The 288,358-nt window shown below is 44.8% G+C and overlaps 2 protein-coding genes across 4 annotated transcripts; one reads left to right on the top strand and one right to left on the bottom strand.

The window, feature by feature from the left end:
• Window positions 1-78,015: 78,015 nt before the first annotated feature.
• Window positions 78,016-140,966, bottom strand: UTP18 (UTP18 small subunit processome component). Of its 2 annotated transcripts, none has more exons than XM_069752498.1 (15): window positions 140,806-140,966; window positions 121,341-121,631; window positions 110,580-110,701; window positions 108,321-108,416; window positions 108,040-108,110; window positions 106,548-106,651; window positions 105,626-105,751; window positions 105,107-105,281; window positions 89,524-89,624; window positions 86,009-86,099; window positions 83,711-83,834; window positions 81,145-81,319; window positions 78,888-79,033; window positions 78,753-78,793; window positions 78,016-78,205 (listed from the first exon to the last, which is right to left on the bottom strand). In XM_069752498.1, exons 2-14 carry the CDS (start codon window positions 121,617-121,619, stop codon window positions 78,769-78,771), a joined length of 1,635 nt encoding a protein of 544 aa, XP_069608599.1. In that variant the 5' UTR covers window positions 121,620-121,631; window positions 140,806-140,966; the 3' UTR covers window positions 78,016-78,205; window positions 78,753-78,768. The 2 variants fall into 2 exon arrangements, with proteins under 2 accessions (XP_069608599.1, XP_069608600.1); XM_069752499.1 differs by lacking the exon at window positions 140,806-140,966 and adding an exon at window positions 140,558-140,578.
• Window positions 140,967-141,054: 88 nt separating this feature from the next.
• MBTD1 (mbt domain containing 1) lies at window positions 141,055-249,815 on the top strand. Of its 2 annotated transcripts, none has more exons than XM_069752496.1 (16): window positions 141,055-141,213; window positions 161,301-161,502; window positions 161,761-161,894; window positions 163,562-163,676; window positions 163,758-163,840; window positions 169,359-169,476; window positions 170,641-170,775; window positions 176,317-176,405; window positions 183,305-183,539; window positions 183,628-183,683; window positions 185,647-185,751; window positions 185,931-186,078; window positions 188,415-188,497; window positions 199,796-200,030; window positions 205,248-205,325; window positions 249,512-249,815. In XM_069752496.1, the coding sequence occupies exons 1-16, from the start codon at window positions 141,193-141,195 to the stop codon at window positions 249,628-249,630; spliced, it is 1,956 nt and encodes a 651-aa protein (XP_069608597.1). In that variant the 5' UTR covers window positions 141,055-141,192; the 3' UTR covers window positions 249,631-249,815. The 2 variants fall into 2 exon arrangements, with proteins under 2 accessions (XP_069608597.1, XP_069608598.1); XM_069752497.1 differs by lacking the exon at window positions 141,055-141,213 and adding an exon at window positions 160,506-160,592.
• Window positions 249,816-288,358: the final 38,543 nt, after the last annotated feature.

Here is a 288,358-nt window from a genome sequence, read left to right as displayed (position 1 = left end):
AGCTCAAGCCAAAGCAGCATTTTTTTCGGTTTCACCGAAGTCAACGCTTTTAAAGAGTAGCTTTTTGGAGCTAGGCTGCTGTTGGGAAGACATTTAAAAACATTTGGACATAGGATGAGTGCCCCCACAAAAGGAGCACTCATACCAAAAATAGCAGTTATTCATCCATTTGCAAGATGACTTATTAAACTCAAAGCATATTCCCTTGTTATTAATGTGCCCGGAGGTTGGTTGTCTGGTACAGTTTCTCTGGCACAACATTACGTCGATCTATGGGCCAACATCTTTAATACCCCACTTCATAGACGGGCGTACAGCTTGCTTTTATCTAAAAGATTTGTCATCATGAAACCATGCCATAACGCCAAAGTTGCAGTATGCCTCAAATATATGGCAACTTTTCCCCAAGAACAGATGAGTAACTGTTGCTTTCTGTCATTCCTTTCACTCTTCTTCTCTTTCTAATCCCCTTTAAATAGCTGATCTTTCCGTGACGGTAATAAAGTAAATAAGTCAATAAATTCTTTTAAATAAATCACCTGTCCTTAGGTATCATGGCAGGTGTCTTGTCTTCTCCTGGCGATCGCATTTCCTCAGCAATGGTCACATCCCGATAACATTGACCTCGAGGTGGGTGGCAACTTCTTCCCCGTGCTAATCTTCTTTTGGCTGATGAGTGGAGAAGGTGAGTATGCATTCTTCTTTTCCTTTTCAGGTTTTCATAGCTTGCCTTCTGGATCCTCTCCTCTGTGTCAGTTGATGCTTTGGTCTCGTCCTCTTCATCAGCTGCCAAAGATGGGTTTGGAAACTCAAGGAATCTTCTCATCCATTCCTCACTGTCGGCTTTGCCCACAATTTTCATCAGCTGCTGCAGTAAGCCTGCCTTCCATTCTTCTTGGTCTTGATCCTGCTGTGAACAGCCAGCTGATCCACAGACCAGGGTTTAAATAGACAAATTCTTACCGCTATATATATGCGTTAACCATTGAACCACCAATAACATGGAGGGAAAGATATGGAATAACATAAGGATATTAGGGTCTGTCAGCACAGGGGCCTTGTCATTCTGTTCTGACAGAGTCCCTATAAATGGCCATGAAGGGTGCCCCATTAATCTCCCCACAATGAAATTTCAGGGTGTAGATGAGTTACCATGGCATCTGCAGGCCTTTTGAAGGCCCCCATCAGTGCCATCTCAGTGCTCCTGTGTTGACCAGCAAAAAGTTGTGTTTCATAGGAGACTGTGATTTGTCCTGTTCATAAGAACAAAGAATAAATAATCATATTCAATGCTGTTAAGCAGTAGATAAGGGATACACACCGATCAGCCATAAAATTGAAACAGGTTATGTAAACTGCAAGAAACAGAAAAAAAAGTATTAGAATGTGGTGCATGGACATGGAGATCCTGAGCTGACTCCCAGGTGAATGAAACATATGCACAAAAAGGAGGAGGAAGTCCAGTCACCAGCAAGTGACGTATTAAGTAGAGGAAAATTAGGCTATGATTTAAAAAAAACCATTGTCCTTTATTGTAATTTCATAAAAACATCTTGCTTACGCCATTTCAGACCACACAGGGCTCCTTAGCCCTGGCGCATTTGTCATGGTGGAGGAAATTATGAATAGTTTCAAATATCAGTACATTTTGCAATAAGACCATTCGGCAAAAAATTTGAAGATGAATAGGAATTTCACCTAACACAACGATAACAACTCTAAGCATACCTCTGAATCATCAAGACAATTGCCAGAAGAAGATTGAAATTTTGGAATGAGACAGCTGGAGCCCAGACATGAATCCAATTCATGTCTGGGCTCTAGCGGCTGCCAAGGCAAACAGGATCATGGGGTGCATTAAAAGAGGTCTGGATACACATGATGAGAGCATTATACTGCCTCTGTACAAATCCCTGGTTAGACCGCACATAGAGTACTGTGTATAGTTTTGGGCACCGGTGCTCAGGCAGAATATAATGGAATTAGAACGAGTACAAAGAAGGGCAACAAAATTAATAAAGGGGATGGGAGAACTACAATACCCAGAGAGATTAGCAAAATCAGGATTATTTAGTCTAGAAAAAAGACGACTGAGGGGCGATCTAATAACCATGTATAAATATATAAGGGGACAATACAAATATCTCTAAGAGGATCTGTTTATATCAAGGAAGGTGACGGTCACAAGGGGCATTCTCTGCGTCTGGAGAAGGTTTTTCCACCATCATAGAAGAGGATTCTTTACTGTTAGAGCAGTGAGAATCTGGAATTCCTTGCCTGAGGAGGTGGTGATGGCGAACTCATTCGAGGGGTTCAAGAGAGGCCTGGATGTTTTCCTGGAGTATAACAATATTGTATCTTACAGTTATTAGGTTCTTTAGAAGGACGTAGATCTGGGGATTTATTCTGACAGAATATAGGCTGAACTGGATGGACAAATGTCTTTTATCAGCCTTGCTAACTATGTTACTATGTTACATAATGTAATACTCGCACTAAATATGGAATTGAAATCTGTGGTTTGACCTGAAGAGGGTGCTGCACACAGGAGCATTTCCAATGTGACAGAATTGGAGCGTTACTGCAAGGAAGAGTGAGCAAAGATTTCCAATTCTAGATGTGTCATGCTGATAGACTCCTACCAAAAAAGACAGAATGCCATCATAATTTCAGTAGGTGGTTCAAAAAAGTATTAATTTAAGGGTGTGCATATTTATGCAACCACATTATTGTAGTTCTTTTTCTTTTTCCACCAAAAATGATTTCAATGTATTTCTCAGTGGAATTGTACAAATTATAGGTGACAGTAAAGTGGAAAAAGTTCTGAAATGAATCTTCACAATATTTTTTACAAGACAAAAAACTGATATCTTAACAGGTGTGTAGATATTTTATATGCACTGTACCTAAATATTTCTGCAGATCACGTACAAGTTGTCATGTTAATTGTATTCCTCTGACCTCTTTCAGCAGCCTGCCATACTGTTAAAATTGTTTAAGAAAAATTTGAGGAGTATTACTAAGATTGTTCAAGCTGTTGACTTGGCCTCCAAATTCATCAGATTTTGTGGAATGTTCTGCAAATTTTGACCCATGAAAATCATACCCTGCAACTTACAGAACCTAAAGGCATTATCCACTACTGGGTCAACTCCCTCTGAAATGTCCAGATTCCCTGGGTAAAATAAGAAAATTTATATTCATATCAGAGCCAGGTGTCCCGCTTCTCGCATAACATTGTTATGCAGGGCTGCCACTAGGAATTTCGGGACCCCCTTTAGACTTCACCCAGGCTCCTCCCCAGCCCCGCCTCCACCCCTCGAACTGTCCGCAGTCAAAAGATTTTTTAAACCGCCACCACGACAAGGTAGACTTTTTTGGCCAGGCCCTACTCTACTCCAACCTATTAAACATTTGTTAAAATATCCAATACAATTTAGGTATATTTTTCATTATTTTTCAATTTTTAAAATGACCAATAATATCACATACAGGGAACAAATACCACGGCACCAAGACCAGACCACATATTATCACCACAGTGACCGAATAATATCATATACAAGGAACAAATACCACCACACCATGGCCGGACAACATATTACCCCCACAGTGACTGAATACTAAAATACTGATCAGTAATAAAAAAACAAAATACTAATATCACCATAAGTGCCATTATACACAGGAGATCTATACTTAGTATGCAGTGTCTGTGTACAGGTAATACAGTGATCACCAGTGATATTATACCCAGGAGCTCTGTATATAGTGTATAGTGTAAAGGTAATACAGTGATCACTGGTGACATTGTACACAGGATCTCTGTATATAGTATACACTGTATAGTGTCAGTGTACAGGTAACACACTGACTCACCAGTGACATCTCTAGGTGAAGTCCTACATCTTCGCTTTTCAACTTCATCCAGCACAGACCACCATCACTTCTTCCAGCCAGAGCTTGTCTCTGCAGGAAATAACACAGCTATCTAGAGCACTGCCTGCAGAACCCATTATTTTTTCCCAAATTCTAAACTACACCAGATGAAGATAAAAAGGTGACAGTGTCGCTCTGCACAGTAACTGGACTGCCTCCCTCTTTTAAAAAAGTATTCTAAAAAAAAATAAAATAAATGCATCACTGCAGTAATATTATCCCCCATCCTGGCCCCCTTGTGTCTCATTCCTGGCTCCAGCCATATGTACTCCCATCTGCCTCCATGTGATGTCCCATCCTGCCCCATGATCCTGCTCCATCTGTCGTATCCTGCCCCATCTGTCCCATGACCCTGCCCCATCTGTCTCCATCCTGCCCCATGATTCTGCACCATCTGTCTCCATCCTGCCCCATTATCCAGCACATGTGTCTCCATCCTGCACCATCTGTCTCCATCCTGCCTCGTGTCTCCATCCGGCCCCCTGCATCTACAATCCTGCCCCCTGCGTCTCCAATCCTGCCCCATCTCCCTCCTGCCCCCTTGTCTCCCATCTTGCCTCCATGTCTCCCATTCTGCCCCCAGTCTCCATTCTGCCCCGTGTCTCCCATCCTGCCCAGTCTCCATTCTGCCCCGTGTCTCCAATCCTCCCCATCTCCATTCTGCCTTGTCTCCATTTTGCCCCTTGTCTCCATTCTACCCCGTGTCTCCATCCTGCCCCGTGTCTCCATCCTGCCCCGTGTCTCCCATCCTACCCTGTCTCTCCCATCCTGCCCCCATGCCTCCATTCTGCCCCATCTCCCATCCTGCCCCATGTCTCCCATCCTCCCCTTCTCCACTCTGCCCTGTGTCTCCATTCTGCCCTGTGTCTCCCATTCTGCCTCCATTCTGCCCCATATTTCATCCTGCCCTGTCTCCATCCTGCCCCCGTGTCTCCCATTCAGCCAGTGTCTCTGATCCCGATCCAGTGTCTCCCATCCTGACCCCGTGTCTCCATTCTGCCCCATCTCCCATCCTGCCCCGTGTCTCCCATCCTCCCCGTCTCGATTCTGCCCCATGTCTCGATTCTGCCCCGTGTCTCCCATCCTGCCCCCATGTCTCCCATCCTGCCCCGTGCCTCCATTCTGCCCCGTGTCTCCAATCCTGCCCCATCTCCGTTCTGCCCTTTGTCTCCCATCCTGCCCCGGACCACTTTCAATAAAAAAAAACTAAAAACTTTCTTACCTTGCCGCACTCCTGCGGTGAAGTTCCCTCCAGGCGCTTTAAGAGCTCACTGGCTGGTAACATAGTAACATAGTAACATAGTTAGTAAGGCCGAAAAAAGACATTTGTCCATCCAGTTCAGCCTATATTCCATCATAATAAATACCCAGATCTACGTCCTTCTACAGAACCTAATAATTGTATGATACAATATTGTTCTGCTCCAGGAAGACATCCAGGCCTCTCTTGAACCCCTCGACTGAGTTCGCCATCACCACCTCAATGAATGACAATGGTGTCATACGCCGGCGACGTGCGCACTGACGTCAGCTGTCAGCCTCCGATTGACTGGCGGCTTTAACTATTGCCGTGCGGCCCGGGCCCGCACGGTGATAGAGTAACTGAACCTGCGTTCAGTAACTGAACTGCAGGTTGAGTTACTGTACCGGCAGATGCCTGCCACTGGGGTCCAATCAGTAGAAGAGATGGGGTCCGATGCGGGCCCCCTCTGCTGATCGGGGCCCATACACCAGTCAGGGCAGTAATGCCCTGATGACGGCCCGGTTGTTATGTCGCATGAGCAGCCAAAACGATGACTGCTGATATAACAATGTCAAGCGAAAGCTGTGACACCTGGCTCCTAAATTCCTGGAATGGCACATGTGTTTGAGGTGACTATACGCATTTATGAAGGGTTTATCAAAGTAGTGGTCAACCCCTTTAAAAAAAATCAGTTTTTAATGTGACAGATATTACAGGGCCTTCAGAGAGCTTTATATACGGTACTTCATGGTCCAAGGGGTAACAGTTGTTTGAATGCTAAAGGTGGACTACACAACATTAAGCAGATGGATATCATACAATTCTTTTTTTGACCTAGATTTCAAACATGAAGTGTGTTTTGTATTTTGTTTATTCTGCAGCCAAGAACTTCAAAGTGCCATTAAAAACATAATGCATCCTTCTTCGTAGATACCAAGTGAGAAACCTTGTATAGAGACAATTTTAGCTAGATAATCTTTTGAACAACAATGCCATCTAGTGATGCAGGCGCTACCATACCAGAAGAATATGGACAAGGCATAATATTATGTGGAGAGGTTGCTAAGGTGCAGAATGCTAAAGAACATCTATCTGCATTCATATCATTCAGTCTGTGCATCCGTAGCATTGCACACAGATGAGGTGGCAGCTAAATGGTGGTGTGCAGTGTACCACGCTCCTTTACAATGCATTCATTATTCCAACCATATGTAGAAAAGGCTTTACAAGGGTGTAGTTTCTAAGCCAAAGGCACTGTGAGGCAAAAGGCATGGCTCAGGCTACATTGTTAGAAAAAATGCAGGAAAACAGCTGTACATCAGGCTGGTGTTAGGGGGTCAAACGTGAGCAAATGTTGCCTCAATAAATTGCAATGCAGTGAGGTGCCCTGAGGTGAATACAACTGAAAGCAGCTACAAAAACTTTACAACTGGCATCAAAGATAAGGATGCCGTACTTCAAATAACATTGCAACCAGGCCAGCCTAAATGGGGTTTGGCCATAAATGCTGACATCAAATTGGGCAGGCAGACATATTTCACTGAACTGATCCAAATAAGTAACTGATGTTTAAGGCTGCTTTCACACTAGCGTCGGCCCGCCGTGCCGACGAGCGTTGTGAAAATAATGCCCGACGTGGACAACGGAAGCAGTCTTACGACGCTTCCGCTGCCCCATTGTAAGGTCTGGGGAGGAGGGGCGAAGTTTCGGCCGTGCATACGCGGCCGAAAATCGCGGTCACGACACGCAAAAAATCGCTACATGTAACTTTTTGTGCCGACGGTCCGCCAAAACACGACGCAATGCGTCGCTAATGGTAGTCTATGGGGAAAAAAAGCATCCTGCAGACAACTTTGCAGGATGCGTTTTGTCTGCTAAACGACGCATTGCGATGTACAGCCAAAAACGCTAGTGTGAAAGTAGCCTTAGAGCACCTCTCCTGCTATTTTTTTTATTTTATTTCGGGGCTAGAGTGGTGCAACTAATCTACGTTCCCTGACCCCAGTCTCATTCTCATCAGCTGCTGTCTTTTGCTGTCACCATCTTGTGACTGCAACTTCCTACTGACCAGAAGCTAGGGGTAATGGTCACAAGATCTCAATGTAAGACTATGAGAGCCTTGTTCTGGCCTCGTTCTGACTCTCATAAACACATTTAGGCTACTTTCACACTTGCGTTTTTTTAAATCCGTCACAATGCGTCGGCGCGACGTATCAACGGATGCGTCAAAAATAGTGAAAAGCGGATGCAACGCATCCAGTATTTCGACGTATCCGCTAGACGGTGCCGTCGAAAAACTGGATCTGTTGCATCCGTCTTGTCCATTTTTACCATCCGTTTTTTTTTACGGATCCGTTTTCCATGCCTAAAAAAAATGGGAGTCTACCAAATGTGATTGGCTACTGGTAAATAGGGAAACCTATATATTGACTGTTTTTACACCCCATCTTTGACAGGGTTTAGAGAAAGTGGCAGAGATGGAAGGAGTGCTTGTGAAGATTGCAACCATATGTTCTAATGTTATTTTTGAGACCAATAGGCTGGCAATAATAGTTTGGGAGAAGGAGGCAGCAGCAAGAGAGAGGATTCTTCAACAGCGACATCACCGGCGCCGCCTATGGATACATCCCATAAACGCCCAGCGAATGACCCGGGACGTGTATTCAACTCTCTACATGGAGTTGCGGCAGAACCCAGATAAATTCTTTAATTATGTTTGGATGAGACAGGAGCACTTTGATGTTTTGTTGGAACTTGTTGGGGATGTCATCCGAAGGCAGGACACACGGTTCAAGTGTTCCATCTCACTGGCAGAGCGGCTGATGGTGACACTGCGGTTTCCAGAATGCGCGACCACTTCACCGATTATTTCATGTCACCTGAAGGCCGAGTTCCATGGCAAAATGACATAGCTTGAGATGTTTCTTTGATGTCTCTGTCAATAATGTTTCTGTATGAAGTTTTATGATTTTATTGACGCCAAGTTTTACTTACTTCCCTAAATTTTGGTATCTACTATATAATTGTCTAAGGGGTACTTCCGTCTGTCCTTCTGTCTGTCTGTGTCTGTCACGGATATTCATTGGTCGTGGCCTCTGTCTATCATGGAAATCCAAGTCGCTGATTGGTCGCCGCAAAACAGCCACGACCAATCAGCGACGGGCACAGTCTGGAAGAAAATGGCTGCTCCTTACTCCCCGCAGTCAGTGGCCAACGCCCGCTCCATACTGCCCGCTCCCCGCAGTGTCCCCAGCGCTCCGCTATATACTCCCCGCAGTGTCCCCGGCGCTCTGCTATATACTCCCTGCACTGTCCCCGGCGCTCCGCTCCATACTCCCCGCAGTATCCCCGGCGCTCCGCTATATACTCCCTGCAGTGTCCCCGGCGCTCCGCTCCCCTTTACTCCCCGCAGTGTCCCTGGCTGGACAATATACTACGTGGCTGGACAATATACTACGTGGTTGGGCAATATACAGTGGGGCAAAAAAGTATTTAGTCAGTCAGCAATAGTGCAAGTTCCACCACTTAAAAAGATGAGAGGCGTCTGTAATTTACATCATAGGTAGACCTCAACTATGGGAGACAAACTGAGAAAAAAAAATCCAGAAAATCACATTGTCTGTTTTTTTAACATTTTATTTGCATATTATGGTGGAAAATAAGTATTTGGTCAGAAACAAAATTTCATCTCAATACTTTGTAATATATCCTTTGTTGGCAATGACAGAGGTCAAACGTTTTCTGTAAGTCTTCACAAGGTTGCCACACAGTGTTGTTGGTATGTTGGCCCATTCCTCCATGCAGATCTCCTCTAGAGCAGTGATGTTTTTGGCTTTTCGCTTGGCAACACGGACTTTCAACTCCCTCCAAAGGTTTTCTATAGGGTTGAGATCTGGAGACTGGCTAGGCCACTCCAGGACCTTGAAATGCTTCTTACGAAGCCACTCCTTCGTTGCCCTGGCGGTGTGCTTTGGATCATTGTCATTTTGAAAGACCCAGCCACGTTTCATCTTCAATGCCCTTGCTGATGGAAGGAGGTTTGCACTCAAAATCTCACGATACATGGCCCCATTCATTCTTTCATGTACCCGGATCAGTCGTCCTGGCCCCTTTGCAGAGAAACAGCCCCAAAGCATGATGTTTCCACCACCATGCTTTACAGTAGGTATGAAGTTTGATGGATGCAACTCAGTATTCTTTTTCCTCCAAACACGACAAGTTGTGTTTCTACCAAACAGTTCCAGTTTGGTTTCATCAGACCATAGGACATTCTCCCAAAACTCCTCTGGATCATCCAAATGCTCTCTAGCAAACTTCAGACGGGCCCAGACATGTACTGGCTTAAGCAGTGGGACACGTCTGGCACTGCAGGATCTGAGTCCATGGTGGCGTAGTGTGTTACTTATGGTAGGCCTTGTTACATTGGTCCCAGCTCTCTGCAGTTCATTCACTAGGTCCCCCCGCGTGGTTCTGGGATTTTTGCTCACCGTTCTTGTGATCATTCTGACCCCACGGGGTGGGATTTTGCGTGGAGCCCCAGATCAAGGGAGATTATCAGTGGTCTTGTATGTCTTCCATTTTCTAATTATTGCTCCCACTGTTGATTTCTTCACTCCAAGCTGGTTGGCTATTGCAGATTCAGTCTTCCCAGCCTGGTGCAGGGCTACAATTTTGTTTCTGGTGTCCTTTGACAGCTCTTTGGTCTTCACCATAGTGGAGTTTGGAGTCAGACTGTTTGAGGGTGTGCACAGGTGTCTTTTTATACTGATAACAAGTTTAAACAGGTGCCATTACTACAGGTAATGAGTGGAGGAAAGAGGAGACTCTTAAAGAAGAAGTTACAGGTCTGTGAGAGCCAGAAATCTTGATTGTTTGTTTCTGACCAAATACTTATTTTCCACCATAATATGCAAATAAATTGTTAAAAAAAACAGACAATGTGATTTTCTGGATTTTTTTTCTCAGTTTGTCTCCCATAGTTGAGGTCTACCTATGATGTAAATTACAGACACCTCTCATCTTTTTAAGTGGTGGAACTTGCACTATTGCTGACTGACTAAATACTTTTTTGCCCCACTGTACTACGTGTCTGGGCAATATGCTATGTGTCTGGCAATATACTACGTGGCTGGGCAATATACTACGTGGGCTGTGCAATATACTACGTGGACATGCAAATTCTAGAATACCCGATGCGTTAGAATCGGGCCACCATCTAGTGCAGTGGTCCCCAACTCCAGGCCTCGAGGGCCGCCAACAGTGCAGGTTTTCAGGATTTCCTTAGTATTGCACAGGGGTTGGAATCATCACCTGTGCAGATGATCACATTACCACCGATGCAATACTAAAGAAATCCTGAAAACCTGCACTGTTGGCGGCGCCCACATGTTATACCTTGTCAACGTGTGTTATGTTTTTGTCCCTTTTGTTTCTTATCATACTTAGGGCCCCTTTCCACTTGTGAGAAAAACGGACGAGTGCAATCCGATAAAAAATCGGATTGCACTCGGACCAATGTTTTTCAATAGGTGACATTCCATTTGCGATTTTTTTCCCAGCCGAAATCGGACTGAGAAAAATCTGTGTCGGCTGAGAAAAAAATCGCAGCATGCTGCGTATTGCTGAGATTCTCGGACGAGACTCGCCAATGCAAGTCAATGGGTGCGAGAGAAAAAACGCATGGAATACGGACCATCCGTATTCCATCCGTTTTTTACGGATACCTTACCATTCTGTGGCACAGAACACTGTAAATAGTCCTGTAAATGACTGTATAAAAATAGTTGCAGAGAAAAAAAACGGATTGCATACGGATGTAAAAACGGATGATGCGATTAAAAAAAATCGCATTACACTCGCATGACAATCGCACACGTTACTTCCGTTTTTTCGGTCCGTAAATCGGACCGTTTTTTTCTCACACAAGTGGAAAGGGGCCCTTAAATGAAGACACTTAACAGTAAAATTGTTTTTAAACAAAACCATATTTTATTTAAATATTGTATTTAACATTTTTAATGAAAGATTTTTTTTCAACCTTTTTTGGTTAAACTTATTTTTTTTTAAACTAAAACCCTTTTTGGGTTCACCAATTTTTTTTTTTTAATTTTTATTACACAAACAAATTTACAAATCAGTAAATTGTGGGGTGGAGATACTAACGGTGGGACTAGAAGGTTGGACCACGTCGATAGTGGGGGAAAGCCTACTGGGTTGGGGTTGATGTGAAGTGGAAGGGAGGGAAAAAACATGAGGCTGAGCAGGGAGGCCAGGTTGGACAGGGGGTGGTGTTGGTGTAGGTGGCAAAGTAAACGGGGAAGGAAAATTTGACAGGGAAGGAAACACGGGGGAGGACATTTGATATTGGGCCTGGGTTGGGATTTGGGCCTGGATTTGGAATTGGGCCTAGATTTGGAATTGGGCCTGGGTTAAGAATTGGGCCTGGGTTGGGAATTGGGCCTGTGTTGGGAATTGAGTTGGGAATTGGGCCTGGGTTGGGAATTGGGCCTGGGTTGGGAAACGACAAATGGTTTGGAAAGGGTTGATAGGAGACACAGTGGCTGTGTGGGGAGGTGTGGGAGTTGGAGGGGCTTGGGTGATGACCTGCACTAGAGCAGCATGGCAGCCTTGCATTACCTGCATCTGCTGGTCAAGAGTTAGCTTTTCCATGCTCCTGAGCATTGATTGAAAAAAAAGGTTGTTTGGAGATTCCCTGGCATCTGAATGCAGCCTATCCAAGCGACTGCTGGGTTCACTGATGCGTGTTTGCACCATGCTGAACCCAGCAGTCACTTGCTCTCCCAAAAGTTTGAAAGAGCTCTAGAAGGATGCATTCAGATGCAGGAACTCAGAAGCATAACTCCTTTCCTGACCCCTCTGTCGCTGCCGCCCCGAACCTAATGGTGGTCTAGAGGTGGCAGGATCAGAGGGGTGGGGTAAAGGGAACACTAACTCATCACCAGCAGCTTCAAGTAACGAAGGCTGCGATGATGCTCCAGCGCTGGCGGAGGTTGAAGTGGATGGGTCAGAGGTACTGGAAGGACCAGACGAGGGGTCAGAGGGGTGAGGTCTACTGATGTGGCCCACGGTGGCAGACTCCTGAGAGATCGCTCCAGAGGGATCCAAGGTAGAAGCAGGCTCCCGAGTGCTACAGAAGGTGCTGTGAAATAATAGAAAAAAAACATTATATTGATAGGAAAAAGCCCTGCCTGAAACAAAAAAAAGGTTAGACAGGTAAACATGGTGAATTATTCAATGAGCTGTTGAATATTTACCTTCTTCTCAACATTGTTTCCCGGAGGAAGGACAGGGCACAGCTATACTTATAGCGCGGCCTTCGTCATCCTCTTGAGCCACTCGGGCCCTGCATCTCCTGGTTAAATGCCCTCTTGAAGCGATCCCTGAGTGACCACCACCGCTTCATAACCCTTTCACCTGTACAGAGAAGAATGAAATAAAAAAATGGGTTAAGTACAACACATTCCAACCTGCTCCAGAAATGACTGAAATGTGACTACTTACGTTCTCAAGTCTGCTGCCTTGGATCAAGGTCCTCCCAGTTGCCTATAACGTTGTTACATACTTCCAACCAGAGCCGATGTGTGACAAACTGATCAGCATGTCTGCGGTCAGCCATGTTCCACAGCGGCTCCTGCTCATGGACTACCTCGATGAGGCGGTCCACATCAAGGCCACCATCATCACCATCTGAGTTGGGAGCACGCTGTGAAGACTGTGAAAAGAGCAAAAAAAAATGAGTGCACTGAAACACAAAAGTACCAAGAGAAAAAAAACAAAAAAAAACCTCACTGCTGGCTGACCGCTGCGGTGATTACGACGCCGACTCTGGGAGCGGCTGGGAGGACCTTCATGGCGTTGGCCAGAATGTGCAGCAGACTAAAAAAATGGAAAAAGAATTATGTTGGATGTAGGCATATGTTGTATGTGTACTGTGATGTATGATGATCTGTTTTGTACGTGTTGGGTGCACTGTGATGTGTGAAGCAACTGTTTTGGCACAACTTACACTCTGTGCGCCCGCTCCTTGTGCTTCTGCACCCATCTCGTCTCCTTCTAAGAGGCCCTCGGCTGCTTCAGCTTCCTGTGTAAACATAATTAATGTATATAGTGTTTAACAGAAATTTTAACTAGAACACCAAAAACTACAACATTTTTAAATTACCTCACTACACAAACGCTGTGGAGGAGGGCTCCCAGAAGAAGACATTTTTTTCTCAGTGGTCCCTGGTGTATCTGTAAGCATAAAGACACTTGTAAGCTACTATACAAATTGAAATAGAAGCTTTGTGGTCTTTCATACTTACATCAGGAAAGTGGCTTGCAGCCCCCTGCTGGTTTGGTCCCTGCTGGCTCGGTCCCTGCTGCCTGAGTGTTCCCTGATGGATCTGTAAATATAAAGAATTTATACTTAGGGTACCGTCACATGAAGCGTCGCTGCAGCGATATAGACAACGATGCCGATCGCTGCAGCGTCGCTGTGTGGTCGCAGGAGAGCTGTCACACAGACAGCTCTCCAGCAACCAACGATGCCGAGGTCCCTGGGTAAACAGAGTAAACATCGAGTTACTAAGTGCAGGGCCGTGCTTAGTAACCCGATGTTTACCCTGGAAAAGAAACAAACACTACATACTTACATTCCGGTGTCTGTCGCGTCCCTCACAGTCAGCTTCCCGCACTGACTGTGAGCGCTGGCCGGCCGTGAAGCAGAGCACAGCGGTGACATCACCGCTGTGCTTTACGGCCGGCGCTCACAGTCAGTGCGGGAAACTGACAGCGTGGGACGTGACAGACACCGGAATGTAAGTATGTAGTGTTTTTTTTTTTTAGATAACCAGGGTAAACATAGGGTTACTAAGCGCGGCCCTGCGCTTAGTAACCCGATGTTTACCCTGGTTGCAAGTGAAGACATCGCTGAATCGGCGTCACACATGCCGATTCAGCGATGTCAGCGGGTGATCCAGCGACAAAATAAAGTTCTGGCCTTCTAGCTCCGACCAGCGATCTCACAGCAGGATCCTGATCGCTGCTGCGTGTCAAACACAACGATATCGCTATCCAGGATGCTGCAACGTCACGGATCGCTATCGTTATCGTTCAAAAGTTGCTCAGTGTAAAGGTACCTATAGACCCACAAACCCCTCAAACCAGCTAAAGTAAAATATTTAAAAACCACCCTGCTCAAATGATCTGAGCAATGTTCAAGCAGGCCAACAAACGTTTTGCAAAACAATCCCCAAAAAATATACCCAAGGCACACCAGTCTGAGCTGGATTACCTAGTTCAATAATGTGCAAGCTGTAAAACCGTTTGCCCCCACCCCAAAAAAAAAATACCCTCATGTAAAATTGAAATACCTAAACACCAGTTGAAAATTTATTGACCACATATGTGATATGAAAAGATCCCTTTAAAAAGTACTTAAAAAACAAAACAAAAACCTATTTTAAAATTTCCAATAACCTTTTATAATCAAAAATAAACACTCAACCAACTCTGTATTGCATGTGTGTACATTTGTACATACACCAGTTTAAAATTTACCTTTGTGAAATAATACTACGGACATTTTGAATAAAAAAAAAGTAATAATTCTTTTTTAATTTTATTTTTTTTTTACTATCACAATTAGGAGCTACAATGCTCTTTATTTTAAATACAAGTACATTAACTGTAAATGTTTTCAACAATACAATTAAAAAAAAAATTTAAAGAAAAAAACCAAACACACACGCAAGACACGCACTCACACCACCATTACACACACTGAAACCACATGCTGCACACACTACTTGTTAAATACATCACAGTAAAAAAACATGCACACGCACTCACCCAGACGCACGCACGCATGCACACGCACAAAACCACACAGGCGCACGCACAATGCATACACACGCATAAAAGCACACAAACGCATGCACAATGCATGCACACGCACGAAAGCAAACAGGCACACGCACAATGCATTCACAAGCACGAAAGCACACAGGCGCACGCACAACGCATGCACACGCACAAAAGCATACAAACGCATGCACATCGCATGCACACGCACGAAAGCACACAGGCGCACGCAAACACACACAGATGCACACATGCACATGCACAAAAGCACACAGGCAGACACAAACACACAGACGCACACACAGACACGCACACAAAAATGGCAGGACTCACACTGTCTGGCAGGCCTCCAGCTGGATGCTGGCTGGCTTCTGGCGGCACACTGTCAGGCCTCTGGCTGCATACAGGTTTTATAGCTGGATGCTGGCAGGCCTCTGGGCTGGACGCTGGCTGTCTTCTGGCTGGCTGGATGCTGGCTGTCTTCTGGCAGGAGTCTGGCTGGCACATTTGGGGGTGACGCCCAAGGCCAGGTTTATATAGATTTGGGGCTGTCTGGCCAATTGGCTACAAAATCCTGATTCTGAGCATGCTCAGTGTAAAAAAACATATTCCAGCGCTGGATTCCGTCATACGACGTGTCACGACGGATCCTGCGTCCATAGGCTTCCATTCTAGCCAACGACGTATGCCACAGGATCCGTCATGACATGTTTCTCTGACACAGACAAAAAACGTTAAAGTGAACGTTTTTTCCAGACGATGTGTCGCCAAATTCCGACGGATCCAGTGCACGACGAACGAAACGTGTGGCCATCCGTCGCGATCCGTCACTAATACAAGTCTATGGGAAAAAACGCATCCTGCGGGCACATTTGCAGGATCCATTTTTTCCCCAAAACGACGCATCGCAACGGATTAAAAAAAACGCAAGTGTGAAAGTAGCCTAAGGCTACTTTCACACTAGCGTTAACTGCAATACGTCACAATGCGTCATTTTGCAGAAAAAACGCATCCTGCAAGAGTGCTTGCAGGATGCGTTTTTTCCCCATAGACTTGTATTGACGACGCATTGCGACGGATTGCCACACGTCGCATCCGTCGTGCGATGGATGCGTCGTGCTTTGGCGGACCGTCGGGAGCAAAAAACGCTACATGTAACGCTTTTTGCTCCTGACGGACCGCTTTTTCCGACCGCGCATGCGCGGCCGGAACTCCGCCCCCACCTCCCCGCACCTCACAATGGGGCAGCGGTTGCGCCGGAGAAATGCATCCGCTGCCTCCGTTGTGCAGTGCGTTAAACGCTAGCGTCGGAATCTCTGCCCGACGCATTGCGACGGGGAGATTCCGATGCTAGTGTGAAAGTAGCCTTAGTTGCTATTTCCATCTTGCCCAGCAAATACAGTGATCAAGCAGTTCTCAACCTGCAGAAGACTTATCGGAGTGGCGCGGATAATGGATAAAGATGGCGACTGGTTAGTATAATACTGGGAGCAGAGAACTTTTATTAGTTGCACTACTCCAGCACTGCAATAAAAAATAAAACGCTGAAGTGGTACTTTAAAGGGAATAAATGGGCGGACCCATGGATGTTTGGGTGCAGAAAATTTGTCCGAACAGTTAAAAAAAAGTTTGTGTTTGGGTACCAGATTAGTTCCCAGACCTGGACCCGGACCCCGTTCACTTGAATGGGGGACCCGATCAACCATTGCTTGCCAAGCACAGCTTCTGATTGGTGGTAAAATCAAGTGACAGCGTGAGCCCACAGCTGTGATCAGAGGTAAAAAGTTTATCGCCGATCACTGTCATTGGCTGATGGGACTACTGCTCTGATCAGCCTACAGCTACTGCCACTTATAACAGCAAGAGCAGGCAATGGCTTATTCATTAGCCAGTGCCTGCGTTCTAAATAAATAATTTAAAAAAATATTCCAAAGACATACTGATAGGGAATTTAGATTGTGAGCCCCATCGGGGACAGCGGTGATAATGTATGTAAAGCACTGCGGAATATGATAGTGCTATATAAAAAAAAATAAAGATTATTATTTTTATTATTATTATTGATAACCAGCCAGGCAAAACTCACCGCTGGGTGCTGCATCCTTCAGCTGTCAGTGTTAGCAAGGCTGGTTATCAAGAATAGATTATTTAAATAATTTTAAAAAACGGCGGTAAGGGGCCATGGACTTTTCCTCCACCAGTCTAAAAATAGCAGCCAGCCGCCGCCTAAAAAAGGCGCATCTATTAGATGCGCCAATTCTGCCGCTTTGTCCAACTCTTCCCATTTGCCCTGTAGCTGTACCAAGTGGGGTCCAAGTGTGTTCCAAATTATTATGAAAATTGGATTTAAGTGTGCTAAAGATTTCATTGTTATGGTTTTCCAAATAAACTCGTGGATAGTATTGTGTCTCAATAGGGCTCAATGGATCACTGAAATTAATCTTAAACACATGTGATAATTAGTTTTCCAAATGATTCTAATTTAAGGAAAACTACTTAAAATGATATTCCACATTATTAAGCAGGTCACAGGTTTCAAGCAATATGGGAAATAAAAAGGATCTCTCTGCTGCTGAAAAGCGTTAAATAGTGCAATGCCTTGGACAAGGTATGAAAAAATTACGGTAGATATTTCACGAAAACCTAAGAGTGATCATCATACTGTGAAGAGATTTCTGATTGAAACAGAGCACAGACAGAGTTTATGCAGATAAAGGCATAATGAGGATGGTTTCTGCCAGACAAATTCAGTGGATTAAGAGAGCAGCTGCCAAAATACCATTACAAAGCAGCAAACAGTTATTTGAAGCTGCTGGTGCCTCTGGAGTCCCTCGAACCTCAAGGTGTGGGATCCTTCAAAGGCTTGCTGTGGTGCATAAACTTACTATTCGGCCATCCTTAAACAGTGTTCACAAGCAGAAACGGTTGCAGTGGGCCGACATACATGAAGACTAATTTTCAAACACTCTTGTTTACTGATGAGTGTCGAGCAACCCTGGATGGTCCAGATGGATGGAGTAGTGGATGGTTGGTGGATGTCCACCATGTCCCAACAAGGCTGCGACGTCAGCAAGGAGGTGGAGGAGTCATGTTTTGGGCCAGAAAGTTGGTAGGGCCCTTTAAGGTTCCTGAAGGTGTGAAAATGACGTTTGCAAAGTAAATAGAGTTTCTGACTGACAACTTTCTTCCATGGTCTGAAATGCAGAAACGTGCCTTCAAGAGCAAAATCATCTTCATGCATGACAATGCACCATCTCATGCTGCAAATAATACCTCTGAGTCATTGGCTGCTATGGGCATAAAAGGAGATAAACTCATGGTGTGGCCACCATCTTCCCCTGACCTCAAGCCTATAGAAAACTTTTGGAGCATCGTGGAGCACAAGATATATGAGGGTGGGAGGCAGTTCACATCAAAACAGCAGCTCTGGGAAGCTATTCTGACTTCATGCAAAGACGTACAAGCAGAAACTCTCCAAAAACTCAAGAATGCAAGAATTGTGAAGGTGATATCAAAGAAGGGGTCCTATGTTAACATGTAACTTGGCCTGTTGGATGTTTTGGAGTTAAATAGCTTTTTTTGTTCAGTAAATCTGACCTCCTAATGCTGCAAATTCCACAAATGAGCATTTTCAGTTCTTTAAAACTTATCAAATATTTAGAAATTCTACTGTGCCTAATAATTTGGAACAGTGCATTTTGAGTTTTTATTCATTTTGGAGATTACACTGTTATCATTGGGAGGTTTCTTCAATAAAATTCGATGTATACTCTAACGGGTGATGACTTTTATTAGACTGGCTGTCAAAATCCGAGAAAAATGTTATTTGCATAATAATTTGGAACGTGGTGTAATTGTGGGGTTGGTGTCACTTTTGTGACATCAAGCCCACGGCTTAGTAATGGAGTGGCATCTCTAAGACACCAATCTATTACTAATCTTATAGTTATATTGTAAATATACACACAGCAAGAATAAAGTCTTTTATTTGAAATAAAAGAAAACATACTTTTACTTTTTTTATTTAAAAATAACAAACACAGTTATACTCACCTAACACCCATTCCATTGAATTCCTTGTCTCCTGTAATAAAACAAAAATAAAAGACAACCATATCCCTCACCTCCACGTCCCCTGAGGAAGGACTTTACCGAAACGCGCGTTGGGGTGGGCTGGAGCTGGCGTGTTCCCCTTATTCATTTTGGTATGTACACTTCTACTATCTGCAACTGCACCTGTCTTTGGGCACTATACCTTCATTTATATTATTATGCAATATGCTGAGTGCCCCTTGCTAGTGTGTTATCATTATTGTTCATGTGTGCCTACCTTAACATCCCACAACTTTTTGTGGGGTGTTTTTGTTAATACCATCTGGGGACCTTTGCCTGCTCTTCAGGTCTCATGAGGTTTTCACGTCCCCTACCTTGCTGTATGTGTCCATGTTGTATTGTTTGTTTAAATAAAAATATATACTTCTATATGCATTTTTTGGACTTGTACACTATTTATTCTAGTGGTTTTGCATATCTCTCACCTGTCTGACAATCTGTCCCATGCCGTAATCCATGTCTGGGAATAAATAGTCTTCAACCTGGACGGTGTCAAGATGCGACCGTCCAGTCTGAGAACCAATTGGGGAATGAGCTGCTGGGAGCGCAGCCTCAGTGACTACCGGAAATGCCACCGAATACAGCAGGGGAGCAAAAAACAGAAACACAAAAACGGAAAATGGCTCTCGAGTGCATGGGTTAATTATTACTTTTAATGAATATATAATATGGAAAATGTGCACAATTAAAATCACAAACAACGTGATGGCCTTATTTCCCTTAAGTGGAGAACCATACTGATACAGTCAGCTGGTAATATGTGTGGCCTTTTGGGGTCTCTATGGATAATATCCATAATATGGATAATAAGAAACAAGGCCATCACATTGTTTGTTATTTTAATTGTGCACATTTTTTATATTACATATTTATTAAAAGTAATTATTACAAGTTAGTCACACATTCATGTGTCACAGTCGGAGCATGGACTTGTTTGCAGGTTACTTGACCCAATGTGCACACATTGCATTTTTTTGTCACTTGCAAATTGACATGCAGCACAGATTTTATAATCTGCATCATTTCAGTTGTATAGAGATGAGCGAATTTGCTCGGGTTCCCTCTTATTCGGCAAGCTGTAGCACTTGCCGAATAAGTTGCAGAGGAAACCCGGCTTCTTGGATGGTGGCGGCCGATCAGCTGATAGGCACCGCAGAGGCATGTGTCGCGGCTGTGTGACAGTCACAACATATGCATGGAGAGCCCAACACACAGGCCGAGTGTGTAGTATGCAGAAAATGCCAAGAAATCCAAGTATGTTGCTCAATGGAGCGATACAGTGAGTAACCTGTTGCTGGGCACAGGATAATGGCTGACAGGATAGCAGCTGAGTGGATCCCGCTGGGTGTCAGGAGAACGGCTGATAGGAAAGCAGCTGATAGGCTCCTGCTGGATACCCCTCGAAATGCGTTGGCCAGTTGCCCTCTCATGCACCGGTCTTCAGTGCGTTGTGACGTCACACAAGCCCCGTCCCCTCTCTTCACGTAGCATTCTCAGCGTTGCTTCTGGCTGGGGCAAGTGAGGCATCGGCGTCCTCCCGAGTCCAGTGGGAGCCTATCAGCTGCTATCCTGTCAGCCATTCTCCTGACACCCAGCGGGATCCACTCAGCTGCTATCCTGTCAGCCGTTCTCCTGTACCCAGCAACTGGTTACTCAACTCATCACTCCATTGAGCAACATACTTGGATTTCTTGGCATACTACAACCTGCACGAAGCTTCACCTGTCAGCTGGTCACTATCTCCTACACATTACAGTACTACTGCACACAAGCGGCATCACCAATGACGGTACTAGTAAGTACAATTTAGCTACATTCAATATGCTACACCTATGTATGCTGCTTTAAAGTTTCAGTAATAAATCACATTACCTCATTTTATTAGATTACTTTAGCAGCGCTATTTGCCAGCCGACCATCAGTGCCCATATTTTACTGATCTCATTAGTACAGTACAATATCAACAATCAGTACAAGTACAATAACGTTATTGATTATTGTGTGGAGTAAGGTCACTGCTCCCCGGTATTTTTACTGCTCCCTTTTTACCTCCTTAAATCTCAGTTTAGCGTGCTCATCACTGTATATATACAAATTTTGGCAGTCTGCAATCAACAGGTATAAACAGAGCCTGTTAAGATCACCAGCTGCTTCTAGGTGTTTTCTGTCCCATCCTCCCTGGTGAGAAGTGCCTGTGTAATTTGTTTATTCCAAAAATGCATTTTTGCCGCAGTTTTCAATGCATTTTTTGGACAGCAATGAATGGTATAGATAATAAATGTACAGACATACAAATAGACCGACAGAAATAATTGCACAACCCCTTCCCTGACATATTATAAAATTGCACCCTGTGGAGCTTTTGAAAAGCAAAGGTAAAGCAGACAGCTGAGAGTACATATTATCAAGTTGCGAAGGTCCATGGTTATTGCGCCCTTCCAAGCCTAAAAATACTAGCCCTCAGCTGCCCCAGAAGTGGCGCATCACATTAGATGCACCAATTCTGGTGCTTCGATTTCGCTCTTCCCAATTGCCCTGATGTGGTGACAATCGGGGTAATAGGGCTTTGGGTTGATGACAGCTGTGCATTGTCCAAAAACAGCTGACATCAAGCCCTCGTGCTAGTAATAGGCTATTTCAATAAAATATTTTTTTGTGTGGGTTAGTAATGTGGGTTAGTAATGGGAATCTCTGATAAATAACACCCCAGACATTATCCCAAGGTCGCATATTTTCAGGGTAATTAAAACCTTTCCTTCGTGATTTGTGGCAAATTTATGCATTAAAAATTAACTTTTTGGGAAAAAAATATATTAAACAAACCTCACTTTACTCACCATGTCTTTGTCAAAGAGTCTCTGTAACTGCTCCCTGTGTCTGTTATTGGACAGAGTGCTGACATCACGACAGACCACCCTGCTAGTAGGTGCTAATCATGAACAGTTTACCTTCATGAACACACGGAACAATTTGCTTTTTTCATAGCAAACTGTGCCCTACATTTCTAATAGTGAACAACCCCTTTTAGGCTAAGTTCACACTGGCCGTTTTTGCTGTGTTTTTTAGGCCAATTTTTAGCTGTGTTTTACAGTACCAGCAAAGCCTAGGAGATTTCAGAAATCTCATGCACGCACATTGTTTTTTTATCATCAGTATTTTGTGCTTTGCATATTTTTTTTGGACATAGAGCAAGTCATTTTCAGCATTTTTCACTTATTGAAAGCAATGGGTAATGAAAAAATATAGTTACTTACTGATAACGGTATTTCTCTGAGCCCATGACGGCACCATGGAGAGAGAGAGGATCCGCCCATTAAGGACAGGAAACCTACAGATAAAAAGGCGGTACCTCTCTCCCGCATCAGTTGTTCACAGAGCACGAGAGGAACTTCAAAATAGCATAAATAACAAAAATATACTTAACATTACTAAGAGGCTTAACAGACACCGCGTGGCTACTTCAAAATATAACATTAACCAACTAAGTATGCACACCCACACATGAAGGGAAGGAATGTACAGATGAAATCATAGGCTCAGAGAAATACGGTTATCGGTAAGCAACTATATTTTTCTCTGTCCCCCATGACGGCACCATGTAGAGATTGCAGAGATTGTACATTAGAGGGGACTACCACTTCCCGAACCTTTTTCTCGAAGGTAAGGTCTGAGGAAGAGGCCAGGTCTAGCCGATAGTGCCTAAAGAATGTAGAGGGGGAAGACCAAGTAGTGGTCTACATATCAACTCTATTGAAGCACCGGCTCTTTCTGCCCAGGAGGCTGCAACTGCTCTCGTTTAATGAGCTTTTATTTTCTCCAGGGCAGCCGCCCCCCAGCGATGTGCACGACAGGGTGATGGCATCCCTTATCCATCTTACCAAAGTGCCTTTGGAAGCTTTTTGTCCCTTTCAGGACCCTGAAAATACACAAAGAGAGACCTATCCTCTCGTGTGGAATCTAAATACTGGATCAGGCATCTTCTGACATCTAGTGTGTGCAAGACTTTCTCTTCCCTATTTTTTGAAATTGGGACAAAAGGAAGGAAGAGAGATCTCTTGAGATCTGTGAAACCGAGATGCAACCTTTGGGAGGTAGGTTGGGTCAGTCTTAAGAATAACTCTATCCTCTAAAATTTGTGTGAAGGGAGGGTTGGCTGACGATGCCTGAATGTCACTGACCGTACGAGCTGACAGGAGAGCTACCAGCAGTGATGTTTTGAGGGACAGGGTCCTCACAGAAGCCTTTGACATGAGTTAAAACGGGGGCTTAGTTAGGGCGGTAAGGACCAAATTTAAATCCCACTGAGGAGCACAAGGGGAGGAAAGCCTGGCGCATTTATGAACCTGGAAACCCATCGATTTCCAGCCAGGTCATAATTGTACAGACCACCTAAAGCTGCGACATGAACCTTTAACCCCTTCATGACCGGGGGATTTTTCGTTTTTCCGTGTTCGTTTTTCGCTCCCCTCCTTCCCAGAGCCATAACTTTTTTATTTTTCCGTCAATTTGGCCATGTGAGGGCTTATTTTTTGCGGGACGAGTTGTACTTTTGAACGACATCATTGGTTTTAGCATGTCGTGTACTAGAAAATGGGAAAAAAATTCCAAGTGCGGTGAAATTGCAAAAAAAGTGCAATCCCACATTGGTTTTTTGTTTGGCTTTTTTGCTAGGTTCACTAAATGCTAAAAATGAGCTGCCATTATAATTCGCCAGGTCATTACGAGTTCATAGACACCAAACATGACTAGGTTATTTTTTATCTAAGTGGTGAAAAAAAATTCCAAACTTTGCTAAAAAAATAAAAAATAAATTGCGCCATTTTCCGATACTCATAGCGTCTCCATTTTTCATCATCTGGGGTCGGTTGAGGGCTTATTTTTTGCGTGCCGAGATGACGTTTTTAATGATAGCATTTCGGTGCAGATACGTTCTTTTGATCGCCCGTTATTGCATTTTAATGCAATGTCGCGGTGACCAAAAAAACGTAATTCTGGCGTTTCGAGTTTTTTTCCCGCTACGCTGTTTAGCGATCAGGTTAATACTTTTTTTTTATTTGATAGATCGGGCGATTCTGAGCGCGGCGATACCAAATATGCGTAGATTTGATATTTTTTTTCTTGATTTATTTTGATTGGGGCGAAAGGGGGGTGATTTAAACTTTTATGTTTTTTTTATTTTTTCCACATTTTTTTAAACTTTTTTTTTTAACTTTTGCCATGCTTCAATAGCCTCCATGAGAGGCTAGAAGCAGGCATAGCACGATCGGCTCTGCTACATAGCAGCGATCTGCTGATCGCTGCTATGTAGCAGAATTGCACGTGTGCTGTGAGCGCCGACCACAGGGTGGCGCTCACAGCGACGGGCAATCAGTAACCATAGAGGTCTCAAGGACCTCTATGGTTACAATATACAAGTATCGCCGACCCCCGATCATGTGACGGGGGTCGGCGATGACGTCATTTCCGGCCGCCCGGCCGGAAGCGGTGGTTAAATGCCGCTGTCTGCGTTTGACAGCGGCATTTAACTAGTTAATAGGTGCGGGCAGATCGCGATTCTGCCCGCGCCTATTACGGGCACATGTCAGCTGTTCAAAACAGCTGACATGTCCCGGCTTTGGTGCGGGCTCACCGCGGAGCCCTGCATCAAAGCAGGGGAGCCGGCATCGGACGGTATAGTACGTCCGATGCCGGTAAGGGGTTAAAGTGGTAGTAGCCAGCCCCTGTTCCAACCCTTTCTGCAGGAATTCCAAGATGGCCTTTAGTCGAACCTCCCCTTCTAGACTGGAGCCTGAGAGGAACTTTTTCCAGATTTTTCCATAAAGTTTGGTGGTCACTGGCTTTCTACTTTGTAGTAAAGTGTAGACTAAATTAGGAGAAAACCCCCTATTACTTAGCAGAGCTCTTTCAAGTTCCAGGCTGTCATGTGTAAATGTGTTACCTGCGGGTGCCCCCGGTCCCTGGATGAGCAGGTCCGGAAGATCCAGCAGAACCCAAGGGTCGGAGATGAACATTCTCCACAACCAAGAAAAGCATGTCCTCCTTGGCCAGAAGGGGGCTATTAAGATTTTCCTCAAAACCGCCAGAATCAGGGCAATCGGAGGAAATACATATGCCAGCTGGTAGTTCCAAGGAATCATGAAGGCGTCCAACACAACAGGGTTCCCTATTGGGGCTATTGAGCAGAAGGAGTCTACCTTCCAATTCTGATTGCTGGCAAACAGATCTATGGTCGGGAGACCCACACCTTTCTGCAATCTGATTGTACACCCCCTGATTTAATTCCCACTCGCCCTGTCTTAGGCTGGGTTCACACTGCGTCTGTGGCGTCCGTTAGACGGACTACGTTACACCGCGGCATAACGCAGTCCGTCAACGCTGTCATTATGTACTATGTTGGACGCATCGCTAGCGCATGCCCACAATGGGCGTGCACTAGCCATGTTCTGTCATTGAGTGACAGACCCTGGGACGTGGTCTGCAGCGTTTCCGGGTCCGTCACCGCTAGCGCAGATAGAGCATCTGCTAGCTCTATCTGCGCTAGCGTGATGACACATCGGCACTTGCGTTAACAGCAGCCCATTAACGTATGTATTGAATGGGCTGCTGTTAACACAATGTGAACCCGGCCTTAGCCGCGTCCGACTCAGGAAATCTGCCCTGCATTTCTCTACCCCCTTTATACAGTATGGAGTGCTGTCAAAGACCCCAGGCCTCTGCCAACTGAAAAATGGAACTTGTTACTTCCATGAGCGGCAGGGAACGGGTTCCCCCTTGGCGATTCAAATAAGCTACTACCACTCGGTTGTCCGAGAACACCCTGACATGGTGTGACTGAAGGGTGGACAGAAATTCTAGGAGGGAGATCACTGCGAAAAGCTCCTTCATGTTTGAGGATACTGTTCTTAACTCGCCTGTCCAGACCCCTGAGCTATCTGGTCGATCAGGTGTGCCCCCCAACCCCTGGGGCTTGCATCTGTTGTCTAGACCTGTGAAACTGGGACCACCCATGGAACACCCCGGGTCAGATTCTCTGTCTTTAACCACCATTCTAGAGAGAGTTGTTTCCAACTATATGGAGAACCACCCTTCTAAATTTCCTTTTAGAGAATTTTCTGCTGACAATATCTCCCACTGCAACCCCCTGGTGTGTGCCTGAGCCCACTGAACGGCCAGAATACAGGATGTCCATGGACCCTAAGAGGGACATTGCTTTCTGCAAAGTTATGGAGAGGAGATCTTATGTTTGAGCTAGCAACTCCACCATCTTCCGGACTTTATCGGGAAGCGACACTCCTGAATGCTGGAGTCTAGTAGTAGTACCACTACCCACCATCGAAACCTTCAAAAAGAGCCTGAAGACCCACCTCTTCCGACAAGCCTATAACCTGCAGTAACCACCAATTGACAAATAGCTGCATGACCAGCTCTACCCTCGCCTACTGTATTCTCACCCATCCCTTGTAGATTGTGAGCCTTCGCGGGCAGGGTCCTCTCTCCTCCTGTACCAGTTATGACTTGTATTGTTTCAGATTATTGTACTTGTTTTTATTATGTATACCCCTCCTTACATGTAAAGCGCCATGGAATAAATGGCGCTATAACAATAAATAATAATAACAATAAATAATAATAATAATAGTATAATGCCCAGGTACTCCTGTACCTGGCTCAGCACTAATTTGGACTTCCCTAGATTCAAAAGCCAGCCTAAGTTGGTTAAGGAACTCTTGACCCTCTCTAACTGGTCTTTGCAATGTTGGGAGGTGTTGCGAAATTATCAGGAAGTCGTCTAGATATGGAACGATTAGAATGTCCTGTTCCCTCAGGTGTGCCATTACCTCCGCCACTACCTTGGTGAATACCCATGGTGCTATGGCTAGTCCAAAGGGTAAAGCTGAGAACTGATAGTGTCTTACTACTCCTTGTATTAGGATCGCTACCCTGAGAAACTTTTGATAGTCTTTGTGTATGGGAACGTGATAGTATGCGTCCCTTAAATCCAGAACCATCATGAAAGAGTGGAAACAGCATTTTCACTGACGTCTTTATTGTTTCCATCTTGAATGATTGCACTTTCAGGCACCTGTTTAGCTTTTTTAACCCCTCTGTGACTTTAAACGTACTATCCCGTCGAGGTACCCTGGGCTTATCTGACCCTGGACGGGATAGTACGTCATAGCCGATCGGCCGCGCTCACGGGGGGAGCGCGGCCGATCGCGGCCGGGTGTCAGCTGCTTATCGCAGCTGACATCCGGCACTATGTGCCAGGAGCGGTCACGGACCGCCCCCGGCACATTAACCCCTGGCACACCGCGATCAAACATGATCGCGATGTGCCGGCGGTATAGGGAAGTTTCCCGCAGGGAGGGGGCTCCCTGCGGGCTTCCCTGAGCCCCCCGCAGCAACGCGATGTGATCGCGTTGCTGCGAGGGTCTCACCTCCCTCCCTCCCTGCTCTAGCTCCGGATCCAAGATGGCCGCGGATCCGGGTCCTGCAGGGAGGGAGATGGCTTCACAGAGCCTGCTCAGAGCAGGCACTGTGAAGGCTGCAGCGCTGCATGTCAGATCAGTGATCTGACAGAGTGCTGTGCAAACTGTCAGATCACCGATCTGTGATGTCCCCCCCTGGGACAATGTAAAAAAGTTAAAAAAAAATTTTCAAAATGTGTAAAAAAAAATAAAAAAAAATATTCCAAAATAATGAAAAAAAATATATATATTATTCCCATAAATACATTTCTTCATCTAAATAATAAAAAAAACCAATAAAAGTACACATATTTAGTATCGCCGCGTCCGTAACGACCCAACCTATAAAACTGTCCCACTAGTTAACCCCTTCAGTAAACACCGTAAGAAAAAAAAAAAAAAACGAGGCAAAAAAAAACGCTTTATTATCATACCGCCGAACAAAAAGTGGAATAACACGCGATCAAAAGGACAGATATGAATAACCATGATACCGCTGAAAGCGTCAAATTGTCCCGCAAAAAACGAGCCACAATACAGCATCATCAGCAAAAAAATAAAAAAGTTATAGTCCTGAGAATAAAGTGATGCAAAAATAATTATTTTTTCTGTAAAATAGTTTTTATCGTATAAAAGCGCCAAACCATAAAAAAATGATATAAATGAGGTATCGCTGTAATCGTACTGACCCGAAGAATAAAACTGAATTATCAATTTTACCAAACACGGAACGGTATAAACGCCTCCCCCAATAGAAATTCATGAATAGCTGGTTTTTGGTCATTCTTCCTCACAAAAATCGGAATAAAAAGCGATCAAAAAATGTCACGTGCCCGAAAATGTTTTCAATAAAAACGTCAACTCGTCCCGCAAAAAACAAGACCTCACATGACTCTGTGGACCAAAATATGGAAAAATTATAGCTCTCAAAATGTGGTATTGCAAAAAATATTTTTTGCAATAAAAAGGGTCTTTCAGTGTGTGACGGCTGCCAATCATAAAAATCCGCTAAAAAACTCGCTATAAAAGTAAATCAAACCCCCCTTCATCACCCCCTTAGTTAGGGAAAAATAAAAAAAAATGTATTTATTTCCATTTTCCCATTAGGGTTAGGGCTAGGGTTAGGGCTAGGGTTAGGGCTAGGGTTAGGGTTAGGGCTAGGGTTAGGGCTAGGGTTAGGGCTAGGGTTAGGGCTAGGGTTAGGGCTAGGGTTAGGGCTAGGATTAGGGCTAGGGTTAGGGCTAGGGGTAGGGTTAGGGCTAGGGTTAGGATTGGGGCTACAGTTAGGGTTGGGGCTAAAGTTAGGGTTAGGGTTTAGATTACACTTACAGTTGGGAATAGGGTTGGGATTAGGGTTAGGGGTGTGTCAGGGTTAGAGGTGTGGTTAGGGTTACCGTTGGAATTAGGGTTAGGGGTGTGTTTAGATTAGGGTTTCAGTTATAATTGGGGGGTTTCCACTGTTTCGGCACATCAGGGGCTCTCCAAACACGACATGGCGTCCGATCTCAATTCCAGCCAATTCTGCGTTGAAAAAGTAAAACAGTGCTCCTTCCCTTCCGAGCTCTCCTGTGTGCCCAAACAGGGGTTTACCCCAACATATGGGGTATCAGCGTACTCAGGACAAATAGGACAACAACTTTTGTGGACCAATTTCTCCTGTTACCCTTGGGAAAATACAAAACTGGGGGCTAAAAAATAATTTTTGTGGGAAAACAAAAAGATTTTTTATTTTCACGGCTCTGCGTTATAAACTGTAGTGAAACACTTGGGGGTTCAAAGTTCTCACAACACATCTAGATAAGTTCATTGAGGGGTCTAGTTTCCAATATGGGGTCACTTGTGGGGGGTTTCTACCGGTTAGGTACATTAGGGGCTCTGCAAACGCAATGTGACGCCTGCAGACCAATCCATCTAAGTCTGCATTCCAAATGATGCTCCTTCCCTTCCGAGCCCTCCCATGCGCCCAAACGGTGGTTCCCCCCACATATCGGGTATCAGCGTACTCAGGACAAATTGGACAACAACATTTAGGGTCCAATTTCTCCTGCTAACCTTGGAAAAATACAAAACTGGGGGCTAAAATATAATTTTTGTGGAAAAAAAAATATTTTTTATTTGCACGGCTCTGCGTTATAAACTGTAGTTTAATACTTGGGGGTTCAAAGCTCTCACAACACATCAAGATGAGTTCCTTAGGGGGTCTACTTTCCAAAATGGTGTCACTTGTGGGGGGTTTCTACTGTTTAGGTACATTAGCGGCTCTGCAAACGCAATGTGACGCCTGCAGACCATTCCATCTAAGTCTGCATTCCAAATGGCGCTCCTTCCCTTCCGAGCCCTCCCATGCGCCCAAACGGTGGTTCCCCCCCACATATGGGGTATCAGCGTACTCAGGACAAATTGGACAACAACTTTTGGGGTCCAATTTCTCCTGTTACCCTAGGGAAAATACAAAACTGGGGGCTAAAAAATATTTTTTGTGGGAAAAAAATTTTGTTTTATTTTTATGGCTCTGCATTATAAACTTCTGTGAAGCCCTTGGTGGGTCAAAGTGCTCACCACACATCCAGATAAGTTCCTTAGGGGGTCTACTTTCCAAAATGGTGTCACTTGTGGGGGGTTTCAATGTTTAGGCACATCAGTGGCTCTCCAAACGCAACATGGCGTCCCATCTCAATTTCTGTCAATTTTGCATTGAAAAGTCAAACGGCGCTCCTTCCCTTCCGAGCTCTCCCATGCGCCCAAACAGTGGTTTACTGCCACATATGGGGTATCAGCGTACTCAGGACAAATTGGACAACAACTTTTGAGGTCCAATTTCTTCTCTTACCCTTGGAAAAATAAAAAATTGGGGGCAAAAATATAATTTTTGTGAAAAAATATGATTTTTTATTTTTACGGTTCTGCATTATAAACTTCTGTGAAGCACTTGGTGGGTCAAAGTGCTCACCACACCTCTAGATAAGTTCCTTAGGGGGTCTACTTTCCAAAATGGTGTCACTTGTGGGGGGTTTCAATGTTTAGGCACATCAGTGGCTCTCCAAACGCAACATGGCGTCCCATCTCAATTCCTGTCAATTTTGCATTGAAAAGTCAAACGGCGCTCCTTCCCTTCCGAGCTCTCCCATGCGCCCAAACAGTGGTTTACTGCCACATATGGGGTATCAGCGTACTCAGGACAAATTGGACAACAACTTTTGAGGTCCAATTTCTTCTCTTACCCTTGGAAAAATAAAAAATTGGGGGCAAAAATATAATTTTTGTGAAAAAATATGATTTTTTATTTTTACGGTTCTGCATTATAAACTTCTGTGAAGCACTTGGTGGGTCAAAGTGCTCACCACACATCCAGATAAGTTCCTTAGGGGGTCTACTTTCCAAAATGGTGTCACTTGTGGGGGGTTTCAATGTTTAGGCACATCAGGGGCTCTCCAAACGCAACATGGCGTCCCATCTCAATTCCTGTCAATTTTGCATTGAAAAGTCAAACGGCGCTCCTTCCCTTCCGAGCTCTCCCATGCGCCCAAACAGTGGTTTACTGCCACATATGGGGTATCAGCGTACTCAGGACAAATTGGACAACAAATTTTGGGGTCCATTTTCTCCTGTTACCCTTGGTAAAATAAAACAAATTGGAGCTGAAGTAAATTTTTTGTGTAAAAAAGTTAAATGTTCATTTTTATTTAAACATTCCAAAAATTCCTATTAAACACCTGAAGGGTTAATAAACTTCTTGAATGTGGTTTTGAGCACCTTGAGGGGTGCAGTTTTTAGAATGGTGTCACACTTGGGCATTTTCTATCATATAGACCCCTCAAAATGACTTCAAATGAGACGTGGTCCCTAAAAAAAAATGGTGTTGTAAAAATGAGAAATTGCTGGTCAACTTTTAACCCTTATAACTTCCTAACAAAAAAAAAATTTGTTTCCAAAATTATGCTGATGTAAAGGAGACATGTGGGCAATGTTACTTATTAAGTATTTTGTGTGACATATCTCTGTGATTTAATTGCATAAAAATTCAAAGTTTGAAAATTGCGAAATTTTCAAAATTTTCGCCAAATTTCCGTTTTTTTCACAAATAAACGCAGGTACTATCAAATAAATTTTACCACTATCATGAAGTACAATATGTCACGAAAAAACAATGTCAGAATCACCAGGATCCGTTGAAGCGTTTCGGAGTTATAACCTCATAAAGGGACAGTGGTCAGAATTGTAAAAATTGGCCTGGTCATTGACGTGCAAACCACCCTTGGGGGTAAAGGGGTTAAGTTTATAATCATCCTGAAAGACCCATCTGCAAACCACCCTTGGGGGTAAAGGGGTTAAGTTTATAATCATCCTGAAAGACCCATCTTTCTTCTCAGGAAAAGGGGGAGTAGAACCCTTCACATCTTTCTTGGAGAGGGACCTCCTGAAGAACTCCCTTCCCCACCAGACCCAGAATCTCCTGTTCTAAGGCCAACTATTTTACTTCTGAAGACCTTTCAGGTGTCATTATGAAGGATGGATGGGGAATAACGTGGAAACAAAGTTTTAGGCCTGATTTTGTGTCCAATATCCAAGAACAGTTGATTATCTGCTCCCAGGCCGGGAAAATAAGAGATAATCATCCTCCCAACTGGGAGAAACCCTCATTGGGATGTTTTTTTGCTGTCAGTAGGCCTGTTGAACATGAACCCTTGTTTTTACTCCTCCTGTCTTCCAACTTATCCTGGGATTTTGGGGGTTTCCTTTGGAAAAATCTCCTGCTCTGAAAGGGCCGCTTGTAAAATGGATTAGAGAGGATAGGGAATCATTTTTTCCTGTCTCCCGTTTAATCCAGAATATTATCCAGTGTAGAACCAAACAAGAACTCGCCCTCGCAGGGGATAGAACACAACTTAGATTTAGTCTGGAGGTCCCCTGGCCAATTCTTAAGCCAAAGGGCACATCGGGCTGCGTTGGAAAAAAATGTTGATCTGGCTGCCAGCCTGAAAGAATCTGCTGATGCGTCTGCCAGAAAGGCCACAGCTCCCTTCACTACAGGAAGAGAGTCCAATATTATTATTATTTATTTATATAGCACCATTAATTCCATGGTGCTGTACATGAGATATGGTTACATCAAAATACAAATATCACTTACAGTAAACAAACTAACAATGACAGACTGGTACAGAGGGAAGAGGACCCTGCCCTTGCAGGCTTACATTCTACAGGATTATGGGGAAGGAGACAGTAGGTCGAGGTTGCAGTAGCTCCAATGGTGTGGAGGTGGCCGCGTGGTCATTACAGGTTGTAGGCTTTCTTGAAGAGGTGGGTTTTCAGTTTTCTTTTAAAGGATCTAAATGTGGTGGATAACCGGACGTGTTGGGGCACAGAATTCCAGAGAATGGGGGATATTCAGGAGAAGTCTTGGAGGCGATTGGGTGAGGAGTGAATAAGCGTGGAGGAGAGAAGGAGGTCTTGGGAGGACAGGAGATTACGTGAGGGAAGATATTGAGAGATTAGTTTGGAAATATACGGAGGAGAAAGGTTATGGATGGCTTTGTAGGTCAGTGTTAGTAGTTTAAACTGGATACACTGGGAAATTGGGAGCCAGTGAAGGGATTTGCAAAGAGGGGAAGCAGGAGTGTAGCAAGGAGAGAGATTAGGTAGTTGGGCAGCAGAGTTAAGGACGGACTGGAGGGGTGCAAGAGTGTTAGAAGGTAGGCCACAAAGGAGGATGTTACAGTAGTCGAGGCAGGAGATGATTAGGGCATGCACAAACATTTTGGTAGAGTGAGGGTTGAGGAAAGGATGAATTCTGGAAATATTTTTGAGCTGGAGGAAACTGGAGGTGGCGAGAGCTTGGATGTGCGGTTTGAAGGACAGGGCAGAGTCAAGGGTTATCCAAGGCAGCAGATTTTGGGGACAGGGGAAAGTGTGATTTCATTTAATTTGACAAATAGATCAGGTAGGGAAGATATGCAAGATGGAGGAAAGATAATTAGTTCAGATTTGTCCACATTGAGCTTGAGGAAGCGAGAGGAGGATATGGCTGATATCTCTGGGATTCTGGAGAGCAGAGAGGTGACATCTGGGCTAGAGAGGTAGATCTGAGTGTTATATATAGATGGTACTGGAAGCCATAGGACCTTATGAGTTGACCCAGGCCGAGTGTATAGATTGAGAAGAGTAAGGGTCCTAGGACAGAGCCTTGAGGGACACCAACAGAGAGGGGCAAGATGAAGAGGTAGTATGGGAGTAGAAAACGCTAAATGTGCGGTTGGTAAGGTATGAGGAGATCCAAGATAGGGTGAGGTCTTTGACCCCAAAGGAAGAGAGGATCTGTAGTAGGAGGCAGTGGTCAACTGTGTCGAAGGCAGAGGACAGGTCTAGAAGGAGGAGTATAGAGAATTGTCTGTTAGCTTTGGCTGTAAGTAAGTCGTTAGTAATTTTGGTCAGGGCAGTCTCAGTGGAATGGTGGGGACGGAAGCCAGATTGTAGGTTGTCGAAGAGAGAGTTAGATGCAAAGTGAGAGGAAAGTTCAACATGGACGTGCTGCTCAAGGAGTTTGGAAGCAAATGGGAGCAAAGATATGGGGCAATAGCTGGACATAGCGCTTGGGTCAAGGGATGGCTTTTTGATGAAAGGTGTGATTGTGGCATGTTTAAAGGAAGAGGGGAAGGTACCAGAAGTTAGTGATAGGTTCAAGAGATGGGTTAGGGATGGGATTAGTGTGGTGGTGAGGTTGGGACGAGGCAGGATGGGGTCCAGCGCACAAGTAATGTGGTGTGATTTGGAGAGATGAGCAAGCTCCCCTTCAGTGATTTTGGAGAGGGAAGTTATGGGGTTAGGGCATTGGTCTGGTATACAAAGGGGTTGTGGTGGTTTGACAACAAAGACTTGCCTTGTTTGGTGTCTATCTCATTTTTGAAATGACAGAAAAATGACAGGCACATCCAAACTAGTGTGAATAGGTGCATACCAGGAGCAGCTACCTCCATATATAATATACAAATAAAGGTTGCACTCTATCGTGCCAAACACGTCAAATATGAAATACATGAAATATGAATAGCAAAATGGCTTTTTGAACATTAGGAAAAGTTTTCTTAGACGCTTAGCACAGAATTTGGCCAAATAATGTGAGCCCATCAACCATCATCAAGGTGGTCTCATTAAACTGATGGGTACCTGACCTCCCTGTCCAAATGTGAAGACTTACCGAAGGCTAATGTCTGTATGCTTGGGTGAATATGGACATCTCTCTCAGCAAAGCCTAGATATGGGTTGGCCGGAACCAAGTGTGATTAGATGTAATTAAATACCAGATGGTGAAGGGAGGTGTGCTCAGTCAGTAAGCTAACATAGAAATGACAGAAAAACGACTGGCACATCCAAACTAATGTGACTAGATGCATACAGACATTAGCCTTCAGTAGGTGTTCACATTTGGACAGGGAGGTCAGGTACCCATCAGTTTAATGAGACCACCTTGACGATGGTTGATGGGCTCACACTATTTGGCCAAATTCTGTGCTAATCGTCTCAAAAAACTTTTCCTAATGTTCAAAAATCCATTTTGCTATTCATATTTCATGTATTTCATATTTGACGTGTTTTGGCACGATAGAGTGCAACCTTTTTTGCTATATCTCATTTTTGAAGTGTGTGGCAAAGTCCTCGGCAACGATTAGGGAACTCAGAGGGGGGCAGTGGTTTGTGGTTGTGGGATAAGGAAGATATGAGGGATGTAATATAGGCCTCTTTAGCAGAGGTGAGAGCTGATTTGAATGCAAGTGTTGCTTGTTTGAGTGCAGTGAAATCATCTTGTGAATGCGTTTTCTTCCAACGCCGTTCTGCAATTCTGGATACTTGCCGAAGCTTTTTAGTGATGTTATTGTGCCAGGATTGTCTATTGATTTGTCGCACTATGCTATGCATGACAGGGGCGACCGAGTCGATGGCTGCTGCAAGAGTGGCATTGTAGAAACTAGTGGCAGGGTCTGTGTCGCGGAAGATATGGAGGACAGTGGTAGGATAGAGTCAGAGAGCGTGTGGGTGTCAAGGTGTGTGAGGTTTCTGCGGGGGTGCGCATGTAATATAGAATCTACTATAGTATAGAATATACTCTAATATAGAGTCTCTAGAAATTTTCTCCCTGTGCTAAGATTCCAGCTGGTCCAGCCAAACCATTAGCGATCTAGCCGTACATGTGGCAGCCACTGCAGGCTTTAGCCCTCCCCCCAGCGGCTTCGCCCGACCCTTTCAGGAATACAGCTGCCTTCTTGTCCATGGGGTCTTTTAATACCCCCATATCCTCAAAAGGGAGGGCAAACTTTTTAGATGCTTTTGCGATTGCTGCATCTAACTTCAGCGCCTTCTCTCAGAAAAAACACACTGGGGCCTCAAAGAGGTATTTTCTTTTTGTTGTCAAGAGACCCTTCCTTTCTAGTTTCTTCCATTCTTATTTTTAATTAAAGCTTGGATTTTTTCATTCAGTGGAAAGGACCTCCTCTTTTTTTGTTCTAGCCCCCCGAACATAATATCCTGAACGGATTTTTGGGGGCGAGAATCTACCAGTCCCTTGGTGGCCCTAACCGCTTTAACGAGGTTATCTGTATCCTCTAATGGAAAACAGCTGTGACCGCTTTTATCCCCAGAGGACAACGAAGATGTAGATGTAGATGAGCCGGATGTGTCTGAACCCCCATCCTCAATATCCGTACTACTGGATCCTGATTCAGCGGACCTATGCATGGATTTCTGCCTCTTCTTCCCCTGCCCCTGAAGGAACTTGAAGGTGCTTTCTACCTGCATTTTAATCAATGATCTAAGCACTGAGGCAAACCCGGGAGTACCTTCGCAGATTGTCTGCTCTATACAGGAGCTGCAAAGTCTCTTTTCCCATGTGGTGGGCAATTCCCCCATACAAAGAGCACAACTCCTATGTTTAGTTTTCCCCAAACTCGTCCTTCCCTAAAAGAGAAGAGAATAGGGGAGCTCAATCAAATGGTGAACTTTCTCAAAGATAACTCACCACCTTGACAGAATGAAGGGTACCGGTTGAGGAGGAACCGTTCTCATAGTAGGACTTCCTCTTGTGCCAGACGCCGTGCTGGAGCCTTTGCTGCGCTGGGATCCCGAACGCCCCACTGCGCTGCCATGCTGCTGGTGATGGGGAGTTTTCTTTCTTTTTTGCTGCTCCTGCTGTGACTGCCGCTGTTGGAGAGGTAACCTGACCTGCTGGGCCTGCTCCAATTGCTCTAGGTCACTCATGGCCGGTGAGGAGGGCTGACCGAGCTCCATCAGAAGTGTGGTTTCAGTGCCTCTTCCGTTTAAATATATCCGACGCCTCCTCAGATCACCTGAAGCACATTGGTGGCCATGGGGATCCCTGCGACCGAGTTTCCCAGTAATGCATTGCGCATTCGCGTCATCGCGACCCCGTGCATGCTTCCTGACTGGCTACCCAGTAATGCATCACAGCGGTGCTGGCCTCATCTTTGGCTGCCCCTCTCCGCACGTGCGGGCTGGTTTCTGGAACCCCCGGAGTCCCAGCGTGGTGCAGTCCAGGGAGCTGAGTCCGGTAGAGGCAGGCTGTAGGAATCTTCCTTGCTGCCTGTCCCCACACACCCTGAAGGGTCCGCTGACCCCAGCAGTGGCGCCTCAGGCTACCGCATTGGCTGAGGAACGGAATCCCCAACTGCCTGGATCGGACCGGTTGGGCCTGGCATCCCACGACGTCCACAGGTATGTCCAGATGAAACTGTAGGTTCCCCATCAGGGACAGGAAACCGACTGATGAGGGAGAGTGGTACTGCCATTTTATCTGTAGGTTTCCTGTCCTTGATGGGCGGATCCCCTCTCTCAGTGGTACGTCATGGGGGACAGAGAAAAAAAAAGTACAGCAGTATATATGAAACCCATTAATTTTTGTGATTTTTCCAGGTTTACCATCATGTCTTGGTCACCTGAGATGGCAGCTGGGATTAGTACACTTTAATTAAATTAGTGATGTGCACAAAGTAAACATTAGCCAACAAAAGGTATGAGATTGAACAATGCCTGTGGCTGACTGAGGTGTGAGATTGAACAATGCCCGAGTAAGTGACGTCACCGCTGTTACTGCCTGCACTGACACAGTCAGTGCAGGGAAACTCTCGGCAGCAGCGCGTGCATTAGCAGCGCTCTTGCCGAAAGCAGTTTTAACCCTGTGGACGCCGGCAGGGGACGTGACAGACATCAGAATGTGAGTATGTAGGTTTTTTTTTTTTTTTTTTACTTTTACAATGGTAACTAGGGTAAATATCGGGTTACTAAGCGCGGCCCTGCACTTAGTAACCCGATGTTTACCCTGGTTACCCGGGTGCTGCAGGGGGACTTCGGCATCGTTGAAGACAGTTTCAACGATGCCGAAGTCGTTCCCCTGATCGTTGGTCGCTGGAGAGAGCTGTCTGTGTGACAGCTCCCCAGCGACCACACAACGACTTACCAACGATCACAGCCAGGTCGTATCACTGGTCATGATCGTTGGTAAGTCGTTTAGTGTGACTAAAGCTTAAAGGCCCCTTCACATTAAGCGACGCTGCAGCGATACCGACAACGATCCGGATCGCTGCAGCGTCGCTGTTTGGTCGCTGGAGAGCTGTCACACAGACCGCTCTCCAGCGACCAACGATGCCGGTAACCAGGGGAAAAAAACCTCGGGTTACTAAGCGCAGGGCCGCGCTTAGTAACCCGATGTTTACCCTGGTTACCATCCTAAAAGTTAAAAAAAACAAACACTACATACTTACCTACCGCTGTCTGTCCCCGGCGCTGTGCTCTGCACTCCTCCTGTACTGGCTGTGAGCACAGCGGCCGGAAAGCAGAGCGGTGACATCACCGCTCTGCTTTCCGGCGGACCGACGCTCACAGCCAGTGCAGAGAAGCAGAGCGCTGAGGACAGACAGCGGTAGGTAAGTATGTACTGTTTGTTTTTTTTACTTTTAGGATGGTAACCAGGGTAAACATCGGGTTACTAAGTGCGGCCCTGCGCTTAGTTACCCGATGTTTACCCTGGTTACCAGTGAAGACATCGCTGGATCGGTGTCACACACGCCGATCCAGCGATGTCCACGGGAGATCCAGCGACGAAATAAAGTTCTGGACTTTGTTCAGCGACCAACGATGGCACAGCAGGGGCCTGATCGTTGGTCGCTGTCACACATAGCGATTTCCTTAACGATATCGTTGCAACGTCACCAAAAGCAACGATATCGTTAACGATATCGTTATGTGTGAAGGTACCTTAAGTGTAGTAAGTGAGGACTGAAGATCACAATCTTATACAACTCTTTAATGGTTAGGATTGCAAAATAGCTCAATGCTCAGCAGATTTATCTTCAAAATCGAAGCAATTTGACATTTTAGAAAATTTATGCAAAACACAGGAAGAATGTTATTTAAACAGAGAGAGACTAAACCGGATCTATGGTTGTGAATTAACATTGACCTGTATCGAGACTTTGCGCTCTATCACTAAGTTCTGAGTTTCTCAGCATTTTTTAGACTTTTTACTAAGATTTAGATTCCTATTGTTCACACACAATAGACCTGATGCAGATAGCCGCCGCAGCGTATACCTTAGGAACTTTGGACCAAGTTGTCAAATCCTCATCATCAAAAGGGTACCTCCTTTTGGAAGATGAAGGGAGGAATCCTCACTGCCCCTGCTTTCCCCTCTCCTTCCGTACCAAGTCTTTCACAGCAGAGATCACCGGAGACGTCCGCCTCTTGTTTTGCGAGAGGCTCGCAAACACGATCTCCTGTGTGGTTCTAGCCTCTTTGCCTCTGAAATCCCCATGGTACCTCTAACCGATTTTACAAGGTTATCAATACTCTCCATGGGGAAACAGGAACGTCTTTCCTCATCAGATGATGATGTTGAATGAGAGGAACAAGAGGACCTAACCCCGGTCACTATCAGAAGAGGGGCTAGAAATGGGGGTAGCACTCCTTGCACTGGTCTTATGTTTCTTAGCTTTACCCGAGCCTTTAATCAATTGGAGCTCCTCCCTAATCATTGCTCGTATATCCGCCCTCCAGAGTCTGGCTGATACAATTTTGGCACAGTCTCTTAACATAGGAGTCAGGAAGGGGCTGCGAGCACAAGATACATTTTCGGTGTTTAGACTTTCTAGCTTTTTTAGCCTAAAAGGGGGCATACAGAAAGAAGGGGTAATCAGCTTAATAGGCAGAGTCATGTAACACTCACCCAGTGAAACTTGTCAATATGGTACCGGTTCTGGAGGTGGAGGCACAGCATGAGTTGTAGACTGCATGGACTTCTTGCATTGTACACTCTTCTCAGTGGAGTCACCCACACGGGAGCGCCCTCTGCTGCTCTTGGACTTGCCATGAATCTGTACTACCACCACCTGTGGGTGCACCTTGGAGTCTCCTGGAGAGGACATCTTTGGGGCACATAGGCAGCCGGACGCCACCAGATTATATACACTTCGCCATTGATCCACCTCCAACTTGAGACACCTCCCCGGTCCCCTGGAAGTGATCCCTTGCCATTTCCGGGTCAGGAGCGCTAACTGGCTATTGCGCATGTGAGGGGCCGAAACCTGGAAGCAAGGCCCAACAGAGGAGCAGGGCGGCCGATGCCTGCACCCTATTCCCCCAGGATGAGTGCCGGCCATTCCAGCCGCACCGCGCTCCCATGTGAGCCATTGCGGCCCCTCATGGACCAGGGCCTCACGCCATCCACCGACAGATGAGGGGGGAGACTGACCGGCAGGGCTCTCTTTATGCTGCTTCCAGCGCCGCAGCCCCTGCCGCTCTCACAGACACCGCACAGGCGGCATGCACAGGCCCAGGTAACCTTTTCCCCTGCAGGTTCCCGTAGGAGCAGGAAACCAACTGAGGAGGGGAGGGGGACCGCCCATTTTGTCTATATGTTTCCTGCTCCTTGGGGCGGATCCCCTCTCTCAGTGGGTGCTGTCATGGCAAGAAGGAAATATACAATACTGTAACACAGAACAATTTCACACATGTGAAAACTTATAAGAGGAAGAAGTACACACCCACACATCAAGGGAGGGAATCTAAGGGTGCGGTCATGGGCTCTGAAAAATAAGGATTTTTGTGTACTAACCGTAAAATGCTCTTCTCTGAGCCATTCATTGGGGGACACAGACCGTGGGTGTATGCTGCTGCCACTAGGAGGCTGACACTAAGTGATACAAAGAAAGTTAGCTCCTCCCCTGCAGTATACACCCTCCTGCTGGCTCTCAGCTAACCAGTTCGGTGCAAAAGCAGGAGATCAATAACAACATATGAGCGTATAGCATGTCACATTATATATGAGAGTATAGCATGTCAAATTATAAAACAAGCACAAGTTAATAACAGGGTGGGATCTGTGTCCCCCAATGAATGGCTCAGAGAAAAGGATTTTACAGTGAGTACACAAAAATCCCTATTTCTCCTTTGCCTAATTGGGGGACACAGACCATGGGCTGTCCCAAAGCAGTCCCTGAGTGGGGACAACATCAGATCAGGCCCTGTGTAACCTCTACTTACAAGTGCACCACCGCGGCCTGCAGAGTCCGCCTGCCCAGACTCACATCTGTGGAAGTCTGTGAATTATAGTGCTTCAAGAATGCATGCGGACTGGATGAACCCGCAAGCTTGCAGGCATGCTTTCCTGACGCCTGGTGCCTAGAACCCAAGAAACCTAGATAGATAGTGAGATAGGCTGACATCTAACATGGAAGGACTCCTGCATGGTGTAACGAATCCACCAGGCTAACAGGCCGATGAAATGGCTAAACCCTTCCTGTAACCGTCAGGAAGCCTTCTTCTTACCGTCAGGAAGCCCAAATAAAGCGTCCAACCTTCGGAAGGAAGACGTCCTCAAGAGGTACCTACTCAGAGCACTCACTTCATCCAGAATATGAGGAACCCATTCCGTTTTGTGGACTGGTGCCGAAAGAAATGAGGGAAGAATGATGCCCTCATAACAGTGGCAATACAATACCACCTTGGTAACAAGGGACAGGGATGGCCTGAGGACAACCTTGCCTTGAAGGTAATAAGGGAAAAAAAAATCTGAAAGAAAAGAGCAGCTAACTCCGAAGAGTTGTCAGGATGACGAGATCGCAGAAAAAAAAGGGTGACCTTCCCTGATAGTGAAGTCTGTCCGGATCAAAAGGAGTCTACTGTAAGACTCCCAGGACCATTAAGGTCCCAAAGATCTAACGGTATGCGATAGGGAAGAACCACATGTGAAAACTCCCTGCGAGGAAGTCACTACTTGCACTTTTGTTGCAATAAGACGGAAAAATAATAGTTCCACAAACGGAAAAATAACCTGATGTGGTCAGTGTGGATCTTCTAGGATCACTGGGGCCCTTCCTGCTTCCGAAAAGGCTCTCGGAAGTAGTGGAAGAGGAGTTATGGAAACTGGTGCCATGGAAGAACCAGAGCATGCACTGTGATGGCTTTTGGATCTCGAGGCCAGACCATGAAATAGAGTACATTGGTGATCAGTCTGGACGCCATCCGACCTACATCTGGAGTGCTCTAGAGAAGGCAGATCTGAAGGAAGACTTCCGGGTGAAGTTCCCACTCACTTGAGGTGGGACCCTGATGGCGTCTGCCGTCCAGAGTTCTACTCTTTGGATGTGTAGTGCCGAGATCACCTGAATGATAGATCTCTGCCCATCAAAGAATGTGAGGTACCTTGACCATGACGCCTGACCGTGGGTACCTGCTAGATGACTGAAGTATGGCACAGCCGTGGCATTGTCCGATTGAATTCGGATGGGGTGACCCGCCAGAAGGCAGTGGACCTGCTGTAGAATTAGCCGTACCGTTCGGATTCCCAGAACAATGATCAGGAGAAGAGGACTGACATCAGTAGTCACTAATAACCATTGAACCGGGAGAAAGGATCTCCCCTGGATGAGGAAGGAGCTCAGAGACTACCCTGTGAAAGGATATCTGCTGGGCTGGAAATGAGGAAAAACTTGTCTAAGATTAGCTGCCAGCCCAGATGAGAAAGGGTATCACAAGAGATATAGACGACTCAGCGCAGTCCTGAAAGAGTGGCAAAAAAGTCGACCAGATAGGGCAGGACGACCATGCCATAGGGTGCAAGAGGAACATGACAGCCGCCATAACCCCTGCGAACACACTGGGTGCGGTAGCAAGGTCTAAGGACAAGGTCGTGATTTGAAAATGCTGTTCGTGAATGGAAAAGGGAAGGAATTTTTGAAGAGGGAAAAAATAGGAATGTGAAGGTAAGCATCTCGAATGTCGGTGGATGCCAGAAACTCCACTTTTTTCCGTTGTAGTGGCTGAGCGGAGGAACTCCATCCGAAGAAGGGGGACATTGTCAAGCTTGGTAGAAGTTTGAGGTCCAGGATCGGTCTTACTTTTCGGTCCCCTTTCTGGAACCAAAATTCCTCAGATCTAGACCGTCCTGGTCAACTTATCCACTGCTGGTTGGGTCTATAGGAAACATGCTATCCTTTGTTCCTGCGTGGGGAAAGCTCCCAACTTCTCACCGAATAACCGATCACCCTGGTAAGGGAGTGATGTCAGAGGCTTTTTGAACGGAGAGTACACTTCTATTCTCTGAGCTATAAAGTCCTTCTGAGTGTAATGGTATTTGCTGCTGACAGCGTCGTGCAAGTAGCCGCATCCGAGAGGCGTGAAGCAGCTAGTCTCCCACTTAAGAAATTTGATTGACCAGCTGTACTGTCTTCGGGAAAAGGTTACTGTTGTGAATCAAGGAAGTTAATGTCTCCGACCATTAGACCATTGCTGTAGCAACCCATGCGGCGGCTAAGGAAGGGTAGAGGGCTGAACCCGAGGCCGAAAGATGGAACGAACCAGATTTGCTATCTGACAGTCCGTGGTATTTTAAATTGATGACCCATCGGGCAGGGATACTGGAAGGTATACCACAGGAGATTCTACCCGGTTAATCTGCCAAGTGGTAGAATGCGCGGCTGCATCCGGAAGGTCAAGAAACACGGGTATTACATACCTGGTAATGTCTTTTTTCATGAGACATGACGGCACCACGAGAGAGGGGATCCGCCCACCAAGGACAGGAAACCTTCAAGATAAAAGGGGCGGCTCCTCTCTCCACATCAGTTGTTTTACTGAGTACGAGAGGAACTCTACTGGTTAGTGTACACATAAATAATACATCCTATATGGTACTATTCACCGACACAAATAATGCTAATAATGCACCCAACTAATGACGTGATCAAAAGGGTGGGAATATAAGGGTGCCGTCATGTCTCATGAAAAAACACATTACCAGGTATGTAATACCCGTGTTTTTCCATCATACATAACGGCACCATGAGAGAGTTACAGAGATTTGTATTCTCTTTTAGGGAGGGATCACTATTTGTAACACTCTTCTCCCAAATGTGAGATAAGAGGTAGCAGATAGGTCTAGCCTATAATTTTAAAAAAATGTATATGGAGAGGACCAAGTGGCCGCCTTACAGATTTGGTCGATGGTGGCATCTGCTCTCTCCGCCCACGATGTCACCATGGCCCTCATGGAGTGGGCTTTCAGACCCTGTGGAACAACCCTGCCTGCACTACTACACGCTAGAACAATGGCCTCGCTCACCCATCTAGCGATAGTTTGTTTTGAGGCTTTAAGGCCCTTAGTTGACCCCTGGAACAAAACAAATAAAGCCCTCTGTTTCCTCCAGGATTTTGTCATCTCTAAATACTGTAGGATACATTTCCTGACATCTAGTCAATGGAGTCTCTCCTCTTTCTAGTTACTAGGATTGGGACAGAAAGAGGGTAGGGTTATATCCTGAGCCCTATGAAATCTCGATACCACTTTGGGAAGATATGCCGGATCTCATTTTAATACAACCCTATCGTCCATAATTTGTGTGTAAGGGGGGTAAGATGACAACGCGTGTAAATCCCCAACCCTACGGGCCGATGTAAGTGCCACTAACAAAGCTGTTTTTAATGTTAGTACTTTATCTGAAGTTGTATTTAACGACTCAAAGGGGCTTTCTGTCAAAGCTGTCAATACTAATTTTAGATCCCATGGTGGAGGAGTAGGGGATGGAACAGAGTCAGCTCTACTACAGGTTCGGATAAACCTCACCACCCACCTATTGCTTGCCAGTAGAGTTGAGCGACCTTGACCTTTTTAGAGTCGAGCCGGGTTTCGCGAAACCCGACTATCTCAAAAGTCGGGTCGAGTGAAATCGGCCGATTATGACGTAAAGTCGGGATCGACCGAAACACGAAACCCAATGCAAGGCAATGGGGCAGCATAGTCGGCAGTGAGTGGGGGCCAGGAAAACACCTAGAGTGCCCATTTTAATGTCAAAACCATCCATTCTTCTTAATGAAGCTTGTCAAGCGTAATTTACCTTATAATAATTGGAAGGCATTTGAAATTGGGGGTCATTTGGCTAAAGTTGTGGTGGGTAGGGCTGGTTCAAGTAATTAGTGGGCCCAGGAAATCTGGACCACGTCACGGCAGTGGAGCAGGGAGAGGTAAGTATTTCTACTTTGCAAGTGCTGTGAACCTGAGCAAGCAGGGGGGGCCCACTCGTTGGCATTGGCACTGGCACAGGGCCCCACAAAGTACAGCGGTGTGTTTGCACGGCGGGGGCGCCTCCCACCGGCAGCAACACTTTTGCGTACCATGAGAGGCCCTGTGCCAGTGACGTCGCCAACTAGTATTCCTCCCCCCACCTGATGAAGGAACCTGCACTTTCATCTGCACCTTCCTGTTTGTCCCCGTGTAAGGTGGTATGGTATGCGGGAAGGGGGACCTGACTTTCAGCAGGGTCACAATCTTGCAGTGTAGCGTGCACGGGAAATGTTGCGTTATGGGTCAATGTACCAGCAGACTCATCTATCACTGGCTGGGCAATGGGCAGGATGAGGAGGAAACACAGATATAGGCCCAAAGAATAAAGTGGGCTAAATGCAGTTCAAAATTGGTAACACAGGACTAATCAGGGGGCATTGCAGTGGAGGACAACTGGAATGAGAGGCTTACACAGAGAGTAGGCCCAAATCAGTAAGTAGTCGAAATGCAGTTCAAAATTGGCAACAGTAGTAAACAGGCGGCACAGCTTTGTTCAGTGGAGGAGAACAGCAAGGAGTGGCAGACACCGATAGTAGGCCCCAACCCAACTAGTAGGCCAAATGCAGTCTAACGTTAACAACTACTTAACGAGCGCCTGAAAACAGAATTTCAGGACAGGAAACCAGGAGAACAGCAAGGAGCGGCAGACACCGATAGTAGGCCCCAAACCAACTAGTACGCCAAATGCAGTTGTTCCGTTTAACCACAATTTAATGAGAGCCTGAAGATAGAAGTTCAGGAAAGGCAACCTGGAGAACACCTTGGAGTGGAACACACCATCTCTCTACACCCCATACCCAATTTGTAGGTCTAATGCAGCGTAGTTTCCAACAACTACTAAACGAGAGCATGATGATCGAAGCATTGGCGAGGAAACCTGGGGAACACCTTGGAGTGGAACACACCATCTCTCTACACCCCATACCCAATTTGTAGGCCTAATGCAGCGTAGTTTCCAACAACTACTAAACGAGAGCCGGAAGATCGAAGCAATGGAGAGGAAACCTGGGGAACACCTTGGAGTGTAACACACCATCTCTCTACACCCCATACCCAATTTGTAGGCCTAATGCAGCGTAGTTTCCAACAACTACTAAACGAGAGCCGGAAGATCGAAGCAATGGAGAGGAAACCTGGGGAACACCTTGGAGTGTAACACACCATCTCTCTACACCCCATACCCAATTTGTAGGCCTAATGCAGCGTAGTTTCCAACAACTACTAAACGAGAGCCGGAAGATCGAAGCATTGGCGAGGAAACCTGGGGAACACCTTGGAGTGGAACACACCATCTCTCTACAGTGGAACACACCATCTCTCTACACCCCATACCCAATTTGTAGGCCTAATGCAGCGTAGTTTCCAACAACTACTAAACGAGAGCCGGAAGATCGAAGCAATGGAGAGGAAACCTGGGGAACACCTTGGAGTGTAACACACCATCTCTCTACACCCCATACCCAATTTGTAGGCCTAATGCAGCGTAGTTTCCAACAACTACTAAACGAGAGCCGGAAGATCGAAGCAATGGAGAGGAAACCTGGGGAACACCTTGGAGTGTAACACACCATCTCTCTACACCCCATACCCAATTTGTAGGCCTAATGCAGCGTAGTTTCCAACAACTACTAAACGAGAGCCGGAAGATCGAAGCAATGGAGAGGAAACCTGGGGAACACCTTGGAGTGTAACACACCATCTCTCTACACCCCATACCCAATTTGTAGGCCTAATGCAGCGTAGTTTCCAACAACTACTAAACGAGAGCCGGAAGATCGAAGCAATGGAGAGGAAACCTGGGGAACACCTTGGAGTGTAACACACCATCTCTCTACACCCCATACCCAATTTGTAGGCCTAATGCAGCGTAGTTTCCAACAACTACTAAACGAGAGCCGGAAGATCGAAGCTCAGGAAAGGCAACCTGGGGAACACCTTGGAGTGTAAACAAACCCTCTCTCTACACCACGGAAGGGCTGATTCTTAGGAAGGAAGGCTGTCGGAAAGAAGCAGGGCGCGTCCGAGGGTGATTATATTCTTATTAGGTATATACTCACCCTCGGACGCGCCCTGCTTCTTTATTTGTAATGAATGTTTATTTGCAATGTGGTTTTGACTTACTCTATTTTTTTGGTAAATAATGATTTTATTATTTTCATTGTTTTGCATCTTCTTGGCAATAATATAAAGAAGACGCGACAGGACAACACTCGGTGGATGCCATATCTGTGTTTAAAATTGAAAAAACCTTTCAGTTAACTACTTGCAGGAGAAAGTTATTGTAGCTGGTGGCCATTTTTAGTACTGTACCAGATTTTTGTTGTATGTGTTTGTTTTTAATGTTAAAATGTCTGCATTTGATATCTCTCCAGTATTTTCTTTTTTATAAGCAACATACTTATTTTTATATTTTCTGATGTTGGTTCCAGGGGTACACGGGCAGCAGTGGTGTGGTCAGTGGAGGCCTAGTGGAAGGAGTGACCGCAGACAGGCATCGAAGGCCTAAAATAATAACACATGGCTGTAGGCAATTTTAAATTGGTTCCAGGGGTACACGGGCAGCAGTGGTGTGGTCAGTGGAGGCCTAGTGGAAGGAGTGACCGCAGACAGGCATCGAAGGCCTAAAATAATAACACATGGCTGTAGGCAATTTTAAATTGGTTCCAGGGGTACACGGGCAGCAGTGGTGTGGTCAGTGGAGGCCTAGTGGAAGGAGTGACCGCAGACAGGCATCGAAGGCCTAAAATAATAACACATGGCTGTAGGCAATTTTAAATTGGTTCCAGGGGTACACGGGCAGCAGTGGTGTGGTCAGTGGAGGCCTAGTGTAAGGAGTGACCGCAGACAGGCATCGAAGGCCTAAAATAATAACACATGGCTGTAGGCAATTTTAAATTGGTTCCAGGGGTACACGGGCAGCAGTGGTGTGGTCAGTGGAGGCCTAGTGGAAGGAGTGACCGCAGACAGGCATCGAAGGCCTAAAATAATAACACATGGCTGTAGGCAATTTTAAATTGGTTCCAGGGGTACACGGGCAGCAGTGGTGTGGTCAGTGGAGGCCTAGTGGAAGGAGTGACCGCAGACAGGCATCGAAGGCCTAAAATAATAACACATGGCTGTAGGCAATTTTAAATTGGTTCCAGGGGTACACGGGCAGCAGTGGTGTGGTCAGTGGAGGCCTAGTGTAAGGAGTGACCGCAGACAGGCATCGAAGGCCTAAAATAATAACACATGGCTGTAGGCAATTTTAAATTGGTTCCAGGGGTACACGGGCAGCAGTGGTGTGGTCAGTGGAGGCCTAGTGGAAGGAGTGACCGCAGACAGGCATCGAAGGCCTAAAATAATAACACATGGCTGTAGGCAATTTTAAATTGGTTCCAGGGGTACACGGGCAGCAGTGGTGTGGTCAGTGGAGGCCTAGTGGAAGGAGTGACCGCAGACAGGCATCGAAGGCCTAAAATAATAACACATGGCTGTAGGCAATTTTAAATTGGTTCCAGGGGTACACGGGCAGCAGTGGTGTGGTCAGTGGAGGCCTAGTGTAAGGAGTGACCGCAGACAGGCATCGAAGGCCTAAAATAATAACACATGGCTGTAGGCAATTTTAAATTGGTTCCAGGGGTACACGGGCAGCAGTGGTGTGGTCAGTGGAGGCCTAGTGTAAGGAGTGACCGCAGACAGGCATCGAAGGCCTAAAATAATAACACATGGCTGTAGGCAATTTTAAATTGGTTCCAGGGGTACACGGGCAGCAGTGGTGTGGTCAGTGGAGGCCTAGTGGAAGGAGTGACCGCAGACAGGCATCGAAGGCCTAAAATAATAACACATGGCTGTAGGCAATTTTAAATTGGTTCCAGGGGTACACGGGCAGCAGTGGTGTGGTCAGTGGAGGCCTAGTGGAAGGAGTGACCGCAGACAGGCATCGAAGGCCTAAAATAATAACACATGGCTGTAGGCAATTTTAAATTGGTTCCAGGGGTACACGGGCAGCAGTGGTGTGGTCAGTGGAGGCCTAGTGTAAGGAGTGACCGCAGACAGGCATCGAAGGCCTAAAATAATAACACATGGCTGTAGGCAATTTTAAATTGGTTCCAGGGGTACACGGGCAGCAGTGGTGTGGTCAGTGGAGGCCTAGTGGAAGGAGTGACCGCAGACAGGCATCGAAGGCCTAAAATAATAACACATGGCTGTAGGCAATTTTAAATTGGTTCCAGGGGTACACGGGCAGCAGTGGTGTGGTCAGTGGAGGCCTAGTGGAAGGAGTGACCGCAGACAGGCATCGAAGGCCTAAAATAATAACACATGGCTGTAGGCAATTTTAAATTGGTTCCAGGGGTACACGGGCAGCAGTGGTGTGGTCAGTGGAGGCCTAGTGGAAGGAGTGACCGCAGACAGGCATCGAAGGCCTAAAATAATAACACATGGCTGTAGGCAATTTTAAATTGGTTCCAGGGGTACACGGGCAGCAGTGGTGTGGTCAGTGGAGGCCTAGTGGAAGGAGTGACCGCAGACAGGCATCGAAGGCCTAAAATAATAACACATGGCTGTAGGCAATTTTAAATTGGTTCCAGGGGTACACGGGCAGCAGTGGTGTGGTCAGTGGAGGCCTAGTGGAAGGAGTGACCGCAGACAGGCATCGAAGGCCTAAAATAATAACACATGGCTGTAGGCAATTTTAAATTGGTTCCAGGGGTACATGGGCAGCAGTGGTGTGGTCAGTGGAGGCCTAGTGGAAGGAGTCACCACAGACAGGCATCGAAGGCCTAAAATAATAACACATGGCTGTAGGCAATTTTAAATTGGTTCCAGGGGTACACGGGCAGCAGTGGTGTGGTCAGTGGAGGCCTAGTGGAAGGAGTGACCGCAGACAGGCATCGAAGGCCTAAAATAATAACACATGGCTGTAGGCAATTTTAAATTGGTTCCAGGGGTACACGGGCAGCAGTGGTGTGGTCAGTGGAGGCCTACTGGAAGGAGTCACCGCAGACAGGCATCGAAGGCCTAAAATAATAACACATGGCTGTAGGCAATTTTAAATTGGTTCCAGGGGTACACGGGCAGCAGTGGTGTGGTCAGTGGAGGCCTAGTGGAAGGAGTGACCGCAGACAGGCATCGAAGGCCTAAAATAATAACACATGGCTGTAGGCAATTTTAAATTGGTTACAGGGGTACACGGGCAGCAGTGGTGTGGTCAGTGGAGGCCTAGTGGAAGGAGTGACCACAGACAGGCATCGAAGGCCTAACATAACAAAAATGTCAATACAATGGTATTGTCAGTGGCAGGCATTGAAGGATGTCAGCGCATAGACTAAACATTGGTGGAGCTGTGAGATAATTTTGCAAGTGGTAGAGCACTGTTTGAGCTGGGGTGGGGGAAACTGTCTTGTGGCCGGCGGTACAGGCCCAGGGCCCCTCATATTACAACGGTGTGTCTGACGTTGGGTGCGCACCACCACCGCCAGAGACACTTTATTGTACTAGGAGGGACCCAGTGGCAGTGCCGTCGACCAAAAGCGGGCTCACCCACCTCTTCAGACAAACTGCACTCTCACGGGTGCTGTCGCCAAGTGTCGATACCACGGCCCCGTGTGGGGAGTTTGGCCATTTAGTGAGGTGTAAACATGTCGTATGCTGGACAATCAGGTGCAGAAAATTACGAGATTGGAAAAGGCATTCAGAATAGTCCACAGGCAAGACCTTTTCATAGGAAAGCTAGGTGTCAGCCGGGCAAGGTGGGGCAAAAGATTTCGAAATCCAGTTGTGGTTCATTTTAATGAAGGTTAGATCATCTACATTTTGGGTAGCCAGACGAGTCCTTTTTTCTGTTAGTATTGAACCTGCAGCACTGAATACTCTTTCTGATAGGACACTAGCTGCCGGGCAAGCAAGCTCCTGCAATGCATATTCTGCCAATTCTGGCCAGGTGTCTAATTTTGATGCACAGTAATCAAATGGGAATGACGGTTGAGGGAGAACATCGATAAGGGATGAAAAATAGTTTGTAACCATACTGGACAAATGTTGTCTCCTGTCACTTTGAATTGATGCTGCAGTACCTGTCCTGTCTGCGGTCATAGCAAAATCACTCCACAACCTGGTCAGAAAACCCCTCTGGCCAACGCCACTTCTGATTTCTGCCCCTCTAACTCCTCTGGTCTGCTGGCCCCTGCAGCTCGTGTGAGAACGATCACGGGCGCTGTGTGCAGGGAATGCCAGAAGCAAACAGTCAACAAGAGTTGATTGTTTGGTTGCTAATATTAGTTCCAAGTTCTCATGTGGCATTATATTTTGCAATTTGCCTTTATAGCGAGGATCAAGGAGGCAGGCCAACCAGTAATCGTCATCATTCATCATTTTAGTAATGCGTGTGTCCCTTTTGAGGATACGTAAGGCATAATCCGCCATGTGGGCCAAAGTTCCAGTTCTCAAATCTGCGGTTGTGCTTGGTTGAGGGGCAGTTTCAGGCAAATCCACGTCACTTGTGTCCCTCAAAAAACCAGAACCCGGCCTTGCCGCGCCACCAATTTCCAGTGGCCCCGGAAAAGCTTCCTCATTAAAAATATAATCATCCCCATCATCCTCCTCGTCCTCCTCCTCCTCTTCGCCCGCTACCTCGTCCTGTACACTGCCCTGGCCAGACAATGGCTGACTGTCATCAAGGCTTTCCTCTTCCTCAGCTGCAGACGCCTGATCCTTTATGTGCGTCAAACTTTGCATCAGCAGACGCATTAGGGGGATGCTCATGCTTATTATGGCGTTGTCTGCACTAACCAGCCGTGTGCATTCCTCAAAACACTGAAGGACTTGACACATGTCTTGAATCTTCGACCACTGCACACCTGACAACTCCATGTCTGCCATCCTACTGCCTGCCCGTGTATGTGTATCCTCCCACAAAAACATAACAGCCCGCCTCTGTTCACACAGTCTCTGAAGCATGTGCAGTGTTGAGTTCCACCTTGTTGCAACGTCTATGATTAGGCGATGCTGGGGAAGGTTCAAAGAACGCTGATAGGTCTGCATACGGCTGGAGTGTACGGGCGAACGGCGGATATGTGAGCAAAGTCCACGCACTTTGAGGAGCAGGTCGGATAACCCCGGATAACTTTTCAGGAAGCACTGCACCACCAGGTTTAAGGTGTGAGCCAGGCAAGGAATGTGTTTCAGTTGGGAAAGGGAGATGGCAGCCATGAAATTCCTTCCGTTATCACTCACTACCTTGCCTGCCTCAAGATCTACAGTGCCCAGCCACGACTGCGTTTCTTTCTGCAAGAACTCGGACAGAACTTCCGCGGTGTGTCTGTTGTCGCCCAAACACTTCATAGCCAATACAGCCTGCTGACGTTTGCCAGTAGCTGCCCCATAATGGGAGACCTGGTGTGCAACAGTGGCAGCTGCGGATGGAGTGGTTGTGCGACTGCGGTCTGTGGACGAGCTCTCGCTTCTGCAGGAGGACGAAGAGGAGGAGGAGGGGGTGCGAACGGCTACAGCCAATTGTTTCCTAGACCGTGGGCTAGGCAGAACTGTCCCAAACTTGCTGTCCCCTGTGGACCCTGCATCCACCACATTTACCCAGTGTGCCGTGATGGACACGTAACGTCCCTGGCCATGCCTACTGGTCCATGCATCTGTTGTCAGGTGCACCTTTGTGCTCACAGATTGCCTGAGTGCATGGACGATGCGCTCTTTAACATGCTGGTGGAGGGCTGGGATGGCTTTTCTGGGAAAAAAGTGTCGACTGGGTAGCTCGTAGCGTGGTACAGCGTAGTCCATCAGGGCTTTGAAAGCTTCGCTTTCAACTAACCGGTAGGGCATCATCTCTAACGAGATTAGTCTAGCTATGTGTGCGTTCAAACCCTGTGTACGCGGATGCGAGGCTAAGTACTTCCTTTTTCTAACCATAGTCTCATGTAGGGTGAGCTGGACTGGAGAGCTGGAGATCGTGGAACTAGCGGGGGTGCCGGTGGACATGGCAGACTGAGAGACGGTGGGAGATGGTATTGTTGCCACCGGTGCCCTAGATGCAGTGTTTCCTACTACGAAACTGGTGATTCCCTGACCCTGACTGCTTTGGCCTGGCAAAGAAACCTGCACAGATACTGCAGGTGGTGCGGAAAATGGTGGCCCTACACTGCCGGAAGGGATGTTGCGTTGCTGACTAGCTTCATTGGCCGAGGGTGCTACAACCTTAAGGGACGTTTGGTAGTTAGTCCAGGCTTGCAAATGCATGGTGGTTAAATGTCTATGCATGCAACTTGTATTGAGACTTTTCAGATTCTGTCCTCTGCTTAAGGTAGTTGAACATTTTTGACAGATGACTTTGCGCTGATCAATTGGATGTTGTTTAAAAAAATGCCAGACTGCACTCTTTCTAGCATCGGATACCTTTTCAGGCATTGCAGACTGAGCTTTAACCGGATGGCCACGCTGTCCTCCAACAGGTTTTGGCTTTGCCACGCGTTTTGGGCAAGATACGGGCCCGGCAGATGGAACCTGTTGCGATGTTGATGCCTGCTGCGGCCCCTCCTCCTCCGCTTCAGAACTGCTGCCGCCTGCACCCTGTTCCCCCAATGGCTGCCAATCGGGGTCAAGAACTGGGTCATCTATTACCTCTTCTTGTAGCTCGTGTGCAACTTTGTCTGTGTCACCGTGTCGGTCGGTGGTATAGCGTTCGTGATGGGGCAACATAGTCTCATCAGGGTCTGATTCTTGATCAGCACCCTGCGAGGGCAATGTTGTGGTCTGAGTCAATGGACCAGCATAGTAGTCTGGCTGTGGCTGTGCATCAGTGCACTCCATGTCAGATTCAACTTGTAATGGGCATGGACTGTTAACTGCTTCACTTTCTAAGCCAGGGACGGTATGTGTAAAGAGCTCCATGGAGTAACCCGTTGTGTCGCCTGCTGCATTCTTCTCTGTTGTTGTTTTTGCTGAAGAGGACAAGGAAGCGACTTGTCCCTGACCATGAACATCCACTAACGACGCGCTGCTTTGACATTTACCAGTTTCACGAGAGGAGGCAAAAGAGCTAGAGGCTGAGTCAGCAAGATAAGCCAAAACTTGCTCTTGCTGCTCCGGCTTTAAAAGCGGTTTTCCTACTCCCAGAAAAGGGAGCGTTCGAGGCCTTGTGTAGCCAGACGACGAACCTGGCTCCACAGCTCCAGACTTAGGTGCAATATTTTTTTTCCCACGACCAGCTGATGCTCCACCACTACCACTACCCTCATTACCAGCTGACAATGAACGCCCCCGGCCACGACCTCTTCCACCAGACTTCCTCATTGTTTTAAAAACGTAAACAAACTAACGGTATTTGTTGCTGTCACACAAATTACACGGTGAGCTATAACTTCAGTATGATTTAGCTACCCCTTTACAGGTGAGTGAGACCACAACGAAAATCAGGCACAATGTTACACACTCTGTTGTTGGTGGCAACAAATGAGAGAGATGCCACACACGCAGGACTGTCACTGAAGCACAAATGTAAATATTAATCTCCCACTGATTTGATTTTTTTTTTTTTTTAAGGGAGACTTTAGGAAAAAAAATAATAGAATAAAATGATTTTTTCAGGAAGAATTTAGAAACCAAATAAAATAAAATGATTTTTTCAGGGAGAATTTAGAAAACAAATAAAACAAAAAAAGGCTTTCTATGGCCCACTGAGTGAGAGATGACGCACACAGGAGTCAGGAGTGGCACACAAGCCCAGAGGCCAATATTTATCTCCCACTGATTGATGTAGTGATTTTTTCAGGTAGATTTTGGAACCCAAATCAAGCTAAAAAAAATAATAGGCTTTCTATGGCCCACAATTGGAGAGAGAGAGAGAGATGGCACACCCAGGAGTCAAGACTGGCACACAAGCAGAAAGGGCAATATTAATCTCCCACTGATTTGTTTTTTTTTTGTTTTTTTTCAGGGAGATTTTAGGAAAAAAAAATAGAATAAAATGATTTTTTCAGGAAGAATTTAGAAACCAAATAAAATAAAATGATTTTTTCAGGGAGAATTTAGAAAACAAATAAAACAAAAAAAGGCTTTCTATGGCCCACTGAGTGAGAGATGACGCACACAGGAGTCAGGAGTGGCACACAAGCCCAGAGGCCAATATTTATCTCCCACTGATTGATGTAGTGATTTTTTCAGGTAGATTTTGGAACCCAAATCAAGCTAAAAAAATAATAGGCTTTCTATGGCCCACAATTGGAGAGAGAGAGAGAGATGGCACACCCAGGAGTCAAGACTGGCACACAAGCAGAAAGGGCAATATTAATCTCCCACTGATTTGTTTTTTTTTGTTTGTTTTTTCAGGGAGACTTTAGGAAAAGAAAAAAATAGAATAAAATGATTTTTTCAGGAAGAATTTAGAAACCAAAGAAAATAAAATGATTTTTTCAGGGAGAATTTAGAAAACAAATAAAACAAAAAAAGGCTTTCTATGGCCCACTGAGTGAGAGATGACGCACACAGGAGTCAGGAGTGGCACACAAGCCCAGAGGCCAATATTTATCTCCCACTGATTGATGTAGTGATTTTTTCAGGTAGATTTTGGAACCCAAATCAAGCTAAAAAAAATAATAGGCTTTCTATGGCCCACAATTGGAGAGAGAGAGAGAGATGGCACACCCAGGAGTCAAGACTGGCACACAAGCAGAAAGGGCAATATTAATCTCCCACTGATTTGTTTTTGTTTTTTGTTTTTTCAGGGAGATTTTAGGAAAAAAAAAAATAGAATAAAATGATTTTTTCAGGAAGAATTTAGAAACCAAATAAAATAAAATGATTTTTTCAGGGAGAATTTAGAAAACAAATAAAACAAAAAAAGGCTTTCTATGGCCCACTGAGTGAGAGATGACGCACACAGGAGTCAGGAGTGGCACACAAGCCCAGAGGCCAATATTTATCTCCCACTGATTGATGTAGTGATTTTTTCAGGTAGATTTTGGAACCCAAATCAAGCTAAAAAAATAATAGGCTTTCTATGGCCCACAATTGGAGAGAGAGAGAGAGAGATGGCACACCCAGGAGTCAAGACTGGCACACAAGCAGAAAGGGCAATATTAATCTCCCACTGATTTGTTTTTTTTTGTTTGTTTTTTTCAGGGAGACTTTAGGAAAAAAAAAAATAGAATAAAATGATTTTTTCAGGAAGAATTTAGAAACCAAAGAAAATAAAATGATTTTTTCAGGGAGAATTTAGAAAACAAATAAAACAAAAAAAGGCTTTCTATGGCCCACTGAGTGAGAGATGACGCACACAGGAGTCAGGAGTGGCACACAAGCCCAGAGGCCAATATTTATCTCCCACTTTTTTTTTTTTGTTCCAGGGAAAATTTATAAACCCAATAAAAAAAAAATAAAATAAATAGGCTTTCTATGGCCCACTATCTGAGAGACAGAGAGAGATGGCACGCTTAGGACTGGCACACAAGCCCAAAGGCCAATATTAATCTCCCTTTTTTTTTTAAGGGAGAATTTATAAAACCAAAAAAAAAAAAATAAATAGGCTTTCTATGGCCCACTATTTGTGAGAGAGATGGCACGCAAGCCCAGAGGCCAATATTAATCTCCCACTTTTTTTTTTTTTTTTCCAGGGAAAATTTATAAACCCAATAAAAAAAAAATAAAATAAATAGGCTTTCTATGGCCCACTATCTGAGAGAGAGAGATGGCACGCTTAGGACTGGCACACAAGCCCAAAGGCCAATATTAATCTCCCACTGATTGATTTATTGATTTTTTCAGGTAGAATTTAGAACCCAAATAAAGCTAAAAAAAAAAAAAAAATTGGCTTTCTATGGCCCACTGAGTGAGTGATGATGCACACAGGAGTCAGGAGTGGCACACAAGCCCTGAGGCCAATATTTTTCTCCCACTGATTGATGTAGTGATTTTTTCAGGTAGATTTTAGAACCAAAATCAAGCAAAAAAATAAATAGGCTTTCTATGGCCCACTGAGTGAGTGATGATGCACACAGGAGTCAGGAGTGGCACACAAGCCCTGAGGCCAATATTTTTCTCCCACTGATTGATGTAGTGATTTTTTCAGGTAGATTTTATAACCCAAATCAAGCAAAAAAATAAATAGGCTTTCTATGGCCCACTGAGTGCGAGATGACACAGACAGGGATGGCACTCTAGCAGAAATGTCAATCTTAATCTCCCACAAAAAAAAAGAAAAAAAAACAGGGAATGTCCTTCAATTACTATCTCCCTGCAGTAATCTCAGCCAGGTATGGCAGGCAGCAATAAGGAGTGGACTGATGCACAAATTAAATAAAAAGTGTGTACAAACCAAAAAGATAGCTGTGCAGAAAGGAAGGAACAAGAGGATTTGTGCTTTGAAAAAAGCAGTTGGTTTGCACAGCGGCGTACACACAGCAATGCAGCTATCAGGGAGCCTTCTAGGGCAGCCCAATGAGCTACAGCGCTGAGGGGGAAAAAAAAAAAAATGTAGCTTCCACTGTCCCTGCACACCGAAGGTGGTGTTGGGCAGTGGAAATCGCTACAGCACAAGCGGTTTGGTGGTTAATGGACCCTGCCTAACGCTATCCCTGCTTCTGACGAAGCGGCAGCAACCTCTCCCTAAGCTCAGATCAGCAGCAGTAACATGGCGGTCGGCGGGAACGCCCCTTTATAGCCCCTGTGACGCCGCAGACAGCAAGCCAATCACTGCAATGCCCTTCTCTAAGATGGTGGGGACCAGGACCTATGTCATCACGCTGCCCACACTCTGCGTTTACCTTCATTGGCTGAGAAATGGCGCTTTTCGCGTCATTGAAACGCGACTTTGGCGCGAAAGTCACGTACCGCATGGCCGACCCCGCACAGGGGTCGGATCGGGTTTCATGAAACCCGACTTTGCCAAAAGTCGGCGACTTTTGAAAATGAACGACCCGTTTCGCTCAACCCTACTTGCCAGGTCACAGTTGAATAAGGCTGCTAAAGCTAAAATGTGTACTTTGAGGGTACTAACAGCTAATCCCAGATCTAAGCCCTTTTGCAGGAACTCCAGTATTGCCACTATCGGGACCTCCCCTTCCCGTATTGGCCCTAAGCTGGACAGGAATTTCTTCCATATTCTCCCATAGATCTTGGTCGTTACTGGTTTTCTGCTACTGAGTAAGGTGGATATTAAACCAGTTGAGAACCCTTCTTTCTCTAACAACGACCGTTCAAATGCCAGGCTGTCAAATGTAGCCCAGAATTCTGCGGGTGGTTGAAGGGACCCTGAGTTAGAAGGTCCTGGTCTTCTGGGAGTACCCACGGGTCCGTCACTGACATCACTCTCAGCCAGTAAAACCATGGTCTTTTCGGCCAGAAGGGAGCTATTACAATCACTCTGGCCTTGTCATCCCTGATCTTCTTCAGAACTGCTGGAATTAGACATATCGGTGGGAAGGCATACAAGAGTCCCAACGTCCATTCTATGCTGAAGGCGTCTACTGCCAACGGCCTGTCTGCTGGGTTCAGGGAGCAGAACTTTTGAACTTTTTTGTTGGCTTTCGAGGCAAAGAGGTCTACACTGGGTCTTCCCCACATGTGTACTATCCGTTGAAAAATTGACTTTTTTAGGGACCATTCCCCTTGCCTTAAGTGATTCCTGCTTAGAAAGTCTGCCTTTATGTTGTCCACACCTCAAATATGCAGGGCCGAAATGGTTATGTGCATCAGTGACCGGGAACGGGTACCCCCTTGGTGGTTCACGTATGCGACCGTTGTTCGATAGGATTCTCACACGATGCCCTGTCAAGTGTGAAAGTAACCTGCTTAGAGCTTTTTCGATTGCTAGGAGTTCCCACTCGTTTGAGGATAGATTTTTCTCCTCTTGAGCCCAGGGGTCTTGGACCCATAGTGTGTCTGACTGAGCTCCCCATCCCCATGGACTGGCATCCGTTGTGATTACTTTGGAGGCTGTGTATGTCCAGGGAACTCCTCTCGGAGACGACTCTATCTGTAACCACCATCTGAGTGACTGGAGTACAGAGAGTGGGAGAATGAGCTTCTGCTCTAGCTGCCCCTGAAGTTCCAGGTCGTTCCGCATCACACACCATTGCAGTTCTCTTGCATGGAACTGGGCCCATTTTACTGCCGGTATGCAGGAGGTTAGGGACCCCAACACCGACATGGCTCTTCTTAAAGTCATCTGTTTTTTTTAATGTCGTCATAATCATTTGTTTGATTTTTCCTCTTTTTCCTCTGGGAGGCGACACTCCTGTGCCACGGTGTCTACCGTTATCCCTAGGGAATTCTGGACCATTGCTGGCTCAAGTTTGGATTTTTTGAGGTTCAGTTGCCATCCTAGTGTCTGTAGAGTGTCCATCACTATTCTGACCTGCTCCTGACAGTGAGAAAAGTTTTTCCCCATTATCAGGAAGTCGTCTAAGTAGGGTACTATCAGAGTATCTTTTTCTCTGAGATGTGCTGTGACCTCTGCAATCAGTTTTGTAAATACCCGTGGGGCTGTTGCTATCCCAAAGGGCAGAGCCCTGTACTGAAAGTGACGCAACTGGGACCCCGTCTGAACTGCCACTCTGAGAAACTGACGATCTTGTTGTCTGATTGGGACGTGATAGTAAGCGTCCTTTAGGTCTAGGACTGACATGTAACACTGAGGATATAGTAGTTTCACCGCTGATTTTATTGTTTCCATTTTGAACGATGGAATTATTAGAAATTTGTTGAGGCCCTTTAGATTTATTATTGTCCTCCAAGAATTGTCCGTTTTTTAATGAGAAAAGGGGGGAGTAAAACCCTTTCATCCTTTCCTCTATTGGAACTTCTTCCAAGACGTGTTTGTCTAGGAGTGATATTATTTCTCCTTCCAGACTGTATTGTTTCTTTTGGGAGGACTGTACTGGGGTCTGCATGTTTCTTCTTAGAGGCCAGTGGTGGAATTTTAATTTTAGGCCTGATCCTATAATCTGTCGGATCCATACGCTGGATGAGATCCTCTCCCAGGCTGGAAGGAAGTGAGAGCCTCCCTCCCACCTGAGGACCGTCACTGGGAGGGTTTCTTGGTGTCCCTGGGGGACTTGCCAGAATAGAAACCTTTTCCTCCCCTGGATCGCTTGTCCAAGTTGCTCCTGTCTTGGTCTCTAAACTGCTGCCTTCAGAATTTTTGGCCTCTCTGAAAGGAGCGCCAAAAGGGCTGAAATGGCTGCTTTGGAAAATTTTTCTTTTTGTCAGCGGCTTTTTCCAACACCTCGTCTAATGCCGGATCAAACGGTAAGTTCCCCTCACATGGCAAAGAGCAAAGTTTCATCTTTGCCTGTGTATCTCCTGGCCAACATTTAAGCCATACCGCACGGCGTCCTGTGTTGGCTAAAGCTGCTGACTTTGCTGCTGCCAGTCTAGCTGAGTCTGCTGACGCCTCAGCTAGAAACACTGCTGCTCTCATGGTTGGCATTGCCTCTAGGATAGTTTCTCTGGGAACTTTTTGTTCTACTTGTTCCTCCAGGTTGTCTATCCAGATATTTAGGGATCTGGCTACACAAGTGGCCCCAATAGCTGGCCTTAGTGCTGCTGCTGAGACTTCCCATGCTGTTTTTAGGGAACCGTCCACTTTTCTATCCAGAGGTTCTTTTAGAGAACCTAAATCCTCAAATGGCAGGGAGGATTTTCTGGCAACTTTTCAAATTGTCACATCAATTTTTGGGGCTCTATCCCAAGATGAGGACGCCTCCTCTTCAAAAGGATATCTTCTCTTTAGGGAGGTGGTTATTTGGGACTTTTTTTCTGGTTTTTGCCATTCCCTTTTAATCCGTTCTTGTAGCTGTTCATTAATAGGGAATGACCTCCGTTTTTTCTTTTGCAGACCACTGAACATAAGTTCTTGGGCTGTCTTTTTTTGCCTTCTCGTCTACTAGCCCCATAGTAGAGCGAACAGCTTTTATGTGCTTATTCGTAGCCTCCGCTGGAAATGTATCTTACTCCTCTGAGCTACTATATGAGCAGCGGGCTGTATCTGAGTCCTCCTCTGACTCCGAGGAATCCCTTTGGGATGCTACTGAGGGGCTGGATCTGTCCCTAGATCTGGCATCTGTGTCAGCTGTCTGTAGCGCTTTTACAGACCTAGAGACCTCTGACTGGATCAGTGATCTTAGGTTCTCCGTAAAGGAGGGTGTTTCCTCCGCCACTGTCTTGTTGATACACTCCTAACACAGTCTTTTACTCCAGGCTGTTTTTAAAGGCTTTTTACACAAGGGACATTCCTTATTTTTAATTTTTGCCTTATACTTTTTGGGGACCTCCTATACTCCACCCCCCAATGTATGTAAGAAAAGAGGGGAGAGACGGAGATGAGAAAAGAGAAAAGAACAGACATTAGCATGCTGGACTTTCTCGAAGTTCACTCACCACTCGGACGCTTTCATAGTACGGGTACCGGATCCGGAGGTTGGCTGGTTTTCTCCGTGTCTCCCAATGAGATCAGGGACCCCTCCTTGGTATGGCGATTCGTCCGTACGCTGTCCGAGCGGCTTCTGCTGCTGCCATGGCGTATCTGGCTCTTCTCACTTGAGCGAGACCGCCTCTCCTGCACTTCTTGCTGTTGCATTAAATGTTCTGGTGAAAAGCTCTCTATCTTACACACTACCACGTAACAAGAGTAGTCACCTTCAACCTGGCCTGGTTTAGTGACACAGGGCAGCACTTCTGGTTCATTTAAATAGACTCACTTCCCCCTTTTTTTTAATGGATCACTTTGTGCTCCAATCAGGTGTATATGCGCACCTGCATGTTATATGCAATCAATCACCTGGCTGATCCTGCCTTTGTAGTGGTCCAGCCTCCACTGGCTGATAAATGCATCTGCGCTTTTTCCTATGCGCGCCGCCGGTAGACACGTCCGGTGGGCGCTACTTAATCAACTATTTACCTGGTTGATCTCCGGCCGCTCAGCGCGATGCTTGCGCAATACAGTCATGCCTGAGTGCGCACCCGGCAACCACATCCGGTGCGCGCTCTAATTCACTGATCACCTGGTTGATCCTGCCTCCGCTGGTCACCGCATCTAAGTGCGCACCCGGCAGCTACTTCCGATGCACGCTGATGGTTTCTGTCCCCCTTTGCACAAACTAAGGTTCCGTGTGCCAACAGGTGCTGGGCGCATGCGTGCGCCTCCTTCTGCCCGCGCGGTATACAGCGCCGGCCAAGTAGGCTTTTGGTCCCCCACATGGAGAACGGGGAATGTGACCGCGGCGCCGGCTCCAGCTCGGCGTGCCTCACGAGTACTCACCAGTGCCATGACCCCTGCAATACCGCCACCTCCATCCATTCCTCCCACGCTGTGGGGGGGGGGAGGGTTGGGGGTGACTGCACCATGTGCTCAACAGGGAGGGCATTAGTACCTCCAAGGAGTCTCTATCTTGCCCGGGCACAGATGTGCCTCACAGGCTGCATGGCCACTATGGGTCAACAGGGAGGGTACAAATATTGTGACCTCCGAGGACTTAAAAGTGACAGGTTCTGCAGCATCAGGGAGGATATACTGCCGTGGCCTCCGAGGCTCCATCTTCACCCAGGCAATGCCTCATGGGCTGTGGCCATGCTTCACTCAACGGGGGCATGGTATACATGGCCCCCGAGGCGACTACCGGTACCTGGTGACGGGTGCAGCAGACCAGCGCCTGCCCAAATCCACCCGACCCAGGCATCCTCTTCTGTCTTCATCATAAATCTTCACCTTGAGGGTTCCCCGTCAAGGACAGGAAACCCACTGATGTGGAGAGAGGAGCTGCCCCTTTTATCTTGAAGGTTTCCTGTCCTTGATGTACGGATCCCCTCTCTCGTGGTGCCGTCATGTATGATGGAAAAAAACCATCTCTTGCAATCGCTGTTCTCTTTTGACGGTGTGGAGTTAAAATGATGAACCCTCAATCCACCATCCTCTTAACAGGGAAGTGGAGAGGGATCGTCCGCCTTCTTGCATCATCTGCTAAATAGGGGTGATGCAAAGGGGGATGTTCGGATGCCAAAAAGGGTGCCTCTGTACATCCACAGAGTTCAGGTCACCGGGTGGACAGGGCTGGTTGTCTGGCGTTAGGCCTGGCTGCAGAAGAGGATACATGGAGGCGACACTCCATGTGCTAGTCTATTAATGGTGTAGGGAGATCGGTGCCCTTTAAAAGGAACTGTTGCCCCTAAGAGTCAGACCAGGCATGGCATCCCACGTCCTAGGGGGTATACGTGAAGGGGACACCCCACGTGTTTGCATATTGGCTGAAAAAAGGATACCGTGCTTGCAGAGGCTTCTGTCCAGTGAATCGCTTATCCGGACGCTCCCTGTCCAGGTGAATGGCAAATGCTCTGCTGGGAGTTTAGTCCAAGGAGGATGCAGGAGGTTAGCGAACCCAACAGGGACATAGCCCACCTAAGGGACATAGTGGGATGGTTTGACGCTCTCAACACCTGGTGCCAAAGGTGGATCAACTTATCAGGTGGCAGACGACACTTCTGCCTCTCCGAGTCCAAAATGAGCCCCAGAAACTGCTGCACCTTTAAGGTCCTCTCTACCTGAACTAAGCAGTGATCGGATGACCTGCCTACAATAATAATAATTTTTATTTATATAGCGCCAACATATTCCGCTGCAGTTTATAATTAATCGGGGAAATGTACAGACAAATTCAATACAAGACAATTTAAACAGTGACATTAGGAGTGAGGTCCCTGCTCACAAGCTTACAATCTACAAGAAAATGGGGGGACACAATAGGTGAAAAGTGCTTGTTATTTCAAGTCTGGCAATTATAGTAAATAGGGTTTTTCACATAAAGCTGCATGATACGGTCATCAGCCCATGTGTTTAAGTGCAATAGTCAAGTATCAAGTGCAGTTATCATGTGCATGGAGGGTGTGGAGACAGATGAATAATAGGGTGTAGATTTCGAATAATATTTGGAAGGAGGGAACAGGGCCAAGTTAGTTTACTGAGTAGTTGATGTGGTAGGCTTGTTTGAAGAGATGGGTTTTCAAAGCGCGCTTGAATAGGTCGGGGCTAGGTATCAGCCTGATCGTCTGGGGAAGTGCATTCCAGAGAGCTGGTGCAGCACTAGAGAAGTCTTGGAGACGGAGGGGCGAAGTTCAGATTACGGGGGATGTTAGTCTTAGGTCATTTGTAGAACGGAGGGCACGTGTAGGGCGATAGAGATGAGAGAGGAGATATAAGGCGGTGCAGAACTGTGGAGAGCTTTGTGGGTGAGAGAGATGAGCTTATACTGGACCCTGTAGCCAATAGGTAGCCGCAATAAGAAAGTCATTCAGGTAGGGAATAATCAGGACATTGGTTTCGCACAGGTGGGCTATGACCTCGCAAACTACCTTTGTAAAAACGAGAGGGGCCACCGCAAGACTGGAGGGGAAAGCTCGAAAGTGAAAATGGCTTTGCAAATTTTAACCCTTATAACTTGCTACATTTTCACGAAAATTTCCGTTTTTTCCCCAAATTAATGCAAATCAAAGAAATTTCACCACTATCACGAAGTACAATATGTCACGAGAAAACAATCTCAGAATCTGTCTGATCCATTGAAGTGTTCCAGAGTTATGACTTCATAAAGTGACACTGATCAGAATTGTAAAAATTGGCTTGGTCAGGAAGGTGAAAGCAGGCTTTGGGGCGAAGGGGTTAAAACCTGTGATCATTCAACTTTTAATTTGTGTGTACCTATATATGTCATAGTCCTCATTTTTTTGAGTACCTATCATCTTCCAACGGGGTCCATAAATAGCTATAATTATCTTTTTTTTCCCTGCGTTGCCAAAGTCACATGTATGCTGAAATCATGCTGGTGCTACTGATGTTGCATCCACAGTAGTGCAGCATTTAAAAGACCTGTGGCCGGAACTCTAGTCACAAGTGAAAGATGTTGTCCATGCTCCACACGTGTCCAGACATGCCAGTCATGTGTAACAGTTGTAAGATTGTAGTAGCATCGTACGTAGTGAAGAGGCATTGACCCACAAAGTTCCAACACAAAAGTCTCTTTAATGTGTTTCTTCACAGCAATTCACTCCAATTCACACAAATGCATACAACTTCTCTACACTAACTTGGGTTGGTGGCAAAGCAGTAACCACTCGGGCAACATCTCTGACAATGTCAGGATACAGAAGAATCGCTTGTTGCACTGTTATTTTTGATGAATGGTGAAATTTCTCAATTTCTTTTAGTGCACATGAAAAATTCTGCTGAAATGTACTGGCTGTGTTCTTTGATGGGGATGACTCTTCTATGCGGGAACGCTTTGCACGGTCCTTGTGATCCAAATATTTTTCGAAATTAAATTCTTCATCAGTTGATGAGGGTGAAGATGTGGCGGGACGACCAAATTCTTCTTGTTCCTCCTGACTGTCCTGCAACTCTTTCATCCTTAATGCTATTTCAAACAGAGCTTCTTTTCCTTTAGTTAGCTGTTGATCATCTAGAATAATCCGATGCATTGGGTCTACATAAACAGCTGCCAAAAGAATGTTATTTTGTAATAGTAGCTCCTCTCTCTGTTTCATTGATGTAGCAATGCCACTTGCAATTAACCCTCCTCTTTGGGACAGGCGAAACATCAGGTTCTTCCACTCCTTTAAGAAAATACCTGGAATTAAGTCCTCTGCTTGTAATTTTTTAGTCACTGTAAATGGGTGCTCTAGCAATTTTTCCAGATCAGTCACCTGATTCCACGGACTTTCATTTAGCGTCAGTTGAGGGTTATCCATGTCTACAAGAAAGGTTTTCAGTTCAACCAAGCGCTGAATGATTAAGTACTGCCCCATCGTGTGGCTTGATCAATAATTGCCCCTTTTCCAGCACGTGTCTTCAAAATTGAGTCAACTTTAGGGGTTCTGGCAACAGTAGCCAATTTTCTCACCTTGCCAATCAGTGCAGCAGCATGTCCTTCTTGCAGACTGTCTCTTATAGCCAGCTGTAGCGTATGCACAACACAGCGCATGTGATGAATGAAAGAACGTATTGACAGAGTTTCAACAAGATCATCTAAACCAGGGGTGTCAAACTGCATTCCTCGAGGGCTGCGAACAGGTTATGTTTTCAGGATTTCCTTGTACTGCACAGGTGCTAATTTAATCACCAACTCATTATTTGTGTAGGTGATTAAATTATCACCTGTGCAGTACAAGGAAATCCTGAAAACATGACCTGTTTGCAGCCCTCCAGGAATGCAGTTTGACACCCCTGATCTAAACTATCATATTGCTGTTCATCTGAAGCAACTTCAGTTTGCTCCTCAGTTACAATACTGTGTTCCTCTATTTCAAACATTTCTGTGTCTGTGGACCCAGAATGTTCTAGATGCTGGTCACCATCATTACTCTCATTCATTAGCTTAACCCCTTCCCGACCTTTGACGCAGCGTATGCGTCATGAAAACCCGTGCCAATCCGACCTGTGACGCAGCATATGCGTCATGGCCGGATTGTGCTCCTGCAGGCCGGGTGAAAGGGTTAACTCCCATTTCACCCGGCCTGCAGGGACAGGGGGAGTGGTAGTTTAGCCCAGGGGGGGTGGCTTCACCCCCCGTGGCTATGATCGCTCTGATTGGCTGTTGAAAGTGAAACTGCCAATCAGAGCGATTTGTAATATTTCACCTAAAAAACTGGTGAAATATTACAATCCAGCCATGGCTGATGCTGCAATATCATCGGCCATGGCTGGAAACACTTTTGTGCCCCCACCCCACCGATCGCCCCCCCAACCCCCCGATCTGTGGTCCGCTCCCCTCTGTCCTGTGCTCCGCTCCCCCATCCTCCTGTCCGCTCCCCCGTGCTCCAATCCCCCCCCATGCACACCGATCCGCCCGCACACCGATCCGCCCGCCCGCACACCGATCCACCCCCCCATGCTCCGATCCACCCCCCATGCTCCGATCCACCCCCCCGTGCTCCGACGCCCCCCCCCGTGCCCTGATCTCCCCCCCCTTATACTTACCGAGCCTCCCGGGGTCCGTCCGTCTTCTTTCCTGGGCGCCGCCATGTTCCAAAATGGCGGGCGCATGCGCAGTGCGCCCGCCGAATCTGCTGGCCGGCAGATTCGTTCCAATGTGAATTTTGATCACTGTGATAAAACCTATCACAGTGATCAAAATAAAAAAAACAGTAAATAACCCCCTTCCCCTTTGTCCCCCATAGGTAGGGACAATAAAATAAAGAATTTTTTTTTTCCACTAAGGTTGGAGTTAGAACTAGGGTTAGGGTTAGGGTTAGGGGTAGGGTTAGGGGTAGGGTTAGGGTATGTGCACACGTATTCTGGTCCTCTGCGGATTTTTCCGCAGCGGATTTGATAAATCCGCAGTGCTAAACCGCTGTGGATTTATCACGGATTTACCGCGGTTTTTCTGCGCATTTCACTGCGGTTTTACAACTGCGATTTTCTATTGGAGCAGTTGTAAAACCGCTGCGGAATCCGCAGAAAGAAGTGACATGCTGTGGAATGTAAACCGCTGCGTTTCTGTGCAGTTTTTCCGCAGCATGTGTACAGCGATTTTTGTTTCCCATAGGTTTACATTGAAATGTAAACTCATGGGAAACTGCTGCGGATCCGCAGCATTTTCCGCAGCGTGTGCACATACCTTTAGAATTAGGCTATGTGCACACGGTGCGGATTTGGCTGCGGATCCGCAGCGGATTGGCCGCTGCGGATCTGCAGCAGTGTTCCATCAGGTTTACAGTACCATGTAAACATATGGAAAACCAAATCCGCTGTGCCCATGGTGCGGAAAATACAGCGCGGAAACGCTGCGCTGTATTTTCCGCAGCATGTCAATTCTTTGTGCGGATTCCGCAGCGTTTTACACCTGATCCTCAATAGGAATCCGCAGGTGAAATCCGCACAAAAAACACTGGAAATCCGCGGTAAATCCGCAGGTAAAACGTAGTGCCTTTTACCCGCGGATTTTTCTAAAATGGTGCGGAAAAATCTCACACGAATCCGCAACGTGGGCACATAGCCTTAGTGTTAGGGTTGGGTTGGAATTAGGGTTGTGGTTAGGGTTAGGGGTGTGTTGGGGTTAGGGTTGTGGTTAGGGTTACGGCTACAGTTGGGATAATGGTTAGGGGTGTGTTGGCGTTAGAATTGAGGGGTTTCCACTGTTTAGGCACATCAGGGGGTCTCCAAACGCAACATGGCGCCACCATTGATTCCAGCCAATCTTTTATTCAAAAAGTCAAATGGTGCTCCCTCCCTTCCGAGCCCCGACGTGTGCCCAAACAGTGGTTTACCCCCACATATGGGGTACCAGCATAGTCAGGACAAACTGCGCAACAATTACTGGGGTCCAATTTCTCCTGTTACCCTTGAGAAAATAAAAAATTGCTTGCTAAAACATCATTTTTGAGGAAAGAAAAATGATTTTTTATTTTCACGGCTCTGCGTTGTAAACGTCTGTGAAGCACTTGGGGGTTCAAAGTGCTCACCACATATCTAGATAAGTTCCTTGGGGGGTCTAGTTTCCAAAATGGGGTCACTTGTGTGGGGTTTCTACTGTTTAGGCACACCAGGGGCTCTGCAAATGCAACGTGACGCCCGCAGACCATTCCATCAAAGTCTGCATTTCCAAAGTCACTACTTCCCTTCTGAGCCCCGACGTGTGACCAAACAGTGGTTTACCCCCACATATGGGGTATCTGCGTACTCAAGACAAACTGGACAACAACATTTATTGTCCAATTTCTCCTATTACCGTTGGCAAAATAGGAAATTCCTGGCTAAAAAATCATTTTTGAGGAAAGAAAAATTATTTTATATTTTCATGGCTCTGCGTTATAAACTTCTGTGAAGCACCTGGGGGTTTAAAGTGCTCAGTATGCATCTAGATAAGTTTCTTGGGGGGGTCTAGTTTCCAAAATGGGGTCACTTGTGGGGGAGCTCCAATGCATAGGCACACAGGGGCTCTCCAAAAGCGACATGGTGTCTGCTAACAATTGGAGCTAATTTTCCATTCAAAAAGTCAAAAGGCGCGCCTTCCCTTCCGAGCCCTGCCGTGTGCCCAAACAGTGGTTTACCCCCACATATGAGGTATCGGCATACTCGGGAGAAATTGCCCAACAAATTTTAGGATCCATTTTATCCTATTGCCCATGTGAAAATGACAAAATTGAGGCAAAAAGATTTTTTTTGTGAGAAAAAAGAACTTTTTCATTTTTACGGATCAATTTGTGAAGCACCTGAGGGTTTAAAGTGCTCACTAGGCATCTAGATAAGTTCCTTGGGGGGTCCAGTTTCCAAAATGGGGTCACTTGTGGGGGAGCTCCAATGTTTAGGCACACAGGGTCTCTCCAAACGCGACATGGTGTCCGCTAACGATGGAGATAATTTTTCAATCAAAAAGTCAAATGGCGCTCCTTCCCTTCCAAGCCCTGCCGTGCGCCCAAACAGTGGTTTACCCCCACATATGAGGTATCAGCGTACTCAGGACAAATTGGACAACAACTTTCGTGGTTCAGTTTCTCCTTTTACCATTGGGAAAATAAAAAAATTGTTGCTGAAAGATCATTTTTGTGACTAAAAAGTTAAATGTTCATTTTTTCCTTCCATGTTGCTTCTGCTGCTGTGAAGCACCTGAAGGGTTAATAAACTTCTTGAATGTGGTTTTGTGCACCTTGAGGGGTGCAGTTTTTAAAATGGTGTCACTTTTGGGTATTTTCAGCCATATAGACCCCTCAATCTGACTTCAAATGTGAGGTGGTCCCTAAAAAAATGGTTTTGTAAATTTTGTTGTAAAAATGAGAAATCGCTGGTCAAATTTTAACCCTTATAACTTCCTTGCAAAAAAAAATTTTTGTTTCCAAAATTGTGCTGATGTAAAGTAGACGTGTGGAAAATGTTATTAACTATTTTGTGTCACATAACTCTCTGGTTTAACAGAATAAAAATTCAAAATGTGAAAATTGCGAAATTTTCAAAATTTTCACCAAATTTCCGTTTTTATCACAAATAAACACAGAATTTATTGACCTAAATTTACCACTAACATGAAGCCCAATATGTCACGAAAAAACAGTCTCAGAACCGCTAGGATCCATTGAAGCGTTCCTGAGTTATTACCTCATAAAGGGACACTGGTCAGAATTGCAAAAAACGGCAAGGTCTTTAAGGTCAAAATAGGCTGGGTCATGAAGGGGTTAATAATACTTATCATATGTGAAGCATTGTCAGTTACGACAGAAAGAACTTGCTCTTTTTTAATTTCATAGTCTTGCAGAACCTTTTCCACCAAGACCTGGAGAAACTCACTGGTGTGATGAGCTTTGGTGTCTTTCACTGCCAATGTCTTGGTAACTATTTCATTTTTGTCACAAACAAATCGGACATTGATGGCAAAATAGTTCACTCTGTGACGTGTGCAGGCATCCATTTTAAGAAACAGAAAGCGTCCCTTGAGAGCTTTTTAAGTTCTTCCTTTTGTTTAAAAGCTTCTTCGATTACTAATTTTCGAATACTCTCTCTCCAGAGAAACACCAAGCTTGCGGGCCATTTCCCCATTCAGACACATAAAAGCTGGTCGTGAAAATAATGAAAAAGGCACACTATCCTTTACAACAAGCTCTATGATGTTTTTCAAATGTATCTACTGTCATTGTCACAGTAACTGTCACTGACAAAATATCTTTCAACTGATGGCTGCAAAGTTCTCTGCTCCTTTGTTTGGCTGGAAGAGCTGGGCACTGGTTCATTGGTTTGGATGCAGTCTTTCTCATCCACTGCTTTCAGTACTTCTGGATGAAAGCGCTGTAAATGTCTCTTTAGATTAGAAGCTCTGGTAGGAGCATTTTTATCTTTGCCTGAATATGCACGGATCTTGGCTTCACAGCATTTGTTTTCGTCTGTATCGTTTGTCATACACTGACAGACATAATGTTTTCTATCTTGAGTGATGGTGAAATGTTCAAATACAGCTGATTTAATGTGATGCTTCTTTGACATTCTCAGGTTTTTAATTCTGCATTCACAATCCAAATGACAATTGTTTTTCCTAAAAACAATCGTACAAAATTATTGCCAGGTCATACAACTGATATAGTGGTCAGTAATACTGCTATTCCTCATGTACTCACAGTTAACTGATGCAGTTTGTTGAAAGGAGAATACTTCTTACAGTCTTCCTCTTCTGAGTAGCAGCTGTGAGATGCTTGGAAGACGCTCACCAAACATCTAGTCTAGAGGAGGAGCTTTACTACTAAGAATTTGCAACACATTTTCACTTTCAGTTTCATACATTGTAAGTAGGGGGGTTGGGGCAGCATGAGGTTAACCAAGTATAAGATTAGATAAGGGCAGTGGAGAACAGTGACACACAAGAAGAAATGTCTCTACCTCCAGCAGAACTGCTTATCAATGTTGTTCATAGTTTGATAGAACATATTTATTTGAGTAACATTTATAAAATTCATATGAAAGTTCAATTATGAAATATTAATAAAAAATATTTAAAGCTGGAGTCTGAGTCGGTACACTTTTACTGACTCCAACCAAAACTAACTCCAACTCCACGACTCCGACTCCACAGCCCTGATATTATTAGTGTTCAGTTCACACCAGTTCATAGTACTACATATCATATGGCTTTAGATTTGCAGTCCCTAAACAGGCCAGACTTCCCTGGTCTAGTTTCCCTGGGCGACCGCACGCCATATTACAGTCTCCATCTACACAGACTCATATGTTGCAGACACTACACACACCAGCCTCCTCAGACTAGTTCCCGTGGGTGTCCTGCATCGCTGCATCACAGGCTCTTACAGTCTCTTTACTCACACAGCTGTACAAAGCCCAGGATATCCTCCGGAGAGCAGATGTGCACCATATCCAACTGTTTGCAATTGTTACACATGCTAGTCCTCTTTCGGGCACAGGGCATCCACCTCTGGGCACAGGACTGTCCACATCCGACTCCTTCGGGCACAGGACATCTACCTCCAGGCACAGGGCTGTCCACATCTGAGACCAGTACCATGGATGACTTGCATCGCTGTATATGCTGCGGGTGCCAGGCTATTCAGCTGCCTTGGGGGTGGCTCCGCTGGCCTGTGCCTCCATGCACTCAGCCAGCGATTTGCAGGCCTCTGCTCTGCACACACCAGACTGACACTGACATGCTCCTCACACACCTGACACACCCATACCTCTTACTGCAGGGCTTTTAACACCCACAAACCTGGATCGGAAATCCGTGACTCCCATGCACACCTATGGACTTCATCCATCTGCATGCACATTCTGGGGAGCACAAACAGCGCCCCCTAGCTGTAACAGGGGTCACAGCCTCACACAGTATTGGGCTTATGCATGTGAGGAATTTTGGTTTATCTAGCTTTACCATTTACTTATGACATCTTGATTATAGACATCCTATATTTATTCACACTAACTACTTTATTTATTCATGTGCTAGTCGCTGTTTCTCCCATGTCTTTCTTGTATCAAATTCCACACTACTTTAGAGGTACTATGGCACTGATTCATCAATGTGGACTTTTTTAAGTCCTTTTTTTATGTTTTCTGCTGTTACTTGCTGTTTTTGGTGCCAGATTCTTCAAAACAAAGTACCGTATTTTCCGGCGTATGAGACGACTGGGCGTATAAGACGACGAGAGCTGCTATGTGATTCCTTTGTTATACCAATTGTTATTGGAGTCCACATTTTAAATTTTTTCATGACAATAAAGCTATTTTGGATCTTATCAGAGACTATTACTCTTTCCTGGAGCTGGATCTCCCTCGTTTCTTTTGTATCCATGACGTTGTTGGCTGCACGCTTGATCCTTGCTCGGATTTCTTCTTGGAATTTGGACTCCATTTGGGTGAGCTGAAGATTTTTTCTTCTCTTTTTTACGTATAAGACGACCCCCAACTTTTCCAGTTAAAATATAAAATCTTCTCAAAAGTCGGGGGTTGTCTTATATGCCGGGTGTTGTCTTATAGGGTGGGTGCGGAGCAATCTGCGGTCGACGTATATAGTGGGGGGGGAGTGGTCCCGATGACGAGGTGAGGGAGCGCCTCACCAGGAAGGTGTAAGTGAAGCAAACTGTCAGCGTCTGGGATGCCAGGGGTATGCAAAAAAGAGAGAGAGCGGTGCTGTGCCTAGAAAAACACTCCTCTTTCACTCATCTGGCTCACCCTTGTATCCTATTATCTCCTACTCTGCCTCACTTACACCTTCCCGGTGAGGTACTCCGCACCTGCCCTATAAGACGACACCTGGCGTATAAGATGATACCCGACTTTTGAGAAGATTTTCAGGGGTTAAAAAGTAGTCTTATACGCCAGAAAATACAGTACTATTATCTTTTTCTGTCTTGAGGTGTGTGTGTTTTCATGACTTTGGTGCAAAAACTGCTCCAAAATACTGAGGTACTCAAAAATAAAGTGTGTGTGTGTGTGTGTGTGTGTGTGTGTGTGTGTGTGTGTGTGTGTGTGTGTGTGTGTGTGTGAAAAATCCTTTCACCCTATTCAAAATAAAACAATAAAAAAACAAACAAAAATCAAACATACACATTTTTTGTATTTCCGCGTTCATAATAACCCGATCTCTCAATAAAAAAAAAAGGATTAACCAGATCACTGAACAGCCTAGCGAGAAAAATTTGAAAACGCCAGAATTACGTTTTTTTGGTAGTTGCGACATTGCATGAAAATGTAATAACGGGCAATCAAAAGAACGTATCTGCACAAAAGTGGTATATGGTAATTAAAAACACCAGCTCGGCACGCAAAAAAAAAAGCCCTCACCCGAACCCAGATCATGAAAAATGGAGACGCTATGCTTTTTTTTTTTTTAAGCAAAGTTTGGAATTTTTTTTACCACTTAGATAAAACGTAACCTAGACATTTTTGGTGTCTATGAACTCGTAATGACCTCGAGAATCAAAGTGGAAGGTCAGTTTTAGCATTTAGTGAACCTAGCAAAACAGCCAAACAAAAAACAAGTGTGGGATTGCACTTTTTTTGCAATTTCACTGCACTTGGAATTTTTTTGCCGTTTTCTAGTACACGACATGCTAAAACCAATGATGTCGTTGAAAAGTGCAACTTGTCCCGCAAAAAACAAGCCCTCAGCCAATATTGACGGAAAAATAAAAAAATTATGGCTCTGAGAAGGAGGGGAGCGAAAAACGAGAATGCAAAAACGGAAAAGGGCAAAGTCGTGAAGGGGTTAAAAAAAGCACAGAGTAATGGATGGAATGCAAACAAAAAAAAGCCACAAAACATTTGCCCGTGTTTGCTACTTTGAATTATCAGTGATCCTACAGTTTCATTGTACCATTTCTTCTTTATTGGTATTCACACGATCTGTTCTGCTTTTTAGTTCTGTATTATATTTGTGATTATGAATAAAACATTTACATATCGGTGTATGAAGTACTTTTTTGTAAGTTTATTAGTTGTATATTTTGCGAGACTGCACCACTCGAGGGACATTATATATATCTAGCTCTATCTGTAGATATATCTATCCAACTATAGACATCTATATACATCTCTCTCTATAATTAAAACTAGATCATGGCCAGATTCTAACGCATCGGGTATTCTAGAATATGCATGTCCCCGTAGTATATGGACAATGATGATTCCAGAATTCGCGGCAGACTGTGCCCGTCGCTGATTGGTCGAGGCAACCTTTATGACATCATCGTCGCCATGGCAACCATTATGACATCTACGTCAATACTGTGCCCGTCGCTGAATCAGAAACGTGGGATTTCTACATCCTTTATGACATCATCGTCGCTGTGCCCGTTGCTGATTGGTCGAGGCCTGGCGGCCTCGACCAATCAGAGATGCGGGATTTCTACGTCGATACTGTGCCCGTCGCTGATTGGTCGAGGCCTGGCGGCCTCGACCAATCAGACGCGGGATTTCCAGGACAGACAGACAGAAAGACAGACAGACGGAAAAACCCTTAGACAATTATATATATAGATAAATCTACTATATAATTGTCTAAGGGTCACTTCCGTCTGTCTGTCTGTCACGGATATTCATTGGTCGCGGCCTCTGTCTGTCATGGAATCCAAGTAGCTCATTGGTCGCCGCAAAACAGCCACGACCAATCAGCGACAGGCACAGTCCGGAAGAAAATGGCCGCTCCTTCCTCCCCGCAGTCACCGCTCACACAGGGTTAATGCCGGCGTTAACGGACTGCGTTATGCTGCAGGTAATGCACTCTGTTACCGCCGCTATTAACCCTGAAAAAAAACCTGCTATACTCACCCTCCGTAGTCCGCCGAGCCGCTCGTGCCCGCCGCCATCTTCTGTTCCCAGTGACGCATTGCGAAATTACCCACAAGACTTAAGGCTACTTTCACACTAGCGTCGGAATCTCCCCGTCGCAATGCGTCGGGCAGAGATTCCGACGCTAGCGTTTGACGCACTGCACAACGGGTGCAGCGGATGCATTTCTCCGGCGCATCCGTTGCCCCATTGTGAGGTGCGGGGAGGTGGGGGCGGAGTTCCGGCCGCACATGCGCGGACGGAAAAAGCGGTCCGTCAGGAGCAAAAAACGTTACATTTAACGTATTTTGCTCCCGGCGGTCCGCCACAACACGGCGCAACCGTCGCACGCATTGCGACGTCTGGCAAAAAACGCCAGTGTGAAAGTAGCCTAAGTCATCTGGGAAGATGGCGGCAGCCGTGCGCGCATCAGGACAGCTTCGCTGGATTGGATCCCGGCGGGTGAGTATAGAACAATTTTTTTAAACAGTGATATGGTGTCCACACTGCTATATACTGCGTGGGCTATACTACCTGGCCAGTGTTACATACTATGTGGGCTGTGCTATGTACTGCATGGGCTGTGCTAGATATTACATGGCCACTGTTATATACTACGTGACTGTACAATATACTACGTGACTGGGCAATATACTACGTGGCTCTGTGCTGTATACTACGTCGTTGTGCAATATACTACGTGGCTGGGCAATATACTACGTGACTGGGCAATATACTACGTTGCTGTGCAATATACTACGTGACTGGGCAATATACTACGTCGCTGTGCAATATACTACGTGACTGGGCAATATACTACGTCGCTGTGCAATATACTACGTGACTGGGCAATATACTACGTCGCTGTGCAATATACTACGTAGCTGGGCAATATACTACGTGACTGGGCAATATACTACGTCGCTGTGCAATATACTACGTGACTGGGCAATATACTACGTCGCTGTGCAATATACTACGTGACTGGGCAATATACTACGTGACTGGGCAATATACTACGTCGCTGTGCAATATAGTACGTGACTGGGCAATATACTACGTTGCTGTGCAATATACTACGTGACTGGGCAATATACTACGTCGCTGTGCAATATACTACGTGACTGGGCAATATACTATGTGGCTGGGCAATATACTATGTGGACATGCATATTCTAGAATACCCGATGCGCTAGAATCGGGACACCATCTAATATATATATATATATATATACTAGATTGTGGCCCGATTCTAACGCATCGGGTATTCTAGAATGTGCATGTCCCCGTAGTATATGGACAATGATGATTCCAGAATTCGCGGCAGACTGTGCCCGTCGCTGATTGGTCGAGGCAACCTTTATGACATCATCGTCGCCATGGCAACCATTATGACATCTACGTCGATACTGTGCCCGTCGCTGAATCAGAAACGTGAGATGTCTACGTCCTTTATGACATCATCGTCGCTATGCCCGTTGCTGATTGGTCGAGGCCTGGCGGCCTCAACCAATCAGAGACATGGGATTTCTACGTCGATGCTGTGCCGGTCTCTGATTGGTCGAGGCCTGGCGGCCTCGACCAATCAGAGACGCGGGATTTCCAGGACAGACAGACAGACAGGAAGACAGACAGACGGAAAAACCCTTAGACAATTATATATAGACTAGATTGTGGCCCGATTCTAACGCATCGGGTATTCTAGATTATGCATGTCCCCGTAGTATATGGACAATGATGATTCCAGAATTCGCGGCAGACTGTGCCCGTCGCTGATTGGTCGAGGCAACCTTTATGACATCATTGTCGCCATGGCAACCATTATGACATCATTGTCGCTGTGCCCGTCGCTGATTGGTCGAGGCAACCTTTATGACATCATCGTCGCCATGGCAACCATTATGACATCATCGTCGCTGTGCCCGTTGCTGATTGGTCGAGGCCGCCAGGCCTTGACCAATCAGAGACGCGGGATGTCTACGTCCTTTATGACATTATCGTCGCTGTGCCGGTCGCTGATTGGTCGAGGCCTGGCGGCCTCGACCAATCAGAGAGGCGGGATTTCCAGGACAGACAGAAAGACAGACAGACGGAAAACCCCTTAGACAATTATATATATATATATATATATATATATATATATATATATATATATATATATATATTTTTATTATCACCGGATCAATAAATATGATACTGTGAGCAGCTAGCATGGATCGGCATATCTGTGCCCCTATGGTCTGCAGCCGATCTTGATGATTTTCATTTTAGAACTTTGCGGGGACTAGTATCTTCAGTACAAAAAAGGACAAGGAGTCCTGGAAGTGATATGGCCCTATATAATCCCGATGTCAGCATTATTGAGTCTGTGGGTAATAACATGAAGAGACAGATGGATTTGTATAAGCCTACATCCACAGAAGATCTGTGGTTAGTTCTCCAAGATGTTTGGAACAACCTCCCTGCTGAGTTCCTTCAAAATATCTATTTTATAAATACATATAAACACTGTAGATAAAAAATATCAAGAAGGTAAAAATTACAAAAGAAAAATATTTATTTTGGAGAGAAAAGTACACTGACAATATGATACAAAATGTATTCTTCCATAAAGGGGGCAACTAGACTTAATTTAATGTAAAAACATTGTGTGACATATTAAAGTGTGAACATCAACTTTATGGAAGAATGGTCATCTTCTGCTCTGCCTTCCAATAATATACCTGCAAAAAAAAAAAAAAAACACAGGTGACCCATCAGCTACTGAGATTGAAAATCCACATAGGAAAAGATTAAGAGATCTAATCAGAAAAGTGAGAGAAGTTTGATTCGGGGTATGAGCGGTTCACAAGTTTGTTCAGTTGATCTGCATTAATGAATAATGACCACTAGATGTCGCTATTGTACACAAAATTAAAAAGCTAAGTATTACACAGATGGACCCCAAAACTAAAATACCTGCATAATATCGTGGAAGTCCGATAATTAAAATTCTTCCAACAAAAAAAACTTTTTTTTTAAGCTGGGATCTGTTTTGTGATCATTGAGCATTCGAGGGAGTGAAGCCACCAGCAATCAAACAGCAGCTAACCTGTGAGTATGGAGTCCATTAAAGGGGCCACCATTTAAAAGAAATAAAAAGTGTAATCCTGCCACATAACTACTGTACATTAGGGAGAATCTGATTTCCTGCACCCTGATAAATCTAAAACAAATGAGTTTCGGATAGGCCAATATTGGAAAAAAAAAACATCAGTGCAGCTTTCTTACCATTCATTCTTCATAATTAGAAATCAGAGTAATGTTTTAACCTATGAAAAAGAACAAGAAGTTACAGCATTCCTGTGTATAACATTGCTAGGTTTAGGCAGCCAACATTTAGTCTTGTGACTTATGACTTCTTACCTGTACAGTAAGGCTTCACCTTTGTGGTTTCCTATGGAAAAGAAGCCACTATGAGGGGAGAAATCCATTGCTCGGGGAAAGTGGATTATTTTCTTTTTCGCTTGTACGGGAAAGTTTGAAAAAACAGTAAATGAAGGTATATGAACCTAACGATAAAAATGTAAAATGAAGTATGTTAGCAATACAAAAAATGTCTAAAGGAGACTTTAAAATTGATAGCTTAAATTTAGAATAGATGACACAGAATCAATGGGGATCCTGCCCTTGGAACAATCTGTAAACCAAAAAAAAGGGGGCCACGGTGATTCTTAATTGGGTTTTTTGAAGGGAATCTGTCAGCAGGACTTCACCATTCACCAGTGCATGTAGCTCTTTCAATGACAAGGCCAGCAATACCTTTACATGGCCAGTCCGTTACACAGTTAGTGAGAAATCAGCGCTTGAATTGATATGCAAATGAGGGTGAAGATGTAAATCTGAACTCTGTCACTCCAGCTCTATTCCCTTCCCACCGCTGCCTTCTCCTGTCTGACCGACGACTTTGTTTTGCCTGAAGTCAAACAGTACATAAGCAGCCAGTCTGTGACTGTTTTGAACCAGAAGAGATCTGTGCTGGGCACAACAGACAGGAAGTTAACTACTTAAGTTCATAGGACCAAAAGGAAGAAAAAATAGTCCTGGATACCCTTTTAAGGATTAGATATTAAAGAGTTTATGTCAAATAATCTATCAAAATGCTCTTGCCCTAAGGGTATGTTCTCATGGTCAGTAATCAGCAGCGCTTTGGACGCAGCACAAGTCCGCTCCCTTCCAAAGCCCTGCCGGCTTTTGTACGTGCGGTGATTCCGGATGTGTTTATTGAACCATGTGGAATCACTGCGTCCAATACACTGGACTGTCATATTTATCTTGCGGAGACGCTCAGTCTCTGCAAGATAAATAGACATGCTGCAGTCTGGAAAGACGCGCCGCATGTCCGTCTCTGCAGGGAAGCTGGAGGCGTCTGTGCACGCATAGTGGAGATGGGATTTATTGAAAAGTCTGGCCGCTGTAGGTTGGAAGCTGCGGATGTACGCAGCATCCAACCCGTAGCGTTTACGGACCATGGGAACATACCCTAAAGCTAATAGATAACAGACTTGGCATCACACAATTCAATAAAGGCATACTTAGACATGGATTTACTAAAAGGGGCAACCCTTTTAACCTCTGTAACACCCCCATCATATCTACTGAAACACATTGCAGCAAATCATCTTTATTTCCCAGTTGTCATTATGTGTCTATTGTGGCACTTGGTGTTAAGGAACACTAAAGGTACCGTCACATTAAGCGACGCTGCAGCGATATAGACAACGATGCCGATCGCTGCAGCGTCGCTGTTTAGGTCGTTGTGTGGTCGCTGGAGAGCTGTCACACAGACCGCTCTCCAGCAACCAACGATGCCGAAGTCCCCGGGTAACCAGGGTAAACATTGGGTTACTAAGCGCAGGGCCGCGCTTAGTAACCCGATGTTTACCCTGGTTACCATTGTAAAAGTTAAAAAAAAAAAAAAAAACACTACATACTTACATTCCGATGTCTGTCCCCCGGCGTCAGCTTCCCTGCACTGTGTCAGCGCTGGCCGACCGTAAAGCAGAGCACAGCGGTGACGTCAACCCTGTGCTCTGCTTTACGGCGGCCCTGCGCTTAGTAACCCGATATTTACCCTGGTTACCAGTGAACACATCGCTGGATCGGCGTCACACACGCCGATCCAGCGATGACAGCGGGTGATCAGCGACCAAAAAAAAGGTCCTGATCATTCCCAGCGACCAACGATCTCCCAGCAGGGGCCTGATCGTTGGTCGCTGTCACACAACGATTTCGTTAACGATATCGTTGCTACGTCACAAAAAGCAACAATATCGTTAACGAAATCGTTATGTGTGAAGGTACCTTAAGCCTATAAGAGAGTGACAATAGTACACTGCATAGAAGATTGTTTGGCACCAATTTGCAGGTGGGCTTAGAGAAAGGCTGGTGGGCCAGATTGCCGCTGCAGATAGAGGGCTATCTGCTCCAACAGCGGCGGTGCTGAGACCCAATATCAGCACAGTCTTTGAAGCCATCTTAGGTTACCCACGCCCCATTAAGGGTGTGCAGGATGATACCTGTGTGTGAAAGTATCAGCTATGCAGACTACCTCTATTTTCCCAAACACTATTTTTTGCACAGAAATGAAACACTGAGATAAAAAAATAATGACCGCCCTTACCAGTTTAACAGCATCAGCTGTTTGGTTGGAGGCAACTGCCAAAATTTCTGAACATGGATTAAATACTTGTGTAGAGGCTGCTGTTACTAGGTTCATTACAGACTTTAGAGGTTTCGGGGCCGAGCTCTGCAGACAGTCGTCATATCCGTACACATTCACAACACCAGATTCAGAGCTGAAACATGACAATTACAACAAGTTACCAAAATGCGGAACGAAGAAAGAGTTAAGCTGCATTTTCATACTTACAGGACTATTTCCAACAGCTGGTGAAATAAGGCACACAAAAAAATTACTCTTGAAAACTACTGTACTGTATGTTTCATATTTACATACAAAATGAAAAGATTGTGAGTCTGCAGATAAAAAGGATTCTGCATTATTAACACTACAGACTGGACACGGAGTCCAACAAAACAGTCCAAAGGGATAGTCCGCCCCACTGTCCTAAATGGCTCTGTCTGAACTTGTTTTTTCAGGGATTTACTCAGATTTTAAGATGCAAGTGCTCAGCGTAGAGCACAGTATAAATGTGAGCAGTCTTATTTTTACCAAAAAAAGTCAAATGACAATAGGAATTAACTGTAAGGGCATGACTTTGCATCCTTCTCTAACATCGTATGCACAAAATTTCGATGCCATAGGCTAGGATCACATTACATTTTTGCAATCTGTCAGAAGAGATACCGTATTTTTCGGACTAAAAGACGCACTTTTTCCCCCCCAAAAAAGGGGGGAAAATGGGGGGTGCGTCTAATAGTCACAATGCAGGCTTACCTAGGTGGCAGAGGTGCGGTGGCAGAGGTCCGGTGGCAGAGGTGCGGTTGCGGGGGTGTGGCGGCAGAGGAGGCGCAGTAAGCGGGGTCCCTTTCCCCGGTATGGTGATGCAGCAGGCCCGGTATGCAGCAGAGCCGGGTGAATCCTCTTGTTATCGGTGGTGGCGGCCATTTTCCGGAGGCCGCGCGTGCGCAGATGGAGCGCTCTGCTTCCCGGGGCTTCAGGAAAATGGCCGCCGCGATCTCCATCTGCGCACGCGCGGCCTCCCGCGGCCATTTTCCTGAAGCCCCGGGAGCAGAGCGCTTCATCTGCACACGCGCGGCCTCAGGAAGATGGCCGCGCCCACCGATAACAAGAGGATTCACCCGGCTCTGCTGCATACCGGGCCTGCTGCATCACCATACCGGGGAAAGGGACCCCGCTTCCTGCGCCTCCTCTGCTGCCACACCCCCGCCATCGCACCTCTGCCACCGGACCTCTGCCACCGCACCTCTGCCACCTAGGTAAGCCTGCATGGTACGCCAGGGACCCCTCTCACGCCATACCTCTCACTGCACCTCCTGATCCCAGCACCTCCTGATCCCAGCACCTCCTGATCCCAGCACCTCCTGATCCCAGCACCTCCTGATCCCAGCACCTCCTGATCCCAGCACCTTCTCATCCCAGCACCTTCTCATCCCAGCACCTTCTCATCCCAGCACCTTCTCATCCCAGCACCTCCTCATCCCAGCATCACCCCACCTTGCCTCCTGTGACCCTGCTCTGCCACCGCCATAAGATACTGTAAATTCGGACAATAAGATGGACCCCCATGTTATAAAAAATCTTTTTTTCTGCAATTTTCACCCCAAATTTGGGGTGCGTCTTATGGTCCGGTGCGTCTTATAGTCCGAAAAATACGGTAGTTTAGCAGCAGAGGATGCCATGAATAGTAAATATGCTTATTTCCTTAACGTCCAAGATCCCAAGCTGGCAAGACTTCACCATTGTGTCGGGGAATCCTGACAGTAAGGGTGCTTTCACATTGCGTTCGGTGCTCCCATTGGGTCATACTTCCGAAATCACCAGCAAAACGGGATCCGGACGCATGCGGCAATGGGGCCGTCGACTGTAATTGGAGAGTGAACGTGGTATCTGCCATGCACATTTTTGGGGAGTGTACATCAACAGGATGCGGACACTCAAACGCAGTCTACTATACCTGAGTGTCTGCCTCCTGTAGGTGTACACCTTCGAAAACGATGCACGGCAGAGCACACGTTTACTCTGCCGGCACCATTATAGTCTACAGCCCTGTCAGCGCATGCGTCCGGATCCCGTTAATTGGGAGATTCCGGACATATGCCCCGACAGGGACACAGAATGCAATGTGAAAGCACCCTAAGCTAGTCCACAAACAGAAAGCAGACATTAACCGTGGTTTCAAGCTCATCTCTAGCACATATATTTGATTCACTAAAAAAATAGTTCAAGACGGGCCTGGATACTTTTCTTAAAAAATAAAATAGGACATTGTGGGCACTAGATTCTGTGATGGGACGATTCAGAATGCATTGTTTGGCGTCGGGAAGGAATTTTTCTCCTAATATGGGATCACTTTGCATCTTCCTAATACGGTTTGTGATGTCCTCTGGATCAACATGTTAGACCAAAGGTTGAACTTGATGGATTTATATCTACTGTCAACGTTAAAATGATATAGTACCTTTCAGTGGGATACAAAGGCATGGTATGAATTAAGCATGAAAGGTTAATACGCCATACAAGTGTTTGCCGACAGTACACTTACCCACAAGACACGTATCGGCCGTCTTTAGATACAGCAAGAGAGGTCCCACGTAAGCTGCCATCATCAATAAACTTGTTGAGACACCGCCTGCTTTTTACATCCCACACGTACACATGACCTTCATCTAAAGAAAGTAAAGCAGGTATAGCAGTGAGGTGGACGGCGGATCACATCATTTATGCATAGAAAGAGGTCTGGAACACGATAGGTCTAAGGAGGTTACACTGGGGTTTGCCCATGGAAATGATGAAGGAACAGAGGGAAGCCACATGTACAGAACTATCTTTTGGCCTTCGCATTGCTGTAGGAGTGGTCAATGCAAATATGGTATATTTTATGCCAAGAATGAGACCGATTCTGGGTGGTCTTCATAACACTTGTTAAGGGGAGAAACCCTGGATTTCAATTGCTGATAAGACTAGATAGGGGTTGTTTATACACTGTAATCATAAAGAAAGTCTGCATACAAAGAAAAAACAGTAAGAAATTATTTTACGTGAGGTCAGACAAAAAAAAACAAGACTTAGCAATGTTTCATTTTTCATGTTTTTTTTTGCATTGAAAGCACAAAAGAGGTGTAAATATCCTTTGATGAAAAATTCTTACTGTAATGGTATTGATAAAACGAAGGGCTTTGGGGTCCAATTAGTCCAGGAGAGTCACTGTTGGGGCAATGACTCACGATCTTTTAGCAGCTTTACTGAATGAAGTGGACAAGCCGTGGATGCTGCGTCGGAGAGCACTGAAGATCCAGGAATCTTCCTATTTGCTCATAGCAGGTTTGCCTACAACAACCACGCTGAACTAATTTTGATATATGATCGTGCAGCGATTAGAATTCCCATTACCGGCTTTGATTTAATACCCTCCTGTAACTGATGAAGGTCACAATTGACCGAAACGTTTTCCTGTATTTACTACAATAAATTTTTCCTGCTGCATCTTACCTAAAGTTGAGTGCTAGGTCTCTTAGGCAGGGTTCACACTTTGTTATGGGCGTCCGTTAGATGGACTACGTTACACCGCGGCATAATGCGGTGTAAAGTAGTCCGTTAACGACGCCATTAATTGCTATGTCGGACGCATCGCTAGCGCACGCCCACAATGGGCTTGCGCTAGCGATGTGCCGTCATTGAGTGATGGACCCTGGGACGGGGGCTGCAGCGTTTCCGGGTCCGTCACTGCTAGCGCACATAGAGCATCTGCAAGCTCTATCTGCGCTAGCGCGATGACATATCGGCACTTGCGTTAACGCATGTGTTGAACGGGCTGTTGTTAACGCAATGTGAACCTAGCCTTACTATTACAATAATGGACAAACATGTCTCTCTTGGGCTGCAAGACTACAATTGGTTGAGAACACCTGCAGTTCAATGGGAGGAGTGCAGTGTTAGAGCAGAGGGAGCCACACCCTTCCTCATCCTAGGTATCCATGGTTACGACCACTGATATAGTGACAGTTAGCTAGTTGCTAATGGTCGTAACCATGGATCTTTAAGTTCTTGCAATGCCTGCACATGAGGAAAGACATAGCGAAACAGAAAAACTATACTACATTTCTAATTGGAGATATTTGCTATTATTATTATTCCTACTACATATTGGGATAGGATCTAGGAGATGGGAAGACCCCTTTAACTAGACATACTTTCAACACATTAGATTATAGGAATTTGTGCAAACTCACTTTGAAGGGAACCTGTCAGACTGCACAACAGATAGGCAGTATGAAACGAAGCATGGCTGCATAAACCTTTCATCACTTATCCCATTCATGGAGAGCACCTTTAAAAAACAATTGTCCCCGTCATGCAACTAAAATGGCAAATTGACCATGTCAAGTAACAGGACAAGATATAGTCTTAAGAAACACACCTCTCAAGACCCATGTCAACTGAGCTTTATCATAAGCACTCCTACGTCTAATCTTAGCAGAAGGACTGTTATATATCAGAAGAAATAATGCTTTTTCTCGGCAGACTGGACACGCAGGATTGAGGCTGAAAAAATAATAATAATAATTTGTGCTCAGTCAGCCAAGGAGAAGATTTATTTCTTCTGCTGTAATAGCCCTTCTCTGGCAGCTCAGTGTTATACGTACTTATGATACAGCCCCTCTGACAGTTGAGACACAGCTCTCGGGAGCAGTGTTTCTTCAGATTGCTGCCACTCATCCTGACACACGACTAGGACGGGCTGCTGCTTGAATAATGTGGTGGGGGGCCATTTTATCACATTCTTGGAGAACCCATTTAAGTAATAAAAAAAAAACAGCCATTGTATTTACAAATCCTTTACCGCAATTTGAGAAGATTTTACTGTTGTCTGAAGAAAATACAGCTTGTACATACTCCGCGTTCATTTTCATACTTCCAATCAGCTCTTTCGTCTAATGAAAAAAAAAAAAGACCTGTTTGCATACTGTATACGCAGTAATCAACATAGCAAAGGATCTGTCCATCTTTGCAGAACAGCTTGAGAAATCATCATGGTTTTACATGGTATCCATCCCACATATTTAGTCACTAGATGGTGGCCCGATTTTAACGCATCGGGTATTCTAGAATATGTATTTATGTATGTATATAGCAGCCACATAGTATATAGCACAGGCCACGTAGTATATAGAAGCCATGTAGTATATAGCAGACAAATACTACGGGGCCTGTGCTATATACTATGTGGCTACTATATACATACATATTGTAGAATACCCGATGCGTTAATACAGGCCACGCAATATATTACAGTGGCCACGCAGTATATAACACAGCCACGTACTATATAACAGCCCACGCAGTATAACACAGCCACGCAGTATAACACAGGTGACGTAGTATATAACACAGGCCACGCAGTATATAACACTGGCCACGTAATATATAGCACAGCCCACGCAGTATATAGCAGCCACGTAGTACATAAGACTGCCCACACAGTATATAGCAGCCACGTAGTATATAACACAGCCCACGCAGTATACAGCAGCCACGTAGTATATAACACTGCCCACGCAGTGTATAGCAGCCACGTAGTATATAACACTGCCCACGCAGTATATAGCAGCCACGTAGTACATAACACTGCCCACGTAGTATATTACAGTGGCCACGTAATATATAGCACAGCCCACATAGTATATAACACTGCCTATGTAGTATATAGCAGCCACGCGGTATCTAACACAGCCCACGTAGTATACAGCAGTGTGGGCACCATATCCCTGTTAAAAAAAATAATTAAAATAAAAAATAGTTATATACTCACCCCCTGGGATCCACCGAAGCTCCGGCGATACGCGCGTGGCTGCCGCCATCTTCCGTTCCCAGGATGCATTGCGAAATTACCCAGATGACTTAGCGGCCTCGCGAGACTGCTAAGTCTTCTGGGTAATTTCCCAATGCATCGCCGGGAACGGAAGATGGCGGCAGGCGCGTGTGGCTCGGCGGACTATGGAGGGTGAGAATAGCAGGTTTTTTGTTTTTTTATTATTTTTAACATTACATTTTTTTTACTATTGATGCCGCATAGGCAGCATCAATAGTAAAAAGTTGGGGACACACAGGGTTAATAGCAGCGGTTACGGAGTGCGTTACCCACAACATAACGCGGTCCGTTACCGCCGGCATTAACTCTGTGTGACTGGAGGGGAGTATGCGGGCGCCGGGCACTGACTGCGGGGAGTAGCGGCCATTTTCTTGCGGACTGTGCCCGTTGCTGATTGGTCGTGGCTGTTTTGTCACGACCAATCAGCGACTTGGATTTCCAAGACAGACAGAGGCTGCGACCAATGAATATCCGTGACAGAAAGACAGACAGACAGAAAGACAGACGGAAGTGACCCTTAGACAATTATATAGTAGATGTTGAGTCTAGGCAAGGACCCGTTTTATTTGCCTAGGGTATGTAAAACACTGAAACAGAAACCACTTGGAAAACACAGTACTTAAAAGCTGAAGTATTCTCGAATACGGTCACCATTTATGGTAAATTTATGTAAATGAGAATTCTGAACTAGTCTTCTATTCCACCTAAAAATGTATGAATACATTCACATCTGAGTGCCACTGGTTTGGGGTATGTCCGTACACCGACTGACGCTGCCCAATCAGTGCTGACTATATTGAGTCGCAACCCTTTAGCAAGGTGAATAAAAAACCTTGTCAATTTATTCCTAAATTTCCAGGAGGAAAAAACAGAGGAATCACACAACACAAATTCTAAGAAAAGAATCTTATAAATTTGTTACATAATTAGTAAAACAGACATATCAAGATAGTGGTCAGCTACTTTTTAAAAAGAAGTCCAGTGGTCAGTCACATAAAAAAAAAAACGGTTCCAAGATAAGTGGATAACAGGTTGTTTCACGGCAGACATCACCAGTGATTAAATTTAAAGGGACTGTCAGCATATGACTTCACACCAAGTACAGGCGTTCGGTGCTTCACAGTGGGGCCAATCATTTATATACGCCTTCTTACCTGCTTGGTTTCCATATATCGCCTACCTTTTCTGGCTCTATGAAGCCAGAACTGTCAATCAAATAAGAGGGCGGGCGAGGAGATACAGGGAAAACAATCAGGTGGCAAGGTGTATTTAAATGTTAGTTTGAACAATGTCCTGCCACTCGGTGCTCCATGGCATGACCAGAGTCCCTTTAACTTGAAGGGAAATGGAGACACATGTTAAATGAAGAATTCTACATAGCCCATCACATTGGGCTATCAGGTATGTGGCAGGTCCCTAAACTGAGAAATTCCCTTTGTGAATGAGGAACTCAATTAAAGGGAACCTGTCACCCCCCCAAAATGGAAGTTGAACTAAGCCCACCAGCATCAGGGGCTTATCTACTGCATTCTGGAATGCTGTAGATAAACCCCCGATATATCCTAAAAGATGAGAAAAAGAGGTTAGATTATACTCACCCAGGGGCGGTCCTGCTGCGGTGGGCATCGCGGTCCGGGGACTCCCATCTTCTTACGATGGCGTCCCCATCTGGTCTTCACGCTGTGGCTCCGGCGTACTTTGTCTGCAGTGTTGAGGGCAGAGGAAAGTACTGCAGTGCGCAGGCGCCGGGAAAGGTCAGAGAGGCCCAACGCCTGCGCACTGCAGTACTTTGCTATGCCCTCAACAGGGCAAACAAAGTACGCCGGAGCCACAGCATGTAGACAAGAAGAGGACGTCATCCTATGAAGATGAGAGGCCCCGGACAGTGACGCCCATCGGACTGGACCGCAGCAGGAACGCCCCTGGGTGAGTATAATCTAACCTCTTTTTCTCATCTTTCAGGATACATCGGGGGCTTATCTACAGCATTACAGAATGCTGTAGATAAGCCCATGATGCTGGTGGGCTCAGCTCAACTTCCATTTTGGGGGTGACAGGTTCACTTTAAGAATTTCTAATAATGCATTTAAAAAAAGAATTTCACATATTCAGAGATTTTAAACTAGTCCGGGCTTCTCAAATTTTGCCTCCTCAGGCAGACTAATGCCCGGACTCATCATCTGTCCATAGCAAAATGAAAATATCTAAATTTTGCTCCTCTGTGTCTTGAATCCAGTAGAACGTTACAATAAGTACAGAATGAGTCAATGATATGGTTAACTAGAGAATACTGCAGTCATAGCCCCATATTGTCACTGTCTCACCAACAACTAGCTGGTGTCTCATCCTGACCCATCCTCACTAAATGGGTTACTGGATTATTTTTTATTTTAAACATTTTGCTCATAGAAATAAAAGATATCATTAGTGAATAACCAGGCCCAACAAGAAGAGGATTTTTAATTTGCTTCGGATTAAAATTTTACCTTCATGGAAAGCATATGTATATATCCAGAGGAACCTCCGAGTAAAAGCAATGATCCATCTGGAGACACTTCAAAATGTTTTATGCACTTTTCCTCCAAGCCTGAAATAGGAATATATTAAGTAGAAAATAAAAAAAATAAAAAAATCACATACATATTTACACAAAAACACCCTATAAGACACAAAAAATATTACACATTATATACACATATATCTTGCAACAACTATTTAATATCTATCTGCTTTCATGGACTCAGTCTAGAGATCCTTTGTGTCATGGGATTACAATATCTATATATAATGTAGCCACAAAGGGAAGAGTCATCCAATGAGTAAAAATAGGGATTTTTGTGTACTCACAGTAAAATCCTTTTCTCCAAACCAATCATTGGGGACACAGGCCATGGGTGTATGCTGCTGCCACCAGGAGGCTGACACTAAGTATTACAAAGAAAGTTAGCTCCTCCCCTGCAGTATACACCCTCATACTGGCTCACAGAGAACCAGTTCAGTGCAAAAGCAGTAGGAGATCAATAATAACATATAAGAGTATAACATGTCAAATTACAGAAGAAGTACAGAGCCATTAACAGGGTGGGTGCTGTGTCCCCCAATGATTGGCTCGGAGAAAAGGATTTTACGGTGAGTACACAAAAACCCCTATTTCTCCTTCGCCTCATTGGGGGACACAGACCATGGGACGTCCCAAAGCAGTCCCTGGGTGGGGACAACATAACAGATCAGGCCCTGCGTAACCACTATCTAAGAATGAGCTACCGGGGCCAGCGGAGTCCACCTGCCCAGACTCACATCTGCCGAAGTCTGGGTGTGAATATTGTAGTGCTTCAAGAATGTGTGCGGACTGGATGAAACTGCAACCTTGCCGGCCTGCTTTGCCGACACCTGGTGCCTAATGGCCAAAGAAGCTACTATCGACGAAGTGGGGAGTGCCCTGATCCCTGCTGGGATATGCTGACCTCTGACACGGAAGGACCCCTAGATGGAGTAAGGAATCCCCCAGGCTACCATGGCCGATGAAGCGGCTAAACTCTTCCTGCAACTGTCAGGAAGCCCAAATAAAGTGTCCAACCTTTGGAAGGGCACCGTCCTCGATACGTACCTTCTCAGAGCACTCACCTCGTCCAGAGTATGGGTACCTCATTCCGTTTTGTGGACTGGTGCCGAACAAGACAAGGAAAGAATGATGTCCTCGTAACAGAGGGAGTACAATACCACATTGGTAACAAGGGAAGAGGACGGCATGAGGACAACCTTGCCTTGATAGCAAAAAAGAAAAGAGTCTGAAAAGACAGATCGGTTAGCTCCGAAGACTCGCCTGAATGACGTGACTGCAGAGAAAAAGGTGACCTTCCATGACAGTAAAGTCTGTCCGGATCAAAAGGAGTCTACTGTAAGACCCCTCAGGACCATTAAGGTCCCAAAGATCTAAGGGTAGGTGATATGGAAGAACCGCATGGGAAAACTCCCTGCGAGAAAGTCCCTATTTGCAGTTTTGTTGCAATAAGACTGAAAAAGCTAAAATCTAGACTTATAGCAAGAGCTGAGTGTCAGGCCTGAATCTAGATTGTTTTGAAGGAAAGCTAAAAAAGGGGGAAAGGCGTCCGTGATCTCTGCCCCAAACAAAATGCGTACTGAGGCGGGCTTACAAGCACTAGTTGCTGACAACTTGTTGTGAGAGTCCCGCCTGGGTCAGAACCAGTTCCTGGAGAGCAGATCTGGACGATCCGACAACCGCCAGAGAAAATCGGCGCTGAGTTGTACTAGCTCTGCAAACAAAACCTAACGTGGTCATTGCAGATCACCCAAGGATCACTAGGACCCTTTCCACTTCCTAAAGACTCTCTGAAGTAGTGGAAGAGGGGTGATGGAACTATGAACTCCAGTACATTGGCATTCAGTCTGTATACCATCCAATATACATCTGGAATGCTCCAGTGAAGGCAGATCTGTTGGAAGACTTTCGGATGAAGTTCCCACTCACTTGAGGCGAGACCCCGACGGCTGAAGAAGTCTGCAGTCCAGAGTTCTACTCCAGGGATGTGTACTACCGAGATCACCGAGTGATTGATCCCAGCCCATCGGAGAATGTGAAGTACCTCGGCCATGGTCGCCTGGCCACGGTTACCTCCGAGATTATTAATGTACAGAACAGCCGTGGCGTTATCCGATTGAATTCAGATGGGGTGACCAGCCAGAAGGCAGTGGACCTGCTGTAGGACTAGCCGTACCGTTCGGATCCCCAGAACAATGATCAGGAGAGTGTATTCTCGAGATGACCGGAGGGCCTTGAGCAGTGTGGTTACGCTCCCCAGGTCAGAAGACTGGCATCGGTAGTCACAAATAATCATTGAACCGGGAGAAAGGATCTCCCCTGGATGAGGAAGGAGCTCAGAGACTACCCTCTAAAAGCCTGTCTAACCTGCAGAAAACTGCTTCCATTGCTGCCACCATTTTTCCTCAGAACCCTCATAGCAAATCAAATGGAATGAGGGGATGAGTGACCAAGTGCGCAAGCTCCCTGTTGAAGGGTCAAGGATCATCCTCAAAAAGGATATCTGCTGGGCTGGAAATGAGGAAGACTTATCTAAGTTTAATCTGCCAGCCCAGGTGAGAAACGGTAACACAAGTGATATAGTCGGACTCAGCGCAGTCCTAGAAGGACGGCTAGAAAGTTGACCGGATAGAGCAGGACAAACAAGCCCCGAAGGTGCAAGATGGACATTACAGCTGCCATGACCATTGTGAACACTCTTGGAGCGATAGCAAGGCCGAAGGGCAGGTCGTGACCTGAAAATGCTGTTCGCGAATGGAAAAAAAAAAAAAAAAAAAACATAAATCGGAATGTGGAGGTAAACATCCCGAATGTCGAGGATGCCAGAAACTCCACCTTTTTCCATTGAGGTAATGGCCGAATGGAGGAACTCCATCCAAAGAAGGAGGACCTTGTCAACCTTGTTAGAAGTTTGAGGTCCAGGATCGGTCTTACCTTTTCCGTCCCCTTTTTGAGACAAAGATCCCTCAGATCTAGACTGTCTTGGGCAACCCTTCCACTGCTGGTTGGGTTTATAGGAAACATTCGATCCTTTGTTTCTCCATGAGGAACGTCCCAACTTCTCACCGAATAACCAACCACTCTGGTAAGGGAGTGATGTCAGAGGATTTTTGAACGCAGAGTACGCTTACATTCTCTGAGTCATAATGCCCTTCTGAATGAAATGGCATTTGCTGCTGAGTGCGCTGCACAACTAGCCGCATCCAAGAGGCGTGAACCACAGTCTCCAGCTCAAGAGATTTGACTGGCCAGCTGTACTGTGTTCAGGAAAAGGTTACTGTTGTGAATCAAAGTAGTTAATGTCTCCGGCCAGGAGACCATTGCTCTAGCAACCCATGTGGCGGCTAAGGAAGGGTAGAGTGCTGAATCCGAGGCTGTAAGACGGAATGAACCAGATTTGCTATCTGACAGTCCGTGGTATTTTTAATTGATGACCAATCGGGCAGGGATACTGGTAGGTATACCACAGGAGATTCTACCCGGTTAAGCTGAAAAGTGGCAGAATGCGTGACTGCATCCAGCAGGTCATAAAAAAACGTCTCTTACTATCGCCGCTCTCTTTTGACGGTGCAGAGTTAAAATGATGACACCTCGAACCACCATCCTTTTAAACAGGGAAGTGGAGAGGGATCGTCCGCCTTCTTGCATAATCTGCTAAATAGTGGTGATGCAGAGGGGGCTGCTCAGACGCTAAAAGGGTGCCTCTGTACATCCACGGAGTTCAGGCCCGGGTGGACAGGGCTGGTTGTCCAGCGTTTGACCTGGCTGCAGAAGAGGATACATGGAGGCGACACTCCATGTGCTCCTCTTGTTGATGGTGTGGGGAGACCGGTGCCCTTTAAAGGACCCGTCGTCCCTAAAAACCAGACAAGGCATGGCATCCCACGTCGTAGGGGGTATACATGCGTGTTCGCATATTGGCTGAAAAAAGATACCACGCTTGAAGAGACTTCTGTCCAGTAAATAGCTTATCCGGACGCTCCCTGTCCGGGTGAATAGCAAATGCTCTAAGAGGGAGTTTAGTCTCCTTTTGAGGACACTGCGTCATCTAGAGCAGAACCGGAGTCCTCGTCAATCTAGAGATTGGCTGATGGTCTAAATAGGCAAATCCATCCTTTTCTGAAGTTCTGGAGAGTCCAGATCCAAGGCAATATCCAATTCATATTTAGAGTCTTGTTCTCAGAAAATCATTAGTGAGGGAGATCAGGAAATGAAGCTCCCGATTTCTAGACGCCTGTACGCTTCTAGAATACTTGCAGCCCGATAGCCGACGGCTCCCATGTAGGAGAGGGACCATCTAGATCGGTCCTGCGAGCACTCCAAGCCACGGAGGGATTCAATCTCTTGGTCAGAGAAGCCATGGATTGCGGCAGAGACAAAGCCCACTCAGGGGAACTAGGTACTCTGCGGCGGCAGAGGGCTCCTGAGCTCATTTGGGGTGACCGGTTTCGGACTGGTCATATGTCTTTAAGACCAGGGAATGCTGGTCAAGTGCCTTTAAGATCAGGGAATGCTGGTCATGTGCCTTTAAAACCACGGAATGCTGGTCATGTGCCTTTAAGACCAGGGAAACACTACAGGGGGAAAATGCAGGTAGAGAGCAGTACTTCCTTACCCGGGTACTGATGTTGCAGAGTTGTTGTGACCCTTTAATGTAAATCTGTCGCCCCCCTGTGAGCCGTCTGGGTGGACTAAGATGGCCACCAGGAGTTGCAGAGGCGGTAAACTCACGCAGAGAGCGAGGGCGCACAAATTTGGGGGCGGAGCCACAGCCATGATATGGGCGGAGCCTCATGACTTCCATGAATAGGCCCAAGCCAGGGCCTAAATTTCCACAGCTGGCGGGAGCAATACCAGGGGTAGAAGTGGGGGGGGGCTTTGGGGTGGCCGAGAAAAAATGAGCGCTGCCAGGTGAGAAGCTCGAGAAAAGTGGGCGGAGCCGCCTTAGCGCACCATAGTGCTGCTTCCGGATGAGGCCTACACATCGGCTGAAGCTGGGGACTAAATTTTTGCAGCCGGCCGGAGCATTACCTCAGGGAGGTGGGCAACAGGGTAGCTATGGCTGAGGCTGCCTGTCAGCATGTGAATATCCCACTGCAGAGGCCCATCGCTAACTGGATCCACTCACCATCGGTGCGTGTCCTGGCATGGAGCCACCGCGGATGACTGGGTTTCAGCGCCGAGGAAAGCGCATGCACTCTATTATTCTGCTGCAGGCAAGGTATTGCAGCATGGACGGTGCAGGGATAGAGGGGTAAACCTCAATCCACCATCCCTTTGTTAGGGAGGTGGAGAGGAACCGTCCGCCTCCTTATACCATTTGCTTTAACAGTGGTGGTGCAGTGGGGGCTGCTCGATCGCCAAAGAGAGGGGCCTCTGTACATCCAAGGAGTTCAAGCCCCCGGAAGGACAGGGCCAATTGTCCGGCATTAGGCCTGGCTGAAGAAGATACGTGAAGGCAACACTCCATATGCTCGTCTGTTGATGGTGCGAAGAGATCGGTGCCCTTGAAGAGACCTGTCGCCTATAAGAATCAGCCCAGGCGTGGCACGTCGCAGGAGAGGATACGGAGAGGCGACACTCTCCGTGCTCGCCTGTTGATGGTTCAGGGAGATCGGAACCTTGAAAGAATCCGTCGCCCCATTCGTCCACGGAAAAATCAAAATCAAAAATGTAATCAAAATTGAAAAGTAAAATAATAAAGAGTTTTGGGTCTGAATAGCAGACCCGTCCGTGTGCCTCCTATGGACACTAAGAAAGAACTGGTTCTCTGGGAGCCAGCAGGAGGGTGTATAGTGCAGAGGAGGAGCTAACTTTCTTTGTAATACTTAGTGCCAGCCTCCTGGTGGCAGCAGCATACACTGTGTCCCCCAATGAGGCGAAGGAGAAATAATTTTTCAAGCTGGTGTTATAAAGTATTCTAATTTACAGAGATAATGACTTTTGGGTTTTCATTGGCTGTAAGCCATAATCATGAACATTAACAGAAATAAACATTTGAAATAAATCACTGTTTGCAATGACTATATAATATAGGGATTTTTGTGTACTCACCGTAAAATCCTTTTCTCCGAGCCACTCATTGGGGGACACAGGACTGTGGGTGTATGCTGCTGCCACTAGGAGGCTGACACTAAGTAATACACCGCCCGCTGGATCCAGATAATACCAGTTCGGTAGCAAAGCAGTAGGAGATTAACAAAATTTATCCTTAGGAACAACATGTCAGAGGCTAAAACACTCATAGGCAACAAGCCAAAACAGGAGTGGGTACTGTGTCGCCCAATGAGTGGCTCGGAGAAAAGGATTTTACGGTGAGTACACAAAAATCCCTATTTCTCCATCGCCACATTGGGGGACACAGGACCATGGGACGTCCAAAAGCAGTCCCTGGGTGGGAAATAACCCAACAGTGTAAACTTATGGCACCTGCTGTCTACAGGTGCGCTACCGCTGCCTGCAGAATACACCTACCCAGGCTTGCATCTGAAGATGCCTGAGTATGGACATTGTAATGCTTTGAGAAAGTGTGCAGGCTAGACCAGGTCGCAGTTTTGCAAACTTGCTCTGCAGACACTTGATTCCAAATGGCCCAGGAAGCACCCACCGACCGAGTGGAGTGTGCCCTGAGGCCCGCAGGGATAGGCTTGCCTGTGACGCGGGAAGCCTCTTGAATAGTCGACCGAATCCATCTGGCGATTGTCAACTTAGAAGCAGCCAGTCCCTTACGGTGTCCTGCCGGGAGCGCGAACAGAGCTTCCGTCTGTCGAAAAGGTGCCATCCTATACATGTACTTCCTAAGAGCTCTCACAAGATCCAGGGCGTGAAGAGCCTTCTCCATGCGTTGCGTTGGAGCAGGACAAAATGACGGAAGTAGAATATCCTCGTTGAGGTGGAAGGAAGACACCATCTTTGGGAGGAAGGTAGGGGACGGTCTGAGGACCACCTTGTCACGGTGGGATGTAAGGAACGGCGTCCGACAGGAAAGGGCAGCCAACTCCGAGACTCGTCTGATCGAGGTAATAGCGACGAGAAAAGCCACCTTCCATGAAAGGAGAGGTAGAGAGAGGTCCTGCAACGGCTCGAAGGGCGATTCCTGCAGGACACCTAGGACCAGATTAAGGTCCCAAGCCTCTAGAGGTGCTTTGTAGGGGGGCACCACGTGAGAGACTCCCTGAAAGAACGTACTGACCTGGGATTTGGAAGCAATTTTTCGTTGAAAAAGGACTGACAAGGCCGAGACCTGCCCTTTAAGGGAACTCAGCGAAAGCCCCAAATCCAGACCGGATTGGAGGAAATCCAGGATGGTAGAGATGTTGAAAACCAACACAGGGCGACCTCTGCTTCTGCACCATTCAAAAAAGATCTTCCAGATCTGATGATGCGCGATGACACCGTCTTTCGGGCATTGATCAAAGTGGAAACTACCTCACGGGAAAAACCTGTGCGAGTCAGAACCCAGGATTCAACGGCCAAGCCATCAAACGCAGGGCCTCTGAGTTTTGGTGGTAGATCGGGCCCTGAGAAAGTAGATCCAGACGATCTGGTAATCTTTCCCTCTCCTCTGGAATTTTCCCCTCCTCCTTCAAACACTATCATTACTCCGTTACTAAAGAAACCCACTCTCGACCCATCCTGCACAAACAACTACAGACCTGTCTCCAATCTCCCCTTCATCTCTAAACTCTTGGAGCGCCTAGTCTACTCCCGCCTTACCCGTTACCTCTCCATTCACTCCCTCCTAGACCCTTCACAGTCCGGCTTCCGCCCCTACACTCGACAAAAACTGCACTCAAAGTGACCAAGGACCTTCGGACAGCAAAATGTAATGGTGACCACTCTCTGCTCATTCTTCTCGATCTTTCGACACTGTTGACCACCCTCTCTTACTCTCTAGGCTCCAGTCACTTGGCATTAAGGACACTGCTCTCTCCTGGTTCTCCTCCTATCTTTCTGACTGCTCCTTCAGTGTTCTGTTCTCTGGCTCCACTTCATCTCCTCTCCCCCTCACTGTCAGGGTACCCCAGGGCTCAGTCCTTGGCCCCCTTCTCTTCTCCCTCTACACTGCCCCAATTGGACAGACCATCAGCAGATTTGGCTTTCAGTACCATCTTTATGATGACGACACAACTATATACGTCATCCCCTGGCCTTACTCCTGCTGTACTACAGAACACTACTGACTGTCTGTCCGCAGTCTCTGACATCATGTCCGCTCTCTATCTGAAACTCAACCTCTCCAAAACTGAGCTTCTTCTGCTCCCACCATCTACTAACCTCCCTAAATCTGACGTTTCCCTCTCCGTGGGTGGCACCATAATAACACCCCGGAAGCAGGCGCGCTGTCTGGGTGTTATGTTTGACTCCGATCTCTCCTTCACATCCCATATACAATCTCTTGCCCGCTCATGCCACTTACACCTTAAGAACATCTCTAGAATCCGCCTTTTTCTAACCATAGAAACAACAAAACCCCTCACTGTCGCCCTGATCCACTCCCGCCTGAACTACTGCAACGCTCTATTAATTGGCCTCCCCCTCACTCGACTTTCCTTTCCCCTCTCCAGTCTATCCTTAATGCAGCAGCCAGGGTCATCTATCTAGCTAATCGTTACTCAAACGCGTCCACTCTTCGCCAGTCATTACGCTGGCTGCCCATTCATTACAGGATACAATTCAAAGTACTTGTTCTCACCCACAAAGCTCTCCACAGTGCAGCACCCCCTTACATCTCCTCCCTCATTTCTGTCTATCGGCTTAACCGACCTCTGCGCTCTGCAAATGACTTTCGACTAACCTCTGCACTAATCCATACCTCCCACTCCCGACTACAAGACTTCTCCCGTGCTGCGCCAATCCTCTGGAATGCTCTACCCCAAGAAATTAGGACCATCCACAATTTGCATAGTTTTAGGCGCTCCCTCAAAACACATTTGTTCAGAGCGGCCTATCATGTTCCCTAATCAGTTATTTTGTTTGTGTGTAGCCCATTCACTACTTCCATCTATCCCCCACTCCCTGAAGATGGCTGGACCATCATTGTAAATACACACTTGCTTTGTATTTCCCCACCTCATTGTAGATTGTAAGCTCTCACGAGCAGGGTCGTCTTGTGTTGCTTTAATTATAGTATTGTTAACATTGTTACTTATGACTGTTGTGTTTGAAGCTGTAAAGCGCTGGGGAATATGTTGGCGCTATATACAGTGGGGCAAAAAAGTATTTAGTCAGTCAGCAATAGTGCAAGTTCCACCACTTAAAAAGATGAGAGGCGTCTGTAATTTACATCATAGGTAGACCTCAACTATGGGAGACAAACTGAGAAAAAAAAATCCAGAAAATCATTGTCTGTTTTTTTAACATTTTATTTGCATATTATGGTGGAAAATAAGTATTTGGTCAGAAACAAACAATCAAGATTTCTGGCTCTCACAGACCTGTAACTTCTTCTTTAAGAGTCTCCTCTTTCCTCCACTCATTACCTGTAGTAATGGCACCTGTTTAAACTTGTTATCAGTATAAAAAGACACCTGTGCACACCCTCAAACAGTCTGACTCCAAACTCCACTATGGTGAAGACCAAAGAGCTGTCAAAGGACACCAGAAACAAAATTGTAGCCCTGCACCAGGCTGGGAAGACTGAATCTGCAATAGCCAACCAGCTTGGAGTGAAGAAATCAACAGTGGGAGCAATAATTAGAAAATGGAAGACATACAAGACCACTGATAATCTCCCTCGATCTGGGGCTCCACGCAAAATCCCACCCCGTGGGGTCAGAATGATCACAAGAACGGTGAGCAAAAATCCCAGAACCACGCGGGGGGACCTAGTGAATGAACTGCAGAGAGCTGGGACCAATGTAACAAGGCCTTCCATAAGTAACACACTACGCCACCATGTACTCAGATCCTGCAGTGCCAGACGTGTCCCACTGCTTAAGCCAGTACATGTCCGGGCCCGTCTGAAGTTTGCTAGAGAGCATTTGGATGATCCAGAGGAGTTTTGGGAGAATATCCTATGGTCTGATGAAACCAAACTGGAACTGTTTGGTAGAAACACAACTTGTCGTGTTTGGAGGAAAAAGAATACTGAGTTGCATCCATCAAACACCATACCTACTGTAAAGCATGGTGGTGGAAACATCATGCTTTGGGGCTGTTTCTCTGCAAAGGGGCCAGGACGACTGATCCGGGTACATGAAAGAATGAATGGGGCCATGTATCGTGAGATTTTGAGTGCAAACCTCCTTCCATCAGCAAGGGCATTGAAGATGAAACGTGGCTGAGTCTTTCAACATGACAATGATCCAAAGCACACCGCCAGGGCAACGAAGGAGTGGCTTTGTAAGAAGCATTTCAAGGTCCTGGAGTGGCCTAGCCAGTCTCCAGATCTCAACCCTATAGAAAACCTTTGGAGGGAGTTGAAAGTCCGTGTTGCCAAGCGAAAAGCCAAAAACATCACTGCTCTAGAGGAGATCTGCATGGAGGAATGGGCCAACATACCAACAACAGTGTGTGGCAACCTTGTGAAGACTTACAGAAAACGTTTGACCTCTGTCATTGCCAACAAAGGATATATTACAAAGTATTGAGATGAAATTTTGTTTCTGACCAAATACTTATTTTCCACCATAATATGCAAATAAAATGTTAAAAAAACAGACAATGTGATTTTCTGGATTTTTTTTTCTCAGTTTGTCTCCCATAGTTGAGGTCTACCTATGATGTAAATTACAGACGCCTCATCTTTTTAAGTGGTGGAACTTGCACTATTGCTGACTGACTAAATACTTTTTTGCCCCACTGTAAATAAAGATTATTATTATTAGGCGCTAAGGAACGTCTGCGATGAGTTGGACCAGCTCTGCATACCACGCCTGGCGAGGCCAATCCGGGGCGATGAGAATCACTGGGACACCCTCCGCCCTGATCTTCCTGATGACTCTTGGAAGCAGGGGCAGGGGGGGGGAAACAGGTAAGGAAGGCGAAACTGACTCCAAGGAAGGACCAGCGTGTCTGCACTGATCGCTCTCGGGTCCCGAGACCGTGCTACAAACTGAGGTACCTTGGCATTAAACCAGGAAGCCATCAAGTCTACGTCCGGAGTACACCAATGGAGGCAAATTTGTTGGAATATGTCCTGATGGAGAGACCACTCTCCTGAGGCAAGACCTTGCCGGCTGAGGAAGTCCGCGGTGCAATTCTCCACTCCTGGAATGTGAACGGCCGATATGACCGAGTGGTTGTTTTCGGCCCAGCGAAGGATGTGCTCTACCTCGCGCATTGCAGCTCTGCTGCGAGTGCCCCCTGATGATTTATATAAGCCACAGCCGTGGCATTGTCCGACTGGATACGGATGGGGCGGCCTGCTAGGAGATGATGGAACCGCTTTAGGGACAGCTAAAACACACACATCTCCAGGATATTGATTGGAAGGTGAGACTCGTGATGAGTCCACGTTCCCTGCACAGTGTGATGGCGAAAGACCGCTCCCCAGCCGAGGAGGCTGGCATCGGTAGTGACTACCAGCCAATAGACTGGGAGGAAGGACCTCCCTTGGAGAAGAGAGGTTCGGAGCATCCACCATTGGAGTGTCTGCTTGACCCGAGGAGAGAGAGGACACAGTCGGTCGAGAGAAAATGGACTCCCGTCCCATGCGTCCAGCAGAGCGTTCTGGAGGGGACGGAGGTGTAGTTGCGCAAATGGAATCGCCTCCATTGCGGCCACCATCTTCCTGAGAATCCTCATGCCGAAACGGATGGAACAGGGGGACGGCTGGAGAAGCTTCCAGACGCCCTGTTGAAGAGCCAGGACTTTGTCCCGAGGAAGAAGCTCCAACCCTAGGGAGGTGTCCAGGGTCATGCCCAGGAAGGAGATCCGCTGAGCCGGAACAGGAGATGACTTTTTTAAATTGATCAACCAGCCCAGCCGAGAAAGAGTATCTAAGGAAATGCGGACACACTCCTTGCAGGCTTGGAAAGATGGGCCTTTGACCAGCAAGTCATCTAGGTAGGGAAGTACGACTACGCCATGACCTTTGTGAAAACTCTGGGGGCGGTGGCGAGGCGGACAGGCAAGGCCGTGAACTGAAAATGTTCCTCTCTGATGGTAAAGCGAAGAAACCTTTGGTGAGGTGGGAAGATTGGGATGTGGAGGTACGCATCCCGGATGTCGATGGATGCTAGGAATTCGCCTTGTTCCATCGAGGCAATGAGGAACGGAGGGATTCCATCCTGAAATGATTGACTTTGACAAATCTGTTCAAGAGCTTTAGGTCCAGGATGGGCCTGACTGTTCCATCCTTTTTGGGGACTATAAAATAAACAGATTTGAATAAAAACCGCAGAACCTTTCGTCCTCTAGGACAAGGACAATAACTCCGTCTTGGCGGAGCGACTCGATGGCCTGGGAAAAAGCCCGAGCACGCGTTCCCGCTTCGGGAGGGCGAGAAGCGAAAAGCCGGGTGGGAGGGAGGAAAAATCGATTTTGTAACCGGAGAACGCCAGATCCCTGACCCACTCGTCGTAAACAACTGCGAGCCAGGCATGACGAAACTAGAGAAGGTGTCCGCCTACTTTGCTGGTGTCGTCCAGAGGAGGTTGCGAGTCATTTAGAAGATGGTTGGGGTCTGGATTCCCTGGACCTAGATTGCGTGGTGCGGCCCCTCCAGGAATGGTTGGGCCTGTACGAGGTCTGAGGGCTTTTGTCTCTGCCGGTGCGTCGCCCCAAACCAGGGGAACTGGCCGTGGAATGCCATGCGTAATTTCCACGAGAGGGCGGAAAACGAGCCTGTGGCTGTCGTCGGAACGGTTGTCTGAATCTCTGCTGGGGAAGGGAAGTACTTTTTCCCACTGTAGCGTCTGAAATCAGCTTGTCCAGCTTTTCACCAAATAGTTGGCCACTGAGATATGGCACGGACGTGAGGGACTTTAGATGTGGAGCACGCTCGCCGGTTCCTCAAGCATAGCGCTCTCCTTATCACAACAGCGTTTGAAGCCGTAAGTGCAGAGCAGTTCACTGCGTCCAGGGAAGCGTTTACTAAGTAATCGCCAGCCAAGGAAATTTGATTTGCTAGCTGCGCTATGTCAGAAGGAAGATCACTGTTCTGTAAGGCCTCATGCAGAGAGTCTGCCCAACAAATCACGGCTTTGTCTACCCAGGTAGCAGCGAAGGAGGGAAAGAGTGCCGAGCCTGAAGCCTCAAAGGCTGAACGGGCGAGACTTTCCACTAGGTGATCTGTGGGATCTTTGATAGAAGATCCATCCGGCACAGATAAGAGAGTTTTAGAGGACAAACATGAAACAAGAGGATCCACAGGCGGGGATTCTGACCATTGTTTGCGGAGATCGGGAGAAAAAGGATATTTGGACTCCAGAGATCTCTGGCGTGCAAAACGTTTGTCCGGATGCTCCCTATGTCGCTGGACTATGACCTGGAACTCCGGGTGATTGGCAAACACCCTATGAGTACGTTTGGTCCTTTTGAAGGACACCGAATTATCCGTACTGGAGGTCACCGGTTCCTCATCAACCTGAAGGGACTGGTTGACGGCCTCAATCAGACTATGTATAGTGCTCTGATAACCTGGCGACTCCAGATCAAGAGGCCCATCAGACTCAGGTTCAGAGTCCTGGTCGGAAAAGGTGCCTGGGGAGCGAGAGCGGGAAGCGGAGCTAAAGGACGCCGAGGCACCAGAGAGCCTGGGGGACGATCTACGTACGTGCTTCCTAGATGGCCGCTTGGACTTAGAATGAGAGCGGCCCCTGCAGGCCGAAGATTCCCCTGCTGTAGGGGAAGGTTCCTGAGCAGGCGGATTAGTGGTCCTGCTCCTGGATGGATCCTGGAGGGACTCGATAGCATTAGTCAAAGAAGCCATAGATTTCGAAAGTGACAAAGCCCACTCAGGGGGACGGGTCACCACGGGGTCGTTTGCAGCGGGGGGCTCCTGCGCGCATTTAGGGACACAAGCATTACAGAACTGAGCAGTATGCCCGCTTGGTAGCGCAGCCTGACAGGAGGTGCAAGTGGAGAACACCGTATGTGTTGTTGCAGATTGTTTGGAGGGTTTAGGCAGAGATATGTTGTACTGTTAACCTCTGTGCAGGGCTGATGTGAGGCACTTGTGCAGCTAATAAAGCGGAGCACTGTGTACAGGAGGAAGAGCTGTCTCAGTGTGCAGCACACCTACCCAGGTCCTGTGTCCTGTTGCAGTGCTGTGACCGGGAGAAGGTGCAGCTGACGTCCTGAAGCTCCTCACATCCAAGATGGCCGCCGAGAGTATGTGGAGCGCTTCTCGCATTGTGCGAGAAGCGCTAAACCGGTGGGCAGGCCCTCACGCGTGACGCGCACTGTGGGCGTAGACGCGGTCTAACTGGGGCCGAAGCCGGGGACTAAATTAGCGGTGCCCAGCCGCAGGATGCGGCCAAGCCCGCGGTGCGCTTGGGAGCCCCTCTCACCCCTGCAAGACTCACCGCTGATGTCCTCTTCAGGCGAGGTATGAGGGGAGGTGCAGTCAACCTCGATCCGCCGCCCTCTTGATGAGGAGGTGAAGAGGGACTGGGGAACTCCATGCAGCACCGCTGTTCTTCAGTGGTAGTGCAGAGGGAGGGCGGCCGGACTGTGCATCCTAAGGGTTTGCTCCCCTAGGATTTCACAGGGCAAGTTCTCGACTGTACATCCCATGTCGCAGGAGAGGGCACGGGGAGTAAACTCGCCATGCTCGCCTGTTGATGTTTTGGGGGAGATCGGCCCCCTTAAAAGGGTCCGTCGCCCCATCATCCTCTTGCGCAAAGTTAAAAATAAAATTAAAAATAAAAATAAGAACGTCTGGAGAAAAACAGATGCAGTGTGCATCCTACGGACACTAAGCAAGAACTGGTATTATCCGGAGCCAGCGGGCGGTGTATACTGCAGAGAAGCAGGGAACCCTTTTTGTATTTACTTAGAGTCAGCCTCCTAGTGGCAGCAGCATACACCCACGGTCCTGTGTCCCCCAATGTGGCGATGGAGAAATACGAGTTTCACTTTTTGTATTGAAGAACTGTAATAAATTAACTTTTCGATGCTATTCTAATTTTTTTGAGATGCACCTGTATTTACGAGGCTATTGCATTTGGGTTGGGAGACCTGTAGCTTGTCAAGAAATCATGGTCCGTCCATACACAGAGATGTGAATGTAGAGGCCAGGCCATCTTTATAAATTTTTTTTGGAAACCTGTTTCTTGATGGCTACAACAGCTGATTAGTGTAATGTGGCAGGTAAAAATCGCTCTAACTGCCTAGCCATACTTGCTACCCAACAAATGTACGTTGCCAAGACGTAGGGGGCAGATACGTGGTGACTAGAAGGATCAGACTACACACAGGGTTTGCTTGTAGTCTGCTCCAGATTATATGCACAGGTGGGTAGGGAAGTAACAATGGTAAGAGAATTTGATTAATTATCTGATAAATTAATAAGATTTTATTTAATATGCATTGATAACCTTTAACACGAGTTTTACACCCACCTCTTATCCTGGTAAATGGAATAATGTTTCCACTCATCATGTCGTACGCATAAAATATTCTGTGCCACATTCCAGTGGCGATCACCTGTTCTCCATCAGCACTGAACCGGGCTTTAAAAACTGGAAATTTGTCTAAATAGACGCTCTGTATCTTTGGATTTAATTTGCCATCAACCTATAGGCAGAACATTGCAAAGAAAATAAAGGGATATGCTTTATTTGCTGGAAATAAAATATCAGTTAAACTAATTGTACACATTTTTTCAATGTATTTTTGTGTATCGACTGCTTATTCATTTCAAGATCTGTAACACACAGAACAAGTTGGAGGTCAAGTTTAAAGGATTTTACCCATCTTTTAAATTTATGGCTTAACTGCAGGATATCCCAAAATCTATGAAGAATGCGGATCACACTATCTATGGAAGGTAAAGTGATGAGTGATGAACATTTCTCTCTATTGTTTCCTATGAAAGCAATGGAAATTGTTGGGCAAACATTAAAAAAACCAAAACAAACCTGAAATAATGATATTGAACGATCATGGCCTGCAGTCATAAGAACTTGAGCCATGGGGTGGAACTGAACGGTAGTGAGAGGAGTTTTAGACGGCCTCTCGTAATTGCCATTCAAGCAATTTTTTATCTACAAAATAAAAAGAAAAAGATTCATTACAGAAGTTACTATGTTGATGTGTAGTGTTCTTAGTTCTATGTGCTTGTCATGCAGGAAGAGCACTTATCTTACAGGTGTTAGTGTTCAGGCACACTGTAATCACTAGGTATTCCTCCGATATGGAATGGCATACTGCAGTGATGAGCCATCATTTACAATCAGTGAGGGTTTTCTGCCGCAACCCTCACAGCCCCCCACTGCTCCTGGCCACCCACTGTGGGAGACAGGTAGTGTGCTACAGAGACCACGCATCTTACACTCGTTTTTAACCGGGACCCCAGAGATGATACTGCTAGTGACTAATATTGTGGCATGTGCTACAATCCCAATTTCAAAAAAGTTGGGACGCTGTGTAACATGTAAAGAAAACAAGAATGCAGTGATTTGGAAAGCTTATAGCCAGATTTTAGTTGAAGTTGAAAGTTAGACATTTTTCCATTTTATCAGAAAATATTATTGTTCACCTTCTGATCTGTGTTCTTTGTTCGGTTGTGTCTAAAATATGGCAAAAAGATTTCCAAATTGTTGCATTCTTGTATGTTTTACACAGCGCCCCAACTTATTGGAAGGAGGGTTTTCGTTACATATTATAACATTATAAGATAGCAGAATGCAGGTTTATTTTATAGTACAGGTATTGGAATACAGATGGGTCCATCTACCAACGAATAAATCTATAGCTGTTTGGGATAGTTTAGCCTCGCTCCCCTCTAGAATTAGCAGACTGGTGTGGACAGCTACACTACCAGGGAGCCAGACTTCTTACCTGTAAAATGCCCTTTGGGAGGTACGTTGATTTTGCAAGCAAGTTTCCTGTTTTACTTAAAAGGTTTTCTTCACTGTCTTCATCATCATCATCATCGTCATCATCTACGAAAAATGGAGGTGCTATAAATTATACATCATAAAACGTATGCGAGTCCTGTCAACAGTGATTGTACTACTTTCTGAAAGTGTAGTGACCCCCTATGACCGCTTCACCTGGACTACGCTCGTTTGGCATTCTTGTAGACTGAACGTGGCACAACCATGAGCAAATATTTTACAGCAAGGCACTCTTTCCGTTCTCAGAGAATGAATGGAGAGGTAGTGCGCATACTCTACTCCAGGTCCATTTAAATGGGATAAAAGAAGGCCCAGTCCTTGCAATCATGGGGGACTCCGTTATTGGATCCCCCCCCCCCCGATCTGGTAGCCATAATCAATCCTGTGGATAGGCGATAGCTGCTTCCTGTAAGAACACTGATAAACCAGTCACATAACGGAAATGACGGGTCCTCCTTAATGTAACGACTCTCTACATTAAATTGGAACGGGAAATGAGTCAACTCTTCTTAAATCGAACCACTGTTTACGAAATCAAATTTTTTCCACTACTCGAAGGGCTTATTTACATCGTGCGCTTTTGCCACAGGAAAAAAATTGTAACACTTTACAGTACCAGCAAAGTTTCTTTAAATTTCATGTTCACGTGGCTCATCCTCTCTTTTGAGATTTGAACCTTCGAAGTGTTAGTATTTTGTTAAATCTGCAGCATTCCATTTCCTTCAGCGTCTTTGCAGCAGTTTTCAATGATTCAAATGCACAGGGAAAATACACACAAGAAATTGCATCAAACACAGGCGTGTGTTTTGCAGTCATTCATGCAAACTCCGTTTTGCAGCAGAAAAATCTGCAAATACTAAACACGTGCACATACCCCAACAGTGACGAATCTTTTAAGAAGATAAGGAGTTAACCCTTTTCACTCTAACCTCTACATTTTCTGGGTTACAAGGCTGATTGTAGCGATCTAATAGTATGTCTAGATGGGTTGGCACATAGTTAATAAATGTAGTACCACCATGACTCAATGGCCACCATAAAATGCACAGGTGCCTATGTTACAGAGGCGTTACATTAAAGGGAGCCTGCCACCCCAAAAATTCATTTTAAATGGGCTATAGAGGGTTGTAGGGGACTTGGCCCATATAGCAACCATAGTAGCACTGTGCCTGAGTAAGTAACTTAATATGAAAGTAAGGAAGTTTTGGTGCATTGTTATGCCTCGTCATTCGCATATTGATGCCTTTCCTCGCTTTCCACTACTGTCTGAATGCTGCCGGCATGTGTACGGCCATGCGCCTTCTCACTGTCGTCTTTTTTCTGAGGTCGTTCGCTACACTTTCAGGAATGTAACGCTAAACTGCCTTCCCAAGGTTCTAGGGGTGGCTACGATGATGTATTAAGGAAAAATACAGGCTTAGTTATATGCTCACCTTCTTTAGAAAGTCTTTTCTTTGGATCTCTGGAAGCCCAAGATGGCACCCCACCCATTGCTTTCTCAAATCTAGAATATGGATTTGAGAAGAAAAAAAATTAAAACGAGATTACACATTTATTGAATACATGTTACATGCAGATACAGAAATGATTGTTGCAATGAAGGTGTCACATTAGTGTTGTAGCAGCGCCCCTCCTGACTGTATACCGCCCGCTACAAGGGGAGACAGCCGTTACACACAATCTGCAGGCGCAAGCATGTACATTAACTACCTACTCTTGTTGCAGTCTGACTTGAAGCTTCTCCTTCTCCAGTGTGGTCTCAGCTTTGCTTTTCATCACGTGTTTCCTATAGCGATGGGTCATTTTAATGCTGTAAGTACAAAAGTATGAAGATGGTCACAGCCAATCTCATTTACATCCAAAGAAATTGCCTCATCATAAAACCCATTTACTACACCATACCGTATACATTTACATACAGAAGATCCAGAAACATAACAGTACAATCATTGGGTGGCAATACCCCATGTCTGCCTTGGATGTTAACCTGTTTGGTCCTGTGTCAGTAAACCATTGGCAGGCATAAAACAATACAAGAACATTGCAAATGAACATACACGTGATGCGAGTTGGATGGAAGGCTTTTAATGTTGACTGTACAATATTATAAAGGAAAAAACAAAATAATTTGATTCCAATCCCACCATTGTGCCAATACAACCTTAATGCTGTCAGGGAAAAAAATTACATGATTTTAAAAGTGTTCTTAGTCTGCACATCTGTGCAAATTTGACGCCACAATAGTCATATCGATCCAAAGATCATAGTGTCACATGAATTATACTAACGCTGTTAAAACAAAGCACACAAAACATTATTGGATTTGCCATTCCCCCCCCTCCCCAAATTAGTAATAGACAATACATATAGACATTTAAAAAAATGGAATTAAAATGTAGAACATCCTTCAAAACAACAAGCCCTCATATGGTTCTGTCAGTGGGAAAGTTAAGGATCTTGAAATGTAATTATGAATAAATTATTAAAAAAAAAAAAAAAACACTGCATCCTTGAGGTATGATTAAGACGGCCAAAGAAATGTTCAGGTCAGTAATGTGTGCAAACTGCGACTGGTTCTGTCTGCAGATCCGCGTGCTTATCAGGATTAGGAGTCAGGTACAGGAGCTGCCTGTAGGTACAGGAGCATCCATCACACATACTAGACTAGGTTATGCTGTGACTTATCGCTTGTGTGTACTGGCACGTAGGCCAGAACTTGTTAAAGGGCCTAATGGACCCAAAAGGAAAAAAAAAAATCCAGCAACAACAACCGTAATTCTTTTCTCTTGATCAGGCCCTTTCAATTCCTGAATGATAGTGACTCTGCACAGGCGAACACGGACTTTCGCTCTGAGATGTGAAATACGACATGCCTGTCTCCTGGGAAAGCCTGTACAAAGACTTAGGCAGGTTTCACATTTGCGGATGGAGGTGCTGCGTAGTTCCTCCGTGAAGCTCCGCCCACCGCCGCACCTCCTCCGGTCAGCTCCGCCTACGTCGGCATGCGTACCCTATCTTTACCATTAGGTACGCAGACCATGCCGATGTATGCGGATGCCTCCGCATGCGTCGTTTTGACGGTGCGGCGACCTGCACTGAACGCAACGAGTTGTAATGTGGTGCGGTCGCCGCACCGTCAAAACTACGCATGCGGAGGCATCCGCATACATCGGCATGGCCTGCGTACCTAATGGTAAAGATAGGGTACGCATGCAAACGTATGCGGAGCTGACCGGGGGAGGTGCGGCGGTGGGCAGAGCTTCACGGAGGACATACGCAGCACCTCCATCCGCAAATGTGAAACCAGCCTTACATGACCGAAGTTGCTGTTTCACATCTTGAATGGTTTCCATAGACATTTTCGGACATCCTCCATCATGCCTATCCAGTAATGGTCTTCTACGTTCCAGCGTATTCACCAATGACAGAATACTCTGGACGATGGATTTCGACCTCCAAACTTCTATAGAAACTCACTTTGGTACTTCTTTAAGGACTCAGTTTTCCAATAAGTTTTCACAATGAAAAAACTCATCTCCAAACTGTATATGTGCATTGTTAGCAAATGAAAAAAGAATTCGGCAGGAGTGAAATGCAAGCACCACACAAACTACCGACGAGTAGAGACACGTGCAGAAAGTCATAGTAGAGACAACTGGAGGGGCGACAAGTCGGCGAGACCACTCAGCGCGAAGATGTTCCTTGTAGCTGCAGTTCACTGCACTATCACTTCTGAACCAACGTTTGTACAGTCCAAATTTCATTACGGCCGACTGTCACTTTCAGAAGTTACAGAAATTTTGGGGGGTAAAGTAGCACTTGAGTCACCCTGTAATATAGCAACACAAGCCAATGTACTACCATTCAGACAGATACCACACCCTACAGTAATAAAAAACAGGTACAAATATAAAGCAGGAAAAATATTACTTGTGCTTGGTCCTCAAGATCATATTCCCATTTACCAGCGTACCTTTCCTCAGCCTCATCATCTTCATCAACCCAAGCTGGCTTCTTGCTGGGGACGTCAGTGTCCTTTTCCCTTTCATCATCGGAGTCACTCTGTAGAAGATCTGTGCTGAGATAATCTCTGGTCTACAAGACATAAAACACCCATGATTGCCAGACAAGCAGAGGACTAGTACATACAAGCCATGTGTTTAGTAACCTGGTTAACCCCTCATAATTCACAGTACTAGTCTGTGATGTGTAAAGGTACCGTCACACTTAGCGACGCTGCAGCGATACCGACAACGATCCGGATCGCTGCAGCGTCGCTGTTTGGTCGCTGGAGAGCTGTCACACAGACCGCTCTCCAGCGACCAACGATCCCGAGGTCCCCGGTAACCAGGGTAAACATCGGGTAACTAAGCGCAGGGCCGCGCTTAGTAACCCGATGTTTACCCTGGTTACCATCCTAAAAAAACAAACAGTACATACTTACATTCAGCTGTCTGTCCCTTGCCGTCTGTTTGCTGCACTGACTGCTGGCCGCAAAGTGAAAGCAGAGCACAGCCACAGCGGTGAGTCACCGCTGTGTGACTCACCGCTGTGCTGTGCTTTCACTTTCACTTTGCGGCCAGCAGTCAGTGCAGGAAATAGACGGCAAGGGACAGACAGCTGAATGTAAGTATGTACTGTTTGTTTTTTTAGGATGGTAACCAGGGTAAACATCGGGTTACTAAGCGCGGCCCTGCGCTTAGTTACCCGATGTTTACCCTGGTTACCAGTGAAGACATCGCTGAATCGGTGTCACACACGCCGATCCAGCGATGTCTGCGGGGAGTCCAGCGACGAAATAAAGTTCTGGACTTTCTTCCCCGACCAGCGACAGCACAGCAGGGGCCTGATCGCTGCTGCCTGTCACACTGGACGATATCGCTAGCGAGGACGCTGCAACGTCACGGATCGCTAGCGATATCGTCTAGTGTGACGGTACCTTAAGGCTGGGATCACACAGCGTTTCTCTCTATGTTCAGTGGCTGAGTTGGTACTAATGGCCGAATCCCTGTAAAACGGGCGTAAGCGCCAATGGGGGCCATTTGCTATAATGATGCAGAGGGAGTCACAGTGTGCTACGTCGTGCAACATTTTTGGCTGTAGAAGTCTAACCGTCCGCCTCAAATAGATGTATACGGCCCAAAATAATGCATACTGACTCTGTTTACATCATTATAGTCAATGTCCCCCGTCGACATCCTGGCCCAAAACCTGTTTTACGGAGGATCAGCCGTAAGCCCCGACAGAGCCACTGAACATTGTGGCAAACACTATGTGAACCCTGCCTACGGCCGTGTTCATACAGAGGCCATAATAATAATAATAATAATTTTTTATTTATATAGCGCCAACATATTCCGCAGCGCTTTACAAATTATAGAGGGGACTTATACAGACAATAGACATTACAGCATAACAGAAATACAGTTCAAAACAGATACCAAGAGGAATGAGGGCCCTGCTCGCAAGCTTACAGACTATGAGGAAAAAGGGGAGACACGAGAGGTGGATGGTAACAATTGCTATAGTTATTCGGACCAGCCATAGTGTAAGGCTCGGGTGTTCATGTAAAGCTGCATGAACCAGTTAACTGCCTAAGTATGTAGCAGTACAGACACAGAGGGCTATTAACTGCATAAAGTGAATGAGAACATGATGCGAGGAACCTGATTGTTTTTTTTTTTTTCTTTTTTAAATAGGCCACACAGGGATCGTTAGGTTAATGCATTGAGGCGGTAGGCCAGTCTGAACAAATGAGTTTTTAGGGTACGCTTAAAACTGTGGGGATTGGGGATTAATCGTATTAACCTAGGTAATGCATTCCAAAGAATCAGCGCAGCACGTGTAAAGTCTTGGAGATGGGAGTGGGTGGTTCTGATTATTGAGGATGCTAACCTGAGGTCATTAGCGGAGCGGAGGGCACGGGAAGGGTGGTAGACTGAGACCAGAGAGGAGATGTAGGGTGGTGCAGAGCCATGGAGTGCTTTGTGGATGAGGGTAGTAGTTTTGTACTGGATTCTGGAGTGGATGGGTAGCCAGTGTAATGACTGGCACAAGGTAGAGGCATCGGTGTAACGGATGGTGAGGAATATGATCCTGGCAGCAGCATTCAGGACAGATTGGAGCGGGGAAAGTTTGGTAAGAGGGAGGCCAATTAGTAGAGAGTTACAATAGTCCAGACGAGAATGAATAAGTGAAACAGTAAGAGTTTTTGCAGAGTCGAAAGTAAGAAAAGGGCGAATTCTAGAAATGTTTTTGAGATGCAGGTAAGAAGAGCGAGCCAGTGATCGGATGTGGGGGGTGAATGAAAGCTCGGAATCAAGGATGACCCCAAGGCAGCGGGCATGTTGCTTTGGAGTAATGGTGGAACCGCACACAGAGATGGCAATGTCAGGCAAAGGTAGGTTAGTAGAGGGAGAGAACACGAGGAGTTCAGTTTTTGACAGGTTTAGTTTCAGATAGAGGGAGGACATGATGTTAGAGACAGCGGTAAGACAATCACTGGTGTTTTCTAAAAAGGTCGGCGTGACAACAGGAGAAGAGGTGTATAATTGGGTGTCGTCAGCATAGAGATGGTACTGGAAACCAAATCTACTGATTGTTTGTCCAATAGGGGCAGTATACAAAGAGAAGAGGAGGGGGCCTAGGACTGATCCTTGAGGAACCCCAACAGTAAGGGGAAGGTGAGAGGAGGAACCAGCAAAACATACAGTGAAGGAGCGGTCAGAGAGATAGGAGGAGAACCAGGAGAGAAGGATGTCCTTGAGGCCGATGGAGCGGAGCATAGTGAGGAGGAACTGATGATCCACAGTATCGAATGCTGCAGAGAGATCCAAGAGAATTAGCATGGAGTAGTGACCATTAGATTTAGCTGTTAGTAGGTCATTAGAGACTTTAGTGAGGGCAGTTTCAGTAGAGTGTAAAGAGCGGAAGCCAGATTGAAGAGGGTCGAGAAGAGAGTTATCTGAGAGATAGCGGGTAAGACGGGAGTGGACCAGGCGTTCGAGGAGTTTAGAGATGAAGGGAAGATTAGAGACAGGTCTATAATTAGCGTCACAGTTTTGATTGAGGGATGGTTTTTTAAGTAATGGATGTATGATGGCATGCTTAAATGAGGAGGGAAAAATACCGGAAGTGAGGGAAAGGTTGAATATTTTTGTTAGGTGAGAGGTGACAGCCGGGGAAAGGGACTGGAGGAGATGTGACGGAATGGGGTCACTGGTGCAAGTGGTCGGGCGAGAAGATGCAAGGAGCCTGCTTACTTCTTCTTCTGTAACTGCTTCAAAGTCGGAGAGTGAACTAGATGCAGTGGGGGAGGGAGGACAGTGCATGATATAAAGAGATTGGGAGATGATTTCCTGTCGAATGTGGTCAATTTTTTCTTTGAAGTAATTGGCCAGATCGTCAGCACGGAGATCCGTGGTTGGGGCCTGCTCTCTTGGGTTGAGTAGGGACTGGAACGTGTCAAAGAGACGTTTAGGGTTATTGGACAGGGAGGTGATGAGGGTGTTGAAGTAGGTTTGTTTGGAGAGGTGAAGGGCAGAATTGTATGTCTTTAGCATGAACTTATAATGGATGAAATCTTCTGGTAGATTAGATTTTCTCCACAGACGTTCTGCGCACCTGGAGCACCGCTGCAGGAAACGTGTTTGCAGCGTGTGCCACGGTTGTTGCAGTCTGTGCCGAGTTGTTTTATGTATAAAACATGGCCATTGCCATGATGTCATGGCCATTGCCATGACATCAGGTCTGTCACAGCAATCAATCACAATGCGGTGGGCATGAATAATTTTGAACAGGACCATGACTGACTGACGCTGTAAAAAGTGCCACTCCTATGACTGACAATCTACTAATGATATTAAGTGCTTCTACACATATATACTGGAGCTTTTCTTTTACAAAATGTCCGTGGTGCCCATTGCATCACTAACACACTGGGGGCAGTTTAAAACACAAAAATTACATGACAGGTTCCCTTTAATAATAATAATAATTATTATTATTTTTATATAGCGCTAACATATTCCGCAGCGCTTTACAGGTTGCATACATCATCATCGCTGTCCCCGATGGGGCTCACAATCTAAATTCCCTATCAGTATGTCTTTGGAATGTGGGAGGAAACCGGAGAACCCGGAGGAAACCCACGTAAACACAGAGAGAACATACCAACTCTTTGCTGATGTTGTCCTTGTTGGGGTTTGAGCCCAGGACTCCAGCGCTGCAAGGCTGCTGTGCTAACCACTGCGCCACCGTGCTGCGACTTTTACCAAATATTGCATTTTTTTGCGCATCTCACTCCACTTTCTGCCTGGAGTAAAGTTTCTGGAGTATTTTTCCGACATTTCTAAACATTTGTAACTTATGTCGCTTAAAAAAACCCTGCAAATCCATTAGCATTTTTGATTTTGCACCAAATTTGCGAACTTTTTGAAGAATTTGGTGGAAAAAAACAACAGGGAATATAGCAAGACTAAAAAGGAGATTTTTGTGTACTCACCGTAAAATCTCTTTCTCTTAGCCTCTAATTGGGGGACACAGGACCATGGTGTTATGCTGCTGTCCACTAGGAGGCGACACTATACATAATCTGAAAAAGATTATCCATGGCTCCTCCTCTGCAGTATACACCCCTGGACGGCGTTAGCCTTCTCCAGTTTTGTACAAAAGCATGAGGAGGAACGTAACAAGAATAACATAACCATGCCTATAAGAAGGCCACTATGTACGAGCTCAAAGAACAATATGAGAACTCAATAGTAACAACGGCCCGTAAAGGGCAACAGGGTGGGAGCTGTGTCCCCCAATTAGAGGCTAAGAGAAAGAGATTTTACGATGAGTACACAAAAATCTCCTTTACTCTGTCGCCTCGGGGGACACAGGACCATGGGACGTCCCAAAGCAGTCCTTGGGTGGGAAGCAATGGACGAATATTGTGCAGACAGGCCCCTAAATTTGGGGCACCGCCTGCAGAACCAGTCTACCCAGGCTCGTGTCCGCTGAGGACTGGGTATGAACTCTGTAGTGTTTAGTAAACGTGTGTAGGCTAGTCCAAGTGGCCGCCTTACACACTTGTTGTGCCGAAGCCTGGTGCCGAATGGCACAGGAGGCCCCTACCGCCCGTGTAGAGTGTGCCGTAATACCAGCTGGAAGAGGAGAATTCTTAAGGCGGTAGGCGTCTTGTATGGTGGATTTGATCCACCTAGCAAGGGTAGCTTTGGAAGCTGGCCGACCCTTGCGGCCGCCTTCCGGAAGGAAAAGAGAATCAGACCTCCGGAAGGATGCAGTCCTAGACACATATATACGCAATGCCCTGACGAGGTCAAGCGTATATAGAGCCTTCTCCACTCTATGAACCGGAACCGGACAAAGGGATGGCAGTGAAATTTCCTCATTGAGGTGGAAGTTGGACACAACCTTCGGAAGGAAGGATGGGACCGTACGGAGAACTACCTTGTCCTGGTCATCTGCAGGAGTGCCGACAGTGGTGTTTGCCACCAGAAAGACCACCTTCTGGGATAGAAGGCGGAGTGGGACCTCCCTAAGGGGTTCAAAAGGTGGTCTCTGCACTGCTGTCAGGACCAGGTTGAGGTCCCACGTTTCTAGTGGACGTCTGTAGGGGGGAACCAATCGGGAAACCCCCTGAAGAAAAGTCCTTACTTGGGGCTTGTTAGCAATGCGTCTCTGAAAAAGCACAAAGAGCTGACACCTGGCTCTTAAGCGAGCCCAGGGACAGCCTGGCCTCCAGACCCGATTGGAGAAAACCAAGTACTTTGGGGAGGGAATAAGGGAGTGGGGTCTGGCCACGAGATTCGAACAAGGTAAAGAAAGCTTTCCAGGTACGGTAATAAATCTTGGCACAGGCTGGCTTCCGTGCCCTGATCACAGTTCCAATGACGTCCAGCGAGAGCCCTGCCTGGGTTAGAACCCAGGTCTCAAGGGCCACGCCGTCAAATTGAGAGCCCCTGAGTTCTGGTGGTAGGACGGGCCTTGTGATAGAAGATCGGGGCAGTCAGGGAGACGCCAGGGGGCGTCTGCTGTAAATTGTACGATGTCGGCGTACCATGTACGTCTGGGCCAGTCCGGTGCGATTAGGATGGTTGGAACTCCCTCTTGCTTGATCTTCCTCACCACTCTGGATATCAGGGGGAGAGGTGGAAAAATGTACAGAAGCTGGAACTGGGTCCAGTCCTGAACCAGAGCGTCTGCTCCGAGCGACCGTGGATCGTGTGTTCTGGCCATGAAGTTGGAGACCTTGGCATTGAAGTGGGATGCCATTAGGTCCACATCCTGAGTCCCCCAGCGATAGCAGATCTGGCAAAAAATTTCAGGATGGAGAGACCACTCTCCCGAGTCCATTCCTTGTCGGCTGAGGAAGTCTGCTTCCCAGTTGTCCACACCCGGAATGTGAACTGCAGAGAGCACCGACCCCGTGTCTTCCGCCCAGTGGAGGATGTGTGTCACTTCTCGCATTGCCTGGGTACTGCGGGACCCTCCGTGGTGGTTCACATATGCCACAGCCGTAGCATTGACCGACTGTACTCTGATGTGAGAGGCTGCCAGTAAGTGACGGAAGGCTATCAACGTCAGGAGGATGGCACGAATTTTCAGGATGTTGACAGGCATGGTCGCTTCCAGTGGTGACCACTTGCCCTGTGCCCTGTGGTGACCACTTGCCCTGTGGTGTAGGGGGCACCGCACCCCAACCAGTCAGGCTCGCGTCGGTGGTCAGGACCTTCCATTGACCTGTGAGAAAGGATTTCCCCGTTGCTAGCGAGGTTAGCTTGAGCCATCAGTGCAGGGACCTCCTGGTTGACGACGTTAGCTGGAACTCCCTGTCGAGAGAAAAAGGACTCCTGTCCCAGGACTTGAGAATGGCTAGTTGGAGAGGCCTGAGGTGAAACTGGGCAAATGAGACCGCTGCCATTGCTGCCACCATCCTGTCAAGGACTTTCATGGCAAACCGGAGAGATCGGGGGGGGGGGGTCCGGTTCCAAAGATGCTATGCGAGAAGGACCTTCGTGACGTCACGGTCATGTGCAACTAACCGGACCTTTATGGCCCATCGGAAAGGAGGGGAGCAGAGAACCCTAGAGCAAGCGAACTTCCCGACAAAGGAGGGAAATCCTGTCTTCGGGAAGGAAGACTCTGGTCAGACAAGAGACGAAGAACATGCCCAGAGATACGAGGCGCTGAACAAGACGGAACTTCTTCCTATTGACGAGCCACCCGCAACGGCTAGAGCGTCAGGGAAGATGGATAGACTTTCGGGAGCCTGAAACCGAAACTCCTGAGCCTCCATGGAAGTGATTACTGAATGAGGGAATATCATCCTGAAGTGTCTCAAGACGAAACTTCCTGTTAAGCAATTTGAGATCCGGACTGGGACGAACCTTGTAGTCCTCTTTCAGTACAAAGAGATTTGAACCGTTGAACCGTTCCTGTTCTGGGACAGGAACGATTACCCCGGATTTAAGGAGGGAAACAATGGCTGTAAAGAAACCCGGGACTAGAGTGGAGTCTCTTGGAGGTTGGGATTCGAAGAAAACGATCCCAGGGCCGTGAAATGAATCTATTTTGTATCCAGAGGATACAAGTTTCCTGGCCCATGCGTCCTCTACTGAGGAGACCCAGACGTCCCTGAGGAACAGGAGACGGCTGCCCAGCCTGGGAAATGGGCTGGGGTCTAGTCGTGGGTCATGCCTAGGTGGAACTTCCAGTCCTGGACCTGGAGAATCCACCTTAGGAGTAGCGGGAACGCCAGGAAGGAGTGAGTCGAAGAATACCTTCTTCTCTTAACGTGCCTATGGCCTCTGCTGTTGCGAAAAAGGAATCTGATGTTGCAAAACGACGAGAAAAACCGAAAGGACCGAAGTTGCGGCCTAAGAAGAGAACTGGTGCCGCCAGTGGCGTCCTTAATAATTTGGTCCAGCTTGGAACCGAAAAGACGTGATCCTTGAAAAAGGCAGGCTCGTAAGGGACTTCTTTGATGACTCTTGAGCCAAACAGAGCGACGGCTGGCAACAACATTACTGTGCGCCTGAGCGGCAGAAGACGCGACGTCCAGGGAACAAATTATTCCCCGGCGTGAGTAATCTGGGTGGCAACTTCCGCCATCCAGTCTGGTGGAGCTCCGGCCTGAATGCCCCAACGGAGTTGTTTAGCCCCTTCGGATACAGACTTCGAAACCCAAGTGGAAGCGAAAGCCGGGCATAGGGATGATGCGGCAGCTTCGAAAGCCGAATTCACGAAGGATTCCATGATCCTATCGATGGAATCTGTCAGAGTCGCCCCACCGGACAGCGTGAAGACTGTGTTGGTGGCAAGTCTAGCAGCGGCGGATCCACAGAGGGAGAGGTCGTTCTCTATCGCCTCTCATTCTGGTTGGCGATGAGGTCCGGAGGAAAGAGATATGAGACTCCAAGACGCTTGCCTCTGTGAGAACGTCTGGTCGAATTTGCTCTTTTTCTGGCCAGAAGCCCCTCGATTCAGGATGAGGAGCGAATCCCTTCGGAGGTAGTTTAGACCGTCTAAACGAAACCGCCTGATCTGCGGGTTCCGTCGAGGAATCTTTGATGCCACAGGTCAGATTGGACGCTTCAATGAGGCCTTGAACCATATCCCTCATGTTATGATTTGGTTCGACTCCGGCCCCAAATTATCCTCCGAAGGCACATCAGAGAAAACCTCGCCTGACTCCGGGGGGGGGGGGGGGGGGAGTATCGGGGGAAGTCGACCACAGAGAAGGACCGTGGGGCGAGATGGACCGAGAAGAGAACTCAGACCGGCGTTCCCGTCTGGATCTTTCACAGCCTGTATTGGAAGACTCGGACGGAGCTTCTTGCGACCCGCTGGCTACTGCGGAAGTCTGCAGGGGCAACTGATCGAGCACGGACACAAGGGTCTGGGACACCCGTGTGAGATCCGCTATTGATAGAGACAGAGGGGAGGACCAGCCTGGGGAGGGGACTTCGCTCTGAAGCGGGGCAGCAGGGGGGGTCTTGGGTGGTGAACATAATGTGGGTTGCTGCAGGCCTGCCTGAGGGAAGCTTGCGGTTACAAGACGCACCCTGAAAGTGTTTCACTAAGGCACAGGAAAAAGTAGGAGGTCGGGAGCGACCTTCCTTAAAATTAGACCGAACGGGCCCCTGAGGCAAATGTCAGAAGATTAGGGGACCGGGGATTGAGTCAAACTGCGGTGCAAAGGTACTCACGGCAGATGCTGCGGGATCCATATGGAAGGCTGCACGGCCTCGAAGATGCTCCTCAGGAACGATAGCCCCTAGGAGAATAGGCAGACATCTGGGGCACTCTTGTCCGAAACTTGCTGCAGGTCTGAAGAACAGCAGTGGGGAGATACGAGGATGCCAGAAACTTGCGCTCTTAAGATGGGCGAAGAAAAACGTTCCTGGCACTGAAATAAGCATATGTGGCTGCCTGGGAGTGGTGGGCGGGGCTTAACCGCCAGGCCAGGAGCACCAAGATGGCAGCGGTGGGCGGAAATTGCCGATAATAGTCGGGCGGGAGAAAAGCCCGCCCGAGGGAAAGGAAGTGGGAGGAGACGCAGCGCCGGAAGAAGGCCCCGGTAGAAGCCGGGGCCTAAATTTAAGGCCGGTGACCGCCGGGAAGGGCCGCGGCGGCAGGAGAAGTGCGGACGCCGGGAAAAGCGGCGCGGTTGCCTGCAAGACCGCCGCGCCGTGGCAAAAGGGCACAATGCGGCCGGAGGAGGAAGCGGCGGCGGTGCCTGCAAAGCCGCCGTGCCAGAAGAAAACAGTGCAGCCGCAGGAGAAAGCGGCGCGGCTGCCAGCGAGGCGGCCGCGCCGTGTCAGATAGTACGGCCGTAAGAGGAAATCGGAGCGGCTACCGTAAGGCCGCCGCGCCGGGACAGAAACAGTGCAGCCGCAGGGGAAAAAAGGCAGAGGATAACCAAGTGTGGCCATTATACTGTACGCAGCATCATGTGGGGCCATTATACAGTATGGAGCATCATGTGGCCATTATACAGTATGGAGCATCATGTGTGGCCATTATACAGTATGGAGCACTGTGTGGCCATTATACAGTATGGAGCACTGTGTGGCCATTATACAGTATGCAGCATCATGTGGGCCCATTATACTGTATAAAGCATCACGTGGGGCCAGTACACTGTACGCAGCATCATTTGGGGCCATTATACAGCATGGAGCATCATGTGTGGCCATTATACAGTATGCAGCATCATGTGGGGCCAGTACACTGTACGCAGCATCATTTGGGGCCATTATACAGTACGGAGCGTCATGTGTGGCCATTATACAGTATGGAGCGTCACGTGGGGCCAGTACACTGTACACAGCATCATGTGGGGCCATTATACAGTATGGAGCATCATGTGGGGCGATTATACAGTATGGAGCATCATGTGTGGCCATTCTACAGTATGGAGCATTATCTGTGGCCATTATACAGTATGGAGCACTGTGTGGCCATATTTTTTTGTTTATAATTATTGTTTACGAAACATTGTGATCAAAAGTGCTAAATGGGGGTGGTTGGGGCATGACTAGTTGTGAAATGGGTGTGGTCAGAGGTGTGGCTAAAATTTGCCGTGCGCCGCTAACTTTGTCCCTCTTTCCCTTCCTCGAAAGTTGGGAGGTATGTGAATGTGGCCTAATTGTTCCAATGCTTGACAGCCTTTCAGAAAAATATTTAAATGCAAAAAACAAACAAAAAAAACAAAACAACTTACCTTGGAATCATGGAGAAGTCTGTCCACAAATTCATCCTCGCCACCAAAGACCAAATCTTCCAAACATTTCTCTTCATCCGGTTTCTTAGCCAAAATCTGTAAGTTTCTAGCCTTCATCACCGCCTCTTGTTTTTTGTACTGCTGCTGCTTGGAAACGCTTGGCTTTTTGCGAGAAGGACCATGGCCTTCTTCGCCCTTACGTTTGGCTGAATTATTCTGCAAAGTTTTTTTGGGAGGAGGGCCGAGACCTTCATGGCTGTCGAGTTTTGCCGACAGCATTTCACTTGACAGCTACAACAAAAGACATAAAAAGCAGCATTAGAAAATGATGATCCTAACCACTTGGCTCATATTTTGGTCATGAACAGGCAATCACAAAAGGTTTCACCTTAAGAGATCACCCCAACATTGCTTTATTATGAAAACCCCTTATAGTGCTGGGATCAGAGCCCACTCCAGTCCACGCAGTTTAGGGAATGACTGCTGCAGGTGGCACAGGTGTACCTCCATGCCATCCTTCTGATGTCTGCATAGCCAGATGCAGCAATTAACATATCAGAACCTACAGTTACATCCTATAAGGAAAATGGACCTTTCACCATTGATTCTGTCAATGTGTGCCTTAGTTTACTGGATGAAGAACTTGTGATACAATCAAGAGTTAACAGACGCATCACGTAGCAGAGCTCAGAGAGCTAACCCTGCCCTCACCACAACATTCTGTGTACATTACATAGTGACAGCAAACTGCTAATCAGAGCCAGGGGTACGGTTGTACCACTTGGCACACACCAGCTAGTCTGACAGTGACAATCTCCTGCTGATAAAACATCGATAGTACTGAAACTACAGTCCACAGCCTAATAAGTAAGATCCCTGAAATCTGTGTCTGAGAACCCTACATACTGTTGTCCTCAGATCACATAGCAAAAAACTGCTGACAGATTCCCTTTAAGTCCAAGTGGGGTTTTCACTGCGAGCATGTACTTCCCCCTGTAGAAGTTGCTGATAACTTTAGTTATAGGGGTTTTCCAATGAACAAAGGTAATTTTAATCTATAGATCTTGGAATAGTAATATTTTCCACAATCCCCATACATACTGGTGTATCAGTTCACCTGAGTATAAGCCGAGACACCTAATTTTGCCATGAAAAACTAGGAAAACTTGTCTCCCCGGCCTTGTCTGCATAGCTCCCCTACCCGTCCTTGTCTGCTGGGTTCCCCAAAGCCGGCAATTGAATTACCGGCTTTTAAGCTATGTCCTTCCTAAACCCGACATGATATGAGACATGGTTTACATACAGTAAACCATGTCATATCCCCATTTTTTTTTTGCATATTCCACACTACTGTTAGTAGTGTGTATGTGCAAAATTTGGGCGCTCTAGCTATTAAACTAAAGGGTTAAATGGCGGAAAAAATTGGTGTTGTCTCCCGCGCAATTTTCTCCACCAGAGTAGTAAAGCCAGTGACTGAGGGCAGATATTAATAGCCTGGAGAGGGTCCATGGTTATTTGCCAACCCCCCCCCCCCTCCTGGCTAAAAACATCTGCCCCCAGCCACCCCAGAAAAGGCACATCTGGAAGATGCGCCTATTCTGGCACTTGGCCACTCTTCCCATTCCCGTGTAGCGGTGGGATATGGGGTAATGAAGGGTTAATGTCACCTTGCTATTGTAAGGTGACATTAAGCCAGATTAATAATGGAGAGGCGTCAATTATGACACCTATCCATTATTAATCCAATAGTCTGAAATGGTTAAAAAAACACACACACAATATTACAAAGTCTTTTAATGAAATCAAAACACAGGTTGTTGGAATATTTTATTATCCTGGTAATCCACCTGAAGACCCTCGCTCTGTAACAAATGAAAAATAAAAAAACAACAATATCTCATACCTTCCGATGATCTGTCACGTCCCACGATGTAAATCCATCTGAAGGGGTTAAATTTTTTTACAGGCAGGAGCTCTGCTAATGCAGCTGTGCTCCTGGCTGTAAAACCCCAGTGAATGAATGTAACGTAGGTCAATGACCTGTAGTTACCTTCAATCGCGGTGATGCGCTCTCTGCTGGATGTCTTCATATGACCTTGAGCCTGGGAACTTTTCTGATTTTTTTCCCACGCTCGAAGGACATCCAGCAGAGGGCGCCTCACCGCGAATGAAGGTAACTACAGGCCATTGACCTAGTTTCCATTCATTCGCTATACAGGTCCTTCTCAAAAAATTAGCATATAGTGTTAAATTTCATTATTTACCATAATGTAATGATTACAATTAAACTTTCATATATTATAGATTCATTATCCACCAACTGAAATTTGTCAGGTCTTTTATTGTTTTAATACTGATGATTTTGGCATACAACTCCTGATAACCCAAAAAACCTGTCTCAATAAATTAGCATATCAAGAAAAGGTTCTCTAAACGACCTATTACCCTAATCTTCTGAATCAACTAATTAACTCTAAACACATGCAAAAGATACCTGAGGCTTTTATAAACTCCCTGCCTGGTTCATTACTCAAAACCCCCATCATGGGTAAGACTAGCGACCTGACAGATGTCAAGAAGGCCATCATTGACACCCTCAAGCAAGAGGGTAAGACCCAGAAAGAAATTTCTCAACAAATAGGCTGTTCCCAGAGTGCTGTATCAAGGCACCTCAATGGTAAGTCTGTTGGAAGGAAACAATGTGGCAGAAAACGCTGTACAACGAGAAGAGGAGACCGGACCCTGAGGAAGATTGTGGAGAAGGACCGATTCCAGACCTTGGGGAACCTGAGGAAGCAGTGGACTGAGTCTGGTGTGGAAACATCCAGAGCCACCGTGCACAGGCGTGTGCAGGAAATGGGCTACAGGTGCCGCATTCCCCAGGTAAAGCCACTTTTGAACCATAAACAGCGGCAGAGACGCCTGACCTGGGCTACAGAGAAGCAGCACTGGACTGTTGCTAAGTGGTCCCAAGTACTTTTTTCTGATGAAAGCAAATTTTGCATGTCATTCGGAAATCAAGGTGCCAGAGTCTGGAGGAAGACTGGGGAGAAGGAAATGCCTGAAGTCCAGTGTCAAGTACCCACAGTCAGTGATGGTGTGGGGTGCCATGTCAGCTGCTGGTGTTGGTCCACTGTGTTTCATCAAGGGCAGGGTCAATGCAGCTAGCTATCAGGAGATTTTGGAGCACTTCATGCTTCCATCGGCTGAAATGCTTTATGGAGATGAAGATTTCATTTTTCAGCACGACCTGGCACCTGCTCACAGTGCCAAAACCACTGGTAAATGGTTTACTGACCATGGTATTACTGTGCTCAATTGGCCTGCCAACTCTCCTGACCTGAACCCCATAGAGAATCTGTGGGATATTGTGAAGAGAAAGTTGAGAGACGCAAGACCCAACACTCTGGATGAGCTTAAGGCCGCTATTGAAGCATCCTGGGCCTCCATAACATCTCAGCAGTGTCACAGGCTGATAGCCTCCATGCCACGCCGCATTGAAGCAGTCATTTCTGCCAAAGGATTCCCGACCAAGTATTGAGTGCATAACTGAACATTATTATTTGATGGTTTTTTTGTTTGTTATTAAAAAACACTTTTATTTGATTGGATGGGTGAAATATGCTAATTTATTGAGACAGGTTTTTTGGGTTATCAGGAGTTGTATGCCAAAATCATCAGTATTAAAACAATAAAAGACCTGACAAATTTCAGTTGGTGGATAATGAATCTATAATATATGAAAGTTTAATTGTAATCATTACATTATGGTAAATAATGAACTTTAACACTATATGCTAATTTTTTGAGAAGGACCTGTATATAGAGAAAGTAAATATGTTGTTACGATTTTTTGACAACATGGATCCATTGTATGTCCGTATGTCGGTTTTGCAAGCCTGCGAGAAAATCTCGCAGTACGGATGCCATATGGAGGATGCCATGCGCAAAATACGCTGACACACCCTGCCTACGGAGGAGATACGGACCACTATTTTGGGGACTTTTCTGCGTATTATGGCCGTAAATTACGGACCGTATTGTCTTACGCCGAGTGTGACGCCGGCCTTAGGCTGTGTGCTGAAGTTTCAGTACTATCATTGTTTTAACAGCAGGAGATTTCATCACTGCCAGACTAGCTCCTAAGTGCCAAGTGGTCCAACCACACCCGCAGCTCTGATTAGCAGCTTACTGTCACTGCGTAATGTACTCAGAAAGCCTTGGTGAGGGCAGGGTTAGCCCTCAGGGCTCTGCCACATCTAAAGCTACGTTCACATTTGCGTTCTGCTGGGCTGCGTCGGGCGCAGCTGCGGCGACGCATACGCCCCTATATTTAACATGGGGGCGCATGGGCATGCGTTTGCATGCGTTTTGCGATGCATGCGTCTTTTTTGCCGCAAGCGTTAGGGCGCAGAGGACGCAGCAAGATGCATTTTTTTTGCGTCCAAAATCCGGCAAAAAAGGACCCATGCGTCGCAAAACTATGCATTTTGCATGCGTTCTTGTTTGCGTTGCGTCGCCGACGCAGCAGCGCACAACGCAAATGTGAACGTAGCCTAAAACATACTCTTGATTGTATCACAGCTGCTGCACCCAGTAAACTAAGGTACACATTGCTGGAATTGGGGTGCCCAACTGTGGGCATTATTATTATTCCAAGATCTATTAATTAAAATGTACCTTTTCCCAGAGCCATAATTTTTTATATTTTTCAGTCAGTATGGCCACGTGAGGGCTTATTTTTGTGGGACGTGTTGTACTTTTGAACGACACCATTGGTTTTACCATATCGTGTACTCAAAACCGCAAAAAAATTCCAAGTGCTGAGAAATTGCAAAAAAATGCAATTTCACAACGTTTTTTGAATTTTTTTTTTAACCATGTTCACGAAATGCTAAAACTGACCGGCCATTATGAGGGTATGTGCACACGCTGCGGATTTTGGTGCGGGTCCGCATCAGTTTCCCATGAGTTTACAGTTCACTGTAAACCTATGGGAAACAAAAAATGCTGTGCACATGCTGCGGAAAAAAACGTGCGGAAACGCAGCGGTTTACATTCCGCAGCATGTCACTTTCTGCGGATTCCGCAGCGGTTTTACAATTGCTCCAATAGAAATCTGCAGGTGTAAAACCGCAGGAAAAACCGCTGTAAATCCGCAGCGGTTTTCCACTGCGGATTTATCAAATCTGCAGTGGACCCTAGTACGTGTGCACATACCCTGATTCCCCAGGTCATTACGAGTTCATAGACACAAAACATGTCTAGGTTCTTTTTTAAGTGGTGAAAAAAAAATTCAAAGTGTGTTAAAAAAAAAAAAGTGACATTTTCCGAGACCCGTAATGTCTCCATTTTTCGTGATCTGGGGTTGGTTGAGGGCTTATTTTTTGCGTGCCGAGCTGATGTTTTTATTGATACCATTTTGGTGCAGACACGATCTTTTGATCACCCGTTATCGCATTTTAATGCAATATTGTGGTGACCAAAAAAAAGTAATTCTGGCGTTTTGCCTTTTTTTTGTTACCCCATTTAGCAACCAGGTACATTTTTTTTAATTGATAGATCGGGCGATTCTGTACATGGCAATACCAAATATGGGCAGCACGGTGGTGCAGTGGTTGGCACAGCAGCCTTGCAGCGCTGGAGTCCTGGGACAACATCTGCAAAGAGTTTGTATGTTCTCTCCGTGTTTGCGTGGGTTTCCTCTGGGTACTCCGGTTTCCTCCCACATTCCAAAGACATACTGATAGGGGATTTAGATTGTGAGCCCCATCGGGGACAGCGATGATAATGTGTGCAAATTGTAAAGCGCTGCGGAATATGTTAGCGCCATATAAAAATAAAGATTTATTTTAATATGTGTTTGATTCTTTTTATCGCTTTATTTTGAATGGGGAGTCATTTAAACTTTTATATTTTTTTTAATAGCCTCCATGGGAGACTAGAAGCTGCCACAACACGATCGGCTCTGCTAAATAAAGGCGATGATCAGATCACCTGTATGTAACAGAACTGCTGACTTGGCAGCGTTCATAATGCGCAGGCATTAAATGCTGCTGTCAAGAGTTTGCCAGCGGTATTTAAAGGGGTAATTGCCACGGGTGGATCGCGAGTCCACCCGCGGCTGTGGCGGGCATATGTCAGCTGGTCCAAACAGCTGACATGTACCGAGAAAGATGTGGGCTCACCGCTGGAGCACACATCAAAGGGAGGGAATCGGCCTGAGCAGTACTAGTACGGCGGTGGTCGCAGATGGGTTAAAAAGTCCAAGCGGATGTTAACTCATTATGTGCGAAATACTTTGATTGCTACTATCTCCACAACAAAGGCCAATAAAAAAAGTATTTTCTGCTCTGCAGCCACTATTACATGGTGGAGAAATGCTGAAGTCAGTGATGACACTGGGGCTAGAGTGTGGACAGGAGGACGTATGGGGTTTTTCTTAACACCGCTTTCATAGTGTAGGATAAATCATGCAATATTGTCTAAGGACAGCTTAGCTTACATGGCAAATACCCGACTGCAACCTACAAAGTGCAGGACCAGGGCAAGCAGCCGACCACCCTGGGTGCCACACTCTGAAGGGGATTATAGCCTTATTTAAAGGGGTTGTCCACTACTTTCAATTAACCCCCCAATGTATCCCCCCGGGGCCCCTAATGAATTGGGCAATTACCTTGCGTTGCCGTTTTCGCCTGTGAGCGGCGCTATCCTGCCTGCTGAGTCCGGGTCACGTGACCCCCAGACTGCAGCCGCCGCTCATTTCCGCCGACGTCACGTCAATTTCCAGACTCTAGAAATTGACGTGACGTCAGCAGCAGGCGTGACCAGCCGCCACAGACAGCAGTCACTCATCAAGAGTGACTGGGCTGTGGGCGGTGCTGGGGGCTGCTGGGATGTGCTGGGGGCGGGCGGGGCTGTGTGTGCTCACTGCTGCTGGGATCATGATGTGCGGGCGGGGCTGTGCTGCGGTCGCCGGGGATCTGCCCGCCGGCGCCGGCTGGTGTTTTTGTGGACCGGCGCCAGTGTCTGCCCGCCGGCGTGTGCGGGGCTCTGCCCGCCGGCGTGTGCGGGTGCCTGCCCGCCGGCGTGTGCGGGGGTCTGCCCGCCGGCTTGTGCGGGTGCCTGCCCGCCGGCGTGTGCGGGGCTCTGCCCGCCGGCTTGTGCGGGTGCCTGCCCGCGTGTGCGGGGCTCTGCCCGCCGCCGTGTGCGGGGCTCTGCCCGCCGGCGTGTGCGGGGCTCTGCCCGCCGGCGTGTGCGGGGCTCTGCCCGCCGGCTTGTGCGGGGCTCTGCCCGCCGGCATGTGTGTGTGTGTGCCGGCGATGTGTGTGTGTGTGCCGACGATGTATGTGTGCCGGCGCTGTGTGTGTGTGTAGGCATCGTCCGATGGGACTACAAGTCCCATCGGGCTCTGCCTGCTACACTAACAGTAAGTGACACATTAGCCAATGATGGGACAGTAGTAGTCCCATCATCCGGCTAATGTGTTGAATGTAAAAAAAAACAACATACACAGTACATACATACATACAACACACACCATGCGACGACATGCACCATGCGACGACATGCTGCATGCACCATGCGACGACATGCACCATGCGACGACATGCACCATGCGACGACATGCGACATTCGACGACATGCGACATTCGACGACATGCATAGAGTACATACTCACCATCACTTGTCACTTTGTTCCTCGAAGCCATTGTCACCTGTAAAAAATATTAAAATAATAAACAAACACTATACTCCCTGTCCGCAGAAATCCAATTAAAACGAGTGTCCCACGACGATCTCCCGTGGAGAGCAGGAGCATCAGTTGATGCGACCACTCTCCAGGGGCTCCAGGAACACAATGATGGAAGGTGTCCTTCCATCATGTATTCCTCACAAGGTATTCCTACGCCCCTGTAAGAAAATAGTCCCTAGTCTCACTATTGGCATTGCTGGGTGAGACATTTTCCCACGCAGCAATTGCCATACAGTGAGACCAGTGAACTAGAGTAACCTCAGTGATGCACTGCAGGAGCCATTGTCTCCTGTCAGTGTGTCACTGAGGGTCCTATAGAGCAGGGGTCCCCAACTCCAGTCCTCAAGGCCCACCAACATGTCATGTTTTCAGGATTTCCTTAGTCTTGCCCAGGTAATAATTGCATCACCTGTGCAATGCAAAGGAAATCCTGAAAACATGACCTGTTGGTGGGCCTTGAGGACTGGAGTTGGGGACCCCTGCTATAGAGCGGTGACATCACCCGATGTCACTGTTCTATAGGGGAGATCGTCGTGGGACACTCGTTATTAATTGGACTACGGCGGAAAGGTAGTATACGGTTTATTATTTTACTTTTTTTTGCAGGCGCTGAAGTATGGTAAGTATGGTTAAATGAAGAATATTAAAATACTTTTTTCCTAATGTGTGTGTGTTTTATTAACCCTTTCTTACTATTGGATTAGTAATGGCTAGGCGTCTTATTGACGCCTCTCCGTTATTAACCCGGCTTAATGTCACCTTACAATAGCAAGGTGACATTAACCCCTTATTACCCCATATCCCACCGCTACTCGGGAGTGGGAAGAGAGGGGCTAAGTGCCGGAATTGGCGCATCTTACAGATGCGCCATTTCTGGGGCGGCTGCGGACTGGTATTTGTAGCCGGGGGGGGCCAATATCCATGGCCCCTCTCTAGGCTATGAATATCAGCCTGCAGCTGTCTGCGTAGCCTTTCTGGCTATAAAATATAGGGGGACCCCACGTCATTTTTTTTTTTGGGGGGGGGGTCCCCCTCTTTTAATAGCCAGTAAAGGCTACGCAGACAGCTGCGGGCTGATATTCATAGCAGGCTACAGATATTGGCCCCGGCCGTCGGCTTTCCCCCTCTGGCGCAGAAAATTGCGCGGGAGCCCACGCCGTTTTTTTTCCGCTTTTTTTTTTTTTTCTTTTTAAATTCATTGCTCATTAAGGCCTCTTTCACTCTTGCGTCAGTACGGGTCCATCGCTATGCGTCGGGTCGACGTACCGACGCACGTTGTGAAATTTGTGCACGACGTGGGCAGTGGATGCAGTTTTTCAACGCATCCGCTGCCCATTCTGAAGTGCGGGGAGGAGGGGGCGGAGTTTCTGCCGCAAATGCGCGATAGAAAATGGCGGGCGAGCTGGCCAAAAATTTTTTCAATTGAACGTTTTTTTGTGCCGACGGTCCGCCAAAACACGACAGATCAGTAGCACGACGGAGGCGATGTCTGGCCATCCGTCACGATCCGTTGCTAATACAAGTCTATGGGTAAAACGCATCCTGCGAGCACATTTGCAGGATCCGTTTATTTGCACCGGATCGTTTTTTCCGCCAGATCCATTTTATTCCACCGGATGTTTTTTTTTCCGCCAGATCTGTTTTTTCTCATAGAGTTGTATTAGCGCCGGATTGCGCCTGGTGGCCACACGTTTAATCCGTTTTTGCAGGATCCGTCAAAAAAGCTGTTTCCACCGGACGGAAAACACATACAGAGGAACGGTTTTTCGGTACGTTGAAAAAAATGCACAGCGACTCATCTAGCAAAAAACGGATGAAACGTGTGGCCATCAGACGCACTCCGGCGCTAATACAACTCTATGAGAAAAAAACGGATCTGGCGGAAAAAAAACGATCAGGTGGTAAAAAACGGATACGGCAGAAAAAAAAAGATCCGGCAGAAAAAAAAAGATCCGGCGAAAAAAAAAGGATCCTGCAAATGTGCTCGCAGGATGCGTTTTGTACCCATAGACTTGTATTAGCAACGTATCCGTCGTGTTTTGGTGGACACAACGCACAAAAAAAAGTTCAATGTAACTTTTTTGTGCGACGTGTCTGCCATTTCCGACCGCGCATGCGTGGCTGGAACTCCACCCCCTCCTCCACGCTTATCACAATGGGCAGCGGATGCGTTGTAAAACTGCATCCGCTGCCCACATTGTGCTAAAGTTAGCATAACGTCCGTCGGTACGTCTGGCCGAAGGTTTGCGACGGCCCCGTACCGACGCAAGTGTGAAAGTAGCCTTACATCTGAATTTGCTGAGTATAATGCAGCCACCCCAGAGTATAATGTAGCCCCCATAGAATATAATGCAGCCCCCCATTGTATATCAGACAGCCTCCCCCATAGAATATAATATACCCCCGCAATAGTATATAACACAACCACATAGTATATAACACGGCCTCCCCCATAGAATATAATATACCTCCCATAGTATATATCAAAGCCCGCATATAATATAGCACAACTTGCATAGTATATAGCACAACTTGCATAGTATATAGCACAGCCCACATATTATAGCACAGCCCGCGTAGTAGTATACAGCACAGCCCGCGTAGTAGTATACAGCACAGCCCGCGTAGTAGTATACAGCACAGCCCGCGTAGTAGTATACAGCACAGCCCGCGTAGTAGTATACAGCACAGCCCGCGTAGTAGTATACAGCACAGCCCGCGTAGTAGTATACAGCACAGCCCGCGTAGTAGTATACAGCACAGCCCGCGTAGTAGTATACAGCACAGCCCGCGTAGTAGTATACAGCACAGCCCGCGTAGTAGTATACAGCACAGCCCGCGTAGTAGTATACAGCACAGCCCGCGTAGTAGTATACAGCACAGCCCGCGTAGTAGTATACAGCACAGCCCGTGTAGTAGTATACAGCACAGCCCGGGTCGTAGTATACAGCACAGCCTGGGTCGTAGTATATACAGCACAGCCCGCGGAGTAGTATACACAGCACAGCCCACACAGTGGTATATACAGCACAACCCACATCTCATCCCCCGATAATGGCTCCACACTCTCCTCACCTTTCCTCTTGCCTGCGCTGCTCCTGTCTCGGCGGCTGCAGTCTGCCCGGGACACATGCGGCGGCAGCACTGGCAGGAGTAGGGGGAAAGAGTGCAGCAGCCCACTACTGGCACCGGCCCTTCTGGCATTTGCCAGAAGTGCCCGATGGCCAGTCCGGCCCTGGTCACCGCCCACACACTTCCCTCCTCCTGAACTGCAGCGTTTCTCGGACCCACATCCGCAACAAAACTGCAGATATTTGTTACATCTCAATGAAAGTGTAAGGCCGAAGTCACACTACAGCGAGATACGGCCGAGTCTCGCAGGTTAAATACAAGCTCTGGCACCGGCACTCCGGAGCGGAGCGTGCGGCTCCATGTATTGCTATGCGGCTGCACGCTCCGCTCCGGAGTGCCGGTGCCAGAGTTTGGTTTTAACCTGCGAGACTCGGCCGTATCTCGCTGTGTGTGATCCCGGCCTAAGCATGCAGAAACGCTGCAGTTCGGCACAAAAGAAGTGACATGTGCACATCAAGTCTGCGGCTCCCATAGACTTACTTTGGTTGTGCACTACACTGCGGATTTGATGCAATTCTGTACTGCAAAAAACGCTGCGGATCTGCAATCAAATCCGCAACGTGTGCACACAGCCTTAGCATTTAGTGAAGCTAGCAAAAAGGCAAGCAAAAAACACGTGGGGGATTGCACTTTTTTTGCAATTTCATCGCACTTTGAATTTTTTTCACATTTTCTACTACACGACATGGTAAAACCAATGGTGTCGTTCAAAAGTAGAACTTGTCCCGCAAAAGATAAGCCCTCACATGGCCATATTGACGGAAACATTATGGCTCTGGAAAGAAGGGGAGCGATAAACAAAAAAAGCTCCAGGGGTGAAGGGGTTTAGAAACATGGATATGGACATATCTATGGAAATAGATAGATACATACAGATATATCTATATATCTATCCCATATCTATCTAATTCTATCTGTCTGTCTGTGTCTATCTATCCCACATCTGTCTATCCCATATCTATCTATCTATTTATCTATCTATCTATCTATCCCATATCTATCTATTTATCTATCTATCTATCTATCCCATATCTATCTATTTATCTATCTAATTCTATCTGTCTGTCTATCTAGCTATCCCATATCTATCTAATATCTATTTATCCCATATCTATCTATCCAATATCTATCTATCTATCCAATATCTATCTATCCAATATCTATCTATCCCATATCTATCTATCCAATATCTATCTATCTATCCAATATCTATCTATCCAATATCTATCTATCCCATATCTATCTATCCAATATCTATCTATCTAGCCAATATCTATCCATCCATCCATTCGTATGTAATGGAGTGTGGGTTGGACAAATGTAAAAGAGGAGTTGGACAGAAATGACACCACAAATCTTTTTAAAGGGAACCTGTCACCCCGTTTTTTGAGATTGAGCTATAAATACTGTTAAATAGGGCCTGCGCTGTGCGTTACCATAGTGTATGTAGTGTACCCTGATTCCTCACCTATGCTGAGAAATACATTACCAAAGTCGCCGTTTTCGCCTGTCAATCAGGCTGGTCTGGTCAGGTGGGCGTGGTGACATCGCTCTTTTCTTCCCCAGCTTTCCGTTGGTGGCGTAGTGGTGTGCGCATGTCACAGTGACGAATCCACTGCGTGCACGTGAAGGAGCAGCGCGCGATCTGCGCTATTACCCCCTGTCATCTGTGGGGGCGGCCATCTTCCTGGGGCCTCGCGTGCGCAGATCGTAAACTCGGCTTTGGGAAAATGGCCGCCGCGATCTCTAATGCGCACGCGCGGCATCCCGCGGCCATTTTCCTGAAGCCCCGTGCAGCAGAGCACTCGATCTGCGCACGCGCGGCCCCAGGAAGATGGCCGCCCCCACCGATGACAGGGGCAATAGCGCAGAACGCGTGCTGCTGGTTTTGTTGATGTTGTGCTAGAGTTCATTGTTTTTGTGCTGAGGTGAGATCACGTTTCTCTGCCTGGTTTCCACGGCGCTGGGAACTCACACACGGGACCTCCATGAGGGGCTGATGGAAAAGGCTACGGAGCTGGTGAGTGGGGCTGGCCGGCAGCAGGCTTTGTTGTCATTCCTGTGCAGCACCAACTCTGAACATGCGCACACCATTACGCCACCAACGGAAAGCTGGGGAAGAAAAGAGCGACGTCATCACGCCCACCCGACCAGCCTGATTGACAGGCGAAAAAGGCGACTTTGGTAATGTATTTCTCAGCATAGGTGGGGAATCGGGGTACACTACATACACTATAGGAACACACAGCGCAGGCCCTATTTAACAGTATTTATATCTCAATCTGAAAAAACGGGGTGACAGGTTCCCTTTAAAGAGAGGAGGGAGGGGTTTGGGTGTGTTTTTGGAGTGGGTGTGCTAGGTTCGGGCTTAGTGGCAGTGCAAAGCATCATGGAACTTGTAGTATTAGGGCACAATAAGGAAGTTGTCGATTAACCCCATGAGAGCTGAATCCAGCAATGAAGATGTGCTGCTACAGCATGATAACAGGTAATATTGCTAAAATAAACACAGTAGATGTTTTCAGTGGCACATAATAGCAAGATTAATGGAAAAAAAAAATTTTTTATAGTAGTGGACAACTTGTTTAACCCCTTCCCGACCTTTGACGCATACGCTGCGTCATGAAAGTCGGTGCCATTCCGACCCATGACGCAGCATATGCGTCATGGAAAGATCGCGTCCCTGCAGGCCGGGTGAAAGGGTTAACTCCCATTTCACCCGATCTGCAGGGACAGGGGGAGTGGTAGTTTAGCCCAGGGGGGGTGGCTTCACCCCCTCGTGGCTACGATCGCTCTGATTGGCTGTTGAAAGTGAAACTGCCAATCAGAGCGATTTGTAATATTTCACCTAAAAAACTGGTGAAATATTACAATCCAGCCATGGCCGATGCTGCAATATCATCGGCCATGGCTGGAAACACTAATGTGCACCCACCCCACCCCTCCGATCGCCCCCCCACCCCCCCGATCTGTGGTCCGCTCCCCTCCGTCCTGTGCTCCGCTCCCCCGTCCTCCTGTCCGCTTCCCCGTGCACCAATCACACCCCCTGTGCTGCAATCAAACCCCCCCGCACTCCGATCCCCCCCCCGCACACAGCGACCCCCCCCCCGTGCTCCGATCCACCCCCCCCGCACAGCGATCCCTCACCCCGTGCTCCAATCCTTCCCCGTGCTCCAATCCTCCCTCCCGTGTTCCGATCCACCCCCCCCCATGATCCGATCCACCCCCCCGTGCTCCGACGCCCCCCCCGTGCCCTGATCTCCCCCCCTTATACTTACCTGGCCGCCCGAGGTCCGTCCGTCTTCTTTCCTGGGCGCCGCCATCTTCCAAAATGGCGGGCGCATGTGCAGTGCGCCCGCCGAATCTGCCGGCCGGCAGATTCGTTCCAGAGTGAATTTTGATCACTGAGATATATCCTATCTCAGTGATCAAAATAAAAAAAATAGTAAATGACCCCCCCCTTTGTCACCCCCATAGATAGGGACAATAAAAAAAATAAAGAATTTTTTTTTTTTTCACTAAGGTTGGGGTAAGAACTAGGGTTAGGGTTAGGGGTAGGGTTAGGGGTAGGGTTAGGGGTAGGGTTAGGGGTAGGGTTAGGGTTAGGGGTAGGGGTAGGGTTAGGGCTAGGGTTAGGGTTAGGGTTAGGGTAGGGTCAGGGCTAGGGTTAGGGTTTCGGTATGTGCACACGTATTCTGGTCCTATGCGGATTTTTCCGCAGCGGATTTGAAAAATCCACAGTGCTAAACCGCTGCCGATTTATCGTGGATTTACCGCGGTTTTTCTGCGCATTTCACTGCGGTTTTACAACTGCGATTTTCTATTGGAGCAGTTCTAAAACCGCTGCGGAATCCGCAGAAAGAAGTGACATGCTGCGGAATGTAAACCGCTGCGTTTCCGTGCAGTTTTTCCGCAGCATGTGTACAGCGATTTTTGGTTCCCATAGGTTCACATTGAACTGTACACTCATGGGAAACTGCTGCGGATCCGCAGCGTTTTCCGCAGCGTGTGCACATACCTTTAGAATTAGGCCATGTGCACACGGTGCGGATTGGCCGCTGCGGATTCGCAGCAGTGTTCCATCAGGTTTACAGTACCATGTAAACATATGGAAAACCAAATCCGCTGTGCCCATGGTGCAGAAAATACCGCGCGGGAACGCTGCGTTGTATTTTCCGCAGCATGCCAATTCTTTGTGCGGATTCCGCAGCGTTTTACACCTGTTCCTCAATAGGAATCCACAGGTGAAATCCGCACAAAAAACACTGGAAATCCACGGTAAATCCACAGGTAAAACGCAGTGCCTTTTACCCGCGGATTTTTCAAAAATGATGCTGAAAAATCTCATACGAATCCGCAACGTTGGCACATAGCCTTAGAGTTGGGTTGGAATTAGGGTTGTGGTTAGGGTTAGGGGTGTGTTGGGGTTAGGGTTGTGGTTAGGGGTGTGTTGGGGTTAGGGTTGTGATTAGGGTTACGGCTACAGTTGGGATAAGGGTTAGGGGTGTGTTGGAGGTAGAATTGAGGGGTTTCCACTGTTTAGGCACTTCAGGGGGTCTCCAAACGCAACATGGCGCCACCATTGATTCCAGCCAATCTTGTATTCAAAAATTCAAATGGTGCTCCCTCACTTCCGAACCCCGACGTGTGCCCAAACAGTGGTTTACCCCCACATATGGGGTACCAGCATACTCAGGACAAACTGCGCAACAATTACTGGGGTCCAACTTCTCCTGTTACCCTTGAGAAAATAAAAAATTGCTTGCTAAAACATCATTTTTGAGGAAAGAAAAATGATTTTTTATTTTCACGGCTCTGCGTTGTAAACGTCTGTGAAGCACTTGGGGGTTCAAAGTGCTCACCACATATCTAGATAAGTTCCTTGGGGGGTCTAGTTTCCAAAATGGGGTCACTTGTGGGGGGTTTCTACTGTTTAGGCACACCAGGGGCTCTGCAAACGCAACATGACGCCCGCAGACCATTCCATCAAAGTCTGCATTTCAAAAGTCACTACTTCCCTTCTGAGCCCCCACGTGTGCCCAAACAGTGGTTTACCCCCACACATGGGGCATCAGCGTACTCAGGAGAAACTGGACAACAACTTTTGTGGTCCAATTTCTCCTGTAACCCTTAGGAAAATAAAAAATTCTGGGCTAAAAAATTATTTTTGAGGAAAGAAAACGTATTTATTATTTTCACGGCTCTGCGTTATAAACTTCTGTAAAGCACTTGGGGGTTGAAAGTGCTCACCACACATCTAGATAAGTTCCTTTGGGGGTCTAGTTTCCAAAATGGGGTCACTTGTGGGGGGTTTCTACTGTTTAGGCACACCAGGGGCTCTGCAAACGCAATGTGACGCCCGCAGACCATTCCATCAAAGTCTGCATTTCAAAAGTCACTACTTCCCTTCTGAGCCCCCACGTGTGCCCAAACAGTGGTTTACCCCCACACATGGGGTATCAGCGTACTCAGGAGAAACTGGACAACAACTTTTGTGGTCCAATTTCTCCTGTAACCCTTGGGAAAATAAAAAATTCTGGGCTAAAAAATTATTTTTGAGGAAAGAAAACGTATTTATTATTTTCACTGCTCTGTGTTATGAACTTCTGTGAAGCACTTGGGGGTTCAAAGTGCTCACCTCACATCTAGATAAGTTCCTTTCGGGGTCTAGTTTCCAAAATGGGGTCACTTGTGGGGGGTTTCTACTGTTTAGCCACATCAGGGGCTCTGCAAACGCAACGTGACGCCCGCAGAGCATTCCATCAAAGTCTGCATTTCAAAACGTCACTACTTCACTTCCGAGCCCCAGCATGTGCCTAAACAGTGGTTTACCCCCACATATGGGGTATCAGCGTACTCAGGAGAAACTGGACAACAACTTTTGGGGTCAAATTTCTCCTGTTACCCTTGGGAAAATAAAAAATTGCGGGCTAAAATTCATTTTTGAGAAAATAATTTTTTTTTTTTATTTTCATGGCTCTGCGTTATAAACTTCTGTGAAGCACTTGAGGGTTCAAAGTGCTCACTACACATCTAGATTAGTTCCTTTGGGGGTCTAGTTTCCAAAATGGGGTAATTTGTGGGGGATCTCCAATGTTTAGGCACACAGGGGCTCTCCAAACGCGACATGGTGTCCGCTAATGATTGGAGCTAATTTTCCATTTAAAAAGCCAAATGGCGTGCCTTCCCTTCTGAGCCCTGCCGTGCGCCCAAACAGTGGTTTACCCCCACATATGGGGTATCTGCATACTCAGGACAAACTGGACAACAACATTTGTGGTCCAATTTCTCCTATTACCATTGGCAAAATAGGAAATTCCAGGCTAAAAAATCATTTTTGAGAAAAGAAAAATTATTTTTTATTTTCATGGCTCTGCATTATAAACTTCTGTGAAGCACCTGGGGGTTTAAAGTGCTCAGTATGCATCTAGATAAGTTCCTTGGGGGGTCTAGTTTCCAAAATGGGGTCACTTGTGGGGGAGCTCCATTGCATAGGCACACAGGGGCTCTCCAAATGCGACATGGTGTCCGCTAACAATTGGAGCTAATTTTCCATTCAAAAAGTTAAAAGGCGCGCCTTCCCTTCCGAGCCCTGCCGTGTGCCCAAACAGTGGTTTACCCCCACATATGAGGTATCGGCGTACTCGGGAGAAATTGCTCAACAAATTTTAGGATCCATTTTATCCTATTGCCCATGTGAAAATGAAAAAATTGAGGCGAAAATAAATTTTTTGTGAAAAAAAAGTACTTTTTCATTTTTACGGATCAATTTGTGAAGCACCTGAGGGTTTAAAGTGCTCACTAGGCATCTAGATAAGTTCCTTGGGGGGTCCAGTTTCCAAAATGGGGTCACTTGTGGGGGAGCTCCAATGTTTAAGCACACAGGGTCTCTCCAAACGCGACATGGTGTCCGCTATCGATGGAGATAATTTTTCATTCAAAAAGTCAAATGGCGCTCCTTCCCTTCCGAGCCTTACCATGTGCCCAAACAGTGGTTTACCCCCACATGTGAAGTATCGGTGTACTCAGGAGAAATTGCCAAACAAATTTTAGGATCCATTTTATCCTGTTGTCCATGTGAAAATGAAAAAATTGAGGCTAAAAGAATTTTTTTGTGAAAAAAAAGTACTTTTTCATTTTTACGGATCAATTTGTGAAGCACCTGGGGGTTTAAAGGGCTCACTATGCATCTAGATAAGTTCCTTGGGGCGTCTAGTTTCCAAAATGGGGTCACTTGTGGGGGAGCTCCAATTTTTAGGCACACGGGGGCTCTCCAAATGTGACATGGTGTCCGCTAAAGAGTGCAGCCAATTTTTCATTCAAAAAGTCAAATGGCGCTCCTTCCCTTCCAAGCCCTGCCGTGCGCCCGAACAGTGGTTTACCCCCACATATGAGGTATCGGCGTACTCAGGACAAATTGGACAACAACGTACGTGGTTCAGTTTCTCCTTTTACCATTGGGAAAATAAAAAAATTGTTGCTGAAAAATCATTTTTGTGACTAAAAAGTTAAATGTTCATTTTTTCCTTCCATGTTGCTTCTGCTGCTGTGAAGCACCTGAAGGGTTAATAAACTTCTTGAATGTGGTTTTGTGCACCTTGAGGGGTGCAGTTTTTAGAATGGTGTCACTTTTGGGTATTTTCAGCCATATAGACCCCTCAAACTGACTTCAAATGTGAGGTGGTCCCTAAAAAAAATGGTTTTGTAAATTTCGTTGTAAAAATGAGAAATCGCTGGTCAAATTTTAACCCTTATAACTTCCTAGCAAAAAAAAATTTTGTTTCCAAAATTGTGCTGATGTAAAGTAGACGTGTGGGAAATGTTATTTATTAACTATTTTGTGTCACATAACTCTCTGGTTTAACAGAATAAAAATTCAAAATGTGAAAATTGCGAAATTTTCAAAATTTTCGCCAAATTTCCGTTTTTATCACAAATAAACACAGAATTTATTGACCTAAATTTACCACTAACATGAAGCCCAATATGTCACGAAAAAACAATCTCAGAACCGCTAGGATCCATTGAAGCGTTCCTGAGTTATTACCTCATGAAGGGACACTGGTCAGAATTGCAAAAAACGGCAAGGTCTTTAAGGTCAAAATAGGCTGGGTCATGAAGGGGTTAAAGGGGTTGTCTAGCGCTAGACAACTTATCAATGGCCCCAGAATTAGACTCACCAGTGTCACATGACCAAACAGCCGACACAGGAACCCCTGCACCAACCTGGGGGCCTACTGATCCTACAGACAAGTCATGTGACACTGGCAGGTGTGGGGGCACAACACGTACCAGGGGTGCACGTTATAGATGACATAGCCTCCCTTACAGAATAATGGATCCTCAGCTGACACACTGGGACGAAGCTGCAGAAAGCCAGCAGCAGGTATTCTGCACACAGGGAGGACTACATAATACAGGGCCCGGTCACCGGAAGCAGTGTTATCCCTGCACCTGTGCAGCACCGATCACGGTCCCCGGCACCGCAGCCATGACGTTACACTGGCTCAGCACGGCGGCCTCCAGGGTGAGTCACGGTGTGCAGAGGACGGACCGCTGCCCGACCACCGAACTTACCTCTGCGAAACCACGTGGAGCTTCCTCTGACCTTTGACCCGTAGAGCGGAACCCCGCCCCCCGCACCTGCCTCTACACTCCGCGCCACTAGTATCAGCAGTGAAGTTGGGTTCTGTGTAGCAGCGACTGGGCGTCAGTGACCGAGAGCCCCGCCCACATCCGCCCTGCTACGGGACGCACAGCCAAGCCTTCCGCCGGAAGTGGGGGTGGCCGCCAAGGGATGAGCCTATGAGAAGCCTCGGGGCGCGCAGGCGCAGTGGCGGCGTGCTGCTGGTTTTGTTGATGTTGTGCTAGAGTTCATTGTTTTTGTGCTGAGGTGAGATCACGTTTCTCTGCCTGGTTTCCACGGCGCTGGGAACTCACACACGGGACCTCCATGAGGGGCTGATGGAAAAGGCTACGGAGCTGGTGAGTGGGGCTGGCCGGCAGCAGGCTTTGTTGTCATTCCTGGGCTGCAGCGAGGCCCCACACTGTGGGGGCAGAGTGTGTGCAGCCCGTGCCTCGTACGTGCTGCTCTGTGCCCTCACCCTATAGGCTGCTCATCCAGAGCATGTGGGCACTGCAGAGCTGCATTCACACTTCTGCTGCTCCCAGGTGGGACTCCTCTATGCATCCTTTACTGGGAAGGGTCCTATTATTGGTACAATGTCCTTGCAGGATATTCCTGTTATGTATGTGCATAATTACTGCTGCAGCTGAATTATGAATGCAGCTCTGGAGTGTAATACTGGATGTCACTTATGCTGGAGAAGTAATGTGTGTGTATAATGACTGCACTGGCTGAATTATGAATGCAGCTCTGGAGTGTAATGTATAGGATGTCACTTATACTAGAGAAGTAATGTACCGTATGTGTATAATGACTGCACTGTCTGAATTATAAATGCAGCTCTGGAGTGTAATGTATAGGATGTCACTTATGCTAGAGAAGTAATGTGTGTGTATAATGACTGCACTGTCTGAATTATAAATGCAGCTCTGGAGTGTAATGTATAGGATGTCACTTATGCTGGAGAAGTAATGTGTGTGTATAATGACTGCACTGGCTGAATTATAAATGCAGCTCTGGAGTGTAATGTATAGGATGTCACTTATGCTGGAGAAGTAATGTGTGTGTATAATGACTGCAGTGGCTGAATTATAAATGCAGCTCTGGAGTGTAATGTATAGGATGTCACTTATGCTGGAGAAGTAATGTATGTGTATAGTGACTGCACTGGCTGCGTTATAAATGCAGCTCTGGAGTGTAATACTGGATGTCACTTATGCTAGAGAAGTAATGTATGTGTATAGTGACTGCACTGGCTGAATTATGAATGCAGCTCTGGAGTATAATGTATAGGATGTCACGTATGCTAGAGAAGTAATGTATGTGTATAGTGACTGCACTGGCTGAATTATAAATGCAGCTCTGGAGTGTAATGTATAGGATGTCACTTATACTAGAGAAGTAATGTATGTGTATAGTGACTGCACTGGCTGAATTATAAATGCAGCTCTGGAGTGTAATGTATAGGATGTCACTTATACTAGAGAAGTAACGTATGTGTATAATGACAGCACTGGCTGAATTATAAATGCAGCTCTGGAGTGTAATGTATAGGATGTCACTTATACTAGAGAAGTAATGTATGTGTATAGTGACTGCACTGTCTGAATTATAAATGCAGCTCTGGAGCGTAATACTGGATGTCACTTATGCTAGAGAAGTAATGTATGTGTATAATGACTGCACTGTCTGAATTATGAATGCAGCTCTGGAGCGTAATACTGGATGTCACTTATGCTAGAGAAGTAATGTATGTGTATAATGACTGCACTGTCTGAATTATAAATGCAGCTCTGGAGCGTAATACTGGATGTCACTTATGCTAGAGAAGTAATGTATGTGTATAATGACTGCACTGTCTGAATTATAAATGCAGCTCTGGAGCGTAATACTGGATGTCACTTATGCTAGAGAAGTAATGTATGTGTATAGTGACTGCACTGTCTGAATTATGAATGCAGCTCTGGAGTGTAATGTATAGGATGTAACTTATTCTAGAGAAGTAATGTATGTGTATAGTGACTGCACTGGCTGAATTATGAATGCAGCTCTGGAGTGTAATGTATAGGATGTCACTTATACTAGAGAAATAATGTGTGTGTGTATAATGATTGCACTGGCTGAATTATGAATGCAGCTCTGGAGTGTAATGTATAGGATGTCACTTATACTAGAGAAGTTATGTATGTGTATAATGACTGCACTGGCTGAATTATGATTGCAGCTCTGGAGTGTAATGTATAGGATGTCACTTATACTAGAGAAGTAACGTATGTGTATAGTGACTGCACTGTCTGAATTATAAATACAGCTCTGGAGTGTAATGTATAGGATGTCACTTATACTAGAGAAGTACTGTATGTGTATAGTGACTGCACTGTCTGAATTAAACGGCCACGACCAATCAGCGACGGGCACAGTCTGGAAGAAAATGGCTGCTCTATACTCCCCGCAGTCAGTGTCCCCGGCGCTCCGCTCCCCGCAGTCAGTGTCCCCGGCGCTCCGCTCCCCGCAGTCAGTGTCCCCGGCGCTCCGCTCCCCGCAGTCAGTGTCCCCGGCGCTCCGCTCCCCGCAGTCAGTGTCCCCGGCGCTCCGCTCCCCGCAGTCAGTGTCCCCGGCGCTCCGCTCCCCGCAGTCAGTGTCCCCGGCGCTCCGCTCCCCGCAGTCAGTGTCCCCGGCGCTCCGCTCCATACTCCCCTCCGGTCACCGCTAACACAGGGTTAATTCCGGCGGTAACAGAATGCTATTAACCCTGTGTGTCCCCAACCTTTTACTATTGATGCTGCCTATGCGGCATCAATAGTAAAAGAAAGTAATGTTAAAACTAGTACAAAAACAAAAAACCTGCAATACTCACCCTCCGTTGTCCGCTCAGCCGCTCGCGCCTGCCGCCATCTTCCTTTCCCAGCGATGCTTTGCGAAATTACCCATAAGACCTAGCGGTCTCGCAAGACCGCTAAGTCATATGGGTAATTTCGCAAAGCATCCCGGGAACAAAAGATGGCGTCAGCCGCGCGCCCATCTGCACAGCGCCGTTGGATCCCAGGAAGCGGAGAGACTGGACGCTGAGGAGCAGCAACCAGATTGGTGAGTATGTTCAACTACAAGGGGCCTCTCGGATCGTTAGGTGAGTATGTTTATTTTTTACTAGATGGTGGCCGGATTCTAACGCATCGGGTATTTTAGAATATGCATGTCCACGTAGTATATTGCCCAGCCCACGTAGTATATTGCCCAGCCCACGTAGTATATTGCCCAGCCCACGTAGTATATTGCCCAGCCCACGTAGTATATTGCCCAGCCCACGTAGTATATTGCCCATTTACGTAGTATATTGCCCATTTACGTAGTATATTGCCCATTTACGTAGTATATTGCCCATTTACGTAGTATATTGCCCAGCCACGTAGTATATTGCCCAGCCACGTAGTATATTGCACAGCGACGTAGGATATTGCCCAGTGAGGTACTATATTACCGAGCCACGTATGTCACAGGTTAAAAAAATAAATAATAAACATACTCACCTAACAATCCGAGGGCCCCTTGTAGTTGAACATACTCACCGTTCTGGTCGCTGCTCCTCAGCGTCCCGTCTCTCCGCTTCCTGGGATCCAACGGCGCTGTGCAGATGGGCGCGCGGCTGCCGCCATCTTGCGTTCCCAGGATGCTTTGCGAAATTACCCATATGACTTAGCAGTCTCGTGAGACCGCTAGGTCTTATGGGTAATTTTGCAAAGCATCGCTGGGAAAGGAAGATGGCGGCAGGCGCGAGCGGCTCAGCGGACAACGGAGGGTGAGTATAGCAGGTTTTTTGTTTTTGTACTATTTTTAACATTACTTTCTTTTACTATTGATGCCGCATAGGCAGCATCAATAGTAAAAAGTTGGGGACACACAGGGTTAATAGCAGCGGTTACGGAGTGCGCTACCGCCGGCATTTATATACTACGTGGCGACTGTTATATATTGCTTGGCCTGTATTAACGCATCGGGTATTCTACAATATGTATGTATATAGCAGCCACATAGTATATAGCACAGGCCACGTAGCATTTGTCTGCTATATACTACATGGCTCCTATATACTACGTGGCCTGTGCTATATACTATGTGGCTGCTATATACATACATAAATAGATATTCTAGAATACCCGATGCGTTAGAATCGAGTCACCATCTAGTGTACAATATTTGTACGAATGCACACTCTGAATTATCAACTCCACATGATCCACGATCTCTTTACTTCCCGCAACCTTTCCTTCCTGGCCATCACTGAGACCTGCCTGACGCCCCCTGACACTGCCTCCCCTGCTGCACTGAGTTATGGTGGCCTCCACTTTACCCACACTCCTCGCTCTGGCAACAGACATGGTGGGAGGAGTGGGTTTTCTTTTTTCTAAAAACTGCTACTTCAACCCTATCCAACCCCCACACTCCCTTATCCTCCCTTCTTTTGAGGTTCACTCTGTCCGTATCTACTCTCCCTCTGATCTCCACCTGGCTTCTTCACTTTCTCTCTGCTGACATCCCCACCATCATAATGGGTGACTTTAATATCCCTACTGACACCCGCCAACCAGCAGCCTCCAAGCTTCTAGCCCTTACCTCATCCTTTGGACTCACTCAGTGGTCCTCCACAGCCACCCACACAGACGGACATATGCTAGACCTCCTCTTCACCCGCCTCTATTCCTTATCTAATCTCACAACCTCTCCCTTCCCCATATCTGACCACCATCTACTCACCTTCTCTTCCTTGTCCTCCTCACCCGCCCCCCACGTCCAGCCAGTACCACATCCTCGCAGAAGCCTTGCACACCTAGACATTCACAGACTCTCAGACTCTCTTCTACCTCTGTCCTCCATATCATCACTCCACGACATGGATAGCACCACCGCTTTCTATAACTCCACCCTCACATCAGCCATAGGTTCAGTCGCCACTTTCATGCATGGCAAAGTGCAACAAATCAATAGGCAACCCTGGCATAACAACCTCACCAAAAAACTCAGACAAGCATCCATGGTCGCGGAGCGGCATTGGAAAAAAACATGCCTGCCGGACAACTTCACCGCTTTCAAACAGGCTACACTTGCCTTCAAACCAGCCCTCACTTCTGCTAAACAGACCTATTCCACTAACCTTGTATCTTCACTATCCTACAACCCAAAACAACTGTTCAGCACATTTAACTCTCTCCTCTGCCCCCACCACCACTGCCACCTCCTACTCCCCTCATCTCTTCTGAGGACTTTGCCACCTACTTCAAAAACAAGTTCGACCAAATAAGGCAAACCTTTACTGTTCCACTACCCCAAACACTCCATATACCAGATCTCTGCCTTTCCCCAATAACTTCCCTCTCCAACATCACTGAAGGAGAACTTACTCTCCTTTCCAAATCACACCTCACCACCTGTGCACTTGACCCCATCCCTTCCCACCTGCTCCCCAACCTCACTAACACGCTCATTCCAGCCCCAACCCATCTCTTCAACCTATCGCTATTTTTTGGTACTTGCCCCTCTGCCTTCAAACATGCCACCATCACACCCATCCTCAAAAAAGCTAACCTTGACCAAACTGCTATGCCCAGCTTTGGCCCTATATCACTGCTCCCTTTTGCTTCCAAACTCCTTGAGCGGCATGTCCACGGTAAACTGTCCTCCCACCTAACTCATCTAACTCTCTCCTTGACAACCTCCAATCTGGCTTTCGTCCCCACCACTCCACCGAAACTACTCTGACCAAAATTACTAATGACTTACTCACAGCCAAAGCTAACAGACAGTTCTCCATCTTCCTCCTTCTCGACCTGTCCTCTGCTTTCGACCCAGTCAGCCACTGCCTACTGCTACAGATTCTTTCTTCCCTCGGCATCAAATGCCTTGCCCTGTCCTGGATTGCCTCATACCTTTCTGACCGCACTTCTAGCGTTTCCCACTCCCACACTACCTCCTCACCCCGCCCCCTCTCTGTTGGAGTCCCTCAAGGCTCTGTCCTTGGGCCTCTACTTTTTTCCATCTATACCCTTGGCCTAGGACAACTCATAAAGTCCCATGGCTTCCAATACCACCTATATGCGGACGACACTCAGATCTACCTCTTTGGCTCAGTTGTCGCCTCTCTTCTGTCCAGAATCCCGGAGTGTCTCTCAGACATATCCTCCTCCTTCAACTCTCGCTTCCTAAAATTCAATGTAGACAAAACCAAACTCATCATCTTTCCCCCATCTTCCGTATCCCCCCTAGATCTATCTATTATGGTAAACTGCATCACGCTCTCTCCCGCATCTGAAATCCGCTGCCTCGGGGTAACTCTCGATTCTGCCCTGTCCTTCAATCCGCACGTCCAAACTCTTGCCACCTCCTGTCGCCTCCAACTCAAAAATATTGCCAGAATCCGTCCCTTCCTCAGCCCACAATCTACTAAAACTCTTGTGCATGCCCTCATCATCTCCCGCCTCGATTACTGCAACACCCTCTTCTGTGGCCTCCCCGCTAACTCCCTTGCACCACTCCACTCTGTTCTCAACTCTGCTGCTCGGCTAAGCCACCTCTCTCCTCTCTACTCCCCTGCTTCACCCTCTGCAAATCCCTCCACTGGCTCCCAATTCCCCAACGAATCCAGTTCAGACTACTAACACTGATCTACAAAGCCATCCACAACCTGTCCCCTCCCTATATCTCTGAACTAATCTCCCACTATCTTCCCTCACGTAATCTTCGATCCTCCCAAGACCTCCTACTCTCCTGCACACTTACTCGTTCCTCACACAACCGCCTCCAAGATTTCTCCCGAATATCCCCCATCCTCTGGAATTCCACGCCTCAACACGTCCGATTATCCACCACCCTTGGATCCTTTAGACGGAACCTGAAAACCCATGTCTTCAGGACAGCCTACAGCCTGCAATAACCATTCTGCCGCCACGTCAGCGACCACCCGAGCTGCCGCCACGTCACCGGCCACCCAAGCTGCCGCCATGACCACCCGAGCTGCTGCCACGACCACCCGAGCTGCCGCCTCACCACCATCAGTGCTGCAACATACCGACCTCCTGTCTCTTCCCCATTATCCCGAAGAATGTAATCTGCAAGGACAGGGTCCTCTCCCCTCTGTACCAGTCTGTCACTGTAAATTTGTTTACTGTTAACGATATCTATAACCCTGTATGTAACCCCTTTTCACATGTACAGCACCATGGAATTAATGGTGCTATATAAATAATAATAATAATTAATGAATGCAGCTCTGGAGTGTAATACATGATGTCACTTATGCTAGAGAAGTAATGTTTGTGTATAATGACTGCACTGGCTGAATTATGAATGCAGCTCTGTAGTGTATAGGATATAACTTATACTAGAGAAGTAATATATGTGTGTAATGACTAGAGACGTAATATGTGTGTAATGAATTCAGCTCTGGGGTGTAATTAGGATGTAACATATTAGAAAAGTAATGTACAGTATGTGTATGAATATTGCTCTAGCAGAATTATGAATGCAGCTTTGGATTATAAAGGATGTAACTTGTACTTTAGACGTAAATAAAATGTATACTGACTGCACTAGCTGACTTATGAATGCAGCACTGGAGTATAATGCAGGATGTCACTTATGCTAGAACAGTAATGTACTGTATGTGTATAATGACTGCACTGGCTTACGGTAATTATGAATGCAGCTCCGGAGTGTAGTATGGTCTTTATCTGTGTATCAGAGATATAAAGTCTTTACAGAGTTACTTAATAACTATCTTGAAACTATAAAAATTGTGTCCAAAGGTTAAAGGCGTTTTCCTATTTTATAGTTAAAAAGGCGTATTCCTCACTCTTCATAGTAGAGCACTGCTTACTGTATCTTCTCCGCATGTACGCTGGTCCTCTAATATATGGGGGACCGCTTTAAGCTTTTGATATCTTTAATAAGGACACCGTTCAACACTGTATTTCAGAGATGCTCTGATCCTGGTTTGGCAGCTAGTAGATGGGGTGTATTGGTAGATCGGACAGGTCCTGAGCAGATCGGTGCGTTACCTGACCTAAGGGCAGGTATTGTAGCAAGGTAAACTTTGTGCTCGTCTGGTGCCCCCCTGCTGTAGTGTGCCCACCAGTTTTGTTGACTTGTCCTGCTGTGATGAGCCGCTGATCATGTACACGTAGGGGAGTCGGTGTATCTTTTGTGTAAGTTACAGTGTGATTCCCACAGGATGGGGCATAATGCTAGTAGAGGACATAGCACATATGTAGTAACCTGCACAGACTATCCGTGTCTTATCTATATACAACACTAGATGGGGGTCTGATGCTATCGCCGCGGGAGGGCAGTAATGTCACGATGGGGCAGGCATGTGGTGCTGTTGTTGCCTAATGGCATCCTGTGATAAAATCACTTTTGCATCAGGGGACGCATGTGCTTGACGCCTACGCTTATATGCATTGTTTTTGTCCCAGCGATGCTGTTGCTCTTCAAGAGTCTCATTTGCCCGTTGTTGACATCGATGTTGTGCCTTTGCTGCTTTCCTTTCATTGTAATTGGCGTACTTTTTAGGAGGAGCCATGTTGGTGTTGATATTTGCTTTTTAAAGGGGTTTTCCCACAAACAAAAGTTCATTTTAACCCCTTTACCCCCAAGGGTGGTTTGCACGTTAATGACCGGGCCAATTTTTACAATTCTGACCACTGTCCCTTTATGAGGTTATAACTCTGGAACGCTTCAATGGATCCTGGTGATTCTGACATTGTTTTCTCGTGACATATTGTACTTCATGACAATGGTAAAAATTCTTTGATAGTACCTGCATTTATTTGTGAAAAAAACGGAAATTTGGCGAAAATTATGAAAATTTCGCAATTTTCCAACTTAGAATTTTTATGCAATTAAATCACAGAGATATGTCACACAAAATACTTAATAAGTAACATTTCCACATGTCTACTTTACATCAGCACAATTTTGGAACCAAAATTTTTTTTTTGTTAGGGAGTTATAAGGGTTAAAAGTTGACCAGCAATTTCTCATTTCTACAACACCATTTTATTTTAGGGACCACATCTCATTTGAAGTCATTTTGAGGGGTCTATATGATAGAAAATACCCAAGTGTGACACCATTCTAAAAACTACACCCCTCAAGGTGCTCAAAACCATATTCAAGAAGTTTATTAACCCTTCTGGTGCTTCACAGGAATTTTTTGAATGTTTAAATAAAAATGAACATTTAACTTTTTTTCACAAAAAATTTAATTCAGCTCCAATTTGTTTTATTTTACCAAGGGTAACAGGAGAAAATGGACCCCAAACATTGTTGTACAATTTGTCCGGAGTATGCCAATACCCCACATGTGGGGGTAAACCACTGTTTGGGCGCATGGCAGAGCTCGGAAGCGAAGGAGTGCCATTTGACTTTTCAATGCAAAATTGACTGGAATTGAGATGGGACGCCATGTTTCGTTTGGAGAGCCCCTGATGTGGCTAAACATTGAAACCCCCCACAATTGACACCATTTTGGAAAGTAGACCCCCTAAGGAACTTATCTAGAGGTGTGGTGAGCACTTTGACCCACCAAGTGCTTCACAGAAGTTTATAATGTAGAACCGTAAAAATAAAAAATCATATTTTTTCACAAAAATTATCTTTTTGCCCCCAATTTTTTATTTTCCCAAGGGTAAGAGAAGAAATTGGACCCCAAAAGTTGTTTTACAATTTGTCCTGAGTACGCTGATACCCCATATGTGGGGGTAAACCACTGTTTGGGCGGATGGGAGAGCTCGGAAGGGAAGGAGCGCCGTTTGACTTTTCAAAGCAAAATTGACAGGAATTGAGATGGGACGCCATGTTGCGTTTGAAGAGCCACTGATGTGCCTAAACATTGAAACCCCCCACAAATGACACCATTTTGGAAAGTAGACCCCCTAAGGAACTTATCTAGAGGTGTAGTGAGCACTTTGACCCACCAAGTGCTTCACAGAAGTTTATAATGGAGAGCCGTAAAAATAAAACAAAAATTTTTTCCCACAAAAATTATTTTTTAGCCCCCAGTTTTGTATTTTCCCGAGGGTAACAGGAGAAATTCGACCCCACAATTTGTTGTCCAATTTGTCCTGAGTGCGCTGATACCCCATATGTGGGGGGGAACCACTGTTTGGGCGCATGGGAGGGCTCGGAAGGGAAGGAGCTCCATTTGGAATGAGGACTTAGATGGAATGGTCTGCAGGTGTCACATTGCATTTGCAGAGCCCCTAATGTACCTAAACAGTAGAAACCTCCCACAAGTGACACCATTTTGGAAACTAGACCCCCCTAAGGAACTCATCTAGATGTGTTGTGATAGCTTTGATCCCCCAAGTGTTTCACTACAGTTTGTAACGCAGAGCCGTGAAAATTAAAAAAAAAAAAAATCTTTCCCCCCAAAATTATTTTTTAGCCCCCAGTTTTGTATTTTCCCGAGGGTAAGAGGAGAAATTCGACCCCAAAAGTTGTTGTCCAATTTGTCCTGAGTACGCTGATACCCCGTATGTTGGGGGAAACCACCGTTTGAGCGCATGGCAGAGCTCGGAAGGGAAGGAGCGCCATTTGGAATGCAGACTTAGATGGAATGGTCTGCATGCGTCACATTGCGTTTGCAGAACCCCTAATGTACCTAAACAGTAGAAACCCCCCACAAGTGACCTCATATTGGAAACTAGACCCCCCAGGGAACTAATCTAGATGTGTTGTGAGAACTTTGAACCCCCAAGTGTTTCACTACAGTTTATAACGCAGAGCCGTGAAAATAAAAAATCTTTTTTTTTTCCCACAAAAAATATGTTTTAGCCCCGAGTTTTGTATTTTCCCAAGGGTAACAGGAGAAATTGGACCCCAAAAGTTGTTGTCCTATTTGTCCTGAGTACGCTGATACCCCATATGTTGGGGTAAACCCCTGTTTGGGCACACGGGAGAGCACGGAAGGGAAGAAGCACTGTTTTACTTTTTCAACGCAGAATTGGCTGGAATTGAGATCGGACGCCATGTCGCGTTTGGAGAGCCCCTGATGTGCCTAAACAGTGGAAACCCCCCAATTATAACTGAAACCCTAATCCAAACACTCCCCTAACCCTAATCCCAACAGTAACCCTAACCACAACTCTAACCCTGACACACCCCTAACCCTAATCCCAACCCTATTCCCAACCGTAAATGTAATCTAAACCCTAACTGTAACTTTAGCCCTAACGCTAGCCCTAACCCTAGCCCTAACTCTAACCCTAGCCCTAATGGGAAAATGGAAATAAATACATTTTTTTAATTTTTCCTTAACTAAGGGGGTGATGAAGGGGGGTTTGATTTACTTTTATAGTGGGTTTTTTAGCGGATTTTTATGATTGGCAGCCATCACACACTGAAAGACGCTTTTTATTGCAAAAAATATTTTTTGCGTTACCACATTTTGAGAGCTATAATCTTTCTATATTTTGGTCCACAGAGTCATGTGAGGTCTTGTTTTTTGCGGGACGAGTTGACGTTTTTATTGGTAACATTTTCGGGCACGTGACATTTTTTGATCGCTTTTTATTCCGATTTTTGTGAGGCAGAATGACCAAAAACCAGCTATTCATGAATTTCTTTTGGGGGAGGCGTTTATACCGTTCCGCGTTTGGTAAAATTGATAAAGCAGTTTTATTCTTCGGGTCAGTACGATTACAGCGACACCTCATTTATATCATTTTTTTTATGTTTTGGCGCTTTTATACGATAAAAACTATTTTATAGAAAAAATAATTATTTTGGCATCGCTTTATTCTCAGGACTATAACTTTTTTTATTTTTTTGCTGATGATGCTGTGTGGCGGCTCGTTTTTTGCGGGACAAGATGACGTTTTCAGCGGTACCATGGTTATTCATATCTGTCTTTTTGATCGCGTGTTATTCCACTTTTTGTTCGGCGGTATGATAATAAAGCGTTGTTTTTTGCCTCGTGTTTTTTTTTTTTTTCTTACGGTGTTTACTGAAGGGGTTAACTAGTGGGCCAGTTTTATAGGTCGGGCCGTTACGGACGCGGCGATACTAAATATGTGTACTTTTATTGTTTTTTTTTTTTTTATTTAGATAAAGAAATGTATTTATGGGAATAATTTTTTTTTTTTTTCATTATTTTGGAATATTTTTTTTTATTTTTTTTACACATTTGAAATTTTTTTTTTTTACTTTGTCCCAGGGGGGGACATCACAGATCAGTGATCTGACAGTTTGCACAGGACTCTGTCAGATCACTGATCTGACTAGCAGCGCTGCAGCCTTCACAGTGCCTGCTCTGAGCAGGCTCTGTGAATCCACCTCCCTCCCTGCAGGACCCGGAGCCGCGGCCATCTTGGATCCGGGGCTGGAGGGAGCAGGGAGGGAGGTGAGACCCTCGCAGCAACGCGATCACATCGCGTTGCTGCGGGGGGCTCAGGGAAGCCCGCAGGGAGCCCCCTCCCTGCGGGAAGCTTCCCTGTACCGCCGGCACATCGCGATCATCTTTGATCGCGGTGTGCCGGGGGCGGTCCGTGACCGCTCCTGGCACATAGTGCCGGATGTCAGCTGCGATAAACAGCTGACACCCGGCCGCGATCGGCGGCGCTCCCCCCGTGAGCGCCGCCGATCGCGCTGGACGTACTATCCCGTCCATGGTCATAGGGGCCCACCCCACATGGACGGGATAGTACGTCCGATGTCAGAAAGGGGTTAAAAATTGTCTGTTTCTGACCATGTACCGAACATTACAGCAGGAGATCGCAGAGGATACATTTTGTGAGGTAAAATATTATTTAAAAACAGTCAGTGAAATATTTTACCTCACCAAATGAATCCACTGTGATACCCTGCTGTAATGTCAGTATTGTCTTTTGCTTCCTCCCCTGCCTAGGCGATGTCGTATGCTCCGTACACGGTCACACAGACCATTTTTAAAATGAACTTTCGTTTGTGGGAAAACACCTTTAATGTGACCGGCTTCCTCTGCCTGTAGATACGTCACGCATCTGCTGCCGGGATCAGCCGAATGATTCACTGCGCCTGCGTGGAATTCGCACAGGCTCAGTAAATCAGACTGCGGCCATCTTTGTGCAGACAGATAGCAGCGGTCACATTAAAACTGCGCGTACACTACTCCTGTACAAAGATGGCGGCAGTCAGTGAATCATTCTGGTGATCCTGGTGTGTTCGCAACGGTGGACCGCTGGTGGTACCGCGCAAGAGGCTGCATACGGAGTATACAGTGTGTGTGCGTGACAATGTTCCGCTGGTGGTACCACACAATAGGTTGGTACCAGCAGCAGTTTCCATATTAAGACACCCATCACTTGGGTGTCAGAATATGGTCGGTGAACTTCTGCTGCTTGGAATTCTGGGATACACGGTGACATCTGGACAGAACAGGAAATGAAAACATTACAAGGCAATTGTATAAATAGACTAGATGGTGGCCCGATTCTAACGCATTCGGGTATTCTAAAATATGTATGTATGTATGTATGTACGTCGTGCACAGCCACGTAGTATATAGCACCGCCAACCACGTCGTGTATAGCACATCCAGCCAGGTAGTGTATAGCACATCCAGCCAGGTAGTGTATAGCACATCCAGCCAGGTAGTGTATAGCACATCCAGCCAGATAGTGTATAGCACAGCCAGCCAGGTAGTGTATAGCACAGCCAGCCAGGTAGTGTATAGCACAGCCAGCCAGGTAGTGTATAGCACAGCCAGCCAGGTAGTGTATAGCACAGCCAGCCAGGTAGTGTATAGCACAGCCAGCCAGGTAGTGTATAGCACAGCCAGCCAGGTAGTGTATAGCACAGCCAGCCAGGTAGTGTATAGCACAGCCAGCCAGGTAGTGTATAGCACAGCCAGCCAGGTAGTGTATAGCACAGCCAGCCAGGTAGTGTATAGCACAGCCAGCCAGGTAGTGTATAGCACAGCCAGCCAGCCGCGACCAATCAGCGACACGGGATTTCCGTGACAGACTGACAAACAGACGAAAGTACCCCTTAGACAATTATATAGATAAGTTCAAAGTGATTTCCACTGGTGACATGGCAGATGACTAGGTGGTATTCCGGTCCTGCCCAGTCCTGTGCCAGCATATCCTCAGATATGTACACCATGATTTAGCTGATTCATTGTCTCAGGTCCTTCACTTCTTGTGGTTGGGAGAAGATGCACTGAGTACTTGAAGTTGCAGGGTTTACAATCTGGCGACCATGGAGGCCAGTTCAGCATGGGTGAATAGTTTGCCACTAATGTTACGTTACGTACAAGCCTTTAGTTTTGCACCATCCTTTTGGATAAAGCCTGCATGTAATATTCCTGGAAACCCCTGAAGAGTTTTATCAAGACATGATTTGATCACTGGAACCCCCAGCAATGTTTGGATTAGATCAGGGGAGGGAAATCTTTTTTTCTGCCAAGGGCCATTTGGATATTTATACCATCCTTCGGCACTGGTGCCAGGACGTAATCTTTCATTGCGTGCCCTTCAGTGTTCAGTAGTTTGTGTGCTCACCGAGCAAGAAGAAATGAATGAGCTGGTGGCAATCAAAATACAGCTCCTTGCCAAAGATTGCGGTCCCTGAGAATCTGCTCGGGGGCCTGATAAAAGGTCATCGAGGCCCGTAAATGGCCCTGGGGCCTGAGGTTCCCCACCCCTGGATTAGATCCTTCTGAGTGAGGAATTCATTTGTGACAGTCTTGGCTCATGGACCTCTTCTCTGGCCAGTTGTTCTGTATTAAATGGAAGTAAGTAATAAAGAATTGTGTTTCCCGTCACTCTCCCACCTTGAGTTTCCCTGAGGTGCCCCACTAATGCAGGAATCTATGATCTTCCTTTTTCTGTGAGCCATGACCATCCTCTGTACACCATGTTCCAAATTATTATGCAGATGACATTTTTCTCGGATTTTCCTAAATGGTCAGTGCAAATGACAGCCAGTCTAATAAGTCATCACCCGTTAGATTATACATCAAATTTTATTGAAGAAGCCTCCCAATGATAACAGTATAATCTCCAAAATGAATGAAAACTCAAAATGCACTGTTCCAAATTATTAGGCACAGTAGAATTTCTAAACATTTGATATGTTTTAAAGAACTGAAAATGCTCATTTGTGGAATTTGCAGCATTAGGAGGTCACATTCACTGAACAAAAAAGCTATTTAACTCCAAAACATCCTAACAGGCCAAGTTACATGTTAACATAGGACCTCTTCTTTGATATCACCTTCACAATTCTTGCATTGTTGAGTTTTTGGAGAGTTTCTGCTTGTACGTCTTTGCATGAAGTCAGAATAGCTTCCCAGAGCTGCTGTTTTGATGTGAACTGCCTCCCACCCTCATAGATCTTTTACTTGATGATACTCCAAAATTTCTCTATAGGGTTAAGGTCAGGGGAAGATGGTGGCCACACCATGAGTTTATCTCCTTTTATGCCCATAGCAGCCAATGACTCAGAGGTATTCATTGCAGCATGAGATGGGGCATTGTCATGCATGAAGATGATTTTGCTCCTGAAGGCACGTTTCTGCTTTTAGACCATGGAAGAAAGTTGTTAGTCAGAAACGCTATTTACTTTACAGAGGTCATTTTCACATCTTCAGGAACCTTAAAGGGCCCCACCAGCTGTTTCCCCATGATTCTGGCCCAAAACATGATTCCTCCACCTCCTTGCTGACGTCGCAGCGTTGTTGCGACATGGTGGCCATCCACCAACCATCCACTACTCCATCCATCTGGACCATCCAGGGTTGCTCGACACTCATCAGTAAACAAGACTTTTTGAAAAGTAGGTTTATGCACCACAGCAAGCCTTTGAAGTATCATACATCTTGAGGTTTGAGGGACTCCAGAGGCACCAGCAGCTTCAAATAACTGTTTTCTGCTTTGTAATGGTATTTTGGCAGCTGCCCTCTTAATCCCATGAATTTGTCTGGCAGAAACCTTCCTAATTATGCCTTTATCTGCATGAACTCTGTCTGTGCTCTGCTTCAGTCACAAATCTCTTCACAGTATGATGATCACAAAGTTTTTGTGAAGTATTTAATGTTTTCATACCTTGTCCAAGGCATTGCACTATTTAACGCTTTTCAGCAGCAGAGAGATCCTTTTTATTTCTCATATTGCTTGAAACCTTTGGCCTGCTTAATAATGTGGAACATCATTTTTAAGTAGTTTTCCTTTAATTAGAATCACCTGCAAAACTAATTATCACATGTGTTTAAGATTGATTTCAGTTATCTATTGAGCCCTGAGACACAATACCATCCACAAGTTTGTTTGAAAAGCAAAACAATTAAATCTTTGACACGTAACTCCAATTTGCATAATAATTTGTAACACCGTGTATATAGATATAGCATCTGTGTTAAATTCTGTAATATCCCGGAATGGGGAATATCACTTGACGTAAATCTTAACTAATGAACCCAAGTAGGCCATGAAGATGCTGTAAAGGAGGAAGGCTAGAAGAGCCCCCATGATGTTTCTCTGACAGAGATGGGGACTTTAATCAACTGCATCTATATTATCAGGGGTCTTTAAATGAGGTCCTGGAAACTGAAATATGGTGAAACTGTTAAGCAGTTCCACAGGACCTACTAATCTGTAGAGCTGGGCAGACCCCTGGGTGTTCAGGTTCGGCCAAACGGTTTAAAAAAAAAAAAAATGGGTACCAGAATAGTACCCGGACCCCATTCACTTGAATGGGGAGCCAGAACATCCAGTGTTTGCCATGCTGTCATGTGCATGACAGCGCGGCAAGCACTGGTTCTAATTGTTGGTAACATCATTACTGCTGGTAGGACTGCCACAGTTCCCATGCTGTCAAATGACAACGTGAGTCCGCAGCTGTGAGCAAAGGTAAAAAGTTATACCCGCCTAACACCCATTCCATTGAAGCCCTCGCCGCCTGTAATAAAACAAAGATAAAAAAAAAAACATATCCCTCATCGGTCAAATGGTCTGTCCCGCACTGTAATTCATGTCTTCCTCCAAAGAGATCACTGCTAGCACAGTGAGAAAAAGCCTCACGGTGCAGAGGCAAGTTCACTGCAGTTCAAATTCACCGCAGTGAAATTCTCCCTATGAACTCACCTCTGCTCCGTGAGACTTTCCTCACTGTGCAAGCCGTGATCTCACCGCAGATCATCGGCCCGGCTGGGAATGTAGCCTCAGTGACCGGCGGTAACCTCAATGATGTCACCGCTAGTCACTGATGCTGTGTTCGTAGCAGCTCATTCATCAGAGGTTCTTTGCCTGGACGGTCGCATCTTGGCACTGTCCAGATTGAAAACTATTTATCCCCAGACATGGATTACGGTGTGGCACAGAACGTCGGACAGGTGAGGGATAGGGTTGTTTTTTTTTTTTTTTGGTTTACTACATGAGACAAGGGATTCAGTGGAATGGGTGTTAGGTGACAACCTCTCCATTACTAATCTGGTCGCTTGATGTCACCAGACAATACAAAGAGGACCTCAATCCTACGAATATGAACCCCACTTGCCCCCACTACAGGGCAAGTGGGAAAAGTGCCTTCACTGGGTGGTGGCAGGCTGCTATATTTGGGCTGGGGGGGGTCAATATCCATGGCCCCTTACCAGCCTGAGAATACCAGCCCCCAGCTGTCTGTTTTAGCAAGGCTGGTTGTCAAAAATGGGGGGACCTCACGCCTATTTTTTTTTTTTTAATTATTTATTAAAATAATTTATAAAACCTGTGGGGACCCCTCTATTCTTGATAACCAACCTTGCTAACACTGACAGCTGAGGGTTACAGCCTGCAGCTGTCAGTTTTGCCTGGCTGGTTATCAACAATACAAGGGAACCCACGCTGTTTTTTTTTTTTTTTGTTTTTTTTTTTTAAATTAGAGCACCGGCACCAGCTGATGAATACTCCCAACCGCTGCACCTACTCTCGCTGTTATCAGTGGCAGCAGGCGTAAGTAGTCCCATCAGCCGACGCCAGTGACCGGAGGTAAACTTTTTACCTCTGCTCACAGTAGCGGACTCATGCTGTTATTTGACAGCGTGGGAACTGCAGCTCTTTGACTGGCGGGGATGATTTTACCGAAGATCAGAAGCGGTGTTTGTCGTGCTGTCATGCACATGACGGCACGACAAACACCCGGTGTTCGAGGGGCCAAACCTGAACAGACACATGTATTTCCTGGTGAAGTCCGTGTTCGGTGTCCGTGCCTGAACAGCAGGTGTACGGTATGGGCGCCGAACTTTACTGTTTGGGTTTGCCCATCTCTACTTGTGTGTACTATGTAGGAAACAGTCATATGTCATTTTTAATTTTTCACACAATTAACAAAATGCGGCAAGTCTGTTTTTTTTTGTTTTTTTTTTAACCTTCATTAAAAAAAAAAAAAAGACTCAATTAACGACTGAAAAGAGTCTCTTTTTTTATGGTAACTTTACTTTCAAGAAACTGTGCACAAAGCTATAGTATGAACAAATATGAGAAACTTTGTAATATGTTACCAGAGAATTCTACTTTTTTCTACACTTACGAGCCACTTCTGACTCCTGAACTCAGCTCAGAGTCAATTGCTTATTGAAGGGGTTGTGCAGGTTTGGGATTCAAGTCTTCAGTTACTCTATGATGAGAGTACCACACGCTGTCAAGATGCTCTAGGGCCGGGAACAGGCGTTCCTCTGACTACAAGCATGTGATTTGCATGCTTCCAGCCACATTCCGACTAGACTTGTCTGACATTGCTCAATTCACTTGTATTGAATAAGCCGTGCATGTCTAGTCTGTCCGAGACCGCATATATGCAAATCGCATACAATAGGCATCTGCCTGTTCCCAGCACAAGTCTGCAGTCACATAGATTGACAGCACCCTGGCACCACAAGCCTGGGCAACCCCTTTCAGGGTTACAGCCAGCAAAATGGGAGACTGGTGCGAATGCAGGATACAAGTTATATAATGGCCAGAAATAGTGTAATTCCTCATGTACACACAACAGCTTATTCTGAGCCAGTTACATACTTGAAAGTGTAGTTACCCATAATTTGGGTTTCTGTTTGTCAGGTAAAAATATTCTGTTTCATTGTTTCAATTCTATAAGATGAAAAATATTTTTAAAAAAATGATAGTCTTTATTAAAAAAAAAATAGATCTAAACTCTTGTTGTTTCGAGCTCCTCTGCATGGTTATTACCATAAACAATCCATGTGTAGTCAGGTGTTACTCCTCCCTGTGCCGATGCTTGCTAGTAACGATGGAAGAGAATCTAATGGATGATGATGGACAGTGAAGCATTTCTTTTCATGACTGGTTTGGTGAAGACGAATGTTGGCTTCATTCCCTCTTTGTGCTCTAGCCAGGCAGGACTTGTACTTCTCCTTCCTGCTTGATCCACTTCTGACTTTGTTTCAAAATCTGCATGTGCTGGCACTGCCTGAATTCCCATAGTATGTGTCCTGGGATGTTCTGCAGAGGAAGTAACCTGGTGTGCCTGTTCTGCCTCAAGCTGGGTGTTGGGTAACATAGAAGCAAAATAGACTCTGCCCTTCAATGACCCAATATTAGACTGGGTCCCACGCCTGCAGCCTGTAATATTATATATGATGACACTCCCTTGTGCCTGAATCTTCAGTGCTAAAGGTGACATGATTGCGGATATATTCCAGACTGTTTCTCCGAGGACTATCACTCTATGAAAACCCTACAGACAGCTAGACTTTAACTCTCTTCTAATTGTCAGCACGCCCTCTTTACACATGAATTTGATGACATGCATTTTGTATGGATCTCCTGAGAACCAGGACTGCTGGTGATGGTTAAAGAGGAACTGTCACCAAACTTATGGTGGCTGTCCATGGAATACATTTTATTTTACATTTTTTTTTTATTTTTTTTTTTTTTTTTGCCTCTGTTGCGGAGCGATTAGCAATCAAAATATTTGGCACCTAATGAGTTAACTTTTGAGTCCAGTGGGTGGTATCAGATAGTTTTCACTGGGGGCATGTACTTCTCCCTGTATGATGCTGACCAATCAAGCGGGCAGCAACACTGAAAGGGCAGACGAACACGCCCCTACCATAGCTTAGAGCAGGTTTCTCAGTGTGTGAGATTTCTAATGACAGAGAGCCCTGGTCTACCCTCCTGCATGAAGTGATGCAAAGCTTTGATGAATTAGGTCTATTGCTCTCACCATAGGGATTTCGGATTATTACTATGTGAATGGCGTTTCTGTCTAGTTAGGGAGGAATCCCTACATAACTGGGCAGCCATGCCAATAGGAGGTCTGTAACTACTATCCATCCCTAGGTTACTCTAATCCTAGTCATAATGGAAAATATGCCAAGAAAAAGCTGAATTGTTATGAGGGGGTTGCCCAGGGGCTTATTTTTGTCGTCTTCTAAGTTGTGTTATTTACATGGTGTTTGAAATATGTGTCTTCTCAGGTTGACCTTTCTTCACACTGTGTGCGGAAAAGACGGGACTCATTCGGAATGTTTGACGGGTATGATAGCTGCAGTGAGGACACCAGCAGCAGCTCGAGCTCTGACGAGAGCGAAGAGGAGGTTGCTCCGCTCCAGGCCAGTCTCCCCATTATTAAGAACAATGGTCAGGTGTACACTTATCCAGATGGGAAATCTGGCATGGGTAAGTAGAATATGTTCTTGAATAGATGCTGATCTGGCTGTGGTTTTGTGCTCCGTGCATCCAGCTGCCGCCAGAGATGATGGCTGGTTGGTGGAGGTGCAGGGTCTCTTTCCTACCAATCTGACATTGAGGATGGAGTCCTAAATCTAAAAGTAGTGGACAACCCGTTAAATGGATTGTACACCTACACTGCAAGTCAACTCTCTGAGCTGCAACCGATCTGTTTTTCATCTTTTTTCTTTATTTTGTTTGTTTCAGCTACATGTGAAATGTGTGGAATGGTCGGTGTCCGGGATGCTTTCTACTCTAAAACCAAGCGATTCTGCAGTGTCTCTTGTTCGCGAAGTTATTCTTCAAATTCTAAGAAGGCGAGCATCTTGGCAAGACTACAGGTAGTGGATTGTAGTGCTTGTGCCTAGGGCTGGGCCATTAATTCAATTAATTTGCCAAGTTGCCTTCTCAACGATTCTGATTTTTGTCAGAATTGTAAAATCAAATTTGGCCCTGTCTCTAAAGCAGCATTCACTTACCCTGAGTGGGAGTAGGCAGGAGATTTGTACCCAGCAACCGCACCTAACCAGGAAACTGGTTGGGGGTACATTGCCACATAAATGAGGGGAGTCTGCCTCCACTGTCTTCTGGGACACTCTGATAACTCCCAACATCTGAAGCATGGCACCGTCAGCTGTTTTATCTACAGGGAGAGGAGAGCATTCTTAGCATATGCATCTCTGCAATTCCTCTTGGCTGATGGGAGATAAAACACTTCATCCCTCTGTTATCACTCCATGCCCTCCATCATCTGCAATAAATATTATTTCAGATCCCTCAGTTCCTCCACACAATCTGATCAGCCTACAAGTTAAGGCTACATTCACATTTGCGTTCTGCCGGGCTGCGTCGGCCGCAGCCGCGGCGACGCATGCGCCATGCGCCCCTATATTTAACATGGGGGCGCATGGACATGTGTTTGCATGCGTTTTGCGATGCATGCGGTTTTTTTTTCCGCAAGCGTTAGGGCGCAGAGGACGCAGCAAGATGCATTTTTTTGCGTCCAAAATTCTGCAAAAAAGGACGCATGCGTCGCAAAACTATGCGTTTTAGCGTGCGTTTTTGTGTGCGTTGCGTCGCCGACGCAACATCGCACAACGCAAATGTGAACGTAGCCTAAGAGAATTGTGCAAGGAGGGTTCATGTGTATAGGATGTCATGGAAATTCAGAAAGCGCAGGAAGATCCGTTGTGCAGATTTTGGTATGAATTTTTTTGGCATATTTCTCCAGACACAAGCCATGCAACCACAATGACACGTGACGACCCGTTATAGCTGAAGGGCGGGATACAGATACTGGCAGGATTCCATGATTGTTTCATTTTAAATTCATCTAGACTAAGTTTAACGGGGAAAAAAATTGCGATTAAGATTGAAAATTGCCTATAACTTAAACAAAATCGAGACTACATTTTCTGTCAGAATCGCCCAGTCTCACTTGTACCTGATTCACCCATATTTATGGTCATTGATGGAGGACTATAAACTGAGTTATGAGGTTGCAGTGGTTTACAATGTGTTGACGTGCCAACGCCACACGATATTTGCCAGGATCCCTTGATATCAGATCCATAATAAAAGTAAGTTTCCACTCTACCTCCTTCTTCTCTGTACAAGTGGCTCATGCCTTTATAGCACATTTTTCAGACCTGTGAATGTAGCTTTAGGCTTTTGTACGTTCTCCTATTCAGAATCAGGAATGGGCACTATTTACACAGTTGTAGATGTAGATTTCAGCTGGAAACTAATGATCAATGTAGGACAAACTGTTTAAATGGGTATTCCTATCCTAGACATTTATGGCAACTCTCATAGAAAGAATGGGGAGAGCTGTGCACCTGTTTGGCTACCTCTCTTCATTCATTCTCTGCCAGGACATGGTGGCTACCTCTGAGGATTGATGATCACCGTGTCTAATATGGGAATACTGCTTTAAGGACATCTGCTTCACTTTTTACTGTGTGGCAAAGGTTATGTATTGCTTGAGCACATTCTTTATACTTTTCAGGGTAAACCTCCCGTTAAAAAAGCAAAGGTTCTCCAAAAACAGCCATTAGTTGCGAAGTTGGCAGCTTATGCACAATATCAAGCTACCTTGAAGAATCAGTCATTAAGTAAAACTGGTAAGAAAAAATTTGTTAACCCTGCTTTTACTCTACGGTGCACCTTGGAGTTTAATTTAATCTATTTTGTGTTCCCCATAGTCATAACAGCAGAGGGTTTTAGCTGGGGAAACTACATCACTAGCAATAACTTGGTGGGTGCTCCAGTGTCTTGCTTCAAACATGTAAGTGGCTCTTTATTGTTAATAAAGTTTGTATTTTGATGTTGCTGAAGTCTTAATAAATAAGCTTTTACTTAACTTGTTCTTTTTGAAATACCCCTTTATCACAAGTCTGCAGAATAGGTGGTAACTACTGGATGAGTGGGGGTCTAACCCTTGAAAACCCCACAGATTGCCAGAATGGGGTACTTACTATTAATTTTTTTTAAAGCATCATTGATTACATGCTGCTGTTTATGTAGAGTGTTTACATAAATACAGTGGGGAAAATAAGTATTTGATACACTGACGATTTTTGCCCACCTACAAAGAATGGAGAGGTTTAATTTGTATCGTAGGTAGACTTCACCTGTGAGAGACAGAATGTAAAAATAATAACAAGAACATCACATTGTATGATTTTTAAATAATTGAATTGCATTTTATTGATTGAAATAAGTATTTGATCACCTATCAACCACCGAGAATTCTGGCTGTCACAGACCTGTTAGTTTTTCTTTAAGAAGCGCTCCCACTCTGCACTCATTACCTGTATTAATTGCACCTGTTTGAACTTGTTACCTAAATAAAAGACACCTGAATAAAAGACACCTGTCCACACACTTAATCAATCACACTTTAACCTCTCCACCATGGCCAAGACCAAAAGAGTTTTCTAAGGACACCGGGGACAAAACAGTAGAGCTGCATAAGGCTGTGATGGGCTACTGGACAATAGGCAAGCAGCTTGGTGATGACTGTCAATCTTTTTCTGTCTGAGACTCCATGCAAGATCTCGCCTCGTAAGGTAAGGATGATTTGGAAAAAGGTCAGGAATTGGCCCAGAACTACATGAGAGGGCCTGGCCAATGACCTGAAGAGAGTTGGGACTACAGTCTCAAACATTACCCTTAGTAACACACACCGCCTTCATGGATAAAATCCCTCAGGGCACTCAAGGTCCCCCTACTCACACATGTCCAGGTCTTTTTGAAGTTTGCCTGTGATCATCTGGATGATGCAGAGAAGGCATGGGAGAAGGAGCACTTTTTGGGTATGAACTCCACTCGCCATGTTTTGAGGAAGAAGGATGAGTACAATCCTTAGAATACCGTCCCAACTGTGAAGCATGTTGGGGGAACATCATACTTTGGGGGTGCTTTTATGCAAGATGGACAGGATGGCTGCACTTTATTGAAGGGCGGATGGATGGGGTCATGTATCGCAAGATTTTGGCCAACAACCTCCTTCCCTCAATAAGAACATTTGAAGATGGGTCACGGTTGGGTCTTCCAGCATGACAATAGTCCGACATACACAGCCATGGCAACTAAGGAGTGTCTCTCTGTAAGAAGGATTTTAAGGTCCTTTAGTGGCATAGCCAATCTCCAGCCTTGAACCCAATGGAAAATCTTTGGAAGGAGCAGAAACTCGATGTTGCCCAGTGACAGCCCCTGACCATGAAAGATTTGGAGAAGATCTGTTTGGAGGTGTGTGCCAAAATCCCTGCTGCAGTGTGTGCAAATTTGTTCAATAACTACAGGAAACATCTGACCTCTGTAATTGCAAACAAAGGTTTCTGTACCAAAAGTTTTGTTTTTCTATTGTATTAAATACTTTTCATGCAATGAAATGCAATTTAATTTAAAAAAACAGTGTGATTTTCTGGTATTTATTTTTAGACTCTGCCTCTTGCAGTTGAAGTGTACCTATGATAAAAATTGCAAAAAAAACCTTGCAAAATCGGCAGTGTATCAAATACTTATTGTTCCCACTGTAATACATGTGTATTATAATCAACAAACTAACAGTGATAAATTGATACAGAGTGGGAGAGGACCCTGCCTCCGGGGGCTTACAATCTGCAGGGTAATTGGGAAAGAGACAGTAGGTTGGGGACGTTGGAGCAGCTCCAGTGGTAATGAGATGGCAGCAGGGTTATTACAGGCTGAAGAGATGAGTTTTCATGTTGTGTCTGAAGGTTCCTGATGGAGGAAAGCTAAGAGTGGTGGAGAGTAGGAGGTCCTGTGAGTACCAGGGATTATGTGGGAAGTTATTGGGAGATTAGTTTGGAGACGTATGTAGGAGACAGATTGTGAACAGCCTTGAGTGAGATGGTGGAAAGATTGGGTTTGGTTTTGTCCACATTGAGTCTTAAGGTACTGTCACATTAAGCGACGCTGCAGCGATATAGACAACGAGCCGATCGCTGCAGCGTCGCTGTTTAGGTCGCTAGGAGACGTCAAACACCGGCAACTCCAGAACGATGCAGGAGCGATCCAGTGACGTACTTATCGTTCTCACTGGTTGTTAGCTCCATGAAAAACCATTGCAGGCATCGTTTCTTTTGCTGTCAAACATTACGAATCACGCCAACCTGACGACCAAATAAAGTTCTGGACTTCTAGCTCCGACCAGCGATGGCACAGCGGGATCCAGATCGCTGCTGCGTGTCAAACACAGCAAGATCGCTATCCAGGACGCTGCAACATCACGGATCGCTGTCGTTCTCGTTGGAAAGTTGCTCAGTGTGAAGGTACCTTTAGAAAGCATGATGAGAAGGAAGATATGGACTATTTACACTTTTTGATTCTGGACAGCTGAGAGATGCCATCTCGGCTAGAGAGGTAGAATGGAGTGTCTTCAGCAAGCATATAGGTGGTATTGGAATGAGTTGACCCAGGCCAAAGGTATAGATGGGGAAGAGTATGAATCCCAGTACAGAGCTTTGAGGGGACACCAACAGTGAAAGAGTAGGATGAGGAAGTAGTATAGGAATGGGAAATGCCAAATGTGCAGTTAGTGAGGTATGACGAGATCCAGGAGATGGCAAAGTCTTTGATGCCAATGGAAGAGAGGATATGTAGTAGAGGGTAGGCATCAATTGTGAAAGCAGCTGGCAGGTCTAGGAGAAACAGTATAGAATATTGTTCTCTTTGGTGGTTGGTAAAATGTTAAAAACTTTATGCAGTTTCAGTGGAATGGTGGGGACGGAAGCTGGATTGCAGACTGTCTGAGATCTTGATGAGGAGGGATGAAAATTCAATGTAGATGTGCTGTCCAAACAGTTTTGAAGTGAAAGGGAGTAGTGATATGGGGCAATGGCTGGACATAGAGGTTTGCTCAAGGGATTGGTTCTACATGATGGGCTTTGTAATTGTTGCCTTTTTGAAAATGGAGACAGATGACAACATAGGTTAAAGGGCATTTGTCAGTAGGATCAACCTTCCTAAGTCGTCTACATGGGCCTGCAGGTCCTAGAAAGCTGACTAAATTGATATCTGCGATCCAATGTCTTATTCCAGAGAAATCCACATTTTTCTTATATGTAAGTGAGCACCACCCTGCAACCCTGGATGCAGCTTTTTTGTGAGGCCGTTGAGCAAGAGTTGTCTGAATAGTTGCCTTCTGATATGCATGAAATGGGCGACTGAGACAGTAGATGCTGTCAGTGTGTCGTTGGCCAGTGACTGTGTTGTGGAATGAAATTATGCTGGAAAGGAGTTGGTGTGTGAATGTCAAGTCGTGAGAGATTTCTGCCTATGGTGTGATACTTGTTGGACTTGGTGGGGCAAGTGATGAAGATGGGGATGATAATGTGAGTAGATGGTGATCAGGATAGATTAGATTAGATGGGGATCGCAGACTGGTGAAGATAAGATCTAGGGTATGTCCATCTGTGTGGGTGGATATTGGGGACCATTATTTAAGACCAAAGGATGAAGCAAGTGAAGAGTTTGGAAGCTGCCAAATGGTGTGTCAATGGTGATGTTGAAATCTCTCATGAGGACTATGGCAATGCCAGCAGAGAGGAAGTGTAGAAGACTGATGGAGAAGTGATCAATAAAGGCAGATACAGATGCCTGGGGTATGTTGGACATTTGGAGGTTGGAGGAAGCATGGATATGCGCAGAGTGCACTTCAACAGAAGTAAGGGTAGGATTGGAATTCTGCTGAAGGTGCAGTTGTTAGAAAGGAGACCAACTCCATCATGTTTATTGCCAGGGTGAGGAGTGTAGGTGAAATGAAGGCCTCCATAACAGTGCAGTAACTTTAGAGGGTGTCGGTTATGTTTCTGTGAGGCCCAAGAAGGATAGAATGTGAGTAGCAAGTAGGTTAATAATGCCAGGTGGGAATTCCATTGTGATCTACAGAGCGGGGGCACAGAAGTCGGGTGAATGGGTTTTAGGTTGGAGAGGTAGTGGTGATTTCTAGTAGCTGGGGGGTGGTGGGAAGGAGAAATAGAGGGTATCAGCTGTGGAAGACCAGAACTGGGAAATATAGCAGTGAGAAGTGCAGAGATGGAGAGTGCATGACTTGTTTTGTGTCTTACATGGAGAGATCTTGAGTAGTGATGAGCGAAGGTCCTCGGATAGCATGTTATCAGAGCATCTCAGGTGTGCTCAAATATGTTTGAGTCCACACAGCTGCATGATTTGCGGCTGCTAGACTGCTGCAACACCTATGAGGATTGCCTGTTTGTTAGGCAATCCCTGCTTGTGCTGTGGCTGTCTAACAAATCATACAGCTGCGGGGTCTCGAACATATCCGAGCACGCCAAAGGCACTCGGTAACACGATATCTGAGCACGTTTGCTCATCACAAATCCTGAAGTTTAGGAGCAGATCTGCAGAGGAGGTCAAGTGTGGTAGTTAATAGGGAGAAATGCATATTTGGTGGGTTTGGGGATGGCAAAGGCAAGTAAGGATTATTGGGGCAATAACTGTAAGAGCAAATGTAAGCATGGTGAAAGAGTAGTTGTGGGAAAACGTAAGCTGGAGGGGCAGTTAGTAATGGGTTGTACCTGGTCACTGCTGGTATATTTCTAGTGTGCACTTAATGATGGAGCTGCACGTATAGACCACGGTCAGCAAAGATCGAAGGCTCCAACTTATAAATACCTGTCGTTTCACATGATTTACCAGTTGTGAATAAGGGGGAAGAGCTGCAGGGAATCCGGTCAGAGGACATGTACTACGTGAAAGGTGTTATGGCTTGCAATTTACTATTTACATAGCAGGGAAGGAAAAGAAAACCTAAACATACTACCAGAAATGTTTCATTGTTGAGCTGTCTGGGTTCAGTAGTGCCGGTCAGAATAAGACTTACTAGTTAATGACACCGCAACTCTAGTGCTCGCACTCCACCACTGTCTTTTCTGATTTGGGTGCAATGCTGACATGTTGACGTTATGTAACCGCTGCATACAATCACTGGACTCAGCGGTGATGCACCTGAAAAATGTACTCCTATTAAAAAAAAAAAACACTTGTGCTGTGTGTATGGGAACATAAGAGAACTGCTTGTGACTGTTCTACACAGCACCCATTCCCACACTTCCTTGTAGATCCTTCTAGAGTCAAAGATTGTATTCTTTAATCGCACCTCTAGCCTTAGGATGTAATTGGTATGTATGCAACTGACATTTTCATTTACTTGTCAACACATTTAGATTTCTATATCCATGTGAAAAGTCTTGATGACTTTCTAACCTTACGTGCAGAAAGTATTGTGAACTTGAAATGATGGCTTTCTTTTACAGGCACCAATGGGGAACTGCTGGGGGGACATTTCAGAAGGTGTAAGAGTAGAAGTTCTCAACACCGATAACAGTTTATCTCCAAAAGTGTTCTGGATTGCGGTCATCGTGAAATTAGCAGGTCCGTGCTTGGTGGTGTTCTTCATTCATTGTGCGTCCGCTCACTGCGATTACTGACTACATGCACTCTACTACTGGTATTCATGTAAAAAAAACATTCAACCATTACCATGTGCCCAGCCGGGCCTCAAGTGAGCTGGGGAACTTTATTGAAACCTTATTGGGAAAGATGGGTGGATAAATATGCATGCTACAAAAAAATGCATAAATGCTTGTACTTTTTATATTGCTGAGCTATCATTATAATAGGTCAGCAATATAGGATCGTTTGGTATGCAGCGACCCTATTCGGAGTGGTGTTCGCAGCCTCTTGTTAGTAGTACTTGTGGAGCTGAACAGCATTTGAATATGGGCAAATATGCAGTACTCTGAATCAACCACTACACTTCTGATGGAGCTGTCCTGTTCAGCATCACTATTGCCAACATCTGGCTGCCACTGGCACTTTAAACCGCTAACAGCGGATGTCTGTGCCCACCGAAGTGACACCGATGCCCTATCCTAAAGACAGGTCATCAATATAAAAGTAGTGGAATCCTTCTTTTAATACCTCCTGTAACTTTCCTTGTCACTCCATAATTGTCTTCATCTTTTTATCATATTTCTGCTTAACTAACACAATATTTTCATATGAAATGCATGCATATACTGTTCAGTGTGGTCAATTGTAAAATGCGGCTATTTACTTTTTAGGAAATGCCTAAATATCAAAAAGAGTAAAACATGGAACAGTGAGAGTTAATGTAGATGGCATGCTTTACTTATTTAAAGGGGTTGTCTGGCTTGGGCTACAAGCCTGCAGTCCACTATGTGACTGCAGACTTGCGAATCCTCACATTATACATACTCCGGTGCTAGGAGCAGCGGACGCATAACTGCAAGTATGCAAATGTCATGTATGCGGTCACATGCCAACTAGACGTGTGTGTATGGCATCATTCAGTGCAAGGCCAGACACGTGTAGTCGGAATGTACATACAGTATGCAGATAGCATATGTGGGGTCACGTACCAGGGATTCCTGCCAGCGTGCAGTGTCAGAATTCACAAGTCTGCAGTCAGAGAGTGGACTGGAAAATCCCTTTAAATAATGTTATGCCTCAAAGTTAAATGTAAATATCCTTTTCATATATATTTTCTGTGTTTTTTTTTTTTTTAATTTACAGGTTACAATGCCTTGCTGAGGTATGAAGGCTTTGAAAATGATGCCAGCCTTGACTTCTGGTACAATATCTGCAGTAGTGATGTCCATCCAGTGGGTTGGTGTGCTAGCAGTGGAAAGCCCCTTGTCCCTCCCCAAAGTACGTGTACAAAATTCAGGGGTATCTCTTTATTGTTACAATAATACACTCAAGGACAAACCATTTCACAATGCATATTGCATACATTATTAAATAGATCTTAGCCTTCATGATGTGTTCTTTGTAAATCTTTGTCCGGATGGCTGTATGTTGTTTAATAGGTTTTCCTAGTTGTAATACCAATGTTTTAAAATCCGTATCAACATGGCTGTCCACAAACTTTCCCATAACATTCTGACGTGGGTGTGTGTGTGTATGTGTGTGTATATATATATATATATATATATATATATATATATATATATATATATATATATATAATATATATATATCCGCCGAAAGACATATACCGACGTATGCAAATCCGTCGCAATGCGTCGCCAATACAAGTCTATGGGGAAAAAACGCATCCAGCAAAATATTTTGCTGGATGCGTTTTTTCTGCAAAACGACGCATTTTAACGTATTGCAGTTAACGCTAGTGTGAAAGTAGCCTTAAATGGGATGATGGATCTGCAGCCCAGTGCTCTTTCCCTTCTGGGAAGTCCTGTCACAGATCAGGGGTATAAATTTGAAAAAAAAAAAAAAACATTTTTAAATGACACCCCTTGGGTCACCAAGGACACACCTTGCTCCTGGCTTTAGTAACAGTATGTACCCTGATAACCTCTCCTTCCCTGCAGCCCGAGATCAGGGACGTGGCCAGTAGAGTTGAGCGAATTTCATAGGGACCCTGCTTATTCGGCAAGTTATAACGCTTGCCAAATAAGCTGCAGAGGGAACCCAGATACATGGAGCGTGCCGGCTGATCGGCGCCGCAGCTGCATGTGTCGCAGCTGTGTCACGGTCACAGCACATGCATGGAGAGCCCAACAAACAAGCATTTTGCAGAACCAGAGAACCTCTTGGAAACTACTTCTAATATCTTGTTGCTGTGGAGTGTCTCGAAGTCCTTTAACTAAAGGTACCTTCACACATAACGATATTGTTAACGATATCGTTGCATTTTGTGACGTAGCAACGATATCGTTAATGAAATCGTTATGTGTGACAGCGTCCAACGATCAGACCCCTGCTGGGTGATCGTTGGTCGCTGAACAAAGTCCAGAACTTTATTTTGTCGCTGGATCTCCCGCGGACATCGCTGGATCGGCATGTGTGACACCGATCCAGCGTTGTCTTCACTGGTAACCAGGGTAAACATCGGGTAAGTAAGCGCAGGGCCGCACTTAGTAACCCGATGTTTACCCTGGTTACCATCCTAAAAGTAAAAAAACAAACACTACATACTTACCTACCGCTGTCTGTCCCCGGCGCTGTGCTCTGCACTCCTCCTGTACTGGCTGTGAGCGTCGGTCAGCCGGAAAGCAGAGCGGTGACGTCACCGCTCTGCTTTCCGGCCGCTGTGCTCACACAGACAGTACAGGAGGAGTGCAGAGAAGCAGAGCGCCGGGGACAGACAGCGTTAGGTAAGTATGTACTGTTTTTGTTTTTTTTTTTTTTTACTTTTAGGATGGTAACCAGGGTAAACATCGGGTTACTAAGCGCGGCCCTGCGCTTAGTTACCTGATGTTTACCCTGGTTACCGGCATCGTTGGTCGCTGGAGAGCGGTCTGTGTGACAGCTCTCCAGCGACCAAACAGCGACGCTGCAGCGATCCGGATCGTTGTCGGTATCGCTGCAGCGTCGCTTAATGTGAAGGGGCCTTAACTGCCTCCTTTTCAAGAGCGCTACAAATCCATTAAAGCTTTTGCTCCGTTCTGCCTTTTCTCTGTGCACTCCCTTCTCTTCGTGTTAGAGATAGCAGCAGGGAAGGCCAGTGGGTTACACACAGATGGCCACAATGTGGCAAGTGGCTCAAGCATCTACAGTTTGATTGGGTAGAGAAGATAAGTAGGAAAGCAAATGAAGAGGAAATAAGTGTAGGACCGATGTTGTGCTGAAATGTGAGCTAATGAACACCGTACACGCCAGAAGCACACAGCTCTCTTCTTTCCTATGTTCAGGTGACTCTCTCAAACTTTGATCAGGCTGCATTTTTTTTTTTTTTTTTTTTTATTAGAGTTCCTATCACAAAACTGAGGTTGCCCTTTTTATTTGAGTGGGCAGTCTCAATCTGGTGACTTAACTAAATATAAGTTGAAAGTAAAACTTCTTCTAATGCCCCCCGAAAAGCACTCTGTTATACTCAGGGCCGCACCTCTGGGTCATGAGATCCTTGTTCCCACAATCTGCCATAGTCCCGCTCTCAGTGAAACAGCGAGATCTTGCGCTTTCCGCTATCCCGGCGCTGCTGCCCTCTGTAATAAGCTGTAACCAAATGGCAAGATTACACCTGTTAACATCCAGTTACCCCTTAGTAAAGTACATGGCAGCCCCTGTGAGAAGGGCCATGGAGGGTTGTGGGATCCCAAAATCCAGAAGTGCTGATTGAAAGTCTGGCCTTTTCTGGGGGGTGCGCTTTTGACACTAACTTACATTTAGTAAAACCACCATTCTACGACTGCCCACACATAAAAATGACAGCCCTAGATTGGTGATGGTTTCTCTAAGTGCTGCTCCTTTGTGAAGTACACTCTTCTGGACAGGCTTCACAACACTCCTTCCTCAACCTGGCTTATGTTAGCAGAGCATGTGCCTTTACCCTTCCTATGTCCGTTATCTTAAAATGGCATTACTAGAGATGGTGATGAATCAATTTGCAGGAGCAAGTCCAAGTAATCTGTGGCTGCCAGAGGGGAACCCAGTGACCTGCCTCCTACCTGCCATCATCCACTGGTCGTCTTTGATTAGCTGTCAGCATGCCATCACATGTGCGTCACTCCTCAACAGTGACATTGCGCCAGGCAGACTAATGGAAAGAGAAAACAGGAATACGGTCGGGCAGGAGGCTCCTGTGTGGTGGCCACTGGACCTGGTTCTGAGAATCGATTAGCACCATCCCATCTCTAGGGCCAGTCCACTCAAGGGGCACCCTCTTTGCTAAAACTTTTTTTTTTTTTTTTTTTTAGCACATTTGTGGCAGTCATCTGATGTGATGGAATTCCACTCTCTGTATTTTATATATACAGTAGCCAGTCTAAACAAGTGGCTGCAGTATAAGGCATGGGTGCCACGAAAGATTGAGCCGCTGTTCAGACAGGAGCTGTTTATCACATTGACTTCAGTTACATTAGGAAGTTAAGATGGAGTTACTGGATTATAGCTGTGACTTTATGGAATAGAGCTGCATGGAGTATTAAACAATAACACCGATACTCTCCTGCTGTCGCAGTGTGAATTCAGTGCAAGCCACTCTTGTGGTCAATGTGCTAGATCCACAAAGTTGATTTCAAAGGAGTATCGCCTTCTTTCCCTTCCTTATTACAGTACCACATTTAATACACTGTGTGCAGAATTATTAGGCAAGTTGTATTTTGATCACATGATACTTTTTATACATGTTGTCCTACTCCAAGCTGTTCAGACTTGAGAGCCAACTACCAATTAAGTAAATCAGTTGATGTACATCTGTGTAATGAGGAAGAGTGTTGTCTAATGACATCAAAACCCTATATAAGGTGTGCTTAATTATTAGGCAACTTCCTTTGGCAAAATGGGTCAGAAGAGAGATTTGACGGGCTCTAAAAAGTCCAAAATTGTGAGATGTCTTGCAGAGGGATGCAGCAGTCGTTAAAATTGCCAAACTTTTGAAGCGTGATCAAGCAATCAAGCGTTTCATGGCAAATAGCCAACAGGGTCGCAAGAAGCATGTTGGGCAAAAAAGGCGCAAAATAACTGCCCATGAATTGAGGAAAATCAAGCGTGAAGCTGCCAAGATGCCATTTTCCACCAGTTTTCCCATATTTCAGAGCTGCAACATTACTGGAGTATCAAAAAGCACAAGGTGTGCGATACTCAGGTACATGGCCAAGGTAAGGAAGGCTAAAAAACGACCACCTTTGAATAAGAAACATAAGATAAAACGTCAAGACTGGGCCAAGAAATATCTTAAGATTTACTTTTCAAAGGTTTTATGGACTGATGAAATGAGAGTGACTCTTGATGGGCCAGATGGATGGGCCAGAGGCTGGATCAGTAAAGGGCAGAAAGCTTCACTCCGACTTAGACGCCAGCAAGGTGGAGGTGGGGTACTGGTATGGGCTGGTATCATCAAAGATGACCTTGTGGGACCTTTTCGGATTGAGGATAGAATGAAGATCAACTCCCAGACCTACTGCCACTTTCTGGAAGGCAACTTCTTCAAGCAGTGGTTGAGGAAGAAGTCGGTTTCGTTCAAGAAAAACATGATTTTCATGCAGGACAATGCTCCATCACATGCCTCCAACTACGCCACTGCGTGGCTGGCCAGTAAAGGTCTCAAAGAAGAAAAAATAATGACATGGCCCCCTTGTTCACCTGACCTCAACCCCATAGAGAACCTGTTGTCCCTCATAAAATGTGAGATCTACAGGGAAGGAACAGTCCACCTTCGGAACAGTGTCTGGGAGGCTGTGGTGGCTGGTGCACACAATGTTGATCGTGAACAGATCAAGCAACTGACAGAATCTATGGATGGAGGCTGTTGAGTGTCATCATAAAGAAAGGTGGCTAGATTGGTCACTATTTTGAAGGCTTTGTTTTTGCATGTCATAAATGTTTATTTCTAAATTTTGTGCCATTATATTGGTTTACCTGGTGAAAATAAACAAGTGAGATAGGAATATATTTGGTTTTTATTAAGTTGCCTAATAATTCTGCACAGTAATAGTTACCTGCACAAACGGATATCCTCCTAAGATAGCCAAATCTAAAAAAAAAAAAAAACACTCCAACTTCCAAAAATATTAAGCTTTGATATTTGAGTCTTTTGGGTTGACTAAGGCTACGTTCACATTTGCGGCTTTGGACGCAGCGTCGTGGACGCAACGCACGACGCACGAAAGACGCAAGTAGAACGCATGCATTTTTGACGCATGCGTTCAACCCTTTTTTAATATATAGGGTCTTTTCAGTTTCTCTATTTTTAAAGTAAAGAACGCATGCGTCCTACAATGCACAACAACGCAAGTACTTGCGTCTTCTGCGTTGCCAATACACTTCAATGGAGGTTTTGAAGTTTCGACGACGCAAATACAACACAAGTGCGACGCAAGCGTTCTTAAAAATTTTGGACGCAGAAAAAATGCAACATGTTGCGTTTGCAACGCACTGCCAGGTGCGTCGAAAGGACGCATGTGTCGCAAAACGCACCGAAACGCATGAAAACTAACGCACATGCGTCCCCAATGTTAAAGATAGGGAAGCATGACGCGTGCGTTGTCTTGCGACGCCGCTGCGTCCAAAGCCGCAAATGTGAACGTAGCCTTAGAACATAGTTGTTGATCAATAATAAAAATAATCCTCTAAAATACAACTTGCCTAATAATTCTGCACACTGTGTATATTTCACTTGTTATTTGAAATGCTTTTCTGATTTCCCACCAGAATTTAACCATTACTGCATACATTGCTGTTGTTTTTTGTCTTGTGATTTATTTTATTTTTATTTTTTTTATACAGCGATACAACACAAATACTCTAATTGGAAAGCTTTTTTAGTCAAAAGACTGACTGGTGCCAAGACTCTCCCTCCAGATTTTGCGCAAAAGGTAGGTAAACATAAGAGCCTGAAAAGCAGGCAAGAATCTTAAGATAAATCTGATTTAGTCTTGGGACAAAATCCTTGCTTTAAAACCTATTTGTTTCCGCTATGGCATCACTAGAGGTGGTTCATGGGGAGATATGGTAAGTGGTCGGGATCTTTCTTTGTGACACACATGCAGCTTAAAAACCCTATCCCAAAATTTAGTAGGTATAATGATATTAACAAATACCTCCAATTAGAAATATAGCTTAGTTTCTCTATCGCTTCGTTGGGGGACACAGGAACCATGGGTGTATGCTGCTGCCACTAGGAGGCTGACACTATGCAAATAAAAAAAGTTAGCTCCTCCTCTGCAGTATACACCCCACCGACAGGAAGTAGGATATTCAGTTTAGCTTCGTGTCAGTGGGAGGTGTTCACGGGTCTTTCATTAGACCCATATCTACCTCCGTGTGCGTCGTTTTCTTTTCAGGTTTCCGGAGGGATACAGGGTGAACGGTCACAACTGTACTCCCAGGCCTCCCCCCCCCCCCCCCCCCAATCCTCTCAACTTCCTGGCTGGCTTTTCTCCCGCCCATCACTCTCTCTCTTCCACTTCCTGCGCAGGGCGCTAGCTCCGCCCACTACTCCCAGCCTCCCCAGTCGCCCTGGGATCGCCGCCATCTTACTCCTCCGGACCCGGTGGCTTAACCACGCCAACCCCCCCCCCCCCCCCCCCTCCGACTTCTGAGAGCGGGTCTTTTTCTCCAGTGCACGCTTTCACTGGCTGGGTGCCCTGCATCCTCCTTAAGGTCGCTGTCTCCCTGCTGGTGCCCTGGACCTGTGCCCTGATGCCGGTCGCAGCTACAGCCCGGGAGCAGACTACAGGACACTACATCTGCTGTGAGTAGCTCTGCTTAGCAGTCTGTCACTCCCCTCTGCATCTCACCTGTTCCTCTAACCTTCGGACATCATTTAGTGGGTCTGCTTACCAGGCCTAATCCTAAAGGAGAGTATTCTCTTTCTCCTGCTTCCTCTTCTACTCTTGTCAGCTGCAGCAACTCCACTGCACCCACCGTCCAGGAGTCCCTACCCCGGGTGAGACCGAGACCCCTATCCCTCGGTGGGCTTTCCTTCTGTCTCAGTCTGTAGAGGACCTCACCAGGATGTCACAGACCCTGGTGTCTGGGCTTGACAGATTGTCCCTTCCAGCCCCGGCAGTTGCCAGTGGGTCACAGGATTCTCCGTCCGGCCCTTTCAACACAGGCCACAAGAGATCCAGACAGGAGCGAAATTCTAAGTCTTTTCTCGCTCCATCTCGCCCTCCGGTCTGGCTCGGCGAGATCCCTCTTCTTGGATACACTACAGGCATCTAGCAGGAGTGATGGGGTACAAAGCCTTATTGTTGTGGTCAACCAGACCTTAGGCATCATGGATACCTCTACGGAACCGCAGAATAGGCGGTTTCGTTTAGACGGTCAAAACCTACTTCCAAAGTCTTTGCCCCACACACTGAATTTGTGGTGGTACTTGCCAGGGGAAGGGTGAACCTCACCAGATGCTTTCAGAGAGGGACGCATCTCTGCATCCTATATCCCTTCTCCCCTGAGCTCACCGCTAACTGGACGGATTCCCCGGCGGTGGACTTGTCAGTCCCCAGACTGTCCACCAACATGGTCCTTCCACTTTCTAATGCAGCATCCCTCATGGATTCCAATTATAGAATTATAGAATCGCTGGAAAAATCAGCCTTTGAAGCGGCTGCTTCTGCTTTGTGTCCGGCCATTGCCTCTACCTGGGTCTCAAGGACCATAGCTAGATGGGCCAAACAGCTTTGTAAGGGCATCCCGGCTGGCGCTCCTCCAAGCGAGCTAGCCGACCTGACGGACCAGATTTCCTATGCAGGGAAATATTTGGTATCTGCCTCCCTAAATGCGCATCTTGTGCAGCTCAGGCATCCAGCAATATGTTGGCCATCCAGCAGAATATTCGGCTCTACACACGGCAGGCGGACTTGTCTTCAAAGAAGTCCCTTACCAGCTCCCCTTCCAGGGGGCCCATCTTTGGCTACATGCTGGAACAAATTATTAAGGATGCCACGGGAGGTACGATTTCCCTCCAAGCCTCGCCGGCCTCCCCTGAAATGGCAGTTCAGCTCCTTTGTCTTTTCACTGTTTCGCGGCGACGGAAGATTCCTCGGGCTAGCACAGACTGCGGACTCGTCTGGTTAGGGAAAAGGCTTTCTTCAAGCCCACCCCTTCCTGGCGTTCCTGCAACTCCCATGGTAAGTCCACCAGGCCCAGACCTGGCAGACCTTCCTCTGCATAACTCGTGTTAAGGGCCCAGTGTTCCTCCCAGTTTGGGCGGGCGTCTCCTGTTTTTTTTTCAGGGACGTTTTGCTTACCTCGGTGGAGGACGCTTGGGTCAGGGAGGTGGTATCCTCTGGATACAAGATAGAGTTCGCTTCGCGGCCCCAGAGTCGCTTCTTCGAATCCTGCCCTCTAAAAGATCCTTCTCTGATCCCAGGTTTCTTTGCGTCCATTGCCTTTTTTCTTTGTTCGGAGGTTATAGTTTGCGTCCCAGAGCAGGAACGCTTCACCGGTTTCTATTCAAACCTGCTTTTAGTGCCGAAGAAGGGCGGCGCAGTTCGACCCATCCTGGTTCTGAAGTTAGTGAACAAAAGGTTCCGCCTGCAGCATTTCAGGATGGAGTACCTCCTCTCAGTATTGGCTTCTATGGAACCACAGGAATCCTGTGCTCCATAGATATCCAAGACTCCTATCTCCATGTTCTGAGTTTCCTGCGTTTCGCGGCACAGAATAGTTATTTCCAGTTTGTCGCCTTGCCCCTCGGTCTTGTGACTGCTCCCAGTGTCTAAATAAAGATCATGGTGACATTTATGGCCATTTTGAGGATCAGGGGCCTAGTGCTCATTCCGTACCTCGAAGACATCCTCATCAAGGCTCCGCCCCTCTCTCAGGCCCAGGAGAGTCTGACCATCGTCCTTCGACTCCCTGTGCCAAATTCTGGTATTTGGTCAACAGAACAAAGTCTTGTCTTGTTCCGAGTCAGCGCCTAGTCTTCTTAGGCATGCTTTTCGACACCCGTGAGTCGGGGGGTTTTCTTCTCGAGGAGAAGCGGGCAATTCTCCAGGACGGAGTTCGCTCTCTGCAAGGCCCTCGGCTGCCTTCCTTCCTCTCTGCAAGGCCCTCTGCTGCCTTCCTTCCGTTCAGCAATGAAGGTCCTGTGACAAATGGTGGCAGCATCGGAAGCGCTCCCTTTTGCAGCTGTTCCACTTCAGACCACTTCAGCAGGCCATCCTTTCTCAGTGGGACAGGTCTGTGCTGTCTCTGGATCGTCCGATTCGGCTTTCCGTCGCGATTCTAATGGTCTCTCAGCTGGTGGCTGTCATCTCCTCTCATTCCCCAGGTCCGGTCCTTCCTTCTCGCCCTTGGCAGGTGGTGCTCGGTTTCTCGCAGAGGCGATGGTTCCGGCAATATCCACAGTGCATATTCCCGGCATGGACAACTGGGCCGCAGTGTTTTTTTTTTTGTTTTTTTGTTTTTTCTCTGCCACTAGGGTCTTGTGGCAGGACAGTGGTCACTGCATCAGGAGGTCTTCCTACAGATTTGCCTTTGATAGGGAATTCCGGACTCTGATCTCTTGGCATCCCGACTGCTTAGGAAGGTTCCACCATTTGTTTCCAGGTCCGTGATCTTCTCGTAGTGGATACCGATGCTTTGGCCATTCCTGGGTTGCAATTTGTACTTCCCTATCTGTTTCCTCCCCTTTCCCTTCTTCCCAAGCTGTTGAAGATCAATGCGGAGGGGGTGCTGGTCATTCTGATTGCACCAGATTGGTCCAGGAGGTTCTAGTTCGCAGAGATCGTCAATCTCCTCACGGACTCCCCTTGGATGACCCCAGACAGGCTAGATCTTCTGTCCCAAGGACCGATCTGCCACCAGAGTTCTTGGTTGCTCAACTTAACAGCTTTGCTGTTGAAACCTTCCATTGTGGTCTTTTCTACAGCTGGGACTTGATGCTGGCCTTGCCCTTAGTTCTCTAAAGGGTCAGGTAGCAACCCCTTCCATTCTCTTTCTGAAGTCCCTTTCAGATATTTAGATTTGAGTCCTCGGTGGTTGATACCTCTTAATGGCTAACTGAAAAGATGGTAGAAAATTGCAAGCCTTCGAGACTTATCAGGCCTCTTCATCAGGCATAGACTAATAGAATTCTAAATATTTGTCAATCTACTGGCTATCACGGTACAAAGATTTATATCCTTCCCGTTCTCGGGTCAGAACTTTTCTTCAAGGAGTGGCGCATGCGGCTCTCCCATACCGGACTCCCATGGATTCCTGGGACCTCAATCTTGCTCTGGAGGCTCAGTGCGGTTCCCCCCTTGAACCTCTCCATGAGGCCTCACTGTCTGTTCTGTCCTGCAAGGTGGCATTTCTGGTGGTCATCACCTCCATTAGGCGCGTCTCGGAGTTGGTGGCGCGCTCTCCTGTCGCCCCCATTTCTTGGTTCTTCACCAGGATAAGGTAGTTTTATGGCCTTTGCCGCCTTTCCTTCCCAGGGTGGTGTCCTCCTTTTACTTGAACAAGACTTATTCTCTGGGGTGTTTGCTGAACAGGCTAGACCTGGTCAGGGCAGTGAGGATCTATTTGTTTAGGACCGCCTTCTTTAGGAAGATGGACCGTCTATTTGTCATTTCAGACGGTGCGCCAAGAGGCCTGCCAGCCTCCAAGGCTACGATTGCTCGCTGGATCAGAACTGCTATTCTGGAGGCTTACCGGGTCAAGAACAGAGTAACTCCTCCTGGGATTGACTCATTCTGCCCCGGGCAGTGGGTGCCTCCTGGGCGGTACACATGGGACATCCGCCCTACAACTTTGCACAGCGGCAACCGTGTGTTCCATTCATTCATTTGCCAAATTTTGTAAGCTCCATACCTACGTTTCGGCAGTTGCCAGCCTAGGCAGAAGGATCTTGCAGGCGGCAGTGGTGAGTTCTCCAACCTGAATGGCTTTTTTCTGCTGTTCCCTCCCCAGGGACTGCTTTGGGACGTCCCATGGTTCCTGTGTCCCCCAGTGAAGCGATAGAGAAAACAGGATTTTTGGTTGCTTACCGTAAAATCTGTTTCTCGGCGCCTTCATTGGGGGACACAGCACCCTCCCAAGTTGAACAGCTCTGTTTTATTGTTATATTGTTACAGTTTGAGTTTTCTATTTTTTACATGTTGCTTCTCCTACAGCTTTCTCAGTAACTGAATATCTACTTCCTGTCGGTAGGGTGTATACTGCAGAGGAGGAGCTAACTTTTATTTGCATAGTGTCAGCCTCCTAGTAGCAGCAGCATACACCCATGGTTCCCGTGTCCCCCAATGAAGGCTCCGAGATACAGATTTTACAGTAAGCAACCAAAAATCCTGTTTTTTCTGATTCGCTATGTCTTTCCTCATGGGCAGACATTGCAGGACCTTAGATATCCATGGTTACAACCACTAGCAGCTAATTGTGACTATATCAGTGGTCGTAACCATAGATACTGAAGGTCCTGCAATGAATGCACATGAGGAAATACATAGCGAATCAGAAAAACTATACTACCTTTCTAATTGGAGGTATATGCTATTATTATTATTATTATTATAAAAAATAATAATAATAATAATAATAATATTACACTTACTGCATATTGGGATAGGATCTTCGAAATGGGAAAATCCCTTTAACACTTTTTTTTTTTTCTCTTAACATGCCCATACAGAATCAGGAAATGAATATTTACATTCTACACCCTTTATATTATATTTAGAATATTGAGCCTGTTATTTGAAAGCTAGAATTTTGGGATTTGTATCTAAATGGCCATTTATACTGCCCAATATGCAACATTAAATGATAGGCTATTAAATGGCCACTGACTGGCAAACATCTTGCCAATCTACAAAGCCCGAACCCCTTTTTTCCGCATTTAAAAATTAAGAAGTAATATAAAAAAACAAAAAAAAACAAAAACCCACAAATGAGAGAGCTTTAATGTTCGTGAAAGTATGAACTTTAGAAGTATCAAATTAATCCAATTTGATTAATATCAAACCACCAAGATTGTGGGATTCCTTTTTTGGCCGCTGCAGTAGTGCAATAATGTGTTAAGTGTTGATCAAAACAACATATCTACCCCAATACGGTATCAATATTTTCTTGACAAATAAAAAAAAAAACCTATCCGTTTGATATCACCATAATCGTACTGACCAAGAAAATCCTATAACCAGTTAATTTTTACCCTATAAAGCCATAAATAAAATAAAATTAGTAATTTTTTTTTTTATTTCTCAATACTTGATATTTTCCGGCTTTCCAGTACATTAGTGAGGAGTGAACGTGCTTGGATAAAGTCTTATCGGAGCATGCTCAGGTGTTAGAGTATCTGGAAGTGCTCGTATATTATGGTCGAGTCCCTGCGGCTGCATGATTTGTGGCTGTTGGGGATGGCTGTTAGGGAATCCCGCATGTGTTGCGGCTGTCTAACAAACAGGCAATCATGCAGCCGCAGGGACTCGAACATAATATACGAGCACTCCCAGAAACTCTTAACACCCGAGCATGCTCCGATAAGACTTTATCCAAGCATGTTCACTCCTCACTAATGTACATCACATAATATAATGGATGGTGTCATTCAAAAGTACAACTTGTCCTGTATATTGGTGGCAAAATAAAAAATGTTATGGCTCTAGGAAGAAGAGGGAACTAAAGCACGTAAAATGGAAAATTGCCCGTTGGGTGGGGGGTTACAGGCATGGTGTATTACTTGAGCCCTTTTTAATTGAATTTCTCATTTCCTTTATTCACACCAGTACCATTGTCTTCTGTTTTTGTTTGTTTTTTAATATATATTTCATTTTTTTTGTAGGTATCAGATAATATGCAGTATCCATTCAAGCCTTTAATGAAGGTAGAAGTAGTGGACAAAACGCATCTTTGCCGGATGCGGGTTGCGGTGGTAGACACAGTCATTGGAGGTAGATTACGACTTGTGTATGAGGAAAGTGAAGACAAAACAGACGACTTCTGGTGTCACATGTATAGCCCCCTCATTCATCACATTGGTTGGTCTCGGAGTATAGGCCATCGCTTTAAGAGATCAGGTACGCAGGATTAAAACTTAATTCTGACACTATTTCTGTGCTTTGGTAATTCTAGACTTCCAATGCACTGCTTTGTTTTATCTCCTAGATATATTAAAGAAACAGGAATCCCATTATGATGCCCCTGCCCATTTATTTAAAAAGGTAAATATCTACCTCTAAATGTATATGCTACATCATTCCCAACAGGGCACCGCTCACCAGTCATTCTGTGTTGACAGATTCCCTTTTGAAGGAAGTTTAAGGACTCTCGAGCTTCTTCTTCACTTACCATGACCTTTTCTCCTAGAGTTTCCTTTTACTTGATTGAATCCATCTTGCCCTCCACTATTACAGATTTCCAGAGTATCACTGAGCTGCTTCATTGTAGGCCGGGTGTTATTTTGAGTGTATACTTCATTCTTCCTTCTCCTGTCCTACCATAGATCTATAGACCTCAAAATGTCCAGTTTTGTTTAATCACTTCACAAAACAGAAACCCAAAACTGAGGCTTGGTTTTATAGTTTTGAGCATATTGGAGCCAACTTCTCTTGTGCTTTAGGGTCAATAGAGGTGAATGTCTTTGCGTACAGCCATGGAGACCTTCAGCTTTTAACACAAGCCTTACTGTGTAAAGTGAAAACTGGCATCTGCTGCCACCAAAGCTCACTGCAGGACTTTTGTGGTCACTTAAAATCATTAGACTACCTGAATAGTTAGGAATCTGATGGTAGACAGTTATTGCTTCTTCTTTCTGCCACTTCCAGATAGTGCAACCACTGGTCCTTTAACTTTGCACTGGCAAACTGTTTACAACTGTATCTCTGGGAACTTTGAGTTTACCATCTTGTCAGTTCACTTTCTGGACCGTTGTCTTGAGGAATGGTCTAAGATTCCTCAGGCATGTTGGCAAACGCTGTTGTCACTTTTGCAGAAGGTCCGAACAGCCAAAGGTTGCTCTACTAGGTGCTAAAGACGCTTGTCATGAAGGAGGTGCATAATTCTGAGACTGCAGTAGTCCTTAAATGTGGACTTTTGTCTTCAATTTGGAGAAATCCCTTATGTTCGTGTAGTTGAAATACTTAAATTGTTCTTGTATATTTGTTTATTCCAAACAGCAGAAAGTTTGTACATTGTGCTAAGTGGTGGTAATTCCTCTCGTTACAGAGTACCAAACTGGTGTATGAACTCGTATGCCAGGTTTGCACTTTCCACAATCCGAGACATTCCCCTTTAGACACCTGTCCAGAGGGATCTCATCCATAATCAGATCTCTTGTTTTGCACTGATGAGGAGCAAACAACCCGAAACACTTGTCTGATTTGCCCTTTATCCTAAATCATGTGGCAAGGCTTGTTAAAGGGTTGATATTGCTACTTCCAATAAGTAGCACTAGTTTGAGTCCTCTTTAAGAAACCTTTTGCAATTAAACTTAATTTGCATTGAGGTTTGAATAATTTTATATTACAGCTGTTTTTGAGGCCATTCAGCTTTTTTTTTTTAACCTCTACTGTGGTACAAGGGACACCAGAGGAAAACTGATTTAGGTGCTGATCCGACATTATGCTTTGGGATATTTCCGTTTATCCAGTGCATCAGTTATTAAATCAGGTTAGTTTTGGAGCCAGATCAGGTAACCTAACCTAAACCTTATATGGATGCTGGACTGGTGCACTACTCGGCTTAGAAACTGGCTGGACAGCACTGAGAATTGAAAATCCAGCTTTAAAAAAAAGGAAAAAAAATTGTTCTACCCTCATTCCAAAGATGTTACTTCTTGTTTTCTCAAGTTAGAGTGGCTCCTCTGTAAATGTAATTTTCTAGGATTGCATCTCTGCTCATTCAGCCAAGTGGCATGTTGGACCCCCTCCAATCCAATATTGGTGGCCTACAGTTAGGAAAGCCATCAATGTTTTACTCCCAGAAATCTTTGCCTACTGTGTCATTTAGCACCACATGAACCATTTGTTTATTATTTTTGCACACTAAAAAATGTTTTTAATGGATAAGATGATTTTTTTGACTTGCCTAATGATCTCTTTTAAATTGAAGAAACTTGTATAACATAATGTATACTGTAGCAATACATTGACTAATCATTTTTTGTATTGTTGTTATTATTATTAGGTCAAAGATGTTGATCAGAGCTCTGAATGGTTCAAAGAAGGGATGAAACTGGAAGCTATTGATCCTCTAAACCTTTCTGCAATATGTGTAGCAACCATTAGAAAGGTGAGTAATAAAGGTAGATGTGTCCAGAAGTAAAAAATACCGTCCACAAGATTAGCAACAGTCCTGCTATTCACCTTTTTATCCTATTCAGCTGGAATCAGAGAAAAGTGACCGTTTGCTCCAGCGCCCCACCATTTTGCTAGCCAGTATATTCAATACTTTTATTGTATTTCTTTAAGGTTTTGGCAGAGGGCTACCTAATGATAGGAATTGATGGCTCGGAAGCAGCAGATGGCTCAGACTGGTTTTGTTACCATGCGTTATCCCCCTCAATATTCCCTGTTGGTTTCTGTGAAATTAACAAGATTGAACTAACTCCACCACGAGGTAAGACTCGCACGATGTTGGGCTGGTGGGCCCGGTCCAACCCTGTTGGCATTTCCCAGCTCTGCACTTTCTGCTGTACATTTCAATAGAAATAGGTTACGTCTGAACTTGGCCATATTTCCACTACAGTATATGAAGACTGGTGGTCCTGAATTGATGTCTTGTGAAGGATGACCTTAAGCCTAGCAGTCACAGCATACTGCCATGTGGGTTTTATAGTAAAGCAGCCCAGATTTGTTGTTAAAGGGTTATTCACTAGTGATGACAGAGTATGTTCGTTACTCAGGTTTCTCCGAGCATGCTCGGGTGGTCTCTAAGTATTTCGGCATACTCGGAGATTTTGACGACGCATCTGCATGATTTGGGGATTGCCTGTTTGTTAGAGAAACTCGAGCAACAAGCATACTCTCTCATCACTATTGTTCACCTTTTGTGGACTATCTTTTTTTTTTTTTTTTTTTTTTTTTGCACTTGGGGCTAAAAATCATTCATCGTAGTTTGCTTCCTTTAGCTGCCGTAGTAAATGGTCTATTGCTGGCTACAGAGAGGTAACAAGGTCAGCCACTTTATCTTTACTGGAACAGATGTGTTGGGGGGTGGGGGGGAACCTGATTTTGTGGCACTTACTGTTATATACTGTAGATATGACCGGTTCTTGTCAGTGCAGCATAGACCATATAATGGCTGCTGGTGGAGGAGCATGTGACCAGACCTGTCCATCAGTGTCCTCCAATAGAAAACCTCACATGAGAAGGCTGCTTTTCTATTGGAGGACACTGATGGACAGGTCTGGTCACATGCTCCTCCATCAGCAGCCACTGTTTGGCCAAGAGCGTTGCCCGCACCACTAGCAGCATGGGGGAGAACAGTTCTGATTTGTGGAATAAAGTGCATTAGCGCTGCTTTGTAACCTCTTCTGCTTCTGTGCATCTCAAAATTCACTCTACATTGACATTGCAAAACCAAGAAGGAAAAGTTATGAAATTATGGAGATCACAGGATTGATAAACCTGTTAATGATATGCAAATGATGAAGAAAAAAAATGAAAACATCTGGATTTATCGAGTGTGGGTGCCACTTGCAGTATCGCACGCCCTGGCATGCTATGAGCTTATTAATGGATGTCTGAGGAATGTTCCTCCACACTGAATGTACTTGACAACACCAATCTTCACGATCCGCTGCTGGCAGCTCTCATTGTAATTGGCGACCAATAACGTCCCAGAAGTGCTCAATGGGAGACAAGTATGGAGAGGCTGCAAGTCCAGATAACTTGTTTAGGCCATGCAGGCTGCTCACAGTAGCATTGAGAATATTTGGCTTGGTGTTATAATGTTGAATAATTGCTCCTGGACACTTGGGAAATGGTCGTACCACTGGTTCCATGACCAAATCAACGTTAAGCTGGGCTGTTTGTGGGCCTGACATGACCACTAGGCCAATCTCCACCTATTGCTGCATCAAAGACAAATTGGTGACTCCTTGCTGGAGACCACTTGTTTGGACTTCAACATTGCTGTATCCAAGACAAATTGGTGACTCCTTGCTGGAGACCACTTGTTTGGACTTCAACTTGTAGATACCTTCACGAGGGGATCTGCCACTGGTCCTACTCCTGAGAATATAATACGGCTTTTCAAATGTACGGAATCCAGACCCTTGTAGTCTTCATTCCAGGTACACTGACAGGTCGACGTTACACTGATTAGGCAGTGAAACCAGAGATGCATCAAATTTTCGAAAGTGGTCAAGGAGCTGGTTTAAAACAATCTCACCAGGCCACATGTTGCTCATTTGTACTGTGGTTAGCTTGTGTGGCCTAAATGTGCTATCATCGCTTGCAGCATATCTGGTCCTGTAAAGCACATCTAGGATGTGAGTTCGTCGGCAATTTTAAAAGGAGCTGCCATCAGTGGATCTTGATTATTTGCCTACCCAAGTACACTCTGCATGGCAGAACATTCCTCAGACAGCCATAAATAACCTCATTGATAGGAGCCAAGGCATGTAAGTGCGGAGATTTCTGCATCTGGCTACTGAAGAAATCTAGATATTTTAAAAATCTTGCTTAATTTTTTTCATCATTTGTATATCATTAACATTTATCCATCCTGTGTTCCATAGGTCTATGACTTTTTCTTCTTGGTGTTGCAGTGTCACTGTTGAGTGTATAATCAGAGATATGAAACGTGTTCTCGCATAGCATTTACAAATGTGATTTTGACTTTTTTTTTTAAGTAATTGATTAACCTAAATTTTCTTGATTGAAAAATTTGCCATATACACTGTGATTGCCAGCCCAGACAAGATGACTAGCAATTATTTATTTTTCCAGGCTACGCAAAACTACCTTTCAAATGGTTTGACTACCTCAGGGAAACTGGATCCATAGCTGCTCCTGTTAAGCTTTTTAACAAGGTAATTTACACATTCAAAGCCATATGGTGGATGTGCACTGTATATGTATGGAGCAAGCCCACTCCATGCAGCCTGGGGGCAGCACTAGGTGGAGCACTTTATTTTCATAGATTGGACTGTCAATCCTGATGGAGGCATTTAAAAGGCAGCAAATGTAAAGGACGTCCAATCGTTTCCCCATTGTCCCCCTCCACCTTGACGCGATCGTAGATGGCATTCTTCATGGCAACCGGGCACTTACTGAAGGACTGGGTTAATTGTCACCGCAGTAAACACGGTCTCTGAATACCGGTCTCTGATCACAGGTACAAGTCCCCAAAGGGGATAATGTGTATATAAAAAAAAAAAAAAATTAAAAAAAAAAGCGTGGGGAATATAGAACAAAAATATAAACATCTTTACCCTTTTCCCCAAACATAATGATATCAGTGTAACATATTTGGTATTGCCGCCTGTGTGATTGTCCTAATAAAGCAATAAAATATTTATCCTCTACAATGAATGCTGGAACTGAAATTTTAAAAAATAATTGGAATGGAGGAATTGTTGTGTTTTTTGGACACTTTTCCTCACAAAACAATGGAATAAAAAGAGATTAGAAAATCGTGTGAACCCCAAAATAGTACAACTAATAAGTACAACTCAATCTGCAAAACTCAAGCCCTCATACAAATCCACAACTGTTTTGACTTAAAAAGAAGTTCTTTCTTTCTGAATATGGCGAATGAAATACTTGTACAATGTATCCCACTTAAACAAAAAAAGGTGCCAGAACAGAACACAAACCCTGACCACATTCTCTTGAATGGGGGGGGCCAAACATCCAGTGCATGACCGCATGGTAAACACTGCCTCTGATCAGCGGTAAAATCATAACTGACAGTCAGACAGCGGCAGTTCCCACACTGTCAAATGACATCGTGAGCCCACAGCTGTGATCTGAGGTAAAAAGTTTACCTCCGGTCACTGGCATCAGCTGATGGGACTACTGCCATGGATGTTGCCCCCCAGCCTAAAAATAGCAGCCTACAGCCGCCCGGAAGAGGCACATCTATTAGATGCACCAATTCTCCCACTTGCCCTGTAACGGTGGCAAGTGGGGTTCGTATTTGTGGGGTTGATGTCACCTTTGCATTTTCCGGTGGCATCAAGCCCACATCTTAGTAATGGAGAGGCGTCTATGACGCCTCTCCATTACTAATCCTATGGTAGTATTGTAAATAAATACACACACACACACACACACACACACACACACACACACACACACACACACACACACAGTCTTTTATTTGAAATAATAAAAAAATCCTTTTTTAAAAATTAGTCATACAGTTATACTCCCCTAACACCCATTCCATTGAAGCCCTTGTCTCCTCTAATAAAACAAAAATAAAAAATAACCATATCCTTCACCTGTCCATCATTCTGTCCCACGCTGTAATCCATGTTTGGGATAAACCGTTTTCAGCCTTGACTTTGCAACCGTCCAGGCTGAGAACCACTGGGGAATGAGCGGCTGTAAGCACAGCTTCATTGACTAGTGATGACGTCATCGAGGTTATCGCTGGTCACTGAGGCTACGTTCCCAGTCGGGCCCCTGAACAGCGGTGACCTCGGTGAAATCACCGCTAGCACAGTGAGGGTCTCACTGTGCAATACTGAGCTCAGAGTTCACTGGGAGAAATGAGAGATTTCTCTGTGAATTGTGATGAACTCGCCTCTGCATTATTTAGAGCGCAGGTGCCGTCTGATAAATACTCAATCAATACTTTTCCGCCTACTCTCGCTTTTATTAGCGGCAGCAGGTGTAGGCTGATGGGAGCAGTAGTCCCATCAGCCAACGCCCGTGACCAGAGGTAAACTTTATACCTCTGATCACCAACCTCTGTTTTTTACTACTGCTCATAGGCAGTATTTGTCTCGCAGTCATGCACATGACAGCGTTGCAAACACTGGACGTTTGGGTACCCATTCAAGTGAAGGGGCAGGGTTCGGGTACTATAATCGTACCCAAACTTTTTTTTTTTTTTAATAGCGTGAGAAACACCCAGTGTTCAGGGGGGCCAAACCCAAACCGTAACACGGACTTCCTGGTGAAGGCCATGTTTGGAGTCATTGCCCGAACAGTAGATGTGTGGTACGGACAACGAACTTTACTATTCAGGTTCACCCATCTCTAATTATTGTGGTTTCATCATTGAAACTACAAAAACGTCACACAAATGGAATTCCATGTTCCTTGTTGGAGTATAGGTAATGACTGCTCCATTCAGTGTTTTAGGAGATTGGGGAAGATAACTAATACCAGCACTCTCATTTCTGGTTTTTGTTTTGTTTTTATTCTCATAGCATCTCTTTAATGATGCAGACAGTTTCGACCTTCTATTTATTTATTTTTTTCATCTATGTACTTGAAAAGCTGCAACTTGTTTTTTTTGTCTTTTTTTTAAAATTACACCATTTTAGATAAAATAATAATGCATATATACAGTGCACTCTTAAAGGGGTTGTCCAGTCCAAATCATAGTAACATAGTAACATAGTTAGTAAGGCCGAAAAAAGACATTTGTCCATCCAGTTCAGCCTATATTCCATCATAATAAATACCCAGATCTACGTCCTTCTACAGAACCTAATAATTGTATATAGTAACATAGTTAGTAAGGCCGAAAAAATCCATAAGTCTGCCGTCACTCTATGTGACTGCTGACTTATAAATTCTCCCAGCGCACGTATTGTGTGCTTTGGGGATTCACTGGTTTCTCTCCCGAGACTGGAGGGTATGTATGAGTTGTACACACTCCAGCCAATGGGCGTGAACGACTAGACTGCACAGCCTCGCTCCATACAAGTGTATGGAGAGCTAGGCCGTGCCCACTGGACAGGAGTATGTATAACTCTTACATAATTTCGGGTCCTGGGTCAGAATCTGGTGAATTCCTACAGTGCATGTGCTGGGGGTATTCAATAAGTCTTCAGTCACTCTGTGTGACTGCAAACTTATCATTTGGACCAGACAACCCATTAATAAACTAATAAATATACAATACCTTAGAATAATAGTCATACCTCATAGACTTTTTCACATTAGCCCCACATACTAAAATGTATTTTATTGGGATTTTATGTGCTATATCAACACAAAGTAGTCAGTATTTGTGAAGTGTAAAGGAAATGATGCTTGGTTTTCTAATTATTTTAAAAATATAGATCTGAAAATTGAGATGTGCATTTGTATTCAACCCCCTGCTGTCTAACACTCTTAAAGTACCAATTGACCTCCAGAAGTTACATAATTAGTAAATTGAGCCCACCTTTTTGGGTTATTCTCTGTATAACTACAGTTGTCCTGTTCAAATTTGAGACAGCATCGTGAAAGCAAAGGAACACACCAGACATGTTGGGGATACAGTTGTTGAGAAGAGTAAAGTAGGGTTAGCCTACTTTAAAATAAAATAAAAAAAAAAAAGCCCAAATTCTGAACATCTTATGTGGCACTGTTAAATCCTTCATCCAAAACTGGTTGGCGTGTGGCACAACTACACACCTACCGAGACATTGCTGTACTTCTAAACGGACATACCAAGCAAGGGGAATAGAGCGGGAATACAGAGAAGCAGCCAAAAGGCCTGTGGTCAATCTGGAGGAGCTGCAGAGATCCACATGACAACTATTTGTCCATTAGTATACTCACAAAAATGTAGCTTTTATGGAAGAGTTTCATAAAGGCCATTTGAGAAAGCAAGGCATAAGAAGTTTGCAAAAAGTCTTGTAAGGGACACAGCTAGCATGTGGAAGAAGGTGCTCTAGTTAGATGAGACCAAATTAGAATTGCTTGGGCTAAATGCAAAACTAACACTGCACATCACTCTCAAAACTGCATCCCCACAGTCACACAGGGTGGTGTCGGCATCAATGTTGTGGAGATGTTTTTTCTTCAGCAGGGATACGAAAGCTGGTCAGTGTTGATGGGAAGATGGATAGAGCTAAATACAGGACAACCCTGGAGGGAAACTTGTTAGAGCCTGCAAAACACTGGAGACTGGTGCAAATATCCACCATCCAGCAAGACTCTAAAACTTATTGCCAGAGCTACAATGGAATGGTTTAGTTCAAAGCATATTCATGTGTCTTACTAACCCAGTCACAGTCCAGACCTAAAACACATTGAGAATCTGTGGTAAGACTTGAGAATTCAGACACCTCCATCCAATCTCACTGAGGTAGAGCTAGTCTGCAAAGAGTGAGCTTTTAGCTCAGGGGTGGGGAACCTCGGGCCCCAGGGCCATTTACGGCCCTCGATGACCTTTTATCAGGCCCCCTAGCAGATTTTCAGGGACTGCATTCTTGAAAAAGGAGCTGTATTTTGATTGCCACCAGCTCATTAATTTCTTCTTGCTCTGTTAGCACACAGTGTTCACTACTGAACACTGAAGGTCATGCAATGAACGATTACATCCTGAAACCAGTGCCAGAGTCAGGATCTACTTTGTGGGCGGAGTTTGTACGGCCCCCGAAGGATGGTATAAATATCCAAATGGCCCTTAACAGAAAAAGATTCCCCACCCGTGCTCTAGATGTACAAAACTGGTAGAGACATACTCCAAAAGCTTTGCAGCAGTAATTTATATTTTTAAACTAATTAGAAAACCATGCATCTTTTCCTTTAGGCTATGTGTACACGTTCAGGATTTCTCGCAGAAAATTCCTGAGAAAAAACGGACATTTTCTGCAAGAAATCCGCAAAAAAAAACGCATGCGTTTTTGCTGCGGTTTTGACGCGTTTTTGTCGCGGTTTTTTCCGGACACTTCCCAATGCATTTTGTAGTGGGAAATCCGCAAAAAAAACGCAAAATTAATGAACATGCTGCGTTTTTTACTGCGAAAAACCGCAACGTGTGCACACAGCCTTACACTTCACAAATACGGTACTTCTACTTTGTGTTATATCACATAAAATACATTTAAGTATCTAGGTGTAATGGGGGGAAAGTTCACCGTGTACAAATACTCTTTCAAGGCACTGTATGTATGTAAAAAAAAAAAAAAAAAATTGAAATGCCTTGATAAATGGGGCTAGGCTCCATGCAGATCTTGACATATCAAACTGCAACTCTTCCTTCATTTTTTTTCCACGAAATCTTTCAAATCGGTGTGCGGTTTTTCTTACTTGAAAAAATTATTTTTGAGTGTCAAGATATCGCAGCCTGGGAAGGTCATGCAGAACCACCCACTGTGATCTTTGTGTCGAACAGCTCTCTGCTGTCCCCTATCATCCGGACAATTACACAATTGATCGACTAACGGAGGAGGCCGCAGGCTGTTTTCTACCAATTGGCTGGTTATCGGGAAGGTAACAGTTAATGTATGGTGTATATACACCTCCGATTCCAAGGCATGGAATATATGCATATTCCCTCGTCAATGCAAACTCCACAGTAACCCGAGACTACTCGCCACCACCATCAGTCGATATTTAGATTCAGGCTGACTAATGGCCTGGTTTTGTTAGCTTTATGGATGTTTACAGAACAAAAGGAACAGAACTACTACATTTCATATTTAATCCATATGATGTGTGTATATGTGTGTATATATATATATATATATATATATATATATATATATATATATATATATATATATAACGTCGCTTTCTGGGCTGATTAAGTAGCTCCTTTTCACTACAAACTGTGTGCTGCCTCCAATTTTTAATTGAGGTTTGGTATTTGCCTGGGGGGCTCTGCACCCAGACTTTCTTTGTGCTATTCTAATATATATATTAACACATGTGGAATTATATACTTAGCAAAAAAGTGTGAAACAACTGAAATTATGTCTTATATTCTAGGTTCTTCAAAGTAGCCACCTTTTGCTTTGATCACAGCTTTGCACACTCTTGGCATTCTCTTGATGAGCTTCAAGAGGTAGTCACCAGGAATGGTCTTCCAACAATCTTGAAGGAGTTCCCAGAGATGCTTAGCATGGAATGGCATGCCGCTGCAAGATGCTGTGGTAGCCCTGCTGGTTCAGTATGGCTTCAATTTTTAATAAATCCCCAACGGTGTCACCAGCAAAGCACCCCTACACCATCACACCTCCTCCTCCATGCTTCACGGTGGGAACCAGGCATGTAGAGTCCATCCGTTCACCTTTCCTGCGTCGCACAAAGACACGGTGGTTGAAACCAAAGATCTCAAATTTGGTCTCCTCAGACCAAAGCACAGATTTCCACGGGTCTAATGTCCATTCCTTGTGTTCTTTAGCCCAAACAAGTCTCTTCTGCTTGTTGCCTGTCCTTAGCAGTGGTTTCCTAGCAACTATTTTAACTTGAAGGCCTGCTGCACAAAGTCTCCTCTTAAGAGTTGTAGTAGAGATGTGTCTACTGCTAGAACTCTGTGTGGCATTGACCTGGTCTCTAATCTGGGCTGCTGTTAACCTGCGATTCCTGAGGCTGGTGACTCGGATAAACTTATCCTCAGAATCAGAGGTGACTCTTGGTCTTTCTTTCCTGGGGCGGTCCTCATGTGAGCTAGTTTCTTTGTAGCGCTTGATGGTTTTTGCCACAGCACTTGTGGACACTTTCAAACGTTTTCCCAATTTTTTGGACTGACTGACCTTCATTTCAAGTAATGATGGCCACTCGTTTTTCTTTACTTAGCTGCTTTTTTCTTGCCATAATACAAATTCTAACAGTGTATTCAGTAGGACTATCAGCTGTGTATCCACCAGACTTCTGCACAACACAACTGATGGTCCCAACCTCATTTATAAGGCAAGAAATCCCACTTATTAAACCTGACAGGGAACACCTGTGAACTGAAAACCATTTTCGGTGACTACCTCTTGAAGCTCATCAAGAGAATGCCAAGAATGTGCAAAGCAGTCATCAAAGCAAAAGGTGGCTACTTTGAAGAACCTAGAATAAGACATATTTACAGGACGTCCCTCCTGACAGCACCATGGAGGACGTCCTCCACCCCCCTTGCTATGACCGGAAACACACGAGAGTTTAAAGGTCATGTCCCACCCCAAATCCTCAGTGTTTTTCCTGTCCCTGCACGGAGGGATACACGAGAGAAGCTGCGCAAGCTTACCGGAGCTCAGGGGGATCGTGCGGCTTGGCAATACCCTTTCCCCTGTCAAGAGGCTCAGGGTAGGAACTCCCCAGGTGGGGAGTCCCTCTGCTCCAAAGACAAGGAGCTGGACGACGCTCCTGGTTGCAGCCGCTCCTCCCGGTGGGAGGCTCTCTGCTGGGGACGCGGTTCCAGGCTGCGGCGAGTAGCGGCATCCAGCGTGGCGTCTCGCCAAGCGACTTCCGGGGGTTCCCGTAGCCAGGGCAATAAGAACAGAAACTTCTTCAGCCCATCCTCTAGATCCAAAACACAATGACGCCACATATATCGGGGGGAGGCTTCGCCACTTTGCAGAGAACTGGGCCCAGGTCACTCAGTCAGTGGGTCCTCCGAACCGTGGCAGAGGGTTACAGCATCGAGCTCTACTCCCTTCCTCCAGAAAGATACATTGCCCCTACCATTGTCACGCAGGACTCTGCCATACTGGTAGACTTGCAGGACATGCTCTCTTCGGCAGTCATAATCTCCATCACAAAACCGTCCGGCGACTCCCGCACGATAACAAATCTAAAACCTTTGAACGCCTGGGTCAGGTACAAAAGGTTCCGTATGAAATCCATACGATCAACAATTCACCTCATAGATCGGGATGCTGTAATGTGCACTCTCGACCTGAAGAGTGCCTATTATCAGGTTCCTGTCCATCCCTCATCTCAAAGGCTTCTGAGGTTTGCCATAGCTATTCCGTCCCGGACCTATCACTACCAGTTTCAATACTTGCCTTTCGGGCTTACCTCAGCGCCCCGTATATTCACAAAGCTGGTTTCGGAGATTGTCACCTTTCTGAGAAACCAGGGCATCATAATAGTTCCATATCTCGACGACTTTCTCCTCGTGGCAAAATCGCCAGAGACACTGTCAGTTCACAGGAACCAGACAATATCCGTAATGGAACAATTGGGTCCGACCTGATTTCCGGAACACAGGAAGATCTTCTTGTGAGTGTGTCTAGACTCCAGACGCAGAATATTCCTATTACCAGAAGACAAACTGGAGGCAATCCAGATCAGGCACCTACTAGAACACAGAGTTTCCATAAGGACGGCCATGAGAGTGTTAGGCTACTTTCACACTTGAGTCGTGCACTGCACGTAGCAATGCGTCATTTAGGAGAAAAAACGCATCCTGCAAAATTGCTTGCAGGATGCGTTTTTTCTCCATTGACTAACCTTAGCAACGCATTGCGATGCATTAACACACGTCGCAACCGTCGTGTGACGGTTGCGTCGTGTTGTGGTGGACCGTCGGCAGCAAAAAACGTTACATGTAACAGTTTTTGCTGCGTTGTGTCCGGCATTTCCGCCCCCACTTCCCCGCAACTCACAATGGGGCAGCGGATGCGCTGGAAAAATGCATCCGCTGCCCCCGTTGTGCGGCGCTTGCACAGTATGCGTCGGTACTTCGGGCCGACGCAGCGTGACGGCCCCATACCGACGCTAATGTGAATGTAGCCTTAGGCCTAATGACGGCTTGTATACCATGTGTCAGATGGGCACAGTCTCATTCAAGACCTCTGCAGAGACTGATTCTCTCCAACTGGGAGTCTTCACTGGACACTACCTTGAAGCTAACGAATCCAGTACGAAGGTCTCTCCAAAAGTATTGACACCCCTGCAATTCTGTCAGATAATACTCATTTTCTTGCTGAAAATGATTGTAAACACAAATTTGGTATTATCTTCATTTAATTTGTCTTAAATGAAAAAACACAAAAAGAATTGTCCTAAAGCCAAATTGGATATAATTCTACACCAAACATAAAAAAGGGGGTGGACAGTATTGGCACTGTTCGAAAAATGTGATGCTTCTCTAATTTGTGTAATTAACAGCACCTGTAACTTACCTGTGGCACCTAACAGGTGTTGGCAATAACTAAATCACACTTGCAGCCAGTTGACATGGATTAATGTTGACTCAACCGCTGTCCTGTGTTCTTGTGTGTACCACATTGAGCATGGAGAAAAGAAAGAAGACCAAAGAACTGTCTGAGGACTTGAGAAATTGTGAGGAAGCATGAGCAATCTCAAGGCTACAAGTCCATCTCCAAAGACCTGAATGTTCCTGTGTCTACCGTGCGCAGTGTCATCAAGAAGTTTAAAGCCCATGGCACTGTGGCTAACCTCCCTAGATGTGGACGGAAAAGAAAAATTGACAAGAGATTTCAACGCAAGATTGTGCGGATGTTGGATAAAGAACCTCGACTAACATGCAAACAAGTTCAAGCTGCCCTGCAGTCCGAGGGTACAACAGTGTCAACCCGTACTATCTGTCGGCATCTGAATGAAAAGGGACTGTATGGTAGGAGACCCAGGAACACCCCACTTCTTACCCCGAGACATAAAAAAGCCAGGCTGGAGTTTGCCAAAACTTACATGAAAAAGCCTAAAATGTTTTGGAAGAATGTTCTCTGGTCAGATGAGACAAAAGTAGAGCTTTTTGGGCAAAGGCATCAACATAGCGTTTACAGGAGAAAAAAAGAGGCATTCAAAGAAAAGAACACGGTCACTACAGTCAAACATGGCGGAGGTTCCCTGATGTTTTGGGGTTACTTTGCTGCCTCTGGCACTGGACTGCTTGACCGTGTGCATGGCATTATGAAGTCTGAAGACTACCAACAAATTTTGCAGCATAATGTAGGGCCCAGTGTGAGAAAGCTGGGTCTCCCTCAGAGGTCATGGGTCTTCCAGCAGGACAATGACCCAAAACACACTTCAAAAAGCACTAGAAAATGGTTTGAGAGAAAGCACTGGAGACTTCTAAGGTGGCCAGCAATGAGACCAGAACTGAATCCCATAGAACACCTGTGGAGAGATCTAAAAATGGCAGTTTGGAGAAGGCACCCTTCAAATATCAGGGACCTGGAGCAGTTTGCCAAAGAAGAGTGGTCTAAAATTCCAGCAGAGCATTGGAAGAAACTCATTGATGGTTACCGGAAGCAGTTGGTCGCAGTTATTTTGGCTAAAGGTTGTGCAACCAAGTATTAGGCTGAGGGTGCCAATACTTTTGTCTAGCCCTTTTTTGGAGTTTTGTGTGAAATGATCAATGTTTTGCTTTTTGCTTCATTCTCTTTTGTGTTTTTTCATTTAAGACAAATAACCGTAAATGAAGATAATAATACCAAATAATTTGTGTTTGCCATCATTTTCTGGAAGAAAAGGAGTATTATCTGACAGTATTGTAGGGGTGTCAATACTTTTGGCCATGACCCTGTGTGTGTATGTATGTATGTATGTATATATGTATATACAAAAGATTATACAAAGGGGCCAAGGCAATACAACATATACAGTAAATGAACTAAAAAGTAATAATGGAAGATGCTTAATACGCAGCTCAAAGATGAATCAACTTGGCCGAAGGTGAGCACTTCGATTTAGGGGATATTCTGTAAACTGGATTCATGCTTACAAGATTTGTCTCTCTACAGGAACCAGGATCATAATGGGTCTTTACCTTTTATCTACCTGAGTTACACTCACACACACCCCACCCCTACCCCTGTGATGACCTCACATGAGCCAGGCTGTCGGATGTCTTCAGCTCTTAAGGATTTTATGAAATCCTCAACTTGTATGCTATTACTTCACTCCTGATGATCGCAGAAGTTCAAGATCTCCACCATATTTTTCATCAGGATTTTACCTTATCCCAGAGATCAAACATGACATCGCTGTTGTCCATTATCTGGCCACTATGGATTTGTGGCTTACAGGCAGGGGTTACAGCTATGAGAAAACATGCATATTCTTCCCCAATTAACCCTGAAGTTGATAATGTGGGTCCCATCACTATCAGATTTATACAAGCCCAATATTCAGACTTTTCTCTTGGTGCCAGTCGTCTGGCAAAGATGTTTGGATGAAAGGAATGTGTACCTGTGAAGAACAATAGAAATCTCTAAAGTGTGAGGTATTGGCTTTAATCCTCACTTCACAAAGGGGCTGATTCTCTTCACACTATCGGTAATTCCCTGCCTCCTTATGTTCATTGTACAGTCTATTCCAAGAGGCTCAGTCTGTCAGCTGTTTGCCTCCTCACTGGAAATTTGTACAACAGGGAGTAGTGCGAATGCCCCCTCACTAAAGAGGCTTAGAAAAATATTTTCTGTGACTGTGAATATCGCCATTTTAACCCATCAACGTATTATTTATCTTTCTAGGAAGTACCAAATCATGGCTTCCGTGTTGGAATGAAGCTTGAAGCCGTAGATCTCATGGAACCCCGGTTAGTGTGTGTGGCCACAGTCACACGCATTATACACAGACTGCTAAGGATCCATTTTGATGGCTGGGAAGAAGAGTATGATCAGTGGGTAGACTGTGAATCCCCAGACCTCTATCCTGTTGGCTGGTGTCAATTAACAGGCTACCAACTACAACCTCCAGCGCCACAATGTAAGTTGCACTTTGCTGAGTCGTGGTTATCATTTTGGTATCCCTTCATTAGGCACAGTGTTAGAGTTCATCTTTCAAGTATTTGGGTTTTCAGCTAGTAAATTTTAAGTCTTCTACCATGATAATCAGATGATTGCCACAGGTCTCACTAGGCTAACTGCTTGGAATCCGTTAAAACTCAGTTACAACTCAATCAGGATGATGCGTACATATGAATAATGGAAACATAAAAAATTGGAATAGCACTTTACCAATAGGTGGGTGCACACCTCCCAGACAAAATATCCAAGACTTGCCTCAATCCAGACATGGTGGAAAAAATGCAGGCAGCACTCCATAGCTTAAAGGTGAAAAAATGTGGTTTTATTTCAAACCCACTTGCTGTGGCAACGTTTCGGCTCAAACGAGCCTTTTCAAGCCTTGCCGAAACGTTGCCACAGCAAGTGGGTTTGAAATAAAACCAAATTTTTTCACCTTTAAGCTGTGGAGTGCTGCCTGCATTTTTTCCTACATATGAATGGGAGATGTATACTTTGCATGCAGCTGGCAAAGTAATGTGGTGATTCTACAATTTCGGTACCGTATATACTCGAGTATAAGCCGACTCGAGTATAAGCCGACCCCCCTAATTTTGCCACAAAAAACTGGGAAAACTTATTGACTCGAGTATAAGCCTAGGGTGGGAAATGAAGCCGCTACTGGTAAATTTCAAAAATAAAAATAGATACCAATAAAAGTAAAATTAATTGAGACATCAGTAGGTTAAGTGTTTTTGAATATCCATATTGAATCAGGAGCCCCATATAATGACCATAAAGTTTATGATGGGCTCCATAAGATGCTCCCCCCATATCATGCTGCACATGGCCACATCAGATGCCCCATACAGATATTTGCCCCATATAATGCTGCACATGGCCCCATACAGATGCCCCATACAGATATTTGCCCCCATATCATGCTGCACATGGCCCCATCAGATGCCCCATACAGATATTTGCCCCATATAATGCTGCACGTGGCCCCATACAGATGCCCCATACAGATATTTGCGCCCAGATCATGCTGCACATGGCCACATCAGATGCCCCATACAGATATTTGCCCCCATATAATGCTGAACATGGTCCCATACAGATGCCCCATACAGATATTTGCCCCATATGCTGCACATGGCCCCATAAGATGCTCTATACAGATATTTGCCCCCATATCATGCTGCACATGGCCACATCAGATGCCCCATACAGATATTTGCCCCATATAATGCTGCACATGGCCCCATACAGATGCCCCATACAGATATTTGCCCCCATATAATGCTGCACATGGCCCCATCAGATGCCCCATACAGATATTTGCCCCATATAATGCTGCACGTGGCCCCATACAGATGCCCCATACAGATATTTGCCCCATATAATGCTGCACATGGCCCCATACAGATATTTGCCCCCATATCATGCTGCACATGGCCGGATAAGATGCCCCATACAGATATTTGCCCCCATATAATGCTGCACATGGCCACATAAGATGCTCCATACAGATATTTGCCCCATATGCTGTTGCTGCGATTAAAAAAAAATAAAAAAAATGACATACTCACCTCTCAGGCCCCCGGCACTTGCTATACTCACTTTTCCCGTTCCACCGCTGACCGCCGCTGTGTTTTCCCATCCTCTGCGCCGACGTTCAGGAAGAGGGCGGCGCGCACTAATTGCGTCACCGCGCCCTCTGACCTGAGCATCACTGCGGAAGACACAGCGGCGCCGACGGTGGAACGAGGAGCAGGTGAGTATCGCGCACTGCCCCGTCATACTTACCTGCTCCTGGCGCGGTCCCTGCACGTCCCTGCTTCTTCCAGCGCCGCATTTTCTTCCTGTAGTGAGCGGTCACCGTTACCGCTCATTACAGTAATGACTATGCGGCTCCACCTCTATGGGAGGTGGAGCCTCATATTCATTACTGTAATGAGCGGTACCATGTGACCGCTCACTACAGGAAGAAAATGCGGCGCTGGAAGAAGCAGGGACCGCGCCAGGAGCAGGTGAGTATAATTACACAGCTCCCGCTCCCCCTCCCCTGCCGACCCCTGGGTATGACTCGAGTATAAGCCGAGAGGGGGACTTTCAGCCCCAAAAAATGGGCTGAAAATCTCGGCTTATGCTCGAGTATATACGGTAATTATCCCCTGTAGCATTATTTTTATGTTTTTCTTCCATATAAATTGTATTATATAAGGAGAGGGGCTCTGTTTCTTTTTTGTTTTTGTTTCCTTTTTTTCTAAACCCTTTATTTTAATTAAACTCCTCCACATGATCATTTTAATTGTTTTAGTGTGCAATATATGACTCGTCAGTTATTAGGCCTTAATAAATTCTTATTCATTGTAAATCTGGGGGAGCTCTGATCTGCAAGGGTGCTGATGGTCCTGCAGAATGCCTCTTCAGTGAATCAAAGGGGTTGTCCGTCCTTGGGGTATATGTCTGCAGTTACTCCTGCGACTGCAGACTTGTGAATGCTCACGTCGCACACACTGTGTGGTGTTAGGATTTCCCGGTTGTCAGGAGCAGGCGGTCAAGTGGTGTTAAGTATGCAATTTGCATACTTTCAGCCATATTCCAACTAGACATGTCCAGCCTCACCCTATACACTTGCATTGAGGGAGGCCGCACAAGTCTAGTCTAGTCGGCACTTGATCACATTTATGCAAATCGTATACTTGCTGTCACGTGCCCGCTGCTGCTGGCACCAAAGAATCCTCGCAGTGTGCGCCACGTGAGGATTCACAAGTCTGCAGTCACATTGGCTGCTAGTCTGCCAACACTAAGGCCGGACAACACATTTTTTTGAGGCATAAATTTACAGCCGAGGCATGAAATACCAGTCACCACTACCATAAACGTATGGAACAGGATATGAAAGGGGTTGATATTAAAAGCAACCTGTGATGCTGTACATGCAGTCTAATCTGCAGAAGGTGCTGAACAACTTGATGTATTACATCTTTTTTTTTCCACAAGACTGTATAACTTGTATTACATTTATTTAACCCCTTATTGACCACCAAATACGTCTTTTTACTGACCTGCTTTATAAGAGACTAGCATTCCCCACCTGACTGTCCAATAGCTGTCAGCGGTACAATACAGCTGACAACTTGCTGCATCTGCCATGATTTGTGTTGGTACCAACTATAGTTGTTTAACCCTTTAAATGCTGCTGTCAATAATGACAACAGTATCTAGATATATTGTCTATCTAGGGTGTTAACATCGGCACCCTGAGATCTTGATTGTGTGGTCCTGATGTTTGCCGTTGTAATTCATGGCCAAATAATGGCCTTACTGAGGTTCCAGCTATAGTGACCTGTTCAGGAGGTATCAACATTTAGATGGTAAATGGTATCAATTTTTTCATTCCTTTTATGTTACTTTGCGTTAATTCCTGAAAAGCACCTGAAGGGTTAATAAACTACCTGAAAGCAATGATGAAAACGTTGAGGGGCACCGTTTTTTAAAATGGTATCACTTTTGGGGGTTTCCAATATATAGGACCCCCCAAAGTCATTTCAAAACTTAATAGGCCCCTTTAAAAAAAAAAATCAGTGTTTGTAAATTTCCTTGAAAAAAATGAAAAATTACTGCTGCATTTTCAAACCTTTTAAAATGCAAATAAAATAAAGCAACATTTTACAAATGGTGCTGATGTAAAGCAGACGTGGGAAATGTTGTTAATGTTTTTGTGTGGCATGACTATCTGGATTAAAGGGATACTTGCTCAAAGTTTGAAATTTGCTATTTTTTTTTTTTTGACATTTTTTGTAAAATTTCTGATGTTTGGATAAATAAACTAGGAAAATATTGACATCAATTTACCTTTTATCACAAAGTACAATATGTCATGAAAAACACTCTCAAAATCAAAGAGATATAGTGAAGCATTCCAGAGTTATTCCCACATAAATTGACACTAGTCATATTTTTTTTTTTTAAATTTTGCTCGGTCACTAAGGGGTTAATTGTATAATGCATGTGTATTTTTGGGAAGCATTTGGGGGTCGTACTTTGCGATTGCTATTTCTGTATGCACCGCCACAGAGGTAAGGCTGTCACCATTGAATGATTGCCCACATGGCCCCTAAGTTTGTAGAAGTTTGTAGAAAGCTTGCATATATATGTATGTCTAAGGGTTTTTCCGTCTGTCTGTCCTGGAAATCCCGCGTCTTTGACCAATCAGCGACGGGCACAGCATGGCGACGATGATTTTATAAAGGTTGCCTCGACCAATTAGCGACGGGCACAGTCTGCCGCGAATTCGCCTCGACCAATCAGCGATGGGCACAGTATCGACGTAGATGTCATAATGGTTGCCATGACGACGATGTCATAAAGGTTGCCTCGACCAATCAGCGATGGGCACAATCTGCTGCAAAATCTGGAATCATCATTGTCCATATACTACGGGGACATGCATATTCTAGAATACCCGATGCGTTAGGATCGGGCCACAATCTAGTGTGTGTGTATATATATATATATATATATATTAGATTGTGGCCCGATTCTAATGCATCGGGTATTCTAGAATATGCATGTCCCTGTAGTATATGGACAATGATGATTCCAGAATTCGCGGCAGACTGTGCCCGTCGCTGATTGGTCGAGGCAACCTTTATGACATCATCGTCGCCATGGCAACCATTATGACATCTACGTCGATACTGTGCCCGTTGCTGAATCAGAAACGTGAGATGTCTACGTCCTTTATGACATCATCGTCGCTGTGCTCGTTGCTGATTGGTCGAGGCCTGGCGGCCTCGACCAATCAGAGACGCGGGATGTCTACGTCCTTTATGACATCATCGTCACTGTGCCCGTTGCTGATTGGTCGAGGCCTGGCGGCCTCGACCAATCAGAGACGCGGGATTTCTACGTCGATGCTGTGCCGGTCTCTGATTGGTCGAGGCCTGGCGGCCTCGACCAATCAGAGAGCCGGGATTTCCAGGACAGACAGACAGACAGACAGACAGACAGACAGACAGACAGACAGACAGACAGACGGAAAAACCCTTAGGCAATTATATATATAGATATTTTCATCTACATCTACTGGATGTAGCGTTCAGTCTCCGTGGGTGAACACATGCAAGAAATATGCTGATGTTACTGTATAACTTCATTACTAAAGCAATAGTCTTCCTATGCTTTATAGCAACGAAAGACAACCAGACGACTGTCTCCAAACAGAAGAAGAAGTCCAAGTCTCAACAGTGCAAAGGACATAAAAAGAGTAAGTCAGACTTATTTTATTTTTTTTTTTCATTTTTGAATATCTGTTCCAAATCAAAACTTGTGCATTAATTAACATTAAAACAGTCTGATCTGTTAGGAGTTAATGCTTCTTGTATTCTTTTCAATATCATAAGCGCTATCAATCACTTTTCCAGGATTTACAAGATTTCTTGTGAAATCACACAGCAATGAACTTGAGCTTTAGTTATTAAAAAGTAACCCTTTTTTTTTTTTAATTAAAATTATTGACCAGCCTTTTATAGAGTTACGAATCAATGTAACAATAAAGTTCTTTAGCTTGTATTACACCAAGCTGAAAGGGCCGGCTTATCTCCCTAGTTCATGCTGTTTGAGTAGCTGATTTGAACTCCAATTCTAGCTAAAGCCATTTCTACGAGAGCCGCTGCTAGACATCTCAGGCTGCTTCTTATCTCTTATGGACTCTTCACATTAAGCGACGCTGCAGCGATACCGACAACGATCCGGATCGCTGCAGCGTCGCTGTTTGGTCGCTGGAGAGCTGTCACACAGACCGCTCTCCAGCAACCAACGATGCCGGTAACCAGGGTAAACATCGGGTAACTAAGCGCAGGGCCGCGCTTAGTAACCCGATGTTTACCCTGGTTACCATGCTAAAAGTAAAAAAAAACAAACACTAGATACTTACCTAACGCTGTCTGTCCTCCAGCGCTGCGCTCTGCTTCTCTGCTCTTCTCCTGTACTGGCTGGGAGCCGGAAAGCAGAGCGGTGATGTCACCGCTCTGCTTTCCGGCTCACAGCCAGTACAGGAGGAGTGCAGAGCACAGCGCTGGAGGACAGACAGCGTTAGGTAAGTATCTAGTGTTTGTTTTTTTTTACTTTTAGCATGGTAACCAGGGTAAACATCGGGTTACTAAGCGCGGCCCTGCGCTTAGTTACCCGATGTTTACCCTGGTTACCAGTGAAGACATCGCTGGATCGGTGTCACACACGCCGATCCAGCGATGTCTCCAGGGAGTCCAGCGACGAAATAAAGTTCTGGACCCCCAGCAGGGGCCTGATCGTTGGTCGCTGTCACACATAACGATTTCATTAACGATATCGTTGCTACGTAACAAAAAGCAACGATATCGTTAACAATATCGTTATGTGTGAAGGTACCTTTAGAGGGCAAAAGGATCTGCAGTCAGAAATTAGGAATACTGGATCCTTATTCTTCTTCTCCAACAATCATCTGTTTCTGGACCTCATACACATTAGATTGTCCTCCAAACCCATCAATATCATTGGCTTTGGATGATGTTAGTCTAATTGTATGTATCCTTAAGACAGCATGAGCTAGGCAGACAAGCTAACGCTTTCAAATTGGTGTTTGAGATAGAAGGGAGCAAAATAAGATAATCCAGTATATTAGAAAGGATCATAACTATAAGGCTATGTGCACACGTTGCAGATTTGTTGTGTTTCCACAGCGTTTTTTCCACACGGAAATGCTATAAATCCACAATGGATTATTAAAGCATCGTTCATCAATGGCATTCCTGAATTGTTGTGCACATGCTGCTGAACTTTCCATCCTTAGTTGCAGCTTTTTATTTTCCTCAGCATGTAAGTTCTTTTTGCGGATCTGCAGCGTTTCTGCACCCATTGAGTCAGTCAAATCTGCAGCAAAACCGCAGTTGTAAAAAGGTTTGCGGATTTGCGTGCCAAAAACGCTACAGAAAGGAAATTATATCAGAAGGAGGAAGTGTGTGGGCGGAGAATATGTGAGTGTCTGTCTGCGGGGGGTGTGGATGTCTGTATATGTGTGTGCGGTAACGCTACCTCCGCTACTGTCGGTCACAGCGCTGCGGGATCATGCTGGCAGATGTCAGCATGATCCCGCAGCTGACTGTGACCCACAGTGGTGACCTACAGTAAAAAGCAGGCGTGGGTCGATGAGACTACTGCTCCCATGGGGCTATGTCTGCTGTCACTGATGATAGTGACAGCAGGTGCTGCTGATGGGAGAGTAGTATCTGTCGGCACCTGTACTCAGTTTAAGAAAAAATAAATGAAAATAAAATTGCATATATATTCACATAAAACTAAAAACCCATTATACTCACCTCACACCAAATCCCCAACGCCTTTGTCTCCTAGAAATAATGTAAAATAATAAACCAACATATACTCCCTGTCCGCCGTAATCCAGATTGTCCCACGACGATCTCATGTGTAGAACAGTCACATCGGGAAATGTGACCACTCTACCAGGCCACCGGCGATACACTGACAGGAGCTAATCGCTCCCACAGTGTATCAGTTGATCAGCTCCGGTGCTCTCACATGCGGCACTGCTGCGTGGGAAAGTTCTCTCACAGCGGTAGTGCCGTAAGTGACAGCACTGGAGCTGATTAACTCCGGTGAACTCTCATGGCAGTGCAGTGATACACTGACAGGAGGTAATCCCTCCCACAATGTATCACCGGAGGCCGGGTAGAGCAGTCACATCTCCCGATGTGACTGTTCTACACACGAGATCGCTGTGGGACACTCGGTAATGGACTACGTCAGACAGGGAGTATTATATGTTGGTTTAATATTTTTTATTTTTGTTGCAGGAGACGAGGGCGTCGGAAATTAGGCGTTCAGTAAGTATGGTAAATTAAGATTCAATAAAAGAGTCTGTGTGATTATTTTAAATAAAGGACTTTATTCTGGCTATGTCTTTATTTACCATATAACTATAGGATTAGTCATGGATATGTGTCTTATTGATGCTTCTCCATTACTAAGTCGTGGGCTTGATGTCACCAGACAATACAAAGGTGACTGTAACCCCACAAATATGAACCTCACTTGCCACCGCTACAGGGCATGTGCGAAGAGTGAGGATAAGTGCCAGAATTGATGCATCTATAAGATGTGCCATTTCTGGGGCGGCTGAGAGCTGATGTTTTTATACTGGGGGGGTGCCAATATCCATGGTCCCTTCCCAGGCTATTAATATCAGCCCGCAGCTGTCTGCCTAGCCTTTGCTGGTTCGATTTTATAGGGGGACCTCCATGTCAATTTTTTTCTGGTGTTCCCCTGTAAACTAGCCAGTAAAGGCTAAGCAAACAGCTGTGAGCTGATATTAATAGCCTGGGAACTTTTGTGGCTATTGGCTCCTCCCCAGAAAACTAACCTCAGCCGTTGGCTTTCCCTCTACTGGTTATGAATATTACGAGGGAGCCCACGCAATGTTTGTTTTTTGTTGTTTTTTTTTTTAAAATAAACTGATATTGTGTTTCACTCAGATTTTGTGTGTGTGTGTCTTTAACGCTTTTTGTACCGTTTTATCAATAATGAGGGTATCTGGCTGACACCTGTTCATTATGTAAGGTACCGTTAAACTAAACGACTTACCAACGATCAAGACCAGCGATACGACCTGGCCGTGATCGTTGGTAAGTCGTTGTGTGGTCACTGGGGAGCTGTCACACAGACGGCTCTCTCCAGCAACCAACGATCAGGGGAAAGACTTCGGCATCGTTGAAGACGGTTTCAACGATGCTGAAGTCCCCTGGTAACCAGGGTAAATATCGGGTTACTAAGCGCAGGGCCGCGCTTAGTAACCCGATATTTACCCTGGTTACCATTGTAAAAGCTAAAAAAAAAAAAAAAACACTACATACTCATATTCCGATATCTGTCACGTCCCCCGGCGTCAGCTTCCCGCACTGACTGTGTCAGCGCCGGCCGTAAAGCCGAGCACAGCGGTGACGTCACCGCTGTGCTCTGCTTTAAGGCCGGCGCTCAGTCCGTGCAGGGAAGCTGACGCCGGGGGACGTGACAGACATCGGAATGTGAGTATGTACGGTTTGTTTGTTTTTTTAACTTTTACAATGGTAACCAGGGTAAATATCGGGTTACTAAGCGCGGCCCTGTGCTTAGTAACCCGATATTTACCCTGGTTACCAGTGAACACATCGCTGGATCGGCGTCACACGCCGATTCAGCGATGACAGCGGGTGATCAGTGACCAAAAAAAGGTCCTGATCATTCCCAGCGACCAACGATCTCCCAGCAGGGGCCTGATCGTTGGTCGCTGTCACGCATAACGATTTCGTTAACGATATCGTTGCTACGTCACAAAAAGCGTGACGTTGCAACGATATCGTTAACAAAATCGTTATGTGTGAAGGTACCTTAAACCTCAGGCTTGGTAATAGTGTGTGTGTGTGTGTGTATATGTGTGTGTATATATATATATATATATATATATATATATATATATATATATATATATATATATATATATATATATATATATATATATATATATATATATATATATATATACATACATACATATATATATACACACATACACACATACACACATACACACATACACACATACACACACACACACACACACACACACGATTTGTGTTCAAATCGCCCCCTTTAGCCCTATTCAAAATAAGACAATAAAAAAATCAAACGTTACACATATTTGGCATCGCCGCTTTCAGAATTGCCCGATCAATAAAAAGATTAACCTGATCGCTAAATGGTGTAGGGAGGAAAAAAAGTAAAAAAAACACCAGTACTATGTTTTTTTGTTCGCCGATTTTTTTGTTTGTTTTAAAAGATCAAAAGATCGTATCTGCACCAAAATGGTATCATTAAAAACGTCAGCTCGGCACACAAAAAATAATCCCTCACTCAGCCCCAGATCACAAGAAATGGAGATGCTATGGGTATCTGAAAATTACGTATTTTTTTTAAATTATTATTTTTTTTTTTCTTATAACAAAGTTTGGAAAACTCGCCACACACAAAACTTGCACACGTGGAAAATTGCCACATGCACAAAATTTGCAACACATGCAAAAGTTGCCTCACACAAAACTTGCACATACTCAAAATGCACCACACATAAAACTTGCCAAGCGCAAAACTTGCTGTACACAACTTGCTACACTAACCTGTCACATGCAACTCGACACACAAAAAGTTGCTACACGCATGTCACCACACAAAACTCATCTCACAAAAGTCGCTACATGCATGTCGCCACACGCAACTCAACACACACAACTTGACACATGAAACTCGCCCTAAAACACACACAAGTCTGGTATTATCCTTCAAAAATAAAAATCTGATTAATAAGCAGACAAACTACAAGAGCAACAACTGTACCATATAGGAAATACGGCAGCTGTCAGTCACATGACCTGTGTATGTGTGAGCTAATATATACTGCCAGGGGGGAGGGCTTCCCGTTAGCTGGGGATTTATCAGACTGCCAATTTAGCTTACAAATACTGAGGTAAAAATACTGATCAAATAACATGTGAACGCGGTCTAAGGCCGGCATCACACTTGCGAGTTTTACGGACGTAAGAGCGCAGAATCTACGTCCGTAAAACTCGCAAAAAATACGGCACAATTATTCTCTATGCCCCTGCTCCTATTTGCCGTATTTTACTGATCAGTATTATACGGCTTTCTACGGCCGTACAAAATCGCAGCATGCTGCGTTTGTCACCGTACTGCGCAAGAAATACGCCAATGAAAGTCTATGGAAGCGTGAAAAATACGGATTACACACGGACAAGCAGTGTGACTTGCGAGAAATACGCAGCGCTGTTAGAGAGAAAAGCCGGCAATTCAGTGCGGTGTACAGTAAAATCACACTGACAGCTTACAGTCCAATAGGTAGAATAAATGTGTACACATAGAATAGGGGTATATATATATATATATATATATATATATATATATATATATATATATATATATATATATATATATATATATATATATATATATATATATATATATATATGTATGTAATCAGTGAGACACATATATGTATATATATTAATATTTATTCCAGCGCTATACAGCTTGAAAGCCGGTAATTCAATTACCGGCTTTTTCTTTCTCCTTCCTAAAACCCGACATGATTTGAGTCATGGTTTACATACAGTAAACCATGTCTTCTCTCCATTTTTTTTGCAGATTCCACACTACTAATGTCAGTAGTGTGTATCTGCCAAATTTGGCCGTTCTAGCTCTTAAAATAAAGGGTTAAATGGCGGAAAAAATTGGCGTGGGCTCCCGCGCAATTTTCTCCGCCAGAGTAGTAAAGCCAGTGACTGAGGGCAGATATTAATAGCCTGGAGAGGGTCCATGGTTATTGGCCCCCCCCTGGCTAAAAATATCTGCCCCCAGCCACCCCAGAAAAGGCACATCTGGAAGATGCGCCTATTCTGGCACTTGGCCACTCTCTTCCCATTCCCGTGTAGCGGTGGGATATGGGGTAATGAAGGGTTAATGCCACCTTGCTATTGTAAGGTGACATTAAGCCTAATTAATAATGGAGAGGCGTCAATTATGACACCTATCCATTATTAATCCAATTGTAGTGAAGGGTTAAATAAAACACAAACACATTATTTAACATTATTTTAATGAAATAAAAACAATGGTTGTTGCAGTATTTTATTCAACGCCCAATCCAGTCACTGAAGACCCTCGTTCTGTGAGTAAAAAAACATAATAAACCAACAATATACTTACCCTCCGCAGATCTGTAACGTCCAACGATGTAAATCCTTCTGAAGGGGTTAAAACATTTTGCAGCAAGGAGCTGTGCTAATGCAGGCTGCTCCTCGCTGCAAAACCCCAGGGAATGAGGCTAAAAATAGATCAATGATCTATATTTAGCTTCATTTGCGGTGAGGCGCCCTCTGCTGGCTGTTCATAGATCGTGGGAAATTACCTAGAAAGCCAGGGAAAATTGCGCGGGAGCCCACGCCAATTTTTTCCGCCATTTAACCCTTTATTTTAAGAGCTAGAACGGCCAAATTTGGCAGATACACACTACTGACATTAGTAGTGTGGAATCTGCAAAAAAAATGGAGAGAAGACATGGTTTACTGTATGTAAACCATGTCTCAAATCATGTCGGGTTTTAGGAAGGAGAAAGAAAAAGCCGGTAATTGAATTACCGGCTTTCAAGCTGTATAGCGCTGGAATAAATATTAATATATATACATATATGTGTCTCACTGACATATATATATATATATATACCTATTCTATGTGTACACATTTATTCTACCTATTCTACTGTAAGCTGTCAGTGTGATTTTACTGTACACCGCACTGAATTACCGGCTTGGGACACATGGATCACTTCTATAGCGGTATGTTGGTTTTGCTAGCCTGCGAGAAAACCACGCAGTACGGATGCCATACGGATTACATACGGAGGATGCCATGCGCAAAAAACGCTGACACACCCTGCCTACGGAGGAGCTACGGACCACTATTTTCGGGACATTTCAGCGTATTACGGCCGTAATATACGGACCGTATTTTCATACGCTGAGTGTGAAGCCGGCCTAATACAGGAGGAGATGACACACAGGTATATACTATATACAGGGGAGATGACACACAGATATATACTATATACAGGAGAGATGACACACAGGTATATACTATATAGTATATAACTGTGTCCTCTCCTCCTGTATATAGTATATACCTGTGTGTCATCTCTCCTGTATATAGTATATACCTATGTGTCATCTCCTCCTGTATATACAGGAGGAGATGACACACACATATATACTATGTACAGGGGAGATGACACACAGGTACAGGTATATACAGGGGAGAGGACACAGGTATATACTATATACAGGAGGAGATGACACACAGGTATATACTATATACAGGAGGAGATGACACACAGGTATATACTTTGTACAGGGGAGATGACACGTATATACTATATACAGGGGGAGATGACACACAGGTACATACTATATACAGGAGCAGATGACACATGGGTAAATACAATATACAGGAGGAGATGACATACAGCAGGTATATACTATTTACAGGGGAGATGACATACAGGTATATGCTATATACAGGTGTATACTATATATAAGGGAGATGACAAACATGTATATAATGAGGTGAAAATGAGGGGTGTGAGGTGAAAATGAGGGGTGTGAGGTGAAAATGAGGGGTGTGAGGTGAAAATGAGGGGTGTGAGGTGAAAATGAGGGGTGTGAGGTGAAAATGAAAGGGTGTGAGTGCAAAATGAGAGGAGTGAAGGGAAAATGACAGATGTGAGGTCGAAATGACAAGTGTTAGGGGGAAATGAGAGGAGTGAGGGGGAAAATGAAAGATGTGAGGTGCTATAACTAACCACAGATATTTAGCATGCCCAGGCAATGCCGAGCTCTTCAGCGTACAGTGTGTGTGTGCGTGTGTATATGTATATGTATATATATATATATATATATATATATATATATATATATATATATATATATATATATATATATATATATATATATATATATATATATGAGAGATGGATATATACATATACAAAACGCATACAGATCCGCTTAAAAATCTGCATGAAAAACGTATCAAATCTACATAAGAACCGCTCAGATTTTCAGCGGCGTTTTCTGCCAAGAGATGCGAGATCATCGGATGCAATATGCTAATGACCCTCGGCTTCTGCTCGCAGCAGAGCAGGAGCTGAGTGTCGTGTCTGTGCTCCGATTCTCTCGCACAGGGAGGATTGTAGCACAGCTGCGGAGGAGGCGGAGAAATGAATTTCTCCATCTCCTCCATTGCTGGGGTCCGCTTATAACGCACATCACTCGGATGATATCCTAGTGGTGTGCGCAGTCTGACTCGCACCCATAGGCTTATATGCGAGTGAGCCGAGAGTTTTCCTCGGTCCGAGACAATCGCATGCTGCGATTGTCTCGGACCGAGGAAAACGGCCGTTTAAAACGCCAGTGTGACGCCTGCCTAATTAAGTCTGGTTGAGCACAACATAGGGGTTTGTGGGACTATTCGTAAAAATACTTAGTTGACCACGTATTGTGGAAACCCCTTTGTTCCTAATGGGGCAGTCAGGGGCTGTACACAATGGAAAGCTGCTTACCCTCAAATATAAGGATAAGAAAGATGGTTTTATTCTCAGCTTGACCCACACAGATGCCACAAGGGCCACTGTAGAACGAAGATCCACTCCTTCAAAGTAAAAACCAGTGTCGGTCATTGATTACAAAAAGTACATGGGGGGGGGGGGGGGGAGTGTGGACCTTGCAGACCAGGTTCTACAGCTGTACCAGGTATCAACAAAATCATGTTCAGGTGCTTCTCACAAAATTAGAATATCATCAAAAAGTTAATTTATTTCAGTTCATCAATGCAAAAGTGAAACTTGTATATTATATAGCGTCATTACAAACAGAGTGATCTATTTCAGGTGTTTATTTCTGTTAATGTTGATGATTATGGTTTACAGCCAGTGAAAACCCAAGTCATTATCTCAGTAAATTAGAATAATTAACAAAAGACACCTGCAAAGGCTTCCTAAGCATTTAAAAAGATCCCTTAGGCCGGTTTCACACGTCAGTGGCTCCGGTATATGAGGTGACAGTTTCCTCACGTACCGGAGCCACTGACACACGTAGACGCATTAAAATCAATGCATCTGTACAGATGTCATTGATTTTTTGCAGACCCTGTCTCCATGTGCCAAACACGGAGACATGTCAGTGTTCGTGGGAGCGTATTAAAGTCAATGGGTCTGTGTAAAACACGTACCGCACACGGACGTTGTCTGTGTGCAGTCCGTGTGCCGTGCAGGAGACAGCGCTCCAGTAAAGCGCTGTCCCCCCACATGGTGCTGAAGCCGCGATTCATATCTACTGTGCAGCAGCGTTTGCTGCAGAGAAGATATGAATAATCCATTTTTTTGTGGTTTTTAGTGTATAAAATAAAGGTCCATGTCCCCACCCCCCTGTGCGCCCCCCCCCCCCCCCCCCCCTCCCCCGCTGTTCTGAAAATACTCACCCAGCTCCCTTTGTGGCTGTTGCTGCTTTCTCTCCTGGCCGCACCTTCTACTGTATGCGGTCACGTGGGGCAGCCGATTACAGTCATGAATATGCGGCTCCACCTCCCATAGGGGTGGAGCCGCATATTCATTACTTTAAATGAGCGGCCCCACGTGACTGCATACAGTAGAAGGTGTGGCCAGGAGAGGAAGCAGCGACAGCCAACGAGGGAGCTGGGTGAGTATTTTCAGAACAGCGGGGGGGGGGGGGGGGCGCACGGGGGGTGGGGACATAAACCTTTATTTTATACACAAAAAACCACAAAAAAAAAAGGATTATTCATATCTTCTCTGCAACAAACGCTGCTGCACAGAAGATATGAATCGCGGTTTCAGCACGATGCAGGGGACAGCGCTAAACTTTAGCGCTGTCTCCTGCACGCTCCGTGTGGTACCCAGTGGGCACACGTGTGCCACACTGATGTGCCACAGAAACACAGGGGCACACGGACACTGATAATTCCGGTACCGATTTTTTTTTTTTTTCTCTAGTAACCCCCCACGACAGCACACCTGGAGGATGTTACCCCTTTCCTAATAGGGACAGGAAATGACAAGAGGTTAAATAACCCCTCCCTCATCCTCCCCTCAGTGTTCTTTCCTGTCCCTACTAGGGATGAAGAGGTCATCCCAGGTGCACTGTGCCGGCAGCGGTCACCGGGGGGAATAGAGTTAACTAGCCGGGCAGACTTGCGTCCATTCCCTGTCGCTGCTCCCGTCTCCTCCGACTCGGGACTCTTCACCGCCGCCATTCCGCGCCTGCGGGTAAGGTCTGGGGCGTTCTTCGGCTGGAGGCCTCTCGGAGCTCTCCAGCCCTTCTCCTCCTCCGCACCGCGCGCGCGTGTGTGGGACTTCCGGTCTGAAGCCGGCGGCCGGATATGACGTCAGACGCCGGCCGGCTTCTCTGAATCAGGAAGTCCTCGTGCGTTCCAGCCAGGAACGCTAGGCAGATAGCATGGAAGACGTCGGCGTTCTCCCCCCACGTACTTCCGGACACCGGAGGAGGAGGTCCTCATCCAGGAGGACAGGTGCTGCGTCCGGTCGCCTATATATTCAGGCCCTGGACAGGAAGACATCGCAGGTAGGACCACTGTGTGGTGAAGACTATGGAGATGTCTGCTTCCTCGCGCTCTGCACCTGCAGAACAAAGCACCATCCCGGCCCCAGTGAGTAGTCTGGCCCCGGGTGTCCATTCCCTGATGTGGGTTGTAGTCTTATGATTCCTTCTCCCCTTCCTTTTTAGGGGGACAAGGAACCCACATCAGGAAGCAAAACAAAAACGACCCGCAAATGCGCAGTTTGTATGAAGAAGCTGTCCTCGTCATACAAGAAATCATTGTGCAAAGAATGCACAGACAAAATTATCAGCGAGGAACAGCCATCCCTGATAGAGGAGATTAAAACCTTAATCCAGCAGGAGATTAAAACATCTCTGGCCACTCTTTCCCAGCCTACTCCATCTCCTAGTGCCCCTCCTGAGGCTAAGAAAAGGAAACTTAATCCACAGGAGGAAGAGCAGGAGGACTCTCAGGGAGAGACGTCGGACGAACCCCCAGAGGAGGGTGAATTATCCCTGGACTCTGAAACTGTCCAGCAAGAGAGATACTACTTCTCTTCATCTTCATCTGATATAGAAGAACTCCTTACAGCTGTAAGGAAAACTATGGAGGTTGAGGAAGAGAAGACGGCCCAGACAGTGCAAGAAGAGATGTTTGGAGGTCTTCGTTCTAGGAAGCGTCAGGTGTTTCCTATTCACCAAAACATCCGAGATTTGGTTCTGGACGAGTGGGAATCTCCAGAAAAGAAGCTGACTACTCCAGCGGAAATTAAAGACAGATTTCCTGTGGATGCCGAGACAGCGTCATGCTGGTCAGAAGTCCCAAAAGTGGACGTCCAGATTGCCAGAGTAGCCAAAAAGACCACGCTACCATTCGAGGATGCCTCCCAACTGAGAGACCCTCTAGAACGTAAGATGGACGGACTACTAAGGAAGTCGTGGGAAACATCAGCGTCTTTACTGAACATTAATTCAGTATCCACTTGCGTGGCTAGATCGATGCATCGCTGGCTGGGGCAGCTAGAGGAGCACTTGTCCTCAGGTACTCCGAGATAAGATATTCTGGCCTCCTTGCCTATCTTCCAGAAAGCAACAGGCTTTTTAGCAGATGCTTCCGCAGAATCCGTGAGAGTGACGGCGAGATCATCCGCACTGTCAAACTCGGTAAGGCGTGCACTCTGGCTAAGATCCTGGTCTGGGGATATGACTTCCAAGATGAGGCTGTGTTCTATTCCTTTTAAAGGAAAGTATATGTTTGGACCAGCCTTTGATGATCTTTTGGAGAAGGCTTCAGACAAGAAAAAGACCTTACCAGAACCTAGAAACCCTAGGAAAAGACCCTTCCGCGCTCAGCAGGAACATACTCCTCAATACAGAGGAAAGGGTAAGACAGGTCGCTGGAGCTATCCGAAAGGAGGGAAAGACAGGAATCTTTTTCTTTCACAACCCCAAAACCAGAGAAAGCAATGACGCCGTCATAGTGGGGGGTCGGATTTCGAACTTCCTCCCAGTCTGGCAAGAGATCGGGGTGGATCAGTGGACCTTAAGATTGGTCAAAGAGGGGATGAAAATAGAGTTTACATCATACCCCCAAAAAAGAATGAAAACCACAACGTTATCAACACCGAAGCTACAGTCCACCCTGATAACTGGGATAGAAGATCTCTTAATCAACAATGTGATCTCCACAGTCCCAAAAGACGAAAGAAACAAGGGCCATTATTCCAGCCTATTTCTGATAAGGAAACCAAACGGAACCCATCGGATGATAATCAATCTGAAACCGCTGAATCAATATATAACCTACAGAAGATTCAGAATGGAGTCCGTCAGATCGACAGTACCCTTAATAGGGCAAGACTTCGTCATGGCAACCATCGACTTACAGGACGCATATTATCACGTCCCAGTCCATCCGACCTATCGAAAATTTCTAATGTTTGTAGTCACCAGAGGAGAAGTTATAGACCACTTCCAGTTCAATGTCCTCCCATTCGGACTATCATCAGCTCCAAGGATCTTTACAAAGGTCATGTCCGAGGTGATGGCGTACATCAGAAGTCGGCGGATATGCATAATCCCATACCTCGACGACCTCTTGGTAGTGGCTCCCACGGTTCCAATTCTACAGGAACATCTTCAGACAACAGTCCAGGTCCTGTCATCCCTGGGTTGGGTGATAAACCCCAAAAAATCGGATATGGTTCCGTCCACAACGAAGATCTTTTTAGGGGTCTTATTAGACTCCCACAGACAAACATCTTTCTTGCCCGAACAAAAACGGTCCCTGCTTACATCAAGGATAAGAACATTGCAGGACAAGAGGAGAGTATCTCTAAGATGGGCCATGTCAGTTCTAGGTACCATGACATCTTGCATCCAGATGGTGGCATGGGCTCAAGCCCACACCAGGATACTTCAGACACACATTCTGTCAAGCTGGGACGGATCTCCAGGTTCTCTAGACAAAAAGATCCGGATACCACCGCTTGTAAAGTCCTCATTAACATGGTGGCTACAAAAAGAGAACTTAATAAGAGGAGTTCCCTGGTTGCAGGTCCCAGCAGTGACCATAACAGTAGATGCCAGTGGAAAAGGTTGGGGAGCTACGGTAGACCAGCACATATTCCAGGGATTCTGGTCAGCCGAAATAGCACAACAATCCTTGAATTTCAAAGAGCTAAAAGCAGTAGAAGAAGTTCTCCAAGCGGCAGTAACTCTTGTACAAAATTCCCACTTAAAAATATACTCAGACAACATGACAACAGTTGCCCACCTTCGCCACCAGGGAAGTACAAGACACGAAGATCTAAAAAGAATATCAGCAAGAATATTTTCTTGGTCCGAAGAACATGTTCTCTCCATATCCGCCCTACACATAAAAGGGGAGATAAACGTACAAGCCGACTTCCTGAGCAGAACAGAGGTCCATCCAGGAGAATGGAGCCTAAACCCAGAAGTCTTTCAGATACTAGTCAAAAGATGGGGACAGCCAGAAGCGGACTTGTTCGCGAACAGTCAGAAGGCAAAGGTAGACCAGTTCTTCTCGCTAGATCCGATGAATTTGTGGTTAGCTGTGGACGCATTGGTCCAGCCATGGACATTCTCGCTAGCATACGCTTTCCCGCCATTGCCGATCCTACCAAAAGTCCTGCAGAAAATAAGGACAGAAAAACTCAAGGTGATCCTAGTGGCTCCACTTTGGCCCAAAAGAGGTTGGTTTGGGGCCCTCATCAGTCTAAAGATAGATGGGCCAATAGCACTTCCACCGGTCAAAGACCTTCTCTACCAGGGGCCAATACTGCATCCAGATCCCGAGAGGCTACACCTAAATGCCTGGCTTCTGAATTCTCAATTCTGAGAACTAGAGGACTATCAAAGAGGGTAATTGAAACATTACAAAAAAGTCGCAAAACGGTTACTAATTCTATTTACCAAAAGATCTGGAAGACTTTCATCACATGGTGTGCTCCTGAGCAACCTAACCCAGATAAACCAAACCTAGCCAAGATCCTGGATTTTCTACAAGATGGGCTGGAGAAGGGTCTCAGACCCAGCACCCTCAAGGTACAAGTGGCAGCCTTGAGCTCTTATTTTGACCAGTCTTTAGCCAACCATAGATGGGTAAGAAGATTCATGACGGCGGCATCCCGCATATCTCCAAGACCCATAAATATAGTTCCATCCTGGGACCTGAATATAGTCCTGAAAGGACTTACACTGCCACCATTTGAACCCTTATCTTCCATAACCATGGATAAACTCGCTTGGAAAACCACCTTCCTGGTAGCTATAACAGCCAGAAGAGTGGGTGAACTACAAGCCCTGTCAATCAATGAGCCCTACATGAAGATTCTTCAGGACAAGCTTATCCTACGATAAGACCCATCCTTTCTCCCAAAGGTCGTCTCCGATTTCCACAAATCGCAGGAGATAATTCTTCCGTTGTTCTATCAAGAACCAAAGAATGAGGAAGAGGAACATTTCCATACTTTGGATGTTCGAAGAATGGTACTCTATTATCTTCATGCATCAGAAAAGATTAGAAAAGATCAAAATCTGTTTATTCATCTTCTCGGCCAGAATAAGAGGAAGAAGACTTCCAGATCCACAATTGCAAATTGGATCAAAAGAGCAATCCTGGAGGCTTATCAAATTCAAGGCCTCCCACCACCAGGAAAGCTCACAGCCCATTCTACTAGAGCAACAGCTGTCTCCTGGGCCGAGAAAGCCAGTGCTTCCATCGAGCAAATATGCAGAGCGGCTACATGGTCCTTGGTCCATACGTTCTCCAAACATTACGGGCTTGACCTGATGTCAAAAGAAGACTTAGCCTTTGGAGAAAAAGTCCTTAGTGCTGTAGTCCCTCCCTGAAAATTACTCTTGGGTACTGCTCCAGGTGTGCTGTCGTGGGGGGTTACTAGAGAAAATAGAATTATTATTACCGTTAATTCGGTTTCTAGTAACCCACCACGACAGCAGGAGTAATCCCTCCCTTTGCTTAATATACGTTCTGAAAAGAATAAATATAATTTGAAGCATTCATTCTCCTGTGGTCCTTTATAATAACACTGAGGGGAGGATGAGGGAGGGGTTATTTAACCTCTTGTCATTTCCTGTCCCTATTAGGAAAGGGGTAACATCCTCCAGGTGTGCTGTCGTGGTGGGTTACTAGAAACAGAATTAACGGTAAGAATAATTCTATTTTTTTTTTTTTTTTTTTAATTTATTTATTTATTTATTTATTTATTTTTTCCGGTACCGGAATTATCTGGACGTGTGGGACTGCCCTTAGTCTGTTTCAGTAGGCTCCACAATCATGGGGAAGACTGCTGACTTGACAGATGTCCAGAAGGCAGTCATTGACACTCCACAAGGAGGGTGAGCCGCAAAAGGTCATTGCTAAAGAAGCTGGCTGTTTTCAGAGTGCTGTATCCAATCATATTAATGGAAAGTTGAGTGGAAGGAAAAAGTGTGGTAGAAAAAAGTGCACAAGCAACCGGGATAACTGCAGCCTTGATTGTTAAGAAAAGGCCATTCAAAAATTTTCTGGAGATTCACAAGGAGTGGACTGCTGCTGGAGTCATTGCTTCAAGAGCTGCCACACACAGACGTATCCAAGGAGCCATACTGGTGAATAGCTAATCAGTGCATCACATGAAGCCCATCCCTTCACCCCAACCCCCCCCCTCCCCCTCCCCCCACAGGCCACCCACGAGCATATCATTAACCCAAAACTGCAAATAAAGATTAAACAACAACCAAAAGACTGATTTCATCATCAGCTATCATTGTAATCAGTATAACGGCGCCGACTTGACACTGTAGGTTGCTGTGCACAATCCTGCTGACAGGTTCCTTTAAACTGTATGTAGCCCATTTTTGTCATTCAAGCATTTGGTTTATTTAGTAAATGACACATTCGAGTAGAGCTCGCTTAACAATTTCTGGGGTGGATGTCTCCAGATACACAAGCTGGTCACAGTATATTGGGCACTAGAATGGCATATTTGCCATTTTTGACCTAAAACATCCACTGTATGCTTGTTTCTGGAAGTCATCCGTGGAATGAAAATAATCACTACACCCATATTTGATTTCCCAGAGGAGTGTCCTTTCCAAAGTGGGGTCACTTGAGGGAAGATTGTGCTGTTCTGGCACTTTACAGAGCCGCTAAGTGTCAGAAAAGCAGAATTTCCCCCCCCCCCTGAAGTGACTCCATTTTGGAAATGACATCCCTCTGGGAATTCATCTTTGGGTGTAGTGACCATATTCACTCTGACACATTTGAATAGAACACTCTTAACATTTTCCAATTTGCTTACTTTCCTATGTAAAATCCAGAGTTAAAACAACATTTTAGGAAAATGTAATTATTTTTTCTTCACCACTCAGCGGTATAAAATTCAATGAAACAGCTGTGGTATCAATATGATCACTGCACCACTGATGAATTAAGGGGAGTAGGTTGTAAAATGGGGTCACTTATAGGGGGGTTCTGCTGTTCTGGCACCTCGGGGGCTCTGATAATGTGACATGTCACCCACAAATCATAACAGTAAAATTTGTGTTCCAATATGGCTCTCCTTCCCTTTTTTGAGCTTTGCACTGTGGCTGAAATGTAGTTTCCGACTATATATGGGGTATTTGGGCAATTTCTCCTGAGTGTGCCATTGACTGTGGGGTCCATTTTCTCCTTTTACCCTTGTGAAAATAAGAAATTTGAGGTTAACTCAACTCTTTCATGAAAAAAAAAAAAAAATATTTCATTTTCATGCCCCAATATGTTAAAATTCTATGAGGCGCCTGTGGTATCAAGATGGTCTACACACCACCTGATGGATTCCTCAAGGGTTGTAGTTTACAAAATGGGGTCACATGTGGGGGTTTCCACTGTTTGGGCACATCAGGGACTCTCCAAATTTGACATAGCATCCACTATCTAATCCAGCCATTTTGCATTCCAAAAGTCAAACGGTTCCAAAAGTCCTGCCATGTGCCCAAACAGTAGATTTCCACCACAGACGGGGTATCCCCATACTCGGGAGAAAATTTGTTGTGCAATTGTTCCGGTTGCCCTTGTGAAAATGAAAAATTTGGGGCTAAAGTAAGATTTTTATGGGAAAAAGTAAAACTTTCACAGGAACTAAGGCAATGTGGAAGGAAGAAAAAATGAAACACCTGAAGGGTTAATAAACTTCTTGAATGTGGTTTTGAGTACCTTGAGGGGTGCAGATTTTAGAATTGTTACTTTTAGGTATTTTGTGTCATGTAGACCCTTCAAAGTCGCTTCAAATGTGATGTGGTCCCTAAAAAAAAAAAAAAAAAATGTTTTGTAAATGTTGGAAAAATGAGAAATCGCTTAACTTTTAACCTTTCTAACGCTAGTTTCACACTAGCGTTTATCCGGGCCGCGGAGGGATGCGGACTTCCTCTGTGAAGCCCTGCCCACTGAAGCGCCTCTTCGTTCAGCTCCACCTACGGCTGCATGCGGCGTGCGCACCCTATCTTTAACTGTATGTGGATGCCACCGCATGCGTCGTTTTGACAGTGCGGCATCTGCACGAAAATGCAACATGTTGCGTTCGGCGCAGGTCGTCGCACCGTCAAAACGACGCATGCGGCTGCATCCGCATACAGCGGCTTGGCCTGCATACCCAATGTTAAAGCTAGGGTGTGCATGTAGGCGGAGCTGAACGAAGGGGTATGGCAGTGGGTGGGGCTTCACGGAGGAAGTCAGCATCCCTCCGCAGCCTGGATAAACGCTAGTGTGAAACTAGCCTAACTTCCTAATAAAAAAAACTATGCTTCAAAAATTGTGCTGATGTAAAGTAGACATGTGGGAAATGTTACTTATTAACTATTTTGTGTGACATAACTCTCTGGTTTATGGGCATAAGAATGAAATTTTGAAATTTTTACCAAATTTCTTATTTTCATAAATAAACGCACGTCATATCAAACAAATGTTACCACCATCATGAAGCACAGTATGTCATGAGAAAACCATGTCAGAACCATCGGGATCCGTTGAAGCGTTCCAGAGTTATAACCTCAAAGTGACAGTGGTCAGTATTGTAAATGCTCTGGCGTGAAAGGGTTATCTAAAATACCTTGAAACCATCTAAAATGTATCTGGTCCTAAAGGACTGAAAAATCCTGAATGTGAATTGGTTAAAGGGAACCTGTCACCTGAATTTGGCGGGACCAGTTTTGGGTCATATGGGCGGAGTTTTCAGGTGTTTGATTCACCCTTTCCTTACCCGCTGGCTGCAATATTGGATTGAAGTTCATTCGCTGTCCTGCATAGTACACGCCTGCGCAAGGTAATCTTGCTTTGTGCAGGCGTGTACTACGGAGGACAGAGAATGAACTTCAATCCAATATTTCGGCCAGCATGCAGCCAGCGGGTAAGGAAAGGGTGAATCAAACACCTGAAAACTCCGCCCATATGACCCAAAACTGGTCCCGCCAAATTCAGGTGACAGGTTCCCTTTAAATATAGGTTGCAAAGAAGAGACCATATGTAATCTACCCAATAATGGCTATATGTAGATCTAGGTAAAATCTGGGGAGATAATAGTCAGTTCTAAAAGCTGTGAGCAAAAACGGGGTTCACATGTCTTTGGGGCCCTTTCATTCTGTAAATGGCAGCCCAGTTAAACGATATGTCTGTGCATAGAAGTCGGACTGAGGCTAAATGAAGAACACTCTTTTGGCCTCTGCGTGGTGAATAGGATCCAATGGACATGTAAAAATATATGGCAGGCAAAGTTCCTGTTGTATATATGTTAACTAAATGCAAAGATGTAATGTACACTGTCATATATCCATAAATAGTCAAATTTAAGGGCAAATGGCTAGAGTCAGAGTGACAGTCCTGGGAAGATCTTCCATGCACTGAAAGCACTTCAGCCTCATTTGTATATTCATTCAAACACTGACTTTTCATGAGCAGGGGAACAAACTAACTTATTGGTGGATTTGACTTTGGAATGGCTGAAATCCTGCTGACAGATTCCCTTTAAAGCAATATTACCTTTGCAGGAAATGTAAGTAAAACATGCACTCCTGTTCCCCATGCGTACAATAGCCTCGTTTTTTTTTGTTTTTTTTTTGTTTGTTTTTTTTTTTTTAAAGAAAAAAGCCCTTATTTTTTCTAATAGTGTACTGTTTAGACCGTGTAAACTAATCATTTTTCAGTTTGTGTTGAGCTGCCGTGTCTGGCACAATCCATGTACAGGCATGGTGCTGTTTTTGGATACATGAAGCCAGGTTTGATCTAATCCCCAACAACCTGTGTAAGGAATTAACAAAAAAAAGTTTCCCTCTACAGTGCTAAAGCATGTCCATATGAAATCTGAATAGCAACACTGCTTCTGGAAACTAGGGAAAAAAATGAGCCGCTTAGCACATAATTTGGCCAATTCATGCAATGACAAGGCGGTCTCTGAACTGCTGGGAGCCTATGTCTAGTGTGAATACCTCCCTAAGGCCGGGGTCAGACTGGCGCATGCAATGCAAGAAACTCGCGCATCAATACCAGGCACTCGGGATCGGAGTGTGCGGCTTCATGTATTTCTATGCAGCTGAACGCTCCGGTCTTGCACGAGTTTCTCGCATTGCACACGCAAGTGTGACCCCGGCCTATGACTGAAATCTGAATTACTGGGTAGATGTGAATACCTCACTTCAAAGTCTGATTTTATGGGTAGGTAAGACCCTGTTGCAATTAAAATCCACCACATGCTGAAGGACGGCGTGCTCGGTCAGAGAGCTAATATACAGTGACAAAAAGACTGACTGGCACTTCCCAGCTACTGTGAACAGGTGTAAAATAGGAGCAGCTACCTCCATATACAATACACAAAAAAATTACACCTGTATAAGGAGTTATTTGGGACTTTAAATTGGCGTCTTCTCCTTTTACAGTAGGTCATTAACCCATTCCTGCTACACAGCGTGCTATTATGTCAAGCAGCGCGTGCAGGCGAATGGAGCAGGCTCAAGAGGCGTCCACACCATACCCAGCATCTTCATGCCGCTTTCAATCTGACAGCAGCATTCATGGCACAGGTTCCTTGCACCTATCTGCCCACCCAAGTCGGGATCATTGGGTGCCATAGCGAAGTCTTCCTAAGAGACTGATTTTACCTATATACTGTAATTCAATTGTATTACAGTATATAAAACAAGTGATCAGAAGTCCACAGGTTCAATTACCCTAAAGGCACTTTAAAAAAAAAAAAAAAAAAGCTAAAAATTCGAATTGCGTCCTCCCCTATTACAAGTAAGGCTACGTTCACATTTGCGCCGCTCCCGGCTGCGGCGGACGCAGCCGCGGCGACGCACGTGCCATGCGCCCCTATATTTAACATGGGGGCGCATGGACATGCGTTGCATATGCGTTTTGCGACGCATGCGTCGCTGCAGCGCATGCGTCAGGGCGCAGGGAAGGCTGCATGATGCAGTTTTTCCTGAGCCCAAAACCATGCAAAAAGCAACGCATGCGTCGCAAAACGCAGCGTTTGTGCATGCGTTCATATTTGCGTTGTGCGCTGCGTTGCCGACGCAGTGCCGCACAACGCAAATGTGAACGTAGCCTAATGAATTGTTTTCCAGTATATTGTATGAGTGTCATTAAGAACTACAACTTTTCTTTTGTAAAGAAAAAAAAAACCATATGAGGGCCTATTTTGAAGGGGAAAAATTGATGACTCTGGGGAATAAGAGAGGGGGAGGGAAAAAAAAAGGCAAGTGCAAAAATAAAAATTGTCCAATACGGGGTCTGATTACCTCCATCTCCCCCCGCATCATCAAGACCACCATCTGGTTTCAGAATACTGGAAACCATGCCTTTTTATTATTTATCCAGACACAATCGAGTATTAACAGTCATAGGGCCTTAAAGTTATGGCTTCTCCAATGTGCTGGACAAGTGGGGTTGGATCCTGTAAAAGTCTAATTTCTAAGTGTGAATACTTGTCAGCAGAAGTCTTGTGAGTGGCACCACTTCTGTTACGGGCGGGTGGAAGTTCTCTGATACTGTCTGAACGTGGCAGCTTTGCCAAAACTCTAGTGGCCGGTAGCTGGATCTGCAGTACATGGTCACATCTACGATAGACCTGATGGAGCTGCTGTGTTCCAACAGAATCAGTGCCAGTAACAGCTGGTCAGCTTGTGGTAAGGGATAGTTCCTTGTATTGCTTATTGTAATCAATCGGCAGGCTGTAGTCATGCACACGAGATACGGAAGGGCTTAATTTAAGGCCAGTTTCACACATCAGTGGCTCCGGTATGTGTGGACCGTTTCCTCACGTACCGGAGACACTGACTTAAAATGAATGTGTCTCTGCACATGTCAGCGTGTTTTCACAGACCGTGTGTCCATATGCAAAACACGAAGACATGACAGTGTTCGTGGGAGCGCACGGATTACACTGACCCATACAAGTCAGTGGGTGCGTGTAAACACGTACCGCACACGCATGCCGTCTGTGTGCGGTCTGTGCTTTTTTTTTTTTTAAGTCATAGGGTTAAAATTTAAAACAAATTGTTTCAAAACACGGACAGCACACGGATGGCCTACGTGCACACCCGGACACATGGATAGCTCCAGGACCGTTTCTCCACGAACCGGAAAAATCTGGACATGTGAGACTGGCCTAAAAGTGTATGTGTTGTCTCCACCGTATTTGATCATTGTAAATGTGAAACCTGAAAGAAGAAAATCGGTAGTACAATTACCTCTGCAATTTATATGATCTGTTAATTCTTCCATATTTAGCGTGTAATTTAATGGTCTATTTTGGGCTACACCTGTAGACTGGCCTCTTTCTACGATGAGTTCATCTCTAAGGAGCCCACTGTAAGGCTATGTTCACACGTAGCGTCCTGTCCCTGCGGGTTCTCCCGCAGCGGATTTGATAAATCTGCAGGGCAAACCCGCTGCGGTTATCCCTGCAGATTTATCGCGGTTTGTCCTGCGGGTTCCGCTGCGGGATTTACCCCTACTATTGATGCTGCATATGCAGCGCTGAGACTTCAGAGGTGAGAATATCATTATTTTTTTATTTTAATTCTTTTTTTTTTTTTTTACTCAAATATGGTTCCCGGGGCCTGGAGGAGAGTCTCCTCTCCTCCACCCCGGGTATAACCCGCACATTATCCGCTTACTTCCCGCAAGGTGGGCACAGCCCCATGCGGGAAGTAAGCGGATCAATGCATTTCTATGGGTGCAGAATCGCTCCGATTCTGCACAAAGAAGTGACATGCTGCGGGTTTTTAACCGCTGCGTTTCTGCGCGGTTTTTCCCGCAGCATGTGCACAGCGGTTTGCGGTGTCCATTGGTTTACATGTAAACGCAATGGAAACTGCAGCGGACCGGCTGCGGCAAAATCGCTGCGGTTCCGCGGTAAAAACCGCAACGTGTGACCATGATTTTAAAACAAAAACCGACACTAAGGACGTAGCCAGAAGTAAAGAAATCCCTTCTATAGGACATGCCCATTGCAAATATAATACACTAAACAATGAAATAAAAAATCAATAAGCTTTATTATACAAAAAAATATTACAGAAAAATACATATATGAGGATAAGGTGTATGACAAAAAACAGAACATACACACTGAAATATGCACATACAAAAATACAGGCGCGACAGTAGCACCGTATAGAGTAACTGATGCAAAGTGCAAATCTAGGGCTGAGTAACACACACGTGTGTGCACGTACACTAGACGGTATTATAAGGCAGCAGGGAAACTACAAACTAGTAGCCCTATACTAGGGAGAAGCCCTGTCAGTACAGATGCCCGCCCATAGTGCAAAACAAAATATATATATATATATATATGTATGTGCTGGATGAAGGTGCCAGACAGCAGGGTTAATACAACATGAATCCCTATAGTGGGAATGAAAACCCTAACCATACCGGCACCCGTCCATATTGCAACCTGCCCAGATAAAAGTACCACAGTAGGAATAAACCTACTATCTATCTAGTGATTACCCATATGTGCAGACTCCCAGTGTGAGATAGGGGCTATCGGTAGGACATCTATTTAGACTGACTGATGTCAGGCAATGTGCTGCCGACAACGATTATTTTTGTGCCGGAATAAATAATCCGATCGCCCAACAGAAGAGTATTTTACCTGTTACGGTAGTTAGGTGATAAGCAGCCAAAAATAGGAAACCGAAAAATAGCTTGTTCGCTTGTTCTGCTGTGTACGTAGGTTTGCAAAAAATAGAAACCTAAAAACTGAACTGCTTTTAAACTTTCAGTGTGACTGTAGTTAAATGCAATACCCCACCCCCTGCACACTGACGCAGGGGTCCAGGAAACAAATATGAGTGGGTGTTGGGTGAGGCTCTCGCTGTGTAGAGCTGCATTCATCATTGCCTGTGGTGTCTTTGGATCACTGGTGATTTTAATTTTAATTATTTTTTTTTGGCCACCTCTCAATTCAAATTAAGAACTCAATGATGAATCTATGAGCTGAAAAAGCACCAAGTTAAGGTGCATTTAAACTGCACGATGATTGTGATCTAGAGCTCCTAGGAACGCTTGTTTCTCGGTAATTACTCAGTGTAAACAGGCTGCCGATCACGCTCACAGGTTGGTTGATCACCTTTCTCTGCAGGACATCATCCTATGTAAATAGCACCTGTGCTGGTGAGAACACTGGCAGTCCATGGGCAATGAATGACCTGTTGCTAGAAGGCGGTAGTTTTATGCTGCACATCGCACAGTGTAGATGGATTTTTACTTTTTTTACTCTACCGGGCAGCTATTTTGTTAGCCAGGAATATATAACAGCCACTTTGTTACTGCCGGCTTCCTGGGCCTCTGTCAGTATGGCATTTAGTAAGTGCACTGACACCTATCGCAATAGAACAAAATATAATATATAGTAGTTTTGGATTTATTGCTAATTGGTATTTTTAAATTAAATTCCAGATATCAGAAACCTCCCTGGTAGCAAGGTCTAGACAGTGACCACTTCAGCCAAGCATGTTCTGTTCTGTACGCATGCAGCCATTTTTTTATTTTTTTTTTAGTTTCTTGTGTCAAATGTATATCCATACATATATTTTTATTTTCTTACAAAATAAATGTTGATGTTAATTGAGTTTTGTTGTGGTTTTATCGTGTCACTGGGACCATATGCTGTCTTCCGCACAATTACCCCTATTGCCTTATTTACACAGGCTTATTTTTGGTCAGTATTGGTAAAGCTGCTTCACGCTTGCGTTCAGAGTTCTGCTCTTTTGTTCCATTATTTATAAGAAATTAAAAACCGAACTTGTGACGGAAACTGATCCTTTCCATAAGAGCAGGTGCAGATGATGCTTTTTTTTTTTTTCTTCCTGCATCTGAGAAAATCTGTTCCATTGGGCTGATCAGTCTTATCATGGGGTGCAAAAAAAAAAAAAAAGTTTCTCTCGGTCCTTGAAAATCGAACCACACTCTGTCGTTATTCGAGTGCAGGACATTTTTGTTTAGTTTTTTCACAGACCTATAGAGTTAAACGAGCAAGTGCCATCCGATTCCTTGAGGCAAATTGTGCATGATGCAACTTTACTTTTTCCTTGCACCACTCAGTCCGAGGAAAAAAATCAGACATATGCACAGCCCCATAGAATATTAAGGGTACGAGTGCTGGCACTCGTCCGAGTTATACGTTCGTGTACCTGAGCCCTAATGGACGCAAACTGCCCCTTTTGACTATTTTTGAGGTCTGATCAATTTTCCCTTGGGTGTCCAAATCTTTCCATGATACTCTCTACTTCCCGTCAATTACCCCTCCATCAACCCCACTTGTGGCTTACAAATACAGACCAAAATCCACCAGTGTGAAAGTCGTCTAACGCACAAGCCAAGGTAACGCCTGTCAATGCAGATGTAAATAACCATAATAAAATTTTTAGTTGTTTATTTTTTATCCAGTACATTCTCATGTTACAAGTCAACCATATAAATGCTAGTTTTAGAAGGTGTTCTTTTGTATGTATGGGAATAAAATTTTTGGTAGATTTTTGATCAAATAGAATATAACTTTTATTCAATTATATCTTCTAAAATAAGTAGGCAGACGACAATCACGGCACGGACATAAGGTTTTTGATCATGCCCAATGGACTCCAAGATGGCTGCGGAAGGAGGCATGATGCGTTCCATCTGGAACGCACACTATCAAAAGAATTTTTCTTGCCGCAGCTGAATGATTTACATCTGTTAGCCAGAATAAGTACATGTGGGGATTCCCTAGCAACCAGGCAACCCCCACATGCACTTATGTTGGCTAACAGATGTAAATCATTCATCTGCGGCAAGAAAACTAAATCTCCGAGCACTAAAAATTACTCAGAGGACCCCCGAGCATACTCTAGTAACGAGTATATTCGCTAGTCACTAGGTTTGACGGCTTCCGGCGCAATATAGGGGTCATCTCACCGGAAGTAAGAGCATGGACATATGGTTTGGCGCTATTATTGAAAATTCCAGGGGCATGATGATTGAGGACTAAGGTTGGTAACTGAATAGCCTCAATATGTGATGAAATAACAATGATCTCTAGTGGATGAAGGAAGTTGGTCTAATGGGAAGTGGGCCTCACACGCATAAAAGGCAACAGACCCAATCACCATGCAGCATCATACTATCCAACCTCCTGATGATCCTTAAATGGAGAAACGCGTAGAGGTTTTCATGACATCTGAAACATAAGTATCCTATATCTATGCTGTCATCATACTGAGATTTCTCTGTTTATAGATGTCTTTATCTTCCGGATATATGGGGATCACGGAGATCATTTGATTCATTAGTGGGTGATCTGGTGTAGTAATACTTGATTTATCAATAATAGACTCACCAATATTGAGGTATATACAGTTTAAATACCTCTGTTTACACATTTTTTCATTTTGACATCTCTTTGTATGTATTAAGATACATCCATTTTGTGGCTTACCTGCCTATATTATATTCCTGTGCTAGATAGCCTTGTGGCGGCTTAAGTTATGTATTGAAAAGGGACTCATAGGGTCAGCCACCGTGGAGCGGGGGCGCCATATCCGCTGACACTTAGGGTGCCAACCCCCGCTTGGAGGCAGGTTTTGACATAACAGGGAACAGCATAGTTAGGTACACATATTTTTAATGCACGTGTCACTTTATTAGTGCTAGTCTGCTCACCCTTTGTTTGCACATATATCAATTGTCAGTCCTTGGCTGCTATTTTATTATACTCTTTTTCCCTGCATTGGTATAAAAGGCTGAATGAATGAAGCACCAACATAGGGTTATATAGGAGGTGTTAGGGAGAGCTGTCGAGGAGCGGGGGCGCCATTTCTCGTTTATATGTTTAGGGTGCCAACCTCCGCTGTCAGGCAGACATTCAACATAGGGTTCTGAGTGTAGAGTGAACATAAGGAGCACTATATCTGCACGGTGATTGTCGTCTGCCTATTTATTTTAGAAGATATTTTGAATAAAAGTTATATATTTTTGATAAAATAGAATATCTTTTGTTTTTCTTTGATTCATTAAAGCCCCATTGATATATGCTTTTTCAAAAACTGAATAAAATTTTTGAAAAGGCAGTGTCTTTATTGTTCTGGTGTCAGGATATGACCATAGGGAATGAATGTGTATGGCTTAATGTCACATGGACTTTGACATATGCCCATTTGGCTGGAAGTCTGATTGTCGTCTGTAGTGATCAGGTTATTCATCATTTTTCAGTAGAACAACAAATAAGTCCTCTTTCACACTTCCGTCTTCTGCTTGGGCATGCTCAGAGGGAAAAAAAAACGTGATACGTCGCTGGATTCCTGTGTGTGACGGTCAGCGACGGATCCTGCGTCCATAGGCTTCGATTATAGCCGACGATGGACAGCGCAGGACCCGTTGCTGACCGATTTTCATACGTGCAGAAAAAACGTTCCTCTGAACATTTTCTCTCCACGACGGACCGCTGTTTTCCGACGGATCTAGATGAAACAGATGGCCATCCGTCACAATCCGTCGCTAATACAAGTCTATAGCAAAAAAATGCAGGATCCTGCATTTTCAAAAATCGACGGATTTCGACGTGACACAAAAGACGGAAGTGTGAAAGTAGCCTAATATGTATAGATCAGGGGTGCACAACCTGCAGGCCAGAAGCCACATGTGGGCTATGATGCCCGTTTGTATAACTCCCCCCCCCCCCCCCCCCAACCATATAGACACAAAAATACTTGTATGATTATAGTTGAGCAGCTACAGACAGAGTAGTGGTCCGCAGCTGAGGAGCTAGGACAGGCAAGTTCTAATGGTGCGCTGGGTAGACCTCTCTGGATGCCTCCTACATCAGGACAATGGGGTCTCTAGACCAGTTCAACTTTTCAGAAAAGAGTAGGCAGTAGACCGGCTGCTGACCTTCAGTGTCTGCGGCTCCACTGTAGTTTATGGAAGTTGTAAGACATTAGGCAGTAAGTACAAAGCCCATAACCAATTGTAGAAAGACTTTTTCATTAATTTCTCCTTTTGGATAAACTCAGATATATTTTTTTATGAGGCGTTAGAAGTAGTGATGAGCGAGTATACTCATTGCTCGGGTTTTCCCGAGCATGCTCTGGTGATCTCCGAGTATTTGTTAGTGCTCGGAGATTTGGTTTTCATCGCCTCAGCTGCATGATTTACGGCTTCTAGCAAGCCTGAATACATGTGGGGATTCCCTAACAAACAGGCATTCCTCACATGTATTCAGCCTGTCTAGCAGCCATAAATCGTGCAGCTGAGACGAAGAAAACTAAATTTCCGAGAACTAACAAATGCTCGGAGATCACCCGAGCGTGCTCGGGAAATCCCAAGCAATGAGTATTCTTGCTCATCATTAGTTAGAAGTGGATGATACTGCAATATCCACATTAAAAAAAGATTGCGTCAAGTATTCTGAATAACATTCCTACTGGCTACAATGGGAACAGCCGCACAGCCAGCTCTTCCCTCTCCTAGTGTATCCTCACCCACCCCCTGCAGACTGTGAGCCCTCGCGGGCAGGGTCCTCCCTCCTTATGTACTCGTGTGCCTTGTTATCTGCTCATGTTTAATGTATTTGTCTATATTTGCCCCGTATTCACATGTAAAGCGCCATGGAATAAATGGCGCTATAAAAATGTATAATAATAATAATAATAAAATGTTCAAAATAACTTGAAAAACACAGCACAATGTGCACTACAAGAGATCTTCCCATTAAATACCTTTCCGACTGATTAGAAAGTGTATTTGATGCAGTTTTTTTATGTGGATTTAGGAGCAGAATCTATTTCTAAATCTTCCTTAAAAAAAACTCCGCCAATCAGTACTGTCATGGTAAGCTTGGAGTCCTAGAAGTAGAATTTGCACCTATCAGACATTTATGGTATATACAGGATGGGCCATTTATATGGATACACCTAATTAAAATGGGAATGGTTGGTGATATCAACTTCCTGTTTGTGGCCCATTAGTATATGGGAGAGGGAGAACTTTTCAAGATGGGTGGTGACAATGGTGGCCATTTTGAAGTTGGCCATTTTGGATCCAACTTTATTTTTTCCAATGGGAAAAGGGTCATGTGACACATCAAACCTATTGAGAATTTCACAAGAAAAACAATGGTGCACTTGATTTTAACCTAACTTTATTCTTTCTTGCGTTATTTACAAGTTTATGACCACTTACAAAATGTGTTTAAAGTGTTGCCCATTGTGTTGGATTGTCAATGCAACCCTCTTCTCCCACTCTTGACACACTGATAGCAACACTGCAGAAGAAATGGTAGCACAGGCTTCCAGTATCCCTTGTTTCAGATGCTGCACATCTCGTACCTTCACAGCATAGACAATTGCCTTCAGATGACCCCAAAGATAAGTCTAAGGGGGTCAGATCGGGTGACCTTGGTGGCCATTCAACTGGCCCACGATGACAAATCCACTTTCCAGGAAACTGTTCATGTAGGAATGCTCGGACCTGACACCCATAATGTGGTGGTGTACCATCTTGCTGGAGAAACTCAGAGAACGTTCCATCTTCAGTGCATAAAGAGGGCAACACATCATGATTCTTGAAAGAATAAAGTTACTTTAAAACCAAGCGCACCATTGTTTTTCTTGTGAAATTCTCAATAGGTTTGATGTGTCACATGACCCTCTTCCCATTGGAAAAAATAAAGTTGGATCCAAAATGGCTGACTTCAATATGGCCGTCATGGTCACCACCCACCTTGAAAAGTTTTCCCCCTCCCATATAATAATGTGCCACAAGCAGGAAGTTGATATCCCCAACCATTCCCATTTTATTTAGGTGTATCCATATAAATGTCCCAATCTGTACTTTGTCATACTGAACCAATCCTGGGGCTGCACTAAAAATTAAAGGGTTATTACCTTCCGTTACATTGTGGCCCTTGGATCAAAAAAGGTTGTGCACCCCTGCTCTAGATAAAGTAGTTTGGATACTTGCACAATCTTGCAGATTATGGAAAACTTATCTGAGATCGTCTGTAATGCCCAGGTGTAAGCTTATTCTAGATGGTGGCCCGATTCTAACGCATCGGGTATTCTAGAGTATGCATGTCCACGTAGTATATTGCCCAGCACCGTAGTATATTGCCCAGCGACATAGTATACAGCACGGAGCCACGTAGTATATTGCCCAGTGACGTAGTATACAGCACAGAGCCACGTAGTATATTGCACAGCGAAGTAGTATACAGCACAGAGCCGCGTAGTATATTGGCCAGTCACGTAGTATATTGCCCAGCCAGGTTTGTCACAGGTTAAAAAAATAAACATATACTCACCTTTCCGAGAGCCCCTTGTAGTCCACGGCAGCTTCCTGTCCCAGGGTTGGTATGAGCGCAGGGCCTGTGATGATGTCGCGGTCACATAACCATAACGTCATGGCAGGTCCTTCTCGCGCAGGGCCTGTGATGACGTCACGGTCACATGACCGTGACGTCATGGCAGGTCCTTCTCCCATACCATCTTTGCCATCGGAACCTGCAACGGAAGATGGCGGCCGGCGCGAGCGACTACGGAGGGTGAGTATAGCAGGTTTTTATTATTATTATTTTTAACATTACACTTTTTACTAAACATTACACTTTTTACTATTGATGCTTCATAGGCAGCGTCAATAGTAAAAAGTTGGGGACACACAGAGTTAATAGCGGCGTTAACGGAGTGCGTTACCCGCGGCATAACGCGGTCCGTTACCACCGGCATTAACCCTGTGTTAGCGGTGACCGGAGGGGAGTATGCGGGCGACAGGCACTGACTGCGGGGAGTAAGGAGCGGCCATTTTCTTCCGGACTGTGCCCGTCGCTGATTGGTCGCGGCAGCCATGACAGGCAGCTGGCGAGACCAATCAGCGAATGAATAGCCGTGACAGACAGAAAGACAGACAGACGGAAGTGACCCTTAGACAATTATATAGTAGATAATGTTGGAACATCCTATATTGCACGGCGAACCCTATAGTGTGCCATTCCTCTGTTGTAAGTGTTTCATATTTAGTAGACGCAACTCCATCATTTGTATCCAGTAATTTACTTAATGGAAAATGGTTACTCCCGATAACTCAGCTTTAACATTTATTAAACTCCAACATCGGTGATTCCACGCAATGGCACAATTCCTCCTTTGCTCTTAAACTGATGTTCTAATTTTGTAACCTCTCTTTTATCAATGGGAGAAAAAAAATTGATAAATCATTTTTCATATTGATATCAATTAGTTGTCCTAAGACTATTCCACCTCCAGGATCTCTCTATCGAGGCTAATTTCGATGCCCCTTACAGGCAACACATTGGGTTGAGAGGAGAGGAATGACAGACTATAGATGAAAAGAATACAGCTATAGGAATTATTGCATTCATGTGAATTAGCACTGTTCTAGCTTATTTTAGTGCCAGTTCTAGGTGCAGATACTGTATGATGGAAATCCTGCTGTCAAATCTGGATCAGTATTCCATAGCGAGATGCAACATAATCTAGTGTCACCAAGAGATGAAATCTCTGTATACCAGAAACCCATCTGAAAGAGCGGTCTCCGAAAGGGTGTCTGGATTGGCTACATCCTTAGGCCAGGTTCACACGAGCACATAAAAAAAAAATCTTTCATTTTTCATCCAGGAAAAATGGATGACGTTTCATTCATGTTGTCAACCACATGACATCCTTTTTTATAAACAATTTAAAACCTATAAAAAGCCAAATACCGTTACAGAGATTGAGTCCATATTGAGCTGGGTTTTTTGATGCACCTGTTGAGGCTAATGGGCAAGCCAATGTGGTTGGGGGGTTTGCAGACCATTTATCCATGTGTGAAACACAATTTCATTTTAAGTAGCACACATAGGGTTGACCAGCAAATGGCAAAAAGTGTGTTGACCAGTTTAAATTGTAGTGACCATCTGTGATATTTGTCTGGTTAAAACAAGCTATAAAACATATCCGCCGGGTAGGCTACTGATCAATGAGGGTCCGACTGCTGGGACCCGAAATGATCATCAGATAAGGGAATTTTTATTCCAAATGGGAACTTTTGTCCCCGTTACAAAATGGCTGATCAAGTCCTACACCCGACCATCATTCCATTCATTCTCTACAGTGTTTGAGTGCATCACTCAGCAGCCCAATAGAGTATCAAATGGAGCGCAGGTATAACCTGCCACTCCATTCTAACTGGGCTAAAAGTGTCCTCTTCAGCCTGTCGTTTCTGATCCCAATCGATCAATAAGTTATCGTCTATCTTGAAGATGCGGTACTTTGTTTCAATCAGACAACCCTATATATATATATATATCTATCTATCCTGGGAGTATCCAAATATTTTTGTTCAGTTACTATTGAAATAAATAAATGAGCCAAGTCCACCAATGTGGGAAGCACTTATAGGAAAATCCCTTTTTATGATGTCCACTTGATCTAGTGTAGAAGCTAGATATAAGAGGGCACCACCGTAGGTACAATATCTGGGATCTGCAAATCACATAGTGTGAGCAAGATGCATGAAAACACCAGAAGGAAAGCACTATGTAAATGAAAAGTGATCAACTAAGAATAAACAATCAATAATAAAAACATTTGAAAAGGACAGAGAAAAGCAAAATACTGGGGACTTAGACAAAATAGTGTCATAAGTCGAGTCCTCAAATAGTACCACTCAATAGGATATACGGTAATATTGAACATGGGGGTCTGAATGACCAGACAGTAAATTAGGCTAAGTTCACATTAGCATTTGAGTCCGCGCTGTGGTGCTGCGGATTTTTTCTCCTTAAGCTCCTCCTACTTCCGCATGCATCCTGTGTTCCTATCTTTAAGATTAGGTAGGCAGGGACATGCGTTGTATGCGGATGCGTCCACGTGCGTCATTTTGACGTGCCCGCATAACGCAAGAAAATGCAACATTTCCTTCGGAGGGTACATCAAAACGACGCACGCGGACGCATCCACATACAACTTATGTCCCTGCGTACCCAATGTTAAAGATAGGTACGCAGGACGCTGCGGACTCAAACGTTCATGTGAACCCGGCCTTAATATGTATGACAGGACATGGAGAGTCAAATGTGCAAATAAGCAAGGGTAGTAAAGTGCATAGCTGTGCAAAAATGCAGTACAGTCATCGACAAAAATATGTCACTACGATGAGGCACATATATTTATAAACCAAGACCTAGCATAAAGAGACAAATGCTCTGCCCTGCCCCATGCTGCTGGAAGAAAAAGGAAAAATTTGGTTAATAACCGACATGCAGAGCAGAGATAATACCCATGCTTCTGGCACAAAAGGAGGAGAGGTGAGGCCAGCGCCCCACGCGTAACGCCACTGCACAGGGTGGCTTTTTCAGGGGTAGAGTGGGCTTACCGAATAAGCTCTTATAGAACATAGATCCCTATAGTGCAGTAGTTTGGGGTCAGTAGAAGAATATGGCCAAATAAACCCAATGTATATTACGCATCTGAATGAGCCCAAAGTCAGATATACAATGTGTATGTGTATATATATATATATATATATATATATATATATATAATGTAATTTTTCTTCATGTATAACACATAATCAGTATATTCTAATGGCCTGTTCACACGTCCATATTTTTTTTTTTTAGTATAATGTAACCACAAAAGAAGTCTCAAAGAAAAATGTACATTTTTTTTAATGGCACTGCTCAAAACGCCCATATAACTCTATAGGTTCAAGAATATTACAGACAAAACAGATTCCTGCTGTCCGTTTGTAACAAAATATTTGACGGTAATATTGGACACACTAAAAAAACACTGATGAGGTTAGGCTGTTTTTTTGTGCAAAAAAATGTCATGAGCTTTAGATTTTGTTTCGTTTTTTTTTTTTTAATAAATAAAGCCATTACAAGAAATATTCCTAGAACTGTCTTTCTGTTTGTAGTTTGTAGAAAGGGGAAAAAATAAGTTTAGCATGTTCTCACAGGTGTTAAAAGGGTGTACAAGTGTGTTTTGCATGGTTTTATCTTTGGAGCTAAGGAGAATCCCAATATTAAGCGCGCACATTTTATTTTTTCTATCAAGTGCACCGTGGAAAAAAGAGACATAGGGAAACTCCTCAAAAACACAGCCGTTAAATGGAGGTTAAAATGTGGTCTCATAGCTGTCTTTTGATTTAGTCCTTAAGTCACGGGTGGGGAATCTTTTTCTGCCAAGGGCCATTTGGATATTTATACCATCCTTCGGGGGCCGTACCAACTCCGCTCACAAAGTACATCCTGACTCTGGCACTGGTTTCAGGAGGTAATCTTTCATTGCATGCCCTTCAGTGTTCAGTAGTGAACACTGCATGTGTGTGCTAACAGAGCAAGAAGAAATTAATGAGCTGGTGGCAATCAAAATACAGCTCCTTGCCCAAGAATGCGGTCCCTGAGAATCTGCCCGGGGGCCTGATAAAAGGTCATCGAGGGCCCTGGGGCCTGAGGTTCCCCACCCCTGCCTTAAGGGGAGCCTGTCATGTGAAAAAAAAAAAACGCTATTAGGCTGCAGATATGGAGTTAATCTGCAGGTTAATAGCGTGCTGAAGCCATGCAGCCGCAGCAACGGAAGCTGCCGGGAGGAAATTAATTTTATTCCTCCCGGCAGTCATAAAGGTGTGTCGGGGCACAACTTCAGTCACTGAGTGGCTGATGTAACAACATGCCGGCACGGACTAGAACGGACATGTCTCTCTGTGTTTCGCATAGACACATGGTCCGTGAAAAATACAGATAAATGAACAGCACTATAGATTATAATGGGTAGGTATTGTATCCGGAAAAAAAAAGGCAGACTTCTAGATCAGCTCCTCATTGGCGATATCTAGGAGGGAGGAGAGAAAGTGCTGTGAAGAACTGTCCAATTGGTCTACAAACAGAAATTTCACATAGTGCCTTCCAAAATCAACACGAGAATATCTATGTAATAAAGAGACATGTCAGAATCAGTGGGGGTCATTTGTACCTGGTTAACTCATAATATTTTATTTTTTTATTTATTTTGTTTGAGCAAGTGTCAGGTCCTCTTTGATAGTTTTGGTTTAGTTGTCTAAAGAGCAATTAAAGGGGCTGTCTGATCTAAAATATGTCTGCAGTCACTGTGACTGCAGACTTATGAATCCCCCAGCACGCGCACTGTGCACTGCAAGGATTCCCTGGTTTCTGAGTCAGGACTAGCGGTGATGTATGCGTTATGCATAGTCCCAGCCAGAACCCGTCTAGGGGGCGCAACCTCACTCCATACACTTGTATTGAGCATGGCCAGGCCCACTGGATGGCCGCATCACTAGACAGGGTGTATGGAGTGAGGTCGAGCTCTGGCCGGTGTATGCACAACACATATATCACTGGCAGATCTTTGCAACAGTGTGTACACTGGTGAGACTAACAAGTCTGCACCAAGTGACTGTATTCTAATCATTTTTGACCAGACAACCCCTTTAATGTTTTAGAAATGTATATAAATGTGTACAGAGCTTAATATATACATAGGTAAAGATTACTAAAGGTCATGCGTAAAAGGTGTAAAAACTGTTTCGAAAAATAAAAAGTGTACAATACTTGGCAGTCAATTCCATGTTATAAATGTATTTACCTGCTCCCAAGAACAAGAGCAGAAACTGTTGGCATAGGTCCTCAACTCATGTCAACAGACCATGATTTTTACGCTTTTCAGCATTGACACTGATCTCTCCTTTAAACCACATATCCAAACCCTTTCCACTTCCTGCCGCCTCCAACTCAAAAATATTTCACAGATCCGCACATTCCTAAACCAAGAATCTGCAAAGACCCTAGTCCATGCCCTCATCATCTCCCGCCTTGACTACTGTAACCACCTGCTCTGTGGCCTCCCCTCTAACACTCTTGCACCCCTCCAATCTATTCTAAACTCTGCTGCCCGACTAATCCACCTGTCCCCCCGCTATTCCCCGGCCTCTCCCCTCTGTCAATCCCTGCACTGGCTCCCCATCACCCAGAGACTCCAGTACAAAAGCCTAACCATGACATACAAAGCCATCCACAACCTGTCTCCTCCATACATCTGTGACCTCGTCTCCCGGTACTTTTCTGCACGCAACCTCCGATCCTCACAAGATCTCCTTCTCTACTCCCCTATTATCTCCTCTTCCCACAATCGCATACAAGATTTCTCTCGTGCATCCCCCCTACTCTGGAATTCTCTACCACAACATATCAGACTCTCGCCTACCATCGAAACCTTCAAAAAGAACCTGAAGACCCACCTCTTCCGACAAGCCTACAACCTGCAGTAACCACCGATTGACCAAACCGCTGCACGGCCAGCTCTACCCTCACCTACTGTATCCTCACCCATCCCTTGTAGATTGTGAGCCCTCGCGGGCAGGGTCCTCTCTCCTCCTGTACCAGTTGCGACTTGTATTGTTCAAGATTATTGTACTTGTTTTATTATGTATGCCCCTCCTCACATGTAAAGCGCCATGGAATAAATGGCGCTATAATAATAAATAATAATAATTGGGTTGGACTGATAAAGCTACCCCCTGCTCCATAGGACAGCCTGCAGGAAGGGCAGGTGATTGTTTGGGCTTAACACCACCTACCCATTTCATCCAGCTGTTATGCCTAAGGAAGAAGTGGCAATGGGAAGCATCTTTTCCTAAGGTGAAGACATGGAAGAATCCTAGGAAGAAAAGCCTAACAAACTTGGTTGCACAATTAACCCCGTCCTGATAGCCACTGTATTTGTATGACGGATGTTGTGCCACATGTGTGGGGTTTCATCTACGCCTGCCCAATATTATTATCACACCAATGTTTAACCTTTTTACATACCTCAGTCAATAGCAATCACTGCATCTAAGTTGGGGGAAGGGGAGCATCACCTTATAGCAGGGTCTGGATGGCTTTATCAATCTCCCACTGCCATCGTTGTGCTTCTTTGATGAACTTGTAGGCAGGGCGTTAAAGGGAACCTGTCAGCAGCATTGTGCACGGTAACCTACAGACAGTGTCAGGTCGGCACCATAATACTGATTAAAATGATACCTTGGTTGATGAAATCCATCTTGTGGTGGTTTTTAAATCCTTATTGTCAGTGTTGAGTTAATGATATGCTCGTGCCCCGGGGCGCCCTGTGGGAGTCTTCATGTGGTGCTTTGATTAGGTATTCATAATGCAGCCTGCTGACAGAAAAAAAAACCTTCTGCAGGCAGGCAGGCGCCAGCCATAATCGCATGTTTAGTGTCCTAACAATAACTGTTTGATGTTATTCAGATAGTAAAGAAAAAAATCCATTTGAGAATGCCGCCCGCCCCGCCTGCGCAATAGCAGCTATCGGTGTATATAGAGGAGATTTGATAGCTGCTATTGCGCAGTTGGCACCAACTTGCTAGAGAAGACTTGCTCCAAGATTTCTGTCTCCAAACGCTGCTGCTGCGCGGGTGGCACCATCTTGGAGGAGGATCACCTTTATGTACACCGATATCTACTACTACACGGGTGCCATTTAAAAAAAAAAAAAAAAAAATCACCTGCCTCCAGAAGGTTGGGGTTTTTTTTTATTTTTCTTCAGTATGAACAGATATTCATTATGTAAACTAGGGGGCAGGTCAGTGAGGGATCAGCGACCTGTCAGCAGTCTGCATTATGAATACCTAATTAGAGCACCACATGAAGACCCCCCACAGGCTGCCCCGGGGGCCATAAGCATATCATTAACTAAACACTGACAATAAGGAATAAACAACAACCACAAGACAGATTTAATCACCCCAGGTATCATTGTAGTCAGTATAACGGCGCCGACCTGACACTGTCTGTAGGTTACTGTGCATAATACTACTGACTGGTTCCCTTTAAAAAAAACTTTTTTAAAATGGCAACATAGGAAAAAAGTATTGGGGTGTATGTGCAAGGACAAAGACAATTCTATTAATTTTCCATCCTTTATGTAAAAAAAATGTGTGTGTATATGTGTATAATATATTATAATGTATTTATTTAGTGTCACCAAGTTCATAAAAGTAAAATATACGATCTGGCGTGACTTTTTAGTCACCTTGGATCAGGGTAAAAAAAAAAAAACACTCAGTCTGATGCACCTCAAGATACAAACTATGGCACATCCTGAAAAAGAAGAAAAAAAACTGTTCATCACACAGATCCATCGTTAAGAAAAAATAGCTTTTTAAAAAAGTTTTTATTTTTAAAAGCAGTAAAACATGAGTGATAAGTTTGATATTGGCGTACTAGAATAAAGACAATAAAGACGACAGCATTTTTTTTTTTTACTGGAAGTGTACAATGAAAACCTACCAACAATTGTGGAATTTTTTTTTTTTGTTTGTTTTTTCCCTCTCCATTTCTCCCCACAACATTTTTTTAGTGTGTAAAGTAACTGGTGGCGTTCAAACTTGTCCCACAAAACAAAGGACTGTACATGGATGGGATATGTCAGTAGAAAAATAAAAAAAATTTCTTGGTGAAGACTGGAAAACAAAGACGATTAATAAAAATGGTCACAGTGGGGAGAAGGGTGAAACAGGGTGTTGGAGGGGTGAGAGATGTTGGTCCATTAGCATTGCTAACAATCTATACTTTCTGTTATGGTACTCTTAGGGCTCATACTCACTTGCGCGAAACTCGGATGAGTCTCGCATGTCAATACCCGTTCTGCTGCCGGCACTCAGATCGGAGCGTGCGGCCAAATACATGCAGCCGCACGCTCCGCTCCTCTGTGCCAGGTGCAGTGGTGGGTATTGCCATGCGAGAGTCATCCGAGTTTCTCGCAAGTGAGTATGAGCCCTTAGGACAGGTTAACACTGCATAATTGCCTTGGTGAATTGACCACTGACTGGCTACATGCAAGGCATTTATTGGACTGGCTGACTGCACTCCAGTGTGCATAGAATGATCATTAATATGATTGTTCTGTGCACATAGAACATATTGTCAACAGCACATTACTTGTTTAGACAAGTTTAGATAACTTCTGACTTTGGTTAAAAATCCTCTTACGTGACATGAGCGGTTTGCTCTTTCATCATTGCAGCACCTCAACTGGAAAAATTAGTTAGTGTACAGTCCCCACCTAAATCAATAGACTGTGCATTAGCGTTGGTGTGAATCTATTTGCATGATCCGATCCAGTAGCCTTGTCCGTAAACTATGACCCTCAAACTGGAGCCCTGAGAACTGCCTCATACCTCTCTTCTGGCATCCGCAATTCTTCTTTTGATTAGCTGGCCTGGCACAGCGTCACATGTGTCAAGCCTTAATGATGACATCGTACCAGGCCAGCTAACCAAAAGCCGTGGTTTCCAGAAGATAGGAGGCGATTATCAGGGCTCCCTTCCAACAGAACACTGGTCACAAATGAATGACTTGGCCAATAGACCAGGTACTTCAAATCAATTCGCACCATCTCTACTGTGCATATGCTCTTTAGTGTAGTGTAAGTACATTGCTACCAATCGTTAGCTTCCTTAGTTTCTCAGTCAAAGTTTTATGGATTTTTGAAAAGTAAACAATCATTCACACGAAATCATGAAAAACGTTATACATAGTACATTTTGGTGAATAAAAAACAGTTCTATAAGAGGATATAAAGAAAGGGAGAAAGTTAATACAGGAAGGAAATGTGGACAGGAGGAGTTGGGACGTATGAAAAAGAGAGTTAGACAGATTAAGAATAGCAATCTGAACTTGAGAAACACTTGAGACTTGTAGGTGTTGTAGAAAATATATTTTGAGAACAGTCAGAGGGAGAGAAGGATTGTATACAAAGGACTTGTCATGGATCATTTTAGAATATTTCTACAGAGTGGAAAAGAAAGAAAGGTCTCCCAAAGGAACCACTTATTAGTAGTAGTGGACCTCTATTGTTGAGTTTGGGCTATCATTGTATCCATACGGTTGGTTGCAGATATCTCAGCAAACCATTCCTCCAAATGTCGGGGAATTATTGCTTTGGAAGCTTGAAGAACATGCCGTAGAAGGGATTTTTTGTGAATGGATTTGGACATAGGAAACCTTTACAGCAGTAATGCTTTCGGGGATGAGGGCACCAACATACTAGTAACCTCTTTTAACCATTTTAATCACCTCTCCCAAAAAGCTCCCAGAATCAGACAAAACCACCACATGTGTGTTATTGTTCCTTCTTCTGTCCCACAACACCAGCATAAGTTGGAGACTCCCGGATACTATTTATGTAAAGCAGAGGGAACCCGACACCATCTAGAGACCATTTTAAAAAGGCTCGCTTGTGACTTGGTTACGATAACCAATTTATGGGACAAAAAGAAACATTTATCCCACTGCTCTCATGTGAAAGTTTTGTTTAGCTCAGTTTCCCAGGTCTTACTGAACGGAGGGATAAGCTCAAGTTCTGGTTCTAATCTAATATATAAAGCTGAATGTGTATGTATGTATGTGTGTATGTATGTGTGTATGTCCGGGATTGGCATCTGCACCGTCGCAGCTACAGCCATAAAATTTTGCACAGTCACACATCTGGACCCCGAGAGCGTCATAGGCTATGTTGTGGGGCGAAATTTTAACCCCGTGCGTTCCAATTCACCAAACAATTTTGCCCCCATCTACATAATGGGGAAAAAGTGAAAGGAAAAGTGTTGGAGGCGTCGCAGCTACAGCCACAAAATTTTGCACAGTCACACATCTGGACCCCAAGAGCGTCATAGGCTATGTTGGGGAAAAAGTGAAAGGAAAAGTTTTGGAGGCAAATTGACAGCTGCCAGATGTGAACAAGGGGGACTTAAAGACTGAGAGTGATGGTACCAAAGAGTATATACCGTACAGTTGCTAAGGTGGGGCCCCGACATGGGATACTCACCACACACGGGGATATGAACACACTCACAAAATGCACCACACTCTACCATGTGCTTGAACACATATACCACCCTCAGCACACATTTCACCACACATACACCAACCTCGCTTCATAAAAGTCGAAACACGAAAGTCGCCGCTCAAAACTCGCCACGGGCAAAACTCGCCACATGCAAAAATAGGCTCACGCAAAACTCGACACACGTGCAAAACTCACCTCATGGAAAACTCACCACACGCAAAACTTGCACACGCGGAAAAATTGCCACTTGCAGAAAAGTTGCAACACATGCAAAAGTTGCCTCACACTAAACTTGCACATACTCAAAAGGCACCACACATAAAACTCGCCATGCACAAAACTTGCTGCACACAACTTGCTACACTAACCTGTCACATGCAACTCGACACACAAAAAGTTGCTACACGCATGTCACCACACAAAACTCATCTCACAAAAGTCGCTACATGCATGTCGCCACACGCAACTCAACACACACAACTTGACACACGAAACTCGCCCTAAAACACACACAAGTCTGGTATTAGCCTTCAAAAATAAAAATCTGATAAATAAGCAGACAAACTACAAGAGCAACAAATGTACCATATAGGAAATCCGGCAGCTGTCAGTCACATGCCCTGTCTATTATGTGTATATGTGAGCTAATATATACTGCCAGGGGGGAGGGCTTTCTGTTGGCTGGGGATTTATCAGGCTGCCAATTTAGCTACTGAGGTAAAAATACTGACCAAATAACGTGTGAACGAGGTCTAATACAGGAGGAGATGACACACAGATATATTCTATGTACAGGGGAGATGACACACAGGTATATACTATATACAGGAGGAGATGACACACAGATATATACTATATACAGGAGAGATGAGACACAGGTATATACTATATAGAGGAGGAGATGACATACAGGTACATACTATATACAGGAGGAGATGACATACAGGTATATACTAAATACAGGAGCAGATGACCTACAGGTATATACTATATACAGGGGAGATGACACACAGGTATATACTATATACAGGAGGAGATGACATACAGGTATATACAATATATAGGAGGAGATGACATACAGGTATATACTATATACAGGGGAGATGACACACAGCAGGTATATACTATATACAGGGGAGATGACATACAGGTATATACTATATACAGGAGATAACATACAGGTGTATACTATATATAAGGGAGATGACAAACATGTATATACTGAGGTGAAAATGAGAGGTGTGAGTGCAAAATGAGGGGAGTGAGGGAAAATAGTGGAGTGAGGGGGAAAATGAAAGATGTGATGGGGAAAATGAGAGGCGTGATGGGAAAATAAGAGAAGTGAAGTGCTATAACTAACCACAGATATTTACTATGCCCAGGCAACGCCGGGCTCTTAAGCTAGTAATTTATAAATACTCAAAATGGTATGTGTAGAACCTGAAGCATCGACACACCTCTTCTCAAAAATTGATAGGGGGCGAGCGTAATCGAGTCTACCATTGAGAGAGGAGTAGAAATGTTGGAGTTTATCATATTCAAAACTATGAGGGATCAGCAGTGTCCGATCCCTCAGAATGGAAGGAAGAAGTAGGAGCTCACCTTCAGGTCATGTCTGGTGAACGTGAAGAGGTGATTTCCTAGTACTGCTCAAAAAGGAATGTGTGGAGGAACCCGGGGGAAATTCATGATTGTCTGTTATTAGTTGTACGGGCCCTTTTGGATCTACTATAATGCCCTTCATGGATGGATAATGAATTGTTTTCAGTGTTTGTTTTACAGTAGAGGACAAGGGAATATTGTTCTGTGATATAGAGGACCAGGTCCAGGGCACTGTAGCAACTAACTGTGGACAAATATCTTGTGCGATATGGACCCACGACTTTGAGGTATAACAATGTGATAAATAGAGTGTCCTCACATGTGCAGCTACTAAGTAATAAGAACTACAGTCAGGCAAACTGACTCCTCCCATTGCTTTGGGGCAAGTTAGGATATTATTTCTAAGTCTCGGATGCCTTGCCAACCACACAAACCGCCCAAAGTTGCATTGAATTTTGATCCAAAAGAGGAAGGTATATATGCTGGGATGTTTTGTAGTAAGTATAACAGCCGAGATAGGATATTGATCTTGCCAAACCAGGAATATTCACTTCTGTCCCAGGAAATTAGATTTTCCTCAATTTTCATCCATTTTGTTCAAACTTAAGTGAGAGGTCGGAAGATATGAGTGACTAAATAATTTATAGCATTGTTTGAGGGTAATTTAAAGGGGTAGTTAGATTTTAGAGTGCTAATTAATTGTTGGGAAGTGAACTATTGAGTTAGCTCAAGGGTTTCCCAAAGTATCTGGCCTGAGGGCTCCAACGCATTTGCTTATAGAGGTGTCTGATTCCCCTGAAACACAAGGGGATCTAGTTGCTGGAGAAATCAATTGGTGGCACAGTGGAAACCGTGGGCCCGCAGGCTGGAGCACATGGGGAGCCAGAGGCTTTGGTTGTGCCTAGTGCTTCATGAGGTTGTTGGCCATCTTTTAATGGTGCTGTCTCCCTACCTCCAGTACCTGGTGTAGCTGGCTGAGGCTCCCAGGAACCTGGCAGCACGTTATCACCAGAGACCAATGGAGCCTGTGTGGGGTCCTCCTGCTCTGAGCGTTTGGAGCGAGTGAGTAGTGTGGGAATATATCACCCTGGAAAGGGAGTGTGTCTTGTAGCAGACTGGCGACTTGCCTTTCTCATGGATTTGCCCATTATGCGGAGTGAATGTCGGCGTTTAGACATGCACGTTCCCGAAGCTTATGGTCATGCCCTCCCACACACACTTCCTTAGTTACTAGCACCGCTTCGGTCATCTTCTAGCTCACATGGCCAGAAAGCAGACAAGTGTTCCACACAGGGGTTTATATGTGGACCAGAAGTCACGTCTTCAAGGTAAGTCTATGGACTCACCACCCTGGCCAAGAAGAATGCTATTTTTCAAACGCCTAAAGTGAATGGCCTACCTTAAACGCCATATTTTTAACCTACCATAATTTGGCCTAAAACTGTGTTCTGATGAATTTACTAATGTCTTTTTTTTTCAGCCAGAGTTTTAAATGCCCTACATAAGAAGTAAGCTACTGCTAATGGTGGCTACAGGCATCTGATATTGAGAATTTTTTAGAGTACCAGGCAGGGAAAATAGATTTATATAGTGTGAAATTGTTTTTGTACTTACTTGTACAGTTTCTTTATATTCTCAATATTACAATTTACATTACAGTGTATAATAAGAGAATAGCTGTGACTGTTCTTTCTTTTTTCAGTACCAACGCTGCAGCTAAAGGAGGAGTTTCTTGACGGAGAAGACTATTCATTTCTGCAAGGAGCTTCAGATCAGGAAAGTAATGGATCTGGCAGCTATTACATTAAACAGGAACCTTGATGCAGATTTTATGATTCTTAATCATAATTTAAGAATGTTTTCATATAAAAGAAAAAAAGACTATTTGAAAAACAAAACACAAATGGACTCCTGTGCAGGGACACTCTGGGAAGTGACAAAGAAAATATTTTAGTGAAGAAAAAAAAAAAAAAAGATTTTACAGTTTATTAAATAACATTAACGATTTTGTGTTGTATTTGAAGTTTTTGAAAAGAATTTTAATATTTTCAAATTTTACAAATATTGTGCATTGTGGGCACTGCAACAAAATTCTTAGTTTTTTGGTACACTTAGCAGGGCTACATATATTTGTTTAGGAAGGGTGATATTTTGCAGAAAAAAAATAACAAAAAAAATTACACTTGGTACACACTGGGTAGCTTTTTTTTTTCCGTGACCAGGAAATTTTTAGTTGATTTTTTTGTTTGTTTCGTTATTAAATGTTTCAAGATGTTATGTAAAACCTGCCCATCTATAATTATCCTTAAAATAACTATTGAGCTTTAAGCTCAGTTTAATTGACCGGAATACACCCGCTTCCTTGTTATTATAGTTCAGACCATTGTCTTTCATTTTCTGCCATATTTTTATATTATTATTTTTACTTTTCATGTTTCAGTGACAACTATTAAACTAAAACACATACAAAGATCATATTTTAACAATGTTTTTCTGTGCTTTTAGTTCCATTATAAGACTGTTTACTTCTCTTTCATTAGGAAGTGACTGAACTATACAGTGATCTTGATTTCTTTAGACTGAATACCACATAGCTCTGTCTATAAATGTGAATGTTCACCCATAAGTGAACAGTTGACCGTTCAGGTCAGATTGCAGATTGTTTCAAAAATTCCCGGAAAAAAAACTGTGTAGTGCTACTGATTCTAGCGGACCCTATTCTAGTCAATTAGGTTCTGCTTTAGAGAAGCATTCCCAGCTGGTATTGTATTCCCTAATTCCTACTAAATATGTTCGTAGCGTAATGTAAGGACATTGACCGATCGCCGCTGTCTTCTCCGATTTCCAGTGGCACTTTGGTCCTCTTGTAGACCACATCACCTCAGATCCGACTAGCCTGCTCCCAAAATGTATGTGTGTGGACTAGAAGTCGCATTCCCAGGGTAAGTCTATGGAATCTGGTTCTGAGTTTCATAGGCTTGGATTGGGAAAGCAGAACTGTGTGAGACGGCAAAGCTGAATAGTGGTCAAATGATGGGTGCCAAGGAGGAGCAGTGCTCGAAACCTGAAAAGTTGACAATATGTAAGTTTTTCAATGCACTTTCACTACAGTACACAAATATTTAGAGGGGTCTAGGGAATAAAAATGTAGCCAGGAAGTGTCTTTAACATTAGTAATATTTTCTAGTAAAGGGAATTAGTAACAAAATCGATCATCAGGTTTTTGCTACCTCATCTGAGAGCAGCATGATGTAGTCCCTGATACCAGCGATGTCACTTACTGGGCCTATTGTTGTCAATTTGGCACCTTTCTGTGTGCATAGTCAGAAAGCAGCCAATCAGTGATGGGGCAGGTATATTCAAGACTAATTAATATGGAGGACTACCTGACAGCAAGTTTCCTGCTTATAAAACTGTGATTTTATCAAAACTACAGCAAGCAGCCTAGTAAGCAACAGATAACTGGAATTATCTCTCTATCTCTGCATTAAAATAAAAAAATTAAAATAATGAAGTAGTCAGCTCACCAAACTGGGCGTAGAAAATTCGGAGTTTCCAAAGCCACGCACGGATCAAGTCAGGGCAGCTGTGGTAGAAGCAATAAGTAGAGGATGCGATCCAGCAATGAAGAGGCTTTCAATCTGAAATATAAAACGCAGCATTTATTAGGCCATTTCAATGAACCTCCAAGTATAACATTGGCAATGGTGCAAATCAGGTACTAATGGCAGGACCCGTGCATTTCGACTTGCGTCTTACTCATGGCCTGACCTTCTGGTTGGCCATCAGTCTTTTATATGTATGAAAGTGATTTAAGGGCGTTCTCCTTGACAATATGATTAACTAGTCAGAAGGTGTCATTAGTGTGAACGTTACAACAAGAAAACGTGCCTTTGATAAAAACAACATAATGACAAAAAGTAATCCAAAAAACACATACCGTATTCAATATTGTAATATCAGATCGCGTCTTAAATTGAGACCATAGGACAAACGGGTTTCTAACATAAAATCCAATAGGACTCTCTCTTCAGCAACTTGCATTTATGATCCCCTACACGTAACGGTTTGTAGACCATCCCTATGCCTGAAAACCTATAGCGAGTCAAATCACCATTGTGTATTCTAGCAAAGTGTTTTGAAACATCTGATACTGACATTGCTAAAGGGTTAATCGCATCAGAGAGGTGTCGTGTTATGTGTACTTTTAATGGACCAGTGGTGCAGCCTATATATTGAATTTTACATATAGTACATTCAATGAGATGGATAACGTTGACTGAAATCATGGATTATAAAATTCTGTTGATTAGAGATTGAAAGCCACATCTATAGTACAAAAATAACATGGTATGGTTAATTTATTGATGATCTCCTTATAGTGTGGGAGGGTACACATGATGAAGCCAAGGGATTTTTAGAATAGATAAATAATAACAACCTTTCCACCTAAATTTTACCAACTTTTTTCATGATACTCGCAAGCATCAACGTCTTGGATTTACAGTTAAGATCAGATATCGTTATCATACAGTTAGCATAGCACCTTATTAAAAGTCTACAGCTAATAACTCCATCCTTATAGCCCAATCCTGTCACTCTCCACATGTTAAAAAAAATTTCCTTTTCTGGGAACTCATCATGATAAAACACAATTGAATCTACAAATGCTTGTATACGCTGATGTAAGGACCCGTTTCTTTCCACGATGGGAAGGGAAAATATCTTAAGTCTAATCCAACCCAAATTTATGTACATATTCAACATGCTCCCCATCCTAATCTCCTCCTCCTTCCTAGCAAAAATCCATTCACTTTTCTTTAAATATATTTGGCATGAATGCAAACACCATATAAATTCTAAAACTCTCACTTTACCAAAAGATATGGGTGGAATGGGGGCCCTAGATATCGCAAAATACTACCAAGCAACGCAACTCACTAGAACAGTAGACTGGGTCAGGGGCACGGTAGATAAACAGTGGGACAAATTAGAAGAATACATGTCCCCACTCCCTTTGCAGTCGCTCTTGTTAGGACACGCCAATACCCAAGTTTCGCCTCCGTTGCATTAACACACACACTAACCACAATTAAAATTTGGAAAAGAACATCTAGAGTTCTAGCACCCCCCATTTCCCCACTAACAAAAATCACTGACCTATTAGATATCACCTCCCGACAACGGACTAAATACTGGTTGATCAGCTCTTTATGGACGGCACACTTCTCCTGCTAAATGAAATGCGCAAACTTCTAGGACTCTCGGGTCTTACATTCCTACAACATGGGACACTCACCTATCTTTTTCGCCAACAGGAACACCAAGTGGACCTAGATAGACCTCTAACACCTTATGAAGTCCTTTGTGCCAAAACTAAGCCGCCTACCAAAACTCTTTCAGTAATATACCAATTACTACTCAAAATTGATGTGCCTTTGAAACGGGTATATTTATCACAGTGAGAATAAGCCCTAGGTATTTTCATTTCTGAAACAGGTAAAACATATCTATAGGGAATCCCATGGCCCTTCACATTGCGTACGAAGAGAATTCCTTTAAAATAATAACTAGGTGGTATATCGTCCCTAAACAAATTCATAGATGGCACCGAACCTCGCCGGATATATGTTGGAGGTGTGGAAAGGATGATGGAAGTTATGTTCACATATGATGGTCCTGCCAAGTCCTTCAGGTATTTTGGAAGAAAGTAGCCATGACTATCAAAGAGGTTCTAGGCAAACAAATCATTTTAATGCCAAAGACTGCACTATTAAACTTCCCAACATGGCTGGACAATAAGAGAGCCACTAAACTGGCAAAATCTATCCAAGGTTATCCATCTCATTGAAGGTACTATATGTAAAGTTCAATATATAGGCTGCACCACTGGTCCATTAAAAGTACACATAAGACAACACCTTTCTGATGTGATTAACCCTTTAGCAGTGTCATCATCATTTGTTTGGAAACACTTTGCTAGAATACAAAATGGTGATTTGACATTTCTTTAGGTTTTCGGGACGCAAGTTGCTGAACAGAGTCCTATTGGATATTTATGTTAGAAACCCAATCGCCCTACGTTCCCCATTTGGCACAATCTGATCTTACAATATTGAATGTATTTTTTTGGATTACCTTATGTCATTATGTTGTTTTTATAAAAATTATGTTTTCTTGTTTTAATGTTCACACTAATGACACCTTCGGACTGGTTAATCATATTGTCCAGGAGAACACCCTTAAATCACTTTCATACATATAAAAGACTGATGGCCAACCAGAAGGTCAGGCCATGAGTAAGACACAAGTCGAAATGCACGGGTCCTGCCATTAGTACCTGATTTGCACCATTGCCAATGTGATATTTGGAGGTTCTTCTAAATGGCCTAATAAATGCTAAGTCTTATATATGAGAATAAAAGCATCTTGATAGCTGGATCGCATCCTCTACTTATTGCTCTCAGATTAGGTGGCAAAAACCTGATGACGGATTCCCTTTATGTAATAAAAGGCAGGATTTTAGAAGCTTAGTGTGAACTGTCATTGAATTTGTTGTACAATATGTATGCAGCTAGCTCCTTGGCACCTTCTAGAAGAGTCACTCTTTGACATTGCAGTTTGGAGCTCTGAATAAGAAAAACTCCCAACAACTGCAAAGATTTATTAGAAATTAATCAGCACAGAATTTTGGTGTTAATAGGTATCCTTATGTACAAGTTTAATAAGAAACATGCATGAAAAGCACAGCAAGAAGAAGTGTTGAGGGAAATATTGCAAAGTGAGGCTGGGGTCCAGAAACCAATATGTTCCATCATCCTAGAAGCACATAGATCAATGCGCCTTGCTTTGTGTCAGTCACTGAATACAACATTGTAAAGATGAAAACTACATGTTTGGAGATGTTTATTTTTGTATTAGTTTGCAAAACTATTCTTGGCCTGCATATTTCATAATTGTCCTGCATGGAAGACTTGGAAATGATGCCTTCATTATGGAAGTACCCATGCTCCTATATTACAGATCTGCAACTCTAGAAGAGGGCAGTCATAGACCCTTAGATGTTATCAGTGCTGTTGCTTGCAGTCCATATTTTACTGGTGGGCATATACAGAGTAATGTAGCCCTGTAATATATATATATATATATATATATATATATATATATATATACAGTATATATATATATATACTGTATGTATATATATATATGATTAGTTTGGTACCCACAAATTGGCCTTTATTTAAATATTACAAAGTATTCTCTACTCTCCCTTGGTTCTTGAACTTTTGTGTGGGTGTCTGGTTTTATAGGCAATTTTATAGTCCAAATTTGTCCTAATTACAGGAAAGATTGCAATGAAACAAAGAAAACCAGAGCATCATCCTGTAGGCATCCGTAAAAATGTGTGAGCATTGTGCTGGAAGGGAGACTAGTTATACCAGATGTAAAGGTTGAAAATCACAATATGCCATTTCTTCAGGGCTCAATTTATCATGACAACTTCTACTCTCATGACCAAGTTATTATTATCCCCAGGGTGCTGCAGAAATTTGAAAAGTATACTAACCTCTTGGACCAGCGTCACTCTTCTGCAATCACCTTATGTTCCCCATCAGTCTCTTGACTTGATCACAAACTGCTGATTGGCTGCAGCCTTCATTTTTGTTTCCAAATTGAAGAACTGTTCTTCCTCCGAAATGGAGTTGTGAAGACTACAGCAGTCGCATGCCATTGTTTGTGAGGTGACTGGAAGGGGACATAGCGCTGAGAGCAGAGGAGCAGCACCAGTCCAGAAGGCAAGTATGGATTTTGGAGCCATTAGCATTGTCTTGTAGCGGGCAACACTTTAGCTTTTGCTAGTACCCCTCCATTATGTTTATAAACCCGAATTGGGACAGCTCTTATAATCCCAGTCTCCATTTATTACTCGCAGGAGACCAGGAAGCTCAGATCATTGCCAGTCTTGCAATGTTGCGTCAGGCACCTGCTGATGAGTGTGCTGCCTGTGTAATGTACACCAAAGGTCTCTGTTTTGGCTAAAGTCAGGTTTGCCTGAGAATATTTCACCGTTCTTGTACGGACCACAAGGCCAGAATGGCAGCAGGCCTGCAGATAAGAACTTACAGCCTTGTATGTGCCTTTTGAGGCTGTAAGTGAGGATCAGGAGACCTGCAGTTAATCTGGTCATTGCATTTCGAATACGAATCCTGAAATACGCAAGTCAATCGGACCTAATAGTGATATATCTGACTCCCATGTAATTGTACTCAATCCTTAATGCATAGGCTATGATTGAGCATGACACAGATATAGGTGGGAATACAGTGCACGTGTCCTCCACATACATGCCAGTTACAAAAACGCACACAAAGCATGTCTATTTGTGTAGAATATATTGTTCAAGAAAGAGCATCATAAGATTCTGCTCTAGATTTGGGATGACTGATTTTGTCTGGTTGTGATTTTGATGGCGTTTCGTCCACGGTTATGTGGAAAAATTCTGATCATTTCATACTATGTAGCTATGATCTTCTGATCAGGAGCCCTCATGTTAGCCTCTATTCACACTTTTATTAGTTCTGCTCACACTTTTTATCAGTTTTTCATTGGTCTGAATAGTTTTTTATCTATTGTAAAAAATCTTTTAAACCCAGAAAATGAAGTTATATTCTCCCTGCAGCCAGTTATTGGGGCGATGAATGGACAAGTACAGTCACCACTCACTATGCAGTAAGCGCTGCTACAATCACTTCCCCTGCACCTTGACTGACAGCCTATTCCGCGGTGTGTGTGCCAAGCAGAGGCAGGAGGCGTGATTGCAGTGTGAGAGCCGACTATTACTGCCAGTGGCCCGCCCCGATGACTGGCTGCAAGTGACTGTAGTGAGAATACAACTTCATTTTCTTCCAGTTAGACTGCCCAACATGTTTAAAATTGTATTTTTCTGTAGATTACCACTATATCTGCATATAAATAGAATTTGGGGATTTTTTTTGCTCACAGGTTCCTTTGGAACCTAGACCATTGCTTTCAAAATAAAGTCCTTTATTTTTATTATTATTATTATTGCTATACTGTTAATTTTTCAAATAGTTCTCAGATAAGTACTGTGTTTGAACTATTTAAAGGAAATTTCCTTAATAGTCTCTCCTCTTATTGCTCTTTCTCATAAGAGAACCTCAAATAAGTTTAAAGCCCCCCCAAAAAATGCATTGTATGATTAGCCCCGAATCTTGACCACTAAATTCGACTCCCCGGCATCAGGGACTGGAAGTTCTGGAGAAGCGTATGACTACATGCGGTATCTCTAGTTCTCCATCGGTATGCAAGTTCTGAACCTGGTTAAGAGCAAACTGACAATTACTACATATTAAAGTTTTTGTTGAACAGTGGATCAAATCCTTAATGAAGGGTAAAACCGGCAGTGCTGGGATTTGGGAAGCTTTTTTATTTCTCATACTCCTCATTTCTGCTAAGCACTGCAGCCCTCGTACATTGGTGGAACAAGTCTAGTGTATCCTGTAATTTCAGTATTCAGAGATTTCTCATGAACGTCTAAAGCACAGTAATGTCTCAAAAATGTGCTGATTTATATTTTAACTTAAAGTATAATATTCAGGGCCTCCACTACTAGGGAATTCCTTCACATTTTATTTTTGTGATAAGGTAAAATGAGCAATAATGTATACAGAAAAAGCATGTACAATTTATAAATACATAAATATTAAGATGTGACATTCTTTTTTTTCACAAAAATGTGATTTCTTTTTTTTCTGAAGAGTTCTATTTGCACTGAGATATATGGCAGCTAAAATATTGATTTTAAAATGTACTTGTCTCTTGGTCTCCTGATAGACTTCCTTATTCATCGTGTACAGTGCAATATGTCTCTTATACAAAGTAAAGAAAATGGAAGAATACATCATCAGAAAATGACCTACTGATTAGATCAGGACTTTGTGAATAAATATATTGGGGAAAAAGGTATTTAGTCAGCCACCAATTTTGCAAGTTCTCCCATTTAAAACGATGAGAGAGGCATGTATACTTGACATCGTAGGAAGACCATGACTATGAAAGTCAAAATGAGAAAACAAATCCAGAAAATCACCTTGATTTATTTTGCAAATAATGGTGGAAAATAAGTATTTGGTCATTAACAAAAGTTCATCTCGATATTTTGTTATATATTCTTTGTTGGCAATGACAGAGGTGAAACGTTTTCTGTAAGTCTTCACAAGGTTGGCACACACTGTTGGTAGTATGTTGGCCCATTCCTCCATTCAGATCTTCTCTAGAGCAGTAATGTTTTGGGCCACTCGCTGGGCAACACGGACTTTCAACTCTATGGGGTTGAGATCTGGAGACTGGCTAGGCCACTCCAGGACCTTCTTATGCTTCTTACGAAGCCACTCCTTCTGTGCTTGGGATCATTATCATGCTGAAAGACCCATCCACGTTTCATCTTCAATTACCTTGCTGATGAAAAGAGGTTTGCACTCAAAATCTCACGATATATGGCCCCATTCATTCTTTCATGTACACGGATCAGTCGTTCTGGTCCCTTTGCAGAGAAACAGCCCCAAAGCATGATGTTGCCACCCCAATGCTTCACAGTAGGTATGGTGTTCATAGAATCATAGAATGGTGGAGTTGGGGACCTCCTGGGTCATTGGTCCAGCCCCCTGCTCAAAGCAGGATTCACTAAATCATCCCAGACAGATATCTGTCCAGCCTCTGTTTGAAGACTTCCGTGGAAGGAGAGCTCACTACCTCTCAGGACAGCCTGTTCCACTCATTGATCACCCTAACTGTCAAAACGTTTTTTCTAATATCTAATCTGGGTCTCCTCCCATTCAGTTTCATCTCATTGCTTCTAGTCTTTCCTTGTGCAAATGAGAATAAAGATGATCCTTCTACAATGTGACAGCCCTTGAGATAATTGTAGACCGCTATTAAGTCTCCTCTCAGTCTTCTTTTTTGCAAGCTAAAGAAGCTTTGGATGCAACTCCGCATTCTTTCACCTCCAAACAAGACGAGTTTTGTTTCTACCAAACAGTTCTACTTTGGTTTCATCAGACCATATGATATTCTCCCAATACTCTTCTGGATAATCCAAATGCTCTCTAGCAAACTTCAGACCGGCCCGGACATGTACTGGCTTAAGCAAGGGGACACGTCTGGCACTGCAGGATCTGAGTCCCTGGCGGCGTAGTGTGTTACTGATGGTAGCCTTTGTTACGGTGGTCCCAGCTCTATGCAGGTCATTCACTAGGTCCCACCGTGTGGTTCTGGGATTTTGGCTCACGGTTCTTGTGATCATTTTGGCCCCACGGATTGAGATTTTGCATTTCAGCACCTGATCGAGGGAGATTCAGTGTTCTGGTATGTCTTCCATTTTCTTATTATTGGTCCCACAGTTGATTTCATCACACCAAGCTGTTTGCATATTGCAGATTCAGTCTTCCCAGCCTGGTTCAGGGCTACAATTTTGTTTCTGGTGTCCTTCCGACAGCTATTTGGTCTTCAGCATAGTGGAGTTTGGAGTGTGACTGTTTGAGGTGGACAGGTGTATTTTATACTGATAACAAGTTCAAACAGGTACCATTACTACAGGTCATGACTGAAGGACAGAGGAGGCTCTTAAAGAAGAAGTTACAAGTCTGTGAGAGCCAGAAATCTTGCATGTTTTTAGGTGACTAAATACTTATTTTCCACCATAATTTGCAAAATCAGACAAGGTGATTTTCTGGATTTGTTTTCTCATTTTGACTCTCATAGTTGTAGTCTACCAATGATGGCAATTACAGGCCTCTCATCTTTTTAAGTGGGAGAACTTGCACAATTGATATATATAATATATATAAATTTTAATTTTGGCAATGTTTTTCCTCATCACAACTGTATTAAAAATAAATATAAATTTATAGAATTTTTTACACTGGAAACTGGGGCTATTCTAGACTCACACTTCCTGTTGTTTCAAGAAATTCACACGTACTTGAACAGACTCTAAGGCTATGTGCACACGTACAGGTTTTTTCGCATTTTTTTCGCGCTAAAAACGCTATAAAAACTCATTAAAAACGCATACATTATGCATTCTATCACTTAGAATGCATTCTGCATTTTTTGTGCACATGGATGCGTTTTTTTCTGCGAAAAAACCGCATCGCGGTAAAAAAAATGAGCATGTTCATTATTTTTGCGGATTTTCTGCGTTTTTCCCGCAATTCTATGCATTTGGGAAAAAACGCACAAAAATGCGTCAAAATCGCGGTAAAAACGCATGCGGATTTCTGGCAGAAATCTCCGGTTTTTGTCAGGAAAATTTCTGCAAGAAATCCTGACGTGTGCACATACCCTGACCCTAACTTTTGTGTTGAAGCATCTAATGAGTGTGTATAAAGGTCATTGTGAAGGGATCAGGGTCAGATGTGACATCACCTATTGTGATTGGTTGATTCTGTTATCAGCTGTGTATAGAGGTATTACCTGTCATTGTAATCTTAGGAGGTTTGGGAGTGGAAGTAGAATGTCACCAAATCTTCCTTGAACTTGCAAAAATGTTGCATTTATGCCCAGTTTCCCCTACAAAAACTTAGCAAAAAGCCTTTGTGTGCACATAGCCAATAGGTCATTTTCTGATGATTAGAAGACCCACTGACAAGTCACTCTTAATATTCTTCTTTGGATATAAAACATGTCCACTTACCATATATGTTATAGTTTTAAGTGCATGACCACAAAAAATTTTTTGGATGTAAATTTCAGTTTTTCCTGGCATGAGGTGGCTGGTTGGGTCATCAGTATACTTTTTTCCACTTCACTAAAGCTAATTGATTTGTAACGGTATGGCGCTGTTCAACCCAAGACTACGATTTTGTGGTAAAAGCAAATTTTCAAGAATATTTTTGACATTCATGAATTACTGATACATTTTTATGCTAATTGTATCATTGCATTCAGAAGGGCTTAGACTAGAAGGATGCACGAGTGTCAATTTTGTCCAAGTTTTACTGGCGATTATATATATAATCTGACTAACATTAGGAATACAACGTGACGGTTGCTACAATTTGTGAAATTTTAATAGGCAAATACTAGGACATGCAAGGTTCATAAGTGTTTTTACATTTGATATGAGATCTAAGAGGTAACATTTTTCCTTATGGAGAGTGACAAGCCAAGCCTAGCATGTCAGAGTGAGGAGACTTATAGACCATGCATGCTCCTCTGGGAAATTAAATATGCAAATTGCCTCTTCATAGAAGAAGGGGACTAGAACTCTAGTGCCATTTATTGGAAGTAGCAATCCTAAAAGTCAATATCAACCCTGTAACAAGCCTTGCCTTATGACTTGGGATAAAAGCCAAACCACAATCTCAATTATCGTAAGTCATATGGCAAGGCTGGTTAAAGAGTCAATAGTGATTTTTAGGATTGCGTAGTAAATTTGATATGAAAACATCAGGCTACTGATAATATCTAAAGAACAGATTGTATACTCGGGTCTTGAAGCGAGAAGTTTTCTTCCTGCAGAATTTTCTTTTTTTTGTTTTGTTGGACATATGTTAACCAGTGAATTCTTTATAAGACAAAGCTGAGACAATCCACCAGTTCACTTACATCATTTAGGTATTAGAGTATCGCTGATATTGTGAAAATAGATATGTAAAAGTAGAAGAATATGAACTATAGAAACCAACTTCTATTTTTCTAAAAAAAAAAAAAAAGTAAAATAAAATAAAAATGTAAAAAAAAAAACATTTTAATAAAATACATTATATATCTGAATACTATTACCCTAATGCAATGTAAATATATAATTGTAAATAAAAATGTATGGGTGGTAAATATGGCAAACTTGATGTTTAAAAATCTTTATTAATAGTGTCCTAATATTCAATTATACCTGTTTTTATTTACTAATCGGTAAATAGATATTGAGTAGGATAGAGTTTTTCAGTCTTTACTCTTGTGCGGTTTTGTTTTTGGCCACCTAAAAGCTATAGTTAATTCCAACAGGATGATAGTAATACCATAGAAAACATTTTCCTTCATCCCAGGTACCCCACACTGAGATCCTTTTCTCTTTACACCTAGAAAAATACAGATGGCTATACACATAGGCTACTAGTCATCTAAACCCACCAATTTCACCTTGATTGGCCTAAAGTTTAATTTGTGTAAGGGCCACCCTTGCAGATGTTGGGGAGTAGATGGATTTTGAGTTTTAGATTTTATTTGACCCTTTGTAAATATGAGAAATAAAGCACGACCAGAGATGTCTGGCAGCTATCTCATATGTTTTAGTAGATCAAACAAGTAATTGAGTTATCTGATTGACCCAAAACACATTACAAGTGGTCCGAATCCACCAATTTCGGCAATGCTGGCTTATTTTTATGGGAGTCTTCCAAATTTTACCCAACAGATGATGATGGGGGAGAAAAAGGATCAGTCGATCCTTTTGGTTCCCCTGGAAATAAGTGACCTCCAGAAGGTGTCTGGCAGTAGTTTCCGCTTTCTATGAACATAGATGTCGGACTAATGAGCATGTAGCTGACCGCTATCTGATATCGTTGATAAAGGGGGTTTGCTTTCTCTTCCGAGTAAGCGCACCACACATGTCAATAGGCTGTGTCTAGTTCTACAACGGTTTCTAATTTTGGACAACCCCAATAACCTGCGTCCCATTGACATCAGTATTGTGCACACAACTAGAAGTGTTCACACATAACCTAATACAAAAGTGACTAAGAAAGTCTTTACATTGTCATTTTCTCTACCGGCAGCAAGCACTAGCTGCATGTCACGGTCATCTTATGTGTAACGTAGACTTCTCTCTTTGGTTCTGTTCACATGTCCTGTGATCATATGTTAGAACAGATCCAGCAGCAATCTGCTGTCAAAAAAGGTGCACAGATACAACTAAAAAAAGGATTTCAACTGGATCTGGGTTTTTTAACATTGAAGTCTATGGACAACGCATCTGTTAAATAGCCAATCCTGTTCTCTTCCATTTGAAACCGATCCAGTAAGCAAAAAACAGATCCTGAAAGAAAACGGCAATTTTCATAGAGTTCAATGTTTACGAAAAATGATAGTTCTAGTCATTTTTATTTTTGATCCATCAGAACAGTTGTGCCTGCTCAACTTTTTTTTTTTTTCAATGGATTGCCTCTGGATGCGTTTTAGCAGAGGGTTACTGGACATGGCCTTACAACTATATATTAGCAGAAATTGGCGCCAGAAAAAAGTGGATGTTAAGTGAAGGCTGTTCAATTTTTTTATTATTTTTGGATCAGGACAGAAAAAAAAGCTGTACCCCTATTTAGTATTAAGGATCCAAGTTTATACATGATAGACATTCTTATGAAAAGAAAGCAAAAAAAGCTATATTTATCACTGCAATCCACCATTTCTCAAGTACGTCGGCTCTGACCATCTCCACTAGGACTGGAAGTCATGAAGTCCTAAATACTACTCACATGACCCTGGAGGCAATCAATAGCATCAGCAGCCAAGTGACTGGTGGCCAGAGCGCCATAACTTCCGCTCTCGGGGAATACCAATGTAGTGGCAGCTTCTTTTATAAAGATGCCTACCACCTGTAAGCCTATCAGAAGCCCTGGAATACCCCTATAAAGTAGTACAGTTGGAGAGTATGAATGATTTTAAATAGGTTACTTTCTGTAATCTACAGAGAATTATCGTTAATAATGCAAAATATTGCTCATATTTGCATAGAAGACTTCCAGAAACAGTATTGGCATATTGATAACCAACCTTTATACAAAAAAAATAACCCCCACAGCTTAAACAATGATGTACTTTATTCTCAGGAATGGTGTAGTTTTTGATGTTGAATATCTGAACTTGTAGCAATAATCAGCACAATCACGGGGAAGAGTGGGCATAGAGTTTTCTATCCATAAAGGCTTTTGTAAGAGGATATAGTCAGGAGGAGCCTTGAGCACAACAGTGTATTCCTTAGTTTTACAGTTGTATGGAAAATATAATAAGTTATCTGCTAGAATATACCGTATTTTTCTGACTATAAGACTCACTTTTTTCCCCCAAATTGAGGGGTGTATCTTATATTCCAAATGTAGCTTATCGGTCGGTGGTGCAGTGTGGTCACAGGAGGCAGGATCACTGCTGCAGAAAGCCGACGGCGGCAGGTGTGAGGTGATGCTGTGGGCCCTGGGATTTGAGGAAAGGGTGTTCTGACCGTGCGAGGCAGGAGCCATTGATTTCCCAGTGATGGGCTTCAGGAAAGTGTCAGTGGTGCAAGGCAAGAGCTGAGTCCCCGTTGTGCACGTTCCTCTGCCGGCAGTGGGTTTCAGGAAAATGGCGCAGGTGCATGTGCAGATTTAGATCTTGGCTCACTGATCTCACCTACCTAGATCTCAAGCTGCGTGTGCGTAGCTTCCAGCGGCCATTATTCCGAAGTCCGTTGCATTGAAAACCATGGAAGTGCAAGGGCTTCAGGGTTTCACAAAATGGCGGCCGAGCCCCCGCACTGCCAAACACCCTCTCCTACCAGCCTGGTACCCGCAGCATCGCCTACTCCTGCTGCAGCCAGCTTCCTGCAGCAGCGACCCTGGAATCCCTCTCCACCACATCCAGGAAGCTACATTAGGATTATAAGACACACCCATAATTTCTCCAAAAACATTTTTGGGAAAAGTGCCTCTTATAGTCCGAAAGATATGTGTCAAGTCAAACAGACAACTCCAAACAGATATAATCAGAGAACAATGGAGTAAAAATGTCCAAAACACCATATTTGTCAGATAAAAAATACAAAATGTATTAATTTAACAATACAAATAACCAGAATGCACATATACATGCTGTGTACAATGTATAAGAACCAGGAAGTAGAATAGAGGAGACATGACGGTATACCGGGTCAGGGGAGGATAGCAAACTTCATCCCCGGGATATAAGCATCAAAAGTATGGGTTAGATAGGTTGTATACAAACCCACGGGTTTCTAGTAACATGCATCATAATACATCAGTCATATTTAGCCCAAACACCCCACAATACCTTCATTCTTATTGCTTACCCATCAGATAAATCAGGGGAGCGTCCCCACTTCACCCGGCAGTCCCGACACGCTTTTCGCAGTTTAGCTTTTTCAACCCCTGTTGAGCCCGTGGGTTTGCATACAACCTATCTAACCCATACGTTTGATGCTTATATCCTGAGTTTATTTGAAAAACAAAACAATTACAGCTTTATGACACTTAAATTCAATTTGCATAATAATTTGGAACATTGTGTAGAAACACTTCCCAGATGCTGGAATCTGATCTATATACACTTCCCATATACTTGTGTATGTGGATTGCGGTGACTCCTGTAGGACAACGCAAAGGTCCACAATGATTTGCACAACTGCGGTATAAAACATAATAAATATGCATTTGGCCTACAATTTTTAAATAACGTAATTGTTTAGAAGAGTAGTAATAAGGGTATACTATACTGGCGCATGCATGAAGATCTGATAAATGACAGGACATAGATTGTAACTTCTGTAACCTGTGAGTTAAGGTAAATAACAAGTAACATTAAAGAGTAACTCCACCCAAGACACCACATTATTAGTTTGTATTTGTGTTACTAGTGCAGCTGATTTCCATCTTTCATTGGGAGTTTAATATCTATTATACTTACAAATTATGTAGCTTTGTATATTAACATATCTATTAAAAGAAATGACTGTATTTGTCATGGTTATCAGCCTTCCCTCTGACAAATATCAGTGAGTAGTTGATATGATGTTGATATGATCCTACTTAAAGTGGATCTGTCACCAAATTTTGCAGAACACACTACACAAATTTCGAATTGAATCTCTCAGATCTGATAAGGATGAAATATTTACTTTAAAAAATCTGTGACCGAAAGACTGTATAATCTAGCTGGGCTGTAAACCTAGCTTGAGTGACAGCTCCTCAGTGTCCCTCCTCCCTGCTGAGATCTCACACTGCTCTGTATCAGCTGCAGCTGTCAGTCATTCTGGGTGCATGGACATTAAATACACTTCAACTCATGAGCTAGTTCATTCTTTAACTAGGCTAAAAAAAAATGTTTATCTTAACATCATGATTATACATAAATTCTGATACCGATTTTCAAAGTAAATACACAGTCATCAACAGGTCTGAGATCTATTTAACAATGTATACAGTTTATATTGTGAAGTCTATTGACCGTTTCGATTTAAAGCCCAAATAACAATGTACTTATTATTAGATTATAGCTCTACTCTAAAAACAAGCTCCAGTGTCCAACGAGAAGATCAACACTTAAAAAGAAATGAAGTAAATAATTTGACATACCATACTCATTCACATTTATATTTCAGTTGTTGTTTTTGTCATGGCCAAGTATATAAAATCATAAAATCAACATTTTTTTTCTTCTGGAAAAGGAGAGAAATGTTCAGTTTAGGAAACGTGCCCTTGTTTCGCTCTTCTGGAATCTATATCCCAAATAGTTTGTTCCTATTAAAGGGAACCTGTGACCCCCAAAATCGAGGGTGAGCTAAGCCCTCAGGCATCAGGGGCTTATCTACAGCATTCTGTAATGCTGTAGATAAGCCCCCGATGTATCCTAAAAGATGAGAAAAAGAAATTAGATTATACTCACCTGGGCAGGTGGTCCGATCCGGTGTGCGTCGCGGTCCGGGGCCTCCCATCTTCATAGGATGACATCCTCTTCTGGTCTTCACGCTGCGGTTCCGGCGCAGGTGTACTTTGTCTGCCCTGTTGAGGGCAGAGCAAAGTACTGCAATGCGCAGGCGCTGGGAAAGGTAAGTGAGGCCCAGCGCCTGCGCACTGCAGTACTTTACAGAATGCTGTAGATAAGCCCCTGATGCTGGTGGGCTTAGCTCACCCTCGATTTTGGGGGTGACAGGTTCCCTTTAACACGTTTCCTTATAAAATACCAATTTTTGAGCATGTTTTCATAGAACCTCTATCACCTTCCCTTCCTGTTATGCTTACTGGAAATGTTCTTAATTTTGTTAAATGCGAAAAATAACACCAAGCTGTCAATCAAGGCTAGGGACACACTTAATTTATGGCCATACTTGCAGAAGACAGCGACCACAGAGAGGATTGATGCCTTACAATCTGTCCACCATGAGGACCCTTTGTAAAAAAAAAAAAAATAGGTATACCACATAGTATAATTTTTTCAGTAACCCCTTGTGTAGGATAGCACAGTCTGCAGTGCTTTCACATACAGTTAACCTGCCGCAGGCCGATAGAACACACTTTTGGCCTCCTTCTGATGAATGAGAATATTGAAATATTCATTGAAAAAAAAATCCCATTCTAATTATACATTTCTGCATAAAATAAGAGCGGAATGGCTATATTCCAAGTTCTAAGAAAAGATGAAAATCCAAGAATTTACAAATATGTCCAAAGGGATGACAGGTCTTCCATAAGGGCCGCCTGCATTTGTTGTAGTGCTGACTTATTGATGGAGCATTAGCAGTAGACTGTGGCATCAGCAGTCGCGTCTCTACGATATGTTGGTGTTGTCTCTAGTATGTCGGTATAGAATGTCTATCCTCAGTTTTCGTGTGTGTGCCTATTAGTCTCTGTTTTGTCATGCACTTTGGGGTGTTTTTTTTTCCCCCTTCCCAGGCAACGCTGACTGTTCCGTTTCTACATTACCTTTTGATTATTACATACTTACGTTAGGGTATAAGATGCAACCTGAGCGCGTTCCAGGACAGATTTTGGGTATCGCTGTGTGTTATGGTATAGTTTCCTTTCAGCAGCTGCTTTAAAAAAAAAAATCAACTTGTGATATATGCAAATGGGATTCTCTCGGCATCGAGTGGATATGTATGGTGTGATGTATTCTGCTTTTATTTTGTTTCCAATTTTTGCCTCTCCAATGAGCCATAGCTTATAATCTACTTTACGGAGTGATTGCAATTACCGTTCCTCTCTTCTAGAATAGCATCGGTTTATGGAAAATAAAATCTGTAACAGCTCGGGATTTGTACATATGTAATGATGGAAATGCTGTTAAACCCGTTACGACCTTTTGTCATGACGTTTATCGATAACCTTTCTAAGATGGAGATGAAATCTCCGCGGCCATAACACAATTTCAGGTACCTATGGGATGTCGGTTGCTTAGTGTTCGCCGTTTACACCTCTTCCTTTTAGCTAATGTGTGTGAAGCTTTATGGGGTTTTTTTTTTAGTGATTGCAATGGCATTGTTCTAGATCCGACCATCCAGTTCTGGGGTGGAACTTAATCAGACGGGGCATAAACATAGACGAAATAAATCTATATATAATCTGTATATGTTTGACCTATTTCAGTTCTTTTCTTTGCCTTCTATTATTTGTAAAATAAATACCTATGTCCTATATACATAAACACATCTCTATATACATATATATATATATTTATATACATGGTGCTAAATTCCAGACAGCGACCCTCTTGATTATTTTTTAACTACTGTGATTAAGTCGTTTTATTTAATTTCATACGTAAATAAACCAGCAGTTTATTGTTAGGGCAAAGAAAATATACAACAGAAAGAGCTTTTAAAAAGTATACAGCAAATGATGATCACGAGAGAAATATCCTTTTTACATTGGTATTGTATGTATTTGAAATATAAATTTATCTATGTCGAAAACTAATGCTATTTTCTGTGCGTAATTATTAAGAGGGATTCTACTGTACATAAATAAGTGAAATAAAGTTTGGACGTTTGTTCAAAGCATGAATGTGAAAACCTGATAATTGTAATTGTGTAATTCACGAACTTTGATTTTATTTTATTTTTTTTTTACACAAAATAAATCTGTAAATATATTTCTTCTGAATTTGGTTTCATAGTTCTAATTCCACATTCCATTTACCAAACGCTTAGTAATGGATCGTTTGTATTGGGGTATATGCGTGTCAAGTGGGAGAGGGTCTTCTGCTCACTAAAGTGAAAGCTGCCGCAAATAGCACTAAATACAAGAAAAAAGACACGGCACTAGTTCCAAAAGTAACCACTAAAAACGAAGAAGGGCCACTGCTATGTGCCGCTGCTGGGTCTGTAGATGCCGAGAGGACACCGGGTGCACTTGGAATCAGTAAAATGCATAAGTCCAACAGGAAAAAATAAATAAAAGTGCACTCACCGGTCCTTCTGAATTATCATCCTTTAATCAGAACATATACAGGTGACTTACGGGAGAACGTGGAAAAAAAAAGGACGACGGCCGTTTCGTGCGACTGCACTTCTACGGGTCCGAATGCTAACAGGAACCAGGGAGGCACCCTTAAGGCATCACAGCGACAGGGAACTCCCTCAATCCTGTAGCAACCAATGAACGTGAAAACCCACCCACCACAACAAGTGACGTGAATGAAGCAACAAACATCTAACATAAAAAACTAAAGAGCACATAACACATATAGAATTCAAAAAGCATATTGGTTATAAAAACATATTAATTATAAAAACACTGCCATGTCAACTTTATCATTTAAGCCTAACGGGCCCATTGCGTTTGCACTTAGAATCCATCTACCTTCTGCCCTTAGAAGTAACTTATTGAGATTCCCTCCCCCCCCCCTCCCGATGCGGTAAGGACACCTGTTCTAACCCAGCAAAGCGTAGTACACTCGTATCTCGTGCATGCACCTGTCGAACATGGCTAATTAGCCTGAGGGCACCCTTTCCTGTCCGGATGGAATTAAAATGCTTTCTAACTCTGATGAACAGCGGTCGGATGGTTTTCCCGACATAGAAAAAAACGCACGGACAGAAGATGGCATACACGATGTGTGTGGATCTACATGAGATAAAGTGCCGCACGGTATGAGAAATGTCACCAATTTTTAGGCTAGTACCAGTCAAATGGAAAATACAAAAATTGCACCGCCCACACTTATGGTTCCCTTTTGGGATCCCCGCTTCCAACCAGTTGCTTTTTTTATTTTCATTCACAAAGCAATTTCTAGCTAATAAATCTTTTAGATTTTTACTGCGGCGGCATGCAAACAGCGGGCCATTTTTGGTCATTTCAGTCAAGTCAATGTCTTTTTCCAGGATGTGCCAATTTTTGCGGATAGTGGATCTGATGAGATCATCCATAGGGCCAAATTTAAATGAGAAAACAAACCTTTTTTCTTTTTTGCCATTTCTACTATTGCCTCCTAAAGGGTTATCAGGCATATTATTAGAGGCTCTTTGAAGTGCTGAATCTAAAAGGGGGCGAGGATAGCCGCGTTGTTCAAACTTCTTATATAAATCTTGCGATTGATTTACAAACCCTAAAAAAGTACTATTCGTTCTTTTTACTCTTAACAATTGACTAAAAGGTAACGCCTTTTTTGTGTAATGTGGGTGAGCACTTTGAAAGTGTAAGAGTGAATTAGATGCTGACAATTTGCGGAAAACTTCTGTGTAGACCAAACCCTCTCGTATTGACAATTTAACGTCAAGAAATTCCAAGGTGTTGCCACCAAAATTGTACGTGAATTTTAGGTTCATGGTATTGGAATGGTTCAGGAAGGCGACAAACTGAGTGAAGTCCTCCCGAGAACCGTCCTAAACCACGAAAATATCGTCCACGTAACGTAAAAATAATTTTATATTTTTTAGGAATGGATTACACGTAGCATACACAAATTTGCTCTCAAAAACCGCTAGGAAGAGATTGGCTAGGGTACAAGCTACCGGCGTACCCATAGCGCTACCTTCTGTTTGTGCGTACCATTTATTGTCAAATTTAAACGCATTATGTTTTAAGATGAAAACAAGACCTTCACAAATAAAATTTTTTGTATGCTCATCAGTTGGTGTATTGTCAAGAATTTCTCTGATTGCCTCTACACCTAATTCATGTGGAATCCTGGTGTAGAGACTTTCTACATCTATAGAAGTCAGATGAAAACTATCTTGCCAGTCAAAGTGTCTCACCTCTCGTAAAAATGCCTTAGTGTCCTTGATGTAAGAAGGAACATCAAGGAGTAATGGGCGTAACAGCCAGTCTAAATAGCGGGACAAAGGCTCTGTAATAGAGCCAATGCCCGAAACTATTGGGCGGTCGGGGGGACAGCTGAGGGATTTATGCAGCTTAGGTATATGATACCAATAAGGTTTTAATGGGAATTCAGGGAAAAGTTTTTCTGCTTGTCTCTCAGACATAGTGCCCAGACTTATATATTTCCTCATAAAAGATCATAACAAATTCTTGTACTTATTGGTTGGATCAATTTGTAAGGTAACACAGGTATTAATATCCGACAACTGTCTCAACGCCTCGGCCACATAATAGACTTTGCTGAGAATAACGGTATTGCCTCCCTTGTCGGTGATACGGAAAACCGCATCAGCCCAACCTTGCATTTCTTTCAAAGCTAACAACTCTTTAGGTTTTAAATTACACGGGAGTTTGCTATAGATAAGGGCCTCCATATCTCTGTTAACCTGGGACTCAAAACTATCTATAGGACTACCAGGGGACACCGGTGGCATGAAGGTAGATTTGATACCTCCCAAAAAAGGTTGGACAGATACCGTACGCTTGAGAAAGGATCTTGTATCCGAAACGTCGCCACGCCATCCAGGCAATAAAGTCCACATTTTTCTTTACTTTTTGTGCTGCTTTTCTTTTTTCTTCATATTATCTGGAGTCATTGGACTACTGACTAAGAAAGCTTTGCACTTTGTCAGGTATTTTGTTAGATGCTGTTCCAATTGTTGCATATAAAAGATTTATTAGCTAGACATTGCTTTGTGAATGAAAATAAAAAAAGCAACTGGTTGGAAGCGGGGATCCCAAAAGGGAACCATAAGTGTGGGCGGTGCAATTTTTGTATTTTCCATTTGACTGGTACTAGCCTAAAAATTGGTGACATTTCTCATACCGTGCGGCACTTTATCTCATGTAGATCCACACACATAGTGTGTATGCCATCTTCTGTCCATGCGGTTTTTTCTATGTCGGGAAAACCATCCGACCGCTGTTCATCAGAGTTAGAGAGCATTTTAATTCCATCCGGACAGGAAAGGGTGCCCCCAGGCTAATTAGCCATGTTCGACAGGCGCATGCAGGAGATATGAGTGTACTACGCTTTGCTGGGTTAGAACAGGTGTCCTTACCGCACCGGGGGGGGGGGGGGAAATCTCAATAAGTTACTTCTAAGGGCAGAAGGTAGATGGATTCTACGTGCAAACGCAATGGGCCCGTTAGGCTTAAATTATAAAGTTGACATGGCAGTATTTTTATAATTAATATGTTTTTATAACCAATATGCTTTTTGAATTCTATATGTGTTATGTGCTCTTTAGTTTTTTATGTTAGATGTTTGTTGCTTCATTCACGTCACTTGTTGTGGTGGGTGGGTTTTCACGCTCATTGGTTGCTACAGGATTGAGGGAGTTCCCTGTCGCTGTGACGCCTTAAGGGTGCCTCCCTGGTTCCTGTTAGCATTCGGACCCGTAGAAGTGCAGTCGCACGAAACGGCCGTCGTCCGTTTTTCCACGTTCTCTCGTAAGTCACCTGTATATGTTCTGAATAAAGGATGATAATTCAGAAGGACCGGTGAGTGCACTTTCATTTATTTTTTTCCTGTTGGAAAGCTGCCGCAAATAATCTCTTTTTCTGGGAGACCCCTAAATTGACTCTACTACTACTATATTGCTTTGATGTACTCCATGCATACCTCAGATGGAGGTTTTCGCCTGCCCCAGGAAGAAAAACGCATCTCAGTGGAGTCCAAGTTGGTGTGGTCCCTTTTTTTAAATGCATCCCATGGGTGTAAAGCCCCTTCTGCACTGGAGTAGGAGCTTGTCCACTGTCCAGATAAAGCTAACACTTGCACATAAAACTCATTAAGGCTTTGTGTACACTGTGTGTTCAAGCATTTCGTACTCGGTAAGATTTCTTGATTTACCCTCCTGATGGAAGTGTCCTGTGTCGCCCATTCATGTCCAGTTGAAAAGAACGTCTGCAGCACAGTATACATAATTTTTTCAATGGTTCACTGTGTAGAAAAGCTCAGTCTACAGTAGTAAAAATAAGAGCGGTATCATGCGCTCCATCCACAAGACAAAAATCGGTGACCTAACCCAACGTTCGTCGTATAAGCTAAGAGCTGATTCACTTTTTATGTTGTCGACATGAACTACCTGGGTCCAGAAGCTTACACAGTGTACTGAAAAAGAGAGGCAGCCTTCACCTGGTTTCAAAGCCGTCACTGGCACAAGTAGATAGCAAAACAATTAAATGGAAATGTAACCAAGATTTTGTCGCCTAATCTGAGAGCAGCATGATGTAGAGACAGAAGCCCTGATTCCTGTCATGTGTCACTTAATGTAGTTTTGATAAAATCACAGTTTTATTAGTAGCAGATTAGCATTAGAGGACTGGTAAGCCTGCTGCCTACATGAGCTCTGTATAACCCCACACCCACTACTTATTGGCAGCTTGCTACCCATGTACACTGTACACAGACAGCTGTCAATCAGCGGTGTGGGCGGGGTTATACAGAGCTCAGCATTCAGAGAACTGGTAGATCTGTGGCAGATAAAACACTGATTTTATCAAATGTCTCTGCTCCTACATCATGCTACTCTCAGATGGGGAAGCACAGATTCCCTTTAAGACAGTAAAGGTAGAGAGCCGTACAGCACATAGACAGTGGGGAAAATAAGGATTTGATACACTACCGATTTTGCAAGTTTGCCCATCTACAAAGAATGGAGAGGTCTGTAATTGTTATCGTAGGTACACTTCAACTGTGAGACAGAATATAAAAATAAAAACCAGAAAATCACATTGTAGGATTTTTACATAATTTGTGTTTTATTGCATGAAATAGGTATGAGACAACAGAAAACACATAACTTAATATTTGGGGCAGAAACCTTTGTTTGCAGTTACAGAGGTCAGACGTTTCCTGTAGTTCTTGACCAAGTTTGCACACACTGCAGCAGGGATTTTGCCCCAGTCCTCCACACAGATCTTCAGATCTTTCAGATATCAGGGCTGTCGATGGGTAACATTGAGATCAGCTCCCTCCAAAGATTTTCTATTGGGATAAGGGCTGGAGACTGGCTAGGGGACTCCAGGACCTTGAAATGGTTGTTACGGAGCCTCTCCTTAGTTGCCCTGGCTGTGTATTTCAGGTCATTGTCATGCAAGAAGTACCAAGCCATGACCCATCGTCAATGCTCTTAGGCTGGTTTCATTTTTGCGGTCGGGAGAGCTGTGGATGGCAGCATGCTTCCTCCCTTCTTCCTCCTTGAAGCTCCGCCTGCGCTCCGCTTACTCTGCATGTATCCTGCGTACGCATCTTTAACATTGGGTACGCAGGGACATGCATTGTATGCGGATGCGTCCGCATGTGGCGATTTGATGTGTGCGGCGACCGCACGGAAACGCTAAATTTTGCGTTTCCGTGCGGTTGTCGAACATGTCAAATCGCCACATGCGGACGCATCCGCATACAACGCACGTCTCTGTGTACCCAATGTTAAAGATACGTACGCAGGATGCATGGAGAAGTAGGCGGGGCTTCAGGGAGGAAGTACGCTGCCATCTGCAGCCCTCCCGAACCGCAAATGTGAAACTACCTTTAATGAGGGAAGGAGGTTGATGGGCAAAATCTCGCAATACATGACCCCATCCATTCTCCCTTCAATCCGGTGCAGTCATCCTGTCCCATTTGCAGAAAAGCATCCCCAAAGTATTACGTTCCCCGAACACACTTCACGGTTAAGACGATATTCTTGGAGTTGTACTCATCCTTCTTCGTCCAAACACAGCGAGTGGAGTTGATGCAAAAAAGTTCTATTGTGGTCTCATCTGACCACATGACCTTCTCCTGTGCCTCCTTTGCATCATTCAGATGCTAACTGGCAAACATCAAATGGGCCTGGACATGTGCTGGCGTGAGCAGGGGGACCTTGCACGCCCTGCAGAATTCTAATTTATGATGGCGTAGTGTGTTACTAACGATAATGTTTGAGACTGGGCTCCAAGCTCTCTTTAGGTCATTGGCCATGTCCTCCCGTGTAATTCTGGGCTGATTCCTGACCTTACTCAGAATCATCCTTGCCTCACAAGGTGAGACCTTGCATGGAGACCCAGACCAAGTAAGATGGACAGTCATCTTGTGTTTTATCCATTCTCTAAAAATTGTGCCAACAGTTCTTCTCACTGAGCTAATTGTCTGTTGTCCTGTAGCCCATCCCAGCCTTGTACAGGTCTACAATTTTGTATCTGGTGTCCTTAGGCCATGTGCACACGCAACGGATTTGATTAAATCCGCAGCGCAAATATGTACTGCGGATTTATCGTGTTTTTTTGTGCGGTTTCCCCTGCGGTTTTAGACACCTGCGGATTTTTAATATGGAGCAGGTGCCAAGCCGCTGCGGATTCCGCACAAAGAATTGACATGCTGCGGAAAATAAACCGCAGCGTTTCCGCGCGTTTTTTTCTGCAGCATCTGCACAGCGGTTTTTGTTTTCCATAGGTTAACATTGTACTGTACACCACATGGAAAACTGCTGCGGATGCGCAGCAAAAACCGCAACGTGTGCACATACCTTTAGACAGCTCTTTGGTCTTGACCATGGTGGAAGGTAGGAGTGTGATTGATTATGTGGACTGGTGTCTTTTATACAGGTAATCAGTGCAGATTAGGAGAGCTTCTTAAAGAAAAGCCAACAGGTCTATGAGAGACATAATTTTTGCTGGTTGGTAGGTGATCAAATACTTATTTAATGCAATAAAATGCTATTTAATTGTTTAAAAATCATATAATGTGATTTTCTGGTTGTTGTTTTTAGATTCTGTCTCTCACAGGTGAAGTGCACGTACGATAAAAATTACAGACATCTCCATTCTTTATAGATGGGAAAACTTGCAAAATTGACAGTGTATCAAATACTTATTTTCCCCACTGTGCAATACATGTAGAGTAAGCAGACAGCAGTATATTTCATGGGTTAAGTCACAGATACTATTTTGATTACAGTTACTGATCGGAAACATCCTAAATAAACCAGAAAGAGTTACTGGAGAAACAGATGGATTACAATTAAATTAAAGTCTATGAAGATATAGAGAAAAACAGGATTCGGGAAGGTATAAGTGGCAAGAAATCACAGATACAACACTAAATTATGGCGATACAAAACTGAGTGTTAAACTAGGACCAATCAATAACTTAAATAACTGATAATAAATAAGATGACTAATAATATATTAACTGATTAAAAATAGATCAAGTAACTCATGATAATTCCCTTGCGGAGCTGGCTGTCTTCTGGTAGTGGCCGCCGCAGGGTACTGCACATCCGTCTACCATTGATTTGAATAGGAGGTGGATGTGTAGTGCTAAGCCTCAGCCACTACAAGAAGACGGCCAGCTCCGCAAGTGACTACTTCCGGCCATCAATACCAATAACAGCTGATCGACACGGGTCGAAACCTGGCTGATCAGAAACTGATGACCTATCCTAAGGATACGTCATCAAAGTGTAGTAGACAACCTCTTTGAATATTGATAAAGCCCCTGGATTATCTGGCATTCATCTATGGATATTGACGGAGTGGAGTTTGTGCCACACGATTGGTGGATGGCTGATGTACCGATATTTAAGAATGACAAGAAGGCAGATCCAGGCAACTATTGTCTTGTTTGTTTGACATCAGTGGTGTGAAAAGTTTTTGAGGTCATCATAACAGATGATCTGTAAATATATATTTCAGAGAATGATATAACGGACAACCAGCATGAATTCATGAAAGATAGGTCGTGTCTAACTAACATGTTGGATTTCTCTGAGAAGGTAAGTCCAAATCTGGATGTTGGAAAAGTGGCTAATGTGAAATATCAGAACTTCGGAAAGGCATTTGATACTGTACCACATAACAGCCTTATACTGAAGTGCTAGAAGCCGGAACTAGCAGACGCTATATACTCATGGGTAAAAAACAGGTTAAAGGAAAAGAAATAAAAAGTGGTTGTAACTGGTACATTCTGGGTACAAATAAGCTAAGAAGCAATATTTCATATCAAACAGCAGCTGCAAAAGCAAACGAGATTTTAGGGTGTGTGCACGACTATGTGTCTGTGTGTAGGCAGGCATCGTCTGATGGGACTACTAGTCCCATCCGGCTATGTCTGCTGTCACATAGAACAGTGACAGCATTAGCTGATGATGGGATAGTAGTCCCATCATCCGGCTCCTGTATTGAATAGTAAAAAAAGAAACAGTACATACATATACACATTCAGTACATGCTCACCAAACAGCTAATCCCCGATGCCCTCGATCGCCTGCAAAAAAAATAAAATAATAAACCAACAATATACTCCCTGTTCCGATGTAATCCAATTAATACCGAGTGTCCCACGATGATCTCCCGTGTAGAGCGGTCACATCGGGAGATGTGACCGCTCAACACGGCTCCGGTGATAAAGTGACCAGAGGTGATCCTCTCGCAGTGGATCACTCCACCTCCTAGTAGTCACCGGAGTTCGTCCTGTCACTTGCGGCACCACTGCATGAGAAAATTCTCACACAGCGGTAGTGCCGTAAAGTGAGGGCACGAACTCCGATAAACTACACTGCCGGTGTATTACCTCCTGTTAGTGTGTCATCGGAGGCCCTGTAGAGCAGTCACATCCCCCGATGTGACAACTCTACATGGGAGATCGTCGTGGGACACTTGTTATTAAATGGATTACATTGGAACAGGGAGTACTTGTGTTGGTTTATTATTTATTTTTTGCAGGAGATCGAGGGCGTCGCAGGAATTAGGCGTATAATAAATATGGGAAACTTGTGCTTCATTTCATTAAAATACTTTATTCTGGCTGTGTCTTTATTTAACATGTAACAACTATAAGATTAGTAATGGATAGGTGTCTTATTGACATTACTAAGCTGTGGGCATGATGTCACCTTACAATACAAAGGTGACATCAACCCCACAACTATTACCCCACTTGCCACTGCTACAGGGCAAGTGGAAGAGAGAGGCTAAGTGCCGGAATTGGCGCATCTTAAAGATGCGCCATTTCTGGGGCAACCAAGAGCTGGTGTTTGTAGCCCGAGGGGGAAATATCCAAGGCCCCTTACTAGGCTATTAATATCAGACCACAACTGTCTGCATAGCCTGTTCTGGTTATTAATTATAGGCGGACCCCACATCATTTTTGGGGGGGCTCCCCTATTTTAATAGCCAGTAAAGGCAAGTATACAGCTGTGAGCTTATATTAATAGCCTGGGAAGCTCCATGGGTATTACCCCCTTCCCAGGCTATAAACATTGGCCCCTAGTCACTGGCTTTCCCTCTCTGGTTTGGAAAATTGAACGGAAGGCCACACCATTTTTTTTTTTTCATTTTTTTTAAATTAAAGAGATATTTCGTATAATACCGGGGTCACACTTGCGCGAAACTCGCACCTCAATACCTGGCACTGCCACGGGCACTCGGGATCGGAGAGTGCAGTTGCATGTATTTCTATGCAGCTGAACGCTCCGGTCCGAGTACCGGAGGCAGTGCCGGGTATTGAGGTGCGAGACTCGTGCGAGTTTCTTGCAAGTGTGACGCCAGCCTAAGGCCGGGGTCACACTAACGAGTTTTGCGGACGTATGAGAGGCGCAAAAACTACACATTGCACACGGACCAATGATTCTCTATGGGGCAGCTCCTATCTGCAGTATATTTCTCTGCCGTATTTTACAAGCGTAGAAAATCGCAGCATGTTGCGTTTGTCAGCGTATTGCACAAAAAAATCCGCCAATGAAAGTCAATGAGGGCGAGAAAAATACGGATTACACACGGACCAACAGTGTGACTTGCGAGAAATACGCACCGGTGTTCTATAGAAAAGCCGGCAATTCAGCGCGGTGTACAGTAAAATCACATTGACAGGTTAGAATAGAATAGCTAAAATAAATGTCTACACACAGAATAGGTATATATACAGTACAGACCAAAAGTTTGGACACACCTTCTCATTTAAAGATTTTTCTGTATTTTCATGACTATGAAAATTGTACATTCACACTGAAGGCATCAAAACTATGAATTAACACATGTGGAATTATATACTTAACAAAAAAGTGTGAAGCAAGTGAAAATATGTCTTATATTCTAGGTTCCTTAAAGTAGCCACCTTTTGCTTTGATGACTGCTTTTCACACCCTTGGCATTCTCTTGATGAGCTTCAAGAGGTAGTCACCGGAAATGGTCTTCCAACAATTTTGAAGGAGCTCCCAGAGATGCTTAATACTTGTTGGCTCTTTTGCCTTCACTCTGCGGTCCAGCTCAACCCAAACATCTCGGTTGGGTTCAGGTCTGGCGTAGCACCCCATCACTCTCCTTCTTGGTCAAATAGCCCTTACACAGCCTGGAAGTGTGCTTTGGGTCATTGTCCTGTTGATAAATAAATGATGGTCCAACTAAACGCAAACCGGATGGAATAGCATGTCACTGCAAGATGTATTGGTAGCCATGCTGGTTCAATATGCCTACAATTTTGAATAAATCCCCAACAGTGTCACCAGCAAAGCACCCCCACACCATCACACCTCCTCCTCCATGCTTCACGGTGGGAACCAGGCATGTAGAGTCCATCCGTTCACCTTTTCTGCATCACACAAAGACACGGTGGTTGGAACCAAAGATCTCAAATTTGGACTCATCAGACCAAAGCACAGATTTCCACTGATCTAATGTTCATTCCTTGTGTTCTTTAGCCCAAACAAGTCTCTTCTGCTTGTTGCCTGTCCTTAGCAGTGGTTTCCTAGCAGCTATTTTACAATGAAGGCCTGCTGCACAAAGTCTCCTCTTAACAGTTGTTGTAGAGATGTGTCTGCTGCTAGAACTCTGTGTGGCATTGACCTGATCTCTAATCTGAGCTGCTGTTAAGCTGCAAATTCTGAGGCTGGTGACTCGGATAAACTTATCCTCAGAAGCAGAGGTAACTCTTGGTCTTCCTTTCCTGGTGCGGTCCTCATGAGAGCCAGTTTCTTTGTAGCGCTTGAGGTTTTTGCCACTGCACTTGGGGACACTTTCAAAGTTTTCCCAATTTTTCGGACTGACTGGCCTTCATTTCTTAAAGTAATGATGGCCACTCGTTTTTCTTTACTTAGCTGCTTTTTCTTGCCATAATACAAATTCTAACAGTCTATTCAGTAGAACTATCATCTGTGTATCCACCAGACTTCTGCTCAACACAACTGAAGGTCCCAGCACCATTTATAAGGCAAGAAATCCCACTTATTAAACCTGAGAGGGCACACCTGTGAAGTGAAAACCATTCCCGGTGACTACCTCTTGAATCTCATCCAGAGAATACCAAAGCAGTCATCAAAGCAAAAGGTGGCTACTTTGAAGAACCTAGAATATAAGACATCATTTCAGTTGTTTCACACTTTTTTGTTAAGTATATAATTCCACATGTGTTAATTCATAGTTTTGATGCCTTCAGTGTGAATTTACAATTTTCATAGTCATGAAAATACAGAAAGATCTTTAAATGAGAAGGTGTGTCCAAACTTTTGGTCTGTACTGTATATATATATATATATATATATGTATTTCATACAGCGCTAGATAGCAGAAAAGCCGGTGATTCAATTGCCGACTTTTGCCATCTCCTTCCCAAACCCGACCGGATATGAGACATGGTTTACATACAGTAAACCATTTCATATCCCCTATTTTTTAACATATTCCTAACTAATAATGTTCCAAGTGTCTGTGTGCAAAATTTGGGATCTCTAGCTGATAAAATAAAGGGTTAAATCACGGGAAAAAATTGGTGTGGGCTCCCACGCAATTTTCTCCGCTAGAGTGGGAAAGCCAGTGAATGAGGGCAGATATTAATAGCCTAGAGAGGGACCATGGTTATAGGACCCCCCCCCCCTTCCCGGCTAAGAACATCTGCCCCCAGCCACCCCAGAAAAGGCACATCTGTAAGATGCGCCTATTCTGGCACTTAGCCTCTGTCCTCCCACTCCCGTGTAGCGGTAGGATATGGGGTAATAAAGGGTTAATGTCACCTTGCTATTGTAAGGTGACATTAAGCCAGATTAATAATGGAGAGGCGTCAATAAGACACCTATCAATTATTAATCAAATAGTAGGAAATGGTTAATAAAAGACACACAAATTAGGAAAAAAGTATTTTATTTAACCCCTTACTGACATCGGACGGTATAGTACGTCCGTTGTCAGCTCCCCTGCTTTGATGCAGCGCTCCGCGGTGAGCCCGCATCAAAGCCGGGACATGTCAGCTGTTTTGAACAGCTGACATGTGCCCGCAATAGCGGCGGGTGAAATCGCGATTCACCCACCGCTATTAACTAGTTAAATGCCGCTGTCAAACGCAGACAGCGCCATTTAACTACCGCATCCGGCCGGGCGGCCGGAAATGACGTCATCGCCGACCCCCGTCACATGATTGGGGGTCGGTGATGCTTCTCCATTGTAACCATAGAGGTCCTTGAGACCTCTATGGTTACTGATCGCCGGTAGCTGTGAGCGCCAGCACACCTGATTTTCTACTACATAGCAGCGAACAGCAGATCGCTGCTATGTAGCAGAGGCGATCGTGCTGTGCCTGCTTCTAGCCTCCCATATAGGCTATTGAAGCATGGCAAAAGTTAAAAAGAAAAAGTTAAAAAAAATGTGAAAAAAAATAAAAAAAATATAAAAGTTTAAATCACCCCCTTTCGCCCCAATCAAAATCAATAAAAAAAAATCAAACATACACATATTTGGTATCGCGACGTTCAGAATCGCCCGATCTATCAAAAAAAAAAAGCATTAACCTGATCGCTAAACGGCGTAACGAGAAAAAAAATCAAAATGCCAGAATTACGTTTTTTTGGTCACCGCGACATTGCATTAAAATGCAATAACGGGCGATCAAAAGCACGTATCTGCACCGAATTGGAATCATTAAAAACGCCAGCTTGGCACGCAAAAAATAAGCCCTCAACCGACCCCAGATCATGAAAAATGGAGACGCTACGAGTATCGGAAAATGGCGCAATTTTTTTTTTTTTTTTTTTTTTAGCAAAGTTTGGAATTTTTTTTCACCACTTAGGTAAAAAATAACCTAGTCATGTTAGGTGTCTATGAACTCGTACTGACCTGGAGAATCATAATGGCAGTTTTAGCATTTAGTGAACCTAGCAAAAAAGCCAAGTAAAAAACAAGTGTGGGATTGCACTTTTTTTGCAATTTCACCGCACTTGGAATTTTTTTCCCGTTTTTTAGTACACAACATGGTAAAACAAATGATGTCATTCAAAAGTACAACTTGTCCCGCAAACAATAAGCCCTCACATGCCAAATTGACGGGAAAATAAAAAAGTTATGGCTCTGGGAAGGAGGGGAGTGAAAAACGAACACGGAAAAATGAAAAATCCCACGGTCATGAAGGGGTTAAATAAAGACAGGGTGTTGTAATAGTTTATTATACTCTCAATCCAATTGAAGACCCTTGTCACCTGAAACAAAGTTAAAATAAAAAATCAACAATATCCCATACCTTCCATCGTTCAGTCTTGTCCCACGCTGTAAATCCATCTGAAGGGGTTAAATAATTTTACAAGCAGGAGCCTGCTACAACACAGACACTGCCACTGCTTTCTACAATGCCACTCTGGCATCAGCTATTGACACGGTCGCCTCTGTCATGCATAGCAGAGTGAGATGAACCAATAGACAACCCTGGCACAATAACATCACTAAAAAGCTTCGGCAAGTATCCAGAATTGCAGAACGGTGTTGGAAGAAAACACATTCACAAGATGATTTCACTGCACTCAAACAAGCAACACTGGCATTCAAATCAGCTCTCACCTCTGCTAAACAGGCCTACTTCACAACCCTCGTATCTTCCTTATCCCACAACCCCAAACAGTTTTCAACACTTTTAACGCCCTCCTCCACCCACCACTGCCCCCTCCGAGTTCCCTAATCATTGCCAAGGACTATGCCACACACTTCAAAAATAAGATAGACCAAACAAGGCAAGTCTTTGTTGTCAAACCACCACAACCCCTTTGTATACCAGACTAGTGCCGTAACTCCATAACTTCCCTCTCCAAAATCACTGAAGGGGAGCTTGCTCATCTCTCCAAATCACACTTCACCACTTGCGCACTTGAGCCCATCCCACCTCCTCCCCAACCTCACCACCACACCAATCCCCTCCTTTACCCATCTCTTCAACCTATCACTAACTTCTGGTACCTTCCTCACTGTTTTCAAACATGCCACAATTACACCGATCCTCAAAAAGCCATCCCTTGACCCAAGCGCTATGTCCAGCTATCGCCCTATATCTTTGCTCCTATTTGCTTCCAAACTCCTTGAGCAGCATGTCCATTCTGAACTTTCCTCTCACTTTGCATCTAACTCTCTCTTCGACAACCTACAATCTGGCTTCCATCCCCACCATTCCACTGAGACTGCCCTGAACAAAATTACTAACGACTTACTTACAGCCAAAGCTAACAGACAATTCTCTATACTCCTCCTTCTAGACCTGTCCTTTGCCTTTGACACAGTTGACTACTGCCTCCTACTACAGATCCTCTCTTCCTTTGGTGTCAAAGACCTCGCCGTATCTTGGATCTCCTCATATCTTACCAACCGCACATTTAGTGTTTCCTACTCCCATACTACCTCTTCATCTTGCCCCCTCTCTGTTGGTGTCCCTCAAGGCTCTGTCCTTGGGCCCTTACTCTTCTCAATCTATACATTTGGCCTGGGACAACTCATAAGGTCCTATGGCTTCCAGTACCATCTATATGCTGATGACACTCAGATCTACCTCTCTGGCCCAGATGTCACCTCTCTGCTCTCCAGAATCCCAGAGTGTCTATCAGCCATATCCTCCTCCTCTCACTTCCTCAAGCTCAATGTGGACAAATCTAAACTAATTATCTTTCCTCCATCTCGCATATCTCCCCTACCTGATCTATCTATCAAAATAAATGAAATCACACTTTCCCCTGTCCCCCAAATCCGCTGCCTTGAAGTAACCCTTGACTCTGCCCTGTCCTTCAAACCACACATCTGTTGTGAGTTCTGTTTTTGGGCTCCCTCTGGAGGTTACTGATGGTACTGGGTGATTTGTGTTCTGCTGTCTCTGGTGTCCACCTGTTCTATTAGGATTTGGGAGTTTCCTATTTAACCGGGCTTTCTTGTCATTTCCCCGCCGGCTATCAAGGTTATCAGAGTGTTTTGTTACCTCAGCTTCTGGCTTCAGTAATCTTCAGGACAAGCTAAGTTTTTGATTTTCTTGTTCCACGTTTTGATTTATTTTTGTCTTGTCCAGCTTGCATATAATTGTTTCTTTGCTGCTGGTTGCTCTATAGGGCTGTAATTGCTCCTCATGTTCCATGAGTTGGAACATGAGTTCAAGTAATTACAGGATGGTTTTTTGAAGGGTTTTTTGCTGACCGCGCAGTTTACTTTTGTATCCTCTGCTATCTAGTTTTAGCGGGCCTCTTTTTGCTGAATCTGATTTCATACTGTGTATGTGCCTTCCTCTCATTTCACCATCATTATATGTGGGGGGCTGCTATTTCTGTGGGGTATTTCTCTGGAGGCAAGAGAGGTCTGTGTTTCTTCTAATAGGGGAAGTTAGATCTTCGGCTGGTGCGAGACGTCTAGGATCAACGTAGGCACGTTCCCCGGCTATTGTTATTTGTGTGTTCAGGTTTAGGGTCGCGGTCAGCTCAGGTTCCATCACCCTAGAGCTCGTTGGTGCTTGTCCTTTTGTGATTCCCTGCCATTGGAATCATGACACACATCCAAGCTCTCGCCACCTCCTGTCGCCTCCAGCTCAAAAATATTTCCAGAATCCGTCCTTTCCTCAACCCTCACTCTACCAAAATGCTTGTTCATGCCGTAATCATCTCCCGCCTCGACTACTGCAACATCCTCCTCTGTGGCCTACCTTCTAACACTCTCGCACTCCTCCAGTCCGTCCTTAACTCTGCTGCCCGACTAATTAATCTCTCTCCTCGGTACACTCCTGCTTCCCCTCTTTTCAAATTCCTTCACTGGCTCCCAATATCCCAGCGTATCCAGTTTAAACTACTAACGCTGACCTACAAAGCCATCCATAACCTTTCTCCTCCATATGTTTTCGAACTAATCTCAATATCTTCCATCACGTAATCTCCGTTCCTCCCAAGGCCTCCTCCTCTCCTCCACACTTATTCACTCCTCACGCAATCGCCTCCAAGACTTCTCCCGAGTATCCCCCATCCTCTGGAATTCTGTGCCCCAACACATCCAGTTACCCACATTTGGATCCTTCAAAAGAAACCTGAAAACCCACCTCTTCAAAGACGCTTACAACCTGTAATGACCACATTACCACCTCAACACCATCAGAGCTACTGCAACCCCCGGCCTACTGTCTCCTTCCTCATAATCATGTAGAATGTAAGCCCGCAAGGGCAGGGTCCTCTTCCCTCTGTATCAGTCGTCATTGTTAGTTTTGTTTACTGTAAGTGATATTTGTATTTTGATGTAACCCCTTCTCATGTACAGCACCATGGAATCAATGGTGCTATATAAGTAATAATGATAATAATATGCCAAGGGTGGCATGAACACTTGATCTTTTGTGATAATGCCAACTATTGTCTTGGTTATTATGGACATAATTAAGACACTGGAGTATTGTATTGGGGGCCAGTTTGTGATGCTAGGGGTCTGACAGGTTCCCTTTCATCCCCTATGTCGAGTGCAGATGTATAGAGCGTGCTTAGCTCAGGGGGCTGAGGGAAAACATTGACAGCAGGTGCCAGCTGTCTTATACAGCCATTATCAGCCTCTATAAGCACCTTCCCCCAAAGGGCCCAATTTTCTAACCACAGTCAGGCCAACTTCCAGATTGTGAAATCCTGGCATACAGAGTGTCAAGGACCTAGTAAAGTACTTGGCAGCACTGGGCTATTGCAAAATGGGTTTCTTTCACAGACAGGAATGTCAAAGGGGGTTATGGAATCACACTCTGGAAACACTCATGAGCACTTTTTTTATTTTAAAAACATTTTAACACTTTGAACTTGCAACCGCTTGCCTCCACCAATCGGGGCTGGCAATTGTATTTAAAGTTTTTTAGCCTATGAACAAATGGCACCATCTTTAACTGCTCCTGTGTAGCATCACACAAACTTGCCTATCAGCTCCCAACTCCCCCTGTATACCCCAAAAATACCATTTGATATGCTGCCGCACTGTATGTAAATAAGGATTGTCCAGTCCGAGGGGCATCCTCGCTGCGGCGTCTGTCCCTCCTCTCTGCGTCATCCTGCGCAGTAGCCTCACCGGACAGTGCAGGCACACTTCTCTACCATACCATGAGCAGAGGATAAAACAGCACTGTGCAAGCGTATAGCGACATCATCAAAGCCAGGCTTTTGCGCAGTGCTGTTTGATGCTCTGCTCACGGTATGGCAGAGCAGTGTGCGCCTGCGCGATCCGGTGAGGCTACTGCGCAGGCGTGATAACTCCGTTCACAATGTGGATGACGTGTCTACATCAATCAAAGCAGGAGACGCAATTAGATGAATCACTTGCATTTTCCTCAACATAAAAATATGTACCATTAAGACAAAACCCCAAAACAATGGCACACTTGTGTGTTTTCACTACACTTGGATTTTTTCCATTTTCCAGTCTATTATATGGTAATGTGAATGGCGTCATTCAAAACTACCACTTGTCCTGCAGAAATACAAGCGCTCGGCCTCAGACGCAGCGTTCCCAACTTGATTTTTTTATTTTATTTCTTGACTTCTCAAAAAAATCACAGACAGACTTACGAGGCTGAAGTTGGTTTTTTATTCGTTCAGTTTCTTATTCGGAGCTGAAGTTGGTTTCTTATTCGTCAGTTTCTCATTCGACAATTTTTTCTTTTCTGTCTTTTATAGGTTTAACAACAAGAATAAGCATCACAATAACATACAATGCAGCGAGGTGCCCTGATGGGAATACAGTTAAAAACCGCTACAAAAACAATAAAACTGGCACAAAAATGGGCATCAATGTGGGTACCAAACTGCGTTGAAGAAAGGGTTAAATGACTTGGAGCCACCGATCTCACACTTCAGACATATAGAATAGGGAGCTCCACATCAAAATCACGTATCTCCAGCCTGTCCCAAATGGGTTCTGGGCATCAGAACTAGCATCAAAGTGGGCAGACAGTCAATTTTGCCATTTGAATAAGTAACTGGTGTTTTTAAGGGTTAAATGACTTTGGGCCACTGATCGCACACTTCGAATACACAGATAGTGATGCTTCGTATCAAACCCACGTCCTTCCAGCCTGGACAAATGGGTTCTGGACACTAGAACTGGCATCAAAGTGCGCAAACAGCCGATTTTCACAGATTTTAATAAGTAACTGATGTTTTTAAAGGGTTAAACGACATTGGGCCACTGATCTCACACTAAGAATACATTGATAGTGATGCACCGCATGAAACCCAGGTCTCTCTAACCTAGCCCAAAGGGGTTCTGGGCATCAGAATTGGCATCAGTGGCCATACAGCCCATATTCACAGATTTGAATAAGTAACTGACATTTTTAAGGGGTTAAATGACTTTTTGCCACTCATCTCACAGTGCAGACATATAGAACAGGGAGCCCCACATCAAATCCAGGTCTCTTCAGCCTGGCCTAAATGGGTTCTGGACATCAGAACTGGCATCAAAGTTGGTAATTTTCTCAGATTTGAATAAGTAACTAATGTTTTTAAGGGGTTAAATGACTTTGGGCCACTGATCTCACACTAAGAATACACAGATAGTGATGTCCTGCGTGAAACCAAAGTTCCTCTAGCCTGGCCAAAATGGGTTTTGGGCATCAGAACTGGCATTAATGTGGGCAAACAGCCCATTTTCACAGATTTGAATAAGTAACTGATGTTTTTAAGGGGTTAAATTACTTTGGGCCACTGATATCACAGTGCAGACATATATAACAGGGAGCCCCACATCAAAACCAGCTCTTCAGCTGGGCGCAAATGGGTTCTGGGCATCAGAACTGGCATCAAAGTGGGCAAACAGCCCATTTTCACAGATTTAAATAAGTAACTGATGTTTTTAACAGGTTAAATGACTTTGGGCCACTGAGCTCACACTTAAAATACACAGATAGTGATGTCCTGCAACAAACCCAGGTCCCTCTAGCCTGGCCCAAATGCTTTCTGGGCATCAGAGCTGGCATCAAAGTGGGCAAACAGCCCATTTTCACATATTTGAATAAGTAACTGACGTTTTTAAGGGGTTAAATGCCTTTGGGAAACTGAGACCACAGTGCAAACATATAGAACAGGAAGCCCCACATCAAAACCAGGTCTCTTCAGCCTGGCTCAAATGGGTTCTGGGCATCAGAACTGGCATCAAAGTTGGCAAACAGCCCATTTTCTCAGATTTGAGTAACGGATGTTTTAAGGGGTTAAATAACTTTG

Source organism: Ranitomeya imitator, chromosome 2 (genome assembly GCF_032444005.1).
Source record: "Ranitomeya imitator isolate aRanImi1 chromosome 2, aRanImi1.pri, whole genome shotgun sequence".
NCBI lineage: Eukaryota > Metazoa > Chordata > Amphibia > Anura > Dendrobatidae > Ranitomeya > Ranitomeya imitator.
Note: the sequence above shows the minus strand (reverse complement) of the source record. Positions and strands in the feature narration are given on the sequence as shown.

What these genes read in the sequence shown, in the direction of transcription:
- MBTD1 (XM_069752496.1), top strand. Translation starts at nt 141,193, where the DNA reads ATGGAAAAGGCTACGGAGCTG. An exon ending in TGAACTAACTCCACCACGAG is followed by an intron (nt 186,079 to 188,414) that starts GTAAGACTCGCA and finishes TTATTTTTCCAG; the next exon opens with GCTACGCAAAACTACCTTTC. An exon ending in ACAACCTCCAGCGCCACAAT is followed by an intron (nt 200,031 to 205,247) that starts GTAAGTTGCACT and finishes TATGCTTTATAG; the next exon opens with CAACGAAAGACAACCAGACG.
- UTP18 (XM_069752498.1), bottom strand. Translation starts at nt 121,619, where the DNA reads ATGCTGTCGGCAAAACTCGACAGCCATGAAGGTCTCGGCCCTCCTCCC. An exon ending in CAAGTCAGACTGCAACAAGA is followed by an intron (nt 108,111 to 108,320) that starts GTAGGTAGTTAA and finishes TCCATATTCTAG; the next exon opens with ATTTGAGAAAGCAATGGGTG. An exon ending in GTTCAATATCATTATTTCAG is followed by an intron (nt 105,282 to 105,625) that starts GTTTGTTTTGGT and finishes TTCTGCCTATAG; the next exon opens with GTTGATGGCAAATTAAATCC.